A 288,358-nucleotide genomic window follows, 5' to 3' on the forward strand; every position below is an offset into this window, starting at 1 on the left:
TGAAGGGCTAGAGGAGTATTTTTTTATTGTTTTGTTTACATTTTGGATAATACAGTACTGTCCCGATATCAACATTAATAATTCTGAAATAGCAAGATTTCAACTAAATGACAAGATTTCCATCTGAAAGACTTTTCATGTCTCAATCATGAAATAACTACTCTCCTGTTGTTTCTCATATCTCTTACACTGTTTGCTTATGTATTTGAATGATGTTGAAACACACATTGTATTCTTTGGCTCAAAAAGAGCTTGATAAAAGTTGTTGTTGGAACTTCTTTATTGGCTTATCATGTCCATTTTGTGATGATGCTTCATTTACCTCTGCAGTAGATTTTGATTCATCTTTTTGTTCTGACCGATTTTAAATGCATTGGGCAGTAACGCTTCCACAGCTTCCCTTCAGAAACTGAGTAGGACCTTATGCTAAGGAAGCTTTTTATGGAATACAGCCTGAATATTTTTTTTTCTTTCTAGTTTTATTTTCATTATTTGCACCAGCACTCACTCCTCCAGTGTAAGTGGAAATGTGCTCCCTTTTTTTAATGTTTAATCTGCAGCTATGTGGAAAGTCTAATGTGTATTCATTTACAGAATCATAGGATCATTAAGGTTGGAAGGAACCTCTAGAGATCGAGTCCAAACCCTGTGCACAGGCAGGGTCACCTAGAGTACATGGCACAGGACTGCGTCCAAGCGGGTTTTGAAGATCTCCAGAGAGGGAGATTCCACAACCTCTCTGGGCAGCCTGTTCCAGTGCTCTGTCACCCCCATTGTTAAATTTTTCCTGAAATTCCCTACTGATCTAATGTTAATAGAATATCCTTGGCAAATAAGATGATAATAAATACCATGTTATATTTAAGTAAACATTTTAATTAACTACTAAAGCTGCAGTTTGGAAAACATTTGTTTCCTTTCAGTGAATCTCCCTGCTCTACCTTGGAGTTTATTTTGCCTAGCTCCTCTTTCTGGAATGATTTTGAGAAGTACATTTTGGGTGATATTTAACTTTGTGAAGCAAAAAGCATTTTCCATGACTATACCCTTTTTACACTTTCAAAATTAACTAATTCCCTCCTTAAATGGTATTATGATTGGGAAACTTGGCCCTCTGCTAAAACTGCATCCATTTTAGTGCCGCTGAGTAATGCCGCCCCGTGCCAAGCTGTGTTGCCTTGGGGTTTTCTCCCTCAGTGCATCTACCACTTGGGTTATTCTGTAGGTTTAAGTTTTCCCTCTGAACTCTTTTTATCTTTAGCATAAGTGGAAGGATATGAAACCTCTATTTTTGTTCATATTTTCACATGTTCCCCAGGGTGGTTCTGGTTCTGCGGTGTCTTGGGCCCCTCTCTGGGCATAGGGGCACAGGGCACCGTTGCGAGGTTTCTCCCTGCGCCCTCCTCCTCGCAGCAGGGCCAGGCCGAGCCCCGCGTCCCCCTTGGCCGCCATGTGGGAGCGCGGCCCGCCGAGGCCGCGGCCTGAGGCGCTCGCCATGTCGCACCCGGGAGGGGAAGGAGGGCGGGAGGCGCCGCCTGCCGTGCCCGGCGCGGCCGCCGGGGGCCGCCCGCCCCGCCGAGCCGCGGGGCGGAGCCGGGCCGGGCCGCGCGGAGCCGAGCCGAGCCGGGTCGGGTTGGGTCGGGAGGGGAAGAAGATGGCGAACGTGCAGCTGGAGTTCCAGGCGAGCGCGGGCGAGGCGGACCCGCAGAGCCGCCCGCTGCTGGTGCTGGGCCAGCTGCACAACCTGCACCGCCTGCCCTGGGCCCAGCTGCGGGGCAAGCTGCAGCCGCGGGTCACCGAGGAGGTGAGGACGGGACGGGCCGCGCTGAGACCCCCTCCTTCTCCCCATCCCGGAGCGCGGCCCCCGCCCCGGCACCGCCTCCCCCAGGGGCCCGCGGCTCCCCCCGGGGCCGCCTCTCCCCGGCCCGGCCCCGAGCGGCCTCGTGGTGCGGCGAGGCGGGAGCTCTTGGGCCGCTCCTCGGGGGTCGCAGCGGCCGTGGGGCCGCGAGGAGGGAGGGAAGGGGCCACGCAGGCCTGCTCGGAGGGCCCGCTGGTGACCCCTCCTCCAAGCGCACGGATAAGCCTTTTATTTTTATTTATTTTTTTTTTACCCGCTTCGAACAGGTCTATAAAATGGCCCCGCGGCGGGGCAGCCGGTGCCCCCACAGGCCGCGGCCCGTGCGGGCAGCGCAGCGGGGAATCAGCCCCGCGGCCTCCCCGCCGCTGCGCAGGGCCGGGCCGAGCCGAGCCGAGCCGAGCCGGGCCGAGCGGGAACCTGCGCCCCCCGCCCCGACCCCTGTCCTGCTCCCGAGCTCACGGCTCGTCATGCAGTGATTCGTGGTTCGCATGGCGGTTCATAGGTTGCTGAGTGTCCCACTGTTTTGTGTTGGGCTTCTCAGTGTCTTAAGACAATTCCAGATTTTTTTTTTTTTTGGCTCTGGTTGACCTTCCCTGTGAGACAGTAATTTCAGACTAGTTAGCTGGATCATCTATTTATTACAGGTAAAACCCTTTCAAGATAGAAGGGCTCTGAAGCAGCCTGGCATCCAATGTTGTGCTTAAAAACATGATTCGTGTGTTCTAAAAGCCATACTTGTGACAGGAACCAAGTTGTGATTTCTGATTCCTGAAGAGCCTCATGATACTATCGTTCATTTTGATTCTAAAGTGTGTGTGCTTAAAAATGGCTGCATCATTTTTTTTTCTTTGCTTCCAACCCTAAAACACTCCACTTACGAGTGAATTTATATAGTTGGAATGAGCAGGAAAGAAGATTCTACTGAGTTCTTTGTTTCTGAACTCTTCTTTTCTCCGCAGATTTGGCAGTCGGCTCTGAGCACGTTGAATCCCAACCCCACAGACAGCTGCCCCCTCTACCTGAATTACGCCACGGTGGCCGCTCTGCCGTCCCGGGTCAGCCGCCACAATAGTCCATCTGCAGCTCAGTTCATCACCCGCCTGGTTAGAAACTGTCTTCCAGGAGGCGTCAACAGATGTATTGTTGTAAGTGGCTGCTTAAAAGGGCTTTTGGTGGACTGTCTGGTGAAGGATTTTCTGTTTTTTTCTTTTTTCTTTTTTCTTTTCTGGATTTTAGCTGTATCCAAGGAGACTGGAGGTGGGGAAGCTATGCCAGTATAATTATGTTGTATTTGTAAGTGGTTTTGCACTGAAGCGTTAGCAAAGCCTAAGGCTAATAGCTTATGCCTGCTCAAGCAGTTGGAGAGAATTAAGGATGGATATATGGAAAATGTTTTCCTCCAGGAATGTCCACGCAAAGGAGAATAATAGTGGCTTTTTTTCAGACTAGGTTTTATGGTATTAGCACATGCTACATACCATGCTTTAGATGATTAACTGAAATATGCAGTCTGTGTTGTATACCCCATTTAGGGTGCATTGAAAGCGCTAGGCCTCATCTATGTTACTCAATGGATTTTTAAAGTCTTAATGCAAACTAATGTTCACTGTGCACCTTTTGCTGGATAAGATCTTGCACAGCTTCACTCATTTGCTGTGTGAGCCTGGTAAATCTGTGATTGAATCATGAAAATTCAATTTGATGATTTTTTTTTTCTGTGGCTCCTCCAGGTATTTCGTATTTCCAGGTATTAGAGAAAACTCATACAGTCTGTGTTAGTAACAAATCTAATTATAGTCTTCACGGAAAAGTCATTTGCAAGAGCAATAAATCCACATAGATTTTTCCCTTAGAGTTAACTTTGGAAATATTTAACTAAAACTGCTTTTCATTGGTAATTCCAGCAATGAACTTCAGAAAAATATTCAACATGTTAAATGTGTTAATATTAACCACATTCTCATCTTTGCTCTCTCCGTGTCATTTGTTTGGAACATACATTGATGTTTCCCATGCCTCTTGGTCTCGATATATATGCAAAATTGCGTTAATTGCAATTTTGTTAATTGCAAAGTAGTTCCGCGCCCTTAAAGGCCATATTAAGTCCCAGGTACAAGTCAGGTACAGCATTATAATTCCTTTCTATATGGAGGGTGAACTGAACCTGTTCAGTTCTCCATCTGTGTAAGTCCTGATGTATCAGTATGTCTTGATCCAGACATCAGCTCTTCTCCCGCATTTTTTTTCTCTTCACCAATATTATCACAGGTTATAGGTAATATTAAGTGTAGTTGTCCACACTTCTGCAGTTTTCTGACTCATTTGTCTTCTGGCTGGTGTTACAGATGGTCTGTGAGCGCTCTGAAGTTTTCGCCTCTGCTTGTGCGTTAGCCAGGGCTTTCCCGTTGTTCACACATAGGTCCAGTGCATCAAGACGCACAGAGAAGAAAACTGTAACAGTGGAATTTTTCCTAGTTGGACAGAACAATGGACCAATAGAAGTGGCAACACTTAAAGTAAGTTTTGATTTGTTTTGTGGTGAGTTGTTTCTACTGTTGCATGCATGAATGCATGTCTTTCAGGCTACATTTAGAGCAGATGGTGTATCAAGAGTAAGAAATGATCACAGATCAGAGTTCCTTGATTTTGATGAGCTTGCGGTGTACCTGAGTAAAAACATTGAACGTGATATTATTGCAGTGAAGACTGAAGTTCAGAATTTAGATTTCAGGAAGTGAAAGATACCAAGCAAACAAGTAGCATAAAGAAAATCATGGATAGAAATTTTAGTCTTTAATATTATACTACCTTTGGTATGTGGGCTTCTATATTTCTTATACCTTCCCTTTTTCTTATATCCTTACAATTTTCAGGTATGGATGGGAGTCAGGAGATGGTGTTTCTGCATCTGAAAGTTGCAGAATTGCAGCATTGGTTTATGAGGGTTTTGTTTTGTTTTTCTGCAGTATCTTTTCCTCCCTACTTTTGCCTTAGTCTAGTATTGCGGTGAATTGGTTACAGTGAATAGTTCCAGCCCAGTTCGTAGAAAAGTAGCAAGAAGAGCTGTGCTGTGAATACAGTGTCTGATCATTAAATTTCTCAATGCCTTAAAACAGAGAGCAAGTAATTGGTTTTAAGACAAACTAGACTGGAAGACAAGTGGGTATCTATACCTGAAAAATAAGTTTTCGCCTCTTAATTCAACAAGCTCTGGGCAGCTAATGCAGAGCCTGGAAGAGATATGTGGTAGCAGTATTTTGGCTAAACTTCTCCCTAGGCACGCTGCCACATTCTGCCCCTGCTGCACTGTCCGAGATATTTTATGGTGAGGACTAGCAGGGTTTGTCACAGTTTTACAAGGCTCTCATTCAAAACTACCATTATACAGATTCTCTGAGTACCCTGGAGTCCAAACTCAGGCATAGCTTGTTTTTGTGTGTAGGTTGTATTGTTTCCCCCAAACTTGCCCTTTGTGTTAGAACACCTCCTTTTACCTCCATGGTCCTAACAGTGAATCACTGCAAACCTAGTTGGCTCTTGAGGAGGTCTTTATCCCTTCAGGGGAAGTAAAGCAACCAGAAGTAATTGTACGGAATCAGGCACCATTCCAAAACAAGCCAGATTTATGAGTCTGCTGGGATACAGAATATAGAGTCCTCAGGGCAGCCTGGCCAAGTCAAACTTGAGATATATCAGCACTAATAACTAGCCAACACATCAGATTCCTTTGAAACCCATCTTGACTCACCCTCCTGCTGTGTGTGGTCTTCTTCCTCGTAGTCTGATTGCAAGAAAACTTGAACAAAGTTCCTCCCACCTGGTCTTCTTTATTCAGGTTGTTGATTCCCAGGTGTTAAAATTTGAAGCCTGTTCTCTGGTGCCTCCGTTGTCATCTTTGTTGTGAGACTCCTTTAAAATGAAATGGTCTCCACTTGCTCAGTGCACACCATGTTGACTTAATCCTCTCCTGCTTCAGTCTTTATTCAGTCCAAGTGTAGATCAGTTCATCCTGCCATAGGAAGGAAGGAACAGTTGCATGTGTGTTTCACCAAATATGAAAGATTCCATATTCTTCATGAACGGAGCTATAAGATACAGAATATCTTATGGCAGTAAAGGGTTGTGCTGAGTCTTTCTAAACTATTGCTTCTGTGTTGTAGGTTATGTAGTTTCTGCAGGCTTCCAGCCCAAGCAGCCTACAAGTTTGTCCTAATATCCTGAACTTGCTTTGTCTCCCACTGCGTTCATGGTCCCGCTTTGATAGTGAAAAAATTTTGAAATATCAATTTTGCTAATTTTGAAATATCAATTCACTGTGGGAAGGAATTAAGATACTTTCTCCTCTGCTCTAAATCCCAAGGAACTTAAGTTTAAGAATGTGAAAAATAATGATTAGTTGTGTTGTTATTATTTAGTATTGTAGAACTGCCTGGGACCTGTTGCATTTAAGCATTAATATATTCCAGAGGAGCCACACATTGTGGTCCAAAGTTATGCAGAAAAACTATCCAAACCAAAGCCAGATCTCAAATGTCCTCGCTTCTTTTCCTAGTGTTTGGCAAGTGCAACAGAAGGAGTCAGGCTGGCTGCTCGAATTGTGGACACCCCGTGCAATGAAATGAACACTGATAACTTCTTGGAGGTTGGTAATGCACCTGACAAATAAGAATTGGTTTTTGGTAGCCTTAACTACAGTGATCAAGAACCAGTGTTGGTATCTCATAGTAGAACCTTATTGGTTATTGGCAGTAGGAGGCATATCTGAAAAGCTGCCCAAGGGTGCTTGAGTTACTTGCTTAGCCCTAAACAGCTCAGAGAGCTTTCATAAGTTGAAGGGATGCAGCATATAAAGCTGGGGTAATGAAGAGGAGTCAGAAGTGAATTCTTGGTTTGGTCGTGACACTGGTTCCTCTGCAACTTCACATAAGCACGAAAATCCTGGCTGTTTTGAGGATGTGCAATTGTCATGGATCTGTGAAATGGGAAGCCACCTGGTGTTGAGTGTTTTTGAAGTTCATGGAGAGAAGCTGACATGTTTGTAAATTCATTATTAAAAAGATCTGGAAAGCTTCAGAGAGTGAAAATGTTCTGTTTCATCATGGCCCAGTAGAAAGTACAGCTGGCTTTTGCCTCGGAAGAGTTCTGAATTAGCAGAGCTTGAAGATCATATTTGCATTTTATGCAGTGTAAATCAAGGAGGTTTCAGGGGAATGAAAGCATTGGAAAACCAGTATCAGGTCCAAATTAATGAATGTTTATGTGTGCCTCAGTACAAAATCGCACAAAACCCATATGTGGATACATCTCTCTTGACTGTGGGAAGACACAAATGTGTCTTTCTGATCATTGACTGGCTGTCTTTTTTCTCTTAATGATGAAGGAAATCAAAAAAGTTGGCAAGGATCTTGGGATTACTCCAACCATTATTCGAGATGAGGAGCTGAAAGAGAGAGGATTTGGAGGTATATCTTGTTCAAAATTCAACCTTTTTTCCCAGCAGTTCTTTGGAATATTATGCCATGTGAATTGTCATGGTTTATTTATGCTTTTTTGAGGCAGTTTTGTTGCCCACAGAATCTCAAGATGATTCACAGAGATTTAAACCTTTCCCACAGGTGGTTTAATTCTGTTTTTCAGGCATCTATGGAGTTGGCAAGGCAGCTCTGCATCCTCCTGCCCTGGCAGTTCTCAGTCACACTCCAGATGGTGCTACACAGACCATTGCATGGGTGGGCAAAGGAATCGTGTATGACACTGGAGGACTCAGCATTAAGGGAAAGGTACAGGAAGAGTTGTTATTCTATTCTCTTTGCCTACAGTCATGTTTCCTGATGGGAATAATTCATTTAATACCTGTAGAAACAACAGTATTTTTATTCGAGGTAGATTTGGCCTCACTTGTAATGTCCTAAGCTACCAGGGTGAAAAGACTAAATAGAATCCAAAGAATACTTTACAGAACAGTTAGTAACTGCCTGGTATTTTACTCTTTATATGCTGCATACTATGTGTGTGTGTGTATGTGTATATATATATATATATATATATATATATATATATATATATGCACTCTCTATATATTGCATAAAACAGAAGTCTTTGATTTCTGATTTTGGAGATAGATGCAAAGGCCATTTGAGTTGATCTTGTTGCAAATATAATCATCAACCTTTTTCCTTTTTCTTTTCATATAAATTAGCAGCAGAGATTTAATATTTTCGAGCTCTAAGACGAGATCCCCAGGAAAGCAGATGCACATTTATTCTATGTATGTGCTGAGCATCGTCAAGACTAGAGTTACAGATGCATCAGAAATACTAATTTTAGGAGGCAGAACTGTGAATCTTTCCTTTAAAGCAAAAATAAAAATAACAAAATCTGTGTATGATTCTGTGTTATAACAGACTACTATGCCTGGCATGAAACGAGACTGTGGTGGAGCAGCTGCTATTCTGGGTGCCTTCAAAGCCACTGTAAAGCAAGTAAGCAAAATATGTTAATTGATACCATGTAGACCAGTATTGCCAAAGAGCAATCTGACTTCTGGATGTATTCCCAGATTTTGGGGCCAGTCTAATCCTGAAATTCTGACCTGCCACTGCCTTTACTGATCTTGGGTCTTTCTGCTATTTTAGGAAAATATTTGAAATCTATGGGATCTTGGGAAATGTGAGAAATTTCTTGAGTTCTGTTTTTGTTTTTTAAAGAGTTTCTTGAATTTTGGGGTTGATTCAAGTCCCTTGAATCAGATTTATACCTGAGTTATCCAGTACTCATTCTTATTTTATTTATCCCATGTTATTTTTAATTTAAGGTATGGTAATTGGGGTAACCGTTAACCCCTTATCAAAAAATGGAGTGAGTTATGCTGGGGTACTAAGTCTACCCATATCCTGAATTCTGTGCCAGTTCTAATATTGTTTAATGGGGAAGTTACATTTCTACTTTAATCAGGAACTGTTCGTAGATTTGCTCCTGTGCTCAGAAATTAGTAGAGGACTTAAGAAGCAACCAAGCATTGAAATATGAAGATTTAACCAGAATTGCATATTTAATGATAGGAACTGCAGAAAATGCATGGCTACTGCCAATAAAACTCTGCCCTCTCCACAAATCCAGTCACTAAGTCTTGCTGACAGAGCTATTGCCTCCAAGGAGTATCCAAAGTTCAAAGAACATTTACTGCTGCAGATTAATGCATAGGTCTGACGGAAGCTTTGTCCACTGCCAAATACCCATTTCTCAACAGTTTAGCTCTGTGCCTTGGCCCTAGCAGCACTTTTAATGTGGGAGGATTGCAAACTTCAGTTATCTGCAGAGATTTACAATTGAAAACAGATTTATGAGGAGCATCTTGGACAAACTCTCCGTAACTCACTCCTTCAGAAAGTTCAATCACACGTTCAACAGGGACTAAAGGTAAAACTTCTCCAGTTCTTTGGGGAAGTTTGGGAAAGACACATACGTGGTGTACTCTTCTATTTGCTTCAGAAATGTTCCTGTATATAGTTATCTCCCCTTGTTGAAGTTATATTCACAGTTCCAGTAGGCATGAATGGTAGGTGATATGTTATTTCCTATACAGCTACTGGAACCATGACAAAACTGTCAGTAATAGTTTGGACAAACCGAGCCTACAAAAGTTCTCATACCTAAATGAAATCTGCACCCTCATATGTAGAAACAAAAGAATGATCTCACTGCTTAATTTTAAAACCTCATGTAAAAAGAACTCCCTGTAGAAAATTTATTCAGTTGGATAGTGGAAAGAATTTATCCTTGTTATTGTTTCAAGACTTTTTAAAATACTTTTTAAAGTAATATAAAGCTGGAAGGAGTCTAGCTTAGCTATGCTTTGTCACAAGACTGAAGTTGAAACTTGTGTTGAATAGGAAGCTCAGTGGGAAGGGGAAGAGAGGCAATTATTCATCTTCAGAAAATAATCTTCTGCCTCCATGCTATTCTGCAATTTTTCAACATGATTTAATGAGACTTTGGAGTCAAAAGTAAAGCTAAGCAGTGATTTTTTTTCCTAGAAAGATGCATTGCATCCATTGTGAGTTTTCCAACAAAAGTGAGAAGAGAAAAACATTCACTTTTTTGAATCCTTGTCTCTTGCATATCAGCATAGGGAATGCTGTTTTTCAACAGCTACAGAAGGAATGAGGTTCTGTGAAAACAAAAAGGCAGGTGATGGTGGCAGCAGATACCTTTTTTTTTTTTTTTTGAGACAGTAGATTAACTACATGTCCCATTTAGAAGAGGAAAATTCGTTGAAATTTGGTGAGATGGCAAATGGAGGGGGATTTTGCTGCACACACCGTTTTGGCAAAGCTGTGGGTCCTGGATGGAATGTTATCTCATCTGCAGTGCTGTTTGCCCCTGACTAGACAAGGAACTGCGAAATTACTTTATAGCTTCCAGATGCTGCCCATTATTCTGAAAGTCTGCGACTGATGCATTCACTCTTTGGCCTTCAGGACATGAGTTTATTCAGCGTGTTCATTTTTCTTCAAGAGATTCCTAGTAAAACTGATCTTGGTTTTCCTAGGAATTCAATGTTTTTAAGGCTAGCTGTCCCAGTTGAAGAGAAATTCTGCCTTTGTTAAATGCTGCTGTCTGTTCATAGGATCCTTTCATACACTATAGTCACTGTACAAACTCATATTTTAAAATATCACCTGTAACCATATAAGCACTTAATTTTAAACCAGAGTAAACCAGAATGGAATCTGGCAGAAGAAGGAGAGGAGGTTAAGAGGGAAAAAAAGGATTTTGAAAATGCTGCATGCCTCCCTGCAGGAGTGATATATATTTAAAAAAGAAAAAAAACTCAATCTTAACTGTGGTTGTTTTGTTTTCATATGGAAAGAGGTAGATAGTGCTAGCCCATATCTGACCTGTGGTCTGAGGGTTGGGTTCTGTGGCACAGGAGGCTGTGTCAGATGACTGGCAGCAGGGAGAAGCACCAAGACATGCAGGAGTACCATGTTCCAGCATTGCCATGATCAGAGCTGCTATCCAGCTGAATTCTCGGGGGTGGAATTAGTTCATCTGGGGTTGTTTTTACAGAGAAAACACACGGTTTGTAAATGGCTGCCTATTAGCATTTTCCCTTCCATTCTTTTCCGTTATTACTGTAGGCTTTCTCCCAATAATGCTGAAATGATAGGGAGGAACTCAGTTTCTCAAATAGCCCCAAATTGTATCTTTGTTGTTATTGGAGGCTAAATAAAAGCAATGGAAAATATAGGGATTGGAAAGTAATTCCAGACATCCTGACTGGCAGCGTAATATGCTGTCACAAGTCTTCGTAATTGTCATGCTGAAAGCATATGTTACTTGGATCTTTCCTTATGGCTACAGAAGATGAAGGGGTTACAAGGTTTGGCCCTGGGGTTTGTAACCTCTGTTGTGAGCTTCTGTTAGGGTTATGCCACTTCATTTATCTTAGTACATCTTTGGAGATGTATTTCGTTGCTTTTCTCACAGGGATACTGCACTTCAACAGTGCAGGCCTTGTTTTCAGTGAGCCCCGCAATGTCCAGGTAAGTTAGGGGCCTTTGGAATGATGCTTGTGGGCATTAACAAAAGCTGGCTGGAAAGCACAAAATTGTTCTTCCCTGGGATCTCGGTGACCAGACAGAGCTGCCCTCCTGTTGCATCTGCACGCTGCGTGTAGGAGACATTTTAATGCAGATACTTTGCCACCGGGGGAAGATTGTGTGTTCACTTGCTCAGTTGTCAAAGGGTTTCTAGATCCCTGCGCTGCTCATAGGCTCCCATTTCCTCCAGTGAGGACTCTGAAACAAGTATTAGATAAATTCTTCTCATCCCCATTCTCTAGCTCTTGGACGTGACTTCAGATGATGAGCCATTTCTCACAGATTTCCCATGTAATCAGTGTTGTTGTGTCAGCTTGTATTCCCTTACTGGTTTCGGTCTCAATAAATTGATGTTTTGAATTGAAACCCGTTTCTCCCCTATTGTTGCTACAGGGTTTTAAAGACAATCTTCATGCTGTTTTTTGTTTGGCTGAGAATGCAGTTGGACCACGTGCGACAAGACCTGATGATATTCATGTCCTTTACTCTGGAAAGTAAGATTGTATCTATCCCTTTTAACAGCTGCTTTGAGAAGAAACGTGATTTTTGACTCTGTCTATTGAGTTCTGTTCAAAGTGTGAGTCTGTCCCTCAGCAACCCCTCTAGTATTGATAACAGTCTTTCAGACAGCCACAGGAGTGACGTTCCTGTGTGCTCTGAGTCTCCTGTTGGATATATAAGTGCACGTGAAAATCCATATAGTATGGACATAATATCCTGAGGCAGGGTTTCCTTAAAGTGCTGTCAAGCATGTGCTGTGTTCACCTACAGTCAATGCCTTGTGTCCAGCTGTAGTCTGTGTTGTCTCAGTCCCAGGAACAGGCTAGCGTTTTTTTTAAGTATTTCATATAGTTTTAAACGGAATATGATGATAATTGCATGATGGTAGTTTATAAGATCCCAGCCTGACCTTCTGGGCACTGGACAGCCCCAGCAGGTAGACCTTACCATGAGGACACTGTTGTCTATAAAAACATTTACTGGGGCTTGCTGTGCCTGGCTGCTTGCAAGCAGGGATTACGCAGCAATACAGACTTCAGAGTTGAGTTAAAAAGCACGTTAGATTTGCACCTGCTTTCTTATCCAGTATTCTAGATTTTCAATGCACTGTCTTCTTTCTAGAACTGTGGAAATCAATAACACTGACGCAGAAGGCAGGCTGGTACTGGCTGATGGAGTAGCTTATGCATGTAAAGATCTTGGAGCCGATATCATTCTTGACATGGCCACCCTCACTGGAGCTCAGGTACTGGTGCAAAGCTGCTCACGGGCAGGGAGACGTCGCACTCACGTCTGTGCATCGTTGGCAGCTTTGCCTCATCCACCGGGTTGCTGAGTTGAGGGGGAAGTTGCGTATCACAAACTGGTACCTGGTGATGGCTTCAGAAACTTATGTAAGAAAAAAAGGTACCAGCAGTAACCCTAGAAAGCTGTAACGTTTTGTATGTACTAAGCGTTCAGAGATGACATGTGCCATCAACATTTTCTAGAAATTAGTAGGTTTTCTGTTTTGTGTAACTTATGGAAAAATTATTTTTTGATGATGCTAGCAGGTGACATAAGTGATCCAGTGTTTGCAATTTAGTAGGCTTATAATTAGCAGAACTTTCACTCATATTTAATTGCTATTTTCAATTTGCTGTGAGTCTGTTTCTGGATTCCCCAAAGTGGAATTAATGAACAGGGAAATGGTAGCCATTCTTAATGGTGAAAATAAGTGTGTGATTTAAATGTGGGTGTTGGAAAGTTCAGTTTGACTTTTTTCCTTGGCACAAGAGATTGACATGGTTGAGTAAAGTACTCCTAAGCTTTCATTACCGTAAGGTCAGATAAGAGAGGGCCAGGGTTGTACTACTGCATTCTGAGGATACTGCAGTTAGTTAAATGTTCCTTAGCAGGAATCCTGGCCTGCATTGGTGTAAACATTAATCCTGTAAGATTTTCCCCTCATTATCCTACTGGAAAACTGAGACACTGAGGGCTTCTGGATTTGGTAGATCTGGAAGGAAGTAACTGTTCTGACCATGCAAGATGGTACATTGGCAATGTTTGTTAGCAAACACTGATGGAATATAAGGTGTGTGTTAGCTATTTTATTTGTATTTCATTGCTGATTTGATTTTTTTCTAAGAATATTCAAGTCATATAGTTTGCTTAGTGACTGAAAAAAAAACGTATATATGAAATGCGAAATATCTTCAAGACTTTTTCTAAGTAGTCTTGCTAGATGGCAAGCAGCTGTTAATGGAGAGGAAGGAGTAGAGAATTTGGCAAAATAAAGGTGAATGTGTCCTGATTGTGTCTTGTCTTTCTCTAGGGAATTGCTACAGGAAAGTATCATGCTGCTGTCCTGACCAACAACGAAGAGTGGGAAAAGGCTTGTGTTAAAGCTGGTAGGAACTGTGGAGACTTGGTCCATCCTCTTGTGTATTGCCCTGAGCTCCACTTCAGTGAATTTACCTCTGCTGTAGCTGATATGAAGAACTCTGTGGCAGTAAGTTTTCCTGTACATTCTTTATGTAATAAAGAAAGATGTGTTCTGATTCATGTTCCTTTGCATATCCTAGGTAATGCACTGGCCTGTTCATGGTGGAAGAAAGCTTTTCCAGTGAGCAATAAATTTTAAAAATTGGCCATATAAGGACTTTGAAAACCATTATTTACTTAGATATTTTACAGACCAAGTGTCTCTGTATTGATACTTAGGGTCAGTATATTTGGTTAGCTGGCCTTAGGTTTTAGGGCCCAGCCATTAAACTTTGAATGAGCTCTGCACACTGCCTTCCTCACAGTCAAAAAATAAAACACATCTGGTTTTCTTGCAAGAAAAGTGTATTTTGTTTCTACAGGACCGAGACAATACTCCAAGCTCCTGTGCTGGACTCTTCATTGCTTCTCACATTGGCTTTGACTGGCCCGGAGTTTGGGTCCATATAGACATTGCGGCCCCTGTTCATGCGGTGAGTGTGTCCATGTGTCTGACAATCCACCTGGCCTGCTGCCCTAGGAAATAAAACTGCAGAGATCCCAAATTCTGTCCTTTTAAATGCAAGGAGAGAATTAGAGGAAGTGTGTTTTGCAGTGCTTTGACTCTTCATCTCTATTTGGGAAATCAAATTCCTTTGCTCTGGTAGCTTTGTCTGGCCATGTATTTCATTTTGATTTTAAAATGTTCTAAAATCACTTTAAGTGGAAGCTTCTTTAACTCTTAACTTCAATAACCCGTGTTTTTTAGCTCAGTTGTTCACTGTTCATGGAAAGTCAGCCAGTTTTTCCCTTCATGGTCTTCAAGGTGATTGACCAGACTTTTCTCTTTTCTGCCTGCTGTCTGGCAGCAGGGAAAATTATTTGTTTGCTCTAGTGTTCCCCCTTTGCCTGGAACTTTTTTGTATCTGTATATATGTACAAGCACGTGTGCACGCAAGCACACACACAGTACATACATATATATATATATTTTTTGACCTGATTTCTTCAGCTCATATTCCAAGTCTATGCTTATGTTGGATGGAGTGTTCTTAGCCCCAAATATTGTCAGCACAAATCCAACCTCAAGTAATTGTGAGCTCTATTCTTGTGTGAATTGACTGATGTGCTGGTTTAATTTCACCAGGACAGATTCCTGGTTAGATTCCAGGAATATGGGTACAGAACCACAAGCTGAGGATGCCTGCCAGGGACCCCCGAGTAAACTAGCCCAGGTTATAGTAAAACCACTTTTTTTTTTTTTTCTGTAATTATTTTTCCCCACAGGGTGAACGAGCTACTGGTTACGGCGTGGCTTTGTTGCTTTCCCTGTTTGGAGGGGCGTCTGAAGACCCTCTGCTGAACATGGTGTCCCCACTAGGATGCGATGGAGACTCTCCCGCCGAAGACATGGAGCGGGATTCCAAAAGGCGCCGCCTGGTTTAACGTGCGCCCGTCCCAGGCGACGGGGTGCACGTGTTACCTCACTTTGCACTGATTCATCCTCAAACAATGACAAATCACACATCAGAAATTGCCATTTTTTTTTAATATCATGATAAGATTTACTACTTGTTTCTGATAAAACAGCCTGATTTGTTGTTTTGTTTTTAAATTATTGGTGCACACAGTGGCTGAACGATACCAGTGGTGCAGACTCCAGGCTCTACTAACTGTATCAGGGATGGCAGATCCTCCTTGGAGCACCTCACAAAAACTAAGTGCATTTAATGCATGAGACGCTCTCTCTAGTCTGAAGAAGCAACTGCAGCTCTCGCTTACACAGCCTTCTGAATTACTTGTTTTATGTGAGGTTTTATCAGACATTTCTGCAGGCCCCACTACATCTTGGAACACGGGATGAGGAAGAAGACCACTGTAGATTTGGCTTATTCGGTGACAATTTAGCTTAGCAGCAAAAGAGCAAATGAGAAACGCATTTAGTTTTAATAAGGTGCTGTTTCTGCATGTTTAATGTTTTGCTGACCAGTAAAATCAACAAGAGAGTGGGCCAGAATGTATCTCTATGTAAATCTTCCACATGCAAATTACAGAATAATTCATGCTAAATAAGGAAAAAAAAACTAGGGGGACTGTGATTGAGTAAAATCGGTTTACAGAGTGGCTTCTTGCCACTTAATAAATTTATTATTATTAAAGCAGCTTACGTATCCCATGTGACGTCTCATAGTGTTATTTACATTTCTGAGTACACTGAGTGCTCCAGAGTTTCATGTGTGACTTCATTGCTCTGTTCAAATTCATCTTCCCAGCACTCCTGCATTTGAAAACAGACCAATAGCTTGCACTGAGCGGCTCGATGCAGTGCTGAAGAGCTTGTGCTGATTCACTTAATTTGATTGATTCAACAGGAATCAGGAATGGGATGCATCATGTTTTGTATATAAGACAGTCACAAGGCCCTTACAAGTAATAGTTTGGCTTGGACACCCATGGGAAGTGACTGGTCCCAGTTCGTGTGTTGCCAGCAGCAGAGCTGGGAATGGAGCGACTGGGTTTTCATCAGTGCTGGTCCCTGCCCTGTGGATTGAAGCATCAGCCTTTGGAAACGTTTCTTGGCTCAACACGAATGTTGACGCTGGAAAATCCCACCCAGCACGCGCTTTTGGCTGCTTTGCCGATAAAGTCAAACTGAATTGTAATAAATTATGCTTTTCCTTGTGTGCAAGGTGATCTCTGGAGAGAACTGATGCTAGGAAGTTCCAGCAATGAGGTACATGTCTGGTTTAAACATCAGTCTTTTTGATTAAAGACCTTGTGGAAAGCTCAGCACAGAAGGGAGAAGGAGGAACATTTTTCATTCGGGTTTTGTGGCTATATCTGATTCTTAGAATGTAACTTTTTTTTAACAGAATTTCATTATTTCTAATATTTGCTCCTTTGGTGTGGTTTTGATTCCCTGGTTCCCTTGATCATAGTTCCTGGAGACCTGTATAAAAACGAGTTCAGAAAAGAGTTCCCTCAGCAAGAAGATAGTTGTGCAAAGTTTCAGAACACAATCCATGTGGAATGCAAAATATCATTGAATAAATCTCTAATAAACATACTGATGACAGTATAGAGTCCAGCAACACTGAGGAAACACGGACAGTATTTTATTTTTAATTTTCCCTTTTCCTCCAAAAGAATCAATCATCTCTGAGACAGAAATCCCATCTCCCTGGTGTTCTGGGCACGCCGTATAGCACTGTTTGGTACCAAGACCTGTGGTGGGTGAAGAGTTGGGCAGTTACTTTCATTACTGATTCTGTGTGACCACTGAAATTAGTACTAAAATACTCTAATTTCACTGCTGTGAAATCAAAAATCTCTAATTTTGAAGTTTGCAGTGTTTTGCTACAATGAGGCAGATTGGTAAAGGCCAAACAGCCAATCACTCTATCCTTCTATTTTGCTGTTTGTGGAAGTGCCATGCTGGAATTGGAAGGTGCCTACGGCACCTGACCGATGTAGGAAAGAAATCTAATAGCAAGTACCTGAAAGGCAATAGAAGGACTAAACAGGATAAATACTGAGGAAATCAAAGCCTGAGTAACTGCTTAAGTTTGCTTAAGCAAGGTAAGGTAAACCAAAAATAAAACCACAAAGGTGTGACATGGGTAGTAGTTGTTTGTCTTTTTACCTGTATCCTGCCAAAAATCACAGACCAGGAGGATGGACTTTGTCACTGGGGATCAGAGCTGCGTGTTTTTGCAAGCCCTGCTAGAGCAGCCAGGACAGGGCAGCTTCCCCAGGCCCCCACTCTAGTTTGGCTTGAGGATGAGTTGGGGGCAGCTGCTGGCGTTTTAGGGTTATGGTCTGGAAGAAGGTGGTTTCGTTCCTGGACCTTTTGAGAAAGAGCTGTTTCACGAGCAACAACAAAAAGATAGGTTTATAAATTCATTTAACAGCATCTCTTGCTGTGTCCCATCCACATTATTCTTTCCTCACTTTAGATGGGTGGTCTACTCTTGGGCAAAATTTTCTTAACCATGCAAGAAAGTGTTTCAGAGCCGAGTTCACCAAATAAGCGCTGCTCATGCATCACAGAGGTGCTGCCATCATTCCTGCTGAGCTCACAACGTTTCTTTAGTAACAAATGGCAAGATCCTAGTTCCACTGTGACCTACTTCCCCTACAGCTTTGATTTGCTCACCCACTCGCCTTGCTCGCCCGCTGCATGGGCCATTTTAGCTTCTGCTGCAGTGCTTGCCCTCAGGCGCCCCGGTACAAGACACCCGTAATCTAGACAAGGGGAGAGCGTTCAGCCAACGTGCAGCATCAGAAATGGATGTGGGGGACTTCGCAAAGACAAATAAGCCTGTGCTGCGCTGCCCCATGGAGATTTCGTCTCTGCAGCTACCACCACATCTGCCAAGAGCTCTGTGCAGCTTGAGGGGACACAGGGCAAACCTTCCTCAAGCTCCTCAACCTGCCTGAGAGCTTCACAGTGAGTAACACACTTAACTTCAGTTCCCTCCATCAAATTATTGCATTTTTAAATGATTTAATAATTAAATTAACAGCTTAAATTGTCGCAGCTGTAGAGTCATTGCTGGCCCAGCACTTTTCAGAAGAGGCTGATGACAATAAGGGCCTGCTGATGCCAAGACAGGGCTCAGTTGTCTGTTTGCAGTGGGAATGGAAAGGGAGATGCTGTGGTGTCCTCTGGGCAGTGCTGCCCTTGTCTGGGGATGCTCCAGGGGAAGGTGATGTGGGCGGCAGTGGAGTTTGGGAGCTCCTTGATCCTCTCAGGAAGGTGACGGTTCCCCGCAGGCCGGTGCTGCTCTCCATCTCCGGACGGTAATTCGCTATAACCCGTGTGGTAGATGTGGCGGGGGGAGTGCGAGGGTGAGATGTGGGGTAGGAAGGAATTGGTGGGACATGAAAAAGCAAGTTGCTGCCTGGTGTTGTTTGTGGGTCTGCGGGAGGAGCCTCGCGCTCTCCTGGGAGCGCAGCTGCCCCTCGCGCAGGCCCTCGCACCAGAGCAGCTTCACCAGGGGACGCTCCGAACCACCAGCGCTGCAGCACGGATCTCTGCCAGCAAAAGGTCCCTCTTGCACGGATGCTGGGTTGGTGGCTGTTTGCAAACACCTTCCTCAGCATCCAGGACAGCATTTACTAAAGCTAACAACATCTGTAATGCTGAGAGGCAGAGAGAAACTAAATGGATCTCGCTGCTTCCATGTTTCTTACTATCCCTTACCTTTTTTTCTGTCATTTGCCTCCATGCTGCATTGTAAATGGCACTGACCAGCCTTCCGATAGCAGTTAGGTGAAAGGACTTCTATGATGTCCACAGACACCGAGTTGTGTCCTCGCGCTGTAGTGAGGGGGATGCCTTAATGTGCAGCCATAATTGTAAGCTGGACTGAGACATTCAAGGGTTGATTGGACATTAAGATGGGTGTCTGCATTCCAGGACTCTTGTAGGTGTGTTGGGACATCTTGTTATTATCAGAAAACTGTTGATTTCTGCAGTAGGGTCTAAGGAGACCAGCTAGAAAGGTCTCCTTGTGAGAATATTTAGGGTCCATTTATATTTATGCTCTCCTGAATCAGGCACTGTACAGAACAACACTAGGCAGTTGAGTTGATTTCTTCCATTTGCACATGTAAGGGAAAGAGTCTCCTTCTTTGGTCCTCGTTGTTTTGTGTCCTGTAAATGCTGATTTCTTAATGTGTAACAACCTCTACTCTCTGAATAGGCAAGTAACTGGGTTCAAAATCAGCAGTGCAATGAATTGTGCATGTGCTGCTTGAAATCTAGGCACAGAGCTTACAGCAGGGCTGCTCTTTTCTTTTTTCTTTCAAACGCTCCCCTTGCACAAAACCCACAGAGAGAGTTCCAGGCAGTGTCCACCCATATGAAAACAGACATTCTTTCCATAATCTTTTTATAGATTGGATAATATTTAACTCAGCATGTATTAAAAATGCATTGAGTACATAAAATTCATTTTAAATGTCACCAAATGGGCCAATGGCTTTTTAATATCACTGCCACAAGACTACATTTCAACTTATTTCCTATTTGGATCTGTTCCAGTGGCAATTCCAGGAGGAGAATATATTTAGTCTGTATTTACTTAGTCTGTTTAACTTTCTGTTAGTGTCTTTGGCTCATCCCATGGCCATGCTATTTTGGGATGATTTATACAATATTTACATTAAATTCTGCTAATATTTCCTTGCCTCTTGAAGCTGGATTACACTATTTACATCTCAAAGGCCCAAGCTGGAGGAATAAGCAGCTGTTCCAGACACCAGAGAGAATTTAGTGCAGGGGCAGCTGCCAGAAATGAGACCATGTGTCTGAAATACTCCTGGAGTAATTATCTAGAACTGGAACAGTCCCCCATCAGGGAAGGGGTAAGGCTGACCATGGCACTAAGAAACGCGGTCTGTATTCAGTGGCCAAACAACAGCTTTCAGATACTGCTCTCATTTCCTGCAAAGATTCTTTTCAGTGCAATTTCCATATATTGCAAGTATCCTAAAATAAACCATGGCAGGAATCTGCCATTGGCCCTTATGCGAGTAGGGCCAGGCTTGCAGTTTGCATACTCGGCTGCAGAAGCTGAATGTCGTTGCTGCCCTTACCCTGAAATAGGGAGAGGTTGATGCAACTGTAGTTCTCTGCAAGAAAGGTACCGAGGACACGACTTGGATCGTCGTGTTTGATCCAATAGGTTAGGACACCAAAATAAATGTATTTGACTAAGTACCAAAGACGAGCCACATGTTTTCCGTTAAACTTCCTGGAAATGAGCAGATCAGAGGATTTGAGTATTTTTCCCATGAAAGTGCAAGGGATGTTTTTTTTGTTTTGTTTTGTTTTTTTTCTTTCTCCTTAAAGAACATAAATGTGACAATTTCTAAAGAACTGATTTGACTCTGTGTTAAAATCTGGATCAAATCTGAACCAAGCAAAACCCAAGATTCAGTGTAGAAGCCACGTGCCAGAACTGGAAGCCCTGCTCTCTGCTGTTCTTTTCTCTGTAGCTTGAACAACAAAAAGCCCAAGACTGGTGTCTACCTATAGAGAAGAACCTTTGACAGGACATAGCTACGGCTGGGTGAATACTTCAGCTGTTTTTTTCCCTTTACCATATTTCATACATATGCAGGTGGCTCTTTTTCCTGGTAGGCCTTAGGCCACCTTATCAGGTCAATTTTTATTTATTTATTTATTTTTACTGCATCTGAGGAGACATGAACCACAGACAGAATTGTCTGCAGAGGCAAACTAAGCTACTATTAATCAAATGTTTTTGCACAGTCAATGCCCAGAACACGCTGTGCTTCCCAGTCATGGATTGTTGGAAATACTGAATTTCACAGTATCCATCTATCTACCCCTTTCCAAAAAGTTTCATCACAGCTTGCCAGCCAAAGAACGTATTTTCATTTCTCCATTGAAAACTGTGGATAGACCTTCGGGCATGAAACTGGGCAGGCTAATACCATTCAGTAATGCCTCCTAAGATGAAAAACATCCAAAAGTGAATGCCAAAGATGAGGGTCACCTGGCATACGTGCTTTCCAAACATGGTCCTCTAAATATGGAGCCCAGTCCACAACTGTCGTGCCAAGGTGAAACTGGAGCATCACTCGAAAGGCCGCTGGGGCCTGGGCCTGCGATTCAGCCATGCCAGCAGCTGCTGAACATTTCCATAACGGATCAGGGAGGCTGTGGTTTGTAATAAAGAGGAGGAGAATCTGTTTGCCAACAGACATGACTGAGTTCATGCGGTGTTTGGACATCTCCAGCAGAATAACTGAAAATTTGGGTCCATGTTCATGTTCATTGTTGCTATTTATTTAAGTAGTGCCACAGAAAGCCACAGATCAACAACAACAACAAAAACGATGAATAAGGAAGGGTTCAAATATATTTTTTGAACAGTGGTCTTTGTTGATATGTCTTGCTTATAGACAGGCACCAATCCTACATTTAAGCCTGACATATGTTTTTGAAGGTCACAAAGTTTTTCTCTGCTAAAAGCCATCAACTCTTATCTATCCACTTCTCTCTAATTCAAGCAGACACTTTAGCAACCAACAGCTGTGGAAAGAGAGATGCAGAGCTAAGAGCCTCCAAATGCATTTATGGTGTCGGTTCCCTTTTGCATCTCACTGCAAAGCTTGGCCTACAAGCGAGCCCTGCAGCGTGCAAGCAGCCAAGCAGCAACATTTCAGGATTGAGATGAGATTTTTTTTTCTAGAAATTTATTGTTCCCAGTTGGCACTAAAAGCAATTTGGAAGTCAAACTGGCCTCTCACTCTGGCTCTGGGAATCTGAACCTGAAAAAAGCATTTCATTTTCCTGTTATAGTGGTGCCCTACGTAAGTCCTGATCTTGATGGAATTTAGGCCTGTCATTTCCTCAGGGAGTCATCCAAGGTTCTTTGATTTGTTTCTGATAAATTTTCATGTCTTATCTCTGCACTGAGATCCCATCCTGCACAGGGGCTCTCCAGTATTGCCCAGGAAAGGAAAACGCTCTGGGAAAACCTCAAAGCACATGGTCTGCTTTTCTTGGGAAGCGGTGACCTTGCCACATCTGCATTCCATTTTCATGTTCTTCTCTTGTGCCTCCCCTTTTCCCGCTATTGTGGTTAGGCACTCTGATATTCCTCTGAACTGCTGTGTTTCACTGGAATTTAAGCTTCAATCAGAAATCAAATAAATAGAAGAAGAGTGGCTGCAGGTCCTTAATGCATGCAGCCTATAAAGACTGGAATTAATATAACTACAGGGCTGAAGTGCATCTTTTTTAGGGGATGTAACATTCAAGTTATGTTTTAAGCACCATTTTGAGTATAAATTGCTTCATCTTATGCTGAGAAGTTTCTTCTTACTGCTGAGATTCCTTCTCAAGGCTCAATAGGTGCATGGATGTGGTATATGCACATCTTCTTCTTGACTTTAGCATACGTGCATATATGCCTTGTGCAACATTTACTTGAGCCATGAAGCCAAAAAATTAGGGCCAGTGCTATTTAGGTTAGTGATTTAACCTTTTACAAAGATGAGATTTAAGTCTCAAACTTACCTTCAAGTCAAGATTTGGAAGCTGGGGGCCATATTCCTTAAAACACAGAAGTTAACTTTGGATTTATAACAAAAATTAAGACAAAGTACGCTCACCAGCATTTGATTTATCTGCAAATATGCATCAGAGTTTAGAGAGAAAAAAATAAAGAATAATTTCCTCTTCTAATACAGGACCTTTTTTCTTTACGACTGACCTGTGAAAAAGCAAAGCAGGCAGCTGGATGAGATCAAAGTTCACACAGTCAGGCTCTCCTCAGTCCCAGCTATATTTGGCAGAACAAGTGGTTCTTCTGCCTTGATGGCATAATACAATTTAGTTGTCCATGGAAAGAATCCAAACTGCAAGAAATATTTGACAACTACTGTTATCTACAGAGGAGAGAAAAAAAAATGAATAGGAAGGCAAAGAGCTGTAGAAAATAGGTATTATCAAAAAAGATCTTGTCATGGCAATAGTAAGTTGCAAAGCTCACTTTGAGTCATCTTCGTATTTTATTGACTCCTTGTGTACAAGGGCTTATATGTGTGCTGCACGGATTGCCTTACCTGGTTCGTCTAAGCTCTCTTTCTCCCTTTTCCCAGCATTCAGTCCTCCCCTCTCCAGTGCCATATAGGAATACAAACACAGTCACATAAATTTTGTCTAGACGTCTTTCCACTGCGCATGAATTCTGGGCACCTTCCACTGCTCACTGAAATGAATGGGCTTTTGAAGCCCTGTGGAGGTCACATCACCGAAGGCTGCGCTGGAATTCACAAGCAATGGGGGCAGAGCCACGGATATGGGGGCAGGAGACAAGGGAAGGCTTCATCCAGCACGTGGAGCACGTTGAGGACAGGAAGCCTCACATTTTTTGGCCTGTTTTTGTACAGTATAGCCTTGCAGGATTTGTAGCTTATGCACTATAGGGAATACATATTTAACACTTCCTCAGACCCCTCTGGACCCTTAAGAGCTGCCTATGCTTGCTAGCATGTTGCTTGCCGTTTTTCTTATTCTTGGGTTGTTCTGTAACTCTGATAAGGTTAGAAATTTGCCATGGCAAAGTGACTGAGGTCCCCACCTAATGCCCTGTTCCCTGCTGCTGTTTTCCAAGATAAAGTCCTGCACCTGAAATACTGTTTGTTCTGTTTGTCTCCTTGGTGATTCTTCCCCAGGCCTCCCTGACTGCCCCGGCTCATCCTCCTCTTCACTGTCATTCTCAAAAAGGTGGCAATTACCAGTTTGAATTACCAAAACAATGAAAATGGTGGAGTTCAAACAAGAAGATATAGGAGATTTAGAGAGATGGAGAATAGGAGAATTAGGAACCGAGTTCTCCTCAAAATCCAAATGAATTGTGCATCTCAATCATCAGTGTCCCATTAGAAATCTTAGTCCGTATGTTTAATTTATGTTTAAATTAGATATGTATTTTAGCATGCTAACTATAATATAATGCATCATACTTTTAATGTTTTTGCTCTCTTTATTAGTATTTTAATGTATTTTTTAATACAGTTTAAGGCAGTTCTTGAGCTCTAAATAGGAACATCTAATAGGAACATCTGTGAAGAAAACCATTTTCCATCTGCACTGAAGTATGTCAGGCTACGCTAGTGTTTGGGAGGGACAGCCTGGAAAAACGTACACATCTTGCTCAAACACATACATTCTCCTTCTTAAATGAGGTAGGTCGTGGTGCAGCTATGGGAGGGCAGTTGGGTTTTGCTCCTGCAGGCCGGGGTTGTGTGCAGGGACACGTCTCCAGCAGGGAATGGCCTTTCCCCTTCTGCACCTCAGCCTTCCCATTAGCAATGGCTCATTGGCATCCCCCTTACTCGAGGCGTGGTTCACCCAAGGTTGCCACCACTCTTTTTTGCAGTCATTCTCCTCCTCACGCTGCTCTGCAAAGAAGATCATAAAAGTAACGTAAGAGAGAAAATGGCCAGCTTTTCCTTCTTGTCCTTGATGACGTTCCTCCTCGCAGAGGGCTGCTCAGGGCAGTGTGGGTTGTGTATGTGGCAGGAGAGCCACCCTTGTGAGCCAGGGAGGCAATTTGCCCTGTCTGCTCTCAGCTGCAAACGAAGCCACAGGAATCTTTGCTGAGAGTCCTGTGGACCCAGAGACAAGGGTGAAAAGTGCCTGGGACACACAGAAGTTGTGGTCCAGCCATTTAGAGGCAATGCGGAATATTTTCTGTAGAACCCAAAGCAAGAACAAGGACAGAGAAACCTTCCCCGCTGTGTAACTATAACGTGCTGCAATTTTACCTGCATCTTGGAGCTGGAGCTTGCACTTACTCTGGTGGCATCGAATGGCTAGTGCTTTGCTTTAAGCTCTCAATTTTCTTCTTTCTGATTGTGATTAGTTCCATCATACAGGTTGAAAAGAAAATTTGGACAATATTGCTAATAGTTGGGCATGCACTTAACCTGAATTCAGTGTCTTACAAACATTGATTTCGTGATTGCTCTGTGGCATATAGTTTGCAACCTCAGTCTTATAGAAATTGTCAGTAAAATAATATTTGGTTTAGAAATTACCTTAAAATGAGAAATGTTCATTCTTTGTCTAAAATTTTGATGTTTTCTTTTTTTTTCCTACTAGTACTATACTTTTACTATTTTTTATTTTATAACTTTTTTGATTTCCTCTTAAACCTGTCCTGATGAGTAAGTCCAGAGTGAAAATCTGGAAATATTTTCCCCAAAGATATAAGGCTAAGCCTAAAAGCAAGGAGATGGTGGCTCTAGGTCTGGTGCTAAAAAAAAACAGCCACTTCTTTGCTATGGGCATCACCTGGTTCACACATATGGCTTTTTTTCTCCCTTCATCTGCTGTCACACTCCCACAAGACCGGGTATCACACCAAGACGCTTCTTTCAGCAACCTATTTCACAAGCAATTTCATAATGTTAGCCACTTTTCAAATATGTCTGAAATGTTGCTGGTGATGCTGAAATCGCTTCCCTTTGTTTTCAATAGACTTAACAAGGGACAAGTTCAGAAGCCTAATTCAATGTTCAATGTATGGACATGAAAGCAGGCAGGGATGGATCTTAAAAATATACTTTGCTGGATATTGCTTTGACAAGTAAGAAGTAGACGATTGTGAGAATAACAAAGTCTTCCATGTTTTTAGCCAGATGAGGTTTAGCATATGTCTTTTAAAATTGACCCTCTCCTATGAATGCGTGTAAGTTTGCAAGCCAGGAAATAATAAAGAGATAATTATTCATCTGAGTGTTTATACCTCTGCTGATATTATTGTTTTTATTTTTACTGAGCACAGCTTACTTTGGACCTGGCTAGTATTTGGAAGATCTCTATCCCAATATATAATATCCAAAACAGGAAGCAGCTTTGAGAGGCACATGCAATGTTATAGGCAAACACAAAACAACAGCGTAAATGTTTGGCTCTGGACCAGCTTTGTATGTAGTGTTGAAACATGTGGCATTCTACTTAAGATTTCTGTAAGGAAACATCTGTGAGATTGTGCTGCAGATAACACAAAATGTTTGGTCAATCTTTCTTCACCTGGAAAGACATTGAGAAGGCTTCATTCAGTCCCAACAGCAAAGTGAAAACGAGCTTCGTTATTACAACATAGAAAGCACAAGTACTGATAGTCTCAAAGGGTGCTCGGCCAAAGAGTAGTGACGTAGTGCCCGGGCAGTTAAAATGGGAAGGACAATCCTGTTGTGTCCCTGCTGGACCACAGATCACAGTCATTATGCGGATCTGTATCTAACACACTTCCCTTCCATCTTCCAAGGACATTCTACAACTTTATGCCTTCTCTTTGTCACATCTTGGTGGACTCTTAATAAGTTGCAAGGCTTTCAAGCTGATATGTCTATGTAAAATACTGTCTTATTGTTGAGCTATTCGGTAGGGTTTATGGCAGAAAGTGTAGAGGTTAATCTGTGTTTTGTGGAAGGGCTTCTGTGTCTCTTCATGTTTCCTCCTCATCACATGGCCAGGAACGTGGGCTGTGTCCCATGTTACTCACAGTGTGATAGATATTTATTAATTTCTCTCCCTACCCAACAAATCAGTTGTCTTAGCAGCTATTCCTGAACTTCCTATTCATCTTTTATTGTAGTACTGAGTTCTCAGCAAAATTGCAATTAATTATTTGGATCACTTTTTGTGGAGGAAGGAAGGAGGAGGAGCAATATAACCCTGGGGAGTTTCTCTGCTGTCCCTAGAGATCTGCATGCTCTAACCAACACCTAGCCAATACTACAATGAGGGAGCTTCATCTTGCTAAGAACGGCTTTAAACTTTGTATGTCCTACATTCTTCAACCATACCTGGAAGCTAAGATCTTGGTGACTTTCATATTTGCTACCACATAGATATAATAGTAGCTTGCAAAGATCCTTTGCTGTACTAGCAGGGAAGTGAAGCATACTGCATCCCAGACTATTCTTGCTTCTTTTTCAGGCAGTTCACGTTTTCTGTCCTCAAGCATTGCAGGATGGAAGAAAATATTACAAAATATTCAAATGTTTTATTATGTATTTTATTATGCATTAAGACATTATGACAAGCACAGTCCAGTTTTCATGCAGAAACACAAACATGCGGCTAACACCTGGAGATTTGTGCAGGCCTTAGAAATAGTCAGGCTCTGTAAAACATCAAGAAACAAAACCCCAGTGGATTGGGAGATTTCATGGACAACTTCTTGCTTTGTTCTTAAGGATCCTATCCAGAAGCACTCATTGGCTTCCTCTTGTTCTGTGGTCTCCATCTCCTTTCTTTGCATGCTGTCAAGCAATACAGTGGACAAGTTACAGACATTAGGTGACCTCAGTCATTCCTTTGGAGAATCTAGTATCCAATTCCAGTCTATTTATCCAGCTGGAGAATCCACTATATGGTCTGCACTAAAGATCTTACACATTCCTGTGTACTTTGCCTGTACTGCTAATGGTACACATTGTTCCCTTTGCTCTCTACAAGAGAAATGGCCTGCTGTTAATTCCTCTGAAATAATATACTTGCCAACAATGTTGTCCATAAGCCCCCTCTCTCCTTCCTAGTGTTCACTTTTGCTTACCAAAGTCATACCCTGGTTTGTATTAGCCAGAAGTGATTTCTTAGAAGCTTGTCAAGAAAGGATGTGTTCTAACTGCTGGGAAGGGAGACAGTGTGGTTTGATCCCAGTGCACCCACTCACCCATGCTCTGGTGCACCTCTGCTTCCTGCCCCAGACCAGTGTGCTGGGCCAGCAGAGTAAGCATTTGTCTTTGCTGTATGTGATTTCTCTGGAAGAAAATGTTCTCTGAGAGCACAGCAGTGAGAAGCAGGCAGGGGTGTGCAAAAGAATGCAGTGCTCACCACTTGCCATGGCAGACCACCCAGGCACAGGAATGGAGACAAATTCCCCACTTCTTTTGGAAGACTTGATGGATTTTTCATGGTCGAGAGGTTTTTTCTTGAAAAACCTTTTGTTTTATAAATGAATTTAGCTCTCATGCCAAGGGCATTTGTTTTTACCTGCAAAAGAGATCCAGAGCAGCCCGTAACTCTTGACTGCTTCCCATCTCCTTGGAAAGACAAGTAATTCAGTGGAATAGTGGAATACACAGTTCCTGAATTCAGTGCCTATCAATGTGAAGACTGTCATATAAGCCTGGCATTTATCTGTGTTTTGTGTCATATCGTACAACTCCGAAATAACAAAACCAGTTCTCCTAGCTACAGTCTAGTAGATAGGAATGAAAGGATATGTTTAGGAACGAGTAAGTCTTGGTCTGCAAATCCCAAAATACATATTTAGCATAGACTTATGTCTCCCATTCCTTTGGCTTTGTGAAGGAGCCTGAATGTGATATATTCTGTTGTGTGCCATGCAAGCAGCAGCACAAAAACCTTCCTTCCTTTCCCACCACTCAGTGAAGTTTGACAATGGCTTTAAGTCAGAGCAGTTTAAAACTGCAAAGCTCTTATGAGTGCTTCAATGCTACAATAAAAAGAGGATGACAGAAGTAGAATCTGTTTTGGTTCAAAGAGTTTCAAGAAACTTCTGAGGAACACACTGGTACTATCTGCACAGTCAAAATTATGCATATATCTGATTACTTTAAAGGCAACTAGCAATTCTGGGATTTCAGTGGTATGCTGAAATACCCTTAATCAAATGATCACCAAAAGCAGCTTCTGTAGTAATGAGAAATGTCACTGGACTGTGACACCTGGACACTGTTCAAGCAGAAATGCAGTCAGATAAAAAAAAAATGGAATCTAAACTCCTTTGTAACTTGGGGATGATTGGAACAATATCATCAGTGATGACTCTTGGCACCCATAAATTAATTTCTGAGGCATTTTACTATCAAATAACCAATTGCCAAGGAAAATACCTTTGCTGTGATACAGCAGGCAGTGATAAGCAATCTGAAATGCCGCCTGGATCAAAAAGAAAGTGAAACTGCTGGAATGTATTGCTCCAAGTAAGTTGTGGGTGCCTCCTGAAACAGCAGATGTTGGCTTTATTGTGCCAGCACCAAGACGTGTGTTACATGAAGTAAAACATACGATGAAGCAAGTTCCTTGTGGCAAGGATTTAATAGACTATATCACCCAGATACTCCTCCAGAATAACAACAAATCCTCTTCCTTTCCTAAGTGCATTTCAGATAAAATCACCCGGGCAGTCAAGTACCAAGAGTAGAAAGCAAATTCTTTCAGTCCTCTGTGGCCAAACTAGAGGCAGCGAGTGAGAGATGCACAAGCTAGCAAAATCATAATGACAAATCCAGACCCAGGCTCATTAGACACTGTACAAAGAAGGTCTGTAAGAACATAGGCTATAATGTATTTATATGGGTTGAGTATGAAATGCTAAACTTAGCAAATGAATGATTTACATGCAGTAATGCAGTATTGCTCATCAACAGTTTGATGGAGATCTGTCTTTCATTGTGTCAGCTGTAGGTCTTGGAAACAGGCCAAGCTAAGGAAAAAGAGAGAGCAGCATGAGAGAGCACGGTGAGACGTGCGCATCCCTCGCAGCACCGCGGGCATTGTGAAACCCCGAGATAGTCCCCCAAGCTCTTTGCATCAGCTTCCCATTTACAAACAGGGCTGACAACATATTCCAATTTCCTGGGGTGTTATCAGTAAGAAACACTAAATACTCAACATGGTGAGTCTGAAGCTTTGGAAGGTTTGAGACATCATCAAAGCGATGCTCATTAGCATTGTGGTAGGAATCTGTTCCTGTTGCAGTAAGCAATGTCATGATGAGAATATATGCCTCTATGATGTTAAATTACACTTCCTCCACCAAATTTAGACTGTCTGATCTTCAGATCATGTTCAAACTGGAAGTAGTGTTTGCTGATATGTTTTGAAGGGTATCATCTGATAACCAACAGTTTCTCTGCTGTTGATTTCTTAGATTTTGTTTAACAATGCTATTACAAGAAACTTGTGGGTAAACTTTGACTTTGAGTTAATGACACAGGAGTTTGTTTTGTTTTGGTTTTCTTGCAGAGAAACACCTTTTATGTTTTTTTTCCTGCCTGAAACAAAAACCAATTTTTATTGAAATCAGAGGCTTTCTTGCCTTACCAATAAAAGCAAAACAGCGCTAATAATCTTTAATGAACAAAGCCTGTGTTTTAAATTCATCAGTAACATATGTGCAACCCTGAAATACTCCTTCTTCTGTCTTCAGATACAAATGCTTTGCAATTCCCCACATCATTTTCCAGACCACCAGTATGTGCTGTCTGTCATTTCCTTGCCAGGCTGAAAGATCAAGCCTGTTCCTCATTCCTCCTGTAGTTACTCATCTTTCTGTTTTTTTTGCCATCCTTCTCTGGACTGCTTCATTCTACTAAATATCTTCGGAGATGCAGGGCACCAGGACTATACACAGCATCAGCTAATCTTTGATAACAGTTTCTCTCTTAATGGTGAAGAACGAACAGCAATATAAGTGAATTGTTATCACTGTTTATTTTAAGGAGTCATTGTGGCAGGGCTAATACATGTTTTGCATTTGGCCATTATGGGATACCATTCACTTTGGTGACTGTATCTAGAAAACCCAAGCACAAGTGAATTCTCTACTTCAGCAGCGTTCTGGGCCTTTCCAGATTACCACTCAACCAAGGTAGTAGCAGATTAACTGCTCAATGCATTTTCTTGCATATGTTTTGGAATGTGCCAAAATCAACCCAAATGCTTTTGACTGATGGGTGCAAAGGTAAGTGCTCCCAACCGCAGTGCCCATCGTGTTGTGTTTGCTCCAGTGGAGCAAAAATACTTTGTATCAGCTGTAGTTCTAAGTGTGATCTCTGCATGCAGCCAGCCCATAAAAACAGTCCAGCTCTGAGCAAACTAGCACACAGACTGGAAATAGTACTGGTGTATCAGCATAGCTGGCTGAGTTGATAGTCTCACTGATATTCAAATTAGCATTAACTAGCCAAGGCAGAGCACAGTTGTGTGGATTCAGTAACACTGGCACTATCAACTCATTCAAAAGCTCTTATTTCTGCCATATTAATTATTTGTTGAAGCTGTTCATAAACTGTGAAAGATGAAATATTTCTGTGAGTTTTCTTTCTACTCTTTGCCTAATGATTTTGTAACAGATAATCCAACAGAGAGTATATGGTGGGACTCATTTTGTTGCCAAATATGTCCATAACTAAACTTTGCAGCTCTGAAAACATGGAGCCATTTAAACTAATTTGCCAAAAAAGCAATTACAAACTGCTTTGAGGCTGGTACTTTTGTGCAATCTCTTTTTACATTATTCTTAGCTTCAGAGGAAATTAATCATAGGGTGAACCAGAGCTCCCATCGCAGAGACTAGCCAAAATGCTGTAACATGTTTGCATGCGTATGTTCAGTTGAAATAATGCAGGTGGCCGGACTGCACCCTGAGTCACAGCAGTTCCCATCGCTTCCTTTAGCTCTGGGCAGCTGCGTCTTACTCCCACACTTTAGTGGGAATTAGTTCAGGGGCTGCTGCCTTAATTACCCGGCCTGTCCAAAGGGATTTGGTCAACGTCGCTGTGGAGCATCAGTCCCAAAGAGGAACTCGTCTTTCCGAAGTTCCTAGCATGAGTGAGTCAATTAACGAACATGCTTTGCACACTAAATGTACTCCTCTGTTTATGTATCTCATTTCCAAGACTGTTCTACTCTCAATTGGATTTAATTCAGTCCTATAAGCCTCTCTGTGATATGTGAACACTGCATGATAGCTAACATTGCATCCTATATCTAAAATGTTGGAAGGACCATAAATAACTACTCTGGCACTAGCTGAACACAGAATTATTTCATAATGGGAGCACCAGTAAATGCCATCAGCAAAATAATAAAGCTTATCTAATTCTCCTTTGCTGCCCAGTGAAAAATACCACTTCAGAAATGATTGGCATCATAGTGAAGGGAAGCACATTTTAAAATGGAACAGAAAAGAAAGTCATTTGTGTTATATGAACACATGATGATTAAAATGATGGGATGATTAAAATGATGGGAAGGTGTTACAACCCAAAATATAAATATTTACTCTTCCCTGTACAGCAGTTTCTGGAAACTGGTAGAAATTTATGTCCTTTTCTACCTTTCTTTGCTTTTTTCTGTTCCACATCACTGACTTGGGCTATGCTTTTGCTTCTAAGCTGGAAATTGAGGTGTCATTGAACTACTGAGCAAAATTTATCTACCCCTCAGTCCCTGAGGAGAAACTGCAGCACAGAGGCAATGGCCAGAGCTTCAGAATTACGTGGCTTTGGTTGGGGTCTCTAGTCAGTAGTTCATAAGGTGCACTTACACGTGTTGTAATTCGAGATTTCCTTTCAAAATCCAAAGCAAACTAAAGCAATGAGAGATGCTTACATTATGGAAATGATTTTTTTAATAACTCAATTTCCTGTCATATCTACCTTGGAATTACTAGGTGAAAGCAAGCAACCCATGCCTTGCTTCCAATCAGACATTATGCTGAGATCTCCAGTGCAATAGCACTTTTTTTTTTTTTTTGTGGAAATATAGCCTAAGATTCTTGAATAGTTTAATAACAACAAAAAGCTACTGCTATTTATGGGTTGACTTTATCACTATATAGAAGTGGAATTTAGGGGAAAATAAGGAAGGCACAAGATTGGTGAACTTGGAACTTGCAGAAATTCTCAGCAAGGTGTCTGTCATCTTTGTGCATCATGGTACATCTTAGCATCACTGAGATGTTTCAGTAACATTTGTAACTACTGGTTAATGGATAGATGAAAATAACCACACTCTCAAAAATATACTGGTTTTATTTCTGACAAATGTTAACTCTGTAAATTAAAATTCTTATTTTCACATTTTCTAGCTAGCTCTACAAAAGTTGACTCAGTTCCCAATATAGATAAAGATTTGGAGAAAAAAAAAAGTCTTCTTGGTGTGGAACAGAAAAATTCTGGCTTAACAGCTCTGAAAGCAAGAATCCCTTGGCTTCCTTTCAGTCCCATAAGATGATACATATTTTGTCTTGTTCCTCTTGTAGGCTTCTTCAGCTGTTGCTGATGCTGTACTGTGTTTGCTGGGCTCTTTGCCAGATGAGGCAGTTTCTTAATGTGAAAACACTTCATTGCCTTCCATCCTCTGGCTTCTTTATTTATTTTCAGTTTGGAGAGTCAGGGATGCTTTGCACTTCCAGGAGGGCTGCAGGCTTTTTCCTCACTGAAGTTGCATCTCATTCCCCCAAGGTCTTGAAATGAAAGATTTGGGGGTTGTTATTTTTGTTTGTGTTTTCACTTTAATGAGTCTTGTTATTATAGTGATGTAGGGATTTAAAAGCCATCTTTAAAGCTGGCCATCTCCAGTAGCTCATCCTTTGTGCTTAGAGGATGGACTTGGGGGATACTGCGGGACTCAACATCCACAAGTCTGTGGCAGTGGTGACATCTAGAGGATTAGCACACTCTGCCTTATTGGCAGCTTGCAGTATTGCTGCCGGCGAGCTCAAAGGATGGTCTCCCAAACTCGGCCACTGCACTCTGCAGGGAAACCAATTTCGTAGTGATATAACAGAGGCGAAAAAAGTCTCTGTGTGCATATATAGCTGTCCCCTGGGAAAACACTATGCTGTCATAGTTCTGTACCCTCACTGAAGTTTTGCAGTTCATTAACTATAGTATTGGCCATACTATCGTGAGCAAAGAATGAAAAAGCAAAATCAGTTACTTTACTGCTGTGATCAACTGCCTTATCATAGCGCTCGTATCTGGGGACATTCTCTGACTTTGTTCCCAGAGCCAGGGTCAAGGGACTGTGTAATGCAGAACAGATGCAGCTCTGGCGTTGCAGGGAGGCATTTTCCCTGCCCTCCTTCCCATCACTGCGTATCTTGCCCTGGAAGCAGTGCACAAATGGTCAGAATTACAGTTACAGCTGCAGCTGCAATGACTTGGTGCCTCTCTTTTCTGCTGTCTTCCTGAGAAGCAAGGCATGAGGTTTTAGGCAATAGGATTATATAAAGAGAAGGTGCATGGGGGAGCTTAAACTCTCCTGCAGGGCTGCTGCTTCCCATTTCTTTGATATGTGCTTTTTACCAGGAAAGTGGGTCCATTGTGTCCCTGCTGTTTTCCCATTTAAAGCTGCACGAGAAAACCAAGTCTAACAGGGAAAGTCAGCCTGGCCCAGTGCTCCTGAGTGAAATACTGAACTTCCAGTGCTTAGAGACAGATGAAACCTTTCCTGGTGGAATTTTGACAACCTAATTATGCTGCAGTCAACCAGGGGAGATTTGTAAAGCTGTAAAATAACCTAATTCTCTTCTAAATCTTTTCAAAAACTAAACAGCACAAACTATTTAAAACCAAAGGGCCAATTTGACTCCTACTAAAGAGAATGTAAGGCCCAAACTCAGTGCTGGTGATTAAAGCATTTAACAAGTATTTGTGGGGAATAGCAGGGAAATGGATTTCTGGGATCATTCCCATGCAAAAGGGAAAATGATAGCAGTCTGAATTTCTTTGGTGCAGTGTAGGGCAGTTGCAAACGCTGTACGTGGCGTCCTGTTCCCATGCACGCGACAGGAACAAACAGCCGCCGGCAATTTCCTTGTTCAGCAACCCAAGCCTCCTCATCCAGTCAATGCTGTCCTAGAAGTTCTCTTCCATGTAATTTCCTTCCAGGCACACAATACTTCCCTGCGTACTTGTTTGCTGTATTTTTCCTTCACAAATGCTGCAGCCAAATCGGCACCCAGATGAGTGGTGTGCTGTATTTGCAGTGAGCTTCCAAGAAAACCCCTTGGGCTGCACAGTCATACTTAAGACTTGCCAAAACTTAGGGATGTTTTGTTTATTTTTTTATGTTCTTAGTTAGTGGCTTTTTTTTTCTTTGCCTTTTTTTTTCTTTCTTGTCTTTTTTTTTTAGTTAGGAAGTAAGGTCACTAAAAAAGAGGCCTGCAATTGCTTGATCACCAAGACTGACAGAGAAGTGGGTAGCAATGTTCCCTACTTCAGTTAAGTTTCATATTGCTTGTGTGAATTCGAGTCTGACGTATGAGGACAGTACTTGCAGGATGCTGGATAAATTCCAGCACATCCCGTTGTTCTTTGTGATTACATCGAACATGAAGTCATGCCATGGAGGTTGTGCATTCGAGTAAGATCCTGGTCATTCAGCTGAAATTTGCTCAGTTCTTGTCATTTCCAAATGCAGTCTGATCTTTTCAAACACTGATTCAGCAAACAGCAGTGATGTCCCACTCCTGGTTTAATTAGTCAAATGGACTTAACAACATGGAACACGAAGCTTCTAGCAGCAGGCTTTAGCCTTCTCCTCCAGAAAGGAAACTGCTGCATTTTCTCAGAATATGATCTAATGGGAGCCACAGAACTGGAATGACAGTTGTTGGGAATGACATGTTTCATAAGGAGCATGATCCGTTGCTGACTGCACAGGAGGCCCTTAGTTTTTAAACTTATTTGACCCTCCTTGCTGGACAGTACGGCATGAATTACTTATCACTGCTGGACGCAAGCCAGTGTTATTGCAAGATTACTCGCTCAGTTATTTGTTTCTGCCCCTGAGCACTATCTCAGAGCATGAAACCGCCTGGTTTTGTTTTTCACAACCTCGGTTGATAAGAGCCAACAGATGTCAGTGTAGCCTGAATAACAAGAGGCCGTGTTGGTGCGGGAGACAGTGGCTCGGCTGGCACATCCCTCCGTGGGAGCTGCAGCCAAGCCGGAGCAATGCCCGGGAGAGGGCGAGACGGGAGAGAACAGGCCCCGTGTGTTAGGGGAGGCCGGAGAGCCTCTCACAGCTAAAAATACCCACCCGAGTAATTTTAAAAACACGCTCAAGGGTCCTTACAAACACACAGACTTGTGTTGACAGAACACGACTGCTCATTTGGGTTGTGTATTATCCTTGAAAACTCTCTCTGTTTATGCAGGGAGTCCCATGACAACCCTGGCTCACTAGAGGGGCCACGATGATCTCAACAACAACCATGTCGCACTTTATCTTTTAGAAAGGGACAGAGGAGAAACAGGAAGTATCTGCAGACTGTAGGGAAACCAGTTAAGAAATGGAAATAAACTGTTTTATCAAAATATTGCTATTCTGTTTTCACAAGTACAATCTCTGGGTTTTCTAGCCCAGCTCCAGACACCTATTATGTGGCAGGTTGCTGCTACATAGATGTATAAACACCAGTGCCACCAGGGGAATGGGGCAGGTCATCTAGTTAAGTGATTTCTGAATGGAAAGCTGTTTAAAAACATGCTTTTATTTTTTTCCCCCCATCTGAAGCTCTAAATATTTCTCGGGGTGATCGGTTAAGCCCCCAGAAAGACACTGTAGGGAACCTCGCAATCTTCAACTGGTGAAAAAGGGTAAATATCTTGTTGTTCTTGAAGTAAAGCTGAGACGTGATGCCAAGAATGAACTAAGAGTCCATAAAGATAGTCAAGGGGGAATGTAGCCAGCTTTATGCAACATGCAACAGAGCAAAAGTTTGGACTTTGGAGTTTGGATGATGATATTGGCCAGTTCTGTACCCAGTGATCCCTACTTGTCAGAGTAGTCAGCCTAGAGCACAGGCTGCCGTTACCACCAGAAGATGCTTTTGTTAGTGCCCTCAGGAGTTTGGCAAGAGAAATAGACCCAGGAACAAATAATCACGTTTACATTTATATCCATAATACCAGACTGAGCTCATAATGCAGTACTCACAGCTGCAAATATCCAAGTCCCATGCCATCCTTGCATGTCATTTTTCTTGCCGCAGCCAGTCAGTTACCCCTAACTCACATTGTTAGGACCAGAGAGAAAATAAATGCTAGGTGAGATGCTGAAGGATCTCATGGGATCCATTGCTTTGAGATAACTAAAGTTATCTCTGCATAAAGTCAATCAGGATATTAATGACTAAGATGGCTGTTACTTTAGCTATGCTCTACATGCAGTGAGGTGCACAACTTTGCTTCTGGAGTCCATGACTTGGTCCTGCAGTTTCAGGAAACCTAAGATGGACTGGAATGGTGTCAGAAAGAATATTTAGATCAGGATGCTGTCCCCTCCCCACAGCCATATCTATACAAAGGCTTTTCTTTCTTTATATATGGAGCTTTATATATTTATATATTGAATCTTTTGCTAGATTAAGCGTGGTTTTGCTCAGCCTACGTCCTGGTGAGTGCAGGCTGAAAATCTGCTGTGCAGTAACAGCAATATAGCATTTGTCGACAGCAACTTGGGAAGACATTCCCATGACTAGAAGCACTTTTGTTCATTTTGTATCTGAAATACAAATGTGGCAAACTGTAACAATGATCTCTTATCTGAATATGGCAATATTCATTTTATAAATGAACTGCCTATGAGTTGAAATGTGACAAGGCCCCTGACAGTGGCTTTTAGGTTATAGCTATTAGGAAGTCTTGGCTCTCGAATCTGAAAGATGAAAAAAATAAACAGTTTAGATGCATACATAAATGGGGATTTAGGAATCCAAGACTGAAATTAGGCACTTAGTTACCTTTTTTAAATGTAGACATTATTTAGGAAATAGAGGAATGACAGCAATCACATACTAATTTGAAGCAAGGGGCAAAAGCAGAGACCAAATGGAACCTGCTTCTGCTAAAATTAATGGAGAACACTCAGTTTGTAGTGGATGTTGAATCATGTAGACTCAGGGTAAACTTTACAAATGCAGAGGCCTTTCTTTGTGCCCTGGAAGCCTTGTTTTGCATTTGGGTGGCAGAATTTATTTTTCAGGGGTACTCTAAGCTCGCTAGGAACTGCAACTACAGGGCCTCTTTGAGAAGCTAAGTCCTTCACTGAAGGTCCCTTTAACTGAGTGCCAGGCTACAGCCACCTACATTGGAAAAGTTGAGTGCAAATCACGCACTGGAGAGAGGACTGCCCGAGGGAGGGGGGGCACCAGCAAGCTCATGAATGACTCTGACACATTAATGTTTTGCAAGAAGAAATGAACATTACATGTATAGATCACTTACAGTAATAGGGTTGGGAGTTTTCCTAGGATTTCTTGAATTCAATCAATTATTTTCTCTCCCAAGGTACAAATAAATGCAAATTTTGCTCATTTACATTTCTCTTGCTGACATATTTCCTGGTGGCAATCCAAGTTCTCTCACTTGTGTGTCCATGTGTCTTATTTTAATGCTGAGTCTCAGCTATTGCCTCTCTCCCTCTTTTCCTTGAAACTTCGCATTCCCAGATGGCCTGGTCTACTTTTTAACCTCTACACTTTTTTTTTTTTTTTTCCTGTTGTAGATGGTAGAAGCAACAGACTAAAGATCTAGAGATACCAGGAGCCCTGTGCTCAGAGAGAGCAGTTCTGTTTCCTTGCTGGGGGATTCAGGAAGAAGCAGGAGGGAAGAGATGTACATGAAAGCAGCAGACTCTACAGCCATGGTATTTCTGCAGACTCTGCCTTTTTTGGGGTTTGTCACCCACAGCCACCTGCGGCTTAAGGCAGCGCTCTGATACTCCTGATGTGGAGAACACCTCTTGAAGCTGAGCTTTACATGGGCCATGTCTCCTCAGGCATTTGACTTTTATTAAATTTTGCACTCTCTTGGATTTTCCTACAAAAATTACTAGGGAAATTTTCATATCAAGTATTTAACCATTGAGAACTTTTTATCTCAGCTCTCACTTTACTATACATGCATGCTTGCTTCTTGTAAATGCGGTATGCTTTTTTGCTTAGGTAGTTTGGAAGAAGTGGACCACATTACATGAGGCTCCTGCATGCAGTTTGTCATGCATAGATGTAGTGTAAATACAGTGTGTATGGTTGTGGGCATGGCCTGTGCCTGTTGAAAACACACTCTATGTTTTGTAAAACCTACTTAATCTGTGCTCTTTAAACCTGAATCTGTCCCATGGTAAAAATTCTCCACGTCTGTGGATGAATAATATACATAAATGGTAAAAGACGGTTTGATCTTAGAGGTAATTTTCTCTGCTATCTTTCAAATTGCATGACATTCCCAAAAGTTGTCAATCTGTGTCTGTCTGCGTGCCATGCACTCTTTATCCAGTTGAAATAGATGACTTTATCCTTGCTGTCACTGAAGTCCATCAGAATTTCAGCTCGGAAAAAGTCCCAGAAATTCGATTGGGAAGCTGATGAACAGTGTCTGACACAGTTAATGGGGATGTAGAGAAAATCTGGAGCTATAAAGCACCAGGGATGTAACCAGGAATATACCAGAATGTGCCATTTATGATTTCTTGAAACAGGTAATACTTAAGTCTTGTGTGTTGTGTGTTATGAAAACAAGAGAGGCTGATCCTAAACTTGTCTTATTGTGAACTGCACAAACAGGAAAAATGTTTATCTCGCTGCAGAGCCAGGAGAATAAATTCATGGGCTGAATGCTGCTTGCTGACTTCTCCCTTTACATTTAGGGTTTTTCAGCTTCTTGTTTTACTTCACAAGCACTCGAGTGTTCCCATTCCTTTTGCAGGCAGAACAGAGATCCCTGCAACATAGCACACATCTCAGAACTGTCCTGTCTCTAAGGACAACCTTACCCTTGTTCTCATGCTTCCCAAAAAACACAGGAAGAAAAAGAAAACTTATTCATAATCCTCTAACCTGACCTTTCCATTTGCTTGTTTTATTACATTCTCAGGGGTATGTTCATCAGACGAACAAACTCTCAGTCATGGAGGAAAAGGCATTACAGCAACGGAGACATAAAGTGAGTCATGTGGGCATCTAAAGCATGCTATGAGACTAATTTCTGCAGTACACAACTTTCTCAGAAGGTTAGAATTGTGAAATTTATGATTTGTGTAAAGAAAACTCATTTGCTGTGCAATAATTTAATTTGTATACCTACTAATTGTAACAGCCAAGCAGTAGGGTAATGATCAGGTGCCCTGAGTAGGCAACACAACAAATGTGAAGAAGCCGAGGTTCTCAGGTGATGTCCTTCTCCAGGAGCAACCTCACTTTCCACAGGATAACTTATGGGAGCAAGTGGGTTAGAATCCAGTCCTGTTACTGGGCCCCACTGAAATCGGGTCAAATAAAAATAAATTTATCATTGAAATAACTGATATCCTTCTTATGAGGGCTTATTATGAACATAAGCACACAGTGTCTTCTTATGGGATAGGTGCAAAACACTCTGGGTATGTTCCCACTGCGAAGCATTTGCTCTTGTCTGTGTTTGAGCCCAAACTCACAGATCATTTTAATACATTTCATGAACGTTTTTTCCTGGCATCCCCACTCCCCTTCGTCGATTGTGCCTGGAAACAATCTGGGAGGCAGATGCCAGAGAGCTGGTTCCCGGAGAAGCCCCAGTTCCCCCCTGGCGCCCAGGGCGACGGGGAGCTCTGCACTCCAGTGGCTGAGCACTCCTCCTTCAGTGCAAAGTCAAGTAGTCTAGCTTAGGCCATCCTAAAAGGTCTAAATCTTGAGTCCCAAGAGTAACAAAGATGGGGAAAAGGAAAAAAAAAAAAGAAGAAAAAAATATGTGGGCTGATTAACTCATCTGATTAACAGTAACTGCTGTGGACAGTTCCTACAAACCCCTCACAGAAGTCCTGCTGACTTGCGGCAGAAACATCCAGACTTGTGCTATAGGATGTGACCTGCTCAACCTTCTGGGTGGTGCTTACGAAGAGGGAAGAAAGGGTCACTGCAGTGCTTAACAGCTCCAGCCTTTGGCTAGCACTGACTCCCTGAAAGATTTTGAAAATGAAATTTATAGACAATATGCAGCTTGAGAGAGAGCACTGACAGGAGAAACTGAGATTTTAATAATAACCATACAGGGTATTTGCAGAAGACATGCTAGAGCCGGGATAGGCGTTTGGAAAGCTGCAAGCCCAGAGCGCAGGATGTGTGGCCAGGCCCTAGAGACCATTAGTCATGTTGTAAGTGAACGCTCAGAGCTGTCCGGAGATGAGTATAAAATGAAGGATGACAAAGTTGGCAGCACCTTGCACTGAGCGCGCTGCCAGAGCAGGGAATAGCGTTACCACGGGCAGCACTGTCACCCCCAGGCAGGTGAAATGATGGCAACTGAGGAAGTAAATTTGAAGCTTACGCTAAGGAACCAGATGTGGTGTTTGTCAAACAGAGTGAGCTTTGTGCCAGTGTGGACAGAGGACGCAAGGAATTGCTCGCATACAAGAGCGAGCGGAGTGCGGGCTGTGAGAAGGGGGCCTGTTTTGGGCCGCCATGGCCCATGGGTGTCGCAGAGCGTCGCGGCCCAGGGGGGTCCCTCGGCACAGCGGGGACGCCGCCTCTCTGCGGCCGCTCCAGGCCTGGCAGGACGGGCTCCTGGCGGGATGCGGGGCCGCGTCCACCCGCAGCGGCGGGACGCGGCTTCCCGCCCTTCGCGGGCCAGAGGCGAGGCCCGGCGCGGGGAAGCGCCTGCGCTTTCCAGAGAATACGGTAAACACGTCCGCGTCACGTGCGGCCCTCGCCGCCGGCCGGTGCGGAGCGGCGCGGAGCGGAGCGGCGGGGGGCGCGGCGGCGGGGCGGGGACAACGTGCTCCGCAGCCCGGCGAAGCGGGGCCGCCTTAAGAGGCCGCCGGGCGCTGCCGCCGCCTCCTCCTCCTCGCCCAGCCCTGCCCAGCCCCGCGCCGGGCATGTCCGCGGCGCCCTAGGCAGAGCGGGCGGCAGCGCGCGCGCCCCTCCGCGCCATGGGGCTGTGCTACAGCCTGCGCTCCCGCCTGGCCGCCGCGCGCCCCGCCGTGCCCTACGGCGGCCGCGGCGAGGCGGACGCGGAGCACGGCGACCCGCAGGTGCGGCACCGGCTGCGGCAGGACCTGCTGGCCAAGGAGCGCGCGGACAAGAAGCGCAGCAAGAGCATCGACAAGACGCTCAAGGCGGAGAAGCGGGAGTACAAGCAGACGCACCGGCTGCTGCTGCTCGGTGAGCGGGCGAGAGCGCGGCGACGCCTCGACGCCTCCCGCGCGGGGCGGGAGGGGCGGCCGCTGCGCGCGGGGGCCGGCGCCGCGACTCGGGGGGCCGCGCGGTGCCCGCGCCGCGGAGGAACCGCGGATCGGGGCGGGTTGGCGCGGAGCCCCCGGCTGCAAAGCCGGGCTTGGCCGGGTAGGAGCTTTCAGCCATGCGGCGGTGCCCGGCGTGTCCTCGCCCAGGTGCCTTCACCCATCCATCCTGCAGGAGGAGGATGCGCGGTTGAGGCAGCCTGAGCGCTCTGCGGGTGGAAAGCCCAATTTCATTATTTGTGGCACAGCTTTGTTGCTATCGCCTTCAAAAGACTCAAGAAGTTTTAGCTTTGGTCGAGCTCCTCATTGCCTCGCGCTGCTGCGTGTGAGCACCGCTTGCCGCGTCGCCGCTTGTCGCTTGCCCGCGCTGCGGAGGGTCCCGTCTGTGGTGTGGCCTTGCACTCGGTCACAGCTTCCTCCTGGGGTTGGCGGAGACAGGGAGCCCGTTGGAAAGGCAGTGTCTGCTCATTGGAACAGCAGCGTCTGCTCCTGTGCTTATGTGTTACGGGGTGCGGCACACCTGAGTGTTGTGTGACCCCAGCACACGTGGCTATGGAAAGCCATGAACTGGCTTTCAGGTAGGTCATGGGGTTTGGAAGTGCTGCCGCTCCGTCTTCCCGATGCATTTGTGCATCAGGTGGAGCACAGATCACCCCGCGCACGTGGGCTGCTCGCCCTAGGTCCTGTGGAGCAAAGGGGAGTGTTGTCAAGTGTTTGAGTGATGCAGGAGCCTCTTACCACCTAAAACCTCAATGGCACCACTAGTGATAAATGGCAGGAATTGGACCTAATCTCTTTGGTAACACTTTTGTAGTCTGTAATTGAGGAGCTGAATTTTTAAGGAGCATTAGGTGAAGGGGAAAAAAAAAGTCAGACATAGATATCTAAGCCTTTAAGGACTAAGGTAAAAAGTCTTTATTCTAGAAGCATGTTCTCTTTGATGTGGAGATAGTTGTGCTGGAGTAGAGTGGGCATAAAGGTGTGCTTTGTTCTTTTTCAGAAAGGGGGTGACGTTTGTATTGCTGTAATTATATTGATAACAAATCACACGAGCATGGCTTTCCTTTCAAGCGCAGACTAAATTTTAAGTAGTTTACATTTTAACTTCTTAATGTGTTTTGTACATCTCTCCTGTAGTAAATAAGTGCCTGAATAATGAACTGTGAGAACTTTTTTTCCTTTGTAGTTTAAACAACTTATAAAATGATGATAAGGCTAATTTTGATGTTAATCCTTATGTCATAAGGCCTTAATCTGGTAGCTTTCCGTATTTGCAATGTGAAACATTTCAGTTGTCTGTTTTTTTAATATCGTTTTTAACAAATGCCATTTATACAAAAAAACAGTTCTGTGATACAACACTTCACAGTGAGTGGGTTAAACAATATGGCTTAGCAGTTAAAAATGATCTCTGGTGAAGCCAACAGAGAGCATTCTTTGTCAAAGTACTGATTTATAAATCTGATGGATATGAGTCAGTGTTATGCTGGCAGTGGTTTATTATATTTCAGCCTGGACTTGAATAGCAGGAAGTCACTTTTTGGCCCTCCTGTAAATCTCGGGATGCCTAAGAGACCCATTTCCCTATTCCTTACACAGACGGACAGTTCCCCAGTTAGCTTCCTTCCCTTGCTGCTTCTTTCCTGTATCCCACTTTTACTGTTACTTTGTGAAACTTCTATCTCTAAACTGGAATAAGAAACTCCAGGTGTATTTAACTGTGCTTTATACATTTGCAGGTATGACTGCTGTAGCTGAGCATCTCCGTACAGAGATGTACTCTAGATACGCACTTACAGATGACAAGCAAATTGTTCAGGAAAGTAAAATTGTCCCACAAGCAAATGAAGGGCCCAGAGGCGTCTGTCTTGGATTTAAAGTAGCAACTGAGTCTTTTCTCAAAGAATGAATTGGGATTGGGGAAAAAAGAGGGGCAGAAATAGGGGTCTTGCTTCGACGTGAAGCTACGGGCTCAGTGGTGAGCGCCCACAATGCTCTGCTTGTGGCTGCTTCACTGTGTTCTCAGCGTGCGTCTGGGCTCACGTGCTCCTGCAGACAGGACAGTGACTTGGGGCAGCAAAGGATGCCGAGTGCCCCTTCTCTGGGGGTTTGGGGCTCTTAAAGAAATCTACGCTGACACTTTGGGTCTGGTCTATCCCCACACTGCAATGCATTGCAAGATCTTCTGTAGGTGCCTTTACTGATCTCTATACGCTAAGGTTATTCAATTCCATTCTCTCAAGTACCATGTAAAAAGTACTTGTGCCTGTATATTCCTACAGAAAATGGAATTTTCTGTGTATATCTTGTATAGAGCTATACTTGTTTAAAGATACTTACTGGTCATCTTGGGTGTTTACAGAAAACTTATATTACTTTATATACATAATTTATACAGTCATCCTGAATGTTAGCCAGCATTACTTTAAAAAAAAATCTAATGGGAATATTTATACTTGTAAAAACATCCTCTAAAAAAAACCTTAGACAATATCAGCATGAAGACTGTGTAACCACAATCACCCTTTCTGTGTGTGTGCCTGATGGTAAGCCCCTAAATACCATATAATTAAAGATCATCTTGTGTGGTTTACATTGTATTTTTTTCCACAAGGCTTCTACTTCATTCAGTGCACAAGATGGATGTTGTCCAGTGAATGAGTGGCTATTCAATATTCTTATCCTCCTCATACAATGTGTCACCCCATGCCCTATTTACGACACACCATCCATACCCTGTGCTGAATGAAGAACTGTTGAACTCCTCATGGGCTTTTCTGTAGCTCTGATCACTGTAGTGGCTGAATGTTTCCAAATGTCACTGAATGGATCTGAACAGCCCTGCTGCAAAATGAGGTGCTGTCACTCTCCCTCTTATAGATGCTGCAGAGGAAACGCTACCGCAGGAAGACTAAAGCTAGAATTGTCCAAAGTGATCACTGCTCTTAAATGTCTGATTCTTGCCTAATGCTAATCTTTTTCTGTAGTACTCAGCCTTTTTTAGCACTTCATGTGCTCAGGGCATGGTCTGCAGCCGTGTTTCTGAACACTCAGCACTTCTGCAAGTTGAGCAAATGTTGAGCACTTAGATGCCCTAAGTGCAGTCCGGGAAGCAAGAAGCGTAGACTGGTGCTAATTATGGAAATTCAGTTTTGTCTACTCTGCCAAAGTCGCTCTGTGACAGAAAGAAGGTAATCTAGTCCTCTAGGGCAGCTTTTAGGCATAGATCAGAAGATTCTGCTTCCTATTGCTGAGATCCCCAACCTTGTTTGCTTTGTGCTTACAGCAAAGCCGTTATCCTGAGACTACCCAGCTTGTCTTGTGAGCTGGAGGGAGGTAAGGAAGCTGAGGAAGACACCCTGTTGAAAATAAGCGTATGCTTAAGAAAATGAAGAAATTGCATTTCATGGGACCTCTGTCCCTGTGGACAATAGTTTCATTCATTTAACAGATCTGATCTGTTTCTTGCTCCCACTATATTGTGAGCTAAAGAAGGCACGAGCCCTAGAAAGAAGCATATGATCTGTATTGGAAAATTGTGTGAAAGACAGATGTGCAAAAGAATGGATTAAAACTCTAGAGGGCACCTTTATTCTGGCCTCTTGTAGTGCTTGAGAGCAGGTTTTTCAAAACTTAATCTTCTGCCAAGTTTGTGTTTATTTTCTCCTTAAGGAAAGCAGAAATGGGGGAGCAGGGAGGCAAATCCTGTACCCTGCCATAGGGTGTGCTTGTGAGGCCAGTATCACGTAACCAGCTTGTATCTTGTAGCAGGCTGCTGTGCTGAACAACCTGGGCTCCTGCACATGGAGCTAGTGGCTCTGAGCAGCACGATTGTTACCCAGATGGACTGTCATTAGTGGTGAAGGGGCTGCAATTTTTTCCAGTATGTTTCCCAGTAATTGCTGGATGCCACAAGAAAACTGTGGTCTCCATCTGCCCAGGACTTTCCACTGCAGACATGATGACCCCACTATGGACACCAGGAGGTGGTATCCTAATTATAGGCCTTTCTTTACCATAAGAGCCTCTGCAAGACAAGTCATACATGGTTCCCACCACCGTATACAGAGCGAGCTCTATGGCATGAAGTGGTGCCTGTTCAGCTGGTAAGCAGGTATCATCTGGAGCATGTTCACCTTGAACAAAAATACTTGGAAAGCTTTACAAACTGCCAAGCTTTAACAAGGCTTTATCCAGTATACGGGGGTAATGCTAGCCCCAGGACTTCTGATGCAACTGCATGTTGGTGAATATTTGCTAAACCCGAGACTGTTATAGTGTCTTGTGCCCTGGCACCTCGGTTCTTTAGACTTGGTTAAATAGTTCCTATGAGTTTTTGAAGTGTGGATAGGAACAATAGAAGGCATACAAGCAAGGTACTAACACTCTTGTCTTGTTCAGGAGGGCTCCTGACATTGACTTGTTTCTCATACCAATTCGATGTACCCAGAAAATCATTAGTGTAAGGGAAACATGAGGCATGGAAAGCTTCAGCCAGCATATTTAAAGTTTGGCAAAGCTAGAGTTGCTTTAAACAAGGTCTGGCAGTGGAAAGTGTCAGGAAACCTACTGTAGTAGTGCTGTGGAAGTGCAGTGATGAAGGGCTGCTAAGGTATTGTTATTAGGAGGACGCTTTCTGTATAGAGGTGCCCACTGCAGAGTGACTGCTTTTGCAGTTAGAGTTAGTGCTTTAGGGCAGCGCTGGGTATGTGTAAGCACAGATCTTTGTTTTTAGTGGGGAAGGAGCTATGGAGTCTAGGGGATTCGTTGATCTCTAGCACCAATAACAGCCGTGCTGATGGGAGCGTCCTTCCCCTTCCTCAGCATCTATGTAAGAAGCAGTCTCACATATTTACTCCTAAAATGCCTGATAGGATAAAGCTCATCACCCTATAGGGGCTACATAAATGAGTTGGGACCCCGTTTAAGGGGTTAATCGGAGATTTGTGGGTGTGCTTTGTAACTCTCATGTTCAGCTTGGTCTCTCCTCTAACCATGCTCTCATTTTGGCTATTTTTGTTAGCTGAGTCTGTCCCATCCCTTTTATTCCAAAGGCAGATGGCTGATGCTCACCCACGCTTCTCTTGCCCCTACCAGCACCGTGAAGAGTTTCCCGTGACAGACTAGTTGGCTGTATCTGAGTGAAACCACCGCTTCCTTCCTGCTCCCCCCACCAAAACGAAGTTGAGAGTCACCCAGTAGACAAGTCGACTGGAATCACAAGTGTGTTACAGGGTAGTGGAGTCCTGTAGAGTTTTTCTTTTGGGATGGGAAAAGAAAAAGAGGAAGAGAATTCCCATATTCTGACCTGACCTGAGAGGAAGGCTGACTTAATAAAGAAAGGGAATCCAAAATTGAGGAAATCTGTGTTTATAATCGCCAATTACCATAAAATTATCTGCAGACTGCACAATTGGTTAGATGGTGCCCCTCGGTCCTGGGCTGTGCAATTTTAACTATTGACTGGTTTGATGTGCTCTGAATTTAGTTGGCTTAGGTGCAACAGGACTGGCATGAGCTTTTAATCCATATGCTTCATTGGTACCATCTATTTTCAGGGCAGACAGATTTTCTTAATTGCTCCTGTGCAAGAGGTACTTCTTCTCTGCAGTAGAACATCCTAAATGTTCCATTCTTTGTGCCAGGGTTTATGTAGACCTGGCAGTGTCATGGCTAGGAGTACAGTGTATCTGGTGAAAAGCACCAGCAGGGAGAAAATCAGAAGGGAGGCCAGAGCCTGAACTGTTGCCTCCTAAAAGAGAAAAATCTAGTATTCTGAAAATAAAACAAAGAGGATCAGGAAAAGAATAGAGAGGAGATCAAGTGCCTTAGTATTATTTATAGTGCAAACTTTACGCTGTAATAAAATACAAGCAGGCTCCTTTTGTCTGATTCGTGAGGCACTTGTGAAGTCTTTGGAATTGCCTACAAAAGTGTCATTCTAACTCTCCCCAGTTTCTCAGAATTTAACATACAGATTAGAGCTGTGTTTGTGTGCTGCCCAAAAGAGAGGTCTTGGGCAGTTCAGGTTGGACTGGCAGGTGTCTGAAGGTGTAAAATATCTGGACTAGAGGAACAATTTGTTTTCTTCCCTGGTGATGGACAAAACTCTACAGTCGGAGTTCGGGGAGTAGCCTTATGCAGTGAAAGCTCTAGTTTTTATGCCTCAGCTCTACCCAGTTTCTGCTATTAGAAGAAACTATTAATTTCTGTTATAAACAACAAGCAGTTAGATACTCTTCTATTAGAAGAAACTAATAATTCACTATTAGAGCCTTGCTGTTAATGCAGTTTCCTTGTGAAGGTGGCATTAGAAAGATCCAAAATGGAAATGTAAAGTGACATTCCACCTTGAGTCTAGATACTACAACCACATAGTCATGCATGTTGTTACTGCAAATTTTTTCACCCTTGTTCTCAGCCTTCTCCAGAGGGGGGATCTTGCCAACATCACAGGTTTCTCAGGTGACCTTGTCATTCCTTTGAACTTTGAACTGCTCTTTAGTGGGTCATATGAGATAAGGTAAAAGGGGCCAAATCATCTTTATTGGGCAGAGATTTCTGCTCCTTTGGTGTGACTGAGACCTGCTTGCTCCTAGCAGCTGTGAAGAAGGTGAAAAGAAGACCTGATTTGCGAGCCACAAACCTTTCCCTTTGGCTATTCTGGAACTGCGGAGTGTCCGTGCAGGTTGGATCTCAATGGGAGCAGGGCATTCTGCAGCATCCGGGTGGCCGGATAAAGAACTAGGAGGCTTGTGTGTGTGTCAGTCTGTTACTCTGCCAGTAGCACTGCAGAGGGTGTCAATGGTTGGTGCTGTGGCTAGAGATGTTCTCTGAAAAATGCCTTTCACCATCCTAATGCCTTTTCTGAACATGCTTCATCTGGGAGTCTGGCTGCCAAGACCTACAGAGAGCAACTAGTGCAGTGTATGCTTATTGTGAGTCTTCTTGAGCACTGGAGCTGCAGACTAAAGCCCCTCAGATGAGAAGTTGGCAATATTTTACTATGGTATTTGGACACGGACTTTTTCATGGCATGTAGATTTTGGTTTAACCAGGATTTGGCTGTGAATTAAGAAATTGCCTGTAATTCTGGCCAAGGCATTTTGATTTGACTTTTTTTTTTTTCTAGGCTATATCATAGTAGTTTGGGGCATGTTTCCGCAGCGATACCGTGTTCTCTGGCTCCATGCAATACCACTGGGCAGGACGCATGCTTAGGAGCACAATTAACTCCTCTCTTTCTCCTTCCCCCACATAAAATTGCTGAAGGTCTGATTTTAACTTGTGCTCTTCTTCAGTAGCTGCTGATAAAACTGATGGGAGTCTGCCTATGCAGATTTAAAATTTGCATTCAAGTACTTTTTTCTTTTTTTTTTTTTTACTTGAAACATATTTTGATCTGTATCTGTCTTCCATATACATCACACATCTCCACCCACACCAATCTCTGCAAGTTCCTACTTCCTAATAGTCCCTTCTGCTTTTAAACATTAAGCATCTGTCTCTGTACAATGCCATCTAAAAGTATATGTGACTGCTGTGTTTTCATTTTTAACATTTGTGCTTGAAGTGTTATTACTAAAATCATGATATGAACTGGCAGTTCTAGTGTTCTCCTTTTATGGTGCTTCCTTAGGAGGCTACTTAAGAAATCATGAGCTGTTTCCTCCTTTGGAGGAGAAGGGTCCCTCTGAGTGGCCCTCGTAAGTAATTAATTCATTTATTTAACATATTGCTCTGCAAGGTAAGACCTTGTGTCAGGCGAGTTGGGTACTGGCACATCCATCCTGGCTGCAACACTTGAAACTAAAGGGTGGAGTGGACTTGATGGTATTTGGACTAGCAAGCTTTTATGTACATAAGAGCTTCACGTGGGGAAACATGGGGCACCTCTGCACAGGCGCTGGCTTTGCAGTGCTGGCTCCTTTTGAACAGTTTCATGTGGACAATACTTCAGCTTCCAGCTTTCCATGCAGGCGTCTAGCCAGTGATGTGTCTTGATAAGAACCTGTAGTTGCCTCCACAGAAATAAGTAGTTTTTTAGTGTCCCTTTTAGGAATGCTGCTGATATCCACACACCTTCCTAAGGTGCACTGGCATTCATTGACAAAAAACCATGAAGTGCAAAGTTGCTTCTGTTTACATACAGTTCTTCCCTGTCACCTTTGATTTGGGATTGTATTTGCTCACAAATATGCATGATTTAATTGACTTTTCTTCTAATTGCTCTTTTTTAAAAACAAAAAAAAAGAGAGAAAAGCTAGAATAAGAAGCTTGGCAATCTCTTGAAATGAGGATAATTCCAGATTCTTGCTTGTGAAAATCCAGTTATAGCAGGAATATAAATTCGTATTTTTTAGATATTTAGGCCTGAAAGATGTGTCTTAAGAAGAAAATTTGAACTCAATGACTTGTTCTCATTGTTTCCCTGGTGTGTGAAATGAGCCAGTGTATATTTTATAAATAGAACAAATTCAGTTTTTTACTTCCTCTAATATGTTCCTCCTACAAAGAAAACCTGCATGTCTGTCTAAGCAGCGTTTTTAAGATTTGCACGTCACCAAAGAAAATGCCAACGAATATTCCCTGCATTGAGGAACAGTGAGGTGGGTTGGAGGGTGTTAAACAGATGTCACAAATTGCTGCCATTTATTTTGCCAAGTGGAGGAAGTGGATGCTGAAGAGGGACGGGTTCCTAATAAGAAACAATCCACAGCCTTATTCTGTTTAGCCACTTCTCCCCTCTCTGCTGCAGCATGTTGGAAGATGGGAAAATGCTGAACTTGCTGAAAGAATCCAATTAACTTTTCTAATTCCAAACCGAATGAAGAGTTTGGCAGGTGTTCTTCCCACTGACTGACTATTTCTTCTCCTATCCTCCTACCCCAGCATGATGAAACATACTCACAAGGAAGGATTGGCATGTAAGAATCACAGAAAACACAATAAATACCAGCCAAACTAATTCATTTGCCCACTCTGTCAGTGGCCCTAGGCTGTCAGTGTGTTCAGCACAATTTTCAGGAACCAAAGCTGCAAACTTCCACCCAAGCGCGGCTTCATGCAAGTTTGTTTGTACAGCAATGCTCGTTCAACTTAATGACTTTGACCGCAAGGAAGTATATCGGGTTCAATGGAAAAACAAATGAATAGAGAGCCCAGCCCCTTGCCCGTCCCATGCGTGAATGAGCTGCGCAGGGATGGTATTTATCACAATTCTAGTGGGAAAGAACTGTGGGAACTATAAAATACCCACTGCAACTTCCCCAGTGAACTGAAGGTGATTTATTTGCAAAGTGGAACTTTGCCAGTGTGACTGGAAAAATATTTTTATGTGAATTTTCGTGGAAGATGCTTTCATTTTAAAGCATGATTTCAAATGTGACTAAAGCCCTGACTGTAGAGCTTTATGGGCTTCTGTTACATTCATTCCCTCCTGCCACGAGCTGTCCTGCATGGAAATCTGTTCCTTACCTTTCTATCTGTACACCTACTGCTTCAGGAGCTGTTCTCAGATCTGTGCCTACCAGTTTTCCTTAGCATGAAGTTATGGAAACACTAGCCTGAAAAATACTGCGTTTGCAACCAAAGTCTCCCAGTTTGGGAGCATTCATTTGGTCCTGAAGATCATGGTTATCTCGACCAAGTGCTGCTATTGAGCACTGAAACACAGGCTGCGTTAGCAACGGAGCTCGAAAGGCCCCAGTGCTCTTGTGCTGCTCGCGTTGGCTGTTCAGCACTGTGTATGGGGTAGCCAGGGCAGCAGGAAGATGACCCTGAAGTATAAACTGTCCCTGTCACCTTGCAGAAGGTGGTTTCCATGCCAGCCTCCATTCAGCTGCAATGAGGAGGAAGCAGGAGAGTGTTGCCTAAGGCCTAGCGTGTGTCCAGCTGTTGGAGTGGACGGGGCTGTTGCATTAATGCTCGAAGCGAGGAAAACCCAAGAGCAGGTAATGGCTGTGACAGCTGCAGCTTGTCAGGCCTGTGGTGGGCTCACGACGTGTGGCTGTGAGGATCACCATGTGTGCCCGTGGGGTCCCTCTTGTGTCACTGCCCTTGGCCTGTGCGTCCTGGCCGCGTGCGGAGCAGTCAGCAGCAGCCAAAGACCCACAGACACAGACAGGAGGTCCCTGAGCTCTGTCCACCTCTACCCCCGAGATGGCACGGATCCATACAGGTGCCTGTGCTGTCATCTGGGCCCAGAGGAACTTATTTCGTGAAATTTTCTGCATTGAATTGGCTAGAAAGGAAAATGATTTTTTTCAGTTGTTTTAAATTTCCTTAATAAGAAATTCACATTATTAATTAACAATTCTGACCATGATCTTGCTACTGATAAAAAGTTTTGATATGCCAAGTTGCAGGAACAAAAGGTTGTGGAAAGATTCTGTGTACACCAGAAGGCAGGAAAACTGAAATTTAAAAGCACTGGATTACAAATTTCAGAGACATTACCACGCAGGAGCACGTGCGGTCACTTCTGAAATCCCACTACGTTTGTGGAGACACAAGGCAGAGTTCTGCAGGTAACTGCATGTGAAACTCTTATGTTATCAGCATCATGCCATTGCTGCTGTTCTTAATGCAACATTTCCTGGCTCTTCCCTTGTAGAGAATTGGAAGGTGAAAACTTGAATCCCTGTCCTATATTGTGTATGCCTCTTATCTGGTGCTGTTTACTCACGAGGGAAATGAAGCAACCATTTTTAAGGAGAGTCTGTACATATCACTTTGTTTCCTCTTAACACTTTCTATTTTTGCGATTTTGAGACCTTTTATTACACATGTTGTATAAATGTGTATATATGTGTATCCACATGTATTATATATAAGTTATAATATTCAAGTTCCAAATGATCCTTTCTATTTTTCTCACTGGCTACTACTGACCATTTAGCAGAAGTTTTGTCTAAACTGTGCAGAGTTTAAAGATCTCTCTTCCGGATTATTTTAAAAATGATTGCTTTACTGATGCATGTGCATTTGAAGAATCATGTGGCTGTATACCATCTTCTGCTCAATGTAGCACAATAATTCTGGTGTTCCAGGGACACTTTGCTAGTGCTCGGATGCAGAGGAAGTGCCCTGCTGACTTGCTGCAGTTCCTTTTGGGTCATGCCTACGCTGTAAGTCGAGGCTCCCGCTCTGCTGTTTCTAAGAAATTTGTAAAGCTTTTCATCACCGAGTAGCACCATGTGTTTGTGGTGAGCTCTGCTCTGCTTTCTCATCAGTGCAAATTAAAAATACTTCAGAATGCCTTCTTTGCTGTTACTGGAAGTAGTTGCTATTTTGGGCTTGACAGAGAGGAGTATCGCAGGGATCAGGCTGTCTTCCAGGATCCTCCCTGCTGACATCCTCTGTTTAGCATGAACTGAAGGGTGATGCCCGTCCTCCGCTGATGCCTTGCGTGATGAGAGGGGTTGCAGTGCAGCAGCACGACTCACCTGTTAGCTGAGGAAGGAAGAAGTGCCATGAGCTTTAATTTCAATGGAAAGCTTAAAGCTGCCTCGGTCTAAATCTGCCTGCATTCAGAAAGTCTCGCTTCCTTCTGTGAGGAGAATATGGTGAGCAGAAGATAACCAGGAAAGATAACAAGTCTCAGACATCAAAGCAAGACAGCCCTTTCTGACTCTGTGATTTTGCTTAGGTTGATTTGACAGGGACACGAACAACTACTTTTGCACTCTTTAGTTTCATTCAGATTGTGAACGCTGCTGTCTCCTTGTTGGAGCCTACAAACCATTCTGAGCCCACGGGGCACAGAGGCGGTCGTGGGAGCCAGCAGCTCTCACGTGTCCGTCCCCAAGGTATTATGGAACGAGACGGCCCTGGGGCAGCACCCCTGGGAGCCGCTGCGTCCCCCCGGGTGAGCGGAGCAGCGGGTCCTGCTGTGCCTGTCACCCAGCTCGGGTGCTCAGAGCCCGCTGCGGAAATGACGAGCGCTCCGGAGGGCCTGGCCTCTCGCTCCGTGCAAATCTCGTCATGTACCAGCACACGGCAGCATCTTCCTCTTCCCCTCCCCACCCCCGCAAGGCAAAAGTTTTAGTTTGCGGGCTGGTTTTGTTTGTTGGTTTGGGGGATTTTTTTGCGTTTTTCTTGGTTGCGTATGTTACAGATATCAGTTCTCAGGATCTCGGGTTAGCTGGGAGATTCCTTGGAGTGGTGGGAGATTTGTGGGACTTGGACTTTTCAAGAGAGGGAAACAAAGCCACCAACGAGGAAGCACAAACAGATCTGCAAATCTGCATTCAGATGTTGTTTGTTTATTTTTATAAATACCAGTTTTAACTCTGTGTATGGGAGAAAAACACTGCATAAAGTACTCTGGCAATGCTTTTCTTTGCCTTCTCTTCACACAGGAAACTTGTGATTTAAGGCCTGAGTTTTCCCTGGCGACTGAAAAACATAAGGCAAATATCTTTTAGACTTCAAGCACTGAAAGGTCTTTTCTCTTTCAAATCTAATTCCTTAACATAGCTCATACTCTTTATTTCTCTCATGCTCATATTCTTTATTTTTCTAATTTCTTTCAGCTTCCAAAGTTTTGGTCACTTATCTTTTTTACTTCATGTTTTTAGGTAGTGCGCAATGTGGGATTTGATTTGTAGGTATTTTGGAAGGATATTTATTTGTTTTTAAAACCAAATGTTTACAAGGAAACACTTTCTAGTCTGTTTCCCCAAAACAAAATCTGCAGTGATGTGTGATGCTACCGAAAAGTCGGAAGCAATTTGCCAAGGCCCATTTCATTAACAAATAGAATCAGTGAAATTTCTTTCTTGGGCTTTGACTCAAAGTAAGAGTTTCAGTCTCACAAACTGAAAAGCAGCGATTTCAAAGGGATTATTCATGTGAGTAAGGGCAGAGTCAGCCGTCCCCTTTCTGAGCTGGCTGGGAGTGTTTGAGTAAGGGCACTCGTTGGCATTGCTGCCCTCAGTTGGGCCAAGGCACAGTGATACATAGGAAATCCTCTGAATCCTCTCCAGCACAGAATCAGCCAGCATCGCTGATCTGCCCCACACTGTAGTTTTACTGTATAGGGGAGTTTAATAAAAAGTTATTTAAAACCTTCTCTGCCATCTAATAATTCTTGTTTGGATGGTTTGAGAATCTGTTGCTTCCAGTCGAGGTTTAAGCAAAAAATTAATATTGCAAAGGGATATTTCTGAATTAGGCTTATTTTGGGAGGGGGATGAGGAAAGGCCTGTTAAGTTATACTCTTGACCGCATGTAGTTAAAAATATTATTTGGAATATAAACTTCCTTGTCTGAAGACCAGCTTTATGCACCAAGTCCAACGGCACAAAAAGCAGTTCTCTTCCTGGCCTCCATAAGTATACCTTAATGCTGCTGAATCCTGGAAATTATGCAGGGCATGCTTCTTAAATGTTGATTTTGACTTCTTGCCTGGGACCAAGTGTAAAGTCTTTCCAAGGAAATACTTAGAAGACTTGCATTGGAACCCTGCTGCCAAACCTTACTTTTAGAAAGGGAGTAGGGGGTAATCTGGACTGTTAAAAACTTCCAGTTGTTTGTAATTAAATCCACTTCTTCTGAGCACAATAAGCACATGCTTAGAAAAAGATCATTTTACATGATACTTACGTGGTTTACTGCTGCTCTTCAGCAACTAAAAATCAAGCAAAAGAGCTGCTATTTTAGTCTGGAAAAGTTACTGGAGACTGGGAAGCCAGGGATGATGCAGCTGTGCCACCAAAGTGACATATATCCACTTTATCCAGCAGTGATAGGCAAATCAAGCCAGCGAATCCTCTTTTCATCTCGAACCATCTTTTCCACCTGACCAGCTGAAATTTGTTTTGCAGTGACGGGGTGGGAAGGAAGAGGAGGTAAAACCCCCGCAGCAGTTGGACCGCTCGGCATAGCTGGTGGCCGCTGCGGGAGCGCGGAAGCAGCTGGGGTGCTTCTCTGGGCACTCATGGGAGATGGGGCCCCTAAAACCCCATAGCAACCTGCAGCCTCGGTTTGCTCAAGCCCACTGTTGTCTTTCACCTGGAAGTCTGGAAACATGGAGTGAAAAGACCAGCAGCTCTTGCTGGCAACTGTTCCCCGTTCCCACTGTGTTCATGAGTTGCTGCTCAGGTTGGAATAACTAGCAAAACTGTTAGAAAACTTGGCATGGTAACACCTTGCTAGGCACTGTGCTAGGCTTGAAAAGGATGAAGCTGGAGTGAGATGCTGGACATCCTTGTGCAAAATATTTAGTATTTTTGTTGTAACTGTTACTATTCTGCCAGTACTGCTCTGATTCCCCTTCCAGTGGCAAAGGGCAAGAATCCTGCTTTGCTGCCAAATGCACTCCAGACTAAATGTGAGCTTATCTAAGGGGTAAATTGCACACTGACTCTTGGCAAGAGAGGTGTTTTTTTTGTTTGTTTGTTTTTCTCTCGGGTGGTTTGAAGAAATTGTCAGTCATTACCCCCTAGGTTGCAGGAGCAATGACTTTTGATGCTATTAAACAATAGCCATAAGGCATGGAAAGAGCTGAGAGGAATTACCTAATGAGTGACATAAGCTCTATGGAGCAGATTTGTTAGCATTTGAGATGAAAATCCCTGTGGCTTGCTCAGATTATCCCCAACATATGGTAGGGAATGTAACAGAGATGTGGGATTAGCTGCTAATGATTCAGACACCTCTTGAAAAGGGCTGTCTGTAGCAGCTGTGCTAACTCTGGTCCATTTAATTCTGCTGCAGTCTAGATTAGTGCCCACTCAGTGTGGTGTTGTGGTATCTTCATTTTCCACTCATCTCTCACAGTACAGACAACCTCTTTCTTAGGGAAACTGTTGGAGTAATTTCACGTGAAAAGGGAATTGAGAATTCGGGCAATTGGAATAAGGCAGGTGACTGCAGACATCCCGAGCGAGGAGCCAGGGAGGCAGCCTGGGGAGCGGCCCTGTTTATGGAGCGCATCCGTTTGGACCACAACACTATTCCGCCCCATTGCTTGGTAGTATGTGATGGTCGTGATAGATTCCTTGAAGGGCTCCTGCCTGGGAGAAGAGCAATGCACAGTGAAGCAGTTGTCCTTTGTGTCAGGCCTTTGAAGCTCGGGGGTGTGTTTTGGCCTGCTCTCTGGCATTGTGCGAAAAAAAGGTCTTTTTTCTCAGGCTGATTCCCATTGTGCTCTCTTCTCTCGTCCTTGCAGGTCCCCTTTGTTTGAGGATTGTGCTCAGTGCTGCTTCCGCTTGTGGTAAAATGCTTTCTAGCTTGGGTTCTTAAGGCAGGACATGTCTTCTTTGGGAATGGATGTAAACATAGTAAATAACTCAACATGCAAACAGTTCCTTGTGGGGGATAAATGAAATGTTCTGAGGCTGACCAGTAAAATGCCAGTATATAGATACCATCCCTCTCATTGTGTGCGTTTCCTGCCTGATTCCGTGTGGAGCAATAAACCCAGCCTGGATGTATCCCTAAGGTTTGCCTCAACTGATCAGTTAATTCAAGAATTAACAATCTTAAAGTCTGAATGTTCTTCCCTTAAACTTCCTGTTCCTCAGGCAGAGCAACTGGGCCTTATTCTCTGCACAGATCAGTATTTCTCCATCCCTTGTATCAGCCCATGGAGAGCACACTTCAGCATATGGATTATATTATTTGCAATCAAATGCTATTAGCCACAGTTTAGTACAAAGTTGGCCCTGGAATTTGTCTAAAATTTGCCTCTGGCCATTGTTTTACAGCACACTAGTTAACATATCACTCTTCGAGCTGATTTTTGTGCTATAAAAAAATCTGTCAGGCAATTAAATCCCACCTGAACATGATTTTTATATCCTTTTTTTCTTCCCCATTGAAGTTGCTTGCGCTTCCTATTTCTAACTTGGCAGTTTATTGCCCCTTTAGTAGGCTAGACTTTGGGGCATTCAGGGCTTGAAGGGCAAAAATTCCTCTGCACTTGTAGGTGCCACATTCCTCAGCAGGAGGATGTCCCATGGCAGTTGTTTTTGTGTGACATAACCAGCCAGGCAGCTTCTGTAGCTATCTCTGTATCTTCCGAAATACAGCAGTGAAGCCATGGAATGGTTGCTAATTTAGGAGCAGAAAAAAATATTTACAGTAAAAATGCTCCCAGCAAAGAAGATTATCTTGCGTTGCAATAGGTGGAGTTTTAACGTAAGTGGCTTGGAAGAATCTGGGGTCAGAGGAAAGGCTGGGGAGCGTTGGAGGCGCCCCGGAGCGGCAAGGGCCGCTCTTGTGAGCTTTGCACCGCACAGCCCTGAGGAAGGAGCTTCTTCCCTGCAGCTGATAATTCTGCAGCTGAGGAGAAATCTGCTTGTGAGTTTAAGTGTGAAAGGCCTGGCTTTTGGAGGCAGACATGCAGTAAATCTTTAGGGATGATTGTTTCCTTCTTAGCTGATGCCTGGTGTATACAAATACATATGCAACAAGCTATTATCACATGTGGCTTTGGCTATGAAGGGGTATAGGAGATAGGAGCAAAGTGAATGTTTGGAAATGGAGTATTTCATCCATATGCCTCCAATAATACAAAACTCTCGTTAAGATTTCTACACACTCGAGGTTAGAGGGCTCCACGCAGGGGCTCCAAGGGGAGCAGTTCCTCGAGCAGGTGGTGGCTTTTGTCGTGCTCTGTTATGGCTCCACAGCCCCTCTGAGCAGGGAAACACGAGCGCTGGTGCCCAGCAGAGGGCAGGAGAAATTCCCATTCCCGAGCGTGCGGCAGGAATCGCAGGTGGTGCCGGCAAACAGCCTCTGGAAGAGAAATCGCTGGGACATCTGGAGGTTGCTCGTGCATTTCTGGTTTATTTTAATCCTCCCTGCCAGTTTCCTGTGCCTTCGTTAAAGGATATTTACTTCATCTTTATTAATAACCTTTAAAGCGTTGTCCGCCTGAGCGTCCTCCTGTAAGTTCTGGGTGCCGAATTCCATTTCTCCGAGCACAAGCCGCGGGCTGGGTGGATGAAGCCAGCAGAGTGTTGTACTGCAGAAACACGAGGAGGAAGCGCGTCCCCATCCACGGGCTCGACACCTCTCGCCGTCCCCGGCACCGGCTGCCGGGGCGGTCGCCCGCCTGCCCTTGCGCGCGGACGGTTCTCAGCAGGTCGTGTGAAACCGGCGTGTTGAGCTTAGTGATCTGCAGTGGGAGCAGAAATCCCGTCCCTCTAAACCCTCAGTGTGTGTTTGTTCACTTACTGAAGTTACTAATTCAGGGATGTTGTTTCTGCTACATTCTTAGGGATCTACTCATGTACTTAATTACTCAACGAGCTCTAATAAGGTTCTCTGTTTATATTTGATTTTATTCCAGGCTTCTGATTATTACTGGTTTTTTATTTACAATAGTTTTGCATATATGATTCTTTTGTAGAATTGCTGTGTGGTGATCCACGATGGTGAAAATTTACTTTGAATGTTAGAAAGCCCTTGCTTAGAAATAGATGGTCTAAGGACTAACTAGTTAAAATTAACTTATTACAGAAGAATTCAGAGTTTTTTGAGTGTTTGCTCATACAATATGATTGTTGTGTTCAGCAGCTAGCTGTAAAACTTGAACCTGTGTTGTTTCCAAGTCTCTTATGGTTGTGGGGTGTCTACTGCTTCTAATATTCAGAGTTCATTGCTCAGTCCTGTGCTCCTCTCATTGTCTCTGCCCCCCCGGCACATTTGCTTTAAGCTGTTAGCCCAATCGGGCATTCCTTCTAATAGGCAGGACTTGTTATGCCAGAAACAGAAGGACTGTTCCAGTTCTTAGTTTCAAGTGAAAGGCCCTGAACTAACGTCAAGCCTTGCCCTGCAGCATCACAGTGCCAGTGTTTTCTAGGCTGGGCAGCTAGATGATTCACTTGGTACATTTGAATGAATAGCCTGGTCCAGGGTAACGTGCACCAGCTGGGGAGGGATTACAGCAAGAGTCCTGGACAAGGCAAGAACCGGCTCTGAGCAGGAATGGCTGTTTGTGTGCTTGGCGTTGAACACATTCTGGGTACAGAAATGAGTAATGTCTCAGCCTTTTGTGCTGCAGGCCTGCAGGATGCTGCAGGAGCCAGTGTGTTTCACAAGGGGAAGTGGGATTCTTCTACTAAACTGTGACTTTGAGGTGGGAGAGATCTGCCAGTCCCCAATGGGAGCAAACCTGGGGTAATGTGAAAAAACTTACGGCTGTGGGAGCAGTTTGTTTCAGTTGAGCTTTCCTGTGAAGATGCTGCAAGAACAGCACATATATTGATCAGTAGGGTTTTCTTTTTTTTTTTTTTTTTTTTTTTTAATCTATTGCATTAGGTGAGTTTTTTCCACTGCTCTTCCAAAATACTCTCCAGAAAGATATTACTTCCCATCTGACCCAAACATTTCAGGAGATGCACAAAGCGTCTCAGCACAGTGACTCCTGGGAGAGGCTCTCATGCACAGGAGAATGTCACAGCAGTGGGGATAGTGCTTTGGGAAAAGGGCTTTTCCTGGGGATGCTTATGTCAAGTTACCCCAGCTCAAGTATCAGCCAAAGTCCTTAGGCTTTAGTGAGATCTCTGGTAAACAGAGATCTCTTCATATAGAGCATGGGAGCGATTTGTATCGAGCAGAGGTAGAACAACCCAGAACTTGAGTGTGACTTGAGTGTTCCTCTTGTTTCCAGATTTGAACAGTGAGTTCAATGTCATGTCATGCCAGAAGTGTTAAAATTGAACTTTAGATCTTTGTTATTACCTATTCTTAAAATTAAACTCTCACTCGTAACTAATTACAAGAAATACAGAAGCAAAGATTATCTTTAGAGATAAAATACTCCTCTCAGTTTGGATTTGATGTTCTTTTTCTCAACAAAAGAGGATTTGAAGGCAGCTTTCTTTGATTGCCTTCCCTTTATTAACTTTGTTTCTGCTTTACTGTAATTCCAGGTGATTTCTGACATAAATACATTCATGTTAGCACTAGGGTTTTTATGTAGCACTGTTTGTATACTTTAGTGTATGTCAAATATACCTGTTTTACAGTGTTTCTGCTTTTTTTTAAGTAAAGCCAGACATTCAAGTCTTCTAAAATACTAGCAATGACTTTTTAAAAATATTTCAGTCTCAATGACCTACATAACTGTTGAAGAAATGAGGGGAAAATACAGGGATAGTAGAATTTTAAAAATGTAGAAAAAGTTCTAAAGAAAGGAGTCTTCAATAAGTTTCCCTTTGCTCTTTGTTCTTTCTCTGTTAAATACTATGTATTAGTTAGAAATTAAAGTGTAAATTTGTGGATTTTCTTTCTACTTTTCCTCTCAGAATACATTGTTTAGAGGAAACCATCTAATACTTAAAGTTGCTGTAGCCATATTAGCCAAAACTGAGAAAATAAGCAAAAGATGAGTCTGGTGGTAAGAGGAATTTATCAAACTCAACACTGTACTGGCAGAGCTTCTGAGCAGAACATTTTGTCAGGCAGACGAGTTGTAACTTCCTTCAATCAGAAGAGTTTTCCCTTGAGCCTGCAAAGCTTTGTTTCAGATTGGAACAGAAAAATAAACTGGGGGAGTTGTTTGACTTCAGCAAAAGCCAACCCGTTACTGTAACCCATGGAGATATCTTACATGGCCAGGACCCAGCCTTGGAGGTAGAAGCACACTTAGATGATCAGTCTGAAGAAAACATTCACTAATAACGGATGGGTTTTGGATCTGTCTTTATCACCCAGCAAGAAAGGAGGTGGGGAGGGATGTGCTGGCGAGTGGAACAGGGAGGAGAGGGAGGGTGGAGGTTTCTTTGAGGGCCACGAAACCTTTGCAGAGAGGATGCCATGTGCAGGACCATGGAAACTAGCGCATCTCCCTCAGGAGAAAGTGGTGGTTACATCTTCACCCCACACCACTTCGCAGTTCCTTGAACAGATATGAGCTCTTACACTTCGTGCATTTCTCCCAGAACAAATAAATTACACAGAAAAAAAAAAATCAGAGTTAAATTGTTTTCTCATCCTCCCTCCCATTTTATCATGCTGTGTGAGTCTTTTAAAGGATAACAAGGTACTAACCTTGAATGTTTAGTGTTAGGACAAACTTCTATTCATTGTTTACCAAAATAGGGCCACTGTGTAACAGTGAGAGCATAAGGAAATGCCGACATGGCTCCCTGATATTTTAACAGGAGACTCTAAGTCATAGTAAAACTAACTGGAGGCCTTTAAGGGTAGCAAAATTTATTACAGCAGCGCCCTCAAGTGCTACTACAATTTAAAGGTCTCGTGGTGTCTCTCCTACAAGGCAGTGGGAGTTTATTTGCTGGTACTTGATTCTGCTACACGTTTAGCCCAATAGGAGCATAAAAGTTATATATTTTGGTATAATGCTTGAGTGTTCACGGAAATTTTTGAAATTATTTAAGTTAATAAAAGAGCAAAGGGAAGTGTGCTGGCGTTGGTGTTTCTTTTTAAATTGCTCTGTAGTAAGGCAGCTGTTATCCATTTTGTTGGAAGTAATGCTAACAAGAGTCACAGATTTGAGATCTGTCTTCAAGCAGGTCCTGCAGGATGCTGCTTGGGTTGTGCTCAGTGCCAGCACGACCAAGGGCACAGTTTTACAAACTGCTCTTCAGTGTCCATGGCCTTGTCTTTATCGAGCCTGTGGGCGTAACTGAACAGAACCCTCTTGGGTGACTAGTTACCATAAAGAAGAATCTGTCTGGATTTAAACCTGGATTTAAGGCTCTCCCTTTGTGCTGGCTTAGCCACGTGTGGCAGATGCAGCCTTTACCTGGCACAGCCCTCCCTGACAGTATAGATTGCATGGACATAAATGTGGCAGTGTAAAGCACCACTGCATGCACCTGCATTCTGTTTGGCTGTTGCTCTCTCCTAACCATACCAACAGTGTTAGTTGTGCAGGGAGCCTGGAGCTTTTCTCCTGGCTGTGGTTTTGCTGGTAGAATTCCTTTTCCGCTTGTCATCCGAAGTTACACGGTTGCAGTGGGGAGCCCTGGTTACGAGCTCACTCTTGAACTTCTGAGCAACAAAGCCACAATCATTTCCAAAATTGCAGCATCTATTTTAGCTGTGACAATGCTGGCTGTGTGACTTTCTTCAGTCTCTAGAATCCCTTTTTGTTAAACTCTCCACCTCCTGTCTCCAAGCACCTATGATCAAAGCAGGTCAAGTCATTTTTGTTCAGAAGCAAAGGCAGAATTGCTGAGTGATACCAGCATGTCTCTAGAAGTGAATTTAGCCCAAGAATGGGATACTACAGAGGTAATGTGGTCATGCCACCTAATAATTACCTGGATCCCCACAATGAATGTTGGAGGTATTGCTGAGAGCAGAAGACATCACATTTGTAACACTCCGTTGTAGAAATGCCCTTTCCTCTTAATTTCTAAGTAGTAATTTAGTAAAGATTCTTCAAAGTCTGTGTTTTATATTTGTTGCTTATACTATTCAAACGTAAATTTTGTTGTGTGGATTTCTCCAGATCTAAAGGGATTAGCAATGGCAGTCTGTGAAATAAGGAATTGCAACATTCGGGCCATGCCCACTCTTTTATTTGAGTTTTGAATGAGTATTTCTAGAATAAAACAGGAATAAAATAAGAGGTCAGAGAAATGAATTTAGAAAATCATTCAGCTATATGACTTGAGAAAAAATAAAATAAACCACATTTTAAAAATAAATCTAAAAGGTCAGTGGCAGTGCAGAGATCCAATAGCCTAGGACCACTCAAAGCTTTTTGCATGTGGATGGTGCATTTTAACAAGGAAATTTTAGAGCCCTTGGGCCAGGTTGTGCCCTCTGCTACTCATGCAGTTTCCCATAACTGCATCAGTAGGTGACCTCCAGCTGGTTTTGAAATCGCTTTTCTTTCCCTGGAAATGTTACCACCCTGGAGCACTGCTGTGAAGGGCTGGCTGACTGCATATGGTTCCTATTTTGGCTGCTTAGGTGCTCCCTAGCACAGGCTAAAGGAAAAGGCTCCTAAGATTGATTATTTATTTATTAAAAAAAACTTCCCCTCTCCCTCCATCCCTGTCCTGGGACAGCTTGTGTGTGGTTTTGTGTTTTTGGCTTCTACTTTTGAGTGGAAGGACTCCTACTTTTATTTATTTATTGCCTTCTGCATGACATCATTTAATAATTGGAATGTGCATCTCAAAGAAAGAATATGTAGGTTCCCTGGGTATGCTGTGAAACACACAGCAATTCTTTCTTTAGGTCTCCCCAAGTACAGCTAATGGCACGCAGCAGTGAGGAGCTCTGGCAGAAACAGTCTCCAAGAACAGCTTCCAGTGTGGATGCTTCTTAATAGGGGCTGCAGTGTATTCACAGGAGAGACACGCACTCCCTTTTCTCCTCCTCTTCCCTTTTCTGCCAGGCTGTGGTTGGATATTTGCAAGACAGAGGTGATCTCTACAACCCAACTCTTCAATGTAGCAAACCAAGCCAGGTACCTCTGATAACAGAGCTGGCCGTGACACCAGTGTCAAGCAGCCAGCGCAGGTCCGGGGCAGAGCACGCACCCCAGCAAGCCCCGTGCCTTGGTTTGCAGGGTCCTGCTTTGTTTCTTCATTCTCCTCACACCTGCTCTGCCACAGGCCTCCAAAGAAAAGCGGTGCTTTCCTTTAGTGAATACCTGGCAGACATCCAAGGAAAACAGGACCAAGAAGTTTTCTACTAGCAGAATTAGAAGGGCTAACACAGCTAAGGACTGGGCCAGGGGAGAGGGTGTTCAGGTTGAGAATGTAAGGGAGGGCGAATGAGGAGGAGCAAAATTAGAGAACAAATGGAGAAAAAGGCTGTGATTGGATTTACAGTATACATGACTGGCAGACAGTCCATCCAAGTGTTAGGAAACAGGAAAATGAAGGACAGGGCTCAGTGTGAGGATGGAGCTGGAAAGCGAAAGGGCTGTGTCCACTGGCTCCATCTGTGTTGTACATCTGCAAAGGGTGATTATGTGCAACTCAGCTGGGAGGAGGGCAAGGAGAGGGCGTTCCTTGAGGCATAACTCCCCTACTAGGAATATAATTTTTTATAATATTAACAGGCAAGCATTTATTCATTTCTTTGCTCAGTTGCTTAGTGGCAGCTTTGAGATACTCATGTTTTTCTCTGTCTTGTGAATATATGTTTGACAGTCTTTCTACAGCTACTCAATGTAGAGCTAATAGTTCCCTCTCTTTTTTTTTTTTTTTTTTTTTTACCCAAATATACAACCACAGCTTCATAAGGCGGAGAGGATGATCTGGATTTCCTGCAATCGCAGGAACAAGATAGCAATGTGGCAATAAAGTTTTGACTTTCTTGCTTGAAGCAACTTCTCTAAGAAATGTATTTCTAGCGCTATTGTAGCATTTTCTTCATATTAGTAATTTTCAAGATCATAGTTTTTGGCATTTTCACTTCCAGCCTTTCTCACAGCCTCTAGGAAACAGCATTTGATTGCTAACATCTAATCAGTGATGCATTCCTATGAGAGGATTCACAGGAGGTGGTTTCTGTGAAGACCACAGCTCTGCCTGTGTGAGACACCTGAAAAGTATGGGAAATGGGTGGGAATCTGTATATTATAAGTAATAAGCCATTATGCATGCAACAGATGTGCTGAACACAGCTCCAAGCAGAGTCTGACCAAGCTGATGCACATCAGTTTTGGCAATATGAGAAGCTCTGGAAAAGTACCGGTTCACATAGGAAGTGTTTTGTTCCCATATAAACAGAGCAATGTGAGGGTAGCGGTGGTGTAATTAAGGAGAGAGAAAAATGCCCTGGAAACTCTTGTGCAGACAAGACATAAGATGTTGTGATTTGCAAACTGAGAAACCCAAATCAAGAAGAATAGCAGAAAAGCAACTGAAACAGGGCCATGAAGAGGTATAAATTTAGCTAGTAATGTTGCCAGCTGTTACAATCAATTTTTCCTCAGGTCCCACCATGATTGTTACTTTTTCTCAAAGCTACAATTCATGCAATACTAGCACTGAGAACTGCTGTTATTCCAAACAAACCAGATTTTCTGGCTCTTAGGACTACTGAGAAACATGTTTAAAGTGTACCCGAAAGACTCATAAGCAGAAGGTAAATTTCCTTAAAGTCTCATAAGTTGGGGAGAGTTTGACCCCGTGCTTTTAAGCAGCTAGGACTAGCATATTTGAGATAAACTACTCTTAAAATACTGTTGTGTTTTTAGTGTTGTAGTACACTGTGATGCGTAACTCATGTCATGTTGCCTTTGAACTGCAGTTCTTTGAGTCTGTAAAATGAGAATAAAATGAGGAAACCTCTGTTTCAAAGATGGGAAAGTCTGTGCGCTACAGAGCATTGATAGTAGATTGGAAGCTTATTTAGTTTAACACCCGTTTGCTCTAGCTGGGAAGGTGCGGCTTCCACCTGAAAGGTCTATGTGACCTCCTGTTTTAGTCCCACAGCTGCTTAAGCTGCATGTGCAGTTAGTGATTCCTTCACAGTTACTAACGGAAACTTTTAACAGGAGATACGCAACACATTAGGATTTATCCCTTCACTACTGCTACACCTTTAAAATTCCCTGGGTAAATAATGATTGGGAACGTATAACACCAGATCTATTTCTTGATCAGTCCTTCTCCTGCTTCTAGAATGGTTTCTAGAGTCAACTCTAGAATTACTTCCAGTGCCGGCTCTGTCCCTGAACTTAGGAATCACTCCAGAATAGTGTCTGGAGTCAAAGCAGGAATCATTTCTGGAATAACTGTTAGCACTATCTCTAAAATCCAATCTAAAATTGCTTCTAAAAGCTATTCTAATGTTGTTTCTAGAACTTCCGTGGTTGCTCCCAGGGCCAATTCTCAAGTCTGTCGCAGACCTGCCTGTCGCGAGACCTCTGCAATACATATTTTTGATGGCTTGTGGAGCCAGTGCTGGCACTGCCTGCAGACTCCTGTGTGTTGCTGGGTGCCACTGCCATGTTCCTGCTCAGCGCTAAAGCTGCAGCCCGGTCCCAGGCCACCTCTTGTCACCTACTGCTTTCAGCGGGGCCTCGGCTTTGCAGTCGTCTTGTCCTGCCTGCCCTGGAAGCAGCAGTCGTTTGAATGTGTGTTTTGTGGAAATGGAGATGTCTGAGCCCTTTAAGTGTGCGATGAGCTCAGGTAGAAGGAACGCAAAGAGCTCCTTTCATCAGCCAGGGCCCCGCCAGCGGCTTCGGGGCATGTCCGGCCAGTTATAAATGGATCATGTGTTGCTATTTTTAGCCAAGAGAGGATTGTAAATATAAAGGGTATAAAGTGCAAAACTTAGCAACAGTGGCGTTTGTTTGCTTTTTCTTTTTTTTTCCTTTTGCTTTTTTTTCCCTCCCCGCTGGCAGGAATGTGTTTGGAGAGGAATGAAGTTAAAGTAGGAGATTTGCTGTGTGACCGTGCTTGGACTTTGCACCGCGTACAACTATTTTTTTTTTTTTTGATACATACACCCAAAGGAGGGCAAGGCAGGAGGGGAATACAGGCTTTTCTGATACTGGCCAAGGAAATCCAAAACCAGCGTATAAAAACACGGAGCGCGGGAGCGGGGAGCGAGCGGGCGAGGAAGCCGCTGTGGCGGGAGAGCCGGGGGCTCCCTGAGGGGCGCCGTGAGGCGGCGGCGCCTCCGCGTGTGGGAAGGGCGACGCGCGGGCGGCCACGGTGGGTGATGGGTGAGGAGGAGCGGAGCGCAGCCCGCACGAGGACAGAGTTCAACAAATGGAAAACACTGACTTTCATAAAAATAGAAACAGCCCGTTTAAAAATAGCCTCTGGTGAAATAAATGTGCAGTAACTTCTGAAACCCTCCTGGGAACGTTTCCCTTCTGATCCAGTCCTGCCCTGCTCCCTGCTCCTTGTCCTGCAAGAAATCCCAAAGTGAATCCCTCTGCAGATTGAAAATATTAAAGGAGCACCCTGTGTACTGCAGAGGATGAGCTTTGGTTACTTTTTGACATTTTTTATGGATTTTTTTTGTTTGTTTGTGCTGAAACTTCGTGCCAGAGACGGGGACAAGCTCCTCTTTTGCTGAACCTCACGCATAGTCTCGGAAAGACAAGTTAGAAGACTTTGGGGAGCTGTTTTACCTTTTTTCTTTTGCTTTGCAGTTTTTTTGATTTTTTTTTTCTTCATTCCGTTTGTTGATGGCGTTCTCAGTTTGTTTTTCTAAGACCCTCTGTCGCTTCTAGGAGTCCAGACTTCAGTGCTGTCGTCCCGTCCGGCCTCTCCGCCCTGGCAGCGGCGGCAAACGAGCAGGCAGATGGATTATAAATCTTTGCGGAGCTGCGGCTCAAGGGCAGCCCGGGGCCCCCCAGCCCCGACGCAGCGCGGGGGCCGTGCGGCTTCGCGCACGTGCAGAGGTGCAGGCGTTTCTCCAGGGGACTCTGCGGTGGCCAAGGGAGAAACCAGTGAACTGTGTGACAGAGAAGGACAGAGAGACCTTGAGTGGCTTTTTCTTTGGAGCAAAGGGTTGATTGGTCCCTTTTCTCAAGGGGGCTGAAGATACGAAGGGAGCAGGGCATGAAAGTGGTCCCAGAAGTGGCTCAGGGAGGAGCAGAAGCACTTTGGGCAACGGCGGGCAGGGGTGCTGGGGAGACGCTTGGCTCTGCGCAGGGGAGGAGGATTTGCTGAGATCCGGGTAGAAATCTCTTGCAGCTCTGGATATAAACTTGGCTTGTTTTGACTGGACTAGATAACTGAGGCAGAAACAATTATTGTGACAGACAGGCAGACCTGTTTCCTGAAGCTGCTCCAGCCGACAGGATAAAGGGGGGAAAAAAAAGAGTTGTTTAGCTTAGAGGCAATTGTAATTTTATTCAGATTTTTTTTAAACCAAGCAGCTGAAACTTTCCACCTGGCTCTGTCGTGCGGGCAGGAGGCACTGGGTGTCCCAGGGGTGCGTTTTGTGCGCTCTCGTCCCCCAGGCATCTTTTCTGGCATGCGGGGGCCATGTCCTCGCAGGGCTGGCGGGCAGCACCCGGCTCCGAGCGCCCCTCCACGCAACCCGTTTGCGTGCGTGGTGTGAGGCTAACAAACACGGGAAACGAGCACGAGGGATGCAATCGCTTGTGTTGCTGTACCGAAATATTACCAATGCATCTGGAAATCACAGGGCTTGAAACGCAGGTTAATGCCTGCCCTCAAAGGTGTTTGCTAAATGCGTCCCCCAGGGCGGGAGGTGACCATGGGGAGGGTATTTTATCTGGCAAAGTGAGAAAAGGGGTGCATGTCCTTAATTGTCTTTAGTAAGCCAAGCCCTGAGCGTTTAATTACTTTTTTTTGTAGGGATTGGACATTCCACAGCTTGTTTCTTTAGCTCATACTAAATTAGTTTTGATGTTTAAATATACTTCATATGAAGCCTGTCTAAATCCTTTAACCAATATATTTTTGAAAGCACAAACATGTTTTAATTTGAGAGGGCAGTTAGAAAAAAATACTTTCTGTATTTGAGCAAAACTGTTATGTTTTCAAATTAGGTTGTTCAAATTCTTTTAATTTGGTCATTTCATATTTGATTCAGCACATACAAACTACCCAGAAACTCCTATTATGAATCCAAACTGAACATTCATTTTCTTATCAAAATATTATTATAGAAAAATATTAGTCATTCTTCTTGGCAGAGTAAGCAAAGAAACATGTGGATGTGTTAATTTATTCCAGACCCAGCAAAGAGGAATAGTTTATATAAGTAAAATAAATAATTCTTGCCTATTTAATAATTGGATCACTTTAACAATAGTTGACTAATAGTCAGATGTCCAACACACATCTTGCCCATTTCTGTTCTTTAGGGAATTTAGCGTGTAAAGAGTATTTTTTCCAGGAATTGTCATGTTTTAAATTGTTACCTTTTTACATATTTAATTTTTGTGCCCTCCCTTATTTAGCAAGCCAGAACCAGGAGAAACAGGTCAAATGTATCTGAAATTATTCCCTTGGGAGCCTGTAAAGAAATTAAACTGAGATTATGAATCATATGAAGGAGTTTCTGATGGGCATATATCAGACACAGTTATTTAAAAAGTATGTTGTTTTAACTGTGTAGATAAAAAGATTTTTGATTCTCAGAAATGATGTAGTCATTGACTAGTCATTTATTAGTCTTGGTAGCATTAATTGGGTGTTAATTTATACATATGTAGCTCCATTGATGGTACAGGATTGAATTTTAAGCATGTTCAATTAGAATAAAAATTGATACATTTTTTTTTTCTCACTATTGTAGTATAAAGTGTATCTACACCTGTGCTATATAAAACTTCTCTATTTTCACATGTAGCTTTGCTAACCTGTTTGGTGCTAAATCGTTAGCATTGTCTTCCGAGTCATTCTGCTTCTGCTCACAACTACTTAAACATAATTGTTTTTCGGCTTTGAGGACACAGGTGACGTGTCTCTTCATGTTGGTAATTGATAATATCTAGCTAAGATTAACTCCTAGGATAATGCTGTTTTAGATAACAAAATTCCACAATTGTATTTTTTTCTCTTGCTCGTGCTTGAAAGAAATTAACCCTCTGTTTGTGTTTTTTTCTGAGTAATAAAATTTAAAACTCCTCCTAGCAATGGCAGAATAGTGATAATATAGTACTAGACAGCACATACATTCCTTAAACATTCAAAGGTATTTTTGCTATCCTCCAAAATAAAAATATATAGATATAAAATATAAATATACTAAAATATGTAAATATGATCTAGAGAAGCAGCATTAATTTACTCTATTTGAAAGGCATAGTTTTTATTATTAAAATGTCTCATGAGCTGTCAGTGTTTCATATAGAGAATATTTCGAGAGAATTTTGAGTATGCGAAAAATATTTCTTGTAAATTAGTTCTTGTTTGTTGTTGACATAACGATAGAATGTCTCTGGCCTATCACAGATCAAGTCTGGAATTTATTGTTTCTTCAGAATGATTTTTACAGAATAGAATATTTGGATGCGTGGTATTCACTCAATTCTGTTCTCTAGAAACTTATCAGAAAAAATGGATGTTGCTAGGAAAAAATAATTTAAGAAAGTTAATGCAAAGCCAAAGATCTCTAAAATGGAGATAAATAATGTTTTTCCTGGTAATGTTTTCCTATTGCATGCTATTGAAGTAAGGATATAAAATCAGGGGGCCGGGAAAGGAGGCTGAATCAGTCTTTTTGGAACTTTCTTTTATTTAGAATTATACTTCCCCCCCCCCACCTTTTTTTCCCCCTGTATTGTTTAATTAATGTGTTTGGGATGGGACATATAAAATATGTTTGTACAGATTATTGAATAGTGTATTTTCTTTTTATATGGTATAGTTACATAATTATAGTCTTATAAATAAGACTGTAATAGCTAAATAAGTTTTAAATCTTAAGAACAAGTTGGATATAATTAATGTTTCTCATCATTTTTATGTAGGAATTTTTCCTATTTTAACTTCTTTATATTGGTCAGAATATTCTTACATAATTATCAGATTAGTACTTTATTTTGTCAGTGTTGTCTTGGGACTAAAAGGCATAGATGGATGCTGGTTGATATGCATTTGAAGATCATTCTGTACATCTATACTAGCTCAGTACCACTATCCATAGCACTAAGTACGTAATTGCAATATCTATATATAAAGGAAAAGTAGGGAATTTGATAGCAGCAAACACAAATAGAAATTTATGAGACTTTAATGATGGAGAAAAAAATATATCTAATCTATCTTTAAAATTTAAACTAGGCTTCCTACCCAAACCCTGGATGGAAATAATTTTAAATATATTTTTTAGCATTTTTCTAAATACTAAGAAACAGGCACATGGCAACTAAAATTCTGAGAAGTTGTAACTCAGCATTTTTATATAAAAGAAAGAATGTAATTGGTGAGAAGCTGACTACGATATTTGTCATTGATTAGCAGTGATTTTTTTCCCTAGCGAAAATATAATTAAAACAAGGGAAATCATGGGGGTCTTTGGTGAAAGAGCCCAAATGCAGCTCATTCTTGGCACGACTCAAATAATAAATAAGCAAACACTATCTCAAATCAGAAGACTCGTAGCTGGTTGGAACTTCGTCAGATGCTCTCTGGAGAGCAGATCCTTTCTCAGCCTCTGCTCGGTGCTTGGCTGTGTGCAGCAGCAGAAGCCGACCTTTAAATTCCCACCTTGTCCCTCGGCAAAGAAATTGGACTAGCTTTAGCAATAATCCTAGCAGTACGAAACCTGCTGAACTCCAGTCCCTTTTTATTTGGGTGCATTTTTAACCTTATCTTCTTGAGTGAAAGATGTAGGGAAAAGGAAGCTTGGCAAAATCTCAGAGTTGCTGTTTGCATATCTGGTAAGCAACTCCTCTGAAATATTCTTAAGGCTTGAGAAAATTCGAAAGGAAAAAGAAACTTATAACAGTAAAACCACTGATGAAATTAACATTTCCTAGAGTCGAGACCTAAGAGTTAAGTTTGTTTCTATCTTAATAATAAAACTGAGAGAGGTTACTAACCTACTGTTTTAATTTCTTCCATTAGGTTGTGTTGATTCTGTTCTTATTTGATTGCCCCAGTTGATATGCTAGTTTTAATTGCTGTATTCTTTACTTTTCATCTATATCAGTACAAGAAGCCTTAGTTTATTAGAGTTTTGAGGGAACTTTTTCTCATGTTTACTAGATGCTGTAGCTCTAAGCCCTGACACAAAGAGCATTTAGTGGAGAGATGCCTGTGGGTTTCCACAGGGCAGGCCCCAGACCCCCCGCTCTCATGTTGTCCAGCGCTCACTTCAGAGCGTGGAAACCTGCAGAACACAAAACGTGTGTCTGGAAGCTCGGAAGTCATGTGCAATTGCTTCACTGCATTTTAACAGCTGTGAAAAATAAAATATGTGTTCATGACTATGTAGTGATTAATAGCGCTTATGAAAAACCTGAAAAACCTTTTTCCTCTGCAAATCCCTTGCAGTCAGAAATAGAGCCAGGTATCTAGCACATACCACTGGTATCTTAAACACACCTTTCCAAGCGCGCTTCCTTAGGCAGCGCGGAGCTGCCAGAATAGCCTCCTGGAGGGTGTCAAAGGGCATCCCCGCGAGAGGGGAAGCTTCTCCCAGCGTTACTCAGAGCGGCTCTTGGGCATAAGCAGAACTGCAGCTGCGCAGACCCAGTCCTACTCCTCCTGCCCCCTTTTTTTCTTTTTAAGTAGCTTATAAATATGCGCTTCTGATACACGTAGTTTTAGTTTTGTAAGCAGACAGGCTTTTTGGATCAGTCAAAATCACTGAATGCAGCATGTTTTACCAAATCTATGAACGAAACTGTTCCCTGATACAAAGCTTTGTGAAATCACAGTGCGGATCCCCCAGCTGCCTTTGAAATACCTGGCTTCCTCATTCTCATCAAATGCTATTGATTTCCCCAAGCTTTCTACGCATTTAAAATAACAGAACATTCTCCAAAAACACTGACACAGCTAGTGCCCGTGGTTGGGACAGAGCACCCGAGCACGGCGGCGGGCAGAGCACGAGCCCTGCGGGATCCTGCCCGCGGGACAGCAGGACTCGGCGCTGCCGCTCCAGCCCTTGGGCCCCCGCGCTGGGAGGGCAGGCACAGGTCCTTAGCCTGCCTTGAGGGGCCCTCCAGCCAGCAGATCCGCGCTTGGGTTATGGCTCCAGCGCTGTCCCGCAGCTCCAGGGAGCAGCCGGTTAGCGCCCATCTTATAAACAACGACTTTTAGGGTTTAGAATATCATACCTGAATATTTCCACGAGTTAAAACATGGCCCAGGCTCTCAAGCCATCTTGGCTGGAACTTGCAAGCCTGACTAGAGATAGCCCAGCATCCAATCTGTGCTTTTATATCGGCAGGCTCTGCTTTCACAAACATAAAACACAGGTCCAGAGAAAGGTACAGATGCTCAGACTCAGGTGTGAGGCATTCTTTATTAAGCTACAAATTATGAAAGTAGAAATGCGACTTTAGACAGACAGATTTGAAAAATTTGCTGGCTCTGTTGTAATGGCTTCAGCCGTGCTGTCAAGGGAATCGAACACCACTGAAGCAGCTAGAGGCTCCTCGCAAAGCTGCGTAACTGCAAATAATTGAGGAGCACCTGTATTTTCTAGACAGACCCAGGATGACCCAGGCAGAATTTGTAAGGCTCTGATTGCTGTTCTGCAGTAGTGCTTTGCCTGAGGAGCTGTACGACGATGGTACAGCAGCAGCAGGTCAGCTTTCCCATATATGGGAAAACCCTGCTCTAATTTTTAAAGCTATGTGTTACTGAATATGGGAATTTTATAAGCAAAGCTGGAGGGTTTTTTTGTATTTGTTTGCATGCCAGTATGTGGAATGCTACAGATCTGGTGACTCTACAAGGTGCCCTTGCAGAGGCTTGCAGATTTCCTGGGGATTTTGCTGGGAACTTTGCCTGAGCAAAGAGTGTGTTGTGGTCCTGTGTCCCACCAGAGCCAGCCGCTGAGATTCAGGGTACATTAATGTCTCTTAAATAATAATAACCCCCCTCACGTTTATCTGTGCAGCGCTGTTCTGCCAGTGGTCTTGGGGTTTTCCCGCCTATTTACCATTTTCTAACAAAAAGTGTGAAGTGGAGTAATAGCGTGATGTGAAGGTGTGATGCTGAGATATTCTACAAATACAAATGACTAGAGTGTCCCATACATAATGCATATTATGTAGGGAAAACAAGTCCTTTTAAATCCTCGGCACCTGGTTAAGGATTAGTATGAATGGACCTTGGCAAATATTTATTTCCAGTGTAAAGCTGTAGACCCGTCCCCAGCTCCTTGGTAGTTTCGTTAAACAGCCAGCAGAGGATAAGCATTGCGATGGTAAATGTGCTGGTTCAGAGGCATTATTTATTATTACATATTACTTTGATATTATTTGGATTTACACTGAGCTCATCCTCGTACTAATCTGAACACTTTACCCTTATCCAAGCTTTGCCAGGCTGGCCATGCAGTGAGTAGACGAGCAGCCCATCATTTCTGTAATTCTTGTAATCTAATTACTGCCTGCCAGAGCAGCGAGTAACTTCTGCTAAAAAGCCATGATGTACTGCCTAGCTGCAGATGGCTCATCCGGAGCAACAGTCAGCTCAAAATGGATTGAGATCTCAGGGTATCGTGAGGCTGAAATGCCTCTGGGGCTGTGGCCATGCTTGAAATCTCTCTCTTGGTTAGTGCTCACCTGTGTGCACTTTGGAGTGGGTTAGACTGAGCTACAGCAGCTAAAAGGTTGTGGAAGAAGGGAAGGAAGCAGCCCGGCTTCCCCAGGGACAAGGGAGCCGTGTCGTCCTGTGGACAGACAGTTATAGGGAACAGCCTCCCTGCCTGGCAGCCTGGGGCAGACATCCTCCCCCTCCAAGTGCTGCTTAGTTTTGGATGCTCGAAATTCACTCATGCTTTTTTGTTAGTTTTAAAGGAAAAAATAGAACATTAATTATTATTTGTAAAGCTCACTACAGCACAGCCCAAGTAAAATTAAGTCATGCAGTAGTTACTTTGCTTAAAATATTCAATCCATTTACTTTGTTGTCATTGCCCTGTTGACCACTATTTCTGAGCCAGCAAGTGTTCAAAATTACCTAGTGGTGCTGTTAGTGGCTACCCTAATGTTTATCCATTGATTAGGGGTGGCAATGAAACCTTTCCTTTGATGCAAGCAAGACTCATCCAGCAACAGAAGTGCCAGCATGAGCACAGTGTAAATCTAGAATTTTTTTTATGAGTATGTTTAAAACCAGGCATTTTGTAGCCCTTCCAAAAAAGAAAACAGAAATGAAACCAGGTCAGACAATTCCTTGCTCCTCGGTGTGCATGGTCCAGGTCACTGCGCATTATTTCCATCATGTGCACAGTTTTAGACTCAGCACCTGTGAGAATGTGCTATTTTCTCAGGAACTGGAGAGGAAAACATTACAGGTACTTGCTGGCTGGAAAAGAAAGATGCAGCAAGCAGCAGCTAGTTGCAAAATAGCCGCTTTAAAGCAGGAGCTGCTTGGCCCTGCCAAACTTAAAGGGCCAGCCCCAGAATGGAATGCTTATAAAAATAAGATGGTAACCATGCAGCGGGAGAGACCAGGAAGTTTCAATGTTACATACAACACGATACTCTGCTTGGAAAAATATTGCCACAATTACAGAGATATGGGCAGGGATCCATAGTTAAAAGCATAACCAAGTACCTATCATTAGGCTGATTTTAATCTCTCATTTCCAATTTTGTCTGTGGAACAAGCTCCTCTTGGCTTGAAAATTCTCCTGTGAAGTGTTGAGCCAAAGGAGATGGTGTCTCGTCTGGGGAGAAGTTTGAAGTAATTGGTTAAGGCTGTTTCTGAATTAGAGGGGGAGAAATGTGTCTTACACTATTTCAAAACATAAGAGTATATGGATTTATTTAAAAATTTACATGATGATGGATTTATTTTAGTTTAACCATGTTGATATTTATTTGATGGTTTGGATTTTCGGCTAAATGAAAGTGCTTCTTTGATGTAACCTGAGGGTGAAATAAGAGCAAGACAGTGACCTATGGATGGGCAAATGCTGCAGGTCCTCAGCCCTCCTGAGGCACAGAGGGTATCTGGGTCCTGTGTGCTTAAGAAATCTTTAGTCCACTGCTAAGATTTTTCTCCTTTTTTAGTTTTTGTTTACTTTTAGTACCAGAATCTTATTTCCGTGTTCATGGCTTAAGATCGGGTATTCCTTGAGTCCTACCTATATCCAGAGCGACAAATCTTTGTGGGGATGGAGGCAGTTACATGGGGAAGAACTAGTGTAAACTGACTTTGTTCTGCCTCAGCAGTCCCAGAGATGCTTCTGGGCGACATGGGGCTCTGCAGAAGGGACAAATCTGCTCTGAGCAGGATTGCTAGGTTGTCACTTTTCCTGTTCTTCTTGCAGTTGTTGTCTGGAGAGATACTAAGAGCTCCTCCTGGTTTAAAAATTCCTTAAGAATATGCTGTGAAACACCTAGTAGGGACAACTGAGGGGTGCAGATGCCTCGCCATCATTACAAAGCTATTTGCAAAACAGGAGCTATCTGGGAAATTAAGGTTTTATTTGGCATTACTGTCACCTGTCTGCTTGACTTTCCGCTTTTCTTCCAGGAATTCTGATTTCTCCTGTCATGCACAAAGCTTCTTTCCAGAGACAGTTGGCAGGTAAAATAAAAGGCAAATATCCATATTCCTTCCAAAAGGAAAATGGCCTGTGGAATGCAGTTCTGAGCAGCCACAGGAGGAGAGCTAGCAAGGATGGGTTAGGGAGCTGAACAAGCTCTTAGTTTGGAGGCTCCAGTTTCCATGGGAGGGAGGAACATGAGGTACGAGGTGTCTGCCTGTGTCAAATAAGGACGTTTGAGCTGACATGAAAAGATTTTGTAGGGTCTTGGTGCAGGGCAGTGGTGCCAACGGGTGTAAGAAGTGCAGAGTAGAGCTGCGCCTTAGATACTTGTGCTCGTCTCCTGGCTCGCTAAGCCTCGGGGAGCAAGTCCCATAGGCTACTTTTTGAAGAGGGTCCAGTGTCCCTCCAGTGCCACTGAGTGTGGCCTTGGGGCCGCACACTGAAGGTCAAGGTGCTGTCGCTGCAGCCGGCTCTGTAGACGTGCTCGCTATTGTCCCTGCACTGGCCTGTCCAGCCCTTTCCTGTTGGGAAGGTTCTGGAGACTCCGAGGAAATGCCACACGGTAGAGATGTCCTCCTCGGCCACTCAACCTTCAAAGCGCTGCACACTCATCTTAGTTCAGCATTCACATATTGAGAAAAAGTAAATATTCTGCAAATTTCCTAAGAGTTTGTGCTGTATAAAAGATTTTTAATAGATAATGCTTTGAAAGCATTTTATTCAATTAGAAAGACCTTGGCTGGCATGATTCACGTCACTGAGCAGTGAGCATATATATATTTGTCACCTTGATGAAGACTAGCAAGGAACTCACTGGTGGGGCTTCTGTGAAGGATTTTGGTGTTTACTTTACAAGCAAAGCAAAACTTTTCAAAACTAGCAAAAATTAGGTCTAACAAAAATAGTTTTGGAAAACAAAGATGTCCTTCTTTTGAGAGAAGGTAACGAGCTCATGTAAGGACATGATCCCTATGGAATCTGCCACGCAGTCTATAAATAAAAAAAATCCACAGTGAAAAATAAAAATCAAGAGCTTTGTGCCTTTTCCTTTTCAGTTGCTCATAGAGGCTCCCTTTTTCTTTTTTTATTCCTGCTCTTTAAACTTGAGCAAGGACATGAGAAGAAGGGTGCCTGGTTCGGCATTGCGCGTGGTGCTGAGCGACGCCGGCTCTGCTTTTTTTTTTTTTTTTTTTTTTTTTTTTGCTGCACCTGTCATTTTTCCATCTCTGGACCTTAGCTTTTTTAAGCTTAGTTTAAGCAGTTGCCCCAGTCTCTGTGAATGGGTGGGTTTTGTTAGAAGGATATGGTTGGCTGTTCAACACCAGCTTCTGTCCCACGGTGTTTCCCCACTCTCCTTCTCTTTACCCCAAGCCTTGAAAGCCAGCATCAGATTTCTCTTCTACATGCTTTGCCAGGGAATTTCATTTTTTAACCAAAATTAGATTTTCTGTCTAAGCACGTTCATTTGCAGCAGCCAACCTCACAGCAGACTCCAGAGAGCTGCTGCTTTGTCTGGGGAAGCATCAAGAACCTGCTGCCTGCGTTGCTGTACTAGAGTCACGGCTGCGTTCTAAGTTGTTGGTGTTAAAAACAAAAACACCCCCTGGAGTATTTTATGGAGCCTATCAAGGTAAATCAGCTGGGCTGTAAATCGTGGGAGGACTGGGAGCGTGTATAAAGCTGCGTTATAGAGGCCAGAATGGCAACGTTACCGAGCGCCTCCTCCCTGTGCCCCCCAGCACCTTAACCCCGGGAAATCCATGCCTGGGTTCAACCAACTGGATATCTCAGCCTTTTTTATAGGTGCAGTTGAAGGCAGGTGACCTTTGTTATTTGGCAGCTTTATTGTCCTCTGCTGCACCTCAGGTGATCACCTGCTTTTCCAGGAAATATTTGAAAACAGTTTGTAACATGCAGGACAGAGTTCATCTTCAAGAGGCATCCTACAGTGTTTTATTTCTTGAGAAGGCATTTCTTCCTTGTTAGGAAACTTGTAGGTCTATGGATTTTTTTTTTTTTTTCATTTTTTCCATAAAAGTAGTAGGAAGGTGCATTTACATCAGTTGCGTAGCTGCGTAGCCTGTTTGGTATTGCTTGAAGACAAGTTGTTTGCTGTTACTTTGAGAGTTTGAATGAACTTACAGCAAAGGAAGGGAGCGTGAAATGCTGGGTAGAGGGTGATGTTCAGCCCCTTTAAATCTGGGGTAATCCAAAAGTACACATTACTTCTTGAGAAGTATTTCAGATGGAGCTTAAACAGTGTAGAAGACTGGTATTTTAATAGATTGTGATCATTTGTTTAGGCTCAATTTAATTCATTTCTGCGTCTGCTCTATTTCTGACTTATGCATTTAAAAACACCAGACTTGATTTAAAGACTTAAAGATGCAATATAAATGCTTTGAAATGCAGATAGCAATATTGTTATTTAAAAAAAAAAGTAGAAAAAAATATAATATCTGTGATGTTATCAGCGTGCTAGATACCATACCACCTGAAACTCCCTGGGAGGTTTCCTTACAATCCTGTTTGACCAGACCATGTAGGTCTTTCAAGAAAGCAGGGCTACAGAAAATGATTTAGAGTTTGTGAATTAGTAAAATTGCAAAGGGGAGACACTGGAATTGGAGGAAAGGGACTCTGATATTTAGTTTCTTTTTCTTGGCATTACTTAGAATCCCAAATGACAATGTTTCTAGTTTTCCAGCAGAAAGGAGGCCTCATGCTGTTGAGGATATGCTATAAAGTTCCAGTATATTTTTGGTCTTTTTCTATAACAAACAGTTTATCTAGATGAGCATTATTTTTAATGCACGTCTACAGTTCCTAGATGTTATTAGAACAGACAATGTTTTCAGAAACCCTCCATATATCTAACAAAAAAGGCAGGATGGAATATCAGCTTCGATTTAGATTTTCCTGAATTTTCTCGCATTAAATCAGTAACATTATTTTTTGAAAATAACCTTTCTTTTAAGGAGAACAGACAGCAGATGTTATAATGTTATTTAAAGCAAATACTGAGGCATAAAAAATAACATTAATTTCAAACAAGTTAAATAATCTGAGTGGGCTTTGTTACAATATTATATCACTATAAAATTTATTTTTACTCACAGGAATGTAACTGATTTATGGCATATACTGTGGATGCTGGAAATATATGTGAGCAGGCCATTGTATCTTGCAGTTTGTGCACATCAGTCTCGTGTCCCTGGGAGACTTGGGGGAGAGAGAGAGAGAATTAAATCAAAAACATTTTGACAAATTGACTCCCAGAAAATAACGTTCTACCTTCTTCTTTGACTAGACCCAGCTACCTGAGAAGAGCTTCACGTACATGATCAGTCGCAGTAGCACTTTCATTTCTGTCACAGAGGTCTAAATAAATGAATTGGCCATCTGCAATTAATTCACATTGTACAAATAGTTTGAAGACTGAGCAGTCTGTCTTCTGAACAGAACGAGCTATTTTTAGCTTTTCAAGCAAGCCTGTTTTGTGTTCTTTGTAGAGTCAGCGACATTCTTTCAATTTTTCAGCTTAATTAACACAAAAGAAATTGTAATCCGAGAAGGCAGCAGAAACAAGAACCCCCTGAAAAAGCATGAATTTGCAAGAAAGCAGAAGATAGCAGCTTTGCAAGGAAAAATAAATCTGCAGAGTTTGTGAGATTTTGGCTGGATATTGTAAGGACTTGTTTTATACATAGTGTTTGCTGATTTACAGTGAACACTTACAGGTTTTGTAGCTAATTGTGGATCCTTTTTTCTGAACATGATGAGGTCCACAGAAAGAACATTTTCACAGCTTTCTGAAGGAGATGATAACTATGACAGATAAAGCAGATTTCTTTAGAATTAGGTACTCGTGTTTAGCCTGAGTGTGCACATTGGATGGATGAGGGTGCACTGAATCCCTTCTGGGTGGACTCTGCGTGCTTGCAGTTGGGGGTGAATCTTTATTTCAAGCTCGTATGATTATATGTATATCATTTTCACTAGAATCATGCCTTGACAAATGCAAAAATATATGTGCATCTCAAAAAATATTCTACGCTACTTTAGTTAAATGGTTTCAAATGAGGATCAATTGAAGGAAGCAAAGCTTGCTGTTCTTCAGAGGGATTCTAGTTAAAATGTTAGTTTTAGATGCAGAAAAACAAGTCAAAAGTTGAATAAACAACTGAATACCAACTACAATCAGTGAATGTTAAGTAAAATATTTTGAAATAACAAAAATTTCTATGCCTGCTGACAGGTACTTTTCTGTTTAAATATGTTAAATATGCACCATTAGCATTTGCTATGCATTAATGGCATTAATGTTATATATGTATAGCAATAAGCTTCCCAATTAAACACAATTTTTAGACAACTAAACTTCCCAATTCCCTCATTCAACTATTTCCACTGCAGCAGAGAATGAGGAAACAAATATTCTTGCGACAACTTGTGTGCCTGTAGCCTAATGTTCCTGACTCGCACTGTTTTTAAAAATAAAATACAGGTTCCAGGTCCCATAACAAGAGGTATTCTGGGATGTTTAGTGGTCTAAAAAACACAGCTAAGTTGCTTAGCTGTGTTCCTTGAAAAAGAATCCTTATTCTTTTGCAGTTGCTACAGTAGTTGTGGTACCACACACCACACATCCATCTGGAAGCTGTGTAGATATCTACCTGCATCTTTAGATACAAAGGTACCTTTTAAACTCTGGTCTTTAGGTGTTTTTGAAAGCTGTTCCCTAACTGATTTCACCAACCCAGCAGTAAACTTAAGAGTCAGCTTCTCTGGTCCCTTTCCAGTATTTGTGTACAAAAAAGCCCTATTACATAGTACAGAAAAAAATGTGCACCAAAGATGTTTAATGAGCTGAATTAGTTCTCAAAACTCCAAGTATCTTCAAATATATCAGGTTAAAGTGGAATCTATGACTGATTTCTGAAGAAAAACGATTGTTCGGTTTGTTTTAGAAGTGTTCTCGTTCGGAATGTCATGGACATGCCAAGCTAACCAGTTTTGTGATACAAAAGCCCCACATCTTAAAATAAGTACTGAAGGAGAAAATTTTTTTTCTTTGTAGCAGAAAGAGGCTGTATTCTCCATATGTAAAAGAAAACTTCAACTTCATTAAACAGTTAACAGAGAAGAAAAAGAATATCAGTGTTCTAATTAAGTAGCAATAAGAAAGTTATAAAGTTATTGTAAAATCTACATAAAGGAAAAAAAATATGTAATTAAGAAGGTGTTGCAGGCATATGAGATGAACTGGCAAAGGATGTTGTAAATAGAAGGGTATGGTTTGGAGCTGTGGTGCAAAATTAATTTGCTCATCTAGACACTTTGGTAGTCAGATAACGCATGAGTTTCTTTTTAAAAAGTCTCATTTTAATTTCAAAGTCCTCACAGAGCTGAATTAGATAGGCACTTGTCATTCTAACTGTATTCTATTCTAACTATAGTCAATGTGAAAGCTGCTGATCAACACTGAGAATTGGTCTTTGATATTAAATTTGAAAAAAAAAAAAAAAGTTTGCATACTTTTGCAGGAGTTTACACAAATTGGACCCCCCACACACTAAAGAAGATGGAGGATGATATTAATATCATCATTTTTGTATCTAAAAGCAGTAAGCACAACTTTTCAATGAACAGAGATTTAATTATCTACTTGAGTTTTACTTGCAGAAGTTTTCCATTTTGGGCAGTATGGAGGCACGTCCACAGGCTAAATATACTCATAATACTACTGTAAGTGCTCACTCTTTTGATTTTTATAAAGGTTTCTGAGTATTCTTTACATATCTAAAGTACATTCAGAAATAGCAAAATAGATTTCCGTGATCTTCACCATACTCTTAAAGTCCAATTTTTTGAGCTTTGTTCATGAAAAAGTAAATGTAATTTACTTTTTAATGATCATTAAATACAGTAGCAAAACAGGAAATATGCCCTAAAGTATGTGTGTTTTCAGCCCCATAAGAAAGTCTATTTATGGAATCTTCTGTAATACATTCAGAAAAACCTATTTAGTGTAACAGTTGTGAAGTAGGTAAGGTAGTCAATCATACCATTTGCCTCTATACTCAGCCGGGTTACTTGCCAACATAAACAATGACTTAAAGGCTTATTTTTTATTGGAATTTATTTTAATGTGCATTTCAGACAGATCCCAGTGTGAACTTTTCAGTTTATCTTTAGTACCTTTATTAATTATTTACAGGAATAATGTTATTTCTGTAAGTAATTGAACTAAATTGTTGCTTCTAAAGATAGCATGAGGGTATCTTCCACTTCATCCATTTTGTTCTCGCATGCGTCTCTCTCTCAAAAACCATAAGGTATTTCTTTCTTTTTTTTTACCCCCCCTGAAACAGAGGCATTTCTCAAAATCCCCTTGCTTCCCAATATATTTTCCACTGAGTCATAATTGTGCACTAGTCAAGTCTGTAGACCACTCTATTATTAAATAACAGTAAATAATCTTTGCTGCTGAATCATCTAAGGGAGGAAAAGGTTTAGCACCCAGACTGTGGGCACGCAATACGCCAGCAGGTAGGACGAAGTACATTGTTTCCTTAAGGGTTCAAAAGAGTTGTTAGGTAATTAGCTGTCTACAACTCTTCTTCATAGTCTTATCCCTGGAAATATCCTTTCCAACAAAAGGAAAGAACCACAACCCTTAACCTCTGTCATAAGCTGGAAGCCCAGCTGGCAAGTAGCCTTCTTAACAAGGAGTTCTGCAACAGGCTTCTTCGCAGAGATAGCAAGTTCACCAGAAGTGTCCAGGAGCCACAAGAGGCAAGTCACAACTTACCCGGCACGGAGAGACGGCCTCTGGGCCGTTCGTCAGCTGCTCTGTGTCCTTAGGCTCAGTGCTGTTTCCAGTTGCTAAGATAAACTTTTACAACGTGACTGATGACCTACACAAACCGTCATCTTTTCTGTTTTTCACACCGCCAAGGATCTTTGCAGATGCCTGTGGCATCACACGGCAATATGACGGCAGTCTTTGTGGCGCATGCGCAGCGAGTCGGATGCGTTCAGCACGACGTGTGCATTTTGCATAGGTAGCTGCCTCAGCTGGAAGGCCGGACAAACAGACCGGTGCTGTTTATTCACATAGGTGTTCTGCGTGTCCATAGGGACCTCGTAGTCAGATGAGATCTGAAGAAAACAAAAGTCATGACAATTATTGTAGTTGAAACTCCACCGTACGGAGAGGATACTGCTTGCTAGGCACCCGCAGTGTGCGCCCGTGCCAACGTGTATAGGAGGTTCTAGTTGCAATTAGAAGTTGTCTTCCCCACCTAGATCTACGTTTGCAACAAAACAGTGGGAAACTTCCATGTGGTCCTGGCTCATAGTGCAAATCTGCCAGTCAGAACAAGGAACTTGATCTGCAGTTCTCTTTGTGGTGATTTGCCTGGTCTAATAATTAAAATTTAAAGGACACAGTCTTTTTGAGGGGAGGGAATGGACACAGATTTTGGTGGGAGTGGTAACTGTTTGACGATGCCAAAATATTTTATCCTAGCTGCCACAGTTACTTCATTTGGTTGCCTGGTTTCACATTGGGCAGCCCCAGAAGATGAAGAAACATGACTCTAGTACATGGAGTTGTAGATAAGTGTTATGTTAATTGAAGGTCTATATATTTAGGATCTTAATTTTGTCTACTTTTCTAAGCATGTGTTTTAGAAATGTAACAGAGTAACTTTTCACATTATAGTAAATAATAGACGTTTCAGCCAAGAAGAAATTGCAGTTTCTGTGATAGGGCTGTGTTGCTGCAAAGCCCATCAGACAGTAGAGGGAGCGCAAGTTAACTAACGGGCTCTATTCCCAGCAGCGTGGAAGAGCAACATTAATGGTCTGTAAAATAGCTAGCAGAAATGGAAGAAAAATAAAAAAGACGAAGCCATGCTGGTGAGTAGTCCACTGGAAATGGATGAGAGGGCTGAAAGAAACAGGTTAAATGCCTGAGTATTAGGGAGTGAAGGGCTAAATATGGCATCTTAATATGGCACATGGCAAGGGGCCACATCTGTTTGTTCATAAATACTAACCTGCTTCCAGTATTTCAGTCTGAGTAGGATTAAAAACCAGAATGGGATTTTTTTCTCGTTCTGGTTTGGACAGAGATGGAATCTCTGAAGGGCAATTTGGGAGCTATAGAATCCAAACCTAAATTCTAGTCTTGTGTGACCTGGGATCCAAGCCACAGCCCGACATAATTTCTTTAATTGATCTTACTGAATATTTGGCGGCAGTACTCTATAAAATATCTTTAATACAACTACAGAATGCAGCTAGGTGATCGTGGTGCTCTGAAAAAAAAAATACATAACGCACAACCGATACTTGTACAAAGAACAATGTGTGAATTTAGCCTGCTGCTTATCTCTGGTTTAAAATATGTGGCATCTCCAATGTATAATTTTCTTATGCTGTGTGTTATACATATTTCCGTTATGCAGTACCAGGATTTGGACTAGTTGCTGAAATATAAGGTTTCCTAAGAATCAGCTGCATTAATAACTTTGTTATAACTGAAGTTATAACTCTGTTATAACTGAAGGTATAACCGAGAATGACATATATATAACAAACTTTCCAGTATAAAAGCCAGACTCTGTTGGCTATAAACATTCAGAAAGCTTTACCATGAAAAATTACAACGATCAATGGTTAGATGTTACATTTAGAGAAAAAGTAGGGCAAGACACATGAAACTGCTGCTTTTTTTTGTATTTTTTTCAAGCTGAATGACTTGAGCTAAAGTTAACTTTTCATTGCTTAAGAAGATTATATGGTTCATAGAAAAAATAATTCAAACTGCTTAATTTTTAAAGCTTGTTTAATAAGAAACTTCAAAGAAGTTCACTTTAGAGGAGCATTCGAATAATGTAGGTAAGGTAGTTAAATATTCCCTCACTGAAACGTAGTTTGAAAAATAGACTTTCATGGCATCTATACAAGTATTTCTACAGATCCTTATCTATAAGAACAGCAACGTATTTCTTTTTTTTTTTAATTAAAGATCATTATAATTGCTAATGTGTGATTGTTTGGGGGCATACATGAGTCCAATTGTGGTTTTGAGAAGACAATTTTCGAGAACACCTTAACCTTTCCTGAATCCTTCGTCCTCTGCTGTAACCTCTGTGCTGAATTACATGTGTGCCTGTGTTCAACATGCCCTACATGCCCTACATCCTTGCCAAGGAGTGGAGAACCTCCAAGAGGGCAGGTGAGAAAGGTGGGAATCATTAACCATAGCTGAGCAAGAGAATCTAAGCCAGTGACCACTTTGTAGGGAAACTGGCTAGTAGTTTGGGACAGGAGCAAAACAAAAATTATTTGAGTTATTAGGGAAGGGATGCTCCCTCACAAAGACACAGGACTTTCTGGAGAGAGCAGATACAGACTAATGTAATCGTAACATCAGGGCAGGAGATGAATTTAAACCTATTTGCTGTTTTCCATCTATTTGCTACTTATGTAAAAATATTTTATTTGTTTTTTATTTGATATTGCTGTTGTTTTTTATTTTAAGACAAAGGTCTTTATGATTAATTGGTTCTTTTGCTCAGCATATATTGCTTTTTTTCATAGTTCTCTAGGGATGCTAGTGGAAAACCAGAGTTTCTCACAGACAGTATACCCTAGGGTGTAAGGTACATAAGGAACTGTCTCCAGAAAATTGTACCTTAACTGCTGATGTGTCCAGGTACATGGCTTGCACCATGGAGTGCTCTTCAGTGCAGGTCTTCAAAACAAGTCACTAATAATTCATTCACAGTGTATCTCTATCCAGACATGAGATCTTGCTGCAATAAAAATTTCCTGCTGAGGTATTAATAGACCATAACAATTACATATTGTTACTAGGGCAGGAGGTCTCAGGTCATGGTAGGTTATTGCTCTCACATTTTACCTGTCTTCCTCTGTGCATGCACACAGTTTGTGCACGTGCAAAACAGTTTGCTGTATCTGGATCCAGCCAGCGCCTGCGTGTCCTTCCGCTGCCTCTTACCTGCAGGACGAGCCACTTCTGGTCGTGGGGTTTTCGTGTGTGTTTCTATAACAAGACCTCCTGTATTGCATACACCCTTGGGGGCAGTGAGATCCTGTAGTCCATTTTCTTTGAAAGCTTCGCTTCAGCACTTCGTGTTCTTCATTTCATAGTAAAATAATGCCTCAGTTTCAGCTTTCTATGGGAATGGGAATTCCTTTATTAATCCCAGGCAAGCAGGCTTAGACTAGGAATTTCTTAGCCTTTGTCACTACCCTTAACTAGTACTAAGCATATAGAGAGCTCTGAAAAATAATATTCTTATGTGTCTCTCTCTGCACAGGCTGATCTTTCGTTTCTGTGTCCTGCATTAGTAGGTAGCCCTGTGTTCATCAGTTCTTCCTGCTTTCTGTCTTCATTTGTCCTTTGTGTGCTGGCACCAGGCTCTTTCATGGTCTGGAGACTTTTCTTTCTGTGCTTTTTGTTTTGTTTTGTTTTTCTCTCTCTAAGGCAGCTTTTAGGGTGGAGAAGAATTAGTTCTTATTTTTGTGCCGGAGGTTGGGATATGGTAAGAGTGAGGAAGTTACGGCTCTTCAGTTTCTGCTTTGTGGCCATGGTCCTTCGATTGGGTGCTAAGTCCCTCCAGCAAAACAGATGCTTTAATCCTGCATGGAGGATATAACATAAAGCTTATAGCCAGGGAGATTTCCACAAAATAAAACGATCATATAATTTTGATGGAGATATATTCTCAGTAGGTCACAATTGCCCCTTTTGCCTGTCAGAACCATGAGTTTATAAACTCACTCACCAGTTTCCTCACTCAAGGAAAGGAAAAACAGGAAGCTTTAACTCCATTTTTCTTTCAAATGAATATTAATGGCAAACGTTATGAGGTGCTTGCTCAGCTCTGTAATAATACACATGTCCGTTCATGAGATGGTCCAGACAGACCAGAGGATTAGAAATACAGAATTTAACTCTGCATTCTAAAAGGCAGTACAGGAACTTTGGGCCCCAAAATATCCTCTGAAAGTTTGGCTTTATTTCACCCTGTCGGCCAGGATTCTCCTTCCCAGCACCATGGTATTCACAATAAAGAAATTAAATCCACACCTTCCTCTATGCCTCATAACACACAGCACTGTGCATGTTCTGCACATGTGTCGTTTTGACATAAAGGGACATTATCGAGACTGAAATCATTTTAAACAAAACAAATAATGTGGCTGCCTGGCACTTCCTCTGGAAGTAGTTCCTTGGACAAAATCTTCCTTAGCTCCTGTGTACGGAGTCAGTAAAGTCCTTAGTAACACTAATTCATAGAAAGCAATGTTCAGAATGGATATGGGTGTATATTTTATGTCTAGGGGGAGACTCAGCCTCGCAGGAGGGCCCTGCCTTCACTCTGCCCTGAGCGAGGGGGACTCGGCCTTGTTGTGGCGGTGCAGAGGGCCGGCGAGGAGCGCGGCCTGCGCGCCAGCCCCCCGGTCCACCCCGGCGCCGGGACAAGGGCCGGCAGCGGCTCCGCACTCCACACTCTTGTTCCTGGGTTGGCCGGGGAGCCGCAGGGTGGCTTTGCCTGGACACGGCAGCTCGGAGGCGGTCGCGGTGGTGACAGCAGGGTAAATGCCGTGGGATTCCTTGCCCTCGCTGTGTTCCTGCCGCCATCCTGACTGCCCGGGCTTTGTGAGAGCAGGGTGGGTTTCCCCCAAAGCCTCTCCTAGCCCAACCGCGCTCCTAGGCAGCACGCGCAGGGGTGATGTCCACTGCAGGGCTCGTTCACACGGCTCAGGAAACCCTCCAGCACCCTCCCGGCTCCCTCAAATCCACGGGGCTGGAATGTGCTCCTCGACGCTGAGGACCGGGGCTCCGCTGCAAAAACTTGCTCTGTTTACATAGACTAAGCTGTAAAAGGCCGATTGCCTCACAAGTGAGTAGGTCACTCCTAGTGAGACAAGCGAGCATGCACGGAGCAATGGAAAAACAAATTCGTTATTGTAATACCAAAGAGCATAAAGCAAACCTGGAGGTGACCTACAAAAGAACACACCATTGGGTTTCTGCCCTATTTAGTACTTCATAATGTAAAGAGAAAGGTTGAAACACATGCAGGAGGGTTTTATTACTTTATACTTTGAAATATTAATAATAATAATATCTTTGTCTGGTACTTTGAATATAGCAAGCATGCTGATTTGGGTTTTCCCTGATCTTGCTGGAGGGCCTGGGGGAGAAAGACTCGAAAGAATACTAGCAGCTTTCTCAGCATTCTCGCTTAAGAAAAACAGTGTTCAATTTTTAACAGAACTCATTTTTTCATTTAATGTTCTTGAGAATGTCTGAGTTAAATAGGTGTTAATAAAAAGAAGACAGTCTTTTAAAATCATTTCCCTTTAAAATAATTATTTTATTATGAAATGTGTAACAGAAAGGCTTAAAAGGCCACAGATGAGATCAGTTCTCATGAGTTCTCAATACAGTGCAGACGTGTAGGAAGTAAACAAGTTACAACCTATATGAGAAAGGCAGATAAAACAGTTGGAAAGAAAGAGGCACAAAAAAAGGGGAAATGACTTGTCCAAGGTCATGCACAGCTCAGTGGCTGTGCTGGATCGAATGATCCGTGTTAGATCAGGTCCCCTGAATCCTAGTCCACTATTTAATGCCAGCGCTCACCTCTTTTCCGTTGGCATTTCTGTTGACTTCTGTGAGGGTATGAACAGATTGAAGGTGGACACCACATTTCAACAGAGGGGAAGGGGTGCTGAAGGCATCCCCCCCATGCTTGGTCCGTAAGGGGGCATAATCCTTCACTTGGGCTGTTTTTAACGTGACAGAGGCAAAATCCTTGTGTTGGGCCCCAGGTTCTGAGGCTGCCGGGCAGGAGCTGGGAACAGGCCCTGGCACGGGCTGCGTCTGAGACAGAGCAACAAGGGGAATCTTTCATTCCGCACCTAAAGGCTTTGAGACAATGAACTGATTTATGCACATCTCTAAAATTTAAGACAAAAAAGACACCCAAAAGGCTTATTTGGAACACTAGAAAAGTGTCTAAATTCTGCAACTGCCCTAGGGTACATGGGGCACTCTAACATCAAGGCGCTTAAGACGTAATGATGCTGTTAGTTTGCCAGACAACCAGAGTCATCCAGGAAAAATAGGGTACAAAAGACCCCTATTCTATAATTGTGTCTGTATGTAATTTTAGGTTTTGGGCTTTGCATTTTTCTGTGTAAAGAGGAAGATAGGAGAAAATATCCTTTCTGAAAGAGAACACACTCAGGCTTTCAGCAATGCAAAGAAAGAAGAGCAAAATCACATTTCTGCTTCCCTTGCAGATCATCTTTAATAATGGCTCCTGCTACTGGGAGTATTGTGGTTGCTGACACTAAAATGCCGTTATTTTGAGTGCGAAAGCCTGAATATAGTTCTGTTTGGAGAAATGTAAAAGGAGGAGAGGAATGTTTCCAGCACATCCAAACCTATGCGATAACACAAACTGTTTTAAAAGTCCTCTTATTCCCCTTGCTGTTACGCTCCCGGAGGCGAGAGGCAGCGAGGCGCAGGAGCCGCGCGGAGCAGGACCCCGCGCGGGCCTGGCTAACGCCGGGAATCGCCGCCCGGACCGCCAGGAATCGCCGCCCGGGCCGCGCTGCGCTTGGCACCCGCCGCTCGCGGCCGGGAGGGCGGGAGTCTCCCCCTTCCCCGACCACCTCCCTGGCGGGAGAAGCCGGACTTGGGAATTCGGCTTCTCTTCGCAGGAGCTAAGCACGGCCCGAGCTTGAGAAAGCTCCCCCCGACTTGTGCCTCTGTGGGTTTGTGCCACGAGCAGAACAATTAAAACAGACTAATTCTACTAAAAAAGCTTGCAGTGGGGGGTAGGTGTGGAGCGAGTATTGACAAATATTGGAGCGATGTCTGAGAAAAGAGTTGCTCTGATTTTGGGGGCTAATCTAAACTGGGGGCTACGATGTGCTGGAGCTTCTGTTACCTAAGGGTTTTTTTCTTTTAATAAAGTACACTGTAGAATGTGTGAAGAGTAAGAAAAATATAATGAAAAAAATGTAAGAACATAAGAAAAGCTAGTAGGTGAATAGCTACTGTTCAGTATTTTATCTCTGTAATCCTGTGAATTCCTCAAAATCTCTTTTAATGATTTTGAGGAAAAGCTTAAAAGAAAGAGGAGAGAGGCCAGACTTTTTTCCTTTGGTTTCAAGGAAGATCTTGGTTAATTCTATTAGTAGACTTTGGGCTTGTTTTTGTTTAAAAACAAAACAAAAATCCCTCTCAAGTTTAGAATTTCTGTATGGAAAAATTCTTCTGCTTTGCCAGAGAGGGAAGTATCTCCTTTTCATTCTGTTTGTCTTGGAGTATCTGTACTTAAGTGTTTTCTGTTTGTTCTTTATTGAATGTATTAGCGGTGCATTAATTTCTCCCTGACAATGCTCAGCCTCCTCTGCTCAGATAGGCTAGCTCTTTTCTTGTCTCTGAGACAGACAAACTTGCCATTCTGCTCCATGAGCCTGGATTGCCCTCCCTGCATTTGATTGATAATGGTTTAATTTTGAACCTTCTTTGCCTTTTAATACTTTTTAAAGCGAGTTTTGTTCTGGCAACTGCAAAGGAGACAACTGAAGAAAAAAAGCCACACTGGATTCTTGCTCTATTTCCAATCCGTTTGCTTTGTTTTTCCTCTTAAGATTATTGTTTGGCTTTAATTTGTTTGTTTCTCCTTTAAACGGGTTTGAGATTACTTAAGGGTTTCTTGTTCAGCAGGTCAAAGGGTAATTTGGAGACTTTGAAACTGTCTCCCTTTTTTATCACCAAGTTTAAGAGTCCAAAGGATTTTGCACGACAACGATAGCTTGCGGAGGATGCCTCCATCTAAGGAAAGCGTAAGCAGCAGACCTGATTCATTGCAAGAGGCCCCAGGAGTTGTTTTAATGTTTAAATGCTTAAAGCAAATGCAAATGCAAAAAAAAAAAAAAAAAAAAAAAAAAAGGATCTATGTCTAAATCAGACCCTTAACTAATCTTCATGTGTAGAGGATTTGTTTTATATTTCAGACTAACTGAAAGACTAAGTTTACTGGGGATTAAATACATTGATATTAATAGGTCTGATACTCGGCTACTAGTCACTGCTATGGCACAGAATGAAGTCTCCCAGCTCTTGATTTCTAATGCTAAAAATTTTAAGGGACTTCAAAGTAGAGAAATATTGATGCATAAAAATATACAGTGTACAATATTAAAAAATGCCCTTTAACTGAAAGAGTCAATCCATCTCAGGAATAGTCCTTGATTTTAAAAGAAGTCTATTAGAACTGCTTAACTGTAGCATTATGAATTGTAAGGGCAACAAAACAATACATTAAGTAATGTAGACCTTTTTAGAAAAAGTACAATTATTCTTATTTCCGAATAAAATTAGAATCTTCAAAGGTGCTACGCACAGGTGGAACTTCTTCTGCACCTTTCTAATATAACCTTGTTCATCATTTTTTCCTGGTACTTTAAGTCTCTTGAAAACCGTAGCAGGTCACTTCATTAAAAAGGACTTGTTGAAAATAAGCTATTTCCATCTTACAAAGACAAACAAAGGAAATTGCCTGCTTAGGATCACCCCTATTGCTCTAGTTCGTGAGCTGCGTGTTGTCTTTGCTGCCCGTCCCCAGCTGCAGCAGGGCCGTTGCGGGCAGCGCGGGCTCAGAGCCCCCTCGGAAGCGGCCGTGCCGTTTGGGTCGGGTTGCTAAGGGATGCTCAAGCCTGATGTAGGCTGTGTCTGCCCTTCCAAATGAGCACATTGGTTTTGTCTCACCTCCACTGCCAAGAGTCGGTGGGGTCGTGTAACTGTGGACAGTCCTGCTGGCAATACAAGTGTCCCATGGGAAACTCATACGAACTGTTCCTTTTTTCTGTAGGCTGGGACTGGGAGAGTACTTGGTACCATCGACTTCCCAACAAATGTGACAGTAGTAAATGGGGGCGTTTGTAAACCTGGAGGGTTTGGATGGTTTCTGTGTGGAAAGAAGGACCTGGATCTCACAATCACCCATAAAAACAGAGAGTAACTAATGAACACAGAGCCTAACTCTGATCAGTTCAGAGTTTAACTGGTGCACCCTGGGATTGTAAGCACAGGGTTTTACCCATTTAGACAGGGAGAAAAGAAGAAAAAAATGAAAAGTGTATCCAAAAGGATGAGCCTGAAAAGTATTTTTTCAACAGTATCAAAACCTAGTCAGTTAAGAACGTAACAAATGTTACACCTACATTTTCCAGTCTATGTCTGTGAACTTTTCAACAAGTTCTGTCTCCCTTTTACTGGCATTGATACCCTAGTTCTATTTTATATCTGAATTTTTCTAGCCATTCACAAATTAAGCTAATACAGTTGTCCTAGCTAGGAAGAGTAAAATCCAAATAAACTATGCACTTTAGTGGGGCTACTCAGCTGAACGGAGTAAGGAGGCAGGATCGGGTTATTGTTACAAACTTCCCTCCATCTCAGACTACCAGATAATTGTTTCTGAGGCCAACCTGTGGAGGGAGGATGGAGGAATCAATTGCAATGGAATTCCTTCTTCCAGAGAAGAAAGCTAAAAGATTTGACCTTTTTCATTAAAATATTGGACCAATTGAACTTAAAAAAAAACGCCAAGTAAAGTTATCAAATAGAATGAAAGGGTATGGATATGTGCAACTTTACAATACACGTATTCCTTATAAATATTCAGTTAAAATGTTATTAATCTCAAATTATACTGCTGTCTCTTCATGTGAGATATTTTCCGATTTGTGAAGTAAAACAACAGTGTTGTTTCTTATTACCAGAGTAAACTTCCTGTAATAAAATCCATAAACTAGATGTGTGATGGTGTGTCAGCATCTTTGCACATATTTTAGATTCGCAAAAAAAAAATGGCAATAGAATTTGAGATTGTTTGCTGTTATATTTAGACATAGAAGGGAGCATAAGTGAATGTGGGTTCCATCTGCAAGTGTCAAATGCTCACAGTCTAATCCCATTAATTTAAATGGTGCAAGACTGAGCTAATAAGACATCTTATGTCTCGTTGAGACAATAAGCCCTTTTTATGTCTCCTTCAGCCATTTCTACATTCATATTATCTTGCAATATTGGAAGATATCTCTGGTTAATATGCAACAGGATTCTTTAACATATTCAAAAGAAGATCTTGAGCCTGCAAATAGTTACCTTTTGTAACATTATAGGCACTATGGCCACACATATAGTTATTTCATCTTCGCATTTATTGCTCTTGAGAATGTAGGTTCCTCAAAAGTGAGCTTTACTACAAAAAGGGGACAGCGTCTCCCTTTCAAATTGTTCAAATCAAAATGCTAACAAACAATTTAGGTGTCAGATTTTGCATGTGCCTATCCTTCCGATGGGACTTGTCTAGCGAAGCCGAGATGTTTACAAGATGGAAGCTCACACACTTTCTCTTGGAAGGATGCTCTCGTAATCAGTACTGCTTCAGAAAACAAAACAAAAACCAGCAACAGCAAAATGCCAGTTTGGTAGGTTTGTGCAGTATGGTTGGAACACCCTTTTTCTTGGGTCATATCATATTTCAGAAAGACCCCAAAAAAAAAAAAAAAAAAAAAAAAGTGTGTGCTGAAAGGTTCAAGAAGGGGTTTCTTTGTGCTCTGCAGCTTTTAACACTTCAGCAGTTTAATAATGCTTTTCACACAATGAGCTGAGTCTTGGTTCCACAAGGAAAGCAGCTGCGCGTTTTTCTCAGCTCCCGTCTTGCAGGCTCTGTTCAAGGATCCGGGTGCCTGGTTTAGCAGACCTGCAGCTATGCTGGGCCTTGGGCAGCGGCTGTGGCGGGGGCGCAGAGACACTCCTGCTTGGTACAGCCATCAGCAGGCTGATGGACAATGGCATTTACATGACAATAATGCAGTTTTCAGCATATACTTGGGCATATGTTTGACAGCCCCTTTTTGCTAAGTCAATTCTGCTCACAGTTCAGGGGGACTTTAGCCTTTTGTATATCACCAGCAACAATTTTTGTCTTGTTTGTGAATCCAGCGGTGATCAGTTTGAAACCCAAATATTCCCCTTCCCCCCGCACCTGGGAGCCGGGTGACACCGAAGCGGAGCCTGGAGGCTGGGGACAGCTCTCCCCTGCCGAAGCAGGTGGCAGGTACTGGCATTTCTGCATTCTCTTCATACCGCTTACCATAAAAAAAAAGCAACGAGGCTTTATAATTTTCTGTCTGAATTCTGCTGTATTGATTTATACCTTGTAAATACCCCCGTTAAAATATATTTCAGTAATACATATTACAGGTAAACAATGCAAACAAATAGAAGATGCAAGGGAATGGACATAATCTTTGCTTCGGGTGAATCTGCACATTGGGAAGCCAAGACCCTCTAAGACCCTTAAAGACTTTCTTGGCCTAAGGCAACTCCAGGGGACCTCAATAGGAACTTCACACTCTGCGTACCCCAAAGTTGTGGCATCTAAAATGTACTGAATGTCCCAGTAAATCCTCGAAGACCAAGGTTTGGTGGTGGTGTTCCTGACTCCTCGAAGGTCACTGCCCTTTAAGGAAGGGCAAAGAAATAGATATATCCAGTGACACTACCTGACTTTCTAGTTGCTTGCTGTATCCACATCATTATTTTGCTGGAGGTGGTTGTAAATAAAGGAGCTGGCAACTGAAGAAGTTGTGCTCACTGGAATAACGGGGATGGCAATTTTGCAAATGAGGATAAATAATTTATGTAAAGTAGGGGACTCATTTTCAGTAATCTCAGGAAATAGTAATGGCAAATATAGAAAGTTTGTGAGCATTCATACAAAAATGGTATATAAGCAATCCTCAATAATTAAGTACTTTGTGGATGGAAAAACATTCTTCATTACCAGCCTCGTTCTTTTCTGTAGGATGACCATTCACATTTGCTGATTTTCTGGTTTCTGTTTGGAACTGCTGTTAGAATGGACATTGTTATTATTTGGTAACACCTCTATTTTTCATTCCAGTATCTTCAAGTTCCTTTTTGTTTAGCAGTTTGTTAGTATAGTTTTGTGTGTCATTTTTGCTGATGTGAGGAAAGAATGATATAACGGACTATTAAAATGGAGCCTGATCCTTCAAATCCCCTAAGTTTTTACTTGCTGCCCTACACCCGTGGGGCTGGAGGGGCTGCGTGGGCCTGCCCAGCACCTGCGTGGGTCGAGCAGGGCAGGAGGGAGCTGCCCACTGCGTCGGGAAACGGATTTGCCTGGAATCACCCAGAGTGGGATAATTAATTCACGCGTATTGGGATCTGCAGGAGTATCTTTAGGTAACTGTGTGGAGATTAGAAGTTCAGCAACGGAGCAAACACCTGCAAACACCCGTATTTAGTGCAGTAACGTCTGTATTTTCTGCAGTGCTTTTATCACGGAAAGCCCTTCCCAAAGGCCGCTCTACCCAAGCGCTTGCCGGGCCCGGTCCTAACCCGAGAGCCCGAGAGGAGCCCCCCGCGGCGGCGGCGGGGCCCTCCGGCCCGGCCCGGCCCGGCTCGGCCCGGCTCGGCCCGCTCCGTGCGGGCTGCGGCGCGGGCCGGCCCCCGGGCCCGGTTCGAAGAGGGCGCCGGCGGCGGCGCGGGCTGACGCGCCCGTCATGTGAGCGGTTCCGCTCCCAGCGTGCAGCGAGGGCCGCGCTTGCCCCACCCGCCGCGCTGCCTCCTCCGGAGCTCCGGAGGGGGAAGGAAAAAAAAAAAAAAAACAGCAGAAATGCAGGGGAGAGCAGGGAAAATAAGGCAGGGAAAAACCCTCCAGTGAGGGACAGTTTTTGCTCCCGGGGGGAGAAATCGACCGGGCTTTTTTTCTATTTTTATTTTTTTTTTCTCTCCCCCCCCACCCCCACTGTTTGCCGGAGGAGCCAAGAGGATTGAGCAGCCTGGAAACCTAATGTGAAAAAAGCAGCAGCGAGGAGGAAAAAAAAAATAGAGGGGGGGCTCGGCTTGGGGAAAAAAAATAAAAAACACCATTAGGGAGGAAGAAGCGGCGGCTGAAGAGCGAGCGGAGGGAGGAGAGCCCCGCGGCCGAGAGAAGGGACTCGCTGCCGCCGGGCTTGGCTCGCCCCGCGGCTGCTCCGGGCCTCCGGCGCGGGGGGAGAGGCGAGGAAGAGACATTTCCCGATCCTCGGAGCCGGGGAGGTTTCCGTGCCTGCAGCCCGCGCCTTGGATCCAAAGCGGATTATTATAATTATTATTATTTTTCCTTTCGGGGGTGGCACCGAAGCTGGATTTTTTCGCGTGCGCGCCGCGCGGGGGGGGGGATCTCTCTTCCGCCTAGAGGAGCCGGCGGCGCGGCCGGGGGCGCGGAGAGCCCCGCGCGCGGCTCCGGCGGCGCCGAGCCGAGCCGAGCCGAGCCCCCCCGGGAAAGGTGCACGGAGGGGATCGGCGCGGGGGGGCGGGGAGCAGCTGCAGCTGCCGGGGAGGAGGCCCGGCCGGCGGAGCGGCGGCGGCGGCAGCAAAGTCATCGCCATCGGCCCCCCCTTGGCTGGCTCCGGGCTCGTCTCTCTCCATGTCTCTGGCTCTGGGCAGCGGCAGCCACAGCAGCGAGTAAGGGGGGAGGAGGAGGAGGAGGAGGAGGAAGAAGAAGGGAGCCCGGGAGAGAGCCTCCCTGCCCCCCTGCCTCCCTCCCCCCGGCAGCCGCCCGCCGTCCCCGCGCCCCGCGTCCCCTGCCTCCCCCTGCCCAAGATGGGCTGTTTAGGCAACAGCAAGACGGAGGATCAGCGCAACGAGGAGAAGGCGCAGCGAGAGGCCAACAAGAAAATCGAGAAGCAGCTGCAGAAGGACAAGCAGGTCTATAGGGCCACGCACCGGCTCCTCTTGCTGGGTAAGGGGGGCCGCGCGGCGCCGGGGCTGGGGGCCGCGGCTGCTCTCGCCGCGGAGGGGACCGGGGCGGAGGCGGCGGGGCCGCCGCGCGGGCGCGGGGAGGCCCGCGGCAGAGGTGGGGCCCGGGGAAGCGGATCCGCAGGGCCCGGCCGGCGGCGGCGCCGCTGCTGGGCGCGGGGGGCGGCCAGGGCCGCGCCGCGGCGGAGCGGGCACGGGAAGCGGCCGCGCGGCAGCCCCTTCCGCCGCCTCCTCCGGGCCCGGCGGCAGCGGGGCCAGGCGGGGGATGCTCGGCGCTGCCGGGGGGCGCGGGAGGGCCGGGCATGGCCGGGAAGCGGCGGCCGAACAGGCCGGGGCAGCGGGTCTCGCCGCGGGGACGGCCCCGTCACGTTCGCGTGCGCGGCGCCAGGAACGGGCGGGAACGCCCGGAGCGCGGCCCAGGTGCTGCTTTAAGGGGTAATTCAGGAGCCCCGCACGTGTCGTCTCTCCCGTCCGCCAGATGCGTTTAGAAACGCGCCTTACGCGCTAGAGGAAGGTACAAAAACCATTAGTGAAGTGCGAGCAAGAAAACGTTTCTCAGACTGACTATTTATTTTTTATTTTTTAATAGATTTTAAAACAAGGTGTGTTTGTGAGCGCTTTGCTGTCCTGGTTGCCCTGAGGGTCTCCTTGTGAGCATTATGGGGGGGTTTCAATGTGGGGGAGAGGTTAGGCCTCACGAACGGAGACGGTTCTGGTGAGAAACACCACTGTTTAAAAAAAAAACATTTTAAAGGGTGTGGGTTTCAAAATATGCTCTTCCCGGTCAAATCTTGTAAGTGCTAATTTAAGAAAGAAGCTTAACATAAATAGAGAAATAACTAGGGTTATAACAATACTTGGAACAGTGAAAATTCTGCCACTGTTCCAGCAGAGATCTTCTGATAGAAAAACTTGCATTTTAGGTCCTGGGGAAATTAGGCTACCAGAATTCAGGCTAAAGCCTATTACATATAGCAAAATACTGTCAGATTGCTTATTTTAATAAGAGGTGAAATCTCAGAAACAGAATAATGAGGGTTCTCACTGGGCTTTCCCCCCCACCCCATTTTTTTTTGTAGTTTTGGTAACTGCAGCGTAGTTCAGATGCTTATAAATAAAAATTGTGGTTTTTAGTGAGGGCTCTAAGGCTATCTCTGTGTGCATCTTTTCATATGATAGTTCTAGTGTTATGGTTTCTAACAGTAGCTGTCATGCACTGTAGAAAATCCAGAACATAAATTTAATAGTAAAAAAATGGATATATGAGCTTTTTAATGTTTGCTTACTTTATAAAGCACACAAAATAATAAAAAGTGCTTTGTAAATGCTAAGTATTAATATCTCTGCAGCACATTCAAATAACAAGAACAGCTAAATAATTTTCTGATGGATTTGCAGTACTGTTTTTAGGCCCTCCTCTCTCAGTCGTCTACCTGCTTCCCTGTTCTGCTCTGAGGAGCCTCACTGAAATTAATGGAACTATCCTTGGTGGTGAAGTTAAACATGTGCAGAATTGTCTGTGAGAGCAGGGCCTTAACGAGTGGCCAAATATAGAAATAGGCTTGTTCTGAAAATTGTTTATAATACTTAATTTTGGTTCACTGATGTTGTATCGGATCCCGAGAACCCGGGTATGTCAATGCCAAACTGCATATGTTTATAGTAAAAGCAACAACAATCTCCCCTTGGTTTTAAACTAAGTAAAGATTTCGGCTTCTAGTGCTTTTATTTATAAGATATAATTTAGCATTGCAATTGAAATGCCGTTGTTCTGAATGGAGGTCTCATGATGTAGCACATACTACTCTTGCTGAATAATTCTGGGTCGTGAGAGGACCCCGTTTCTGGCTCAGCCGGAGCTCCTCGCGCTCTCCATTGGTTTTGCTGCCTGTCTCTCTCGCGTGGTGCAGTGTGCCTGAAGGGGAGGGGAAGGCACGCGGCATGAACATTAGAATGTGGCAGGTTAGGAGGGAAATGGTGCTCGCATGCAGAGTTGTAGATAAAAACTGCTCTTTCGGTGCTTGCAAACATCTGCCAACAAAAAGGAGAGGAAAAAAAGGCCTGGTGCTAAGGCAGCAAAACGTGCAAACAGGTTTTATGGAGAGCAGAACAGGACTGCGAGGAATTTGTGAGGGAGAAGGAGGGGAAGGGGGAAAGCAGAGGAGAGCGCGGCTGTCGGGAAAGCGAACTTTGAAATATTGTTGCTAAAATCGAGTTTTGCACATGAGGCTCAAAATGGAGGCCGGTGCTGTCAGCGTGTGTGAGGAGAGGCCTGGCATCCTATAAACACAAACCGTACCTTGCTGCCCCTTCTGCCACACACGCGCGTTTTCTCTTGCTGAAATGCAGGCTATCAAGAAGAATAAGGGAGTAGCTGGGAGATGCTGAAGAGAATCTTCCTATGTTTTCCCAGGCAGAAACCAAAAAGTTAACCAAAAACTGCTCCTGATCTGGCAGTGTGGAGCAGTTCAGTTAACTGCTGCGGTTCAGGTCGTTTTAGCATGCGTGGCAAGATGGGCACTACAGGCAGGGTGGGCTGCACGCTGGGTCCCTGCCGCACTGCATGCAGGAATGGAGCGCGTCCGCTCACGGGAGCCGGAGGAAAGCGGAGGGTTCGTTATTTGTTCCCTTGTTTTGTGCCCCTGGGATAGGAGGGGATGGGAGCAGAGCGTCGGGGGGCTGTTTGGAGGTGCTCTCCGCATCTCACCGGGCCAGCGGCTGGCCTGGACCTTGTGGAGAGGATGGGAGGTTGTGCACAAGCACGAATTAGAGAAACAGGAGCTTTGTGGGTGGAGGCTTGAAGGGGTTGCCGGCCTCTTTCAGATGCGGGTATCCGTATGTTTTACTCTGTGCGATTTCAGTTGCAGTCTTTTGACTGGGTGGTGATAACTGCAAAAACTTAAAATGTTTTAAGGATCTAACAAAAATGTTTCCACTTAATATGGTCTCCCTCTAGTCTTTCTGCGCATCAGAAAGTGGTGAAAACATGAGCAGATTTTGTTATTCACTATCTCGTCCTCTATAAAATGTTTAAATTGTCCTTTTTTTTTCTTCCAAGCCTTGCAATCTGCTTTTAACGTTGACACTGGAAAAATGGACAGTGAAGTGATCCAAGAGTCAGATCTGACACATGACTTGAGCTGGGCATTTATTTTTAGCTCCAACTGAAGTTTCCAGTGACAATTATTTCTTTTTCTTTCACTTTTCACTCTTGTGCTGAGGAAATCAGCTTTCTGGATTTTACCCCGAAGAAAAAAACTCTAGCATGTCCCTTCATCAGTCATGCTTCCTTCTGAAATTGATTTACTTTCATTTTCTAGGTGCTGGTGAATCCGGTAAAAGCACAATAGTCAAACAGATGAGGATCTTGCATGTGAATGGATTTAATGCTGAGTAAGTGCATTTGTTGTTTTTTCGTTGTTGTTGTTTTTCCACTTTACAACCTACCTTACATGTGTGAGCCACACAGTAGCCATTGGTTTTGTTTTATATCTTGGCATGTTTTCTTCTTGCTACTGTTTCACGATCTCTAGAATTTGGATGTGTATTTTTAGGTGAGATTAATAGACATTAACTTGAAGAAGTCATGCACCAATAATAAATAAGAGCTAATGGTATAAAATGGTTTATATCAAGTTCTGTATATCCAACTTGATCAAGGCTTAAGTTTTTTTTTTTTTTTTTTTTTTAACTGCAGTTTCTTTCACAACATGGCTGACACTGATTTACCTCTGCTATAGCACATTGATTCATAGGGCTGTAAACATGCCTCCTGTCAGTGTACAAAATGAGTGCAATTTTCTTTATTTAAAGGAAATAAGGCTTTTGTTTTTGTATCTTCACAAAGTAAGACTGTAAAAGGAAGCTTTGGGGTAATAGGTCAGATTTTCTTTTTTCTTCTGTTGTGTTTGCTTGTCCTGATGGTTGTGTTAAATTATGTCCCTAAGAGCTTTTCTTGTTTACACTTAAAATCTGTTCAATTATTTGATAGTCATGAGGAGAGAATGGTATTAAGCTAGAGAATGAAAATCTATTTTTTGTCTGAGGAAGATTTGTGATGCTAACTTTTCAGCTAATCCTGCTAGGGAGTGGGAAGAGATTCTTCTGGATGTTAGTTTATGCTTGCAAGCCGTCTTTGTGTATGAGTATATTAGAACCTGCTAAATTAATTCTGATTGATTTCTATGTGCTGGAATTTTAAGACTTATTCTGCATTTGTGTTTAATATTTTTAGATACTACTGTTTTATCTTTTGTTTTCAAACATTATAATTTTATATTACCATATTTTAGCTTCTAGTCAGTATCATTTATTTTGTAAATCCTGTGTTTTGGGGAAGATTAGCTAAGCTTTCACTAGTCTTTCAGTAGTTAATTCTTTAGTAAGAATGTCTGAGCTAAATGTTTAGCCAAGGAGCCTGGACAATACTTCCTCCTAATCCCCAAACGCTAGTTCAGGATAAGGTACGCAGTCTTTTGGAAGAAAGTTCAGACTGATTCATAATAAATTACATTCTGCGCTACATGTTTTTAGCTCCTCTCTGTAGGGAATACTTTCTTTATCATAGACAACTCCTTTTTCCCTAAGTGCCCAATCCTGCATCCCTTTACTCAAACAGGTTGTCTTCCCTTATTTTGACAACTCATCTTAATAAAAACTTCTTAAAAAGACTTTAATGGCTTAAAAGTTTTGCGGGATTTGACTTTGTCATATCAGCTCTCAACACTATGTGCTGATTGAAAGATTCGTTGACAGAAGCAGAAGTGGGGACTCCCTGGCACCTTTCAAAACCAATCCATACCGACACAGTTTCTAAACTCGCAGACGCTGCTAGAGAGATGATGTTGTTCAGTAGGAGTGGTGTATCACATGGTGAACGTACAGCCAAGGTGCACACAGAAAGCAGTGCAAAAGGGGCCCCCCTTGGGCAAAGCCATCGAGCCGCCCTCGCGCGCGGGGACGAGGCCGGTGCCGCAGTGGCGCCTTGGAGGGGCCGAGCGGCGCGTGCAGCCGGATAACGGGGCAGCTCCGACCTCGGCAGCCCCTGCCGGGCTCTCCCGGGGTTCTGGCCTTGCCGCCGGGCCGCGTGGCCCTGCTGCCGTCGGTGCCGAGCTCCGGGAGCCGCGTTCGCCCGCCCCGCGGCGTCTCGCCCTGCGGCCCTGTTCCCTGCCCTGCTTTCGCTGCAGCGTTTATTGGCGTGTCAAAATCGGGACAGATCAAAAAGCAGCATGTACAGGACATGCAGGAAACGTGTTGTAAGCCATCTAGTTTTATTTTTTTCACTGCCAGAAATAATCAGTAGATGATAATATAGGTTTTACATAGGGGGAGAAGGGGAAGGCTGTTTTTTAAGTGTTTTGAAGATCTTGAAGTTGTTTGCTAGTCCTTAAATGACTTGCATTTTTCTTCCAAAGTAACTAATTTTTCCATACATTATCCTGTTTTCCCTGATGTGTGGGGTTTTTCTTTTTTTTTTTTTTTGGTCCCAATTCATTCCCTCTCGCCATCCTAACTTCACAAAAGGATGATGGGGGATTCAACTAACAAGAGTGTGAGTGGTTTTGGATTCTTTGTTGTTGTTGTTTGTTTTTTGTGTGTTTTTTTGAGGGGGAGGAGAGTAAGATCAGGGTGGCATTACTTCTCTTAAATGCTCCTCTGTTCTAGAACCAGTCAAACACAACCATGTCTGCCCATAGCACCCAACTCGGTGTGGTGAACAGCAGGGCTGTCGGGAGCACTGCAGTGTGCTGGGCAGGAAGAGGCATGCTTTAACATTAGCGTCTATGTACATAAATGTAGTTTTAAGTTATTTCTGTTAATGCAGCTTGGCCGTGTGGCTTGACAGAAATGCAGGTCTAAGTCCCTTCTAAAATGTGGTTGCCTTTAATTTGGTTGCCCTGTGATAATGGACCTTTGGAGCAGAAAGAGAAATACCTGAACATGAAAGATGTTCAGTGTGCTAAAAATGAGAGAATCAAAAGTTTTTCCTTAGTGTTACTCAAATACTCTTTTTAATTTCTGGTGACTAAACAGGATATCCAGTGCTAAATGCACTAACTTCCTTCAGTGAGTGTGGGGATTTTTTATTTGTTTCTTTTAAGAGTCTGCCTCGAAATAGATGAAGGGACAGTTGTCGTGTGCGTTTAGCTAAATTGGCCTTGGGTCGGGAATGTAGCAATTAACATGGTGAAATCTCTGGTGTTGTAGAAAACCGGAGGGATTTCCTCCGGGATCACAATCCTTGATTGTTTTAGCTAATTAGTTATTTGAGGAACTGTATGGAATCAAGTGTTCCAGGTAATTAATGTACTTAATAGTTAACAACGTTAAGGTGAGTTTGAAGGTGATTACAGTTTTAGCCAAGTTAACTACAGTAAAGACTGTTATTTAAAAAAAAAAAAAAAAAAAAGACATTGCTTTTATAATCTGTAGTCAAGCTGGAGACAGAAATATTTTTTTGTTCCTGTAGTGAAGGTGGCGAGTGGGAAGCAGCAGCACTGGGGCACTGGTGAGCAGAAAGGAGGACTGGAGAAGCAAAGCGATTTTCACACACTGCTTTTGCTGGATGGGGGTCTTGGAAGTGCTTAGCCAGCCCCCAGCGTGTGCAGCGAGGCTCACGACTGGCATATTCCCTCAGTAATTCCCAAATACCGGGAGCGTCGCTTCCCCACGGCAGTCTTCCCGAGTGCTTCGTCTTTAGCCTGGAAGAGCTGTCCGTTAAGCGTAACGAAGACTCCGTATCAACCGAATATTCCTACTCTCTGCGCTGCTGCCAATAACTGGGCCCCTTGTGATGTAGAAAGGGTTTAAATTTGGCTCGTAATAGCAGGAAGCCTGTGACTTCCCTTCCTTTCCTTCCCTCCCTCCTCAGCACTCAACTGTCTTTCGCGAGGCCGTTCAGAGGCCGCTGCCTCCATCGCACTTTCCTTCGCAGCCACGAGCAAAGGGCAGCTGAAATGCGCTTCTCTTATTGCCTGTGCAGAAGTGCAAATGCCTGGTGTGATTTTAAAGAAGGGAAGTTAATGTTATGATTGAGGGAAAAATACAATATTTATAACTAGGTCTTTTAAAAAATGAGTTCCCTCCTAATTACTAGTATGAGCTTGTATGTGTAAACAGCTGTGCTGTTATTACAGTCCATCTAGGTCTGTGTAGCAGTACCATGTTTTTAGAATGGTCACATCAGTTCCTTGCCAAGAAACAGACTGCCTCGATCAAACCATACCCTATTGACAATAAAGGTAATTTTATTTTTGGTATTAGAGTAACTGTGTGAATTGCTTGGTGCCTATTTTCTCTTTCCTGTTTTTATTTTTTTGGTGGGGGGAGGTTGAGCCCCTCTGTATGTCAGGAAGCTTCTGCAGGCTTAAATCAGGGAGTACTTTTCTTAGCTACTGTTTCGGGGCATGGAAGAAATTTTATTGGACTGGAAAAATTGTGCATCCCCCTGTGTCTAGGACTGTCGAGAGCTCTGCTCCAGCTAGCACGAGCTCCCGGGCTTCCACAGAAGCTCTGACTGGGGTACGTAAGGGGTGGGTGCTGGAGATGAACTTCAGCTTTTGAGCCTTGTCTGAAGAACCGACATAGTTGTGTAGTTGGGTTTTGTCAAAAGACAATGATAAACCAACAGTGGATAAATACTATGATTAAGAACTTAATACTGCATGTATTTTGCAACAGTTGCATCGGATGTCTATGGAAAGTTAAATACGGTTGTCTTCCATCAGTTTGAAAGAGAGGGAAGAAAATATCTGATGACATTAAAACAAAGAAAACCCCTAAACCTAGAGAAACAAACAATTCCCTATTTTTAGCAGTTTTAATGATGTGTTTAAGTGCTTGAAATTAGCTTTTTTTTTAAAAAAAAAGGCCTTTGTTTTCAACCAAAGAGAAAAACTTCTATTTTCTGAAAAAATAAACATGAAAAATAAAACAATGCAAATAATTATTCTGATAGTTTATAATACCTACACTGTGCCTTATTTGGTGAACAGAATTCTCTGACTCCAATGGCCGATGGAAAAGCTCCAGGACCTTGTTCAGAGGCATTCTGAAATCCAACCAGTTAAATATTTCCATGCACCAGCATTTTTTTTTTTTTTGATTTGAAAAACTGTTGTTTTAAGTTTCTGGAAGTATTGGTGAAAAGTAATCATTCAGGAATCAAAAAGTTTAAAAAACTGAATGATTCTCTCTGGTTTTAGATGCTGCTTGTAGGCTGAGGCTAATCATAGATGGAGACATAAAAACGGCATTGAACAGAAAGAACGTATAGACTTTTTAAAATTAACCTAACACTTTGTTTTCAGCTGAGAATTTCGTGAGTTTCTGCTTTCTTAAGACACTGTCTTATTTAGATACAAGAAGGACAGTGAAAGCTGAACGTTAATATTTCTTGATTTTTATGATGGAATAGGAAACCAAGTGACAGTCATGGCAGAGTAGGAGTGTTATTTGTATTTACTGAGTAGTGGGAAATTATCCTAGTACAGCAGTATTTAAACTGCTGCTTCTATGTTGCTGCAAGTAAAGCCAGGTCTCTATCTCCTGAATTACTGTTCGTGGCCTTGCAACTTGACACTTTTGCCTGTAGTCAGATATTTCAGTTTTCCGATAAGAGTAATGGTAAACTCTTCCTTTAAACTAGATTTGCATATGTTACAGACATGATTTGGCATGTAAAGGGGCTGGTCAAAAATATGGCAGTAGATTTATTTGTTCTGAGGTTTGAATTTCATAAAAGCTTTTTGAGTATGCATGGGCAGCTATCAACCTAGTAGAAGCCTCTAAGGGAGAGCTCTAGAGAGCTTGAAGGGCAGTGATGATGATTAGCAGAATAAGGCTGAGCGATACAGTCTGCGAAGCAAAATGAGACATGGAGCAGTGCTCAAGATGTAATTATGTGGAAAAAAAGATTGGGGTATGGATCTGGGATGACTTTGAATTTGGATGATGGTCATGGGGTTTTACACACTAGTTTAGGCAGAAACAGACAAGTGAAAATAATCTCTCCTCTAGCATCTGTTCTCCAAAATTTGCAAATTTTTGTTCTGCTAAGGAAAAATTGTTCTGTGGGTAACTGAGCTACCAATGTGCGAGGCCCCTAACTTGTGCGGGTGTCCCAGGACCCTGCAGCATCTGCAACTTCTCCTCTTAGTACCCGTGGCTTTCTGAATTTTGCCTATTTCTTTCTTGTATTAGTCCATGGCCCTGCAACCCTGGCCCTTAAATACTCCTAGATGCTCCTGACCTTTATCTGCCTTTTCTATTTTCCTGCTACCTGGGGAAGAGTCAGTGTGCGCTAGTTTAGAGCTACATGAAAGCTTTATGCTTTTCTTCAACAGCATCGCTAATTTTTCTTTTTTCTCTGCTCAGTCTCTGTTTTTCACTTTTGGAAGTCGGTCTCGGCAAGAGCTGCCCTCTGTCAAATTTGTCTGAAACTGGGCAACAGTGTCTGAGAGGGAGACTGGGAGAAAACAGCTAACAAAAATAAAATCTGGCTCTTCCTCTATTCACCCTGGCTGTTTTTTGAAGTATTTTTACTCTACACTTTCATGAGTTAAAGTGGAAGTGGTGTATTTTTCTTCTTTTTTTGATCTTATGCAAATGTCCTATATTAGAGGAGCAATGATTCACATTTGCTACTTATTTCATAGTAGGTTAATAGAATTAACTTAGAAAACATTATGTAACTTAAAAATGCATCTCTGTATAAATAAATACATGTCTATAATCAACACGTCAGAGCCCTTTCTGAAAAAAAAAAATATATATATATATATACACCAATATATATAAATATATATATCAGGCTTTCCCCAGCTCTTCTCAAGAATTTGACCTGTGCAGTGAAGATTTTTCTCCTGTAATATCTCATGCATTTATCCTGATGGAGATTTGATTTTTATTTTTTAATGTATAAACAGAGTAGTTTTCATTATCTTGAGCTTGTGGAAGGTTACCTGTTTGTTGTTAAAACCATACCCTTGGATTATTGTCATTTCTTAAGATTCTCCTTACTTCATTACAAAACTATATTTTCTCCTTCCTCCATCATTCTAGACAGGGTTTTTTTTTTTCTTTTTTTTTCAATTACACTATATTAAAATAGAATGTGTTTGCCCCATAAGATAGAATTTATTAATAAATGCAGTGTCTTGCTCAGCTCCTTCTAGCAAACTAGACACAGGTGTCATTTCTAGTTTCTGTTTCTTAGCTTGCTTGGTTTCCTGCACTGTGACAGTCTCCCCGGATGGGTTCAGTGAGAGCGAAGATGCATCGTGTCATTTCTTTTCTTTTGGGGTGGAGAAGAGCAGGTTTGTGGAGTTTTGAATATTTTTTTTCTACAATGAGAGGACATAAACACCCAATACTCCTGTTCTAGTTTTGCAACCATCCTTTCAGAGTGTCTCGTAGATCAAGGCAGGCATGGTTAATGCTTTGAAGTATAATCGCCAAGGCAAGTTTATCTCTATCTTTATTTTTAGATATGTCATGTGTTTATATATTAGGGTTGCCGAAGTCCCATCTCTGATGAAGAGCCGAGATACATAAATTGTTCAGCCTAATCTTGGTCAAAGCTCCCGAGTTGAAATGAAGGAATTTCCACTTATGAGGGGTTTTTTTGTATAACTTTATTTTCCGTATGTAGGGATTAATGTCCTTTGTTTTACTTTGAATCTGGAGTTCCTAGTACTGGGAGTATTTGGCATATGCTGCACCAGCTTTTACATGCTCACTTGACAGTTGTACTCAGCGTAAGCACACAGCTAATTAGAATTAGTTGTTTATAGCTGAGCTTATTTAAAAGCAAGAGTACACTCAGGTATGTTCTTAGCACTAAGGGACAAAATTACTTGCTTTTCCAGGGCAGCAGTAGTGGACCCTCTCGACTAGATGTTCTGATTTAAGATGTTGGCTGTGAGAAACCATGAGAAGGATCGCGACCTAATTGATTAGCTCCTTGTGGCTCCCTGTATTCTCCAAAGAGCTCTTTAAAACTCCTTGTGCTCACTTGCTCTTTCAGTTACGGCTCCAGAAAATAATCCTGCGTCCCAGGTGCCCGTCGGGCCTCCCCGGAGGCTGCGCTAATGGAGCAGCCCCAGCTCTGCGGCCCTCCTTGCCCCATGGATGGAGCGTTAGGCTCAGGTGGCACCTGAGCAGCTGACGAGGGATTCGTTACCGCTGTCTTAATCACTGCGGGTTAAATACTCTATTCCCATATGCAGGTTCACATATATAGGTGCCTCCCACTCAAATTGTGAGGACGTGTTTCGCTCTTTTGATAATTATTTATGTAATTCAAATGTTGATATTCATTAGAAAATGCTAAAAGAGAACTGATATCATTGAAGTACATTTCTTCCTTGGGTTTGTAATGAGAAAGGATGGTTGGATGGTTTGTTCCTATCTGTCTTTTTTTTCTTCTTTTTTTAAAAACAAATGGTGTAATGGGACGCTTCATACATTAAGTTCAGCAAAGTGTGTAATATCTGTTTTTAACCCTGATACCAATAATTTGAATAACTTAAAGACAAATATACTAGCTAAATTTGATTTACCATATCATTACCGTGGAAAAATTAAACTAATTAATTTCATGAATTTTAATGTAATTGCATAACAGTGATTGGCATGACCTCAGATATTTTGTGTTGTTTAAACAGTTTAGGACCATTTGAGATAAAGACAAAACCTTATAGATTTGAAAATCATCACAAGGACAACCATTTGCTGAAAACATTCTCTTAAATACTTTTAATTTTTGTTTCTCTGAATTGAGAATATACTAATAGTACTGCATTTTTCATAAAAAATGCTCTGAGTGCTATTTAAAGCTGAGGAAATATTTTTCTCATTAAAACAAATGTGAAAACTGGAAGAACAGCTCAGCTAAGTTCTCTGGGTCCTCAGGAGAGGAAAACTGTTCTGACCCAACCTACAGCTCGTCCGTGTGCAGGTCAGGTAGTGCAGCTCCTGCTCCGCTGTCCTGCCCCAGACTTTCTGTGCTTTCAGATAGGTTTTATAACTGGAGACGCATCATTTTATAAATTGAATATTTAAAAATCGCAAATGTAACTATTTTTCCCAATCATTTTTTTTTTTAACTGAAAATGGAAGGGAACTGTCTTGTGGGGCTCTAATATTCCCGAACTACTGGGAATCCGGAATGCCCCATATTGCTTCTGTGTTTTGCCTTGCTGAATTGGACAGTCTTCATTTTAGGTAATTGCACCTTATGCAATCGCATGTTTGCTTTTCTTGTGTTTATCACTGAATAGCTCCATCGTGTTCTGCTACCTCAGTACCTTTTCACTGCCACTGAAAGTAACAAAGTTAAAAATGCTGAGTTTACTACAGCATTTTTGATTATTTTGCACAGACTTAGGACCTTTAAAATAGCATAGGCTCATTTTGCCCTTCCCTTCTCTTTGAGTCCTCCAAAAAGGAGAGAGAAGGAAAAGGAAAAGTAGGTCCAAGTGATAGTCTTAGCTGAAGTTTGTACATAATATGTCTTTGTAGGTCTCTGTATTTGTAATATGCACATATCAAGCATCTCTTTTAGACAAGAATGGAGTGTTATCCCAGTTCTGTCCCAGAATCAATTTTCTTTGTTAATTTTTGAAGTTGACCTCTTTCTGGGGTCTGCTGGAGTCAGCTGAGAACTGTTTCCTTAATTGCATTTCACTGATTGCTTTGTCATCATTTGGGAAAACCTAAACTTGTAACACAGTATAAACTTTTATTTTACTTGGTGCTATTTGTAACAATTTTCAAGTGTAGATTTGTAACTGAACGCAGAAGGTAAAATGTAATTATGTAAAGAAAGCACAAGTATTTTATAGATATTAGATTTGTTCTCAAAAAATAAAAAAAAGGAGGCTGCATTTATTCTATATGATATGTAGAATGGAAAATGAATTTTACCACCTTATTAGGCAGTTACTAGGAGCCTCCATTAGAAAACAAGTATTTTCAAAACAGGAATAAATAACAGACAAGAATCCTAAAGGAACTATATGAGAAACTGTAGAAATCAGTAATGTTGTTTCTTTTTTTTTAATTCTTAGAAAAAGGTAAACAATTTCATTGCTTAAAGCAAGAAATATTTTCAGAGATCTGCTAATCAGATTGGTCAGTATCAAATGTGGGCAATATATTATTTATTTTTACAGTGAGGGTTTCTAGCACGAAACATATGTAGGAAGAACATCATTAACATGGTTTCATATATAATAAGATGTTGAATAACCCATAGCTTCTTTAAGATTGTAGATCTGCTCTGTAAAATCTGTTGTTTTGGTATATACTATTTTTGATGCAGATGACTTTCTGTGCTTTGCTTTTTAAAATTCCGTGGTGTGAAACTAGCCATGCATGTGTTAGAGTGAGGAAACCAGCTCAGTGTGTGGTGCCTGTCCCTGCTCAGTGGTTCCCCACGCCACTGAGTGGGACCATTTTGTGCCTTCCAGGGAACTAGTGGTTAGATACATAAAAATGAATTGGACCAGCAATCTAAGGAATGATCTAAAATCCTCCTTTGCAGAGTGGCTGTGTAGTTAATAGTGTGAAGGTCAAGTTACCCTTTATAGGGTGATCTGAATAACATGTTTAAAAGTTGTACTTCACAAAATTATGTTTTAATACTGTAGAATGGAGGACCAGTGCAAGTCACCTGGAAGTGAGAATATAGATTGTATCTCTAGCACTGCAAAAGGACTTGAAAGTCAATTAGTTAATTACCTTTGTGTGTTTTATTGTAGAGGAAAAAAAAACAAGCAAGCAAAAAAAGCAATCTTGAATGTATAAAAAAGGGAAAATGATATGTAAGTAATCAAGTGGACTTCTAAAACTGATGTGTTACTAAAATAGTATAACCCAGGCTGTTGTCTTTGCTTTAAGAAGGATGTGTAATTACTGATTCTGGATCAAGGATTTAAAGATAGGCCATAGGAATCATACAAAGATTAATTGGTTTATTAGTAGGACATTTGGACATGATTTGATTAACATGTAGAGGTAGTGCTAGGCAAGAAAGGTCATTCCACATTTCCATTTTTAGATACATTCCACTTCCTATCAGTAGAGATACTGTAATTTAAAGAATCTGTCAGATTCTTCATAGGGAAGCTTTATTTGAGCTTCTTCTACAGAAAGACATGTTTATTTTTTAAAAAGGTGTTTTAATCCAGCGTCTGGAGATACAACTTTCATAATACAAGTATGTATGGTCATAGGTGGCCATTCTGGCTTTTGGATCCACAAAATGTCCCTTGGATGCTGCAGTTTATCTCCTACTTTTGCAGCTATTGGGACATCAGGTCCATTTTTATTGCTCTAAACACGTTCTTGGTATCTTCTGCTGCGTAGGCTTCTTGAATGCATGGAGTATTCTTTGTCAAATTGTTCTGCAATGCTGCTGGAGTCTTGGGCTCTCACGTCCTCTCATTTCTTTTTTTTTTGGTCACCCAACATGCTGTGATCTTCAGGACAAAGTTGTCACATTTGAAATTTCAACTTCATGTTAAAGCACGTGGAGAAGCATGATGCCTGTGGCACACTGAGCGGCTGGCAAAAGGCCTCGGCTCTCCTCTCTGACCAGAAGTTCTTCAAAGTACTTTTCTGTTGCATGATTGTTTCTTTCTACCAAACTGCTAACGCGGGTAAAAAGCCCTGAATACAGGAGCCCTTCCATAGAGACAAAGCATAGGTGCCTGAGGAGCTGCTCAATGGATTTCATGGGATTCTGTGTGATTATGGATCTGTCTGTATTTTGAAAGAAATTGCGGAATTTTATCTTATTGTGCGTAACTCAAATGGGTATGGTTTGAGTGCGTTAGTATCTCTTAATGAAACCAAATATAGTTCTGTTCAATTCCATTCATTCTGGACCTTATCTCGCTTTCTGATACATCTCACCAGTTGCCAAGCAACCTCAACAGTAGTTCTGCACATCCAGCAGCACTAAAAAAAAAAAAATGAAGTGAGTAGTTGTTGCTGAAAATAAGATGCCTTCTGATGACATGAATGAAGAGAGTTACGAGAGAAGGAAATAGGGAGTGGAGAGTTTGGGGCTGATGTTCTGAAAAAGCTAATAATATTTAGCACTTAAGCAGTGCTTTTTATTTTCAAAGCACTAATCAAGCAATCATAAGATTATTTAATAAAGATTATTTTTCCTTTCGGTGGGGGAAGCACAGTTATGTTTATGCTTCGTAGAGCAGAGGGCAGGGTTTAATCCAAAGAGGGCAGGAGGTAGTTTGCTATATGTATTTTTTTTTTCTCTGACCCATATTAACTTCCTGTGTTTCTAATTGGACTTCAAATTAACGGAAAGGCTTTGGAAGATTTTTGTTTTGTTTGCTAGCACATAGACACCACGATCCGTTTATTACGTTGTGCTGCACCTGCAGTGTAGTGTCTGTCATTAAAATATTTATCTTCGAGAAGACTTTCTAGACTAGATCTGTGATAGATTGTGGTTAAGTTCTTTATTGCTTGAAAATTCTGTATTGTTTATGAAGCAATAAATAGAGCTCATTTTTATATTTTGACTGTTGCATGAGATGTGATCTGACCAGCAGAGAGTGCTTCAAACTGCCCAAGGGAAGGATATCATAATGAAAATTAAGTCTGTTTAGAAAACTGGTGATTTTCCATTTGTAGATATTTAAGGTTATATGATTGTTTCAGATCAAAAAGAAAGCTATATATTGTTAGGAACCTAAGTTAGAAAGTGCCAGGATTAAGATTGCTTTTTTGGGGGGAGGGGGGCTCATTACCATTGAATACCACTGCCAATAACTGTCCACATGTAAAAGTATCATTTTAAAATTCTTTAATGGACTCCTAGAAAGCTGTAATTTTAATGCATTTTTTAAGCAGGTTCTGCTTTCTGGGCAGGAATAAGGAGAGATATACTGCAAATGAATCAGGAATAGGGAGTTATCAAATCCTTGACTCTATTTATATAAAGTAGAAGGTACTCTGTGTTGTACATGCCACAGCCATGGAAGAAAAACTCTTGCATCCGACCAGCTTCCTGCATGGGGAGGCTTTTGTGTGCAGGATGCTAGGTCTGTGTTTGCACACTGCACGGCCACTTAGGTGCTTTTGTCAAGAGGCTCCCATTTTTCTGTTGTTCTGGATAAAATGGACAAGAAGAAACAGTACGACATGGGAGTCGTCTTCTCTGCGTGTTAGCAATAAACACAAAAGTTGGACACCCAGGGTACAAATTCACAGCATCATTGGAGAGCAACGTCCTGCTTCCATAGGAGCATAGGATGTTTTAATGGTACTAAGATGCTTTGAAATGTTACTTGGAGACCACAGGTATTTTGAATTAGGATCTATATGTTAATCATTTGTATGGCGGGTCCGAGTGACCGTGCATGCCTGTCAAGAGGTGTTTTTTGCCATACAGGAGGGTTCCACTATCCTGCTGTCTGTAGTTGCAATAAATTTGAGTCAGCTGGTAATAGGATAGTTTTTGCAGTTAATAGATGGATTGAAAACACTAGATAATTCTAAGTTTATGGACAAGTTAAATTAATGACAGCATACACAAGAATTACACTTGGAAATGTTTAGAACATAACAAAAAAGACATGATGGTTTATCTGTTGTTATTATCATGTTCAATATCTACCGTTTGTTTGTACTGGAATAAAATTTCTTTTGATATACCGCAGCTGTAAAGACATTTCGAGATAGAAAGGGAGTGTATGTGTGTATGTGTATACATAGAGTGTTTGCGGTGGTGCTATTTTAACATAATCCTCTAGAAGACGACACGTCCTAGTTCATGTTAAGATTTTATGCATAAATACTTGGATTTTGGCAGCTGCCATTTGAATCAAGGCCTGTAAGTAGGGATGTCTATGCAAGATGAGCATAATTACCATACCCGTGTGACATGCTGACTGCTGCACAGTACAGTCGTGTAAATTAAGTGGCCCTTTTTTATATACATGTATTCTCTGTATACCTAGTTTTAAAAGGGTAAATATTATAAACTGGTTGCTCAAGAGCAGCACGCTATAAAAACGTAATAAGCACATCAGTAAAAGTGTTGGAGGTGGTAATAAAACTGCACTATAATCCCTCTACCAACTTATTGAACTCTAACTATTGTTATCTGTGACAATTAGCTGCTACATTACATATTGTACATTAACCCTTTGTGTAGTAGTTGGAACTATATTAAATATGTCTTCAGTGTCTTAAATTTTAGAGTTTTAAGCATGTCTCATCTAATTTAATAGCATTTACATTTTGCTTGTCACTTCGCTTTGCATCTGGCTTTTATTTCGGCAAAAAAAGACTTCTGAATACTTTGCAAAAATAATTTTGTCACAAAATATGAGACTTACTACAGCTTTTTCATTGGTATCTAAAATAATGCTGAAAAAGCTGGTAAATATTTAAACATTTAATTCTGTACTTTTTATTTGTTTAAGTGTACTTTTAAGGAATCTAATTTTGAAAGTATTTTAAAATGTTTACAGCAGAATCTTACCTGACTGTCCCTGGACTCATGAATTGTCCGTCAGCTCTGTTGAAGAAATCTGATGAATGGAGATTTCTTAGCAGACAACCCCTAGGTTTTGTTGCAGCCAGGAGCGTGTGAGCGTCGCCGTTCGACACACCGTCCTGGGTGCCAGCCTGCATTGCTGTCCTCGCGGGCAGAACCGAGCGATTGCCCCTTCAGAAAATGCCAGTTTGGGCCTCTCCGGAGCCCGTGTGAGGACGGGGCAGCGACTCCCGCGTTGCCGCAGTCGTGCGTGGGCGAGGGCAGACGGGGAGGCCCTGCCAGGGCCGCGTCCTGTGCACGGCAGCACCGGGCCCGCAGGCCGCCCTTGCGCCTGCCCTAACTCATGGGGTGAGAGGCCTCCTCCGTGAGCACAGGCCTGTGTGGGCCCAGGTGTCACTCGGCTCTGACACGGGACTCTTGAGAGATGCCGAGTGTAGCTGGTTTTGATCTGCGCCTCGGTGATCTGATTGATTCCTAACGCGATGTGCAGGTGGGTTGGTTCCCGGGAAGCAGTAGGAACAGGGTTGTGTAAGCCCAGGAGTGAAGCTGCAGGTAGTTTGGAAAGCTGTTCAGTGGATGTGAGATATGTGAGATAAAATGATAAAGGATTGCTCATTAAATCCAAGGAGGCCCTCTTAGTGTGAGGCTTAATGTATTTCTGGAGTTAAAGAATTTTCTTTCTTTACCCTCTGGAAGATCCTTGTGTATATTCAAAAACATCCTACTGTGTCTTCGAGTTGTTGAGGAATTGGCAGCTGGTGAGACTGCAGCCTTTTTGGTTTCAGTTATCTGTTGCTTAGACACAGAGGTGGATTTTATATGTGTGAGTGTATATATACTTATACATATATATGCATACATATCTGTGTGCGTATATGCATGTATATATATGCATATTATATACATTATACGTATATATGGTGTTATAACCTGTGTCTCTCAATTCTGAGATCATCTTTAAAATGGCAAGCAATTACGTTTGACATTTGGATCTCATGATGTCAGTACAGGTATGTAGTAAAATACTCCAGGGTGTGGTGATACTTAATCATTAATGACTGAGACTTGGGGCATTTCCTGAATATTAATGCTGGATATGAATGTTAATTGCCTGAGGTGAGATTATTACCCAGCTGACTTATTCTCCCCACCCTCTTTTCTCCAGTGTCAATAGAATAGTAATAAATGCCCAGTTCGGTCAGATAAATACTTGGTGTGGTTGCTGAGCCGCAGTGTTAGCAGCTTTTGCTACTTGAATACCACACATAGTGCATAGTTAGCATCGTGCAGGATAAAAAGGGCTTTTTCTGTTTTCTCCTCGTGGTGACCTGGTGCGTAGTTCCCTGGCTCAAATTTTAAATCATCCTTTGGGATTTCTCCCTCAGAGCCACTTGGTACAATTCAGTATGGGCATTCACTGCAAGGTTAGTGATGAAGCAATAGGAGAATTGGTCCTAGTTATGTGAGTGTGATGCTGCTAGTGGGTAAACGGGGATGACACCACACTTTAGATGTACTTTAGTGTTCAATCCGTTCCTCAGGAAAGGTTGAGATTGACTGGCCAATTTGAGTACGGTGCTTGGAACTATCTATTCATGAAAATGCATAGGACTGTTTACAGGATTTGTGTTTTTAGAGAATTGCGACTTTTTTCTTTTAACACCAACTACACATTAGCATCTAGCATATGTAATTTAAACACTTCATCAATGTAATCAGTGTATAAGGGGATGGAGTTGGTTGCGTTGTGCTCTTTATGAGGTCTGAGCTCCTCAAAAAAGTTGTGCTCAGGCGCAGTATGGAAGTGTTGAAGGAGATGCCCCCTCCCATCTTGTGTTTTACCGCCTGGCTGAGAAGCAGATTCTGTTGCTTAAATAAAAAATATGGTCCTTTTTAAAGAGCTATCGGTAGTACATTACAGAATTTTGCAGGTAGTGATTGTTGTATCTCAGTGTAGGGATATTTCTCGGAAGCAAATTTCTAGGAGTGCCTTTGGTGCTGAGTTAGACCCATGGAGGCTGTAGCCCAGTGTCAGATCTTGGAAGTCGTTCCTTGTAGAGCATTGGGGAAAAAATTATAAGAAACCAGACAAGCTTGCAGTGATTCCTGGCCAGCTCTGTTGCTAGTTTCTGGTGTTTCGGGAACTGGAGGAAGCAGATTCGTAAAAACTTCTGAAGTCAAATCACATTCAGTCTGTTTTCCTGTTTGCCCTTTTAATGTGAAGTAAAAGGACTAACACTTGAGTAATCTAAAAAGTTCTGATTTTTCTTTGAAGTTGCTTCTTTTTCCTTTCCTATTTCTCTATTTGATTGCCCATGGATAGATTGCAAACGTTGCAGATCAGGTGCCCTTCCTGGTCTGGAATTAGCTGGGATGCTGCTGAGGTCAATCCCGTTCAGGTAGGGCTGGGTTATCTCCAGGCCCTCTGTGCTTTTGATCCAAAGCAGCAGCTCGTTTGACCAATAATTGTATCCAAGTAATACTGTTTAAATAATGGCATAACTTCATATGTGTTCTCTTGAGATTATTTTCTTCAGCTGTATATAAATTTATCACTTAAGCTGCCATATTAAAATTTACAGGGCCATATGTTTTGAAACTAATTGGACAATTAGTGGAGTGCTATATATACTAACTGATGTGCTAAGTATCAGCAAACTATGCCTCGCACTTCAGTGTTGTCTTAGCTCTCTAATTTACTATACACTGCCATTATCAACTGAAACTTTTTATTTTTCTCTTGCTGTTTAGAAATGTCAGATTGGGAACAAGATACGAGAATTGTGCCGTTGTCATAGTTTGGCTTATATTACAGCAGTATAGCTTCCTTTTAATCAGGGAGAAATGATAGTAAATATGCTTATTCAGGAATAATTAATTTCCAGTTATAAGCTTGGAAGAGGTCATTCCTCTTGCTAGTTGCATGCAGATTTATGTAGATGATGAATGCAATAAAGTGAAAGTTTCTTCGCTGCATCCATTGCAACTTCTGGGCTTTTCGGCAAGAACTGTTTGGAAATTTTCCAGTTAAAGTGTATTTCATGATAGAGGCCAATTGGATTAAGAATGTTTGTCCAAAACATGTTGGGTTAGATGAACCTTCCTGAAACTAATTCTAGGTTTCCCTAGAAATCCAGGATCCTGGTAGGTTGCTCAATGTAGGAGGCTTTCAGGCTTGGCAGCTCGCTGCCGGCTCGGCCAGATTCCCTGATTCCAAACCAGGAACTCCGGAGCTCCCTGGAGCTGCTGCTCGGCCACTCATAAGGGCTCACACGAGAAGACTTTGACCTGACCTAGGGCTGCTTTTATTTTACTAACAATCTTTTAGATGAAGAAACCTGGCATCTTGGTGGTCTTTGCTTTCAACAACCCGTTTAACTTGAGCAATCTTTTTAGTCTTCTCTAGTTTTATACCTGATACGTTCAGGCTTAAATTTGCACTAAGAAGGGAATTAAAGACATTGAATCAGGTTAATGATGTTCTATATCTATTTTGCACTCGGCTGAAATATAAATAACTCTCCAAGGAGTGAAGACTCAACTTAATGTTTGCTGGGAAGTAATCTACATAAGGGGAAATTTGTGTGGGAAAACCTATGGCTTGCCAACATTTAAAAAAATGAAATAGTTGCTTAAGAGGTACTATTTAGTAAGATCTAGACATAGATTTTTGACACGGACATAGATCTTGTAAGGGTTATAAAGCAGTAGTTTAATTTGAGAAAAGAGGTTTTTTGGTTAGTTGGGTTTTTTAGGTTCTAGCCATCTGCTTAGGGCTGACCGAGGAGTTCAGAAGTTGCTCCTAACTGCATGCCTAAAAAACATAGTTGCATAGTCTGTGTCTGCTGCAATCTTAAGCCCACTTAAGCTTTTGTAACTAAAAATAGATTGCTGTGACACAGTTAAGGAACTGTAAAATTGAATTGTGAAAGTAATGTTCTTTTACTACACACTTCAAATGAATGGGCAGAGCAGGAAATACAGTATTTAGGTAAGAGAAACGCGTATCATGTTTTCAGATTCATGTCTACAGCCCCCCTGTAACAAGGGAAGATTTTCTTGTTTTCTTAAATGTAGCGGATTTGTTTACTTGCAAACTTCACCACTTAACTCACGGGACAATTTGAAGTTGACCGACCGTCACAAATCTTTCTGCAAATGGAGCCTTAGATTGCTAGAAATAAAATGCATGTTTTAATATCGCTTAGTTGACTGGATCTTCTAAAGCCAGGCAGGAAGGAAAAACAGGCTGATGGAGCCTGTTGCCTGAAAGAAAGATCCCCGACCCTGGCTGAAGAATTTCACTCGTGGATTTAACACGCTGATGACTGTGCCTGTGCTTGGAAGGAAGTGAGGGTATTTTTGTTGTTGTTGCCTGGTAATATTAGATGTTTATTTCCAAATATTTGCCTTATATCATCTTCACTTTGCACTGGTAGTGCAAAACTGTAATAAATAGAAAATACATGAGACATTTTCTTATCACCTCTAAATATAACCATAGAAATCAGCCTGATAATGTAAGGCAGTTACAGCCTGATACATGTTGGACTCTGAGACATATCTTGGTATATCTGCTCATTAAAAATACTGTATTGTGGATGGGGAAAAAAACATTATGCTACTGTCAGGGCCTATTTACTTACTTGGTTTTCTCTGCAGTCTCCAGCAGTGCCTAGCAGCATAGCTAGCAAATGGGCTATAGCCATACAGAGACTGGGTGAGAGATGGATTTGATCACAGTTTTTTGTTTGGTGTTTGCAGGGAGGTTGTCTGGGATTCGGGTGGGTTTCAGGTTTGGAATTTTCTTATTTCCTAAGGAGCAGTGTTTGTGGCTTCTTCTGGGTTAGGGCATTTTATTCTCCTAAAGATCAGGATAGAAATGATTCAAAATGCAGAATTGGACTGAGCTGCATAAAAGCATCATGGCAGCTAGGGGGATTCCTCTGGATTCTGCTCAGTGCGGTGGAGCCAAGGTCAGTGCAAACTGACTGCTCCTTGAATTGCAGATGAGCTTTTTTACTGTTTATTTATTAAAGTAAAACCTAAAGGGCTGCTACAAGAGAGGTGCAGAAAGCTTTTCAAGAGGGTTACAATCTAAAAATGTTACCTGCTTCTACTTCCCTTGTGCATCTTTTCTGAAAAAAAAAAAAATCTGTTTGCAAAGTTATTTAGCTCGGGCCTGGAGATGCTCCGATGCCAACATGAGGGTCTTCGTTCTCTCCTGTGCCCTCGCGGTGGCACCTTGAGAGGAGGGAGCAGGAACAATTGAAAACAGGTTAAGTGTTTCTTTAACCTGGTTAAGTACACTGTTGATACTGTTTTTACTGATGATTGCAAAATAAGGTAGTTTTGGTATTAATACTGTCGCATGTTGTGTTGAATTTTTTTTTTTCCTGGGCCTTTTTTGCTTAACTGAAGTTGGCAAATTGTCACTTCCACTTGGATTTACTGTCCTTTAGTTTTGGCTACAATTGCATATACAAATAAACAGTACAAAAATACTTTTTTCTTAAAGCATGAACATGGGACATACTTTGTAAAGACACTTACATAACCTCTGCAGAAGTAATTTTTTAAAAAAGAAAAAAAAAAAAAGGAACAAAGCAGGTAAGTAGTACTAAGTGAACACAGTATGATCTTTTTATCAATACACTGTGGTCCTTGAGACAAACTCCGTTTTGGTAGGCAGTGCCTTTAGGGGATTTCTTTATGTACAGATTGGATTCTTTGCATTTTCAACTTAGTTTTAAATGAGTTTAAACCTGAATTGGGATGTACTTAGAATGCCTCTCAAGATTATAATTTCCTTTTTTTAACTGAGGTTTGTGAGGGAATAGCACAAACCAGGGAAACTTCTTCAGGAGAAGGTGAAACAGTCTGTTGAAAAATGCTCGCAGATGCACAACTAAGTTGAAATAGAAACTTTTCTTTCTGTAATTTTACAGGTTCTGTAGGCTTGCATGTTATTTGTAACAACAGGAGATTTTGGAATGCCAGAAATCAGATTTTAAAGCTTCCTGTCGTTTACATCAGGAGAAAACATGTTGGTTTGACTAATATAAGACTACTTAATTGCAATGTTTCCCGTGAATTGTGTCGGCGACGTGACTGCTTTGGTTGTTCCCTTAATGTTTCTAAACTGCCCCTTTTGCTCTTATGGAAGTTCCACCTCCATATGAGGAAAAACTTCTTTTCTGAGGGTGCCAGAGCCCTGGCACAGGCTGCCCAGAGAGGCTGTGGAGTCTCCTTCTCTGAGGATCTTCCAAACCCGCCTGGATGCCACCCTGTGCCCCTGCTCTGGGTGTCCCTGCTGGAGCAGGGGGTTGGACCAGATGATCTCTAGAGGTCCCTTCCAGCTTCAACCGTTCTGTGATTCTGTGATATTGGAGGCAGCTTTAACTCTATTATTCACCATTAGTTATAGCTGAGCCAGCTTGATCCTACCCCAGACTGTCAGGGCTGGAGCCTGCTAATGCAGAGGGTGAAGTTTTCCCTTTTACACAGCGAAAAGCCTCCTGCCGGTGAGGGTTCACAGAGGCGCTTGGGTGTTACCGTCTCTGCAGAGGACTAAATTTCACCTACATGTGAAATTAATACTAGATACAGTTAAACTCCTTTATTATGAAACATAATCATGTGACAGCTCTGCTGTGATAACTTAGAAAGCTTTTTAAGTTAGGAGCTGTTAGAGTAATTATTAAAAGCATTGCAGAGTAGCAATATAAATGTGCTGAAGATGCTTTTAATAAGCTGAGAATTCTGGCAAAATGAGAAATTCTGTCTGGCATTACTGAAATTCGTAGAATTCTGTCTTCTTTTAAATTGTAGTTAAGTCCCCTGATACTAGACTTTGTTTCTTCTAAATTCTCTCTAGTAAGTGGTAGTATTTCACTCCCCTGCTGAAGATATCTCAGAAAATAACACACAAAAGCTATTTATTTTTATGTTCTTCTTCCTGCATGTTCACTGGCAAATACAAAAAATAACCTAACCCAAACACATAGTTGCTTTCAATCGTACTTGTTGACAAGTCAAGGAAAGAAATAGGTATGTTAATTTTATATTTCATTAGAAATAGAACAAAAAAGTGTTTGCTGTACTGAATTTTGAGAGGTAGCAATCAGGAAGGGAAGAAATCATAATTTAGGGATAGGAGAAGGTGTTGAAATCAGCGCAACCCCACAACTAGTGGTCTTTGTTTTTCCTGCTCCTGAAAAGGAGTTTTGAGCCACCCTAACTTGCACTGCAAGAAAAATAGTACAGTTTGTGTAGCTGCTTTATTTTTATACTATAAGGTATATTTATATGATGCAATGGGGGAAGGAAAGGCAAATAATCAGCTTCAATTTTATTCCACTCTAAAAAGAGAATTAGTTTGGAAACCTCAAAATGTTTGGCAAAAGAGATTTGTTTCCCAGTTAGCCATATGTTTCCCTTCAGCATTTATTTGCTTAGGACTTGATGGTAAGCACACAGAAACTGGAACTTCACCTTTTTGAGAGAGAAGAAGAAAAAAAGAGTTGATCCCAGTGTGCAGGGATCGTGTAATTGACTTCCCCTGAATTGTTTATTCCAGAGCAGATATAATTTGATGCTATGCTAGCGGCTGTTAAAAATTCATTGGGCATTTGGGACAATAGGCTTTATTCCTGAAAATTTTGTGGAGCTTTTGTGACTTTAGTTACGAGCATAGGGAGAGAATTAGACTCATTTTGTTTTTTACTTCGTAGTGAGCAAGACTGATTTGACCTCCTGGAAAAAGGCTGTAGAGTATATTTCAGGTTTTTATATTCCCTTCCTTCTTTAGGAAACCATCCTCTATAACACGATAGCAGTTTTTGAAGGTACATTCAAACCACACAAGTTCCCAAATCCCAAGTTTTAGTGGGACTAGTTAGAGTTCAGCAAAGCCACCCATTACAGCTAGAATAATCTGCATTGCAGGTGGTTTTTTAGCATTCTTAAGCTTGACTGCATATCCATTAAGTTTACAGAAACCCATTTTTTACTTAAATGCATCTGAGTTTGCCACACGTTATGCACATACGAAAAAATTTTATGTGAGGCTTTGAATATCCACAATAACTGGTGTTACGGAGTTAGAGAACTATTAAACCACTGGCAGCTGAAGCGGTGTCGCACCTGTGGCTGTGCAGGCAAGCTTATGTTTGAAAGGATATAAAATTAATGTTTTCCCACTGTATCTGTTGTGTTTAAGAAGATAAGTGTGACCAGTAGCTGCTTTAACAGTCTAACTGGGATTCCCCGTTTTGCGGCCCAGCACGATGGGCGCAGGTGACATGTGGCCCTAATGCGGAGCTGTCAAAGGAGAGGAAGGGTGAACCACACATCAGGTCTTTTCTTCAAAGGCTGCAGAATAACTCACCACGTCTCTGTGTTTACCTGAGGAAAGTTGTGCTCAACTTATGGTAAATTTTGCTCCAAGAGCTTTTATAGCTTAATTGTGAGGTGGAAGAAAGCCATTTTTCCCCATAGAGCATAGGCCATGCAGCGTTCTTAAAGGTCCCAAGCATGCTGGCCCCCATCCATCATAGTACTTAAACCATGAGTAGCCCTATTAAAGTTGATAGAATTACTCATGTGCTTAAAATTAAACATATGCTTAAGTGCTTTGATGGATTAGAGCCAAAGTTGTCAGCACCTTGCTTTGTTACGGAGTGGGTTACACCTGCCTTTGGCTGAATGAGGCTGCGACTTTAAGGGGCAGTCTTTGAGATTTGCTCATTCTGATATTTATTTACTCTGTGTTCTAACAATGCAGTTTACCTGCACAGTCATGGTAAATTCTTACACTGTCTGGGGATATAAGGGAACAAATATAATTCTTAAAGTCTTAACAGTACTAGACAAATTTTACCAAACTTTTTTTTTAAAGGGCTTAAGTAGGATTTTTCTGTCAGTTAATTTGTTTACGTGTAAATACGAAAATTATCTAAAATGTATTGTACAAATCTAGCTTTTAGTTGAAACCCAGATTTTAAATAAACTGTATGACAAAAATTGCCATTTAAATGTGACTTAAGTAACTGAAAAAGGTAGAGCTATATAGCATTCTGGTGAAAATGGCCATGAACCAAAACAAAGCCGAAAGCTTTTAAGACCTGTTTTGGTTTCTTTGGTTTCGGAGATTTTAGGTACTTTGTAATTCTGAGAGCTCTTCATCCTAGGAGATAACTATAGAAATCTCTCTTGATTCAAAAATTTGTCCATGGCACAAATTCTGAATTCACTGCTGCAAAGAAAATAGCTGATCCAGTGAAAGCTGGCTAACGCTGCTGTAGGATATATGTGGTGAAAAAACATTTAACATCAGTATTGCTCCAAAATCTGCTTTAATTTCCAATGAGAGCAGAATTGTTTAAATACACAGTTAATGTGTTCCTTCCCATGGTTTTTGTGTGCTAGAGTATGTTACTTGCTAACGTGCATTGCTTTTGGATAAAAGTCTGCTTTTGGTTAATCTAAGACGGAGAGGCAAGTTCCTTCCAAACCTCTTCTCTAGTGTTGTGTGCCTGAAGTGTTTCAGCTGATAAAGGGGTTGGTTATCACTAGAGAAATCAAGAGACTTTTAAGATTGACCATCTTCTGCTGCAAACAGTGATGACACTAGTAGAATTAAAATTGGGGAATTTAATGTTAGTCTATCTGGAGATATTGCATTGCAAGCTTTTTTTTTTTTTAATCTTTATCTCTTTGCATGTAAATGCAGCTTTTTTTTTTCTTTGTTTCAATGAGACAAAATATGTGGCATTGGTTTGCAATAAATAATATTCCCTGTGTAACAGAAATAACTATGGTATGTGCTGAATTGCTCAGTCTGTTGCTAGGAATATATATATGTGTATATATATATATGTGTGTATGTGTATATATGCACACACACGCGCACACACTTTTCTCCTGTTACTGTAAGCCTGGTGATTGTCTTCTATACATTGCATCATGCTGGGGCTGCTCTGGCGGGCTGCTCACTTGGCATCCAGTGCCCTGGCCGTTTTTATTTTAGGGCTTCTTTCCATTTAATGCTGGCGCTTAGCCAGCCGGGTACTTTTTTAGTTTAAAGCAGCGATGAGGTCATGTACCCATTATAGGAGCTGTTCCTCTCATCCTTGCGCTCATCCTTCCAACTTCTGAAGAGCTTGATTGCCATCGTTGCAAGGCTTCGTCTCCCATCCGTGTTGGAGAAGGTGCCAGAACCAGCACCAAACTGTGCCAGAGCAAAAGAAATTGGTCTCTCAAAACTAAAACAGAGGTTCTTCGGAAGTGCCTGCGAACTCAGACCAGGGCAAGATCCTCCTCATGTTTTAAAGCAAAGCCTCAGCCGTAGTAAGGAGGAGGAGGTGCTCAGTGTAACAAAGTGCTGGCTGGCACGGGGGCCCATGGTGAGGGAGGCTCCGCAGGCCCGTGCCACGCGGGATGCGGCGCGGGATGGCCCGGGATGCGGCCCGGGATGGCCCGCGGCGCTTGGGGACGTGTTGCTGAGCGGTGCCACCGCGCGTGCAGCTCTTCCTTCCCGTGCGGCTCCCACCGCAGGCGCAGCGCTGGAGAGGAGGGGAGTGTCGCCCGGGCTTCCTGGCAGCCCTTTGAAGCGGCTCTAGCAAAATGCAGGGAGTTGCGGAGGGCGAGGGGATGATTCAGCAAGTCTGCCGGAGCCCTCCCGTTCCTGCCGCCCGCAATAGGCCTGTCAGGCCCAGCGAGGAGAGGGTCGTGGCGGTGCAGCCGCAGAGCATTAGCCCTGCTAATTATCTTATCTGGTATCTTAAGACACAAAACGAAGCTTTTGAGGACAGGCTTTATTTGAATATGCTTTATTATCTGTATGTGGAGCAAGAAAAGTAATCTGATTTGGTGTCCATTGAATGCAGCCCGGAAGACTAGAAAACGAGTTAGCAATTTCCAAAGGGGTTGTAGTGGCAGAGGATGGATGAAGGGGTCTTTGTCAACCTCATGCATTGAAGAGCTCTTTGTGAACACTTTTATTTCTGTTTCTTTCCTAAACTACTGCTCGTTTATTAGTTGAGGTAAATGGAGCTGTGTAAGCAGAATTGCACTGCTTCATATTGGGTCTGTGATGGCCTCTTCGTGCCACTTGCAGGTATAAGGGGACTGCGAAACCAGCTGAACTGGTTCTACCTAGGAGTTCGCAAAGCTTAAGGGGAGCCCCAGGGAGGCTTAAGGCCAGCAGAGCATCCGTGTGCGGCTGCTGCACGGCTGGGGACACATGTGGGGACCGGGACACCGGGCCCTGCCACCCACCCATGGCGGGAGCCACCACGGTGGTCGGCCACGCTTGTTTTCATAACCCTGCCTGCGCTGCAAACAGGTAGGATGAAGCAGAATTTGGGGTGAACAGGGATGTGTTTGGGGATGCCTTTGGTGGTTGTGCAAAACAGTACCCTTAGCCCCCAACACTCTGGTGTAAATAATGGTCTAAACCAGCATGACTTCTGCCTTTGCCTATCTGCTTTTCAACAACATATATATATATTTCTTTTTGGGGGGAGTAGAGGGGAGACAGTAAAGCTATTGTTTTATCAGTGCTTCAGTAATTTGCCTTTTTTGCATTTGAACTCAACCAGGATTCTGTTTGCACTTCCACATTCCTAGGGTATGTTCAGCTCTTCTTTATGGCTACGTGGTAAGGTGTAGACCTACCTCCTGTAGGTACGTACTGTTCTGTAGTAAAACAAGCAATAGTAAAACAGTTTATGGTGCTTTTTTCCAGCACTTGAAGGGGAATTCCTGGAAGCCCAGCATGTCTTGTGTGTTGTGTGCACTACATTGCGTATCTGCAAGAGAGAGAGGGCAGCAATGGAGCAGCAGCAGGGATGCTGCATGATCCGTGTGTTGTCAGTGTTACTAGCTCAGCATCCGAGGTCTGCAGCGCTTTAGGTTATGTTTTGTCAAGTAGCCATATCTTCGGGTAGCCGTTTCATCTCACAGGGTGACAGGGTTATCGGGAGCAAAATATTAATGTGGTTAGAATATCTCCTTTCAATTTTGCTGCGAATTAGGACCCAGCTAAATCTTATTTCCTGTCTAAAAATGTTACAAAGTTACTGTCACCCAGCTGATGCAGGAGGGCTTTTGTGTAAGTCTTTTGTTGTTGTTCTTGAACTCTGTAAAACAAAAAATCCTTTAAAGTTATAAGAATTATGGAGGTGTCTCTGCGGTGTTGCATAAATACTTTGATTTGCAAAAGATATTCTGGTGGTTTTGCTATTGCATTGTAAGAGTCTCGTCTCTAGGAGTAGTGCTTTTGTCACAGGTTTAGTGTGTGTTATGTCTGCACAGAATTTTTGTAACGGAGATTGAAAGCAAAAATCTAATGGAGCTTCCTTGCAGAGCTGTGTGTGGAGGTCTCGCCTGCTTTGCTCTGTGTTTGTGGGGCAGCCTGACAAGTAGCACTGTTTTCATTTTCAGCAACTTCCACAAGGTGTAGTGAGCAAATATCAGTGCCTGTTTTAAGGGATTGTTATTAAATCCATGAGCATGCGTGAGTGCCAAAGACACTGCCTCTAGATGAGTAGCAATATTCAAAGCACACTTGCCTGTGCAGTGCATGATTTCCTGTGTTAGCTCCTGAATCATGTTGCTTCAAAAGCAGATCAGCATGTTAACTTCTGAGCCCCCGGCTGCTGAAATCCCTCATCGCTGCCCCTTTGGAGTTGCCATGCGCTTTCAAAGGTGAGCAGAAAGGATACAGCCCATGGCAACTTCCTCAGCTTTTGCACTTTTGCAGTGTGTGAAAGCAAACTGTCATGCACCTGTGTTGAAATAGGACCGTGTTGGGGTTTTCCTGAAAAGAAACCAGAGCCAAATCGCTTTTGTAAGATTTTTTCGCTTGGCTCTTGCCATATACTCGCAAGTTGAGTCGCTTGGCATGGGCAGGGGGAGCTTTTCACTACGTGGAATAACTACATCAGCAAGTTCAGGGGTGAGTGAATTTTGACAGTGCTTCAGAAAAGAAGCTATTTATAAGTTATACCCATCACCGAGAGTGGCAGAAGCCAGGTTGTTAACAGCCGTGTAAAGAAGACAAGGGCTAACATGCTGTAAATACTGATTATATTACATTATTACATTTTAATGCACTATATTAAAATAGTCTATATGACTTCCTAGACCATACATTTGCAATAGAGGTTTAAAGAGGTTTGCATTATTTGCAACAATCAATAAATAGTGTGAATCCTTAAAACTCTCTGGTAAGGTGGCAGATTAATTAATGAAGAACGTTTTAACGTGATATTTGAGGATTGTTACATAATGAAGAGCCAGTTATTTTAAGTAGACGTCCATGTGTCGCATGATATACTGTGTCCAAGCTGGTACACACTCTTCAGGATACCAGACATGCTCGCTTGTGGGGAAATAATGTATACATGGTATTAAATTGCAAACCATTACTCGGCATTATCTATCATGCTAAGGGTGCACTTGTGAAATCCCGTATTAAAACACAAACTGAGAAAGAAAAAACAGATATTTTCCCAGGATGACTGTTAGCATTTATATCAGCAATGTGCTAACAATATGCAAATAGTTTACGTTATGTAAAATATTCACGTTATAAAATTCTTAAGTATTCCTGTTCCAGAGTTTGTTGCTGCTTCACTCTGGAATTAATTGGCAATTACAATTTAAGGCCTCTTAACAAGAGGCCTTTTCTATTATGTATTATCTGCTCAAAGTCTTTTTATTTCCACTCAAGTGGAGCATCCCCCTGCATTAAATTCCCCTCTTCCATGCTTTTTCACCATGTCACTGTGCTTGTTTCCTAAAATACACTCAAGTCGGAGCACTTCCTATATAAAGTGTAGGCAGGGTTTAGACCATCATCCCAACATCTGTTTCTTCTCCTTCTCTTACCCCTGAGACGTTTACGTTGGATGAGCTGTATAGCTGGTCTCCTGGAAGGTCCTTTCCTGAACTTTAAATAATTTTTCTAAGTTCCCAGTAATGATTTTTCAAATTATCAAGAAGATAAATCAAAAATGAACATTAAAATGAAGTACGTTTGCTTTCTGATAGTCTGCTTGACTGTGTGTGCATTGCATAAGCTTTGATAAAGTCTGTCTAAAAATGCTGCCTTTTTATAGTGAAGCACAGGCACAGGTGGAGAAGTTCTTTACTAAATACTGATTAGGTTTGTTTTCCAGGAATATTTGATTTTCCTGACCTTTTATGACATTCTAATTTCATGTTATTTAAAATTAAAATGTCATTTTTTATAGTACTTTAATATAGAGTTTATTAGTTTTCCTGAAAGCTATGTGCAGTTTTCCTTTGGCCCATTTAAATATTGAAAACAGCAGGATTTGGGATTTTTCTTATAATCCCCAACTAATAGAGTTTAATACTTTGTTTGGCCTACCCTACACAGCCTAAACAAAAGTTTTAAACAAGATTAAAAGTATGGCCTTATTAACCCATGGCATCCAAATATACGCAAGAAGTTTGCAGGAACATCAGTCATTCACCAGTCGTGGTAGCGCGTTGCCATTTCTCATCTGGGCAATTTTTGCCAGATAAAATGGTCTGTGGGCCTGTGGCAGAGCAGCGTTTTATTTCTGCTGCTGTTCTGGCTGTGCTCTAGCCCTTAGGAATAAGAAATAGAAAAGGACATTTCTAAGACGTCCTTACAGAAAAGGACTTTTCTAAGGTGAACGTGGCACAGCCAGTAAGCAACCGGCCTCCTGAGTGAAAATAAAGTTCAGTTACTTTTTTGAAATTTCAAGTGGAATGTGCTGTGGTCTCAAAAATAATTCTGGCATTGTGAATGGGTAGCAGAGGTCACGTTGTAAGAACGGTTAGCTTTTATTTTCTGCATTTCCTCAGAATAAAATCAGTTGCAAAGTTGTGTTTTTTTGTTCTTAAAGATGGTCAGACCGGTGCTCAGGCTTTTGGATGAACGGTTGATGGACACGTTGCGTTATAGAAGAGTAAAGGATCCCATTGTCATGGAAAATTTACACTTGGTAAACATTACAAAACACAAAATGACATGATACATTCATTGCCGTGTAACAGGATTCCTTGTTTACTGGGCATGCTGTAGGGCCATGGCAACACAAACAGAAATAGGAACTCTGAGTGTTCCTGTTGTAAGGATGAGGGTGGTTATCCAGCAGTTTGTTAATGGCTGGAGTTGTGCATCCCTTGGTGTCCGTTACCAGCTCACGGCATTGCTGGAGGAGGATCTGGGAAGAGGTGCGAATGTGACAGTTTGACTAAACCTTAAAATAAAAAACACAGTTGTGCCCATTTGGAAGTATTTTATGATGTATGAGCAGGTAAATGTGCATTTAGGTAACATTCCAAGAAAATTGTCCACAAGTGTCTTGGGGGAGAAAATGTAATTTTATTTGACATTAGTCATAGAATCAGAAGACTTTCTAGATTTCAGTCTTTTTTTAATGATGTTCTAAACTAAATCATTTAATATGATGGAATATTATTTCTTACTTAGTCTTTTTAAAATATCATTGCTTTGCCCACCTTTTCAGCATATCATTGCCTTCAGTAGGGCAGAATGTGGATGTGTGACAAGTCCAGTAAGTTTAAAACCTCGTGGAACATTGGAGTCAGAATCAACGCGGAGAAGTTGCTTCTGCTGTTAGCGATCAATGTTTCCAGCTTTAAAATATTTCCAATTTTACAGCATTATTTGCTTTTGTTGTTGTTCTGATGCTTTTTAAAAAGTTGAATGTGACGTGTTTGCAACCATATGTGCTCTAACTGAAAAATGCAGGGTTTTTACACCAACCTTAAGTCTTGTTATGTGGCATTGATTTTTTTCTTAAGTCCTAGGGCAGTGGAAAAGGTTGAAGACGGGGAAGGAAGAGGGTGAAAAGGCCTCAGTTTCTCCCCTTTTTTCCTGTTGTATTTATTTTCCTTAGTTCAGAGCTTCTGGCCTCTCCTGGCTCCTTGCCTTGTTCCCATCAGCAGTGCCAAATCCCTGAAGCAAAAAAATGGTAGTCTTGAGATACAGCGGCTGGGGAATAAAGTGCTCTGCAGGTAGCCCCCGAATCCTACCGAAACCAGGAATTTATGTCTGTCTGATTATTGACGCTGTCCCCGTTTCGGGGCATGGAGCTTCACCAGCCCTCCGTGCCCGCTGCAGCGGCTGGCGCAGGCGCGCGGTGGCGAGGGGCTGCTGCCGCAGACACTCGTGTTCCTCTGCTCTGCGTTCGCCTGCCGAATCGGGCGCGTTTGCTCCGGCCGCGAAGCCGTCCCGAGCGAGGTGACTCGATGCTGCCGTTCGCTTTCATCAGCGTCGTCGCGTTGCCGCCGTGTCGGAGCAGCCGTGGACCGTGCGGCAGGGTGGAAGCGGCGCGCAGCCAGCGTGACGCTGCCCTCGCTGAGCCGCTTTTGTAAAGTTGTATTAATCATTCGGCGACCAAAATCCCCACCCCTCGGGGACATCTGCATCTGCCCTGTTATTTAAGCGCTGTGTTTTCTTTCTGCTCTTCCTCGGCATTCTTGCCTGGTGAACATGCTTTCAGTTTCGTTTTGGTGATTGTGAATGATTACAGAAAGGCAAAAGTAATAGAAAGCATTTGCAATAAAAGCACTTAACTCAGTAAAGTGAGGTTTTCGGGCTGTGGTCTTACACCGGGAAGAGCACTGTTCCTGTAAGGGATAAAAAAGCAAACTTACTGTAATGAGCATTACTGCTCTGCTCAGGGTACTGCTCTGGAAAGTGCCAGGGGTTTTCAAAATGCAAAATATTTAAAATAATTTTCTGCATATTCAGAAAATGAAAGGGTTTGTACAGCATAATTTAATAAAGATTAAAAGGTCACTGAGACAATTTAGGACTTTTTTTTTTAATCCTCAGTAATTACATGGCTAACTTGGTTTACCTCAAAGTAATAATTTTATTGTGTATAGCAAAAAATGTAATAATGTAAAAAAGATCTGTCGTGGTGCTCTACAATTAAGTTACACCTTACAAGCTCTAAACTAGTAGTACCTTTAGGATGCTAATTCCTGGTTTTACCAAATGTTTGACTATGCATTTCATTTGATTGCAGTATTTAGCATTGAAAATAGCTCCTGTCAGAGTTGCAAACAGCATGTATAAAGAACCATACAAATATAACGGAGGCAAGAGTTTACACTCTAGTTTGCTTGAGCTTGTCTTTTAATTTGTCTGCCATTAGTCCCAAATGAACATGCTCATATGCAGAATTCAGAGTGCTTTGCTAGCTTATACTGCTTGTAGTTAAAAGCTAATTTTGCATGTCTGGATTAGCCCTTTATTATTTATTTTAAGTTTGGTGTCCAAACTGCAAGTTTGAACCCCTCTGTCAGGTTGAATTCTTTATCCTTCTCTGCTCTGACATTATTTTCATGCTTTAATTTCTGTGTACCTTGCGGTGCTTTGGTCTCTTTTCATTTGTTTCTGCTTTTGGTAAGTTGCACTTTTTTTTTTCTATTTATTTCCAATCTGTGCTTTTCTAAGTAACATCCAAGTATTTCTAGTATTTTACGTTCAAGTGAATCAAAATCTGCTTGATTTTGCAGAATATCTTAGTTCCGTTCTGTCTAAGTCTGCAATAAGTTTTTATTTAAGTGCAATTAGATGCTGCCTTTGAATAGAAATAGATGCTATTCGGTAGACAAGTTGTGAGATATTTAATTGGGTCTGTCTACAGAAGGATTCAGAGACTGAAAGTAGTTTAGTCAATCGTAACAATAGAAAGCAATAGAAAAGAATAGAACTTGTGTTCTGCTTCAGAAAGATTTTCTGCTTTTATGGCTTATAAATTCAATCGTGTGTTTTTTTTAATTGCAGGGAGAAGAAAATGAAAATTCAGGATATTAAAAACAATATTAAAGAAGCTATAGAGGTAAGCTTGCAAACCACTGTTTTTAACTATTCAAAGCTAAATGCTCAAACATTATCTCTAACAATATTTTTCTCTCCATAGACAATAGTGACAGCAATGGGCAATTTGGCACCTCCGGTTGAACTAGCCAATCCAGAGAACCAGTTTCGAATCGACTATATCTTAAATTTAGCTAACCAGATAGACTTTGATTTCCCACCGGTAAGTAAATAATTCTAATTGGCTGAAATCATGCTTTTTCTTCTTTTCCCCCCCGCTTTTTTTTCCCCCAAATGGTTATTTTTCACTCTGCTGTATTTTTACAAACCTGTGTGCCACGGCAGGTGTCTTGCGTAGGTGCTAATCGAACAAACTGAGTAACAGCACAGCTCAAATATTCACATTGATCCTTCTGAACACAAAGGCACTTGAAAAAATCAGCTAGATCCAATGGGCAACTCTGGCAGCAGTGTCTGGATATTGCTGGGAATTGCCCTGTCCAGAAAGGGGGAAGATCCGTGGTGCAGCTGTCAGGGGTAACTAGCTGGTGTTTAGAGATGCTGCATTTCTCTCTTTCGGAAGAACAGCAGAGCTTCCTTGCTGATTTAGGCGTGCTCTGCAACAGCCAGGATGTCTCTGCAGCTTCCACATGGCGTGTCCTTGCTCACGACCCTCCCAGTGCTAGTTAATGATTCCAAACCCTGGAAGCCCCAGACTAAATGCAGAAAGTAAAAGTATTTGCGTGATGATGCAACTTTGTGTCCCCTCAGTGTGAATAGCTTCTGCCATGTCTCAAGCTGGCAAGATACTTTTATTAATTACTGTGAAGTACAGATGCTTGTAGAACTGCAGGAGTGTGATTCCAAAGTTGTCTTCTCCCTCTCCAGTGCTCCTGAGGGCAGGAGTTGTTGTGATGGGTTAAAGTCATGGTCTGCTTGCACCACAGTTTGCTTTCCAGTGTAGTCAGCACCAGATATCTGAAAGGAAAGTGCAAGTGCAAATAATAATCTTATGTGGGATAGTTTGCGCTGTGGCAAAGTTGTGGTAACTCTGTTTTATAACCCCTACTGAACAAGCTAGCCTGACAGATAACTCTTACAAATCTTGATGCTTCTGAGAATTTCTCTGCTTTTCTCAGGTTCTCTTGGTTTTCTTTTTTGTTTGTTTTATTTCTTCTCAATTTTCAAAGTCCAACAAACGTAGGCTGACAGAGAAGGGAAGTGTTGATACTTTGTAGCCCACAAGTATGATATTAGTCATTTTAGCCTAAGGAATCTTAAATAAATTGGTCCTTTTTGAGATCGTGACACCTCTTCAATTTTGGCACCTCTGTTACAGCTATGCGCAAGAATATTCAGGGCCTTCATACACAGTCCCCCCCTTTTGGGGGAAGTGAGGGCAAAGAATTTGATGTTTTGAAGACAGATAGTTTTAGAAGAATATTTGAGGGAGAGCAGACAGCTCCTTATGGCTCTCGCGCTGCCCGTGGTTCTGTGATCGCTCAGGTTGGGATCTCCAGCAATGTCCTCACCAGTTCCTGTGACCTACATCTTACTGAGTGCTTGAGTTTTGTCTTGTATCTCGGAGAGATACCTTCAATGGGACTGCAGTGATATTATGGGTGTATATTTTGCCTCTGGAATCAAGGAGTAGTAGTGTAGTCGTAAGGACTAGTATGAATTATAGAGTAAACCCTACCTAAAGGTAAAATGTATCTGATTTCTCAGTTTATCTGCATGTAGGTTATACTTCTTTTGCACCTGAAAAACTGAACCTAAATATTAATTGTGCCTATTAAATCAAGTTAAGATCCAGAATGTTCCTGAATCCCAATTCTCAGTACATAGTACATGAAATACAAGATTCATATGGACTCTGTTATAGATTAATTAAAAGCATTTTAATCAAAAAATAATGTCGTTAAGGTGGAAAGAATAACCTTATGTTAGCTATGCTTCAGAGTAACTCTTCAGTGTATGTTTAATGTTATTTAACCAAACCGTGTCTCATTCATTTATTTGGCTGCATAGGTTCCCGGTCACTGTTCTGCATGTGTTGCAGTAATGAGATGCACTTGGTATATATTGTAAACTCATGTTCATATTTTTCTAAGCAGTACTTCAGTAAGCTGTCCAGAAAGCAGCATTTCCAAGCAGTGATTCAAAATCAAACAGAAATTTAGTACTGCTATTGTGTTTTTGTGTTTTATTTGGATTTTCTTTGGTGGTTTTAAATTATGTTCAGGCCACATAATTTCTTTTCCAACTGCAGAAGTTTTTCTTTATAAGTGGCCTCATTCTTCTCGCATACCTGAAAGAGTAGTTTAAATTTAAAAGTTTAAAATACTCTCTAAAGACTTCAAAATTATCTCTTGTGCAAGCAGGGCTAAAATTCAAGTCTTCTTATCATATCCAGCGGTGTGTGAAAGGCAGAAGAAAAACTAAAGGAAGCCTAAAGGTAGCAGCTTTGCCACGCTGTGGTGCTAGGGTAGATCTGGCTCTCTGGGGTTCAGATGGCAGTTGATGTCTTCTGATATGGGAGCTCTCTTCTTCTGCCACTCCACCTGCTTGCTTTGCAGTTTTGACTTGTAGGAAATGTGTGTCAGTTCCATATACGGTAATACATTTCTTAAAAGAAAAAAAATAAAGAAAACAAGAAACAAGTTAAGAACAATGTTGATATAGTGCAATGCTAGATTAAACATTCTCTTTAAAACTGAAAAAAATACGTTGAGGACTTCTAAATCAGTACGTTTGCTATTAAGCAGTTAAATTTTTTGAATGCAAGTAGTAGCATATGGAGGAAGGAATGTAGCAGTGCTTACTGAAAGGAGTTCTGTCCCCATAATCATGCTGATGGCTTAAAGTACTGCAGTACTTAGATTTATTTTTTTTAACTTTTTTTTCCACTCTGGCAAAATAAGTTATGCTGATTTAGCCTGAGAAATTGCAAAGTTCTGTGCAATGGACATGTTAGAAATTTGTTTAAAAGACAGGTGTGACAGGTTACACACATTGTGCACTTACACTGCATTTTCTGATGTATCTCTATTTGTTGAGATTGCATGAAGGTAAATAAATAGTCCTTATATGACATTCCTGCTGGAAAAATAACCAGTAAATAAAAGAAGAACATGTGAGCACAGCTTCAAACTGCAATAGGCTCTTTTGCTAGCATTGTTTATGTTGTCTGGAAATATTAGTGATGGTGGTAAAATATCTGTGGACCACTATAAGTCGTGTAAAAGCATTTTGCAGGCATGGATACCTGGTCAGGATTTTTGGTTTTGGTCACGTAAATCACCTAAAATGTTAGTATTTTTAAGAGTATGAACATGGGTATGTTAAAAACCTGTGGAGAATGCTAAGTAGTAAAATTCGGGCCAAACAACAGAATCCTAAGCTGTAGTTTGTATGTTAAGTATTTTCTGGCTTAATTTGTTGTCGGTTTCTAAAATAACTTGAGGACATAGTAATTAGTCCTTCAGGGCTAAGAGTCATCAGGGCTAATACAATACTGTTCTGATTTTATTTTGCCAAATACTTTGCCTCTTTTTGGTTACAATCTATGCTTATTATTATTAGATTTATTGCATGGTCTTTTTCTTAGAGCAGAATGGGGTGGAAATAAGAGAACTCCAATCAGCTATGCAGAGCCTAGTGTTCGTATGGATAGCAGTGATTAATACTGTGGTTGCTATTCTGTTCACAACACTGGGAATGTCTTCTAGCTAAAATGATGGGGCGTTCAGTGATCAAGTGTTGCCACAGAAGTCTACCCCAGTTTGGATGAGCACTGAGAGTAGCAGAGAGATCAGGTCCTCTCGGAGAAGCACTGAGACCGCAGCTCTCGTTTTTCTAATACATCACCATGCCAGTTCTTGATGGAAGATTGTTCTTTTTAAGGCATTATCATTGCCTCTTACTCGAGTTGACTTTTTACCGTGCTCTTAAATTACCACTAAGCAGTATGATGAGTTTAAGCAAGAAAAGAGGAAATCGAAGGAAAAAAAAAAAAAAAAGTTAATCAAACTGAAACAGCTGAGAGAGCTGAGGAATTTAATTCTAATAATCAAGGTGTTTGTAAATGTGGTGAAATGAGGTGGTGGTCTTTCCACCTCAGAAATGAGGTGGTGGTCTTTCTCTGTGGATTTATTGGTTCAGAAATGAAGGCACACTGGTGTTACTGCTGTTGGGGTTGTGTTTTACCATTTTATATTAAGCCAAATGAATTTGTAGATGGTTTATAAATTAAGAAATGAACTGTGCTCATCTTTGAGATTCTCTAATGAAACAAGCAGAAAAGTCGGTTTGCTTTGAACAACTTGAGATCCTACTTGAGTTTGTGCTATAAGTGCTTTCTTAGGCATCTCACACTAGCTAAATCCTCTAGGGTTAAGTTTTACTCTAAATTTTCTGTGTAACCAGATTTACATGTGCTTTACAGTGACAACATAGTATTTAAGAATAAAGATCTTGCAAATCAAAATTTAAGACTATTGTTACCACTTTCCCATGTGGTAAAATTAAAAATAAAAGCAAATGATGCTTGTAGGTGAGGATTTCAAACCTCTGTCACAGTTGTCCCTCAATGCATGAGGATAAACATAAAGCACATTTGTACTTGTATGTTTTGAATGTCAAAGTTAGCTTTGCCCAAAATTTCTGTGGATTTTTGCTAAGTCTCACTGACTTCTCTATCTGTTTCAAATATAGGGTGATGCTGGACTAGCTGGGTTAGGGTTGGTATTTTTATTCCTGCTCCGCATACCAGACAGTGGATAGGATATTTTCTCCATCCCTGATACCAACTATATTAGTGGCCTCTTTCTCATCCTTTTCTTTTAGCTCTTACTTTTGGGAAGAGGAAAGGAAATGCTCTCGTCGTGTGAGCATTTTTCTTTCCACGAGCAACAGTTTGAACCAAGCTGCCAAATAGAGTGTATTTATTTTGGGTTGTAGTCCTTTTATAATTCTCTGGTTTTAATAAAATATTCAGAGAAACAGAACAGTATTTACCACTGCCTATTTTTAATTCATCTGGACCCAGATGAGTCAGATGAAATCCTGAAAGTGCCATAGTAACTTTGGAAAGGTAGTAAAACACAAGCATTAGGTTTTGGAGTAAGAAATAATTGTGGAGTTAATCCAGCACACAGCTGTCTAGATCAAGGAAGATATATATTTAGAGGAGAAAGGGTCCATTTTGGGTGTGCTGCTGGTGAGATTGTCTGCAGGTCCTTTGGTCCCAGTTTATCTTTTATTACCCTGCCCTGCTGTAGTTATTTGGGCTCTCCCGCTGCCGGTGCTGTGGACAGTGTGACTCTGGTTTCTGGTGGTGCCTTTGAGGCTGGTTTTCCCCCCGCCAGCTGCAGCCTCAAAGGCCCCTCGACTTCCCAGCCGGCCGCAGCCATCGGTCCCTGTCCCCTTGTGTGTCCTGGGCCACTTGCCCCTGGGCCTTCGCTTGGGCCCCTGGAGTAAATCAGCCCATTGAACCAATCCGGGTTAAAAATAACGTGAGGAACCATTCCTCATCTCTCGTCTATTTTGGGGAAGTTATTTTTAACAGCCTGGTTTATGACGTGGCCCACGGAGGGTTTGGTGCGACCCAGGTGGTGCAAGATGTAGTGCTGGGTGGTAATGAGCAGCTGGTTAGAGGTGGGGTAGGAATTCCTCAAAATGGTTTTGGCACTGAAATCCTCGAGAAAATACAGCCTCAGGGAGCAAGGGTGCAAACTGGGCTTCCTTTGCTCCCATAGTGTCCCTTAACTCCGGAGGCAACAGGACAAGATCCCTGCAAAATATTTTAATGCAAGAGTTTGTCAGTAAAAAGAAATGAGAAATGCTGTGGTATGGGGAAGGGGTGCGATCCTGCAGCCTCCAGCAGAGCCTTCACTTCCCCTTGTTCAAGCCTCCATTACATTATCTTCACGGAGCAGGTCCTTCTAGATGGACTTCCACATCGTGCGGTTCAGCCTGTTCACCTGATCAGAGGTTAACAAGACGGAAACCAAGTTCCCCTTCCTCTGCTTCCATCGTAGAAGTCAGTTCTTGAATACGGGTTAATTAAAGGATTATTTGGAAGCTTGTTAGCATAGGGACTCTGAGACAGACAGGCACTTTTAATGCATTTCTGTTTCTCATAATTGAAACAAGTATGGTTACTAATTATTTGCAAATGACTCTCAGGAAATCTTTGCTTTTGTCCACGTGGATGGAGGGTACAAAACTTTATCACAGATGAACAGCGATATCCTGAGAATTCTCTGGCTAAAGCAGAAGGTCTCTGATTTTTCAATTTCAGCTTTTCTTCAATTTCAGGCTGCAATAGCTTTGCCTAGTTCACATCCTAACACAAAGGTTTTAGTTTGTGAATAGTTAAAATGAAACTATATCATGATTTTACATAAAGTAGCATCTGACCTTTTTGCTGAATAGAAGTTATTTTGATGAGTAAGTAAAGGCCAATCTTACTTAAATTATCATCTAGTGCCTAAGTTCCCAAAGAGATTTCCTTTCCGACGGCCTCCTGTTTGACAGCAGTTGTCCTAGTAAGTCCTTGCTTGGCTTGGGGTGGGTGCAAGGTCCCCCTTGAGGTGGTGGCGGAGGTGCTGGATATAAATAATAACTTTGTTAATTATGTAGGAGAATCTGTAATTGAGGGAAGGTTTTTTTTTTTTCCTTTATTGAAGGAGAATTAGATTTTTTTAAAAAGGTGTTTCTGCAGTAAAATATATTATCAGAAGCAGTGTGTGCATACACAGTAAATCTTTGATATAGGAGGATATTTCTTTTTACACCTAACTGTAAAGCTATTTAAATGAAGTGAAAAATATTCATGCTGTATATGTTTTCAATGCCAAAGTTATCCAGAAATTCAAAACATTGACTAGGAACCTGGGCTGTGTTGAAGTGAAAAACCATCTGTACATCCTGCTGCACCTGAGTGGTCTTAAATGGGGCAGCATCTGCTGGAGCAGCTCTTGGCCCACCTTGCTACAATCCAAATTTTATTGCCTGTAACAGCAATTTCTGACTGCAGTGGAAATGAAGATGCTGCTAGTTCATATGCTTCAGTTTGCTACATGCATTGTATAAAGCATATTTGGTGCAAGAAGTGCAGATATCATCTAGAAAACTGTAAGAATGTGCTCTTTGAATTCTGCAGTGTTTTTTACTGAGCTATTCATGTAGTTCAGCTGAAAGCCCATGAAGTATTTCCATAAATCCAGAACTTTTAGATGATGACACTATCTGCACATCTTTTCCGTAGTGTAGTCATTTTTGTAGTGCAAAAATAATAAGAAAAGCTATTATTCTGCTCTACTGCTTCTTTAGCTAGCATCCAGAGTAATTTGTATATCCATTAAATTCTCACCAGACAGTATTTATAGGCTCATAAGTTCACATTTGGAAATTCATGTGAAGAAATTTCACTTAATTTCTGTTGATACACCTTCTTACACCTTCTTTTGCTTTTCCTGTAGCATTTTTGAAGTACGAGAACAGAGTAATTCAATTTGTACTGAAATAAAAGTGCTGTCAACTTTTTTTGATCACAGTAAGAGAGTATCACAAAATATTGCTGTATGTGTAGATTGTGTAAAATTTCACCTCTAAGCCTGTGTGGCATTACAGCTGTTGGAAGAGAGAACACAGTGTGCACATTGCCTTGTGGACATATCTTTTGGGCAATTAAAAAAAAAATACCTTCTGGGCAAAAAGAGTTTGCAACTTGCAAAGACTAGGAAATGTGATGATAAACATACCTCTAAAAACTCTTGAATATGGAATTTTAATTGTCTCAGATGACTAAAAAGATGAGCTTAGATTAGCATGAAAGTAGCTACAAGGAAAGAATGAAAACTACTGCGGTCAGTTTTACATTTTGATTCTTTGAAATGTTCTTACACTGCCATGTTTTGGGTTCCAAACTCTGCATGGGATATTTATATCCCCACAAAACGCTTTTCCTTTTTAAACTGTTAAGTATTGCTAATGCTCTTAGATTAAAAGCCTGTTTGTTTTGAAGAGGAATTTAAATGCTGATTAAGCATTTTCATTTACACATCAGAAATACTTTCCCACACGTCCCTCTGTGCTAAATATAAAGTACTTTTTCATCATTCTGGTGCAAAACACAATGCGCTGCAGTGTTGCAGAGTTGTGCAGAGTAACCGTTTTGCACCCGCGCTTTCCCGCAAAGCCAACTCAGGGAAGGTGCCTGGGCATCCCCAGGGCTGGACCGCGTCGGTGCGAGCTGCTCGCCGCCCCTCGCGTGCTTTCTGCAGGTACCGTGTCCCCTGCATCCACACGTGCGTCCGTGTTCAGCCCATTTCTTGCAGTGCCGCTGCTTCTCTGTAGTGGCATAACATTGTAAAGTCATTTCATTGGACTGTTTGTTTAAAATTTATAATTATATGTGTTACACAAAAGCAACTAAGCAATGTCGTGTCAAAGATGTTTTCCAAATCCTAATTTAAGACTCAAAGGAAATTGCTCAAAAGTTGTATTAAACCTTCTTTCCTAGTCAGGGGTCTGCGAAAATAGCTGTCTGTCCCAGTGTCTCCATTACCTTTCTCCCCTACCCTAAGAGAGAGCCAAAACGGTAGAGGAGGCTTTCTGTGAGCCTTTTGTGCTAGCAGTACTTTTAATTCATTCATGAATTGCCACCTTTCCAAGTGTGAGTATATTGGAAGAAGCAGAGAAATATTGATTCCTTGGTTTAAAATTGCTGGGGAATTTTAACATAATGGGGAGCCGAGACCACGTGTCAACTTCCTTCCTAATGCCTTAAGCAAAAGCACCTTCTTTCTCTGTATTGAGAGTGATGCTTTTAAAATAAAACTTTTGTGGAAGAATTAGATCTGAGCAGTGCTCAGATATCAGCAAATTCCTCTTCAGTGGTATCTTATGAAAGCAGAAATAAAAGGGAAATACTGTGGTATTATGTCAGGGAGGCCTTTCAGCAAAAGGCACGCTGTCGGGGCCGGGTGTGGGCTTGTGCAGTGGCCCCTTTCTTTCTAAATACTGAGGGCTTCTGAAACTCTTGACAAATGCTGGAAGATTTAAATTCAAACTTAGCAGGAGTTTCTTAACCACAAACCCTTTCCCATCACCCATTCCTCTCCTCACAGCCACAACTAGTGTAAGCTGTTCTGCTAGAAACGTGACGGTAGGTGCTATAAGCAGAAGCTCAAAAGAATTCAGCATCTTTCTTGCTTCTAAACATGAAAAACTGTTGGTGAAGAGAGCGCAGCATCGCAGCAAGCGTTTCCGACGGCGCCGTGGGGAGCGCCGAGCGCTCGGTGCTCTCCCGAGGAGCTCGGGCTGGCCGCGGGCCAGGAGCCGGAGCTCGCTGCAGCTCGCCCTAGGTATGTGTTTCCTTTGTGATACCGGCCGCGTGTTTGCCCGAAAATAGCAAGCAATAATTAACACTTGTTCACGCCAGTAGGAATGCAGATGTTTCCCTAGCCAACTACGTGGCTTATGCCGCCTGTTTAGAGACATGGAGCGCGTTTTACCACCCCTGCCCAACTGGAGGGAGGCTGATGAGGGGTCGTTGGTTGCCTTGAGTGAAACGTGCCCGTGCTGCTGACTGTCACACAGGTAAACCCCGTGTCCCCCCGCTTCCTTTGAACACGTGAAGGAGTTTGAAACCAGTGGTCACGTTGCTGAACACCTTGGGAAGCAAACATCTCCAAGATCCAGTTTTTCAGTTAGAGCCCGAGTTCGATCTTTAAATTTATAAGGGGACGACCTATTTAAAACTCTTATTATGAAATGTACAGTTCCATGGGACACTGAACTTTGCCCAGGAATTGAATCCCAGCTTTAACCACAACATTGTGTAATGGTTGTACACACCTTTTAGTAGGTAGTTTTTTTTTTTCCAGTGGCATTGGCTTTTGCTGGAATTAGTAAATAAACTGTTCTAATGACAGATCCACCCTACATTATATGTTACAAAGGAAGGGTAATGTTGCATGACCATGCTAAGGCTCTTGTGAACATGGTGTCATAGTTGTAATTACTGTGCCAACATTTTTGCCTGCCAACATCCTAATGCCTATAAAACATTGCTTCATAAACATTTTTTTTAAAAAAGTCCCTTGAGTATTTGTATATTCGGAGGGAACAAAGCCTTGTAGACATTATGTTCAGATTTTTTCTTTCATTTTCTACTATTTTTTCCTCTTAGAATGCCTCTCAAAAGCCGGTCTTGGTTCCTTAGTTTTTCCCAGGCCACTTAGTCTCTTGAGGATTTTTTTTTTTTAAACAGCTAAAAACTTATTCAACCTCCTCACATCCTTCAACACTTTCTCTGGTTTGACTTTTAATAAAGCCACTGTTTACCTGGCTGTAGTTTACTCAAGTTTTCTCATAAAAGTAGATTTTAAACTTGATTAGACTCTGCACTACTTCTTCTCTAATCCAAAATTCTGCAAGTAAGTTCCTTCTGGAATGCAGTACAGTTTTCCGTTCATCTCTTGTACATGATGATTTCAGCCTTTTTTTTTTTTTTTCCCCCCCCCCTTCTCTCTAGAGGTTGGCTTAAACTCCTGTAAGTGAGTACAAGCGGTTTTGAGATGTTGCTGATTGATTCATTATATTGGGAAACTTTCAGCAGGAGGAGCAAAGCATCTTCTAATAAATAAAACAAGTACTTTTAAATACTGGTCTCTCCACATATGTGTCTTTCTAATTAATACAGTGTTACAGTGTGAGGAGAGACAGTTCTCCCTGGCCATCAGCAAGGTCATGGTCCCTAATACTTCTCTTGGATAAGACCTAAAGAGGGTTTTCCAGACTGTGGATTCTCTCATGGTTTCACAGAAGCAAAGGCTGCCAGTTAGGGTTTAGGCCCAGATTCAAGCTATGTCCCTGCCTGGTGTGAACTCGCTCCAAGTCAGGTTTGGATTTGTGTTACATTAATTGCAGTGATCTCTTTGCCTCTTTCGGGTGTTTTTAGCACCATGAAGTGTGTAAAATCTGGTCTGGTGGTAAATAACTGCTATAGTCTTAACATAATTTTTAGCAACGTGCTTCTCACCTAACTTGGTGATTTCTTCCTGTCATCAGTTTTGTTGATTTCTGTTGCTTTCCCCGGCTTCAGCTGCAGTTTAAACAGTATCTTGAGTGCATGTTGTAAAACTGCAACTGTTGTGAGTTTGGAGGAGTTTTTTGTTTTGTTTTCATTTTTGGAGATCTGTAAAGTTGAATATTTTTTCAGTTTTAAACCCACATAGGACAACAAAGGGCAACATGAACACAGTTGGCAAATAAAATGGATTGTTTGGAAACTCACGTTTAAATCTTGTTTATCATAGAATATTGTCTTGGACCAAGTTGTTACTTAGCAGTTTTTGTTTATTTAAGCTGTTTTATTAAGAATTCCATTATGCAGCACAAGGGAAACCTGTGATGCTGCTGCAGAGTATGTTACAGGAAAACACGCCAACAAATGAATCAGTGTTATGGAAACAAAAACCAGACATGTAAGGACTAGTTTTCTGGCTATTTCTTTCCAGGAAACTTCCTTGCTACTTCCAGTTAGTGTGTTGACCAACTCGTTGTTTTTAAAGATCTTTCACAAATTAGAACTACTTTATTTTAAAAAAGTCTCCAAATGTCTTCATTTTTCTGGTGTCCTCTGAAGCCAGTTTTTCACCTAGATATATAACGAAGCTTGTGTTTTATCCTGGCCTTCCTTAGTAGTGCTCTGGGCTCTACTTCATGCCTTAAGGAAGATGTTGAGAATTTCTTTTTTTTGTTGTTGCTACTGTTATTCCTAAATATTATTGCAGGGTCTTGATTTTTGCAAATTTAATTTTGTATATGTGTGTGAGATCAAAATCTGCTTTTAGCAACTAGCTAGTGTGTCTTAATTCCAAAATCGGTCACTTTAGCATAAGGAGTCTTCTGTAAAAGCTAGAGTGGAGCTCTGTAAGCCTGGTTTACATTTCAGCAGCTTTTTACTGGTGAACGCCTTTATAGCAGTCAAACGATTCCTTAGGAAAGGATGTTTGTGTTTGGCTGTGATAAGTCAGGTTGTTGAGGCTTAAAAAAAAAATACTGCTTTTTTATGTGGTAATCTATGACTTGCTGTAGATCCTGATCTTGAAATGCTAATAGAAAGTTCGAAGAATATGGACTTTAATTTTTTTCCAGCTCACATGGACAGTTAATAATCATACTAAAAATGTTGCCTAAATATTGCTGGTACCGTTAGATTAGCAGGACAGATGAAACGCAAGTCTGATTTGCAGTATGAAATATTTTATTGCTCATTTGGCCACACAGATCCATGCATTATGGTAAAGGAATAGATGTTACCTTGGATTTTCAGGTCTGGGCTGCAGTGTGGGGAGGGCTCTTCTGAAGGGTTTGCAGCTGGGCTGGGTATTGGCAGTGTGTTTGCTAGGACCAGGAGCTGCATTCACTTTTCTTCCTTTTAAAGAGCCTCCTTGGAAATGTTTTTTTCTGCTAGGTATGGTAGAGTTGATGAGTTGTTTGAAATAATTGTTTCATTCCAGTTCTATACCAGAACATCGTAGTTATAGTAGGAAGGAGTTGCGGGTGAAGCTTCTGATTTCGGTGCTGTTTGGAGATCCATCTTCCACGGATGGATGGGCCTTGAAGGAAAGGGTGCTTGATTGTCAAGACATTTCAGCCTCTTTGGTGTAAAGGTTGATATTTTCTGCATTGTCTCCATGCCTTTTAATTAATGTAAGCCTGGGTAGATACAGTAATACTAAAAAACTAATTTTATAAGGTGGGAAAGTCTAGATTTAATAAACAAGGCCAAGCTGGCCATGGCCATCCATAAAGGAAACATAAAACGGATGTTGGAGTAGAGATCGCGCTGAAGGCCGGCACAAGGGAGCAGCTTGTCTGCAAATGAGAGAGGGAAAAAAAAAAGGCCTCTAAGCTCCAAAATAAACTGTTTGGTGAGCAACCTCTAAATAAAGAGAACACTTGGTTACTCTTGCATCTTAAAATATCATATACCGAAAAAGCCAGGGAAATGATCAAATGCACGTTTAGTAAAATGCAAATAGCCCAGTAAATTAATGACAGTTCTGCCTTTTTTTTTTTTTTTTTTTTTTCTTTTCACATGGCCTCTTTAGGGTAACCAGCTGTGGGGATGAGGAGTTTAAGGAGAGGTGGGAAAAAACGAGGAGACGAGGAGAGAGACTGTATAGGAAAGGAATCCATAAGTATTGGTTGAAACTTCATACTCTGGGTAGAGCCCAGAATACGGAATTCTACTATACTGGGGCATTTTTCATTAAGCCACTATTTCTTTTTGCTTAAAACATGTTTGTAGCTGATGAATAATTTGTATGGATTACTGCATTGTTTATAAGCTTATCTTTTAGTTATTCCTCTACCTACAGGTATGAGTGGAGATGAGGGTAATTTGGGCATGTATTTTGGCATAATTGGCTTGGCAGATGCTGGCCCCACTTTGAGGTAGCTGTCAGTTTTAGACAAATTTTTCAAGTAACTCTCCAAGATCTGGTGCAACTTGTCTTCTTTGGATGGGAAATTTGGATGGTTTATGTCCATTCATTTTTTGTTGTTGTTTCAACAGAGGTTTCTCATATTATTGCCAATTTTGTTTCTTTTTTTCAACTAAAAAAAACCTTCCCAGCTTTGTAGTAATAACTCGAGTGAGTCATAAGATGTTCTATATTAGTAGACTCCTGCTACTTTTTTGAATAACTAAATGAAGCCAAAGATGGGGTTGGTTCAGATATGGGGAGATTCCAGAGAAATCTGTCCCTGTTCCTTACTTTCTTTGTTTCTACTTCTTTTTATTTAGGAAAGATGTTTTTCTCACTATCTTGTGCAGTAGTTGAAAACTGAAAGTAACTGACTGATCTTCCAGTTCAAGGGGAAATATAGGAGAATTTAGAAATAAAAGCATCAAATGAGTGTGACTGCAGCAGTGGCAGATAGAAAGTGCAGTAGATTTTGGTTTATCTTTTGTTTTTTAACAGTAAATGGTCATATAAGCTCTTGATACTTAACACAAAAAGAAAATAATGATACGATATAGCTAATACTATATCTAAACCTTCCTTAAGGGGCAAGGGATATTCCACTCAAGGGTACTTATAGACATGAATAGTTACGTATGTTTGTGCGTATGCACAGCTATTCAACAGCAGTAAAGGTGAGATCAAATTTGCACTTCTTCAGAAGATGTTTCTATCTTTTAATATTCCCAATTGTTCACTCAATTCCATGTGCATCTTGCCCCTGTAAGGAGAGGTAGAGATTTGAGATCCAATAAATCTATTTTAAGATACCATTAGGTATTTTAAAGATGGCATTTAAAGTATGCTGTATTATTTTATTTTATTTTTAAGAAATTCTCAAGTGAAACTTTGGAAGTCACATTTCCATGTGACCCTTTTCTTTTTACCACACTGATAGTAAAAGAATGTGAGACATTGATATCACAAGAGAGAAGCTGCTTCCTAAGCCACGTCACTGGAGGGACCTTGAAGCAGTAATACAGCTATTTAAAATAATGCATTTTTTCAGTAAAATAAACATCTTTTTAAAAAAACAAAGCAAAACAAAAAAAAATGTATTACAGCTAGTTCAAAGATCATATGGTGGCCTGCATACAAAAAGGTCAGTTTTGGAATATGGTACCTGAGCCTGTTAATAGTCAGAACAGGAGCATTTAGTCCAGAACTCTTGCAAAGCTTTGAGATACAGCCAGGAAAAGTCCATGGTCACTGATAAAAGCAGTGCACACAGTGGTCTGTGAATTGGTCTTTAGTTACTAAGCTCCCGTTCTTCTTGCTAAGTTTACTCAAAAGATTTTAGATTCATTGCCAAAAATATGTGTATGACATGCACCGGTGTTGGAGCCAAAGTGTCCTTTCATATGCTGAAAATAATGGCTGTCTTGTATTTTTATACAGATCTTATAAGTTCAATAAAACTGAAGTATTGTAGATTATCTGTTTTCCTATCTTGGCTTGTAGCATTTAAGGTTGGCGTAATCAAAACACCATCTAGCTTCATATCAATGCATTTCTTCTGAAGTTAGTGTGCTGTAAGAGAGAGAATTCTGTGAACTCTTGAGGTTATGTACGACACAGATGTCTGAATTTAGTATGATCCTGTTACCACATTATCCTTAGAGATCCCCACCTGGAAAATGCTAAACAAGTGAAATATACTCATCAGTTCCCTATACAGCTTGCCACAAATAAACTGTATTTTAAAATTAAGGACTGATTTTTTTTTTTTTTAGTCTGTAAGTGGATTTCTGACATTTTCAGGGCTACAAATTGGAGCAATATATCATATGCAGTTTGGAGAAAAGAAAACAGGCTGATTTTGCAGACTTCAGAATAGGCTAGATTTTGCTGAGACCCAGATCAAGTGCACCTTGGTATTATTTTAATTTTTGGAAAATAAGCTTTCAGCACATAAAGAAAAACAAAACATTGGAGAAATGGTGGGTGTCTTTTTGTGAAAATTAACTTACCAATCATGGATATATTATATTGTTCTCAGATAAGGGAAGTGCAAGGTTTTAATCAAGACAATAATCAAGTACAGGCAGTCACCTTTGCTTCTAATATCCTTGTCACACGTTTCTGAACATCTGTCATGTCTCTCTGTCATGCTGAGAAGAAGTCATGATGGAACAAAACATGAACATAGAGGTGTGTGTTGTTGCCGTTTTCTTGCACCTTCGTGGCATCTTCTGTTTGATTCCTGCCCACATCTTTTAAAGTGTTTTCCCAGAGAGGAATCCTTGAACTCCAATTTGTAGATACTTAACAGATAAAAAAATTAAAAATGACCTGTAATTGTTAATCAATTTAATGACTTTCTGTAGAGGTAATTTTTTTTTCCAAAGCGTGTTAGTGGCTAGAAACCACCATTCCATTCTTCTTTAAAAAGTATTTTGATTCTTGGGAGTTTATTGAGAAATTTTTACATATGTAGTTCTGGAAAACTTCTGAAAATCTTGACCTGAATCTTTTGTTTAGTTTTTCTTAGTTTTACAGGTTGTAGAGAGAGTTATCTTCTATGGTTACTTTGTGTGTTTTGACACTCTACAGTCCTAAATTTATTAGGTACTGAGCCTCAATATCTTACGGATAAAATAATAAATAGTTTATTGTATTTGCTTCTAAAAAAGAAGAGATTTTGACAGGTAAATGAACTTAATGTCCAGTGGAATTATGAATGAAAGAGGAAACATTGCCAGACAGGATTGTTTATGAAAATACCAAGAGAATTGTCAGTAATGAAAGGTTATCATCTATTCCAGTGGTAACAATATGTCACCTTGTGCCGGTTTTCTTCTTGCATAACCTTTTTTGCTGATTGTATTTTTACTCTTTCAGGAGTTTTATGAACATACAAAAACACTTTGGCAAGATGAAGGCGTGAAAGCCTGCTACGAGAGGTCTAACGAGTACCAATTGATTGACTGTGCGCAGTAGTAAGTATGGTTTCTGTTCTGCTTTGCTGCGTGCAGATCTTGTGCTGAATGATAATAACAACCGAGTGCTTTGGATGGCTTCTGTTGTACCTTTGAAGGGAAGGATTGTATGCTATAGTCTAAATTTCTGTTAATGACCCATTCAGAGAATTAGCAAAAACTGGCTTTCACCTAGACACCTAGTAATGTTTATATAGCAAACCTTGTGGATGCTTTCAAATGGTCTTAACACGGATGGTGAACTTAATAAAATGGACAACTTGAGGCTTTCAAAGTCCAGGTTTTCTTCCCCTTTGAACAATCCCTTTGCAAATGACAGTAAACCTCAGATACTGCAGCAAGTGTTAATAGGCGGGAAAGTATGTTAATGTGAAACTGGTCTGTGTTTGTAGCTTTTGCTTTTAGCACGGTTTATTTATCTGAAAACAAAGAGATGGCAGCAACCAGAAACCTGTGATCAGTCACCAGGACTTCTGCTTGTGTGCCTTTACTCACATAGCAGAGTGTGATTCATTCCCGTCTGCTATTTATGCTACTGTGGTAATTAGTATTGTCATGAGAGAGACTGTTGCATGTTTGCAGTTATTTATCATGCGAAATAATACAGTATAGTTCAGAATTTTATTATTGCAATGTGTTGATGATAATTGCGATGATTCCCTGTGTATTCACTATGCATACTCAAGAATTGCAAGATTTAAATGTGGAATATTAATGTAGCTAAACCAGCTCTTTATTAATTTATAGTCTGCTTCTTCTGGAGAAGCTGAAAGAAGTTTTAACAGTCAGGGAAATGCAGGCTTCTTTCATGTGTTGAGGGAGGAGTGGAATTTTGATCTGCTACTGAGTCTCTTGAAATGAAAGCACTTGAGACGAAATAAAATTCGTAAGGTTCTTTTTTTTGGTTTAGGTAGACTTGAAGGAAAATCAGCAATTAGCTCTGCTTGAAAAGAGGCCAGGAAGATAATTTTACTATGACTTGCACAGCTCCAGGTCTCTGGAAGGCTCTTTGAAGTTAAGCCATTGTTTTTAGTGTTCGAAGTTAAGCCATTGTTTTTAGTGTTCGTTTGTTTTATTTGTAGCAAAGCCTCTTCCATTAGGTGACTAATGTTTGACCGTTTGGTGTAGATATTTCAGTAAGTTCAGCTGCTGCAAAGTAAAAACTATCCAAAATTCTTGTCTATTTTGTGTTGACTTCCCAATAAATTCTATCTTTGTAGTTTCCTTCGTGTAGCGAGAAAATTAATAGAATGAGGAAAAAACAGTTTTGCTGTGAATGTACAGAAGAGAGCTAAAAATTACTATCATCCTGTCTGCTGGATGTGAGTGGCGGGATGGCCTTTAGGGTGGTTTTACCACCCTGCTCCATCTAGCGGAACACTCCCTTCTATATCATGGCCTGTGAGACTAAAAATAAAAAATATGTTGCCAACAAATTAAAGAAATTCTTCTAAGATATCGTTTTTGTGTCTTTGGTAAAAAAATTTTGCAATTTTAGCATTTATTCAAATGGGATGTAAGAGATACAGCATTGGTTTCTAATGGAAGAAGCTTTGGAATTGTTGGTTCTTGTCCTTTCTGATGGTTGGGGTAGTGCACTGGGGTTGTCTTTGAGATCAGACTGTGGAAATGGAGAGGATTTTTAATGATAAAATATTTGCTTGGAAGTTACTATCACTTTGGAATTTTGTGCTCATCGTTATCACTCCAGAATTTTCAAGTGTATATAACTATAGTTATATATAGGAACCTTTGCAAAGTATAACACAGGTTGCGACAGATGCTTCAAATCAATTGTACCTGTTTGTTTGTTTGTTTGTTTTACTAGGGCACAGTCAAGAATGTTTATTTTCCAGGGACTTTCAGAAATGTCATTAGCAAAACCAAAGCATTTCTGCTTGTGCACAACCCAAATTAGATTGTGCACAACCCAAATCAGATACATATGGGACTTCTGGAGGGGACTTGAAGAGTCCACTAGAGGTTCTTTCAAAATCAGTACTTTTAAAGCACGGTGTAGCTTCAGGATGTTGAAGCCTCTTTGAAAGAAAGTCACTGGTGAACGGAGGCTTTGCACCTTGTGAAGCCTGGGCTAGGACAGAAGGTATTCTTGTCCAGTCAAGGTCTCTCCTGGATGAGTTCTGACCAAAACAGGTCCCTTTGTCTTGCTGTTTGACCCTTCCCAGGGAAGTGGGATTGCATATAAATTCTCAGCCTGATGTGGTACACTGCCATAACTGGGATTGAGAAAATCCAGCAAGGGTAATTTTCACCCATTCCTGAACAGCACCTTTAAATACTGCAAGGCTTCGTGCTGACTAGTGCATTTCCGCCTCCCACCATCCCTCTGCAATTCCTGGAGGAGCTGGTTCAGAAAAGGCTTCACCAGAAGCCCCAGACCGGTCCCATCTCAACTTTCTGTTGGATTGGCGAGGCAAAGTAGGAGGCTTGGCCAGTAACTCCAGCTACTGGAAAGCCCTTCGAGTAGCCTGTCCTTCACCCCCAGGCTCCCACTGTGGGGAATTGTCCCTTCGGAGGAGCTCGGCCTGAGGAGCAGCTCTGGCTCTGCTTGTCTTTGCCCTGCGCTTCCTGCCCGGGGGGGTTTTACAGGCGGGAGAGGCAGCGAAAGGAGAGGAGGCCGCGTCGCTTCCCTTCGCTCCACCGGGCCTGCTGAGTGACTGGTTTCAATTCTGCTTTCGGAAGAGCAGGATCGGGGAGGCTGGCGTTGGCTGCGCTGTGATTGTAGCTGCGAGGAGGGAGCAAGATGTTGAGAGGAGACCAGGTTTCATTGCTCTTGTCGCTCCCATGCTCGATGGAGAGGGCGGATATTTTTATGGAAGCTGCTGTGTGAGATGGCTTTTGGCTACTATTAAATAGAAGCACCCAGAATTGGCTAGAATACAGAAACCCCCCAAGTGATGATGAATGATCTTTGCTTGAGGGTCTGTATGCTTCAGGCCTCACAAAGACCCAGCTGGGCAGTTGGACTAAGCAGAATCTCTCTTTTGCAAATGTGCCGAGTGTGGCACAAGATGGCGGGGCCTCCTCACAGTCCCAGGCAGCCTCGGCCACGGCCTGGGGTTGCCCGGCAGGTGATTGCTCTGATTTCCAGAGTCTTTGGGTCAGCCCTGTAGCAAGGCACGTGCAAGGCTGGGGTGCGTGAGCTGCCCAGTGCTTTTTCTGTGTGGCTAAATATAAGGCTGTGCCCACAAATATATGGATTTTTGCTGTAATTATCCGTGGTCAAATTGGGTTCCTTGGTCAGGAATTAGCTTTTCTTCTTCTTTTCCTTTCTCCTTTTTTTTCTTTTTTCCCTCCTTTTTTTTTTTTTTTTTTTTTCCCCTCTGTGCTTTCTCTGCATATCTCGTAGCTGACACTTCCTGGTATTGGCCGGCGGGGGGAAAAGGAAATAATGCGAGAGACGGCGTTTGCCGCCCGTTTCACACCCTGCGCTCAGGAAGGGCCGGAGGCAGCGTGCGGGAGCCGATTCTCACGCTATTTCCGGCCCGGGAGCCTCGCTTGCCTCTCCGGCCGCTGCCATTTCGGGGAAGGAGAGCGCGGAGCTGCCGCGGGTCGTGTCCCTCCAGCTCCAGCACGCGCCGAGCCGCGCTGGGAGCCTGAAAGAGGGCCAGGCTGCTCGGAGGAGTTTCAGGAGAAATCTGGTTTTGTTAAAGATTTTAAAACGCTAATTGAAGAAATGCAGAGAGTGCAGCTAGTCACTGGCTGCTGCACAGAACTGCAAGGGAGTCGGAAGATGTACTGCGTGTTCGTAATTTCTTATTTGCTATGGGGTGTAAATTGCTTGCATTTTAAGGTTTATGGTGTGATTTGTTTCTGGATTTGTTCACTTTAGAGCTCCAGTTTTAGTGCTTAAAGATTTTCTTCCACGTTGATTTCGCTTTGTGGCAGTTTCCTTCATGGAGCTTGCAGTCAGATGTGTTTGCTGCAAGTCTGCCCTTTCTAAAGAGTTGTACTATTTGTATAGTTTCTTATCCCTAGTTTTTATTAATTTTTACTTTTTATTTTCCCCTCAATACAGTTTTTGCTGAGTGATTTCCCTTAACTTTTTCCACCTATATGAACGATGTCTGCTTAGTCGCATTCAGCAACACAGGAATTTCTCTGATCCGTGTTCCTAGCATATGTGAGCTTCATAGGGCCATTAGCTGTTATGTTGTTAAACATTTCTGTGAGGAAAAATAACGTTCTTATCCCTTGCTCCTGATCTAAAACTGAAATAGGAGAGTTGTGGCTTGCCTGCTGCTACATGAATTCTTCAGTAAATCGAGGAGTAGACCTGAATCGACTCATTTCTAACCCACTGTCTCAAGCAAAAAGCCCGTCTGCCCTTGTTCCAGAGCACTTGGAGATAACTGAATTTAATTCTTGTCCCTACTCCTCTTTATTGCAAGGAAGTAGAGGGTCATGTCCAAAACAAGGCTATGATTGAACCAAAAAAAAAATCAAACCAAGTTATATTTTCTCCACAGCTCAACGGGGTATTGCAGACAGAGGTTTTGGGAATGACAGGACACACACTAGCACCTGTGTTTGCATGGTTTCAGTGAAGTCAGTACCCTCAAAACTGTGATCTCAGTCCAAGTGTATGTGGTTGAATTGCACTTCTAGTGTCTGCCCTTTTTTGCTGACCATTGATAGCAGGGATGTGCCTGCTGTGAAAACCAGATTACCTAAATTTAGCCAGTAAATGGATTATGAATCCAACACATGTTCCTACTGTTGTCACAGCTAATCATAAATTCAGAATTTCAACCTACCCTCAACCCCAGATATACTTGTCTGTCTCTAAAATAAATTATATCCCTATTTGAAATAAGATAAAGCAAAGGTGTCCTGAAATGGCTTGTGTGTTTGAGTCTTCAGAGTTAGCAGCATGGGTAAAGGAAAATGTTAGAGGTGATGAACATGGTGGCAGACCATTACAAGTCCAAAATGCAAACAATTTAAGAAGTTGTGGCAGTCTTTTGAACTGTGTGTGATGCATGCCACATTATTCTAAATTATTCAAAAATAGTTTAAACGTTTGTTGCAGAACATGATTTCTCTCTCCATCTTCTCTCATTCTGCCACATGCCACCCATCGCCATCCTTCGCTCACCGCCTCAGTTTCTCTGTTGTTCTGCTCACCCGTTAACGTGCTGGTCCTTTTTGCTCCTTAGCTGCTGCTGCAACTTCCTTTTCTAGCCTGGATTTTAGGATTGACCCTTCAGCCGAAGGTGGGAGTGTCTCCATTTGAGATGGGCATGAAAATGCTAAGTTGGAGTTTCTTCCTTTATCAGATCTGCATCCAAACGATCACTCATGCCTGTGCATTAAGTGTATCACTCCCTAGTCCCTTTTAGAGTAAGAATAGAGTAAGTAAGTGCAATGTTCGGGTGCCCAAACACACAAATACAACACCTGAAAGGTGTCTGGAAGGCTTTTGGAAGAGTTGTGAACACCTCTTGGTCTCTTGCTGTGTTGGTAGCTACCAGCCTGGTAATAGAATAAGAACCAGTGAATGTGCCAGCAAGGGGCTGGCTGGCACACACGGAACGGGATTTGTGTGCGTGTGGACGGACCAAGGCTGAACGTTCCTGGGGTTAGTTATGGAAAGCAGTTAAGTCCTTTCCACCTTGAAAATTGATTTTTCCCCCTTTTATTCAACATACCTTTTATATGGTCTTTAATTCATAGACATGTTTTGAGGAGGAGGCTCTGTCATGTGGGATGGGTAAGGTTGGTTGTAAGTTCAGAGATTAAGTAATTTGCAGTTTAAATGAACAAACTTTTCAAAAGGATAAACTATTAATAAACAAGATTTATGGATTCATTTAAGGTTCTGAACTAAATGTTCAATGCATCATGAACAGTCAGTGTTGTTATAGACTTGACGTAATAATTTATTAATGAAATTAGTATGTTGCACTGTTATGCAAGGTCATTACATATGCTTGTAATTGCTTCCATTACTAAAGTTGTGTTACTACAGTTTTGTTTTTCTTTTATAACTGGAAAGCGTAAAAGAGATTTAACAGCTTGAATTGATCCTTATAGCAACTCTCTTTAGGTCAATGGAGTTTCCCCCAGTGCGAGCTGAATTTTGTGTCATTCATTAACAACAGGTTTCCAAAACTCAAATCAACAGTGTTGATCTTGTGGAGTCACTGCGGTTCTGTCTTTAAAAAATGACATCAGCTTGTAGAGTGGGGTGCTGTCGGCACCGTAGTAAGCACCATGTTACATCACTGTTTTAAAGCTGATGATAAATACATGATTAACGTATTTACTGCAAACTAGACCTGGTGTTTAACAAGGTTTGGCATGTAGAGAACAGGCAGAGCCACGTGGGCTTAGAATTCTCTGGCATGCAGAGGTCTTGCAGGTAGTAACACTTATTTCCACGCCTCCTCCCCCTTCATTTTCATAATTATCGAATTCATTTTCACTAGGCACAGTGCATAGTTTGTTAGCATAGTTAGAGAAGCCTTGTAAGAAATGTTTTGTATGCTACAAATTCACCCTAAAAATAACCTTAGCTGCTGCAGGTAAAACTTCCGCTGTTATCTGTGTTTTCCAAAACGTGCATGCGCTTTAGGTAACTTTGAGCAAGTAAGATAGTGACTTGTTTTTAATTCTCTGGCATTTGTGTAGACAGGTAGTAGTCAGTCTGTGTGTTAAAATACATTGTTTAGAATGAGAAGATGTAGTAAAAGAATAGTGGTTGTATTTCTGCAAACTTTCAGGTTTTCACTTAGGGTCTACTTGCATCTTTTAAAGTTTTAATCTTTAACTTAAAAAATATGCTCCGTGTCACTATAAAATTCCAGTTGCTATTTTAAAAAACAGAGCAACATCCCAAATGATTCGCAGCAGTCTTCCTCGTACAGATGAGGACGTTGTCCCGGATTACTGGAGCAGTGCAAGCAGCACAGCTCCTGAGAAGCAACCAGACGAGTGTTGCAACCGCCCGCATGAGTTCCTGAGAATTCCTCTTCCCTCGCGCTCTCCTCGCTGCTTCTGCAGCCTCCCTTTGCACAGGCAGGAGCCGCTGGGCGCGAGCTCTGTGCCGGGCTGTGCCTCGAGCCTCCGTGCACCTCGATGCAGTGCAGGAGCGCCGGAAGGGAGGACTTCCCCACGGCTCGCGCAGCCGCCACGAGGAATCCTGCCCGGGGAAGATCTGCAGGCGCAAAATGCGGCGCCAGCCGTAAATACAAGCTCGAGGAAATGGGAACGAGCGTGGCGTCGATTGCATCATTTTTTTGCCTTCCCTCCGTGAGAGCGGCGCTGTCTCCGAGCGGATTCGGCACACGGCAGTGCCGCTCCCCGGGCTGCGCCCGCCGCGTTTCCTACCGGCCGCTTTCCCGGGAGAGCCGCGGGCAGCGGTGCTGCCGCAGGAAACCTGTCCCTCTGCGCCGGGGCGCTGCGTGGATGGAGCAGGTGTGACCCACCCCGTCTTCAGCATTCTGCTGTTTCCTCCGTGCTTTCTGGATAACCTGCTGGAAGTTGAGGCCCTCCCCGGGGCGGCCGGCAGCAAACGCTGCAGCCCGGGAGCACGGGGCTGTTACTGCTCCTGCTCTGAGAAGGAGCACTTCAAGATGAGCATCAATTGGAAGGCTTTTATCAAGCCAAGACCTGGAAAGATATTGTAAAACCTCATTAGAGTCTTGCTTAAAAAAAAAAAAAAAGGCATTGAAAGCATCAAATGATAGGAGATGTAGGCAGTTTATGAGATGATGGTGAAATAAGCCCAGTGCGTTTGCCAGGATGCTGTGAAAGTGTCAGGTTTGACTCCCAGTTCCTGCGGGGCTGGAACACTGCAAATACCCCCCTGTCCTTGCCGAGCCGTCGCGGAGAGTCGTCTTCTCCCCCTGCCTTCCCTCTGCCCTGAGCTCCCTGCTTAGGGTGCATCCAGCCTTCCCTTCACTGGGGCTGCACTTAGATTTGTTTCATACGGGCGGTTGCCCACGTTCCCAGGTGTGGCAGAATTTGTTCTCCGGACAGGACTCCAGTGAGGACATCTCCATTCCGTTCGGTGGAAATTCATGGCAGCCTCAGATAGCATGGACGTGCAACTCTTTTTTTTTTTTTTTTTTTTTTCTTCTTTTTTTTTTCTTTTTGGTAAGGAAGCAGGCTAAAAATAGTAAAAAAAAAAATGAGCTTATCAGACGAGCAAGTTTATCAACTTGAAATATCATAGAAGATTATTTACTGTAATGCTCTGTGCAATAGTCTCTGTCCTGAAAATAAAGCATCTTAATCAGTGAATTCAATTTTATAAATCATATGAAATATTATTTGCAATATGCAATAAATTATTCTGAAATTAACTAATAAGAAATCGGGAGCTGATTTTAAGTATGATTTGTGAAACTTGTTTTATCTTTTGGGAGGTCAGATATCAACAGGTTTTCTGAATCGACTATTCTGCCTTATACTTTTTTGTTTCTAAAGAATGTTAAAATCGGTTGTTACAGTTAAGTGTAGATCTGCGATAATTATATTTGCATTATGATACGCTAATTCATCAAGGAGAATATCTACAGATAAGGCTAAATTGTCCTGGGTTCATTATGCAAGCAAGGGATTTACCTATAGGGCCTCTAATTTGCACTTGAAATGTGTCGGCTGCCCCGTAAATTTTCTGTGGAGGCTGTTAAGTACCTTGGATACTCTGCAAGGTTCCCCTTCCCCCAAAGTGCTTATGTAAGCTCCAGCCCCGGGAAAAGCCAGCAAAGAGCTATTTTTAGCAAGGCTGTTGCAGCTGGGGGAGGGCAGGAGCCTTGGGGCTGTAGGAGGGTGTTTGGCCAAGGAGAGTGTCCCCGTGGGGAGCTCCCGCCGGCCCAGCCCGCTGGGTGGTACCGAGGGGCTGTGTGGAGGGATCCCCGTGTTTACTGTTAAAAAAAAAAAAAAAATGTTTTTGTAAACACGTGAAAATAGCGATGCACACTTGCAATCCTTGCAAACAACAATAATTTGTTCTTGTGTTGTCAATGTTCATAAGGCTGGTGAAGCTGCTGAAGGCTGTGTCTCGAAATGCACCGGCTACCATTTCCTCTCAAGACATCTCAGTTGGTTTGAGTTACACCTTTGAGTTATAAAATCAGGGGCAGTTTGGAGAAGTTGGGCGTCTTCAAGCATTGTGACTGGCAGGACACCTTTTTGCCTAAGGAATCTTACAAAAGAGTGTGAATGTGCTTTCTTGGATGTTCTTTCATCAAATTGCGTCTTAGCAGTGAACCAGTCTTGGTTGGATTGAGTTTGCAGGTATTTGGTTAAATGTTTTACATAGCTCTGTGGAGCAGCTTCTCTGCTGTGAAGAGCAGAGAGTTAAGGCATTAAATCTGGTCTTTTCCTGACTCTGGATCAGGCTTAGATGTGACTTAGTTTCCCTGTTTGTAGATACATGTGACACATTTCTCTTTCAGGAAGGACATAGAAACGCATAGCTGCAAAACTTCTTAGATGATTTTGGATGGTGTGAGGTATTAAATGAAGTTGGATGAGTGAAGGATCCTATTTTGCAATCTTTCATAAAAGCAATGCCAGAAAGTACTGGATGCAGAAAGTACTTTACTTTCATAAAACCAATGCCAGGATCATCCTGACACAGTGTATGTTTTTGCAGAAGAGGTTGAAATGTATTTAGAGATCATTATCTCTCCTATTTTACCGGCATGGATAATACATTCCAACTGGAGATATCAGACTCTAAGATCATGTATGTCTCAATATCAAAATTCTCCCTATTAGTACATTGTCTGCATATATTCCAGTGCTAACTCTAATTTCACCGCCACTCTTGTTAAAAATGGAAAACTTGTTCCAAAAGTTAGGCGCATGGTATGTATGAAATGTGGAGTATTCCTACATGAGTTTACAAGTATAATATATTCATTATTATCACTCTGTTTCATCAAAGGAGCCAGTAATTAAAAAGGCTGGCTTTAAAGACCTATTTAGAGATTATTTTGGAGAAGAATGTGTCAGTTTTTACAACTCACTTTGCTGTGAGTTCAGTAACTCGCAGTTCCTCCATGTCGTGCGTTGCTTTGTGCGTGTCGCGGAGCGTGTTTAGAGGAGAGATCGTGGATATTTCCCCATGGCCTCGAGTGCAGTTCCCCGTCCCGCTCTGCTCCGCGGGGCTGAGCCTCTCTCCAGCCTCACGTGTCGCTCTCGGACGGGCTGTGTCGCTCTCCCAGGCTCCGCAGCCGCCACGGGCTGCTCTCCAGCGCCGGAGCCGCCAAGGAGGGACGGGCAGGGAAAAGCAGGGCAAGGCAGGAGCGGACAGGTCAAAGCAGAGCAGCTTCCACTAAACGAAGAAGGGAAAAAAAAAAAAGAAAGAAAAGAAGAAAAAAAAAAACTGGCTTCCTACCAATGTTTAGGATCAGCAAGGTGTTGAGCCATTTCCCAGTTTCAATCTGATGGGAGCCAAGCCTTTCCAGGCTCTTGCAAAGCAGTAGCTCCACTGCTGCTTAATTGCTTCTTGTTTTGAAAGGTAATTAGGAACTTTATTTAAAAATAGTAACTTTAGTATTCAGTCCATTAAATTTGTCACCAAGGTGTTTTCATTAGACTTCCAGCTGCTTTCTTATTGGAAATGTGAGCTAAAAATAGGTAGGATTTGTGCTGTGCAGTGACTGGTACTGTACCTCCGTTTCAGCTCTGATTTTCCCTAATGATGTGAAATGTGTTTGTTTCCCTCGGAGCTTTTCTCTGGGCTGTATTTAAGAAGGTCCTGCTAATTATGCCAAAATTGTACGCTGTGGTTTTCTGATAAAGTCACGTGCCTGTGAAGAATGTGAAACCGATTTCCCTGAAGACAGATCTCACAAATGAAAGATTAGTGCCGCACCCAATGCACTTTTCATTAGTGCTCATCAGACTGTAACAAGTGTTTGCAATAATTCAACAAATACCTGCTTTAAAAAGGTATATAATAATAATAAGCATACGCTTGTTATTCTGCAGGGTGGGATTTAGCCTCGCAGCTCAGCTATAAATGTATAGGAGCAAGCATACTTAAAAATCAATATCACATTATGAAGGTTGGGCTTTTCGATCATTACAATAGTTGAGGGATTTATTTTTTTCTTCCTTGGAATACTTTTTGGCCATGACTCCAGCAAATATATGCTGCCTACACCAGTAAAAATGGATGTAGGTAACAGAGGGAGCTCTAACGCAGAGCAGTGTGGTTCGGTGTTTGGGTGGTGTTGTGTATGTTTAATAGGCCTGGTATTCGGAGTCACAATCAAGAAACTCAGTGACCCGAATGTAAATTGTATTAGCCCTGTTTTTTCTTTCTATTGTCTTTAAACGAGGAAACAGAAAATTGTAAGATGTGCTATTGAAAGGTCTCTCAAATGGAAGTTGTTTTGTTCAAAGAAGGAGATTTACCCCCCCTTTTTTTTTAATTAATTTTTTTATCTGTTTGTTTGCTTATCTGCAAAAATACTCCAATGATGCTCCTTTGAAACCTGTATTTAGGTGTAGGTAGCCTCTTATACCTTCTTAAATTTTTTCTTTTGCTTGTTGGCAGTCTTTGGCTTTCTGTGCATGTGCGTTTTACAAAGAAGTGGAGTTTTACAAGCGGTAGGATCCAAATGTGGATGGAATGGGACAAGGGAAAGGCCCTCATCCCATTGAGAGCCCTGCACCTCACACTAGTGCTGGGCGCCGCAGGCGATACAGGACAGCAAGTGTGGCCAAATGCAAAAATGTCTTGGGCAAAAGATTTTAGAAGAACAGAAAACTGCAGTTTCTATTTAGTAACTGCACGTTATTTATTAACTGCTGTGCAATTTATCAGTTTCTGCACTTAGGCATGCTTCTTTTTGTAGTGATAATTTGCTGCTGAGTAGAGGAAGAGAAGTCAAAACACTGCAGCATGATGGTGTTTCATGTGTGGTCTTAACGTTTAGAGCACGTGTAGCGTGAGCACCTGATAGAGTGGAGGTGGTGCTGGAGCTCGCTCGCGCCTCCCCAGAAGCGTTTAGCTCTCTCCTTATCTGACCCATCTGCTCCTGTCTCTCCTACCTTGGAGTCCTGGCTGTTCTTTTTAGTGTAAACCATAATCCGGAAGCTCTAATTATAGTAATGCAGAACAAATGGAAATCCTGGAATTGTCTTTTGCCATCCAAATTGCATAGATTTTAGTTTCAGGTATGTGAGGTCTCGGTCGCTCCCCTGGCACCGCGGCGTGCCGGGCTTTCCCAGCCGCCTGGAGCAGCACGACGATGGCTGGGGCTGCGGGATGCCCGCTGCGCCGTGGGCACCCGCGGGAACCAGCACGGAGGGATGAACTGGGGTGAACTGCTTCCTTGCAACAAGAGGTGATAAGAGGATTCCTGCTTGAATATCTTCATGTAAAATAATGGACTTGGTTACTAAGCACGGCTTTTTGAGGGTAGCCAAAGTCCCAACTGGGTTCACAGCAGTTAATGTAAGTTGATGAGGGAAAATGACAGTTGGGAGAGATTAAATACCTTCATAGTCCCCTTCCTGCCTCTCGCACTGCAGCAATACTACCCATGGTTTTGAGTGCCTGGTTTTGTTTAGTTCTTCCCCTGAGACTGTTTAGATGTGCCTTTTTATGTAGGAGATGAAATTTTAAATCTATTAATAAATAATTTAGGCTTAGAGTGTCATCCATTGGAAATGCAAACATGAGACACTGCCCTCTGCAGACAGAGAGCTGGTGGGAGGTGCGCTCTGCTGCTATCGATGGGCTTTTCATCGTGCTGTGGAATCTGTGTTTGGAAGTTTGCTGGAACTTGACTACACAGCCCGGGCCCTTCAGTCAGGCTTTGATTCCTCCCAGATTCCCTGCTGCCCATCTGCGATGGAGTAGAGAAAAATACGGGGTTGCATCAAGCCTGCTCGCTCGTGGTGCTGGAACGAGTTGTTACTCGTAGCTTTGCGATACTGCTCGTTTTCAGTGTAATAAAATAGTGGTGTCAACAGAAACCAGCATCACTGCAGCGCTGGAGTTAATGTCTGCCAAGGCAAAATGATTTTCCACTGCCCGTTGTTTGGTTCTTGCTGCCTGAATAGTCGACCTCGCAGCACCATGTTGCGTTGCTGCATAGCCATCGTGGCTGGAACCTTTTTCCTTTTCTCCTCCTTCCCCATTCCCTGAAGCAGGGGATTCCATTTGGGATGTTAGCTGAGGCTCCAAAGATGGCTCATGATGTGACCAAGCGGTCATCTTTAGGTCCCTCTGGGTGTTCTCCTCCGTGTGAAGTTACCTTTCAAGACAGAGCTGTCCGTTCTGGAGTGAATGTCTTTTTAAGTTGCAATGTGAAAACAGTTATGTTCTGTGAATAACATACTTAGTACTTGTTTAGATAATTACCACATTTATATAATTGTAATAAGTAGCTTCATCAAAGCTAATTTAAAAGAACAAATTCTATGTGAAACAACTGCATTATCACTTCCTCATTGCAACATGCTCTTAAGTTAGCTAGAGAATAAGCCACTCTAAAAGTCCTCTCAAATTTCCCCTCGCCTCCTTTTTCCTGTGAACTCGCCCTGCTACTCTCTCTTTTACACATGCACGGGCATCACCCCCACACGCGCTGCGCTCCTGCTCCAGCTCTATCTCTGCTCCATTTGTGCAGCGTCTGACTTCTCAGGTGTGAGTCAGTGCGTTGCAATAGGAAACCTCTTGGTGCCGAAACCAAGAGACGTGATTCTTGGCTAAGGAAACAGGCTATGGTTGTGCCCTGTCAGGGATTTTACGTTTCCTGTACATGCTTCAGTCTAAATTTTGTGTTAGCTCAATCCTAAAAACAAGTGGCCTTCAAAAAGTCCATGCCATGATGGTGAGCTCTTCAAATATGTTCTGTAAAACAGGAGAAAAAAAAAAAAAAGGAAAGTGTATTCTACTGTCTGGCTTATCGATCTTTTAGTGATTAAAGGTTTAAATACCACTTTTAAGATCTTTTATAGCCAGTCTGCTGTTTGGGAGATCAGATTTAAAGGAATTCATGTTTTTATAATGATTAAAATCCTGCTTTTGGATAAGTTGAGTAGGCCTGTGGAGAAAAGAGATGGAAGGGAAGGGCGAAAAAAGTTTCAAATGATTCTGAAATGGCATAGCATGCCACTTGCTACATTAGTGCTCCATATGAGCCTATTTAAAACCAAAGCATTCTGTGAGGTGTCCATTTTAATTGGAAAGTGCTTAAAACAATAAATATTTCAAATGCTGTTTGGGGAAATAGTCCATAGTAAGTGTCCATTTATTGCTGCTATCACAAACAAAGTTCAAGTAAATGAAGATGGAGGGTCCTGTACTAGATTTTCCTTTTAGGAGAAGAAAGCAAGGAATCCGAATATCTAAGCAAAGAGCAAAATCGTGAAATCAAATGACAGTTCTTTTTGTTTGATGTTGAAATGAGAAAGAGAAGGCTGTGCTGCTCTTTCAGCCATGTGGTTGCTCGCTGTGAACAGCTTTCCCACAGTAGTAGTATATTCACCTTTATTGTTTGCCTTTGCATTTGGCTTCAGTCTTGATTTCCTGCCCGTTTTATCTGCCTAAATGTAATTGTACCAGGGAGAGACAAACACTTCACTTAAATTTGACTTATTTAATGTATTGCATGTCAAAAGAATACTGAAATAGATATTTTCAGGCAGTGCCTTCACAATAGCCAGAAATTAATGTCTCAGCAGTCCTTAGAATTACTAGTGTTAAATTGCTATTGTGGTTCCATATCACTTGCTTATTTTAAAATGAAATTTTTAAAGTATGTCTGGTATTAAATTTCCCAGTCGAGCACATGTTTAAGGAGAAAGAGGAGTAATTTTATATTCTAATTCAGTTCAGAATGGAGAGGTACGCTCTTTACAGGTGCTGTAATACTAGATGCCAGTTTGTGTGCCACCTCTTGCAGAGACCTGGAGTTGTTTTTCCCAAGTTTGGAAAAGAAGAAGATTCAAAAAAAAAAAAAAAAGCTCTTGAGAAAAGCCAAACCGAAATGTGAGCGGCCGTGAATTGCTGAAGCTGTCAGCTCCGGAGCAGGTATTGACAGGCAGGTTCTGCGGAGACGCTGACTGTCATTCCAGGCAGAAGTGCCTGGAGCAGGGATCACGTGTGACACTGGCATTAGAGTTATGACTTTACTTCAGCTTCCTATGATCAGCATAACGGTCAAATCACTGCATTTTTGCAAAAACATTTAACATCCTGAAATTTAAAACAAAAACATCTCCATTGTAATGGTGCTTAAGTAGAGAAAATGTGAATTTTGGATTTGCAGTCTTTATTTTAAATACATCTACACTGTTTTTCTGAAGACTTCTGTACAAGTATATTTAAATAAGGCAGTCAAATCCTCCCTATCACCATGGTAAAAAGGTACCAAATTGTTAGAACATTTGATTTATTCATTTTGTGTATCTCAGTTTCTTCAGATAGGGAAACCAGTTTGAGGAATTCATTTATTAATTCTTCATTATGTGAAAGTGATGATGCAAATACCAATAATTAATACCCATAAATATTTTGCAGCCTTCACATAGTATGGGTTATTTGTACTTCTGATGCCTTGTTTCATTGTCATTGTTTCACTTTCCCTGCTCCTCTCCCTTTACCTTCTTTTTGCATTCACTTGTTCTAACTACTTTTAGCACTTCGTTAGAGGTCAGCTTTTTTACTCAGTGTTTGAGTGGTATTATTGCCTGTATCCCATTCTGTAAAGTAATGGCTGTTCCATTGTTTTGAATTTTCAAATATCTATGTGAAAATGCAAAAGGTTAAATCAGTATATTTTGTGTAGGATATGTGTTCTGAGAAAATCCTACACCTTTTTTTTCCCCCAGAAAAACCCCTTCATGTCACTAATTCTGTCAGGTAAATGCAACAGGTAGTCTTTATCAGTTCAGTGTAATTTACTGATTTGATGGCACTGGAGGGAGCTAAAGACCACGATGACAAGGTTCATATAAATATGTTGTTGAAACACAATGAAAGGATATCCCCCATCGGGTTCACCTGTTCTGGTTGCTTAGAGCAGCCTGCAGTAGGAGGTAGATTTTGGAAGAACACATAGATTGTTGCTATATTAAAAATGAAATATGAAAGTGAAGCTGAGCATTTGTTTGCTGAACTCAAAGGTTTTTTTTTTTTTTCCAAACAAATTTATATTCTGTAGAGGTACTCTTTAATTCTGCTGAAATTACTCATATTGATTTTTGCCTAAGTGATTTTGCCTAAACTCTCTCCTTAGAGTATAGTAGCAAAAACCATTTTAAACCCATGTAGGAAGATCCATTGGATGCTACACCAGCTTCAGTTAAATAGATTTTGAAAAATCATTAAAATTTAAAGTTACCATCTCTGTTCAGCCCCCACAGAGCCTGGAAATGATGCAGTCTGTGTCTGCTTTTGCATGAAAGAATATCGGCATTGGATGGGGTTTGGTGTTGTAGGAGGACAAGTTCACTGTGTATCATCTTAGAGAGCTGCGTGTGATCACGCAGCTGTACTTGATTTCTTGTTACCCCGGTTTGGCAACTATATAGGTAATAAAGACCATGGAAACAGAATTCGTTGTTTTCTTAAAATTAAGTATCAACCTTTAACTTTTCATTGCTTGTGTAAAGGTACAAATCATAGTTTTGGTGTGCGTAACTTGGTGAAATAGCTATACAAAATACAAACTTTGATGCCATATGCAGGATTTGGATTCTTGCAAGTCACAGAGACAGAGAAGGTTAAAACCACGCAGAACAGCAGGAAAGGCAGAAGCTGCTTTAGGTGGGTCACAGAAGCAGCTTTGCAACGTTGGGCGCGGACGGACACGCCAGCGTTCACGCAGATGGACACACTCGCATTCACTGTCCAGCATCCTCACTCCAACCCTTATCATCTGGGTTAGAGTCCCCAGGACTTCTATCTACGGAGCATCTATCTTATGAGGAAAGACTAAGCGAGCTGGGCCTGTTTAGCCTGGAGAAGAGAGAACTGAGAGGGGATCTGATCAATATGTACAAGTACCTGAGGGGAGAACGTAAAGAGGATGGGGCCAAACTCTTCTCAGTGGTGGCCAGTGACAGGACAAGGGGTAGTGGGTACAAGCTGAAACATAGGAAGCTCCATCTCCATGTGAGAAAGAACTTCTGTCCTGTGAGGGTGACAGAGCCCTGGAACAGGCTGCCCAGAGAGGTTGTGGAGTCTCCTTCTCTGGAGATCCCCAAAACCTGCCTGGATGCCACCCTCTGCCACATGCTCTGGGTGTCCCTGCTGGAGCAGAGGGTTGGACTAGATGATCCCTAGAGGTCCCTTCCAGCCTCAACCATTCTGTGATTCTGTGACTTCTGCGGTCTGGATGTGCTGTTCTGCGCTCACTGTGCTGCCAACAGCACATGAGTTGTTTAAAGATGGGCAATATTTTGACTTCTGATTAATTCAGCTCTTGTTATGTTTTAAACAACAGGCATAAGAAAGTATGAAGACAAGCAAATATTTAAATTGTGGAGGAGAAGAGATATGGTATGCCCATATCTAAGGGAATATGCTTGATAGCAGTGTGCAAAGAACAGGATCATGAGTTAGATGTGAGGCCCTCACTCATATGGCTGACCAAGATTCAGACAGAAAAATTGGAGAAAAGAGCAGAAAGGGAAGTGAAATGAAAAATTCCATAATATGAATGGTAATTGCATCTTGTTTTTTTCATGTTTTTCTTCTTCTTTTGCTGCCTATGCAAAAAGATTAAAAAAAGACAAAAAGTTAAATGGGGATTGCACCATGTTCCTGTGCGCTCTCTAACGCAGCGTTCCTGCCTCGGGCTTGCCCTGGAATCGGATCACGACATAGTGATCTCATTCGTACCGTTACCTCCCGTTTCGGAACCCAACCTTGGCCTTGGATCAGCCCAAGCTTCCTACCGACAGGGTGAGGTAATTTTCTGGGGTGGGGTGAGGGGCTGCTCCGGAGTTATTGGACATATACGGGCTTGTGTGGCGCAGCGAGCCTCGGAGGCGTACAGTAGTAAGTCGTTTTTAATCACTCTGTTTTGGTAGTTGTGAGAGTGCGAAAATACCATTTTACAAGCTTGGAAGGTATGAGCGAAGGCAGCTGGAAAAGCCTGGAGTGTGTGGGGCTGATTTAGTTTATGGGCAGGTGGGAGAGCTGCGTGGAAAGCCTAGGGATCAAGCCTAGCTGTAGACAAATGGCTACAGAACTTGGGATAAGATGTGCCCCAGGTTAGTGGAAACCAACAAGGAGCTTCAAACGCTCTGCTGTGGAGGCCTCCTTCCAGAGCCGCTTGCGGAGCAGGAAGGATCCCAGTGGCATGGCGGGTGAGGGGTCCCGCTCGCGTTTCCCCTGTGCAAAGCCAAAACACTTGCTCCTTATTTATAGAAAGAAAGAAATATTTCTTTTTTCCTTTTTTTTTTCTTTTTTTTTTAATTTCTTGGTATAACCTAATCAAAGTTTGCAGCTGGCTATGGGCTCTTAAACTAACTTGAAGTATTTTTACAAAAACAAATCCGAGTTACATTATTTTACATGTTACAAAGCACGCTTTCCAAAAGATCTCTGTGAAAATGGCTGTTTTCTAAAATACACATTGTTTCAAGGGCCAGTGAGCAAAACTGTACATGGTGAAAGGAAGGGGGAAGGGACGGGAAGTTTCCATACAGATTTAAGCCTGGATGGAGCTTACTCTACAATCTTCAGAAATGAAAATATCCATGTAGGGACCTAAAGGAATCCTGTGGGCTGATGGAGCAGTTTGTGTTGAACGCGTGTGCTGGTGTCTGTATGGCATACGGAAGATATTTTGCTGTGGCTTAAATACTTATTATAGTTGCAGTATTTTGATTACCATCTGTAGTCACTATTGGTTCTTGATAGAGCTACAAAGATTTTGTATTTTGAGAGCTGTGTCAGTTGTGTTATATCACATCGACTACTCCTTCCAGGATCTGTGAAACAAGGAGGTCTTAGAATTTCAGGCTTATGCCGAAACTAATGCTTTCATATGCTGCTGAAAATACTGACTCTCTGGATTATACCAGTGCCTACTGTTGGGTAATATTGACAAATATCATGAATAACATTTTTGACATAACATTCTGTTCCCACACAGATCATTTGCATGTAATTGAATGGGTCGATAAGAGCCCATGCTAAAAATAAGACATTTTCTCACCATCAAGTGCAAGAAAATGCCTGCCTAAAAGGCAGTTTTGCAGGGCAGCGCCTGTACGAAGTGGGCTGGGTTACGCAGCCGCCTAATTCTGCCTCTCCTCTCCGAAGGCACCGTCTGAGTTTGCTGTGAAGCCGGGGTGGCCCCAGGGGCCCCGCGGTGAGGCCGGGGTGGCCCGTGGGGGCTCGTGGTGAGGCCAGGGTGGCCCGAGGGGGCTCACAGCAAGGCCAGGGCGGCCAAGGGGGCTCGTGGTGAGGCCAGGGTAGCCTGAGGGGGCTCACAGTGAGGCTGGGGTGGCTCGAGGGGGCTCACAGCAAGGCCAGGGTGGCCGAGGGGGCTCGTGGTGAGGCCGGGGCGGCCCGAGGGGGCTCACAGCAAGGCCAGGGTGGCCCGAGGGGGCTCACAGTGAGGCTGGGGTGGCCCGAGGGGGCTCACAGCAAGGCCAGGGTGGCCGAGAGGGCTCTCGGTGAGGCCGGGGCGGCCCGAGGGGCCTCGCAGCAAGGCCAGGGCGGCCGAGGGGGCTCTCGGTGAGGCCGGAGCTGTCGCGAGGGGCAGGTCCCCGCCAGGCCCCAGGGAGCCTCTCAGGGATTTTAGCTGGAGCTGCAGCCCTGTCCGGAGCTGATCGGGGCGTCGCACAGGCTGGCTTAAACCCTTAAATAGGTCGAAGCCAAAAATCCACAGAAATAGTTAGAAGGGGAATTTTGAAGATCTTTTTTCTTTTCTTTTGCCTGATTTTAATGGTCCCGTGGGCAAGAAACTGTATTGTTACAGTTTCCAAAGCGGTACGGTTTTGCCGCAGAGCAGGGGGAAAGAATGAAAAATAGGCATTAGAGAAGGACTGAACATTTAGTGCGCCGTAAAGTAACTTTTCTCCTTTCCTGCGTCTACTATCAAATAAATCTTGTACTAACGAGCGAGCAGGCTTGTTCCTGCGCCCGCTGCTCGTTTCTGCGCCCGAGCGGAGATGCATTGTACCTTTCCAGCCTTTGAAACGGCCTGTGCCTATTTTTATTTGTCAAGCTGGGGCTGGGCTGGCCCCATTCCAGATGTGTCTCACAAGATTTGGTGCTGAGGAGCTATTTATAGAGCTGTGGTTCCATTGTCATGGCAACCGTGCTAGAGGCCAAGGCGGCTGGGAGCTATTTCTGGACTTGTGCTGTAATGTAAAACTGATTGGGAAAGTTAGTGCATCCTCTAAGCCAGACTAACTTTAGATAGGCAGAGAGAAAAAAGAGACAACTACGATTTCTTTAAATAGATTTTTCTTTTTTTTTCTTTCTTTTCTTTTTTTTTCTCCCTTTTCTCCCAGCTTTTCCCTGTTTGCTCTTTTCGGTCGTTGGCAGTTTTTGAAAGGCTGTGTTATGGTCTGTTGTCTTTGCTTGAAATTCATTCGGGTCTTGTGGCCTCCTGGAGGGTTGCACTTTTTAATTATGCAGTTTAGGCTGCAACATGCGGAGCCAGCCCTGTTTTTTCAGGCCAGGTTTGTATTTCACGGCAGCGCAAAAAGGAGGCGGCTTTTCTGGGAGTTTGGTTGGGTGCGTTCAGGGCTTTTTGCGGGAGCTGCAGTTCTTTATACCCCGTAGTTTTAATATTCTATTTTTTTTTATGTGTGCTTCATGTACTCCACGCCATATAAGGAACTGTAACCTTGATTACCACAAGATGATTCCAAATATATGGAGTCATACTTTTCAGCTTTCTCATTATTTGCTTCAAAATTAGAGCAATGGTGCCCCTCCGCCTCCAAGTGGCAGGAATGCTCCGAGGTTCTCCCGCAATTGACGCTGAGGCTGCTCTCAAAATCACTTCATGTATAGAGTATCAATGGATATATATCACATAATTAAATTGTGAGCTTTAGGTTTTTAAAAATATCCTTTCGTGTGACTTTCCTTCTGGAAGGAAATCATAGTAGCCAGTTGACTCAAAACTGGAAATTAAGAAATATTTCCAGCTTCTTTGGGACGTTTTCTAAATAGTGGTCTTTTCCTTAATTTTTGTTTGAGTCTTATACTACTTACGAAAGTTCATTTCCAACATAACTCCGTTTTTGAATGGCGTTCTTATGTGTCTGAGAACTGGCACGCAGGATTTCATTACAGGAACAACACAGGCAACACACATAACTGCTCATACTCACACCAAGAATATTTGTTACATACCGTCTGTATGTACCTTTATACGTATTTTCTATTATAATTTGCTTTGCAGAGTAATTAAAATAAGTGCAAAGCTTTCAATAATTATTTTCTCTTTATCTAGCTTTATTTAAAGATAAAAAGAGCTGTGTTTTTCTGAATATTTTTAAATTATCCGTTAACATTTGTAGTGTGTCATCTATCACCATCTTAACAACAACAACAACAAAAAACAGCTTTGCAAATGGTAGAAAATATAATCACATCTTTTAAAGCAAATCAAAAACTCTACCCACATCCTTTTATTTTTTACTGCATTTTGAGAAAACACATGACAAGCTTGGATTCATATACTGCCTCGTTTGCAGCATGCCATAAATACTAGTAGATCGAATGTTTGCTTATTTTTGTCTGCATCGTTCCTGTAACGTCTCCTGCTTTTCTGCTTCTCTTACAAAATAAACTCGTTGAAAAACAAGAGCAATCTTTATCGGCGGTGAGAGGAGAAGGATTCCCCCTCGTCTCAGCCTGCTGCTTGCTCCCAGTAGCAGAAACGGCAGCATTGAGGGACGGTCGACGTGTACGTGCACGCTCGCAACTGAAAATAAACCCTGTGCCCTGGATTTGTTGTCAGCGTATTGACCTGCATGGGAAGCCATGGCTTTGGGCGCTCTATAACCGACCTGGCTTTTCAGGGTTTGGAATACACTGCTGCTTTGGTTTTTATTATTATTATTTGAGGGTTTTTTTTTTTTTTTTTTTTTAGATTGCATTCTAGCTACAAGATATGCATCATGTATTTCTCAGCTTGAATACCCTTTTAAAGAGACTGTTATATTTCTGTTATATACGTCTGACTTTGTAGCTTCTGCTACAATATATATGAAGTAGCTGAAGAAACAATTTAGCAAATAGTTAACTGTTTTGCTTTTGAGAGCTGTCTCTGAATAACGTTAAAGATTATGGCACAGACAAAAAAAAGCGAGTAAAGTAGAAGTAAAGCATGTTCTGTTCTGAGAAATAAAAGAATAGCACTCTTGTTTATAAACAATCTTAATGCTGAGATAAATTTCAACTTAAAACTACTTTAGGGAGCCTTGAGCCCAGTTTTGTAGTCCGGATCATGTATAAATAAATAAATAAATCTGCCAGACATTTGCACAGTTTGTTCTCTAGGCAGATCAGTAAACGAATAATGCATTTATTTTCAGGCGTAGGAATCTGAATTGTGAGGACTGCTTTAAAGGTGATCAGCGTAAAAACAGCGTGCCGAATTCTTAGCACTATCTTGATACAGCCCGTGACTCAGAGGAAGTGAAAATTCCATTCTCACTGACTCAAGGGACGTGGGGCAACTAATTTACTCCTTGTGTGCCTTGATTTTCCTACTCTTAAAATAGGGTTAAAGTGAAGTGTGTGCTTCAGGATGTGATGGTAGAGGCAGGAAATGCAGCGTGAACGAAGGGAGGCAGGAGCTGGGAGCGTGATTTACAGTCTGTAAAATACCTGGAGGCTTTTGGAGGGCAGAAACTTCACCAATACAGAGTTCCAGCACTACTGGTGAGGGAAATCTTCATTGAATATTTTATTTATGATTGGGACTGAAAAACTTAATTGCTTGATGTGTCACTACACGCTATCTTATTGATACTAACGGTGAGGTCTTAATATGTCATGTGAGAGCCTTTTTGCATATATTTCAGGTTATGGCTTGACAGAAAAATAAATCTGATGGTATAGATGTGTTGTTTGTTTGAAGAAACCTTTCCAGCATTACCCCACATTCAAACCAAAAGTTGCTCTGAAGAGAGATCAGTTTTTTTCCTGCCTGTCAGCCATTTAATCAGATCACAATGAGTACAGTCAGACTGGCAAGTTACCCCTTCTCTTCAGCAGGGAAAATAGCAAAGGAAACAGGCATTTTCTGGTCTTGTGGTGGTGTCCTGTTCTGCTCGAAATGATGAAGTTTTGTTGTTTCTGGAGGTGGGGGGGTTCATGTGTTCTATTCCTTTTCAGTTGGAAAACATGAGTGGAGAGCGAAGTTCTTAGTCTTGGAGCATCATTGTCAATTCACTAACCCCCCCGCCCCCTATATGTGAATTTATCAGAATAAGAATTTAATTCTCTCTGAACTCTTAAACTCCAGAAAGAATTGGTAATTTGCATATATCTTGTTCTGAAAAAGCGGAACATGGTAGGAGGTTGTTAAAAAAAAAATTGGGAAAGATGGGGGTATGTATATGACTTAATTACTTTATCCTAGCAGAAGTAAAAGACAGCTTTTGTGCATGTGTTCAAAACATTTCACATTTGTTTTTCCTTCTGTATATTGAGGAAGGGGCCCTGAAAATAAAGTACAATTTTATTTCAGATCTTAATTTTTACTCATACCTTGCATTTTGATATCACAGGGGTGCATCTGCTGCCGTTCTAGGGATGCTGCTTCTCAAGTTTTGCTGACAACAAACATGCATCCTAGCAGTGCCCTTTTTTGTGTTTTTATAACACAGCAAAAGTGCCTTAGACTTGGTGACAGTATTTTGCAGAGCAATAACTGTTGCTTTTATTTAGTCATGTCCAGAATCTGGCCCTATGTGGGGATTGGCAGTGATGCTGGATGAATGTTTTGCTTTCTGGAAAATAGCTTTCTCATATAATCTCTGGGAAAATTTTACAGCAGAAGTTAACTGACTTTGTAACTTGGTGCAAGGCTTGTTCTCAATATAAAATTTGTTTTTGTGGTTTGATGGTTTTATTTGAGTTATTCCACCAAGGTGACTTTTCTTTCTCCTGTGAAATTCGTGGCTGGCATAGGTGGGTGTATCTCCAAGAGACCTAGCACAGGCTCTAACAGCAGTGAATTCAGCAGGCAAAGTAGTACTTACGTTTTGGGTAGAACATAACGGAAAATAAAAATTACTGATGGTGAATTTGTATTTATTTTCCAATTGCCTTTATTCTGATTTACTTTGATTATTAGTTTCATTAACTTGATAAATCCCTATACTTAAAAAGATTTCAGTGGTGATTGATGGTGATTTATGAATCTGTGAAAATACTGTATTGATCTTTTCTGAATTCTCCCTCCTCCCACTGTTGCACCTTATTTTAGATGCACCAAATCAGGTGTTTCTACTATTCTGTCCCTCCAAACAAAAGTAATTTTGAAGTTGATCAACTGAAAGAATGAACCCCTGTGTTGATGCAGAAACAGTTGTATGTTGTCTGTGGTGCTTTTTAAGGTGGCTAGAGCAGAGGGGTGGGCACAGGAGGGAATCCTCCTGCAAGCTTTTGCTTTGCTCCCTTGGCCTGACCTGCAGCTGCAGGTTCTAACGCTCCTGCAGTGAGAGGCTCTTCTTGAACTGGTATTGTTGGGAGTAGCAGATAGTCCTGAATGCTAGGACTTGTTTTGGGGGCAAGAAATGATGTTTATTCCATCCGAGCTTGTTTTACCTGGCATGAATGTTGCTATTGGAATTCATCTCAAGTACAGTACTGCTTCTCCTATGCGGCTGATGTTTTTCAAGGAAATCGTAGGCCTAAAAATAGTCTGCATAAACAACAGTAAGAGGTTTGTACTTTCAGTTCCAGGTTTTAGCAATATCTTGTTGTTATTTTCTAATTGTCAGTTTCCAAAATCCATTAAGCTGATTAGTGGAGTGTTTAAAAACACAACAACAAAAAAACAGAAACAAAAATCCACCTCTCATGGAACCTCACATAAAATGCTATACTTAGAAAAATACGGTACAGAAAGGCAGGGACATTATAGTAATCACCTTTGAATCTTTATGAACATGTTATGTTCTGAACATTTTTCAAGCATCCTCCAGCTTATGAAATGTATGTTATTGCCATGCGATTCTTAAATTGGGATTTTAAGAGAGAATACTGTAGAACAATTCGGAAAAAGCTGTCCTAGATGCAGTTCATGGTTGTCGTACACATTTAGGATCCCCTGTGCATTGAACAAAAAGCTCAGCTTTTTTCCTTCTGATTAAAAAAGAGTATTATTATCAGCTTGGAAGAGATGGTGAAAAAAAATCCAGTGTGCTAATTGCAGGACAAACTTTGTCATCGATTAGTCTTTGTATATCTGTCATTGTGTATCTGTCTCCATGTCACCTTTCTTGATGGAAATTGATCTTTAGGCTTTGTTGTATGTTTTTATTAGCATGTTTAATGAAGATGCATTTTAATGAGTTAGAAATTCTGTAAGTATGAAACAGGGGGGAAAAAAAAAGCCTTTTCACCTGTGAAACAAGATGATCATTGTTTCCTAATGAAAATTGCTCTGAAGCCGTTGCAAAAAAAAATTTTTTTCCTCTCCTGCTCTTCATTAGAGGTTTCAGAAAGTCATTTGGGAAGTAGGAGGTGAAACGGAGGGCCAAAACCCTCTTGATTTCAATGGGATTTGGGGGTTTGTATTGTGAATCTGAGTCTTCAATCCCCCATCTTCCAAATTGATGTGTGAATCCAAAAATAATGTATTTTAATAGCAAACCTATTCATGTATAGGGATGGGAAGGGAAAATTCATCTTTTCATTGATTCGTGCTTTATGAAGAAAAGAATTGAGGCAGATGAATTTAAAAGGAATCTTAAAGTACGTTGGTGTTAGGGCTGTGATTAATCATTAATGTTCCCAGTAGAGCAGGCTGCAGAAGCGCTGCCAGGTCCCCAGGAGCACCAAAGGGGAAGGGTCCGAGCTCCGTGCCCACCCGCCGCACGCTTGGAGCGGCTCCGCGCGGCCGGGGGCTCCTTGCACGGAACGCTGCATCCCGAAACCCCCGCTCTGCCACGGCTTGGGGTTTCATTGTAACGCAGGAACAGAACAGAGACAGCAAATACATCCCTTGCTTTTTGTTGTTGTTCTTTAAAATATAATAGTTAGTCAGAAGGATACGATTAACTGCTAAAAACTTTGTAAAGACCCCAAAGTACTCTCTTTCACTATGTTTTAATTTATTATTTATAGGCAAAGATATGTTTGAAAAAATATCTTATTTCAGGAAGATTGCATGCAGGCAATTTGATTCACTGTTTTACTGTTAGCAGTAGCAGATTATGTTCTGCAATTATATAAAAATATTATCCACGTTCGACTACACTACTCGTGTGTCTGTTAACGGGGAGGAGGTGGGTGTTTAATGAGATTAGCAGCGTTGGTAGATAAACCTGTGAATTTGCCCTCTGCTGGTTGCTGCTAGGAAATGCCAGGAATGCAGCTTTTCCTAGAGCACATATGTTAAATAACTTAAGTGTATTTAGCATTTTGTGAAGCTAAACATATTACAATTTCCCCACTGCTCTCTGAAAACCTGTCAGTTACTGAACTAAACTTGTCAGTTAATAAAGCTTTAGATGGCTTGTCTGATTTGAAAGTTAAAAAGCTGTTTTTTCTTTCCTCTTCCCAGTTTTCTAGACAAGATTGACATAGTCAAACAAAATGACTATACACCATCTGACCAGGTAAGTAAAGCTTCATTAAGAAATTACACAACATGTCTGTACCCTCTGTCTTAGCTTTCCAAGTGCCATTTGTGACTGCAGTGTATTATCATATACTGTATGTAGTTAGTATGACAGTAAAAAATAACTTATGTAAGCATGATCTCAACCCAAGTGACAATGTACTGTGAAATTAAACTCTGTTCAAATTTAAGACTTGTCAAATTTTTGCAACAGTACAAATCAAATATTTGAATGACTGATCTCTAAATTTTTGTCCATCGTGCTGAATAACTGTTCTTTCTTTCCTTTAATGCAAAGTTGATCGGCATTTTCTGAGCGGGGTGGCTCCCATTGTAAGCCAAGCCAGATTTCTAAAAAGCAGGAAGATACATTATTCACAAAAATAACTTTTCATGTATGCTTTCTGATGAATAAAAGGACTAGCAAAATAATTAGCAATTCAGCAGGTGCAGGTCTGGCAGTGCCTCTTTTTCTGCAGGCTAGATTCTTCTCAAGTACAGTGGACCTTGTAATTAAAGGCAATTGTCATTAAAGACATAACTGAAACTTCCTTTACAAATGACACTCATTTTCAGTCAGGACCAATGTATTCACTGTTAGTAGTAACTAAATCCTGTGTTCAAAGCGCACGGATCTGGCCTTGCCGGGGACTGCAGACTCCAGAGTTAGAGCTCAAGGAGTAGCAATGTCCGTCTTTCATCTGCAGCAAAAAGGGCAAGCGCATTTTGCAAGATTCTGTTTACCTTCAGGGGAGAACAGCTTCTCAAGTTACTAAATAGCATACATAAAAATAGGCTTTTCTGCATGCAAATGATAGTGATCTGAATATTATTTTTTTTCTCAGTGTTATCTAAGCCTCATTTGCAGAAAGCAAAGCCGTGTGCCTATTTTGACCTTTGTGGAAGTCTGCAAATTTCAACTGGTAGTTAAATGACTCCACAAGGTTTAACAGAAGAGGATGTTTTAAAGATGACTCTGTCAGAAATAGTTCAGAAGTGTGTCAGAAGAATTTTATTTTTTATAAGAGTAACAGTAGGAAACGTGGTTTCCATTTTGTTACAGATAATCTGAGAATCTTCTTAAATCCAAAATGCTAATCCAAAATCACACATACATTCCTAATTTTCTGCTCAATCAGTGCAATTAAGAAGTATGAAGCATGTAGCATGCTTCTGTGGAATAAATAACCAAACACATTTTAACCAGAATTTTCATAGGGAATAACACACAGAAAAGCTTCTATCTTTTTGTTAAGACCTTTGAGAATAAATAAAACATACATCATTTTAATATTTGGATTTCTTATAAATTATTTTTTTTTCTTATCACTGTAAACATTCTTTTTTTGCTTGAGGTGGGTGAGTACTTGCTTTATCCTCATACTTCTGTTGATTTCTAGAGATGCTGAACTCTAGAGAATCCAGTCTTCCAAATTTATTTCTGCTTATTGGAGCATTTGAAATTTAAAAGTATTTCAAACAAGTGGATCACATTAGGACAATGTTTTATGTGTATTTCAATATAAAAGGATTAAAATAGCTAGGTGACAATAATCTACTATCAGAAAACTGATGTTAAAATGTAGCCATTTCGTTTAATGATTTAACAATGTTGTATAACCTTTGGATTTTGTGTGGTTTTGACTTTGACTAACCAGTTTGATACCTATGTAATAAGAACAGAGCTTTTATTGTGCATATAATTTTTTTACAGCCCATTCCATTTACATGGTCTTGTGTCAGTGTTGCAAATACTACAGTTTAGCTACTGTTCAGATCCATTGTGAGCAACATTGAAATTTTTAAGTCCTAAATTACAAACTCTCCAGTTGAATTCAAAGAGGTATTTTGTAGCAGATTATACTTATAATGGGAAGCCTGTACAAATTAGGTTCTTCTCTATTAATTAACAGGTAGGCATTCTATATGGTTGTCACTGCTTTACAGCACACACTAAATAAAAACCAATACAGTTGGGTTGTGGTAGGATTTTATAACAAATTCGTGACCTTTTCAATTGTTTGCAGGTTGGGTATTGGCTGGTGGTTGTTTAAAGATCCAGTTGTGCTTCTCAGTCTCAGTGAAATCTGTGGCTGCAGATTTCTAACGTCCTGTGATCATCCTGAGCCTTCCGGAACTTTTGTATATGTGGCCCGTAGATGGTCCCTTCACTTTCAAGCTTGGCACTTAACAACTTGCTTATTAAAATAATTGTGCTCTTAAGTGGAGCACACACATTTCTGCAAACTTTGTGACTTTTCTTTTATGTTTAGGATCTTCTCAGATGCAGAGTTTTGACATCAGGAATTTTTGAAACCAAATTTCAGGTGGACAAAGTAAATTTTCAGTAAGTATGCTCTTTTTCTTAAACACACACAAAACCATATACGTATGTATCCTGTATATATATATATAGATAGATAGATAGATAGATAGAGATATATATTCTGCCCTGTATGTATAATGCAAAAAACTGCCTCCACAAAGTGGAGGAAATACTACCCTGTAATCCTTAGGGCTACTTTCGTATTTCTTAAATTGTTGTTTAGTAGAACACAAATATTTTCTGAGTTTTGAATTTAGTAAGTATGCTCTAAAAATGGATTTTTTATTGTTATTTTTAATATTTTTAATTTAATCTTTTTAGCTTTTAGGACACAGAAGTCCTAAAACTTCTGATATGTTGTGTTGTTTGCATTTGAAAAAAAATAAAAAACCAAAATGCACTCTGACTCAGATTTATGAATTTTGCTCTTAGTATGTTTGATGTTGGAGGGCAACGAGACGAACGCCGAAAATGGATCCAGTGTTTTAATGGTAAGATGTTTGATTTTGTTTGTTTCTGTGTAGTTCTCTGCAAACTTTTAATGACCATTTTTAATTCTCTTATCATGCAAAAGCTGTTTACTTTTTCATGTAGCTTGAGGGATTCTCTGACCAGTTATACTGGATGGGAGCTTTCTTGGCATGTGATTTTCTGTTACTGCACAGAACATCCTTAGGGAGAGTGTACGTGGAAGGGAAACTGAGTCTGATAAATTAACAGTTTTCCATCTGCTGAAACTTCCCTCCATTTAGGTTTCTGTGTGTGTGTGTGTGCATTATTGCCAACTATGTGAATGTTGATTTGCAGGTTACATTCTTTCTTGCAGGTGAGGATATACGTGCTTGATCTATAGTATATTATATTGTATATAGTAACTCCCAAATGCTCTTGGAGTAAGATTTTACACTGAAATTTATAAATCTGCACCTTTCTAGGGTCATACATACTTAGAAACAGCATTCAGGGGAGTGTCCTTCCTGAAAACATATAAACAGACAAAAACACTAAATACCTGCATGCAAGCTCGTTCCCTTAGATTGCTAATGTGGCACCAAACTAGATGTGGATGAGACAGAAAGGTCGGAATGCATTTTGAAAGAACTGGAATGTTAACAGTGATGTTGTAGGCAAAGTTTAGTTTAGATGAGTATGTTCTTAACTCTCCGTGTGATTTAAACCAGGTAGTTTTGTTTGTATTCTGCAGTGTTGCGTCTACCTTCCTTAGAGATGTACATTTTACTCTGTCAGTCTGCAAAGTGGTGTGTGAAATCTTTCACCATGCAAGTATTCATAAAGCTAGAGCTGACTAACATATTTTATCTTTTTTTTTTTTTTTTGGAGATGTGCAAAATAGTTATGGAACTATGCAAAATTCCATTTCTTTCAAATAATGTATGAGATCCTATAGAAAAAAATAGAAAGCAACTTGAATTCTCATTTTTTGCTATAGTTGCTGTTGCAGAGCATCATCTGAGCACTTCAGATATACGTGGAACTGCTCTGCAGCATTTTCTTCTACACTACTAACAGCAGCTTTGATTTTCACTGTGCTCCCTCCTCGTCCTGTTATATCCTCATGATCGGACTCACTTCTCTTGCTGTTGATGTCTGCAGCAGATGAGTTTGGAAGTCAGTATGAGGGGTCTGGAGCAGCAGAGCAGCACAGAATCACAGCATCCCAGAGCCTGGCACCCTGCGGACGTCTCCCTCAAAGACAGGGGCCTCTGCGGGTGCAGCGCACACTAGGAGGAATAGGGCAATTTGACATAAAACTCCATGATCCACTAATTTTATTATTACTGTCAATATGGATCAAAAGTGCTGTTGCCCTGGAGACACCAGTATGTCTTGTCTTGATTCCGCCAGAGTTGTATTTTAAACTTCTTTACACATCTAAAATCTTTTTACATTTTTTGTTCGTTTTCTTCAATTTCTCTCTCTCTCCCTTTTATTCCTTTCCCTTCTGTATCTACTTTCATTGGATCAGCTCTGTTCTCTGGCCTCTTTTATGTCTTTGATTATATCTCCACTCCCCTTATTTCTGGTGTTCAGAAAGCAGGAGGCAGTAGCATCCCAGACTGTTGTCTCCGTGAAGCTGAATGTTTGGCAACTTTTTGCTGAACTCTGGGATTCTTGGGTATTTCTTCTGGAGTGAAATTTAGTACTAACTGAGGGGTATTTCTTGATTTAGATGTGACTGCTATCATATTTGTGGTGGCCAGCAGTAGCTACAACATGGTCATAAGAGAGGATAATCAGACCAATCGGCTTCAAGAAGCACTAAACCTCTTCAAGAGTATCTGGAACAACAGGTCTGTGAATCGAAGTTTCATTGTTCATATCTAAAGCAGTAATTCTGTCTTACATTATAGTAAAGACTTCTTACAGAGTAATCTATTTTGTTTGCTTCTCACAACACAGTCAAAATAGTGTTTTTTCACAGCTGCCCACCTGTTACAATAACATATAATAAACTCATCCGATGGAAGAAAACTCTGGAGAGTTACAAATTAGTAATTGCTATATCAGGGATGAGGTAATTAAGGCAGTGATATAGTAGTAAATAAAAAAGTGGATAAGCTCACGTATTTGATGTATTCAGATGAACAAAAGAAAGTAGGTAAATAATTTAAAAAATCATTTCTCAAATTCAAAACATGCAAACAGAACTCAGGTGTGTAAGCCCTGAACTATGCCATTGGATTCAAGTAGGAAAGGAATTGTTCAAATTTGTTAGTGTGTGATATGAATATGCTGTTTTCAGTACTGGATTATGTTTCTTTTTACAATTTAATCCTAGATATGCCTTCTCACAGTGTTTGGCCTCAATTTTCTATAGGTGGCTACGGACCATTTCAGTAATTCTTTTCCTGAATAAACAAGATTTGCTAGCAGAGAAAGTTTTGGCAGGGAAATCTAAAATTGAAGACTACTTTCCAGAATTTGCTCGCTACACTACACCAGATGATGGTAAGGTGTTTGTTTGTAAGTTCTATAAGGAAATTTATCATTTTCTTGTTAATCACATCTGTAATTTTTTTTTATTTAAGATTTGAAAACTGAGTAGAAATAATTTTAAGTGCCTTTCAGCAAAACTGTCCTGTTAACTATTGTGTATTTGTCATGAGAAAAGTCTGTCTTTTGTACACTGAATATATTAATGATTTCATCGTGCCAAGATCCTATTAGCTGGCAGACCACACAGAGCCCATACGGTGCTACTGCAGAGACGCAGCAGTGATCTTTGAGACTTGAGATTAGAGGTTGGTTTTGTTGGTATATGTCACAGGTGGTTGCAACAAAATCAACAAAATAATATTTTAAATAGGAACTCTATAATGAAGTGTCCGCCTCACAGAACTGTACTACATAGACCCATTTATCGTGCTAGTTTATCTTGAATCTCACTAGGACTGTTCCCAAGTAATGGCAGTGTGGCACCTGTAGATAGCCATATTGGTAGGCATTTTTCTAATCTGCCGAAGGTCTGGTGTTACAGGCACTGTAATATTCTTTTGTTCTCCTGTAATCTTGCTGCTTTATGTAATCAGTTATGGTTTGCTGTATCTCATAGTCAGTGTTGCAAAGTATGCTTCTATCGCGTGTGAGCAGAAAACAGAACAAGTTACGATTTTTAGGAGCTATCACCATGAAACATCTGTTTTAATGAGATATTCATTTTATCATTAATCAGCAACACCAGAGCCTGGTGAGGATCCCAGAGTTACAAGGGCCAAGTATTTTATTAGAGACGAGTTTCTTGTAAGTATTTCCTCTCCTTCAGTATTTCATATGTGAATTTTCTCAAACATAACCTTAAGCATCTTCTAATATTATGAAAACTGCTGTTACTTCTTAGGTTGCTTCCATTTATGTCTGCACTGCATAAAACACTAAGCTAGGTTGAAAAACTTTGCAGCTGTTTGTTAGCTAGTCTGTATTTGTTGACAAGGTAGGAGTCATGTTACAAAAGAATTGGTAAGAGTTAATAAACCTTAAACAGGGAATAGTGAGTGAAGTCCTGCTGTTATTAATGGGGGTCAGATTTTATTCCATATATCAGTTATAAAGATAATTAAAGATTAATCAAAAGATAAGTCATCTGGGAAGTATTAATGTTCTGCTCATAATGTCTTTGCCATTACTGGTCAGTTGAAGCTATAACAGACATAGGTTGTAGTAGTGTGACAATCCAATTGGGGACTGGTTTAAATCAGAACAAAATAAAATCTTGAGGGAGGGATTGTATTAAGTATAAAAAAGACCAAAAAAGCTTGTACAGTGAAGCAGGGTCACCCATTCTGTATGGATAAATTGGCTACTAGGTAGATGTGTGGCTAAATTCTCCAAAGCTGCATATAAATAATAGCACTTCCATGAGAACTTGGTGACCTTCTCTCTGCATAATTCTGTTCCTTTTAATTTTATTGATTTAGGTGAGAGACTCTGAGAGGTCATGGGCATTTTTGACATGTGGTTTCCCCCTCTGAAAAACACAGCTCACACATACGTATCTTAATCGTCATTCACCCGAGGTGTCAGAATGTTGCGTGGTGGTTGTTGTTTTCCCCAGTCAGTTTTATTTTAACACAGTGTCTCTCTTTCTTTTAACAGAGAATCAGCACAGCAAGTGGAGATGGAAGGCACTATTGCTATCCTCACTTCACATGTGCAGTGGATACAGAGAACATCCGGAGGGTTTTCAATGACTGTCGGGACATTATTCAGCGCATGCACCTTCGCCAATACGAGTTGTTGTGATGGAGAGCACTTTTTTCTGTGTTTTGGACTCCTTATCCTTATTAAAACAAAAAAAAAAGAAAGAAAGAAAGAAAACACCCTTGCCCACATAGGGTGGAAGAGAACTGTTTGAATCTCCCATTGATTTGCACCCCTCAACTTTTTCTCCTTGCTGGACAATAGCAGCACTTCTAAGCTTGCTTCTTTACCCCTCGGACAGTTTGAGATGGCCCCTAACACCTAAAGGCCGTTTCCATGAGGATTCCCTAACACTGTTATTAACAAAAAAAAAAAGGAAAAAAATGAAAAAGAAATTAAAAAGCTAATTAATTAAAAGCCCTGAATGTGGAGCACCTGAAAGAATTGGGGATGAAAATTTAAAGCATAAACAAAAATTGGGGAGAGAAAACTATAGGTAATCTAGCACTGTTGTGGGCATAATCATATAACCCGTGATCTCTACTTTGTACCATTCACTGCATCAGACAAAAGAAGGTGCCAAGTCACAGACCAAGTTTGAAGACAGACAATTGAGTTTGGTTCTCTGACTGTAATGTGGCTTTGAACGGAAATACTGACAATTCTACAACAGACCTAGACAGTGCAAAAACCAACTGCTACCTTTCAGAAGGGTATTTTCAAATCCAGTCTTGGTGGTCTTAAGACAACCACGGACATTTATGAATTGAACTGCGTATAGCCTGTGATTGCAGAGAGAGTTAACCACACACTGTTTTCAGTTTGTCCACTGATGATCCCGTCTGCTATAAAAATCATTATCTGGACTGTAGTCCTCACAGTCTTTCCCTTCTTTTTCTTCTTCCCTCCCCTCATTTTTTATTTTACTGCTGGATTATTATTCTTGTACAGACTGTAAAATGTATTATTTTGTACAACTTTATTGAAAAAAATAACTTGTAGAAGATCTTTGTGCCTTGATTATGGCTGTACCTGTACAATGAGCTAAGATGTAAGTATGTTTGATTGCGCTGTACAGCTTTGTCAACCCTATCTGCAGCACTAGCTCAAGGTAGGGAAAATTTATCTGTAGTTTAGTTTTTCTGGTTTATAAAAGAAGGAAAAATACTGTTTAGTAAAAAAAAAAGAAAAAAAGAAAAAAGAAAAAAAAAGAAAAAAAAGTACAAATTGTGCAAACTTAACCACTTTAAAAGTGAGGTCTTCAACAAGTGACCAGATGTTGCAGCATCATGCTTTTTAATTTTTAGCTTTAATTCATTTAAATCTCTATCCAAATGCAAAACATGGCTTGTTTCTACATAAACCAAATTTTGCTACAAATTATAAATGTTAGTCTTTGGTCGTTCATAGTCCTTTTTGCTAAAGACAAACAGAACAATAACGGACACGTAGGGCATCATGCAGGTCTGGTGACCATCTCTAGACTGGGCCGAATACCCCACCAACCTCCGCTTACACCGCGTGGGCATAAAACTACCCGAGTGACAAGGTGTGCACTGCCCTTGGATTTGGCCACTGAATTCCAGTTTCAAGTGACATTTTTATTTCTCTTTTAATAAAGAGATACTTTAGAACCTTTTTGTTTTATATTAACTATATAAGTAGCTTAAAGTGAAGATGTGTGGATTTTTCTTAAACTTGAATAATTTATGCAAATTATATGCTTAGAACAACATGTGGTACAGTAAAAAGAAAAAGAGCAAAAATCACTGTAGCAATAAGAGAGCATGTAATTTTAGTAACTACTACACTGCTTTATATTTTATACCTAGGTGTTTTATGTCTCTGTGAGTGTGTTACTTTTTCATGTGTCTAAACCTACATGTACAATTTGTACAGAGTCAGAAATTACAGCTGTAATAACACATCTAGAACAGTGTTAGCCTATATTACTCAAACACCCCTATTCCCCCTTCATTTACACCCCTAAACTGATCTGGATCTTAATGCAGTGACTTTACAAGGAAAACAAACAACAACAGCAAAATACTTGCCTCTGCCTTTCACACTAGCTTCCCTCCACTCAAGATCCTGTGTTAAGTTTCTCTTTTGGGAAGAGGTCCAGTTTAAATTAAAGTTAGGGTGTGGTCAGTGATGTCTGTGCGGCTAGATTTGCTCCAGGTATCAGATGCCTTTTTAATATTAAGAACTGCAACCATTCAGAATTGTGAGGTTTCATTGCTTTTGTGGCTAAACTTCTAAATTAAAATAATGACCTAGTCTGTTTTCACATATATAAAGAGTAAGGATCTGAAGAAGTTAATGTCCCAGTCTCTCCTGATTCAGAATTACTAGTGATTTTTTTTTTTCAGAAGATATTAAATCATCTAAAAATTGTAGCTGCGGTAGCTTTAAAAAAAAAAATCCTGTTGGCAGGTTTGGAAAGTTGCCCTCTGAAGCTCATGGAACAGTAGGAGAACGTGACCCAAAAGAGCCCTCTATGATTCAAGAATGTATCCAGTGCCTGTAGGTTAAGGGTTGGTGTTTTCAATAGGTAAGAAAAAATGGGACACAAATAATGGAAATAATATGCATTGTGAGCCTTAATTTTAGTTACAGGAGCCAAAATCTTTAATTTAGTGCCAACCCTTATTTTTTTAAGCCTGGGGGGAGGATTGGTGTAAACACCGAATTTATAAATGGGGAAAACTGTAGTGGGGTAAGGAATGTAATCTCTCATGGGAGAGAAACAAAGCACTTCCTTAAAAAAAATAGAGTAAGTTCAGTTTCCCCCGATATTGAGAAGAATACATAACAATGAGCTATATAAGACAGTAACATTTTAAGAAACTTTTCTGTAAAGCTTTATATGATCAGAAATGTTTGGGGGATGCTTTTTTTTCAAGTGAGGAAAAAGGCAATGTATTGAATATGGTTGAGTTGCACAAGTATGGAGTGTGTGTGTCTTAATGTCTCAGTATTGCCTTTGTTAGTTTCTTTATTAGTCCATGCAGTTTGGTGGCCTGGTAAATGCAAGTCTTATTTTTAACAGCTTGCTTTTTCTTTTTTTTAATACAAAAAAAAAACATAAAGCTTTAATGCTTGCTATTTAATAAGTAACTGTGTTTTCTTCTGTCTCTAATTTAGTGGCCATAATTTGCAGTTAATTGAACCATTCCAACCTAATGCTTACCCATATTTTCCTAGTTTTGTTTTATTTATTTATTTGAACTTCTTGTTTTCATGATTGAGGACTTCTGTCTCATTCATCTGTTTGGAAACTTCTGACCTTACAGCCAAAACTTTACCCATTCTATTCAGTATTCATCATGATGCTGAAGTGTAAGATACTTACAAATGTAAACACTACCACTTTTATTAATAAAAACAAATACAGTGTTTTAGGGCACATTTGCATCACTATAGTTGAGGTTGTGTCAGTATTTCCATTATAAACCCATGGAAGGCCTATATCTTGGCACTAAATTAACCTAAACTAAGTCTTTGCCATACAAGGCTTCTGCTCAAGCATGATTTGGTGGGTTGGTTTTTAAATACTTTCCAACATAAACTCTTGTTCCTGGTTTAAGTTATAAAACTGTTCTGTTGGATGGGGGGTGGTTTAAAAAAAAATAACGGTTCAAGATTGTTTTTGGCACTTCTGTAACTCAGAAATGGTTTTGATTTAAAAACATAACCTTTGGCAAGCCAGTAACTTACAATATGGTCTGATCACTTTGGGTATTTTGTAAAAATAATAATAAATTGTAGAGATGTTGTGGTTTCAAAATCAGCTACTGTGCATTTGCAGTAACTTATTTCAACCCAAGGACTTTTAGCAATTTGTACATCAGTGCACATATGCATTACACTGGCTGCTGAGTCAGATTAGTGATATATCTCCTGAAGTTTCGTTCTTTTTTTTTAATAGTGTGGGGAGATAAATTAACTACGAATTTAAAAAGGTTCAGCTGCTTCTCTACTTCTGAAAGCCTAAAAACTGCTCTCTTTAAAGACACTGACACTCTATAAGGTCTATATAAGTTGTTAGGAATAGACTTTGATGTAAAGCATGTGAAAGCATGCTGGATGAGTTGTCATAAGCAGGAGCCCACAGGCTAATCTTCATTTATCTAAAACTTCTTCTGAATCACTGGTACTGAGGTTAGGATTTAACCCAGAGTATGTGATGGGGAATTAATTTGAGGAACTGGAGCTAATTCTGCTCTAGTATATTGCACATAATTGATGCCTGCAGCATATTAACAGTAACTCTATGCACAGAAATACTAGTGTTCATCACTTTAGGGTCTGAGCACCTTGAAATTAATAGTGGTGCAATATTCTTGTAAGTGATGTAGGATGTTTTATATCCTATTTTCAAATGCAGAAAATGGTGTGCCAAGAAAAACAAAGGATGTAAATATGCTTACATAGAAAGTTAGCCACAGATCCAGAGGTAGAACCCATGCCATCAGAGTACCAATCCAGTGCCTTAGTGATCATACTGTTGGTGATTGGTGCTATACAAATGCCTAAGATTGAAAAAGTAATTGTAAGATATAAAATGATGTAGCTTGATGTAAATGATGTAAATGATGTAACTCTGAAGGAGTGTTGGTTCTCTTCTATCCCCACTCATATCTAATGTCTGTTTCCAAAAATCCTGGAACTGCTAACACCTCTGCCAGTTACGTTGATGATAAAATTCCTGAAAACCACTGAAGAAGTAGAGTTAGGTGCATAAAATGTTAGCAGTGGAAATCTAGTGCAGAAGCAAATCCTCATCCATAAAACACATATTGAGTTTTTATCACAGGAGAATTAATTAAGAGCAAATTTCTTTTTCTACTCCTAGAACAAAACTGCTCCCCTCTTCCACAGCTTGTTATTTCTGAAAATTCATCCACCAGGGAAAAGTCTTTCTCTATTATAAGAAACTTCGAGTTGTCTTTGTAAATGAAATAAGCTACAAAGGAGATTTCTAAACCTCTGCTGTCGAAAGCCATTACATTGAAAAAATCACTGGTGACTGACAAGATAGCCATTACAGTTTACCAAAACTATTTTAACCCTGCCGATGACCAGTTGGCTCAAATATTGTGTGGGTTTCAGCTACTAGGCAGGCAAACTGCTATAGAGCGCCTGTCCGTATTGCACAGATTACTAAAATTTCAGCCGCTGAGAACTGGCTTGATATTTAATTGTTTTCAGTTGAGATTTTCATGTTACTAAAAATCAAAACTCTTTTTTACCCCGTCTGCCTTTAATGTATTGAGCTGAGGAAAATAGGTGCAATTTAAAGCACAATTCTACTCAGAAAAACAACTGGGAAGGGATGGGGAGGCACTAATAATCTCTCACTGCATTAAACGTATAAAAATAATAAGATATTTTTCTAACTGCTGTGCTCTGTAAATTCAGTCTGGCTCTGAGGAATAAAATAGGGACTCTTTAGGTTAACAACAAGAAGTGCTCACTGATACCTGTGCAACAAGGGATAACTGAACAAATAAGAAATAAATAATTTTAACTTCAAAAAAATACAATACAGTTTTTCAGATTTAGTCTGCCTCAAAAATCTGTGTTTTAATAACACGAAAAAATAAAGCTTTTCAGCATCACCCCCGATGCAGAGGAAATGATAAATCTTTATGGGGGAAGATACCAATCTTAGGTTTCTTTCATGTAATATAACATGCTTTGTAAGGCTGAGGATACCAGTAGAGATATGTAAGCAAATTCAAAATTAAAATGTGAATGTATCTCCTCACTTCAATTTACCCAATTGTTTTATTAAATGAGATGATTAACACTTTTGTTTAGAATGTGTAACTGCCACTCAGATTTGGAGAAAGAACAGGCTTAGGGCAGAGGTGATAATGCTCAGAATTCTCTGGTTTTGTTGTTCTGTTATGCAAACTCAGGCTGTGAATTTTATATGAATTATTAATAGTGAATATAGTGTTTCTGTTTATAGTTTTCCTGTATTTGATACAACTTCATAATTGTATCATTCATGCAAGTAAAATGCTAGAATGCAGGTGGAGTTCAGGTAAAGAAAGGAGCTGCTATATAAAGATAATGAATCACCACATCAGGCTTGTGAGTGCGAGGATGTTTGGAAAGAGTTTCCATTACAGTTTATTTTCATTTAATTGCCAGTTTTGTTTTGGCAATATTAGGAAAGCTTCCATAAAAAGGCCATAAGGAGGAGTAAGGTGATAAAAACAGATAAATGCCCATTTAGGACTTAAAAGTATTGTTGAAAGGCATTTTAATCTTTTGCTAACCTACAACTGTAGCTCGCAATGTGTCTTTGCTGAAGTGTGTGTATGATGATTCATCTGCATCTCAGTATTTTTAATCTCTGTTGTCTGTTTGCTTGAAGGCACAATATCCGAAATGAAGTATCAAATTTTATGACAGTTTTGGTGCTAATCTTGAGTTCTGTTTCCCACAGGGCAAGGCTGTGCTGGCCTACAAAGTTTCATCTATATGAGAGAGTCTGGAAGCCCAGTGCTGGCAAAAGCAATGGTTGTTGTTACCCTATTCGTGATTTAAAACTGGGGAGCCTACAACTGATTGTCTAAAATCATGGCCCCAAAACTGCTCTTGGAATTTCTACAGTTGATAGGAGAAAATAGAGCAGCTATGAAAGAAGTTATGAGACAACCAAGCTGAAAGTTTAAAGGAACCAGGGAAAGCCAGATAAACAGACTGTTAAATTCTTCACTTCGTAAGTTATATATATTTATATATATATATATAGGGGAAGTTCTTCATTCCCCAGGTAAGTGACCCAGGGTGAGATTCTTACACAAATTTTCAAAGTTAGAGAATGTATTTATCCAAAAGGCCAGGACACTCCCAACTTAGGAACAGTGAAGTGTACACCGACCACCTACGCTGTAAAAGAACCTTGGGGATATATAAGTGAAGTGTAAACTTAATGGGTCCAGATGTCCCTGTACAAGTCAACTGGAACTTGCTTTGAAACAATAATGTTTCCCCTGTAGACTCATCTTATGCACATTGTAAGGCTATTCTCTTAAACAATCCACACTATACAAATATAGTTCTAGCATCTAAGCTGGTGTTGAAGGAGACTTTAGAATGGCATTTTGTCTGCAATGTGGTTGCTAGCTACTTTTTCCTCGTTCCTAAAAACATTCTTGTTTTGTCTCTGAGTACTTTTCAGTTACCTAGCAAAGTGTTACCATGTTCAGTATCTAGAATTTACACTGTTACCAGTAACTGTGAACCAGAAGGTACAAAAACAATCAAACAAAGTTTTTATCCTTGAGGTTTTGCTTAAAAAGCAAGAACTCATTGGCCTAACCTGATGCTGCTGTGTTCTCCTACTTATCTCTAGTTGAATGTACTGGCTAATTTGCAAAGGGCTAACAACTATGAAATAAAAATTCCCGCTAAAAGAATCTGTAGGGGTGAGCAGCAAAGAGGCAATTAGCATACAGAGAATTCCAAGGTAGATACGTTTTAAAAACATTAATAAAAGGCAAATATTTTTGTAGGAAGTCAGTTGCTTCTATTTGGGAGTGCTCTTTTGTTCTAGGACAAAACCAAATGAAGTTTTGTGATTTCATCAGCTATCTCCTATAGTCAACACTTCTTTTAAGTATGATATATTGAAGCAGAGATTTTAAGTAATTTGCTCAAAAACCAAACAGCTAACTTTGAGAGCTGAATGGAATTAAAACTTGAGCATTTGATACTTGGTTTATTCTTTATTCCTCTGGAGTAAAGCTGTTGCTGTTGCTAACCTTTATGTAGATAAGCTTCACTTCAGTAAAAAAGCCTGGCAGTGTTCCACATGGCGCTAGGTTTGTTTCCTGCTCATCCACATCTACTTTCCAGGTTTCCTCTACTGCCTCTTCAAAGCATCTGAGGAGACATCTAGGCTGGCCTTCATAAAGTGTTTCAGACCTCTATCTGTAATATGCTCACTGCCTCATCAAGATCTTAATATTTGGGAATTGTGACTCAAGAATATTTTACACATAAAATGTAATCAAATAATTATGCATTTAGGAAGAAATATATTGCGTTAATTTGCTGGATAATAAAATCTTTCAGGGACATTCAAGTAAATTATAAGTGCTTTTATTATATGCAGTGGTGAACATCTTGCTGAAACTTTGAAAAACACTGATGCGTGTAGGGGAACATAGTTAAGCCCAAGAGGACTACCAATATTGTTTCCATGCAGAGTTGTAAAAGTTTAGTTTGCAAAATCAATTTCTGGTACAGTTAGTGCTTCATCACAGTTTAAATGATACCTTGAAACTGTTGTTTTTTCTATTTGACTTTGTCTCTTGTTTATTGACTTGGGATGTGGAAAGCTTGGATATTGCACTTTTCCTGCAAGGGGCCATCCAGCTAACGTCTGGCTCTGGTGCAGTCCCTAGTTTTCTTCTCTAGGAAAGCTGAAAGTAAATGCTTTGAGTATTGTTCATTATATATTTAAAAAACAGTGAAAACTAATTTTCTGTTACTGCAATCCAAATAAAGAGATGCAAATATATAAAGACAAAAAGAACTTCTTCTAGTTTTGAGATTAAGATGCTGCAATTACTCGTAGCAGTTATTTTCCAGCAGTATTAAGTTCCGCAGTGGCAGTTGCTATGAGGGACTGTTTGATTTTTCTGCTCAACTAGGCAGTAGGTTTTTTCTAGCATGATTATCATTGGCAGTTCCACATATGATGACAGTCCCAACTTCTGTCACTGTATGAAATTTCTACCTGCTCTGAAAATGCTAATTTAACATCCTATTTTGAGCCATAAGCTCTAGACGCAGTGAAATTGTCTAGACTGACTGATCCAAATATCCTACCTAGGAGACGCACAAAACCTTTCAATCTTGGGAAGGAAGCATCTCCTACCTATATAAAGAGGTCTCTTGTAGAAGGCATATTTACTTAAGCCTTCGGTAAAGAATGATCTCCTCCTTGGCCTATAAATCACATGTAGATAATCAATGTACATTATTCATGCTAACTCAAAAGAAGCCATCAATATCCTTTATGAAGTGTAATGACATTGATTGATGCTCTGATCCTCTTCCTAAACCAAGTCCCTGTTGTTTTCTTACTCACAGCACCAATTAGGCTGTAAATTTGGGGGGGCTAGAGCCAAATTGCACAGACTTTAGTGCAATTGCAGAGCCAAAGATATATTTTTTACCCACATATATTACATATATTGCTAGCATTAACCTGATTTTAGTGGAAATTCATAGTAATGCCATTAGAACCCCAAATCCCACTCTATCACACAAACTATTCTGAAAATGAGATGAATCAAACCATCAGGTAGATGTTAAACGTATCTTGTAACGTGACACTGAAATAATTGTGAGACTCAAATATTGGATGACACCGGGATCAGTCTGTAAGACAGACCAATGTAGCACTGTGCATGTTATTAACATACTCATTAATGCTGCTCTGGCAGCATGGGCAGCATTGTAGTTTTTGTAACTGGTTAATATTCCTGTTCACTTCTACTTTAAATACACCATCCAAAATTTCATTTTCTTTGATTTCCTTGACTATTTACACAGAGGAAACCTTCCACAATTCTGTTCCTAGTTAATCATTATTGCTCCAGATCTTTTTATTTCATTTAGGAAGGAATTTGAGTACTTCTTGTCCCCCTTCTCTGCCAATCTCCTATTTTTGCATATGTGTTTTTAGATTACATTGAATTTTTAACACTGCTATTTCCAAGATTTGTACAACAATTTATAATGATGTATGCGGTGCAATGTAGTACTCTGGTAGTGCTACTCCATGGTAAGGCTAGAAAATCTATACTGTACCTAGGTATGTCTATTTCTGCTTGTTCAGTTTATATTCACAACTTAAAATATTCCTTAGATACTTAGTGGTAAGTGGTCCAATTAGTGGTCCAATAATTATTTTCTATCATTTTTTCTAATATGTAAGTATGTATATAATATGTTAACTTTGCATCTGTCAATAACTACAGAAAAACATAAAATGTTTAGGAATTAGGGAACAGAGTTCCAGGCAGTCACCAGCACTATTCTCTGCAAGAACAACTCTGTTCTGTGTTTTTCCCATACAGTCTAATTGGACTCATCCAAGGAAATGTAAAATTTTTTGAACTTTGTTAGACAGGTAATGTGACAGTTACCCTGAAATCACCTTCAGAAAACTTGTCCCACATTTTGTAACACTGCACACTATTCTGAATCATAAGCAAAAAGGAACTGACGAAGCACAGGAAGTATATAAATGTTTCTTACTCAACTCCCAGAAAATACTTTTTCTTTCTTGGCCTGGGTTTAAATTCAGGGAAAATATCCTTATATCTCTGTGAATGTTCACCTGAACCAAAGATGTAAAAAAACAAAGATAAAATTGGCTCAAATATTCAAATTCAACATGTATAATAATAAGCAGTGAAATATTACCATACTATCTTCCTGACTGCAGTATTCCAGCACAGGTAGACAATATGTCCCTTGAGTCTCTTTAGCTCAATACATGCCTTTTTTTTTTCCTCCTGAAAGTCTCTTCCTCATTCTGTTTACAAGACAAAAGGAACATTATCTTGAGCACAGGAAAAATATTTTAAAAGAAACTTAAAAACTTTTCAGAAAGCGTTACTTCACTAACATAGCATAGTATGTGACATAATTGTGACATACACTGACCATACGTAAAACATAGACTGCATTTCTTGAAGATCCGACAAGATTTTTTTTTTCTACGTCCAAGATTTTATGGACTGTTTTGCCATCCAAATCCCAGAACACACCCTCATCCTCCTCTCTCTCACCTTTAAGCTCTTATACAACTTGAGAACCGGATCAATGGAACAGAAACAAAGGGACTCTGTGTTTTTCTCTTAGTCGGATTGCAGGATCACTTTTCATTTTGGATTTTAACCCCTTCCCATTCTCCTGCTGCTTTGGGATGAACCCCCAGGAGCGGGTGGCTAGTTCCCACCGTCAGGACAAGCTGCACTAACCAGTGAGATCTCAGAATCCAACTCCATGGACAGCAGGGACAAATCGTGTTTCTGCCTTGCGTGTGACAGTGCAGATGGTCACAGAAGGCCCAAAGAGCCTCCAAAGAGAGGGAAGTTGGCTCTCGTATCACAGGTCTTCTCTGCCCTGCCTGGAAATGAAACCATTAACAGCTGTGAAGCCAGTGATGCTACTGAGAGGCACTATGGTGGTTTTGCTGAGCTGTTTTGTTTTATTTATTTTTTTATTTATTTTAGATCAAACATTTCAGAGCTTTGTCTTAAAAGCTCTGAAAAAGTACTGTTTCAAAGTCTCAAAAAAAGTACTGTTTACTACCAGAAAGACCAGATTTTTTTTGTTGCTATTGTTAGTTTGTTTAAATATTTGTTTCAGTATTACTCCCTGGTAAGTTTTGGGGGACATAGGATTTGCCCTGGTGTCAGGCCATAAACATGGGCGAACTGTTATTCCACCGAAGTTATCTTCACCATTCTTTATAAGGTCCAACTATTTTTCTTCCTGCTAATTATTTTTCTTGTCATAACTACTCTAACAGTTAGCAATTACTAATAATTTGTTAGTTTTTTTTTTTCTCCTACATGCTCTTCATGCTTTGATAGGTGCCAGGAAACTGCTTGTTGCTAAATTCGATTTAGAAAAACCACACAGGTATCTTCTCCTCTTGCAACCTCCCTCACACTGTGGAGGGGTTTTGTGGGGTGGGGAATTTAATTTTTTTTTTCCTTCTGGGATGAGGGCAGGAGGTCCCCCGCCACTCTGAAGCGACAGAAAAACGACGGTTTTCACCTAGAAAACCCTTTTCTCCCCGCTTCCCGCCTCATGGCGGCGCCGCCGCGCGCGGCTCCGCCCTCTGGGCGCCCGCCATTCCGCGCCGCTCCGCCCAAGGGGGAGGGCGCCGCGGCCTCCTTTCCGCCGCTGCCGCCGCGGCTTCCTCGGGCGCGGGGAGTCATGGAGGATGCCGATTACTTCGGGGGCAGCGCGGCGGAGTGGGGGGACGACGCGGACGGCGGGGCGGTGAGCCCTGGCGGGGCGGCGGTGGCAGCCGGGCCTGCGTGGCCCGTGTGTGGCGGAGCGGGAGGGCGGGCGGCCCGCGGCTCGGCCGGGGCTTGGCGCGCGGAGACCCCCGTGCAGCCTCCCTGAGAGGAAGCCCGGGTGTGTTGGTGCGGGAAGGAGGCGCTAACGTGGCTGCTCTCGCCAGCAGCAGGACGACGAGGACGGCGAGGGAGAGGACGATGCTGGCGTCCAGCAAGAGTGTTTGCAGAAGTTCTCCACGCGGGACTACATCATGGAGCCCTCTATATTTAACACACTAAAAAGGTGGGTGTAGCCTGCTTGGTGAGTGGTACCCCCTGCTCCTTGCAGAAGTGTGTGAAAAGGGATAAATCATGCTACTTTTTTTTCCGTTGAGACCTCATTTGTTCTTTTGTTTGCTTGTTTTAATATAATAATATACTTTAAATAATTCCTTTCTAATCCTTTCATCAGGTATTTCCAAGCAGGAGGTTCCCCAGAGAATGTGATCCAGCTCCTGTCTGAAAACTACACTGCCGTGGCACAAACTGTGAACCTGCTGGCCGAATGGCTCATTCAGACAGGTAAGACAGGCAACACGGTGCTGTTTTGTGACTTTTGTCAGAAATGCCTGAATTGGTGGCACATTGTATCACATTTGACAAGAGGACTGTATGAAGGCTATTGCCTGTATGTGACTAAATTCTTCTTGTTATGAAAAGCTCTTAAGCATACTTGTTGCAATTCCTATCTGTACTTGTGTATTACATCATTTCTGTGTAAGGTTGTATGTGCTTTTCGGTATCATGCCAGTAAATGATATCTTACGACATATCATAAATTGTCCATTTTGTGAGATGATTGGCATTGCTGTTTACATGACTGGTTAAGAGAGCTGGAGAAAAGGACTAGTGTAACCTGCCTCTGATCCCAAACATTTATGAAAAAATGAGGCATCTGCTGACTTTTTTTTTTTGTTCTTCCTGTACAGGTGTCGAGCCAGTGCAAGTTCAGGAGACTGTAGAAAATCATTTGAAGAGTTTACTTATCAAGCATTTTGATCCTCGGAAAGCAGATTCCATCTTTACAGAAGAAGGAGAGGTGTGTATGGAATCCATATTGCTGTTTCTATGTGAGTGAATCTTCTATAGATGCCTTCATCTGATGGAATAGGAGGTAGAAGATACAGTTTCCTTTCTCCTGCTAAGTTACTTATTTGTGAAAATAATTTTGTTCCTTATTGTTTTTTAAAATTAGGTATATTTCATAGACATTCTCGGTGGCTGTTTAAATTCTGAATACAGTTTACCTTGTATTAGTGTTCTGTATAGCAACTTAGAGGGCTCTCGGAAGATAGAAATTTTACTTCAAAGTATCTTGACAAATAGATATTCTTACCTTCTTCTTACCTCCTTCCCTTCCCCTTCCCCCCCAGACTCCAGCTTGGCTTGAGCAAATGATAGCACATACTACCTGGAGAGATCTCTTCTACAAGCTGGCAGAAGCACATCCAGACTGCTTGATGCTTAATTTTACTGTGAAGGTAATACATTCAAGTCTAATAAATGGAGAATACCGCTTCCCAATTCCTCTGACATCAAATTATATATATGTGTTGTCCTCCCTGTATCTCTTATGTATTCCTGTTGGCACTGCTTATTCAGATATCAGAACAATACAAGAACTTAACTATGGAAGAAATTATGTTTACAAGTTCCCAGCAGTAAATGTAGTTTTCCAGTTTTCCATATTGTTTTAGCAATTTTTTTCCTTGATCTGTATTTGCAAACTCTTGAAATTCTTTAAAAATTGTCTTACAAATGCTACTTTACCAGTTATATTTCTTACACATTTTTTTTTCCAAATAATGTTATTCTACTAGGCTTTCTGTATGCATGTGCACAAAAGCATGTTGCTATATTACATGAGCATATGCAAAAATACATACGCATGTATATCTACGTATGTATGAAAAAAAACAGTACTTCTTAAACTTGCATTTCTTAAACTTGGGATATTTGCAATATAAACTTAAATAGTATATTCTATGCTTTTTGTTGTTGTAGCTTATATCCGATGCTGGATATCAAGGGGAAATAACCAGCGTTTCAACAGCCTGTCAGCAGCTGGAAGTTTTTTCCAGAGTCTTGCGTACATCTCTGGCAACAATTCTAGATGGAGGAGAAGAAAACCTTGAGAAAAACCTCCCTGAGTTTGCTGTAATACTTTGTCCTTTTTCATGTGGAAAAAAAAAAAAAGTTTTTCTCTCAGTATGGAATATACAAATTTTTGCATGGTTGTAGAAGATCTTGAACTACAAAATCTTGCAAAATATTTTGAAGCAAAGGTGTACCCATGTTAAAAAAAAATAGTGGGGGTGGCAGGGAGAAGAAAATTTTGCTACCTGGTTATTCAGTCACCATATGGTTTTTTGGGGGCTACTTAACTGACACTTATGTTTATTAATTGTATGAAGATGAAATAAATATGTCTTATTTCACAGTTAATGCTGTATTTAAAGAATGGTCTAGTCAGTCCTCTGGCAAAATAGTGTAATTCTGTTCTAATCTGTGTCAGCGATTTAAAAATTGCCATCTGAATCAATATAGTATGTGGGTTTTTTTGTGTAATAGTGTAGTGAGAATTGGGTGGCTTCTTACATATTGTAGAGAAAGTGCTGTGCAATGAGTAGGCCAGAACTTCCTCTCAACTCCAGCATTTAAAATCCAGAAGCTATAGATTTAATATTTTATTTTCGCCTGGTATCAATGCATAGTGATGCTATGTTTTTTTTTTCCTCTACTTTCTTACTAGCTGTTGTTTTGTTTTTTTTTTTTTCTTTGCAGTAGTACATTTCAATGTAATCCTTCCTATTAAGGGAAGTTTTTCATAGAAGAATACTGGCATATTTCTTGCTGACTGATAAGATTTTGATGTGTGCGTTCACAGAAGATGGTGTGCCATGGAGAACACACGTATCTCTTTGCTCAATCCATGATGTCCATACTAGCCCAAGAGGAGCAAGGAGGGTCAGCGGTCAGGCGGATTGCTCAGGAGGTTCAGCGATACGCTCATGAGAAGTAAGTGCTTGCTATATTTGTTGGTGAAATACAAGTCACTGTAAGTTGAATTGTTATCTTTTGCCCATTCTTGTACCAGTACAGGGGGAATTCTTACCTTTTTGTAGGTTCTGTGGTAGAATTAAATCATTTATAACAGAGTAGTTTTCACTTTGGCCACAATCCTGAAGGCAACTGAAAGGTTCAGCATCCTGTATTAAGAGACTTGAAATAGACACTTTCCTCAGTTCTCTCTTCTTGCTATCTAGTAAATAAATAAATATCATATTTTGGAAACTAGGGAAATACCCTGGACAATTACAGAAATATGACTGTAATGGGTTCTGTCCTAAGGCTAAAAATAACATGTCTGATTTAAGAAAATAAGTTCCAATTTAAGAAAATAAGTTCTTATGAGTGTTTATATTCCTTATGAAGAGGCCACGATGCTAGTCAGATCACTTTGGCTTTGGGGACTGCTGCCTCCTATCCTCGAGCGTGTCAAGCACTTGGTGCAATGTTGTCCAAAGGAGCTCTGAATCCAGCAGATATCACTGTCCTGTTCAAAATGTTTACAAGCATGGACCCCCCTCCAGTAGAACTGGTTAGTACTATCTCTTTATTTCTGTTATAGCATAGTATGACCTCAGATTGTTGAGTCCAACTCTGTGTTGCATCAACACATAGATGAATTCGAGCGCTAACTTCAATATTATATAGCTTTAAGTGATGTATAAATGTGAAGCCACTATTTGTGCTCTTTTTGCATTAGCTGTTTCATTGCTTTTCTTTTTTCTTTTTTTTTCCCACTATTCCAAGTTGGGGTTTTTTTTCACATAATTACTTGCATTAAAGAAGTTTATATTAGGGAATAAAAGTGGAAAATTACTAATTAACTAACTTATTTTAAAAGAAGGTAATGTTGATTTTTTTTTTTTTTTTTTGCATTTTATTTTAAGTAGGGACAGGTAATTTGTTTCAAACCTTCACTCCCTTTCTCTAACATGAGTTCTGATAACAAATAGTAGAATTGAAATACGTAGTCTGACTGCACCTCTTAACTTTTTTAGTGCTGTAAGTTTCCCAAAGGCAGACATCTAGTGTGTTCCTAAGAGGAAAATTTCTTGTTAATGTCTTATTCTATGCGGGATTTGTCAGATGCAAAAATTGCATTTTTAGACATTTGTTATAATTCTCGGGCTCTCAAACCATTCCTTTCCTTCACAGATTCGAGTACCTGCCTTTTTGGACCTCTTCATGCAGTCATTGTTTAAGCCAGGTGCTAAGATCAATCAAGACCACAAACATAAATATATTCACATACTGGCATATGCAGCTAGTGTAGTAGAGATGTGGAAAAAGGTAATGTTCAGTTCTGTGAATAATATGTTATTTTTCACTACAGTGAGCTAACTATAGTGATCTAACTGTGCTGGAGAATCACTATGGTTATGAAATTTCTTAGTTTAAAATTATATACTCAGTTTGATTTATTTCAACTGAAATAGCTGGAACTGTCAATCCTGAATACCTCAAATCATCAAAAGATCAAATCGTACTGTGAAAGTTCTACTGCATTGGATATTTTTGTTGTCTTTCTGTACTCCAGCTTATCCAAAAGGTTATCAGTAGCAGTTATGTCCTGTACTATTAGAACTATATGTGCTTTTTGGAGGAAGATGAATTTAATTCTATAAACTAAAATAGTTAAAGTAATTCTTAGGGAATTAGATAAGGGAAATGTCCTTGCGCTTCAACTCGTGTTTGTTTCTAAAACTTGCATATGAGCCTGCATTTTAGGAAATGTAATGCGAATTTAGTCTTATAGCAAGTAACAACCCCTCTGCTCAAGTAGCTAAGGATGTCCTGTTTTTTCATGTCTCGCACTCACCACTTTTTTTTTTTTTCTTCTAGAATAAGAGAGTCAGCATAAACAAAGATGAACTCAAATCAACATCAAAAGCCATTGAAACTGTTCACAACTTATGTTGTAACGAGAACAAAGGTGCATCGGAGTTGGTTGCAGAACTGAGCACCCTGTATCAGTGTATCAGGTGAGAATCAATACTGGTCCCAAGCTGCTTGTTAGCAGGAAATGTTGTTAAAGGGAAATATTTTTGCAAGGAACTCCTTGAGAAAATTATTGTTGCTGAATGGGTAAAAATGTGGTCTGAAAGTTACTTTCAAAATGGTGTATTATTTGACTCCTCAGAATCTCTCCCCTAAGTAAATCAGCTCTTCCACTGACAGCTTGCCGCCTTGTGCCACAGAACGTGCTTCTTTTTGCCACTAGAAAAATATGACAGAGCACTCTGCCTCAGTAAGCTTTTTTAGCAATAAGCTTGTCCTTTCTTTTCCTCTTGGAAATATGAAATAGCAGATACTGAATAAACTGGCTAGAAATACATTGGTGTAAACGTTCATGAATTTAATTGCCTGCCTTTTGCCTTTTCTGTTGAGGGTGTATAGTTGTAGAAAGAATATTCTTCCACCTTATCTTCTGTGGGTTTTGTGTTTGTGAGGTTTGTCGTCGTTGTTGTTTCTGATGAAGACTACTCTTGAGGTGCCTGCAAACTTTTCTAGCATCACATGGATTATAAAACCCTCAGTATCCGTCAGGATAGCAGGATGCTTAAAATCTGAAAGATGATGTTTAAAATTTACTTTTTTCTCCCTGAATACGTTCTACTAAATGAACTCTTGTTTCACAGATTTCCAGTGGTGGCAATGGGTGTGTTAAAGTGGGTGGACTGGACAGTGTCAGAACCACGATATTTTCAGCTGCAGACTGATCACACGCCAGTGCATCTGGCCCTACTGGATGAGGTAAGAACATATGGAAAATCTTGCTGGAGAAGAAAAACTTTTTTTAATGATTGTACCAGAATTATATCCAGTTCACTGAATGCTTGTCACTTGCTGTAATTCAGAAAACACATGGAGATGAATCTGTTTCAGTCCAGAACTAGTTATTAGTTAGTTTTATCGTCTCAGCTATATTTACACTAGGGAAATTAGGCATTGAAGGAGGCAATGGTAGAACATTTTAAAAATAATAAAAAAAAATCCATGTCTGGCACTGAACATCAGTGTAAGCTTGTCTGATAAAGAGGGAATACATTTATTTTATTTTTTTAATTTAATTAAAATTCTAATGTTCTTACTTTGCTGTCTTGTTTGCAGATCAGTACATGCCATCAGCTGCTTCATCCCCAAGTTCTGCAGCTTCTTGTCAAGCTCTTTGAAACAGAACATTCTCAGCTTGATGTAATGGAGCAGGTGATTCTCAAAGGATTCAGTGTTTGTGTTGCTTTCACTGAGGATAACTGCCTCTGCTGTCACAGCAGTTTTATGGAGTTTAGAAATGCTGTCGTTTTTTAAAAGTAACATGACAGATACTGAATCAATAAGGATGAGCAATACTGAAAGGGAATTCTAACTCATGTTTGTTTTTTTCTCTCCATTCTCCACTCTTTTTTTTTTTTCTTTTTCTTTCCCCTTTTCAGCTGGAATTGAAGAAAACTCTCTTGGATAGAATGGTGCACTTACTCAGTCGAGGATATGTCCTGCCTGTTGTCAGTTATATCCGCAAATGCCTGGAGAAGCTAGATACAGATATTTCTCTCATCAGATACTTTGTTACAGAGGTTAGCAACCAAATTTTTGTTGACTACTATCCAAAGAGGTATGACCGATTACTCAAGTTTGTCATCTTATCTCAGATTAAAATATATTTCAAGATAAGAGACCAGATTTTCAGCAATGTATATAATATTGGTAGTCACAAGGATGTGATATAATCCTACTGGAGCCTGATTTCTGATAATGGGTAGAGTACTACAAAAATACACAGTTGATCACTTGGAGAACAGGGGTTCTTAAAAGAATTGCAACTATTTATATACCTTCAATAAGAATATTGTGAAGATATTGCCTGTACCACCAATCCGACTGGAAGAATAAGCCAGCTTTGCTTACTATTTCAGGTTTTGGATGTGATTGCTCCACCATACACCTCAGACTTTGTACAACTTTTTCTTCCAATCTTGGAGAATGAAAGTATTGCAGGTACTATTAAAACAGAAGGTGAACACGATCCTGTCACTGAGTTTATAGGTAAGTCAAAATTATCTGTTTCATACCCACTTCCTTCTGTATTTGTTAGAACTACTAGTTCTTCACACCAAAATTATCTACATTTAAAAAAAAAATAAAGGGAGGGAGTATGCCTGAAAACTCTCTTCATAGATTATTTACCTGCCGTTTTAGGGAACTATCTTTAGCAAATTCAATTTTATCAAGAATGTCTGGGTAGAAGTGAAAAGTCCTGCTTCTGGAGAATTTGCACTACTTCTTTTTCTTTAAGGGTTATTGTTTTGTAATAGACTTCTACCTGAGAATAAGATGACATGCCTAATGCCTAAACCCTTATTAGTTATATAATGTAGAAATCTAAATGCAAACAGGCATACTGGAGTGAAATGCTGAACACTTTTTTCTTTTTCTTTTCTTTTCTTTTTTTTTTTTTTAAGCTCACTGCAAATCTAACTTTATTATGATGAACTAAGCAGAAGAAAAATCAAGACTGAAGAACATGTGCTTTCTATTTTGCCACACTCTCCACCAGTAAGTTTCTGTAACTGGGAGGAGAAAAAAAAAAAAGACAAGGAAGAAAGGGGCAGAAGGGCATTTAATTTGTTTGCACGGTGACCTTGAGCTTCATATCAGAGGACTCATAAGGTACTTTGGAAAAATGGATTAATTACAGAAAAATGGATAGTTCTGGATCTTTGTTAAGCAAATCTTTTAAACAAATATTCTGAAGGTGGGAGCTGAAACAAATCTAACTTTCTTCTGAGAATGATATTTTTTGTTACATGAATTTATCCATTTAGGTTCTTAGGAAAACCAGATAGTTTACTGAAGACTAAATCTTGCCTACTCTAAGCTTACATAAAGGAGTTTGTATGATTAGATCTATGATGTGGAAAATCCAAAATGCCTATTTGTCACTGTTGCATTACACATTAGAAATCTAAAAATCCCGTATATATGCTTTTATGAAGAAACACTTTTTGTATACACAAAACTGGAATTTCAGATCTTTTTTTCTGCTTCAGATTTTTGTATTGTTTTTGTTAAATAGATGCACCAAACATTACTGGTAAGTTTCATTACCATGTCATGAATGTGTGCAAAAAATCAATACCATTTCATTTGGCTTGTTTTCATATTTCTCTATTGTGGTTGATGCTAAACAGAGGAGAAGACACCCTAACCATAACCCTAAGACCATAAATTACTTTTAAATAAAGGCTTTTTCTTTTTTAGAGCTTTGTTTTGAAGTTTCAAAAAAGCACTACTTTTGTTGTATATTTAGGTGAGAATTCCCTTTGTACATGTAAATATTGTTTGTATAAAAGGAAGGAGCAGTTTTTTTTCTAAACAAACACATCTGTTTTTCTAAATAACCTTTCTCAAAGATATACTTAGAATATGACTTTAAAAGTTCAACTCACTGTAAGCTTATAAACTGTTTTGCTCTTTTCTGTTGTCATGTTGATTCATGGATATGAACTCTTTAAGCTAATGGGCTAATGACTGAGACAGCAGTCAAATATAAAGGCTTTTACTGCCTTTTTTTTAAAAAAGAGAATGTATGTTCCTTTCTATTAGCTAATCCCCTCCAAGATGGAGCTTTCTGTAGCAGCTCTGAAACAAACACTTCTCCTTCCCTCTGGGTTCAAGCTTGGTATGGTTTACTTAAAACACTTGAGTTCCTCAGCGCTCTCCCTTGGATCATTAGAGCTAGTTAAGGTACTGGTAATAAGATCTGTTCATAGTCATGCTGAGTAGGACTTAAGGAGGGGAAGCACTGCAGCTTGGAATAATTAATCATTGGTACTTTGGAGTTATTTGACTACATCAATATGAATTCACAGACAGAAAGACAGAATTAAATAGCACAGTTCTCAGGCTTCTCTGTTGAGGATTTTGTCTTTTACCTAAACATCTATTTTAGCTCAGTCTTTCATGCTGGAGAAGTGAGTAGTGTATGAGACAGAGACCACACTAACTGGACACAATGCTTCAACTTACCCCAAGAATCATGCACTAAGGCAACTACAAAGGATAGGATTCAAATCTTCCAGGCTATCAAGTGTAAGACATGTTCTCCTTGTAAGAATTGTTGAAGCTTAGAACCAGAAACTAATCACAGAGTACAGCCACCTAACCCCCCTCCTAGACACTGGACATCTTACTCTTTTAAGAATCTTCACTATTTACCTTTCTGAGGATAAGCCAGCTTCTCTTTCACAGATAAAAGCATGATAAATTGCAGAAATTGGAATGTAGTAAGACAGTCAGTTTTCAGGCTGTTTTTTTTTCCTTCTCTGCACCCCTAAAAAGTTTTAACCTATGAATTTCAATGAGGCATAATTCACAGGTTGATCTGTTGTATTTTACCATCTTCAAACATTTCTTCTTTCCTTGGTGGAATTCTACTCAATATTCTCATATTTGCATTTCAGGCTTAAGTGGAGGTGAAAAGTCAGATAATTTTCCATCCTCCTTGTTCAGAGACACAATAGTGGCTAGGTAGACAAGTGTGTCCACTAGCCCTTCCACAAGATAGAATCATACTCCTTTAACATGAATTTCTGTGGCTGCTCTGCCATGTGAAACTGAAGGTCAGGTATTGGCAACAGTAAAAGACAGTTGAAAGTGCCTGTTTACAAGCTCTTATAATCCACATACAATCAGGTATTAAAATGTCAGTTTATTAAATGTAATTAACAGTGGCAGTTAACGACATTGTTATGGCACTGATTGTCTCTTAGTAAGTGGCCAGGCTTAAGCAAAAGAAGTGAATACCTTTCCTTGTATTAATGTGAAGGGAACTCTGATGACGGACATACTTTGCCCTGCTAGGAGAAAAAGAGCATAGCCAATCAAAATTTAAAGCAAATACTGACAAATTTCATTATTTCTGGTTGGATAAAAGTGACTGCATTATACAAGACTAGCAACAATATTGGCTCACTAGGAGACCAGAGAAACAACGTGGAATTTAGTTTTTGAATATATCCTGTCCCAACATAGCATTTTCATCTACACTATTATGTGATAGTTCCTTGGTCTTGTCATACTTTGCTACAGTTTAGTATAAGCTCTAGACAAGTGTATTCAGTTCATTTTTTATCTAGTACATATACAGAATTTGTATTTAAAAAAATACATAGATTTATCTGTACAGTTTCTGTAAGCAAACAGACAGCATTTAAATACTATGCTTCAAGGCAGACAAACTTTTTTCCATGGATAATTGCTTGAACTCTTTTGTATTTTTAGTTACCTAAAGCTAACTAACTGGCAGCTAGCAGGTAGTCAGTCTTGGCTCTCTATTTGTTTTACTTCCAAGTCATTGTATGTTGCTGTCTGGGCTACTGTTGCAGAATTGCCTGCTTATGGTGAACTGAGAATTTTAGACTATTTTGTAAACAAAAAGATAGCGTTGGGAAGCTTTCAAACAAAGTAATTCCTAAAGATGCTCAGTGTAGACTCAAGGAAGTACAGGATCTCCATATGCACAGTCCTCTTCAATAGCAAGATTGTACTCTGCTCCTTTTCCACCTTTGTATGCACTTGTCACAATTCTCAGCCACCCTCTTTCACCCTGTAAAGGATTAATTTGTGTTAGTATAAGCATAACATTGTGAATTAGAAAACATAAGTTAGCTATAGAAAATGTGCATTATTGTATCTGTTCTGGCTGCTGAACATGGATGATGAGTTAATTCCCAGATTGATGTAAAATGTGCAATAATGAATTCACAGGGCAGCCTGGTTTGAAGTGGCAGTTTGCTTTGGTGAATGTACATCCCTTCCCTCTATTCCACATATACAACTTCATTTTTACCTATAATTAACAGTAATTTACAGCTGCCTGTAACAGGAGCTGCATGTCCATGGAAGGACAGCATTTGGGATTGAGGTAACAGTAGCCAAGTTACCTTTGGCTGACTAGCTCTGTGTTAAACTTAGGTTAATTTTCTAAGGGCTAGTCTTTTTCAAGGAGTCTTACTTTTCCTATCCACGGGCTACCTCTCCTGTTTGCAAGGAAAGGAGGAAGAGGAGAAAAGAAAAGGAAGAAAAAAAAAAGGGGGGGGGGGCAGCAACCTGTTTTCTTTAAAGTCATTTTTGCAAGCATGTTTCTTCCATTCTTTTCTTACCCAAGGTTCACCCCATGAGTTGCGAACAATCCAATATTCTGTTCCATTTTCCACACCCCAGCCAGCCACAGATACAATGTGATTCACCGCAGGTGAGGGGTTGTACTCAGTATAAAGTCCTCCAGTGTAAGCATCTAACTTTTCAGTAGCCATTATACCACAGCTGTAAAAACAGAGTAAGCATCTTTATATAGCAAAGTCAAGTAGGGTATTTAAAGTATTTTAAAAGTAACTTTTTTTTTTTTTTTCATTTTAACTTTGGTTAGTGTAACTACAAATTACCCCAAGTCTCCCTATTAGCCACCGCACCTCACATCTGCCAGAGTAGAGAAGTAAAAGCTTCAAGTATTTCTATTCACATACTGGCAATAGCTATGTTTGTTTTCCTACCATTCAAGATTTGTTCTTTTTCCTTTTACCTAATTGGTCCATTAGTGTAGATTTCTGCCATCATTTTCTCCCTTCCACTGACAGAGCCATAGTCAGCAACTTTCCAGAGAGTATAGTTCTGTATCACGTGACATTCTCCAAAAGTAACACAAGTTCCACACTGGTTAAACTTCTTACATTCTACAAAGCAAAAGTGAGATTATCACCACAAGAGAATGCCCTTTTTTTTTTTTTTTTTTTTTTTCCTCTCTCTCCAGGCGGGGAGGGGGTGGTTAAGACATTTGAGGCAGAATTACTAATATATATTTTTGCCAGTGAACTAAATCCACTTTTGAAAGCACTTTGAAGGTCTATACAATCAAAAGTTATTACTCCTTACTTCAGCAGCACAAGGTCCTTGATGACAAAATAACTCAAACTTGTTTCTCTATTCCAGTTAGACATGAACATACAAAGGTTATGTTTCTGCTTTGTTTACCTTGAGGTGATGCTTTTGAATATTTCAGTACATGGGAGATTGTATAGCAGAGACATACAAGATTAAATTTAAGCAATTTAGCTGGTACAGACCTGTTTGGACATGACTTACTGTTATGCTGTCTGACCAGAGTAAAATAAACTAAAAAACCACAAAACACACACAGCCCTGTAAAGAAACCCGTTTTGTCAGTCAAGCAACAGGTACTACACCAAAAGGCAGGAAGCAATACATTGAAAACCTAAGGCATTATTACCTCTCTGCACTATGATCTAGCAAACCTGAGCTGAAACCGAACAGCAGACTAAGTAGGTATCATACTTTGATCCTTTGCTTGGTAGTTGTTACAGGTCTCATCTGGAATGCCATGGTCATGGGCATACATCCAAACACCTGTGTGGTCTCCACCTTCGCAGGACCCCGCATTAGCGCAGTCGATAACATTTTGGACAGAGAGGTAGGCAGAAGGCCATGCGCCTTTCCTCTTTATGTTGATTCGATCTGTAAGAATAAGCAATGGGGCTTGTTAGTTGAAGTATTTGAGCCATTATTCATGGCAACTAGCATTAAAACTGTGCTCTTGATTACTCTTCTGTTTGCAGGCAACTGTATTTGTTACTGCAAAAGCCTCTAGTATAGATGGTGAGGCTTACACTACAACTTAACTCAAGTGTGCAAGCTGGTACCATTGTGGGTTTCCATTAGAAGAAGTTTTCACTAAAAGCTTTGCAGAAATATACAACTGTGTAAGATCTGTTTAATCCTTTTTGAGAACTTCCCAATCTGTTTACTAGCCTTGACAGAAAAGAGGTCTCAAATACACATCAGGAAATCCGTTCTCACTATCCTGTTTTAACAGGAGTAGATAGTTCTGTATAGATCAACAGAAAGCGCATACAGCCCAGGTCTCCACCTCTGAGAGATAATCTTTGCAATCTTTAATCAAGAAAAAGCATTCAGAGGTATTTTCCATATTGTTATGTAAACATACTGCAGTCATCATGCCATCTTAAAAGATTTTCATCATATTACTGTTTTTCATCTGAAATGCTACTAGTTTGTCAAAGAAAACTCATAATTAGTATCTATATGCTGCTGCTGCTTCTAGTGCAATAACAGTCTTAACTAAGCACACTAGAGTGCTTAGAGTGCTTTTAGTCCTGTTAGTACTAATGAGTGTGATTGTACTTGATAGACACTGGTAGAATGCTTCACAAGAATTAATGGGGCATTATCCTAGTCCAGTCTTTGAGGAATAAAATAATAAAATTTTAATAAATAAATAATGGATGCTATAACTTATGCAAATAAGAGAAAAAAAAACTTTTTTTTTTTTTAAAATCAAACTTCTATGCTTTAAGAAAAGGATATACATATACTCCACCTTTTAAATTTTAACTAAAATTAGATAGAAATTTCTTAAGTGTATATCTGCCTAGTAGTTATTACCTCACAGCAGGTTTCATATGTCTGTACTGCTGTATTGCTTAAGAATGGATCCTTCACAAGTCCTGCCATCTCCTCACACACACCTGTGAGGTCTTGTCCTCTTCACCATTTCCTCCATTCTCCCTTTACACTTAAACCTTCTAACGACCTCCTTAGTCAAACAGGAACTCTGCAGAATGTTACTGAACCAAAGCAGTTGTCTGCAAATCATTGTGTGTTTTCTCTAGATTTTTTTCCAATTAAAACAAACTTCTATTTTCCTTTCCCCGTCCTCAGAAAGCAGAAGAGGAAACCAGCTCTTGAAATTTGCCTCTGTACTGTATTCATCAGTTCTTTTAACTAACAGGGCTCTGCAAGCTAATGTCCCACAGGCCTTCTCACTTGAGAAGCAGCTCCTTTCGTTTCCCCTTATTCTAAGTATCACTCAAATTGCAAAGCATGTGCCCTCATAGTACAGCAGAACAAGGTATCAGCAAAGGGAAAGAATTATGCCAAATGTCTTTCTCTACCCCTGCCAAAACCCCAGTCCTTTATCCTGGCCCTTAATAGCAGCTTGGTAGGACTAATAAGTGTATTCCTTCTGCAAACAGCTTTTTAACTGCTTCAGGATTCTCCCCACGCTTGCATAATTTTGAGAGGGAGGAGATAGCCTTACCCTGCTTGCTTTTCTTCTCTAAACCAAAGCCTTGAGTTGTCAGAGTGGGAATTGCCATCATCCTCTCAGCCTGTCTTTGCTGTGTTAGTCGTCGCACTTTGCACTTTACGCGCTCTTTATATCTTTGCAAGCTGAAAACACCCTTTGTTTCCCAAAAGCTACAAATCCCTGGATACAAGAGCCAGCCCAGCCCAGGGCCAAGGGAGAGCCCCCCGCACCGTGTACCTGCCATGGCGCTGGTGCTGCCGTGGGCCCAGCAGGAGCCGCAGTACTGCGGGATGTGCTGGTTCCGCGTGGTGCTGGCGTAGTTGACCCCATCCACGTTCCTCCAGTCCCAGCTGGCAGGCAGCTTGGAGATGTCCAAGTACTCATGTGGACGAGGGTAAGTCCTGTGGCAAGGCAAAAACAAAATCAAAAAGACGCACTAGTTCCTTTTTTGGTTTTTGCCTGCATTTTGGGGTAAACGAGTTTAAAAAGTGTGTGCGTATATATATACATACACACACATATATGGGGGGTTATATGCATATTTATTTTTTACGTTATATATACATATATATGTGTGTGTGTGTGTGTGTGTGTATAATTATAAAAAAGAAAGAAAATCCCCCTAGAGTTTCCTAACGAGGCGTGCGAGTGTCCGGCCGCAGCAGCGCGGATCACATGACACGGGACAACGTGACCGACCGAGCTCTCGGGACGGGGCCTGGGGATCCGCCGAGCCCGTCCCTCCGCGGACACCTCGGGGCGGGGGGCTGCGCGTCCTGCCCCGTCGCAGGGGCCGCGAGGGGGCCGGGGAAGGGGCAGGCAGGCTCACCTCAGGCCGGCAGGCTGCCGCCGCGCCGGCTTGTAGCAGTGCTGCCCTTCCCTGAAGTGGAGGCCGGCCCGGGCGGGCGGGCACGGGCAGAGGCAGCCGCAGAGCAGCAGCAGGAGGGGCGGGAGGCGCCAGGGCAGCGCCACCATTCTGGGGCGAGGGGACAGAAGCAAAGGCGGCGCGGCCGCGGCGCCCGCATTTAAGGGCGGGCGGGGAGAGGGCGGGTTGGCGCCCGCCTCCTTCACGGCGGGAGGGCTGCGGCCTCCCGCGCCGCCGCACGCGGGCGCCCCGCGGCTCCCTCTTCCCGGGCTGAGGCAGAGCATCCTTCTCCCGTTCCTCTTCATCATCGCGGGCTCAGGCGTGCCAGGTCCCACATGCGGGTCGCTGAGGCCTCATCGCGTCGGAGCGGGCTAAGTGGGAGCAGAAGGCAGCAAAACTGAGCCCCCCGGCTGCCATGTTGTGGCCTTCCCACTGTGTCGCCCCAGCTGTAGCGGCTGCCGGCCCTGACTCTACACACGCTTCCCCTCAGTGCCTGGCAGCAACGCCGACTTCTCTGTTTTACTACTCTCAAGTTTTTCATTTCTGAAGTCCTACTATGCTGCAGTTTTACAGAGAATTGCAGACTTATCCCATTTTTAGGCTGTTCTTTGGGATTAATCTGAAAGTGCCATAGTCTCCAAACTTGCTTCAAGATGTGTTCAGGAGTAAAAATAGTTTAATTTTTCCCAAAGAAGCTTTGAAGTACCTGTGTGGGTACTCCCAATCTCTCCCAACCTCTCTTTTCCCTGTATTACATACATCTTTCACACTTAGCAGACCATGGCTAACTCTCACCTCACAGCTAAAGTATTTTTATAACAAAGAGCATGAAGTTTATCAGCTCTGCTTTTACACAAAAGTACCAAAACCAACAGCAGTGCCCGGAAATGAGGCTGACTAATGTTCAGGTGACCATATTTTGGCAATTCACAAAATGAGTCAAGCTCAAGAGTAAATTTGCTTGTACAGCCCCAAAAACTGCACTGCTCAGCAAGTAGGTCCACAGTGCTGTAAGATGGGTTTTGACTGGTTATAGTTCTGCAGTGCACAAAAAGTAACTGAGTAGTTGAGTATAACACAAGCTGATACCTTAAAATGCAGCTAATGTTAGTTTAAAAACACAGGGTCATACTAATAATATTCTATATACTGTTAATAATCTACAGTAGGCTGTACATTACTAAGAGGGCAAAAAGAGACCGCTTTCCCTACTGTGGACCATCTGCCACAGGGAGCCTGTCTTTAACCAGTTTTTGTTATTAACTAACTGAAACGAAATTGTGAAGCAGGTCATCTTTAGTGCCTGCTGAATGAAACAGGTAGTTTTCCTGAGGATGGCATGACCTGGCTTAGGCGTCATGAGCCACCATGGTCTGGTAGTTGGTGACCTAGCCAGTTCAATTCAAACTGAATAGTCTTTTTCTTCTCAGAAGGTTCAGAAAACAAGAGCAAGTTCTGAAGGAGCCTTAGAAAAGGGGTCTTGGTTTTTCTCTGTCCTATGGAGTGGTGCCAAGGATGAGACCATGAGTAACAGTGCTGAAAGTGTGTTGTGTGTGGCTTGTGGTTAAAAAGCAAAATGTATTTTCTGCTGTTGTGCAAAACTAGTTCCTTCCAAGTAAACCATGCTTTTAAAAAAAAAAAAAAAAGAAGAACCTTCCCAGAGTGCTAGCTCACATATGTACATCTGTTGTAGTGGTTAAAAAATAATAATAATAAACAAAACAAAACAAAATAAAATAACAAAATGCAAGGATGCTTTTCTCTGGTTTTGGCTTTCACCCATCCCCAGAGCTTGGGTATCTCGAGCACACTCTGCAGGCAGTGGAAGCAGGCTGAGAATAGAAACTGTGGGATGAGCTGGTAATAGCTCTGGCCAGTGCCAGACTGTGCCGAAAGGCAGCCCTGCCACCACGCTCACCTCGTTCCTGGGTGACATGCACACTGCTAATCTGCAGCAGCACATGTTCAAAGACTGCCTGGGAAGCGCATTAATGCTGTTAACAGGCTTGAGGTTTCCAGGAGCTGAAGAATGACACGGCTGCTAACAAGCAAAATCTACAAAGAAACAAGCTTTTCATATACAAATTGGTGGTTCAGAGAAATGTTCTTGCAGGGGCAAGGGAAAAGTTTTAGAAAACACTCTGGTGCTTTATGCCCCATGCAGTCATTTTTTGAAGACTGTATTAAAAAGTGTTTTATAGGAGACATGATTCAAGAGGGCTATTTTTAGCAGGAAAAAACACTCATGTTGAGTGATTGCGGGTTTTTTTTTCCTCACTTCCTTTTTTTTCTTCCTCTTTTTTTTTTCCTTTTATTTTTTTTGCTTCTGAGCAGCTCTCAGTGAATGTATTCATTGCTGGGAATTATTTTACAAACTTATTTGGCCCGTGGATCACTAGATCAAGGTCCCCAGCTTCTTTATAAGTTTTGGCTATTGTAGATTAATACATTTCACATTTTAAACAGCAGTGTTTATTTACTCTCCGTAGCTGTTGGCTACATTGTACAGCTTGCAGTGAGAATGCAGGAATTGAGTATCCAATACAAAATAGCAGTTACTCCTTCCAGCAGAGCTGCAGAAAACAAATAAAAATTGTACATAAATAAAATGAAATTTGCTTTCAAAGTCGAAGGAAAGTCTCCAAATAACCTTTCCAGAAATTTGTCTTAGAGAATAGCTACAATGCAGCAATTAAACACAATAAAGTCTATTGACTTTCTAATGAAACTGAGCTGTTTAGAGAATAAAATTATAAATAAAATTAGAATATCTGATTTTTAAAGTTTGCTTTTAAATTTCTTCTTTGTTAAGGATGGTTAATAATGTTTAATTAATCCTAATGTCTGAGGATGACCATATGTTAGCTATTTTTTAAGATCCTGTTGTGGTAAGATTTGTCATAGGAGCAGTTATCTTTTATTAGACGATGCAGAAGATGGAAGTCATTTGCATTGCGGAAGTCTGGAATAAGCTGATTTTTTTGTTTTGGAACAGTATGGAAGCTTATAGATTTCTTATCAGTAGGAATGCACAGTTGCCAAACCAATAGTTACACAGTTGGTAAAAGCAATTACTTTCAAGGAGTTAGGGCACTGTATCAATTGAGTCTTTGTATTCAAACTAGTTTAGTGGGAGTCTTTGTATTCAAACTAGTTTAGTGCTAGTTTCTTGTTCCTTCATCTGACTTTAAAAGTAACATTTTAAAACCACTGACATATATAACTGCTATGAGACACCATTCTGGGTTTCTGTTGCTCCGCGATACTAGTCCTTTTTATCAACAGGCAACATGACTGTGTCATGTTTTGCTCAGGCTTACGTTGTTTCCTTTAACACTCTGAAGCATTTCACACTGCAGACATTAAAGTTAACTTCATTGGGACTGGGATTTCACGTCTAAAATTTTCCTGAAAAACACTGAAATGCTGTTTTTCAGATATAAGAAAATAAGAAATATGAAATAAGAAATACTTGGCCTTTGAGTGCCTCTTGCTAGTCTGTTCTTGGAACATGGTAGTTTAGCTGTGTTGTATAATAGATATGACAGTACACTTGACCGTATGTTAAATACACCACAACAGTATAATGTAATTTATAATGATTTAAATATTAATAGTCAATAAAAGGCCACAATTACTGCCTCCAAGGGGGAAGATGACAGGAGAGGGAGAGAGAGTGACTGTGTTTGTGTACATGCAGGTTGACTCAGCTCTTAGATTTTGTGCAGCACTTTTGGAAAATGCCTAGACAGACTAGGAAGGCCTTACAGGATCCTCCTTATAGACTCTTACCTAGTAAATATACGCATATATATATATATATATATATATTTATATATAATGAAAGATCAACCCATTTTAACCCTCTCTCTCCTGCAGCCCCTTTGGACAGTTGGACACTGTGGCGGATGCTTATGAATGAATTGCACATCTGTGTGGCAGTTCTGGGTGTTGTGATCATAAAAGGCTAATGTTCAGAAGTAGTTATTGGTTTGATCATGGATATTGTGGTTTGTTATTTTCTGATGTGTAAAATTTAAATTGTGTGGCAGAAACACATGTACTTAATAAATTAATGTTACTCATTTTAGTGGGAAATAGCTCTACATAATAGCTCTGTGTGTGTGTATACTTGTATATGTATAAAATGATGGAATAAATACAATGACCACAAGTATTCATGAATCAATGTTTGCTGCACAAAAAAAAAAAAAAAAAGAATTAAATGGAGGGGGGGGAGAACATTTTCCCACCCTCGCTCTGTGGTGTGCTCTGACACTCTGTATGTAGGCAGTGAGGAGGCACTTTGCTCCCTTGTGAACCATTTTGATGAACAGCTTGTGAGGACCTGGCTACTCCCCTTGTGCATGAGTGACGGCCCCCCTTTTTATACTGATAAAAAAGTCCCAGGGGCCGGACACTACTGGGTATAGCTGATACTGCAGCAGAAAGAGGTCTTGTTGTAGGAACTGCAGCTAGAAAACCTGTGTTAGGCTGTAGCTACGGACAGGTCCAAGCTACACAAAAATGCGTGAAATTGTGCATCTTCAGATTGGCCAGTGTGGAAACCAAATTGGAGCTAAGGTGAGACCTCTTTTCAGTATTGATCATTAGTATTGGTGAGACCTCTTTTCAGTATTGATCATTAGTATCAAGTGTTATCAACAGCAGCAAGTCAAATATTAACAGGCTGGAGCTTTGAAAGTGGAGGAATAAGTACTGTGAAGTCTAAATGGGAGGATACATGACATGGTGGCAAAGAATAGGGGGTGTTTTGGTGGACTTGCTCCTCACGCAGAAGTGGATGCTAAGACTGAATGAAACTTCTTTGCAGTGGCTGTGTGGCACCGTGATTATATGTACTGCAGAGGGTTCCTGCTGAGCCTCCTAGGGGGCATTAGTCTGGGCTATACCATACTGGTACAAATGAAGTGAACAAGTCCAGAGCTGCAGACAGCAGTGGATTAGTTCAGTGGATTAGTTCAGATACACATCACTAACTCCCCCTCCTCCATTGTAACCATCTACATGGTTTATTAGCCAACAGGACAACCACTAACACCGAACAATTAATGCTTTTTAAGGCCAGCACAAAGGGCAGCTGTCCTGCCTAACTGGCCTCCTGTGATAGCCAAGTCAGAGTGTGTTTGTTCAGTTCCAAAAACTGCGTGCTGTTGCTTAGAGAGAAGTCGGTCCTTGCTGGCAGCGTGCATTTGCTAGGGAGAAAAGAATATTACGTCTGCTATAGGATGGCCATAGGATTTGTTTTTGCTGTTCATTAGTGGGACATTGTCCCAAAAAAATGAGAGCATTGGGTTAATTCGAGGGAGTGTGTGTGTGTGTGTGTGTGCAGATGGGGAGCTGGGGGTAAGAGCTCTTTGTAGACCTGATAGCTAAAGGTGGAGGACACTGCTGATGATGTTGTATTTGTGTTTCTAAAACGAGCCTGGATGCTAAACCAGAAGCTCTTTAGAATTAAAATAGCCTGGACATTATAGGGGGGAGTGGGTGTGCCCACTTTAACCCTGCTGTGGTAGCTGCCTAGATAAGACTCCCAGTACAAGACAACCATATGAATGTCAAGATAGGGCATTTGCCTCTTCCCTTCCCCCAGCAAAGTACTCAAGCAGAAAGCAAGTTGAGTGTGTTGCCTCCGAGTTTCCCCTCTGCTAAGAAAGCCCTGTGTATGTGTATGAAATCTCCTTATTTTATTATTTTGTTGTAATATCTATATCTATTAGGTATTATACCATATTTTACATATATATATATATATATATATATGTATCAGGTTTATATATTATATATATTTTATATATTTTATATATATATATATAATCAGGTTTAGAGTCTCACAGCTGTTCAGAATTACACAATTGACTCTCAGTTGCTCAAAATTAGATGGGTTTCTGGGGAGGTTGATGGTGAGGAATGGATCTAAAATCCAAATATAAACACAAATGCAATTAAAATGATCAATATGTTTGTGGAAAACATTGTTCACATAAATTTGCCATAGCACCCTCCCATTTGTGCATGATAGTCCTCAGAACAAATATCCTCCCACCAAAGCACCAGAAAGACCACTTGACTAGCATGATTGCATTTTATTCAGCTATTTTTTTACCCAGATTGTTCTTCAGTCCTCTATAGTCTATTGTGTAAGTAGCAAGGCACCTCTCTGCCCCCAGCTTCGAATACAGGACCCTCATGGTGTCATTCACAGCCATGAGAGCAGCAGAAATCATGCTGATCACATTGTGCTGGAAAAAATATATATATTTATTTTTGAGTGTCTTAAATCTCTTTCCTGTTGCAGTTCTGGGAGGTGATAAGTGATGAACATGGAATTGACATCGAAGGAAACTACCGTGGGGCTGCACCACTGCAGCTTGAGCGAATTAACGTGTATTTCAACGAGGCTTACTGTAAGTGCTCAGCACTGCTAGGGTGTTGTTAGAGCAATTTACAACACAATCATGAAGGTTAAATTAGGAACAAAAGCTTAAATGAATAAATAAATAGCTCCCAAACCACTGTAGGTAGATAGGGGATTTCGGAGTAGGTTACAGCAGGTCTCTCTGACTTCCAGCAGTATTTTTTTCACACTGATTTTCAGGCTTCAGTAAAACACTTGTATAGCCCAACCCTGTTGTTAAACACAGCAAACCCTCTGAGATCTGTGCCTGTTTTCCTTCAGTAATTCTGCAAGAGCCAGTTGTCCTTGACCTGAGTTACCCAATGGTTTTGTTTGTTTTGCTTTGAAGTTTACTTGTGGCACAAGCTGAACCCCTGCCTGTTTTATAAGATCACCGAAGACCATTTGATTTAGCTCCAACCTAGGTTTTGTTAGTCATTCTGTATACCACCATATGAAATAAGAAGAAATACCTTGAAATACCTAGACTGAGGTGAGGCAATGGAGATATATTTTTGCCAATAGACCTGGTAACTTGTACACATTTTTATTCTGTTCTAGCTCATAAATACGTGCCCCGTTCCATCTTGGTGGACCTAGAACCTGGAACTATGGACAGTGTACGATCTAGCAAAATAGGCCCATTATTTCGACCTGACAATTTTATTCATGGTATGTATGCTGTTAGTAAACTATCTAGGGCCAGCAGGCTTAAAGTGGCCTTTTAACGACATCTTTATGGCCTTTACAAATTAGTCTTGGTACCATTATAGCTGATTTTCTGTTTAGGTAACTCTGGTGCTGGCAACAACTGGGCTAAGGGGCATTACACAGAGGGAGCTGAACTGATTGAAAACGTCATGGACGTGGTGAGAAATGAGTGTGAGAGCTGTGATTGCCTGCAGGGGTTTCAGCTTATCCACTCACTTGGTGGTGGTACGGGCTCGGGTATGGGCACACTCCTCATCAATAAAATCAGAGAAGAATATCCTGACAGGATTATGAACACCTTCAGTGTTGTGCCTTCACCCAAAGTATCTGACACAGTCGTAGAGCCATATAACGCCATCCTCTCCATCCATCAGCTAATAGAGACCACAGATGAAACCTTTTGCATTGATAACGAAGCTCTATATGACATATGCTTCAGAACTTTAAAGCTCACCAATCCCACCTATGGTGACCTCAACCACTTAGTGTCCCTAACAATGAGTGGGGTCACAACCTCACTCCGTTTTCCCGGTCAGCTGAACGCGGATCTGCGGAAGCTGGCTGTTAACATGGTGCCTTTTCCACGCCTGCATTTTTTTATGCCTGGCTTTGCTCCACTGACAGCTCGAGGTAGTCAGCAGTACAGAGCCCTGTCAGTACCAGAGCTCACTCAACAGATGTTTGATGCACGTAACATGATGGCAGCCTGTGACCCTCGTCGTGGACGTTACTTGACCGTGGCATGCATCTTCAGAGGCCGAATGTCTACCAGAGAAGTGGATGAGCAGCTACTGGCTATTCAGACCAAGAATAGTTCTTACTTTGTGGAATGGATCCCCAATAATGTCAAAGTGGCAGTGTGTGACATACCGCCACGAGGACTGAAGATGGCAGCCACCTTCATTGGCAATAACACAGCCATTCAAGAGCTCTTCATCAGGGTTTCTGAACAATTCTCAGCTATGTTTAGAAGGAAAGCATTTCTTCACTGGTATACTGGCGAAGGCATGGATGAAATGGAGTTTTCTGAAGCAGAAGGTAACACCAACGACCTTGTGTCCGAGTACCAGCAGTACCAGGATGCCACAGCAGACGTCGAGGAATATGAAGAGGTAGAAGTGGAAGTTAGCCAAGAACAGGAAACGCTCTAGAAACAATAGTAATCTAAAATGGACACTTCAAGAGCAATAGCCTTCCTTTGCCCACCCAAAGGAACATCTTTCTTAAGTGTTTTTTATCCGTTTCAGGCACAACTATTACAGTATTACAATATAATGCTTTTAAAATCAATAGCAGCTATGCTTAGCTTTCCTAGATAGCTAAATCTTTCTCCCCTTCCACCCGAAAAGAAAGAACCACTGTGAAAATTTGTTTCATAACAAGCTCCCTTATTCATGTACTCACTTTCGGAACATATAGCCAGACACGTGTAATATACAGCCTATGTGTGCATAGCAGGATCATAAGCAGCAGTAAAATAGGCTATAGGCTCTGTCACATTTATTTATTCTCAAGTAAACAAAGTTTATATTTTTGCTTGTGAACCTGTTAGTGCTTTAGGTACACCTTTCTTATCCACATATCCTGCATAAAAAGGTGCAATCTGTTTTATTGTGAATTCCATAGACCTATGTACATCTGCAGATAAGCTCAGTTTCTTTAGTAGGGCTTTTTTTCAGTAGCAATTGATTAGGCACCTTAATTTTTCCTTTTTAAGACAGTACTTCAATAGTACTATTACACCGCTGTTTTATAATTGCAAAGTTTCTATTCATTGCATGTTGTGGTTTGTTTTTGTTTCAAACTATAGCCTGAGTTACACTAACATTCAAAATCATGTACACAGTATAGAAGATTTGTGTGGGTTTTTTTTTTCTTCCATATATTAACTATTGTAACCCCTTCACCTTTCTTGCAGTACAGCAAAATGGATGAGTTGCATCTTCTTAGAGATGCAAATTCAATGACAACTACTGACTCAGAAATATATCTTGATGTCAGGAAAAAGTTTTTTTGATCAGCTACAGAAAAGTTCACAGCCATATACTTAGCATTATTTAAAACATTCTGTATCATTTTGAAAATATTTCATATATAAAAATATTCCATGAAGTTGCCACTTATTCTTATACATTATTTTTATGCTGAGTTATTTTAAAAATATCAATGTGTTTGAGTGCTTGTTTTGAATATATTACCTGAATTAAGATGCAAAATATTTACATTTATTAAAGTCAACAAAAGGGTCACTTGTGATTTTTGATTCCTCTTTTCTTTCACCCTCCTAGCATTCCATTTTGACTGAATAGGAGTAATCTGACTGACAGCAATGATATCTTTTCAGCTGTATACAATTTAAAAGTAGCTGCAAAAAAATACATCATCCTTTTACTGTGTATGTGCAGCTGTGACAAAGTACACCGAAAGTACATAAGAAGACATGCAATTATTGCAATGTTAAAAGCTAGAGCTGGAACATCCCCAATTATTAATGAATTTCTCCATTTGGGCAGCTGCGGACAGCTATGGAGCCCTAAACACATGAGATGAGCTCTAAAACCACAGGGAAACTTAAAAACATCAGTGTACCCCTTCCAGTAATAGGACAGAGCTGATAGAAGAATTTTTTATTATGTATTTGAAATTATGGGCCTATACTCTCTGTTTATCATAGACCTTAATGAAGAAAATTTTGCCCAAAGCATGCACTGGTCAGTGAACTAAAGCAGGCTAAATTTTAAACCATGGTTAAATCTCTCCCTCTGTGATAAACCTGAAATAGCAATGTGAACATCAGTTTTTTTTATTATTTTAATACATTAGAAACATCTCTGCAAAACGGAATGCTTCATCCACTTAAAGAAGAACATCACTTGCCACACATGGATTTGTTCGTTGAGTGACATTTATTAGCGTGTTGATTTACATACACCGGCAGGTTGTACAGTTACTGTATTGCGGAGTCCTGAGCTTGCCTACAGCTTTGCAGTTTGCTGTTACAGTATTCACCATGGGCCAGTTCCTATGAGAGAATCGAAGTACAAGTTACTCAACTCAAGAACAAGGAAAACATGCACAAGGTTGGCTTCAGCCAGGAGATAATCTCACATCAAGAATAGAAGCTGCTTCATGTTTCTGGTACTGCCACCTACTTTTTCAGCATATCAGATACAACGATTCCTGACCAGGCCTATACCAATTATTTAAAAACAGAAAACAGAGGCCTAACGTGTATTTTACCAGACACGTTCACTGCAGGCTTTGATTCAGACTCGTTTCACTGTTTTACAGACAGCACCATCATTGACAAGCTGATCGGGCAGCACCTTGCAGAGACCTGCACGGTTTCACCAATACCACCGTGTCTGTAAACACAGGGACGATACCATTAAGGTCACACATCATTCACTAGGGCAGGTTGATGCCCACCCTGCTCACGTGTCCGTCATTCCCAGTGCGTTACTTCATGCTGGAGGCAGAGCCCAGGGCAGGCAGTAATGGTTGCAATTTACGGGGGAAACAGGAGGAAACCGCGGAGGTAAAAGGCTCCAACGCCACACCCGCGCACTCACCTCCACCTCACTCCTTCTTGGGCTTCACCGTCTTCACGGTGGCCGCGGCCGCCCGCTCGGCCTCGGCTTTGTACTGCGGCTTCATGGCTGCCCTGACGACCTGCGCGCAGATCTGCGAGTAGCGGATGTAGCTAAAGGCGGGAGGGGAGAAAAACGGCGGTGAGAACCAAACGCGCGCCCGAGGCGCCCCCGAGGCCCTCCCGGCGCCGCGGCCGGTACCTGAGGCCCGCCTGCCGCCAATACGCCACCATGGTGGGACCCGCTCCGCTCCCCCGCGCCGCCGCAAGGTCAGGAAGGGGACGGGCAGCGCCGCCCGCCGCCGGCCAATCCACAGGCGCGAGCGCTCGCACCGCCAACCGGAGGGCGAGTTACCTCAGGGAAGCTGGCCAATGGCAACTACCCAAGGGGCCCCTGCGGGCGCGGTTCAACCAATCAGAGGGCGAAATTGGGCACGCGAGGCCCGCCCTGTCGCTGAGGCGGAGCGCGCGCCGTTTCGTGTGGAGGCGGCGAGCGAACGCGCCGGGGCCGCGGGGCGGCGCAGCCTCTGCCCTCGGGGGAACCGGGGAGGCCCGGGGGGGAACAGCCACCGCCCGGCCGGCTGTGCGGCACGAGCACCCCGCGCCAGCGAGGGGGTTGTCTCCGCTTCCCCCGATGCTAAATACTGTTCAGAGAGGCCTCGGTTCTAGCTTGCAGGTAAGGCCAGCTGGACCTGCCCCGGTCCAGCCCTGGGCATTGGTGATTCGAGGCCACTAATGTATCAGAAAAACATTGCATTTGAATGAACTACAGACTGGACATTTAAGCCCAACTCTTTTCTATGAGGCTGATGGCTAGTTATGTGCTAATTAAATTAGTTACATATTAAGTAGTTGGTAAATATTTCAGTAATGCTGTTGTAATTAAGAATATAAGTAAGTATCTAAAAAAGATAAAATGAGAACCAGGTGCTTGAAGTCTTAAGCCATGTGTGGCCAAGCTGTGCCACTTTACAAATCTATCCTCTATAATAAAATGCCTTGGCATGAGATTCTTTGTGATGCAAGAAACACCATTTTTGCACACATCTAAAATTATATTAATCATTTGCTCTAAACAGATGAATTAAAAGCAAAACTAATATCTAACAATTTGCTTACACTTGCTGGAAAGTTGTATACAACTTTCCATGTGTAATTTCAAAAAAAAGCAAAGAGCTATAAGTTGTCTTGAATCACATTTGATAGGCATTGACACAGTCCTAATCTAATGCTCAGTTAAATAATTAAGTATCCTTTGGATTAGGTTGTCATTACATACTTGCATGTAGATGTACATACCTATTCTTCCACCTATCTTTTCCATTCCAGAGCAGACCACACCACAAAATATGTAAGAATCCTCCAAGATTTATATCAGTCTTGAAGGAACCCTGATAACTTGGGTCATTCCATAGAGGCCTTGTGTTCCCCTGACTACTCTGCTATCACCACAGAAACTAAACAGCCATTGCTACAATTACAGTAAATCTCTAAACCAGGAATAAGCAGTTTTATTATAGATCTCACGTAGTCCTGGACCACTGCAATTAACAACTGATACACCATAGGAATGACAGCACAGATCCCCCAGAACCAAAAGAGCAATTCTTCACCAAATAAGTCATAGTCTGTCTCCCAGACAATCATATAACAGTAAGAAAAGATTGCCTATTAGTGTAATTAATGGGAACACCAACCAGGAGGGAAGAGTGGGAAGAAGGAATTTCCCGTCCTTACTTTACCTACTTGATCTCTGTACTGAGATTACTGAAGAAGATTCTAGTTGGTGCTAGTTAGAATGACATTTTGAAAGCGGACACTTTAAGACACTAAACTATACTAGTTCCTTCCATCTGGAGCAATAATTTATTATTGTTTCTAATGTCTACTATACAACTTTGCTCCAAGTGAATTTGGGCTTCATTTCTAAAATCAAAATATTAGAGTCTTTCCACTTCATTTTGAAGAAGTAAATGAGGCAGCAAGTAATTCCAATTTCATGCATTTATTTCCTTATTTAGATTTTGTACAAGTAATTTTGGTCTGCTTACTTCTGAGGCATATGGCCTGTTGGAGCAAAGCTTTCCAGCTTGTAAAAAGTAAAATCATTTAAAGGTATTTCTAACGATAAGCAGCACTTTCAAGACAGAAATGGTATTGTTGAGGTGATACTGAAACAAAATATATTTATCCTGTGAAAACCCTACTATAACAATGATAAAATGATTCAAGAAAGCGCCAAAGATAAAAGAAAGTGCAACTCTGTTACACGTGCAACATATTTGATGTAGCACAACTAACTGTACTATTATATATATACACTGGTAAAGGACATTATTTTTTATACAAATGGCTGCTTTTAATGGTAACATCTGATGACTTGGTAGGTAAAATAATTACAAATAAGATTATTGTAAGCCTTATGGGCAGCTGAGGCCACAAATACAGCTTACCAGAAAAGAATGATGCTAGCAGTGATGAATACTTGTTTCAGCTACACGTCCCTCTATTCTGCCCCACTCCCTGCCTCTGATCCCTCATCCTACTTGCTCCTTTATCCCCAGTTGTCTTTCCCACTACATCTTCCCTCTCTGCACCTCCCTGTCAAGTATCCACTGCCTGCAATTCTGTGCAACCCACTTAGAGGCAATTGGAGATGTGCAACCTGGATGCTATTATTTGCACATTTAGCTCTATTTATTGATCTTGAAAGATAAACATTCAGAATTAATTAAAAAGTTAAATCTGCAGAAGAGGTAGCAGGCTGAGACAGAAAGAAAATTAGGTCAGTAGCAGAAAATGTGTTCTATAACATTTCCAAAATGTATATTGACATCTATACCGCTGTAAACAAGGCACTAGTATAGACTTGTACAATCTGTTTCCATGCCTTTTAGATGATAGAACATGTTTGTGAAGCCCTAAACTTCCTGCAAGTAAGAGCTTTTGGAGACATTTGACACAGAAATTAGAGTACTCAAAGGAGGAAGGTTTAGAAAGGTATAGAGAGGTTGCAGAGGGGAAAATGAGGGTTAGATGCAGAGATCAAGAGAAGCAGAAGAGGTATGGTTAGAAACATCCAAAAAAGTGAGAGTGGAGAGGTCAGGGGGAACTAAAGATGTGAGATTAGAAATGTCCAGTGAAACTGAGTCAGTAAGGGAAGAAGATTCCTGAAAGGAGAGATCAGAGACATCCAGAAAGGGTGTAGAGATGAGATTGCAGACATTCTCAGAGGTTGTTAAGGATGGCTCAGAGGAGTTCTGAAATATGAAATCATTAAAATCAGTGAGATCTAGTGATTCTGAAGAGGTAGAAGAGGTGCATTCTGAAACATCCAGTGGAGGTGGAGGGATCGTACAGGAAAAGTCCAAAGAAGCTGAGAAGGTGTCACCGGAGCCAACCAGGGAGGGTGAAGAAGTGAGGCTGGAGAAGTCGAGAGAGGCTGAAGAAGTGGGACTGGAGAAATCTAGGGAGGGTCCTGAGGTGAGACTTGAGAGATCTAAAGAGACTGAAGAACTGTCACCAGAGAGGTCCTGAGAGCCTGATGAGGTGAGACTTGATAAATCCAGTGAAATGGAAGAGGTGAAGCTGGAGCGCTCCAAGGAGTCTGAAGAGGTGACGCTGGAGAGCTCTAAGGAGATTGAAGAGGAGGTACTGGAGAAGTCTGAAGAAGTGAGACTTGAAAGGTCCAGAGAAGATGAAGAAGGGAGACTGGAGAAGTCCACAGAGGATGAAGAGCTCAGACTGGATAGATCCAAAGAATCTGAAAAGGGGATTTTGAAGAGTTCCAAGGAGGCTGAAGTCTTGTCACTGGAGGGGTCCAGGGAGGCCAGAAAAGTGAGACCAGGTAGGTCCGGGTGGATTGAAGGATGAAACTGAAAAGCCAAATAAATCCGCAGCATGACTACTGTCTTATTAAATCTTAAGTATTTTTAACTACAGATCTATAACAACATGCCAAAAAAAAAAAAAAGCTTAAATAAAGACATAATGAAGCCGAAGAATATTACAACTGAAAATAACTAAACACGCAAGAGGGCTAGTGTTTTAATCCTTACATCTCTTAAACTTTGTGGTTAGTTTGAATCACTTAATAAAATGTACTAAAAGTACATTCTGATAAAAAACAGGTATGTAATTAAAAAGGAAACAGAGCAACTTATATTTCACTTCATAAAGGTGCTTCTAATTATAGTATGAATAGATCAAGAGAGATCCTTCTTCAGACACCTCTCAAGATTGTACTGCAAAGCAGGGAGTAGTTGAATCCTGCTGTTGTTTTTCCTGGCATAGGATTACACATGTGATTTTTTTCAGAGAATCATTCCCAAAGTATTGTACTACCCAAGAAAGTAAAAGATGGACATTTAACTAGAGGCTGCCGTTTCTCAGGTGAATGCATTCAAGCTTTTCCTGTGTTATTACACAACTGATGTCCAGGTGCGTGTATAATAGATTTAACATAATCACCATGGGCAGAACGCCCACTGAGGTCACTTCAACTCAAGCAGGTGTCTGCTGAATATTAGCTGAAGTTAGGAAAAATTTCTTAACAGTGAGGGTGACAGAGCACTGGAACAGGCTGCCCACAGAGGTTGTGGAGTCTCCTTCTCTGGAGATCTTGAAAACCCACTTGGACACAGTCCTGTGCCACGTGCTCTAGGTGACCCTGCGTGTGCAGGGGGTTGGACTAGATGACCTCGAGAGGTCCCTTCCAACCTTCAGCATTCTATGATTCTATTCTACATAATTCTACTAAGAATTATGCCTTCCTATAGCAATAGGAAAACTGGGCCAATTGAGCAGAACACAAAAATTACTAGACTAAGACAAGTTGCTCATTTAAGATTCTCACTTATTTAAAAGTCTCAGTGAAATGAAATTTCTAGTCTCACTAGAAATGAAATAGCTATTGAATACACTTTATTCATAATATATTTACAATTTTAGAGCTCATGCAACGTGGTTGTAATTTTATCAAGAGTATAAAGTTTATAGATCAAAAAGGGAAAACATGAATCTTTCAACATGTATAATATTTGTGATAAGATTACAAGCTTGCCTGCTGTCCTATATTCATAGCAGAATTTAAAATCATTAACCTCAAAAATCCTTTGCTAGCATTTTGTGACTAATTTAGAAAGGTCTCAAATGGATTGTACAGAAGAAGCCAAGCCAATACATAAACCAAATTATAAAAAAAGCCAATATCAACATGATTTTCAATAGATTATAAATTCCATTATCCCTTCCCTCTATTCCTTTTGTCCTAATTTCAAATGGCAGAGATACTGCACATTTTCCTTGAATAAGATAGCCAAGAAGCATGAAGTTATAGTTATTATCATATAAAATATACCAGTAATAATTCTTCCTACCTCTGATAGCTGTGGTCTTATCTCCTGTCTCTGCCTGTGTAAGCCATACTGGGCTGTGCCACTAAAGCTCTGCCGTCTTTCTGCTCATGACCCTAATCTGTTGTACAGCTACTGGAAATCATGCCGTGCTGATGACAGTACAGGTCATCTCCTGTTAAATACTTCCTGTCTAAGTACAACACTCACCACACAGCAACAGCTGAAAGCGCGCTCTAAAATCAGCCTAATTTTAAGAAAAAGGTACAGTTCTGAACTGATTCCTTTTACAGGACATTTTGAAGACTAGCTGAGTTAGCAAATGAAGACATTAATTTTTAACTTTTGGGCACCTGGATTTAAAGTAGAAATAATTCTGAGAATATCATTCAAGTTCTCAGCTGCCCATTCTACAAAACCTGGCACAAATTTTCTCAGGAGGGACCCAGGATCCACAGATCAGAATTCAGGTACTTTCAAGTTTTACGTTGTGCATCAGGAATTATTTTAATATATTGAATAATCTCTATGCTAACTTGGTTACTTTTAAAGTGTGATAATGTAAAACTTTCTGTTCACATATGATAATAATAGTGGATAAAAGTTTCAAAAACACCCAGGTGACAGGAAGAAGGCTAAGGACCTCAGCATTTTTAAAGAGAGAAAGAACATGGCAAAAAGCCATCTTGTGTTATACTACTTATGATATATATGTGTGAAGAGAGAGAATAGATCTTCAGCATTTAAATTGATACTACCATTTCACACAAATGTAGTTTTACTGTTATAATAATGCACATTATAATATAGGAAATAAAATTAACTTTTTGCCAAGCATTGACACCAGTTGGGGACTAACTGTAATTCTACAGACCATGATCCGGTGTCACCTTTAGAAGCATTCAATTTTATGGCAATATGTAAGCGAAAACGATAAAATTGAGAAAGAAAAGGTCCTCCACCAGTGAAAGAATAGCCTTCAGCTTTAGAAATGGAAAGATTCCAAAATGACTTAGTGTTTTTATGCGAGCTTTAGGTGCTTTTCAGTTCTATAAACTTTAACTTCAGCAAGATGCTGATCTTTCCTTCGAAGAGAGCTGTCAGCATCAATGGTGAGGGAGGTTGAAAGGCTGCAATTACTAGGCTTGGGTGCTTAGGGTTTCTGATTTAAGACTTGGTGGCAATAGGCTAGACCGTACAATTTAACTGCAGTTACAGACTGCAACAGACAGGACCACAGGTCAACAACGTTGTAGGAATTCTCTGTTAAAGCTTCTTCTATGTGCAATTTTCCAAAATAATGATTAACAGTTGTTTTACATTTGCAGTTAGTGCCTATAAAACTCAACTGATGCTGACACCCATTGTCAGCAAAAAGAAATGCTTCTCAGGCAAATGAAACCTTCATTTACAAGTACTCTGTTTTAATCAGTGATTAAACAAATACCTATTATCTTAGTGTTCATACACAAATCATTTTCATGTCACAGTAAGTTTAGGAATTTGCTTTCTTCCAGAGTAGCATTTTTTAACCATTTAAGACTGTGAACAGTAATGCTTTTCAGAATACTAGAATATGAAGCTATTAGCAAATTTGTACTGCATAAATTTTACTCTCAACAAGCTAAAATTTGGGTAGGTAAAAGCTAGACAGCTACACACCAGCAAGGCAAGGTTAAGTCATGATGGATCTGTTTTTGGAATAGCTTGCAATTAATGCAAAACGAATTCACCTACTGCTGTTTCAGCCACACCAAGCCTCTTTAAATCACAACATAAAGGGCAAGGTAAGCGTAATTAACAACTAAAAATCTTTACTAAAACCCCAGTACTGATATCTGATTATTACATAAAACTTCAAAAAATTTCCATCTCCTTCTTTCCACTTCTGATGTAACTCAGGTAAGCAGTTTAATTCAGGAGATTTTCTTCCACAGGCTTTAATCTATGTCCATGGGCCTACTTGCGAAGAATACCTATTTCCATTACACTCAACAGAGAATACAGATGTTCAGTTTCAACAGAAGAAGGCATTAAGCTAGCCAGGTCACCAAACTTTCAGCTATTGCAATTCATTTTTTTTTTTAATAGTTTTTCTGGATGCAGCTTGTTTTAAGGAGGACTGTGAGTCAGAGCAGGTCCCTCCTCCAGGGAGAGCCTCCCTTTTCTTTCCTATTTCTTTTTCCCCCCTCTTGCTTTAGGTCAGTTTCCTTCTTTCCTATTTCCTCTACTTCTAGCAACCACGTGAAGCCACAGCTTCCCTGCGCCAGCTCAGGTCACGCTCGCTGCAGTTATCGTTATTACCCGAGCAGCTTCCCCCGGCCCCTGCCAGCCCTGCACTGCAGGGCCGGGGATGCAGGGCAGGCTCCTTTGGCTAAGGAACACAGAGCACCAGGAGGGGCAGCCTTTCCTCTCTGGTACAGGACAGCAAACGCCACCTACCTGCTGCCCAGCACATGCCCTCACCTCAATCAAAACTCCTGCAGGCAGATGAGGAGTCTGTGTAAGCAGATAAGCTCACACATTTCTGTCCAGACCCAAACATTTTGCTCTCGTTTGCTATTCACAGTGTGTGCATGTAGATTCTATGGAGCAGGACACAGTCCTTGGCAGGTAAGTTTTAGCATATGAATCTCAGCCCAAGTAGAATGAAAATCTTGCCACAGGATCTATCAGGCTGGGAAATCTAGTATGCGTTACAGTATGCCATATTTACAGAAAAAGCAGAGTTATTAAGCGAAAGAGACCACATCAGCTGCAAATGGGTTTATTACCACTGAAAATACGCATTTTAGGATAGACATTTGAGTTTAAAAAATAATTTAAAAAGCCACAGCATTTCATCACCTTCACCCTTCCCATTCTACATTATTCACTCAGCAGTCAAGTCCCTTCCCACCCAAATTTAGCATTAAATTTTAGGAACTAGCCAGAACTCACATACAGTTTTATTTAAAAAGCGCCACATACAGAAAACCATACTCCCTGACAGAATGACAATGCAGCCATAAAAAACAAAATAGGACAAAGAAAATCATGATCTTCCAAGAAGCTACTGGATGCTTGCAAATATTAAATAGCCTAATTTTTTTCAGTGCAACTTCAAACAGTGAGTTCATACTGTGCAGTCCTTAGTGCAGATAAATTAGAAAAAGAATAGGCTGACTATAATATGCCCAGAACTATGTGATGCTTAAGGCTAAACAAATATTAAATAAATGTCTTCAAGCATTGCATCTCTTTTTAACAGAAGTGATGGTACAATTTCTTGTTTCACATACTTTTTTTAAGCTGAAATGCTATTGCAGTTGTAATAATGTTATGTAAAAGCATGTTAAATCTGGGTGGTTTCAATTTACAAAGGTAAAGTCTCAAACATTTTTTAGAAAAATATTTAAAATAGTTAATTTTTTAAAAAGTATACATACACATACCTGTTTTTTTCCCCTCTACACAAAAGGTTTTATGGATGATTGTGTTCCCTCATTCATCACTTAAAACAAGCTCTGGTGCTCTGTTTAGCAGACACTGTTCAATAGACAACTCTGCTATAACAGAAATGGCATGCAAAATAAAATGTGGTACAACAGGTGACGTTACAATTTTTAAAGAAATAAATTTGATGTTACTTGGACACTTAGACTCAAAATTCTAGGAAGAGCCTCTGGCACCAAAACACAAGATGATCAGTTCATTCAGGGCTGCCTTTTTCCATTTTTCTCCCCACAATGAAGGAGTCATAATAGGACAGATAACTTCTACTGAAGTCAAGGGGGCTACCAGTGGAGTGATAGAGTATGAGATAAGAATGGTAAAGTCTAACCTCTAAGTTCCCACAGCTGAGTACTACAGACAGTACCAATAACCTATAGCTAGTACCAAAAAACATACTCAAACTATACAAAACTTTTTATTCTCAAGGCTTTCATTTCAAAATACTGGTTTGTAAGCAAATTAATTTAAAAGATAAACTTCCAAAAATTTGGATTAGAACAGGATATGCTAGTCAAGATACTATGTTTAAATTAAAGGACAACACAATATTCAGTTGATGTAACAGGTTGTTTTTAGAGCATGATTGTGTTAATCGTTCTATGAACAGCTAATAGGGCTTCCTCTTACATTTAAGTATCTTTTTAGTGACTGAGAGGTTTTTATCCTTTAAGTGTTTCTTCTATACTTTAAAGTGAATGCCTACTTTTCTTAGAGCTTGCTAGATATGAGTATTTAGGCTTAGTATATCCCTTTATTTAATGGGATTTCAAAAATGGAAGTTATATATACTACACGTTCAAATTCTACCTTCAATTACTGCATGCACAACTCATCAATGTCATATTTAGGAGCAGAATTTAGGGCTTAGTGGGCTAGAGATGTTTTGCATGTTTTACCCATACTGGCTGTAAAAACAGATTGAGTACCATGTTAGATCAACCAACCAAACAAAAGCTAAAAAGTTTATCAAAAAATATTTTGTACATTCTTTTGTACTTCAAGTTTCAAGTAATAAACTTTCTGCTAAACCAAGTTGTATCACACAACTGTCAAAAATCAACAAACAGAACAATGCTAGAACAAACCATTCTGTTAATTTGGGGCTTGGTCCCAAAAGAGGTAGTCCTTGAATGACACAAAAAAAAAAAAAATCCACTGAAGTCAACCTAACATGCCAGTCTCCTCCAACATATGCAGCCTCAGCTCTGTAAGAGACCTCCATATTTGAAAACACTTAAGTTAGTGTTCGTGTAAATACAGGAACTACACTTGAAAATTATTTCTTCATCGGTAACCAAGTCCAGTCCAGCAGAACCAATATATTATTTAAGCTTTGCACATCAGCCTCATTAGTAAAATTTTAGCTTTTCTCCAAAAGTAATTTGAAACATACCTAATTCACAGGTACGTCTTTAGAGAAAAAAAAAAGTATATTTAGGTTTGGAGAGAAGCATTATATTTAAACCTGTTTAGTAATAAAGGTATATTTACTATCATTTCTCTACAAATGCTGCTGCTGCCATTGAATTCCTCATGGTTCCTCTTGCTGAAGCAGCGAACTCCTCAATTTCAGCATTCAGTTTATTAATTACCCATTCCAATGCTTCACGGCCCTAAGGTTAAAGAAAAAATTATCAGTATATAAATCCTGACAAATAAGTAAATAGATTAATCTTGAAAAATTACTTAGGAAACAACAGTTGAAAAGAGAAGCAAAGGCACAGAAATGCATGCCTGAGTAATACTTCTTAAATTTCAAGAACCAGACCTCTGTGGAAGTCTGTACTGCTTTATACTGCTCATGAAGAAATTCCTTCTGAAGCCGCCTTCCGTATGGCTCCTTACTGTGCGTTTTATCATTTTTGAGCTTGAACTCAAGATGTAAAATACAGGTTTTTATTACTGTAACATTTAGCCAGGAGTCACAGATTTTACAGAATGGTCATACTTACTTTATTAGCATTGGAAGAGATGGTGTTTGCCATTAACCCTTCTAGGTAACTACTAAGACTGACACCTTTCACAGATATTATTGCTTCTTGTGTCAAAACGGTTCTGAAATAGAAGAGCAAAATGAGTTTTCCCCGAGTACACTGAAACAGAAAAGAAAACTGCCCTCCCAGCAAGTACATCCCCTTGACAGAACTTAACTGCTTTGTTCACCTATTCGCATGTTCCTAAAATAAAACCCAGATATCCCCACGAAGTGCAAGGAGGCCCTTGTGGCGCTCAACTATTCCCATCTTCAGCAACAGGAAGTAATGAATGCAGCAGGTTTGGACTGAAAACATACCAAGAAAACCACTGATTTCCAGGATGGTATTTAGACTTCTCCTTTAATAACAGTAATTTAATATCACCCATTGTCATGGGGGAAAAAAACCTCTTAAGGAACAATCCTTACAAAGATAATTGAAATATACTGCTCACTATGACATTACACACTTGGCAGGCTTTAAAGCTGCCTTTTCGTCCTCCAAAAATACAGTCTGGAGGTAGTCAAAGGTGCAGATTCAGTGCCCAACTTGATGAAAGGATCACAAATAAGCAGCTCATAACTATTCTAATCTTAGTTACAGAAAAGACATAAGAAAACTCCCTGAAAATCAGGTCTGAATTGAACTCCACCATGGTATGACAGTCCTTCTCTCACGGTGCTCTGCAGAAGCAGGGTCACTACGAAAAATGATGGTCTATATAATCCTTGGAAAAGATACCACAACACAGGTGCTGCTACCCCCACAGCATCATCTTCTGTTCAAGAGAGACCAGGGGAATTTGCAAGGTCAAAATCTACTTAGGGCAGTCTTGGGAAGGACCAGGCTGTACTTACTTATGTGGTTCATGCGGGTGTGGTTTGTAGACAAGCCTCTCATCCACTGACACGAGGTTTGTAAATGAAATCTGTGGAACATAAAAAAGATAACCCCTTAGTAAAGCTCTCAATAAAAATATTGAAGGAATGTAATAAATAAGATGACAGAGACAAAGCTTATGGTCATAACTGTGTGACTGATTTAAACATTTTCCTTGCTAGGACTCAGATTAGCATTTAGGATATACAAAATCAGGATATTTTGTATATCCTAAAAAATATACATTTCAAATATACATTTATACATACATACAAAATATACTTTTTCAAATTCAGCATTTGCTTAGCTACTTATTTTTCCTTGCATTTCATATATCAATCCTTTACCATCATAAACTATCAAGTTTTTAAATCAAGATTTAACAGTGATATTAAACAGAGTGGTTCATAAAGCAAAACATTACACAAAAGGAGAACAGCCATATGGCCATACTGTACAGCAAAGGGCTTTTAATTGTTCTAAAAAATGAGAATACTGGTATTCTCCTCATCAGCACCCTCATACATTAGACAGTGTTGACACCAAATTCCCAAAATACTAGTAGTTTCTTTCTGAAAACCAGAAGTAATGAATAGTACATTTAACTATAAACATGTGACTTGTCTTTAACCTGTATTTTCCTACTGCAATTTTCAAGTCATTTTCCAGATGACTTTTCTTTATCATACATATAATATTCCTGATCTGTAAACTATCTGAATAGTATGATCTAGGCTATAGTACTTACATTACTGGATTTAAGCTCCATTGTTTTTTTCACTGGGTCGACAACAGAGTGCTCCTGAACGTAGGTCCTGGTTCTGCATGTGCCGATGAGCTGCAAGACAGGTCCTGGGGATTACACACTCGCACGCTGTAATTAATTTTTCTGTGGAACTGCCATTTTTTTATTGCCTTTAAATGCATAAGTACTGATTATTATACTGAATAAACTTGGAAACAACGGGACTAGGGTTTAGTTCAAAACCAAACAAAAGGTAGACTTTAAAAAAAAGAAAATCTAAAATATAGCTCATCTGCAACTACCTGAGAGCCATTATGTGTCCTGCCGTTGAGCTTAACTGAAAAATAAATGTATTTTAGACACGTTCTATTACAACAACACACTTCTCAAGCTTCCTCTCTCCCAGGGGTCTTTCTCAAGCCCTGCAATGAACCACGCACCGATTTCACAATCGAGGGAATCCCCCACTCCGTACTGAGCAGCCGGTGGCTGTGCAGCTTCCCGCTCGGGTCTACATGTCTGTCCAGAACGTCCACGCCGACCACGCTGGGGTTCATCGGGTTTGGGTACTTCTGCATGGCAGCTGTTGTTACCGTTTCCCAGGGGTGGCTGCCAAAACACAATCCGGATGGACACACAGTCACATATTTAACAGGACCGCTACTAAAACAATGCCATGCTGCTAGCAGCTTATAGCTTTGAAGTGTTTTATTTCCAGCTATTAGCACTCTTAATATCCTTGCCTAGAGTAAACTACCTATGTGGAGCAGCGGACAGTGGCCAATGGACGTTAAACTACGAGATCCCTGATCATTCAGGACCCCGGCAGTTACTCTCAGTCCTGCAGGCTGGTCAGGACGTGCCCGTTTCACACACGCAGGCTCGTTTCACCTCTGCCAGGTGGCAGTCCTTCTAGGACACGCAGTAATTCACCAGACTGGTACTTTTCCCTAACAAATGCCCCTGGGAAGAGGGTTATTTCTGAGCGGGGGGTCCCGGGGCGCTTCATCCCCGAGGGCACTCGATGGCCCCGGCCGCCCTGCTCTGCCCCGCGCCCCCGGCACGAGCGCTGCCCAGGGCGCTGCCTGCCCCGCCCGTTCGGTGCCCGCTGCCCTTGGCAGCCGAGACCACGGGGCCGGCAGAGCAGGCCCGGGCGGCGCCAAGGACGCGCAGCCCGAAGGTCAGCGGAGGCCGCGGGGTCTCGGCGGCCGCCACCGCGGGAATGCGGGACTCGGGCTGGGCCAGAGCGGGCCCGGCCTCCCGGAGACGAGGCGAGGCCGCGCTGCCGCGGCCAGCTCCGCGCTCCCTCCCCGGCCCGCGCCGCCCTTACTCGAAAACGTGCTCCGAGGTCCAGATCTTCATGGCGGCGGGGCCGGCGGGGCCGCCGCGCTGCCCGCTCCTCGCGCGCCCCACCGGCACCCCCGGGCGAGGCGCGGCCGCTGCGCCTGCGCGGCGAAGAGCGGCCCGCGGCCGCCACCCGGGCGGCGGCACGAGCGCAGCCAATGGCCGCGCGGCGGCGCCGTGACGTGCGGAACGTGCCCGTTGAAAGACGCGCAGAGGGCGGCGGGAGGCGCCGCGCGGGGCGCGCATGCGCGGGGCCGCCCCTCAACATCCCAACCCCTTCTGGAACCGCTGCGCCCTTGTAAAACTCAGCGAGTTCCAGCTGGCCTCCACACCCGTCCCGGCTTGGTTAGTCAGCAGGAAGCGTTAATGAGCGCGGCCTCATCCTGCACCGTCCACACTGCTTCCTGCAATCACGCAAGGGTTTAACCTCTGTGCAAGGACGACCTTAGTACCTGCAATAAAATGGGTGGCGATGCTACAGTCAGGACACGCGCTCTGTAGCGAGGCGGTGATCAGGAAACAAGTAGAGAAGTGACCTTTGTTGGAACTGGCCTGTCTGCTTCTGGCCTTCCTTAATATTTTATTACACTTGTTCATCTCTCAGCTAGCTCTTGTACTTAACACTTTGAGAAAAAAAAGACAGCTTTGTTCCCTTTGTAACCAGTTTCAAGCTTCACCAGAAATGAACACCGAAACATGACCTGAAACTGCACTTAAAGCATCTACAATTACACTGAGGTCATTTGTATTTTATTTTTTCTTTCGTGCTTAAAGGAGGCCACCATGCAGCATTAACAGAAGAGTATTTACCCCGCTGAAATGGGTAGCTGGTTTTAGTCTCTGCACAACCTTTACTTCTTCCCAGTCACCAGGTTTAGCTTAGGGTAGGAGGGCAGCCTGCCAGTTAGAAGAAAACAGAAAATTTGGCACCAGACATTCCCCACTTTCATGACAGCAGTTTACTTTGGGAGCTGCTGAGGGCTTCTGCTTTGCAAGCCCAATCCCAGGACTTTGAGACAAAGTAACTTATTTAATGAATAGGGAAAGAGCAGTTTGGAAAGAAACAAAAGGGAAAACTAATGGAAATGGAAAATGGCAACTCCTTAGGCCGAGCTCCTGTGCTGCTCAGGCCAAGGGTGCCTCAGGGCCCCGCCAGCCTTGCCGGTGGCAGCTCCATGTAAAGGCTGGCTCGGTGCTTACCCGTCTCTACAGAGGATTTAACATCCAGCAGATGAACAGTCAGCCACAAAACAGGCCAGCGCTACAGTGAGCCGAGGATAACCGCTACTGAACTCTTACATCATGGCCTTGTTTTCAGAGCAAAACGTTACACAATTATCTGGAAATCACCAGAGGGCGCAAAGACCCTGAGAGCTGCACGGAGCAACCGGCAGATCTGCTGTACTGAAAGATAAATATTATTTAAGCGAGGGACGAGTAGTCCTACCGATACCGCCCCCAGGCCAACTCTCTGGTGTCCTCAGCCAATCTGTTTGTTAGGTTCGCTGTCTGGAAGCTATTTTATAACCAAGTTACAAAACAGCCCCTTTAGTTCCATATTAAGAAGTACCTCCTGTTATCGAGAGGCTGTTCAAGAGTTCTTAATCATCTGTTCTGACTAGTTTCTTATACAGCCTTGGTATAAAATGTGATGAGTTTAGTAATAAAAAAAAAGTTATATACATCGCAGACAAACACAAGTCACAGAAATTGTACCACTTCTATCAAGCATTTTCTACAACAGTTCAAGATAGTTTTAAAGGGCCTTGTGTAGAACTTTGTTTTTTTAAACTCAGAGTGTAGGACATTAATTTGTGGACACAACTCTCAAGCAGTGAGTGACTGACGCACACTCATAACTGCCTAGTACCGACCTCGCTGAAAAAGGTTGGGAGGGAGTTTCCCAAGAGCTGGACACTTTGGACAAGGCAGTTCCTAGAAGTTCTCTCTGGTGCCAGAAACACCGGTCAATCTGTGGAAGACTCCGATTCAGCAGGACAGATCCTCAGGGATTCCTGTCAGTCATCCCGGCACCAGGCGCACAAGTTACTACTTAGAGAAGCTACTATTTAATGATAAACAAACTGCTGTATTCAGCTGAGCTCAGTGAGAACTGTTAAGAGACCAAATTTTTGCTGAATAGCCCCCTCTTGAGCTCGACTCTTCCACCTCACTAGACTCTTCCTGAACACGAACGCATTGATCTATCACAGCCCATGAGGCTCTAGCTAAAGAATTGCAAGGCACTGTAGTCTCAATATGCAATGAGTGATATTTGTACCTGAAAATTTTTGCAAAGGATGTTAGATGTGCCAAGCACTTCGGGAGGTCTCAGAACACAGTACTTACCTGTGGGAGCTGGTGACCTTCAAGAGGCATAGGCAGTTCAGCAGATACGTATCCCCTATTCGTTAGATTTTCTGTGGCCTTTCAGCAGTTTTTCACTGTAAGAAACATTGACGACTGTAGGCAAGAAAAAACAAAGCACCTCCCAGCAGTAAGTATGCAGCATGCCAGCATTTGGGGCAGATTAGCATCGAGCTCTTGCAGTTCTTGCTTACAAAAAAATCTTCCATTTATTTTAACAGGAGTTTTGTTCAAGTAATTTTCACTTTTAGATTTGTGACTATACTCAAAAAGTAGTGGGAAAAGCTGTCATTACTGATATAAGCCAATCTAAAATCTTGTCAAGAGCCAACTGTGTTACTTTGTAATTAAGAACCACCTTCTGCCTTTAGGAAATAATTCATGTCTATATTTGAAAACATAATTTGAGCAGATCTTCCAAGTAATTTCTAGTAGCTTCTGTATTTGACTGCCATCAAAGGCTGGATTGCTTATAAATTTGAGTTTTGTAAGGAGTGTAAAATTATAAACAACAAAGATGGACATTTGGAAAATAAAGTGATTATATGCAAAATGGGGTGAGGGAGAGATTAAAAAAAAATCAAAAAAAGCAATTCCTAAGCATTAAAATTATTTGTGGTGTTGTGTCTTTTTTTTTAAAAATAAGGATTTGATATTACTGACATCTCTTTTGCCTGTATATATTGACATTACCTGTTGAATTAAAAACAGATAAAATACTCTGTCCTTTAAGACCAGTGCCCAGGCAAAGCCCCTACCAAGAACAGTGTTAAGGACAGTAACAGACATCTAGAGAAAAACATAAAACCTGTGGAAGCCCTGGGTGAAGCTGCTTCCTGCAAGTCCTTCGGGGACCCCCTGGCTACGGTTCTGCCCAGTGGCCGCAGGTGCATCCGGCAGCGCAGGCTCCTCCACAGGCTTCTCCAGGACCTGGAATGGCTCTTGGGATCGTGCACAACAGAGCTCAGAGGTTCCAATGAATGTATTTGCTGGAAAGTGGTTGATCACTTCAGATTTTGAGATGTGTTCGCCAGCGAGGAAGTTTGTGTTAGCCCCTTCTAGCAGCCCGGTAAGACACGCATCGTTTTGTCCTCGAAATGTAAACGTCAGCAAATATTTCATAAAGGAGCATTCATTTGATCTCCAGCTTTAGGTCCAAATCATTCCTACATTTCATGATAGTTACTAAAAAAGCCAGATTTTCAAACGCATGCAGACTTAGACAATTCCAATATTAGCTTTAAGAAAAATACAGATTTTCCTGCACACTTAAAGACAGCACATCCTGCTTCACAGCCCTAATCCCCATGATCAATTACACCACTCTGCAGTACAAAATAACATCAAATCCCAGTGAAAAGGGATTTGATGACAATGGCAGTAATTCAAGTTTCAACTGTGAATGAAATTAACACTGGAGAAGGGAGCGTTCATAATGGATTCCCATAACCAAACTTCGCTGTGCTAATATTGCTGATGAGTGGAAGCAAATCTATGCAGAAACCTGTGCAGTTTTTAATCGCTGCATTTCTTTGTCCCAGGTAGAGCTTGAGTTCTGGTTGCTTATCCTGCCACATGTATAACTTCTCACATTTTTCAAATAAAAACTGAAAAAAGTTTATTGCTTCATATACTCCGAGAAAAATATATTTGGTGTTCTTTTTCTTGTTATATTCTGAACAGCTAACACTACAATAAAACGGCATCCGTTCTCTGAACTGAAAGAAAAGGTTCTGATGTGTCTGAAATACTGGTATTTTCATACAGTGCTAATGAAAACCATTCAAAGGTCTTGCCCTTTTCTTGAGCTGGAAAAACAAGTTCCCATTCCCTGTCAGTCTGGCAATTGTAGTGGCAGATAACTTAAATTACGATTATTTTCTTTTCCAGACATACTTCTTCAATTATTTCCATTATACAACCGTTAATGAATACCCAACACTTTTTCACCATCAGCAGTCAATTCAGCACATGAGGTTGTTACCATTAGGCTGTGTTTTCTTACATGAATTTCTAAAATAAATAAATAATCAGCCCCCTTCCTTTCAGAAAGGAGGAACAGCAATTTCTTGGTGTAGCAGAACATCAGCTCCTCTAGTTGTTGCTCATGTCTTAGTAGAAAGTTTGTGCAAATAACAGATTTCTGATTCGTATCAAAGAGAGACACTAATGGGGAGATCACACCATTTATATTACATCATGAAACATGGTGTTAGCTGCAAATTAGTTAATTTTCATGATGTTTTTCCAGGTTAGGTCAGAGCTTGCACTATGCTACACATTGGCATTCGGACATTTCAGTGGCGAGTCTCTCCAGTAAGGGAGGGCTGAGGCTAGACGTGGTCCACACACACCGCCAGCATCCTTGACCTCTCCTCCTCCGCACAGCACCGGCCTCCTCACTGCTGCTGCCCCCTCGGGCAGTTTGCCTCCCACTGCTTCAGCAAGCGGCTCTTCCCCTCGGAAACCTTCTACCTTCCCTCTTCATTCCTGACACTAACTGCCAACCAGGGGAGTTTTTCTAAATCCTCTAGTGCTTAGAACTCTTCTTGCACCATTTCAGGAAAAACATATTAAAGGAAGAGCCAACAAATCCCTCTTGCTTAATCCTTTATGATTTGGTAAAAATGTACCAAGTGGCACAGGAAATACAAAGCAAAACTTTTTATAAATTATCATTTTGTATCCTGAGACAAATCCCTTTCATCTCCCTCAAAAAGATGAAAGAACAGCAAACATAAAAACTTTGGAAGAAAAGTTACAGGTGCATATGTTTATTCAGAAATATGGTGGAATTCATTCAATTTCAACTTCTGTGTGGAAAAGCCACAAGAGGGGGCTGCATTTCTGTGAGGTTCTCCACATCAACTGATGAAGAACCGACCCCACCACAGGCAAATCCAACATGAGATTCATCTGTACTCATTCTGTGCTAGCGAAAGGCTAAAAGGGACAGTTTAGTAGTTGTGAATCTGCTCTGGTAACCTACAGCAAATATCAAACACACGCATGCAAAATCCATTGCCTGTACAGTCCTACCAGTGACTTTCCAAAGGCATTAGAAGAAACAGAAGCTTCTAGACCACGTGCGTATAGATGATAGTTTTCTAGCATCTTTTATGTTCACCTTTACCATTTGCCTTGATCACAAGGACAAGCAGAGATACGAAATACAGGCAGCAGGAGCTCAGTGAGGCTTCTCAAGATTCAGAACATCTGATTCACCGACCAGAAGGTTTCCAAACCACCTTCCTATGCCAAGAATTTTGAATTGCATGTGTGCATATGGAATGGAAATAAAATCCTATTGCTTACTGGGCAATATCAAACTCAGCTCACACAGTGTGGTTATTCTATATATTGGTCATGTATATGTCTTACTGCAAAAATGAAATACAGTGAGTGAAAACCACAATATACAAGTTTTTATCACAACTTTTTTCTTCTGTTTTGAGGGGGAAAAAATTCAAAAGGCGGAGTGTATAATAACAATTATTCATGCTTGGCTGCCATATTCTAGTTCATGCAACATGAAACAGGGAGGGTATACTTTCTTCCTTCTTATCATAGAATCATAGAATCATAGAATGCTTAGGGTTGGAAGGGACCTCTAGAGATCATCTAGTCCAACCCCCCTGCATACGCAGGGACACCTAGAGCACGTGGCACAGGACTGCATCCAAGCGGGTTTTGAAGATCTCCAGAGAAGGAGACTCCACAACCTCTCTGGGCAGCCTGTTCCAGTGCTCTGTCACCCTCACTGTTAAGAAATTTTTCCTTAAGTTCCTATGGAATTTTTGATGTTTCAGTTTCCGGCCATTTCCTCTAGTCCTATCAGTGGCCACCACTGAAAAGAGACCATCCCCGTCCTCTGCACTCCCTCCCTTGAGGTATTTATATACACTGATTAGATCCCCTCTCAGCCTTCTCTTCTCCAGGCTGAACAGGCCCAGCTCCCTCAGCCTCTCCTCATAGGGCAGATGTTCCAGGCCCCTGATCATCCTTGTAGCCCTGCGCTGGACTCTCTCCAGCAGCTCCACATCCCTCTTGTACTGTGGAGCCCAGAACTGGACACAATACTCCAGATGCGGCCTCACCAGGGCTGAGTAGAGGGGCAGGATCACCTCCTCGACCTGCTGGAGATGCTCTTCTTAATGCAGCCCAGGATCCCATTGGCCTTCTTGGCCACGAGGGCACACTGCTGCCTCATGGTCAACTTGTCACCCACCATGACACCCAGGTCTTTCTCCGCAGAGCTGCTCTCCAGAAGGTCGGTCCCCAGCCTGTACTGGTGTCTGGGGTTATTCCTCCCCAGGTGCAGAACCTTGCACTTGGCCTTGTTGAATTGCATGAGGTTTTTCACCGCCCAGTTGTCCAGTCTGTCCAGGTCCCTCTGGATGGCAGCGCAGCCCTCTGGGGTATCGGCTACTCCTCCCAGTTTGGTATCATCAGCAAACTTGCTGAGGGAGCACTTTATGACTAAAACCAGTATCAAGCTAAGGTTTCCTAAGATTCAGAATTAAATTTCTCAAGAGAAACTGCTGTATAAGGACTCTTCCTGGCACTTCCTAATGCGTATTGTTCTCCTGCTGTGTAAAGCTTTCATACATTATCCATGGACAACTGGAGTACAAAGGCAGCAGTCAAGAACTGACATCGTTCTCTTAGCATGGTGGAAGGGGAAAAAGAAAAAAAAAAAAAGAGGAAAAGAGGGGTGTAGTTTCTTAGTAATATTATTGCACGTCTATTTCCTGTTTCAAAGTTATACTGATCTCCTTCTCACACACTTAGAAAATACCAAGTCTGCTTCCTATAATCATGTCTAAACTCTAAATTAGCATATAAAAGACATCCAAAATTTATTTTTAGGAGAAAGGGAATTTGTATTGGGATTACCTCCATCCTGCTGTTTCCATTTACTCAAAATAGCCAAATTACTAGGTTGCACAAATTACTTCAACACTAGACTAATAAGGCAATGTCATTTGGTCACATTCTGCATGGAGTCAATACACTCCTCTCTCAGGATAACAGCACATGAATAAAGCAACAGTACATCCTTCTCTCACAAGGTTGCAGTTCTCTGTCCAACAACTTCTTACTATCTGGAATGGTTGGCTGTATTTTGAATAGGTCCCTAACCTGCAGACAAATCTAAGTTTAGGAGTCATACTCACTTCCTTGGCCTTGTCTTCATATACTAATCCATTTACAGCACTAACCCACTACATAAATAGTTAGCTTATACAAACCAGAGGCTTTTTTGGCCTATGCTAACAAGAAATCTGGAAGAAGAAGAAAAAAAACGAACACACATGAATTCCCATTTCATGAATTCAAGTACGTAGTCATGCAGAGTTAGGTCTCAAAATCATGCTATGGCAAACATATAATAGGAATAATTCATAAAACAAACAACCAAGCAAAACCCAAAAAGCAAAACAAAACAAAAAAAATAGTAGTTTGTAGCAAAAAATTTAAAAAGTGAATATGGTAAGTAGGCCACCATTGGGAAAAGAAGAGGGAACTTTTTGAGTGACTGGTTACGTAGCAGCATTTGAGGCCTTCAGTAACTTTTCTAATCAGGCAGAAAGCAGGAATTCCCCGAATTAGGGAAATTAGCAATGGCCTTCCATTATCCACACTGAACAGTACTCGGAGCATCTTCTTATTGGTTAGGTTTGTAATCACAGCTGAAAAATGCCGCTATTTCCTCTCTAATGCATTTTTATTATTATTCTTTTGCACTCACAAAACTAAGATCAGCCAGCTGTGTTTAGCAGGAGGATTACCTCATCCAGTGCTAAAAGCAGGCAAAACTATTTTGTCTTCTTCTGAACAGAAAGTTGTATTTCACTTTCTCTATCCAGTCAGAAAAAGCTGGTTCTACCAAACTTTTGCTAGTATTTCTGAAGCACTGGAACTTGAACTCATTGTTTAATAGTTGGTATTAAAGAAACATCACCTTTTTTCCTCTTCATAAGACTCTCATTTCTGTATGGCTGAAATACTGTGTTTTTCTAAGCTAAACGAAAAAATACTGAGTTCTATAATTGGCAGAATATGTTGACTTGTATATTTTACCTATATAGCCCACTGCCTATACATATACATGGTGCCTCATATACACAAGAATAGCCTTTTAGATTCAGTTTCGATAAGTCTATAAACATATGCCATGAAGTAACTTTCCTTCCCATTTAAAATACTTGTCACTACATATGCAATTCTACTACATACTTCTCAAAACGACCAGATTTTTAAAAAGCACATACAATATGTCAGTTAAAGGCAGACTGCGAATTAAGACAGAAAATTAAGTATAGGCTGCCTAAGATCTCATATTGTTCACAGAATCTAATTTAGCAAACTCTTAACAGAAGGTGATGCATATTTTCAGAAGAAATTAAAATAGTCCTTGGATGAGAACAGAATGGCCTTTCACTCTCTTCATCGTGGAAATGAACGTTCTTAGAGAAGCTCTGGAAGGTAATGTGTAGTCAAAAACTACCTATGAAAGATATGTATAGAAGACACAAGATTTTCCATCAGATTCTAGCCTGAATCTCCCATTCTAGCCAGGGAAGTTCAAAGGACAAATTCATTTTCTTCACTATTAAATTCGCACTTGAAGTTATTAACATGTTAAAAAATATAAAGTGATAACTCTTCAGAAAGCTGCGACCATTTGGCAGTGAAACAGCAGCAGAGTACATGAAGAGCTAAGTAATGATACTGTTGCTAAAGCACACCCCAGTTTTTAGCTAATGGGCTAAAACTAAGAAGTATGCAGCATGCCTTTTGAATTTATTTATTTTACAACTGTGCAACCTCCTTAACTTGTTCAGGGAGTGTGGTAACGGCTACACAACCAGTCCCACTTTGTCAGTATCATTAATGGGAGCAACAGCTGCAATGGGAACAACAGGTATTTGACCTAGGTGCAGATCAACACCCAGTACAAATCACAAATGCAACATCTCTTGTGTTGTCTAGGTAACAGTGTCTTTTATAACTTCAGTGTACTTAAAACTCTGTATAATATGACAATTACCAGCCAGATAATGTTTTTTCTTGCAAGTGCCACAAATGTCCACGTGATCATGTAGGCAGATAATAATCACATGTTATCACCCACAACTCGTGAGTAAGCACAGTAACTACAATTAAAGAAACAACTACACAAAGAACTTTGAAATTGCTGATTATTTTCTGTTGTTTGGAAATAATCATACTTCTCTAAATCTGATCCCTTTCTGAATCTAAAGAACCATAACAATAATATAATATAGAATCATAGAATGCTGAAGGTTGGAAGGGACTTCTAGAGGTCATCTAGTCCAATCCCCTGCACACGCAGGGTCACCTAGAGCACGTGGCACAGGACTGCGTCCAAGCGGGTTTGGAAGATCTCCAGAGAAGGAGACTCCACAACCTCTCTGGGCAGCCTGTTCCAGGGCTCTGTCACCCTCACTGTTAAGAAATTTTTCCTTAAGTTCCTGTGGAACTTTTGGTGCTTCAGTTTCCAGCAGTTTCCTCCAGTTCTTTCGGTGGCCACCAGTGAAAAGAGGCCAGCACCATCCTCCTCACTGCCTCCCTTGAGGTACTTCTAGACACTGCTCAGGTCCCCTCTCAGCCTTCTCTTCTCCAGGCTGAACAGGCCCAGCTCCCTCAGCCTCTCCTCATAGGGCAGATGTTCCAGGCCCCTGATCATCCTTGTAGCCCTGCGCTGGACTCTCTCCAGCAGCTCCACATCCCTCTTGTACTGTGGGGCCCAGAACTGGACACAATACTCCAGATGCGGCCTCACCAGGGCTGAGTAGAGGGGCAGGATCACCTCCCTTGACCTGCTGGAGACGCTCTTAATGCACCCCAGGATATAATGATATAACTGACACCACAAACCATTATCCTGCATCTGGCTATGCTATTTTGAAGAGATTAAGTGTGCAAGAAGCTTTAGATGCAAGTGGCTGAATCACAGAAATGCTTTTACATTCTAGGTAGCGCTAGCATGGTGACTATTAACTAAATTGACAGTTGAGGTACTCAAGAAGAGTCCTCAGTTGTTTTCACTAGAAGGCAGGACAATGGGCTGACACACACAAATTTAAAAGCAACAACTTAAAGACTGCTCTCTGCACAAGACAATAGTGCATAGCTAACATCTTTTTTTTTTTTTTTTCTCTCCAAAGTACGTTAAGAAAAAAGGACACTGGAAGAGAAAGAACACAGACCTATTAACTAGCTGGAGTAGAGAGCTACTGTATAGGAGATCCCAGCTGAGTATAAACTGTGCAAATGGGAACAAACTCACAAAATAAATTTAGGTCAAGTATGCCCGAAGAAGAACTTAAGCTGGAATTTGTAACATTCTTCTTGGGAAGAAGTGATACAATGCTATTTTAACTCCCTCAATGGAAGGAAAAAGGGAAGAGAAAAACAATGTTTTCCCATATGAAGAATGCTTTTGAAGTATTTTCAATATGACTTTTATTACACAGGTGGAAAATAATATTAGTTTTACTACTAAAAAAGAAAAAACAGTTATAGTAGTACAACAACCTAATAATAAAGTGCTAAAGAGGAGATACAGTCAGATCCTTAGAGGTAAATGGTGAAAGGATGAAAGGTAATGGACGCAAATAGCAGCAAAGGAAATTCCAACCACATACTTGAAGCATTCCCTCCCCTTTCTCCAGCTCCCCAAGATGTGGCTAGTCAAATACTGGAACAGATGGACTGAGAATGTCCAATCTCGAAGACAGTCAAAACTCACCTGGGTACAACCCTGAACACTCTGATCCAACTTTGAAGTTGTCCTTTCTCCAAGGGCAACAGATGAACTCCACGGATACATTCCCCAAGTTAATCAGAATGCTTATAAAATTATCTTTTACTTGAAATAGGCAGTGCAAAAGACTAAATACGTGTTCTACACTTACTACAGTGATTCAGTTATGCCCAGTTCCTTCAATTTTTAAAAAGCAAAATATGTAGATATACATGATAAAGTATAATTAAATTAGTGCTTTTCTGTATTGATGTTCTTAGTCTTGCTGTTTTAACTACAATCAGATCTGCAACTTTTAGAAATGACAAGTCCTATACAAAATAATATGCAGACCCAGCTTTTAACTGAATGGTATATTACACAGCAAGATTTTGAAATCAGAATATGCATCAGTGAATTCTAGGTTCAAGTTCATATTTTTGCAAGTACAGAAAACCCTCCTACAGCGAACAAGCACATATTCAGATCTGAAGATGTGACTATATATGTATTTCTGGATACATATACATATAGAAGGGTTACAAACTCCTTTCTCCTTGTAATAAAATGAAATTTGGCAGTAAAGAATCCTTATTGAGACTCCATTTTTCCCCACTCTCCTTATGGAATGCTTATAAATAATGTAATACTCTATAACTATCCAAGTATTTAAAAATGATTGCCTTAGTGTATTTAAACTAAGTGCATCACTTGATAAGAAAGTTTTCATCTTCATTAGAAATGCAACACATTCATAAGTGATTTTCTACTTTTTAATCACCTTCAATTTCTTTTTTTTTTCCTATGCCTGCTTCTTATGTTTTTGAGTATCACCTGGAAAAAGAAACAAATTAATTAGCACTCATATTTCAGTTCTGGTCTGTACTGGTTTGTACTCTTTTAATCACAACTTCATTATCCTACAGTGTTATTCTAAGATGTCTAATGGCAGCTCAGGACTATTAAGGCCTGTTCTGTCATTTGAGCCAAGTATGATTTTACCCTGGAGGTCACAGATGTTAATTCCACTATAATACCAGCATTTGCTTGTGAAGTTCAGTTCCACAAAATATTTGCACTGTTCCTCAGACATATTGAGGATGACTAAAAAAGAGATATAAGGACTAAAACAGCCGCCTTTCCCATTCATATGCTACAGACTTACCCCATAATAATGCTGTAAGCTTCTCGCCAAGGAAATAAAATGCTAACAACTCAAGGTAAGAAGTGACAAAAAGCAACATCCTTCCAGCTATGTCTAGAGCTTCTAAAATTGGGTACACCCAAATACCTGAGGCGTAATTTACCCACAGCATCCTATGAACAAAGAAAAACAAAGTCTTAAACATGAATTAATCATGTCTACCTTTTTCTTTAATACAGACTATCTTGTTTATTTCTCAAGCCACATAAATCCCTCAATTCTAAGTTCAGAGGAAAACTGGTTACAGAAATACATCACTAACTACACCTCAGAGCTATGTGATTTTAAGGATTTCCATTGAAAATATCCTGGTTTGATGCAGAAGTATCTCTTTCTACAGGAGCCAGTTGTATCTTTGATATGTGAAAATGGGAGACCATCACATCTTGCTTGAGAAAATGTAATCAATTAAAGATATTGACATGGACAATAGAATCTTTGAGGTTGATGGGGATGGTAAGCAGAACGTATCAATACATAGAAGATGGGTAGTTAGGCAAAAAAAACTGAAATGCTACTACACTAAGTGTATAGGGGAAAATAAGTAAATAAATAAAATGGAAGTTACAGTAACTGCATGTGTTTAACCATTATTCCATTTCACAGGAAAATCATATGAAACGCCCTGAGGTCCCTTCAGTTTTGGGATTCATACCCTTTAACACAAGACTAACATTTACGGAGAATATCATTGGAAGAACCTGGGCCACCTAACGGGTTTTTCTTAGAGAAAGCACTCAAAATCAAGAGAAAACAAGGTCTTTATTAATATCTTATAAAAATAAAATTGTAATTGTTCCTTTTTTTTTTTTTTTCTAAAAACTTCATTATTAAATTGTTTTCTAGACCCACTCAGACCCATATTCCCTGTCAGGATTATCTCCTAGGTATCAAACATTTAACAGAATGTCCCATTTTTTATATTCACAGCCTACAATCACCTAAGTCACCTTACAGAGGTACTGCTAAGATTGTGATGAACATAAATACAGAGAAAAACAAACAAACAAAAAAAGCAGAATAAGCATCTGCCACCTAAATTATTCAAATTTTAAAACCTTCAATTCTAAAATATTAAAAATCTAAATTATTTATTGTTGCAATTCTGTATAAGAATCAAAGTACAATGCTGTAAATTAAACACAAAGAGCATAATAAACACAACATAAACCCAAGAAGACTATAGCTTCATATTATTAACCCATTTCTGTTTAACATGATTCTTAGAAGGAAGAGAAATATTTTACAAAAATATATTTCTGAGGAACCAGGAAGGCCTACCATATAAGGTATGAAGAACCAAAGATGCTAACTCCTATTACTCCGTTCAGTTTACCAGGATATTTATGTGGACATGCTATTAGCTCGACAAAAAGTAATGGCAGTATGGTCGTATGCTAAAAATAAAAACAAATACAAAAGTTTAAGATGGAACATACAATTAGCAAAATGATCCAAAAGAAAACCCTTGATGTGCAGTTGTGGTGAAAGTATTTTCTTTCTCAGTATTCTCTCATAAACATTATAATTTAATAGATTTTCTAAAATTACCTTTTATATAAAAATAAGAGATTTACATTCAAGGAAAAAAAAAAAAAAAGACAAGATGATGCCATCAAAATTAAGTAGAATAGTCCAGCTGCAGAAAAAGTCTGAATCTGCGCTGTACTATATCCTCTATCTGACACTGCTGTAGGAAAAAATAACTTTAATATAGTTTAATTGTGCAATATTATATTATTTAAGCAAAATTAAAGAGTAAGTGGGGAAAATTTTCAAAGTCCTGAGAAAGAATTAAAAACTTCAGAACTGTTCTGACAAAAAGCCAAATGCACTTCACTGTCTTGGACAAGACTGTTACATACAAAATAAAATATTCAGGTAAAGTTTGTGGCACAAGTTAAAAATATGCATGAACTATTAAAAATACACCTCCTTCCCACCCTCCATTACTCTTATTATTGATGAAGCCTCATTACTGTGGTAAATTTTGGACAGTACATACTTAGGAGACCACAGCCATATCATCCTATTACCTACACTTACAGCTGTTCTGAAGCAAAGATGCATAGTAAGGTGCCTGCAACTTAGTTTCAGAAAAAAAAAATAATTAAAATATATAACTGAAACGCCAAGAAAGCATCTGACTTACCATAGTATGATTAAGCCAACTTGGATTAACCTCATCCAGCTCCTCCGGATATATAAGTTCTCTGTTATATGCATATAGAGTCCAAAACATAACAGCTACAAACTGAAGTTAAAAATATAAAGAAATGGAATAAATATTTGCACAGTAATGTTAACAAGGACTACTATACTCATAGAACAACCATTTAAAATGTAACTTTTCTTATCCAGTGGATGCAGAGTGTACACTAAAGTGCTTTATTACTGCTTACATCCATTTATTTTCTTCCTCTGAATTTGACTTTAGTGTCATTTAAGAACTACTTTAATATACTGCATAAATAAATAATATTTTTTTCATCAATTCTATTCCACTAAAGCAGTAGGAAATGCACTGTTATCTGCAAGTTCATGACTAATAATGCATCAAAACTGGAGTTCAAGGTTCTTCTTGATTAGTGTCCATGCATGATTTTCATGCGAAGAAATAAAACTGCTCTCATCAATTTTCTACTGATGGCAAATTCAGAGCTGTGTCATCTCTCAGAAATACAAAAAACAGTGTAAATCAATAATTATTACAAATCAAAGACTGTAGAAAGGTAAGATGAAGAACAAAGGAGCAAGAGCAGCTTTTCTTTTTAGTCCATATTTCAACTATCAAAAATATGTGTATTATGTATCTTATGACTAAGCAAGCTCCCAAACGTACAGTATCATAGGAACAGAAAAAACAAATATTCTTTGAACAGCCGAACACAGATTGATGATGCCAGATACATCAGTAGCATGCAAGGCAAGTTCTAAGTAAATCAATTAAAAAAAAGGGCTGCACAAAGCTTTATTAAACACAGAACTCTGAGACATCCCAGGGTGCAGATGCAACTGAACTTATTTAATTCAGTCCTCTAGAAAGAAGTGCTGTAACTATCTGCAAGAAGGCCCCTTCTTTAGGAAAGTGATGCTGTATATTCTTTTTAGTTCAATTATTATTCATGTGATTATTCTTTTCATGAATATCACGAACATGAAAAAAAACGCAGTAGAAATACGACTTATGCAAACTCAAATGATGAATCTTTTTGTGTTCACTTGGAAAACACTTTCTTTTCCATCAGATGAAAAGGTTACATCATCTATTTGTAGTTTTTTTTCAGAAAGGCTTTTATTTAGAGTAAGGTATATAGTGTGTTTTTTAATTATTAGTCATTTTATTATCTCCTGGAGAATTCAGTCAGTACAGACAAGTATTCAAAAAACTGCAGTATTAAAAAAGTAATTTCAGACAATCTATTTTCTGAAACACACCAGTACAGATGGAGAGAAAGGAAGCAACGGATAGCCTCACTAGAACACTTACAGTTTTTGAAAAGTGAATAAAACAGGATCATACCTGTCAGCTTTGTTAAGCTAAACTGAGCCTACCGATTTATCCTGTCTTTTCAGAAGATATTTGAGAAATTACTGAGGACTCTGACAGTACATGGAAGCTACTTACTAAGCCAACAGGGAATACTAGCACGGAGAAGATGAAGTCTTTCACCGGTAACAATCTGGATGACATGCTTCTCTTTTTGGCAGTCGTGAATATAAGTATAAAATCAATTATGACACATATTCCAAACAATAAAGCTTGCAGAATCTAAACAGTTAATGTTAAGAAAAAAGCTTTTTTTAGTACTCAATTTTTGCTGTAGTCCTCCAATTTCCCAAACAGTTAATTTGAACACTGGCATTCTTTTTACTTGCTTTAAACCTTCACCACCAATTTACAGGTTTGGGCATCGACATTTACCAGTATTACAGTGGTCATAAATATTTTGAAGGAAAAAAATAATCCATTTTTTGCTGACACCTTAATTGGTCCATTACATCACCCAAACATCTTACAGGAACAGGTTTTCCGCTGACTCAAAGGGAGTTTATTACAGAGCTTAGCTACAGCCTATGAGCTCAAGCAGCCCTGATAGCTCCTTATTTCTGCTAACTGCACTGTCAGGCTATGGATATTCAAACGCTCAAAGTGCCTGACCGGTACAAGCTGTTCAGGCCTGAACAGCTCAGCAGCAGCCCAGGAGCCGCAGAGCCAAGCCAGGGATTTAATCCCAGCTTTCTGGATGGAAATGTTCTCATTCCTCTATTCCAGTTGTCTGTCCCATCCTGATTTCCTGCAACAACACACCTCCTGCATGACCCTCCATCAGGACATGTCTTACACCCAGCAATAAAAACAAAGGGCCATTTGGACCATAACTTGAGGTGCACCCGACTGTTTCAAGTCACTGTATGTCAGAAAAGTGCAGGGAAGGGGCCCATGCTGCCTGACACCCTCTCAGATCCCTCCTCAGCCCTGTGCACCTCCTCAGATTCTCTTCTCCCTACTCAATCGAGGACACCCTCACTTCAGTTCATGCTTCCTCAGTGTGGCACTGGGCTGTGCCACATACAAGTCGCACCAACCATGTTCCCTCCCGACAGCCCGGCACCTGGTTGATGAAGGTGAGGTATTTCCAGCGCCCGCCGTAGGTGTCGTCGCTCTCCCTGCGGGCGGAATTAGGCAGCCCCACGTTCTGGCAGAGCGAAAAGACAGCCCACAGGAAGCAGCACACGTGGAGCACCACGAGGGGCCGCGGGCTCCGCAGCCCCTCCGCGCCGTCCCGCAAACCTCGACGCTGCATTGCGGCCCGCAGCGCCCCCAGCCAACGGTCGCGCGCACAACGGCCGCGCTCCCCGGCCAACGGCCGCCCCCTGCGCGCGCTCCGGCCAACGGCCGCCGCCTGCGCCCAACGGGCGGCGCCCGGCGGCACGGGCTGCGCATGCGCGCGCCCCCTCTGCCGCGGTCCGCGCGGAGGGGCGTGGGGCCGCCGCGCCGCCATTTTGTGTCATCGCTTGATGCGAGGCGCTGTGGCGGAGGCTGCGTCTCTGTGAGGCGCTGCGCAGCACGTGGGCTGTCCCGGCTGGCAGGGCGTTCATCGGGAATGAGGTTTTGCATCGGCCCTGGAAAATAACGTTTTGACCCAGTGACAAGTTGTTCTGGGCAGGACTGAAGCACATGGCGCTCGCCTCCAGGCAGCACAATGAGACCTGGTGTTTTGCCCCATTGTTGGAGCAGTGTGCAAAACAGAGCTCTTCGTTTCATAGCTGTCATAAGAGTTGTAGCATTGATTAAAAATTATAGGCAATCTAGTTAGAGTATGCAAAATGGAACCATTAGATTTTTATTCAAAACACCAATGTGGTGATGCTACATTGAACCTCCGAGGTCACTCCATGTTAAGTAGCGAGATTCACCTCTGCATTATTTGCAAAATACCATAGCCTCACTGGTGCAATAGAATTTGTTTTTGATTTTGTAATGTTACATGCTATAGGGAAATAAACTTTTATGCTGTTTTGTAAGGATATTGATGAAGAGATAAAATCCTTTGCAAATTGTAGCATTTTTTAATTAGAATTAATCCTGGCAGGTCAGTTTTATAATGGATCCTTGCAAATACTATAATTGAAGTATGTAACCTGTGGACAGCTGTTAAGATTAATGTTTCCATAACAACCCCCAGCTACCGCGGGTCCACAGTGACACAGGATACTGTTTCTATGGTAATGGAATGTCTTAGTCACAGGCTTGCAGGGAAATCCATTATGAAAAGTAGCAACTCGTATATTAGATTAGGGGGAGTTTCTTGCTTACATTTACCTGTATCTAGCCTCATCTTTCCACTTTTATCTTATGCCCAGACTGCAGAATTTTTAGGTTGGAGAGACACCCACTTTGGGTTGCTTTCCTGAAGAAACTGAAGCTATGCAATCACACTGTCCATCCATCTAACTTTTGAACCCGAGGGTTAATTTTAATCAAATCAGACCGTGGAACTTCAAAGAGGCTTCAAAGATATGCCTCAGGTTCCATGGAAATCAGAAGACAGGGAAGAATCAGAAACACAAGGTAGTGGCATTGTAGGGAGAAAGTCTATACTGTGAATCTAGTTACTGTATGTTTGGCTTGCTGCTTGGCCAGGCAGCCACAAGAATACCAGTCCTTTTATACCTTTAAGGTAATACAGAGAAAACCTCTTCTACCAGGAGTCAGCTTTTGTGTTAAGTTAGCTTTAAAAAGAGTAGTAGGGTGACACTGCTGTTTAACATAGAACATTAGGTCCATGCTTAATGCTAAGGTGGCCTGGATTTGGTTCATGCACAGATGTTACAGAGGAGAAGAATTCTTAGTGCTTTATTCCATGTTCCTGCATGCTGAGTATCCTACACATTTGCAAAGCCGCTGCAAGTTATTCATCTCCAGTCAGGTTTACCAGGTATCAGGAATATCTTAACTCATGGAATTAACACTTAGCAGATTCACAACAGAACTTCTGCACAGCCTCTCATCTGAAATTAAAACTAATACAATTAAGAACTCCACTGTCACATTTCATTGCTTATTTAAGGATTCTTTAATAACTTGTAACAGAAAAAAAGGACATGGGAAAATATGCCCACACTTTTGCATACACTGCATTATGGACAGAAAGTTGTAATTAAATATAACACTGCATTATCAGATTGGCCATTCCTGTAAGTACTCAGTGACATAAACTGAAGTGCCATGAGCACAGTCTGAGTCAGGGTAAAGTGAGTGGTTAGTCATTGAAGAATTTTTTCAGCATATACACAGTATTTGAGGGCAAGAGGATATCAAACATGAATAAGTGAAAAACTGCTGATACAGTTTTCATGTCTGCTTTTGAAAATCAGAACCATTAATGGCAACAGTACATTACAAAAAAGACATGATTGTCCAATTACTGCTATTTTAAAATACCGAGATCCTTCGTAGCTATGGAAACAAAAATGCAGACATTAATGAGCGTGGGGGGGGGAGGGGTGACTGGTGTTTCCGTGACAACAGATAAAAGCAAAGCTCCATGAAGCCCGAAGGAGAGAATCATGGAAACAGCTTCTACCTTCAGATAGAACTGAACAAGTCTAGTGGCTGGCCACATTTCTAATATTGAAACTAGCCAGTAGCATGAGGCATTTTGATACGTTCTATTGATTATCCTCAAGAGGGTAAGAATTAAAATCGCATGTTAAAGCCTGTGATGAGGAGTGCTCTTGTGGTACATGTGTAATAGATGACTGTTGTGTGTAGAAAACTAGAGTGCGCTGAAAACTTCTGTGACAACAGGCACAAGACATAAGGGATGGGTCCCCATCCAGACTGCTCCAGGTGCTTTGCAATGTGAATGCGTCTAACATACTCTAAAAGAAAGCTATGGACAGAATTGATGCTACTGTTTCATGATCAGATGTTGTCTGGAGAGCAGCAGTTATTCCCTGGAGTGCATCACAAAGTCTCAGCTTCTCAGAAAATCCAAAAATATTTTTTATCGAAGGTACCCAGAATTGTAGGCCAAAAAAAAAAAAAAAAAAGGGAGGTCTTATGATACAGGTAAACAAGAGCACTTCAGTAATATTACAGGGCTATTCTTCAGTGGCTACTATGCAGCATTATAGAACAATGATATTTTAAAATAAATTTATGAAATTAATAAATAGAAGAGTTAAATCGCAAATTCCATGTAGGTAATTTGGAAGAAATTAGTCTTCAAAAAGATGTCTTCCTTTGAATCTGTCCAGCTTATGGTATTGAGAGCATCACTTCATAGTCAAAGCATATCAGTTCAAAATCCTATTTTTTGTGTCTACAGCAATAAAAAGCTAGATACTAAGCTATAAAAATGTAGGGTTTCCTTGACAACATGTTGAGAAAAAACACAACAGCATAAGAGCTTGTTGAGAAAATAAAGATGTAGTTGCCTGATTGATGTGGAACATGACCATGAAGCTTTTGATGGGTTTACCTATGTGACTTGTAGAGGTGTGGGGTCACAGTGATGGGAATACTGTGTTTCAAAATTTCTAGTTACTGATGTTTCATTTTACTGTTTTTGACACTGATCCACAGCTTGATTAGAGTGATGAATGACCCTCTCGAAAGTTAGTCTCATTTCCTGTAAAGTGTGTTTATATGGTGGATTTTAGAAGATTTCTGAATATTATCAGAAGTTACATTTTTCCATGACAAATAAGAAACAGATGGAAAAAATAGTATGACTGCACTCTAATTTATCTATGTGTAAAAGACTAACTGGCTAGCTGACTTTTGAGTTAAAGCAAATGTTCCTTTAAAAGCTATATTTTTTCTTTATGTTATCATAAAGATAACATAATTTTACATTTTAAACATTTATTTAAATGCACTGTAATTGTAATTACTCATATTTATGATATGATATTGTATGATAGAGTGTGATATCCCTTGAAAATACCATAGCTTATCAGCAGTCTAAACGATCTGCAAATATCATTCCTACTCCTCCTGAGAAATGTTTATTTTGTAGAAGAAGCAACACAGGGACCTCCATTTTTACCCTTTCAGCTGTCAGCAAAAGAATGACTTGAGCGAGGAGGAATACTTGGAGCATTCTTCATTACCACCCTATCTCCCAGTACCTCACCAGCAAAGCTAGACTCAACCACCTGCTTTTTCTCACAGGTGTCTTTAAGTTTTTCTCTTGACTCATGGACTGTCTTTGTGAAGCAAGGCATAAAGCAGTCCCTCACCAGGCCTGCTCATGCTGAAATAATAATAATTAAAACAAACAAATCAATCCAGTATGATGATTCAGTCTATATATTTAGAGCCTTACCTAAACACATGCTAGCTAAATTTGAGGGAAATATCTGTGGACTTGGGAATTGCTGCAAGGCTATAGCTAGCCTATGTTTTTGTTCTTCTTTGTGTGAGTGTCTACATGCAGCTGCACTGTTGGGGTATAAAAAACACCCTGAGCTCTTTCAACTGGAGTTCTGTTAGTGAAATGCTTAGGCTGTATGCACAGCCAGCTGAACCTTTTCATTTTTGTGATTGCACTTTCTCAGCAGCACTTGACTCTTTTCCCTATGGGGTCCATTACTTTAGCCGTGTGTTTTATTTTTTAATTTGTACTGGCTTTTCTTTGGCTAGTAGACCCATATATGCATCTAATGAAGCAATGTCTCCCTTCTGCTGCTCCAGCACATTTTTGTCTTTCTTTTTTTATTATTTTTTTTCTGCTCTGACCTGACCAATATGTGAGGACTATGCTCCTCTTTAGGAGGGCTACTCTTGCTGTCCAAGCAAACTGTACAAAAGTGCCATATGAATCTTAGTAGCAGGAAGTACATACATACACAGTACTGATATAAGGGTAATATTTAGGTCTATAGTTTACTTGAATGCCTTCATTCCTCCCACTTTGATTATCTTTTATTATATTCAAACTCTTCCAAATTTTAAATACTTGCTTTAAGTCAGTCTGTAAGCTTTCTTAGCTGTGTTATGTGGCAAGACATATTACATTAAATACCACAGTGCAAATGCATCTTGGGTCAAATGAAAGCCCTGTAGGCAACCATAATTTCTGTATGTTTACACTTAACAGTCACTTTGTACCTTAACATTTTTCATGATTAGGAAAGTTTTATTTCTTGTGATTTGGAGAAGAAAAAAAAAATGTATAAAACTATGATCATGCTTTCTGATTCCTGCACAGCTTAGCAGTGCATTTGGCTGTTTGCATCTACAAAACAAACATTGCTACTTGTCTTAATTAACCAACAGCAATATTATCTTGTAATCCTTTATGTGGATTAGCACCCAGAGGAGGGTTAGATACATTTGAACATTAGTCTTCAAATATCACTTCAAAAAACGTGAAGTGGCCAATATCATGGCAGAAATTATGAATACTATAGCAGCTTGCAAAAACTACAAATTATACAATTACAGTGGCCATGAGATCCTCAGAATAAACCAGTAAAAAATATCTCTCAAAGCTATTTTCTCAGGCTATATATCTTGTTACTGTGCTTTACAAACTGTGTTCAAACTGTATTTTTTGTGTTTTTAAAAAAGTAGTTACATTGAAGATTCAAATCACACTACCCATTAATGATGCACAGTATTCTTCAGTTGAAAGTGCATGAAGATTTAGAGTTTAGAGAAATATTAATCAGAAGGATTAAATCTAGTTTTACTTATACACACACAAAATTACAATATAAGGAAAATGATCAGTTTTACTGAACTAAGCAATTTTCGTTTGCTACATCATGTTGTACACCTGCATTGTTAAGGTGTGTAGTAATGTAACTCTCTGCTGCGAGCTATACTTTTCTCTCTAAACTTCTACTTTTCTGTCCTAACTGGAGCCACAGACATTTCTCTGGAGCTGACTTCAACCATAAGAAGTTGAAAACCTGTGTTTCAAAACCTATGTTCTGTGTCTCCCTTTTTGGTCAGAGACACCTGTGAGAAGTGTTATCACTTGTCTTACAAAAAAAATCACCCCACCTCCCCAATTCATAAGTATTTATATTCACTTTCTGTAGTGCTAGCAATAATATTTTAGCTTAAATAGCATTTTCTCCTCCTCCCCCTCGGTATTATGGAGAACAGTCCCCCTGTCTCATTCTTGTTGACCTGCTTTATATCCAGTAGTTACAACATTCAGATCTGTTTTCTGTCTCATTTGGATTTGAATCAGTAAGCCTGATGTACTGTTAGACTATTGAATAAAAATGGGTTACCAGAACATCTTTTTTTTTTTTTTTTTCTTGGCTATGTTTTGTGGAATATTCAAGGCAATAGTCATGTCCTAAGATTTCCTACATGGCTGGTGACACAGTGGCTGCTATGGCTATGGTGTCACTCTGCTCTGCGCTACCAAGATTTGAGTAGCTATTTAGCATGTTTAAAGACAGGGCCCTTTACAGTTTTACTGAGGAAATCTGGATGCCTTTAGGAATATGGGCCCATGTGGGTTAATTTTTAAAAATGCTGAAAAAAAATGGTAATAAAATGTTAATTATATATAAAACCAAGGATCTTCCTAAATACTTCTTAATTTACATTGTTTATTTTAGAGGCCCAGGAGGAAATCTGAGTAGATTACATTTATTAAGGTTAAAAAAAAAACTTTTGAAAAAGAGAAAAGAAAAAAAAAGTAATCATTTTCATTGGTGCCTGATTTTTTTTTAACTGTTTGCAAATCTTCAGTGTAATGGTTTGAAACCCAGTCGTGTCATTTCTTTACGCCCACACAGAGCTGCAGTAGTGCAGACACTGTAGCAGGCAAACCATATTACCAGCAACGGCCATTAAAACTCTTCCCACCCCAAGCGTGGGCTGACTTCACCCCCTCTCCTCTTTGCACACACCCCACCACCCACCTTTCAATTTTCAATTGCTTAAAAAGAGAGAGACATTTTAAAAAAGAAAACAGGATGCTTCCTTTGTTTCGACGCTATTTCAGAGGGACCTGAACCTCTCCACTTGCCTCTGAATTGGCCACCTAAAGGTTAGCAAATTTTTTTTATCATTTTATATAGACAGAGATATAATTCTATTATTCATAGTAAGAGCTGGATTATTAAGTTATAATTGTTTTAATGTAGTGGTTATTTCAATTACGAATGAGACTGATTTCTTCCTCAGATGCATAGCATTTTGATAGCAGCCCCACTTCTATATTTGAAGGCTTTAATCAGTATTTTTTTCATCATTTAGTTCAACCTCCTAAACTTTAAAAGATGGATAGTGGTTATTATTTTTCTGTTAGTGCAACCTGTTGATTACAGACTGCTGGAGATTGTTAACTCTTTCCTAACAAGGGAAATGCACAGGAGCAAGTTTGGTGAAAGGACAAAAGAATGAGAGATTGAGATTTTTAAATTTTGATTTTTTTGAGATTTTTAAATGTTTTAAGCATTAACAATTCTATTTTCTAACTGTGAAACCACCAACAGTGTTACAAAAATAACAGATGCTGGGTACATATCTCTTTAGAATGAAGAGATGTAAATTTAAAATAAAGCATTTCTTAGGACTGGAGCTGAGAAGAATAGCAGTAGAAGAAGTAGAATAGGAAATTATACAAAAAGCATTAAGATTTCAAAAGGGCCAAAACAATGTTGTAATTGTACACTAGAATATATTTTAGCTAACAGTGTTCTTACTGATGTTAAGGCATTTGGATATTTTCACTTACCGATATAATAAAACACAGCTGGTGCTGTTTTGGAATGAATGAAAGGTTCTAGAAAGCATTAAGATCAGCTGCTAAATTGCATGGGATATTATATTAATTTGTCCTATCATGGCTCCTTAAGGATTTTAATACTATATTCTGGTAAACACAAAAAAAAATGAACAAAAAAATTAGCTGATATAACACAAAATGATGGAAGTATAATATCACAAATATTTGTCCAAATAGGATCCAGTGCCAGAACTTCAAAGCTTGGTAAGTTTGCTTCCTAGAGGCTTTGTGCTTGTGTAAAAGATGAAGCAGAGAAAAGCTTCACAAACAATGATTTCACAGCAAGCAGCAGAATTTTCCAAAGTCAGAATTTGAGCAAGAAATAGTATCATTTAAAGTGTATTAGGGTTTCAGAAAATTAGGGAATTACGCATTTTCATCCTGGTCCTGCAAGGGACTGAAGTTCCCAGCATTGGTTGAAAAGTTATGAGAAGTCTGCACACTGCTGGCAGAACTTGCAGTTTTCTAAGATCAGATCCCTTAAGGACAAGTGAAAATGTGAAGTCAGTACTTCTGTTATGAGGCACTACAAGATACAACGCCAAACTGAGAAAACAGTAAAGGCAGAAATAGTTTTAAAATAAAACAAGACTAACCATCATTTTAGGGCTAATCAGAAAATATCTCAGGTCTGTTTGCTAGTTTGAACTGAGGTGTAGAAATCTCCAGAATTTCCTTTCCCTGTAGTCAACAATTACTTTATTATATTACATAGAAGAATCATTTTCTCAGTAAAAGGGTCTTCTTCATAACCAGATTAAAAGTAACATTTTCCCAAATGTTCCTGAGAAATTTCTACATGCCAGATATGCTGATTTTGTACAATTATGTAGAATGAATTTTGCATATTCTGATCTAGCATTTACTCAGTCTAAATGCAGTGTAGGGGTCAGAAATTTCAATCAATACGTTAAAAGTGTTATGCATAAAGAACAACCGTCCTGCAACAGGAACATCTGGGCTGTGCTGTATTTCTTGTTTGAGGAAGCTTTAACAAGTCAACTCACATGGTTTCAGCTCTTACAGTGATCTTTTCACTTCTCTTGTCAGTGTGTTAGCCTGTTTTCCACAGTTTTTCACAAATCCAGGGGACATATGTTAAGAATGACCTAAACACTTTTCTCTAGGATTGTTAAAGCATTTGGCCTCCTGGTCATTGCTTTCTACCCCTTTGCAAGGCACCTCATGGGGAAAAGTTTAGCATTTCATAACTAGCGAGGATCTTCTCACCTCCATTGTCTTCTTTTCCAACATGTTTTAAGAGATATATTTACTCTGTATTTTATAAAGTTACAAGCAAATTTCGTCAAGGTGTGTAAACAGAGTATTTCTGTATCACCTCAGTGTATTTCAGTGAATCATGCAATTAATAAGGCAGTGTACAAAATGCCTGCATTTCAGATAATTGACTCTGTTTATAGATTGCTGCACGAATAATGCTAAATGCAAAGAAGAAATTGAAATGCTGCTTCATTTTCTTCAGTTTTTATTTCTTCCTGTTTTCAGGAGGAAGAGGTTGTTACTATGACACAAGGTAAAAAAGAAGAACAACTTCCTACTTCTGAGCTTTTAAGTCCTTGCCCTTGTTTCTCTCTCTGCTTGCATCAGGTACTGACAGACATGAGACTTCTTTTACTGAAACGGCTGGCTCAATAAAAGGTATGTAAACTGAATTTATAGACAAAAAAGGATTCCTCTTCTGTATGCCCTAGAATATTTTATTTGAGGTGGGAATAACAAAAAGCTTTTAAAAAAGACAAAAAACTTTTAGTAAAATATAGTAAATTACTTATGCTCAGAGTATCAAAAAGCTGCTTCTGTTTGGTTACAAAAATAAACGAACTGTATTGCATCTAGACCTGTATTGCGAGGGGATTGAGCACTGCATTACACAGCACTGAAACTATTCTGAAGATTGTACTGAAATTTTGGGCCTCAGAAATGTTAATGGTGTATGTGAAATTACACAGATATGCTGAATCTTTGGAGCTACAGGATTCATATTAAAAACATCTGTCCATGTCCATGTAAGTCTTACTAACTTGCAGGCTGGCCTTGAAGTACCCATCAGCTACCAATACAAAGTGGATGTTGAAAGCGAGTACGTGCTTTGTGACAGTGCAGCAAGCTTATTGTGGTTAAAATAGAATTAATCATTTCCATGCTTTTCCAGAGGAAGGAGGGGAGCCAGGGGAGCCCTTTTTTATTTTTTTTCCCCTCTGATGTCTTTGGTCAGTTGTAGTTTAGTTGTTAGATGCTCTTAGTACATAGTATTCCCTTGCCCTCTTTGCATCGTATCTCCTGAACATGCCTTTTTTCCTCACTTTTTGTTATTTGGAAAACAAGAGCATGATTACTTTATGAGTACCCTTGTCTCATGTCTTATCACTTGTTCCTGTTATTATTGTAAACACAATTGCAAATTATCTGTGCTGTGCAGATAAATTATGCATGCTATTACATGTGTTTTTCTGCAAATATTATGCTCTATGTCCCTATACTGCCTGGTATTTCTAGTATTCCTTTTATCATAATATCTACCTATGACTCCAATTTACAGTAGCTAAATTGGCAGCTATAAAGGTGACTATGGAAATGGTTAAAGCTTAAATGGTCAAGCTTAAATGGGCTTGAATTATCCATAGTTTCATTTTGCAAATTAGAGAAATCCACTTTAATCCTGTAGTGCTAAGCACATTGCACAGTAAGGATAATGACTTAATTCCTTTTATAAGCCATATTCTTTTAACATTCTTTTATCAATGTAGTCAGTACCTATATTAGAAAGCCACTTAAGTCATTGTTCCATGTGGAAATCTCTATAAAGTGGACAAGAAAAAATAAACTGAGTTGAATTTATAAAATCCGTGAGAAAGAAGGGAAGAGGTAAAACATGACACATTGCTGTTCGTCGATCTGTTCATTTTGCAGGTTGTGTTTTCTGGGATTACAGATAATTAAGATCTTTGAGTGAAAAAAGTGAAGGCCATGAGGCAGTGATACTTATTTCATAAATGGTCCAACCCAGAGCTCGCTGCAGCTGGTGGCAAACTTCTCTGTTACTTCAGTGGATCATCAGCAGGCTTGTTGTTGCACTTCTGCACAGACAGACTCTGACTTCTCTTGGATTTTTGCATTACCAGCTGCTTCAGCTGTAACTGAGGAGTGTTTAAAAAAAAATAATTTTGTTGGGATTGCCATTTCTCCTTTATGTGGTTTATCTGCAAAAATCTGTTTTTATCAGAAGATTCTTTAATAACTATATATAGCAGAGATATTGTTTTAAATAATGGTAACAGGATCTACATAGGATATGTGTCACGTGACATATAGTCAAGTTTCAAACAACACTTTTGAGGAAAGTTTTACCGTTTCCAGTAACGGTTTACATGATTCAAGAAGGGAATAGAAACTCCATGCTTGGTTATGTAGTGAGACAGAAATTTTCTTATTTCAGCATTTAGCCACTGATCATATTACTTCAAATGTGCTTTCTGCAACTGTTTGTACAAGAACAAGCTATTATTCATAACTGCTAATAGAGTTGTGAGTATAGCCAAATAAAAATTTGAACAAATATTAACAGATTGCCTTCCAATTTTCACACAAACTATAATTACAAGAAATGCAGATGTCTCTATCATCTCTTTTAAAAATAATTTTGGCTATCTTATTTTGATAGTTTCTTAGGGAGAAAAACAAAACAAAACAAAAAAACTATATAACATTTTGCTAAAATAAAAAAGTCATCTAAATGAGCCCCAAACCTGACTATATATGGACAAATTTTTGTAAGAATGGCTTCACTTCTCCCAAAAACTGCACCTACAAATTGTTTCAAGCTGGGATTGAAAATATCTAAAAATAAACAGTACGGCATGTATGCCATTCCCTTATTTAGGCAAAATAAATTGAGGTTAACATACAAAATCAGCCTTGAATTATCCCACTATTTTATTAGGATACCATCTGTTCTGGTTAGTATGTATTGCCATGAATCTCACTAGTGAAACAGGACATGAGTTTAATTTTGTTTCCACATATTCATTCTACATCATTGCAGCAGTGTGTTCAGTCTGAGGTTACTTAAACTGGGACACAGATTATATGCAGCCGTGCATAATATTGTGAGTTTGCAAAAGGTTGTCTGAACTGTTTGTGCAGTCTTTATTTTCAACTTTCTTTCTAAACCAGGCACAGTAAAAACCTGAGCAAGCTCATGCGATTTTACTTCCAACCTAAATTGTTCTGTGTTTATATGTTAACAGCAATGAATCTAACTAATCCCTTAAATTTTAACTTTCCAAGGCTACAGGATTTTTAGACAGTGAAATATTTTTGTTTCCTACAGATACATGAATATATGCTAAATTATCTTGGAAATGGAGGCCCAGAAGCGTTCCTGCTTTACGGCTGCCAGTTCCCAGCCAGTTCCCAGCTCGTCTCTCCAGCCTGCCCAGGCTTCTGCAGCTCTCAGTCTGAGCCGTGCGGCCCCTGAGCAGGAACACGCGCTGGCCCAGCCTGTGTACGTGAAGGCCCTCACCATCCCGCTCTACCAGCCCGTGCAGCCGGGATGCTTTCGGCCCAGCAGTCAGGCTGTGCCTGGCAGAAGCTGTGTGAATCTAGACGGAAGTAACATACCTCTAATCCTGAATCCACTTGTTCCTTCAGAAAGGACAGATCAGCATCAATCAGTTTTTCAAAAACAACTTGGGCAAACTTTAACATTAAACATAGTCAGCACTTTGCCAGTTTTATTGTCACCAAATGCTTGTGCAAATGCATCTGTTGGAAACCCAGGAAAATCAAAAAATACTGGGAAATACATCTGTAAACACTGTGGTCGGGATTGTTTGAAGCCAAGTGTCCTTGAGAAACATATTCGCTCTCACACAGGAGAGAGGCCCTTTCCATGCACCACTTGTGGTATTGCATTTAAAACTCAAAGTAATTTGTATAAACACAGACGGACTCAAACACACGTTAACAATACCAGACTGCCCTCGGACTCTGACAATGGTGGCACATCGGAGCAAAATGAGAAAGCAACAGAGAGTGTCACATCACATCAGGGCTCTAGACTAGATAGCAGCACCTGTGAAGATGAGGGGGTGAAGATTAAACAAGTAAATTCAGAGACAAGTGTTGTAAAAGACACTAAGAAATTTAATGAATTTCCACTGCCAGAAACAAGCGATTCATCGTTTGCTTCAGGAAATCAAATGAGAAATAATCAATCCTTTAGTTCAAAGATTAATCAGGAGGTTCCTGAAAAAGAGTCTTTATCATCTCCAGTAGCTCTGCAGCACCAGAGGAAGATGATACAGGAACAAAGGACTCCAGCTGCCAGTAAGCATATCCAGCTGCAAAGGCAGCAAGCAACCTCTTCGGACAAGCAGTGGGATTACAAGCCATCTGACTGCAAGCTGAAGAAGTGTGAGAGCACTGACTCGGGGTATCTGTCACGCTCTGATAGCACAGAGCAACAGATGCCCTCGCCCAGTCCCTTGCACAGTCTCTATGAACACAGCACTGAACTGGAAAATGAAACTGCCTTCAGCAGCTCAAGGTGCACAGCCGGAAGCAGTGCAAAGCTCGATTCAGCCCAGAAAGCCTCCGCCTTGATGCTAGAGAAAAAAAGGCTGGAAGAACACATCTCAAAACTTATTTCTCATAACAAGAGTGTGGTGGATGATACCCACTTAGATAACGTTAGGCCCAGAAAAACTGTCCTTTCCAAGCAGGGAAGCATTGATCTGCCAATGCCTTATACATACAAAGACTCCTTCCATTTTGACATCAGAACTTTTGATGCAAATAGAAGAAAGAATCTTTCCCTGTGCTCAGCAAAATCTACTTTTACACCCCTAGAAAAATGCAGGCCATTGCTTTTCCACTCAGTTCCCACACAGTTCTCCACGACAGTAGACTCTGTGCCCGTAACCAGAAGCAACTCTCTGCCGGTTGTGGAGGGCACCAGATCGGCACATGACAAAGCAGGTTGCTCAAACCCACTCGCTCTTACTAAGCGGTCTGTAAACCCGAGCTCTTCTAGCTTGCTGCCTAGCAACAATCTTGCTGCAAAGTCCATGGATTTTCCTAACAGCCATCCCCGAGCGCTTGTCAGGCAAACGGCTGTGGAGGATCTGCCACTCAGTAACAGCGCTGAGAATCCCTGTCCCTCTGAGGAGGTGCAAGCAAGTAAAAAGCTTGGGGCTGCAGAGGTAGTAAGTGCCAGAAATAAGAAACAAAATCAGAGGAAGATAAAGATGTTCTCTGAAGAAAAATGGCAGATGTATGGAGATGAAACGTTTAAGAAAATCTACCAAAAAATGAAAAGCAATCAAAATGCCAAGAAAATGAAACAAAGGGGGAATAAGATTGCAGATATTACAAGCTTTGCGGCTGATTCAAATGAATCAGTCAGTGGTACTGAAATTACCCAGGAAAAAGAAGGCAGGAGCTCTTTAAGTGACAGTCTTTCCTCCCCTGTGGCAGCAGATTTAAATACTTTTAAGTCAGGAACCTGTCCTGATGGTAACCATGTTCTACAGAACATGCCCTCAGAGGAAGCTGCAGACAGTTTAACCCAGGTAATGGAAACGTCACATTCAGTAAACGCTGGGGCACATGTAGTACCAAGCAAAGCTTCCCAAAACCTCAGTGGCAGTGACACAGCTAAAAACACAGGTGACAACAGCACATTGCAGGCACTAAGCAGTCATGAGCTCAGGCTTCGAAATGCACCGTGTCAACCGAACACCAGCGTAACCAATGATGACTGCTTGCCCACACGGAGTAGCAATTGGGAAGATTCAAAAGAATTCGGGAAAGAAGCCAGTGCATTTGAATCAGAGTGTAGCACCACTTCAAACAATTACGGAAAGCATCAAAGGAATAAGGAAACTGGCCAGCACTCCCCGCCATCCCTCTGGGTCCATTGCAAGAGCAATAGAGAAGCCTCAGAGAAATCTCACATCTTACCATCAGAAAGAAAAAAGCTGAAAGTGGAAGTGGAAAGGAAGGAAAACATTATTTTAAAGGCCTGTTCCAGGTCCAGTAGTGAAAAGCCTGGAGCAGATGAAATAGAAGGAGTCTCCTGCAGTATTGCTCAGTCTCCTTCCACAGCACCAGTGAAACTCTCAGGTAAAACAGATGAGCAAAAACTAATGTCTTCTGGAGGTGCTGAGAGTGAAGAGTGTATGAAAACACCTGGATTGCTCACAAAAGCTGCTCACTATAGTGACAGTGACCTTTCAGAATCAGCAAAGATATCAACAGCTTCATTTGCTGGATTTCTGGGGCCCGAGTCAAGGGGAAGTGATTGCAATTCTTTTGCCTTGCATAGCGCAACAGATGCAGATGTCAAAACAGGTCTTGTGAAAACAAAAGTACCACTTTTCAGTGACAATGTTGATGACCTATCTGCCAAAATTCATCACTTACAATCTGGTCAGTTAACTCCAGTCTCTCAGAAAAATACCTTTTCTCCAAAATATATTCTTAAATTGCCACAAGACAAGAGATGCTCAGATCTGTCACTTGTGCTTAGATCAGAAGAGAAGGTTATATCATCTGCGTCTGTGACAGACACCCTAACCAGCCCACCCAGTTCTTCCAGCAGCAGAGCACTCGCTGCTGATCCTACTGATGTGTTTTGGTCTCCTTTAAAATTTGAAGTGAGACAAAAGGCCAGCAGAGGAGAGCTACGCTGGAATGTACATGCAAACTGGAAATCTCCAGAATTTTGTTCACCAATCAACTCAGAAACCACAAGTATCTTAACCACAGTAGGCAACACCTTCTATAACCAAAACTTCAGACAGAAAGAAATGATAAAAGATGCTTGGAAAAACGAGTACAAGAAAAATAAATCTAATTATCAAAGGCAAACTGAAGACAAGTGGATGAGTGTAACTACTTCATCTGCACAGGCCTCGAAGAAGAAAATATGCTTTACTTCTATGTATACAAGTGGTTTTTTCATATCAGCAGATATCAAAGAAGAAAAGCAGGTTTTACATCACCTTTGCTCAGGCAGCAACTCTTTGGTGATGACGTCAAGCCAAAGGACAGCTTCTAGCCAGACCCTAGGGCAAACAGCCCTGGGATGGGGCACAGATGGAAGTCCATGCCTTCCTGGGGACATTTCACCAGCACTGCAGGATGGGGAGTCTTCTCAGAGCCCAACAGACAACTCTACTTATTTTTGCCATTCTTTTGGCACTTTTTATTGCCACAGTCTCACTACTCACTGTAGAGAACTCCCAGCACTTCCTCACAATAATTTGCTTTGCTACTCTGGAAGTTTAACAGTATCGAGCACAAAGAGCACCTTCCCATCACTAAATGCTGAACCACGACTGACTTGGTGTTGTTTAACGAGGAGCCTTCCTCTGCCTGCTGAGCAGAAAGGCAATGCAGATTCTGCTTACTCCTCCTTGCACATCTGTGACAAGGAATCTAGCAATGAATGCATGCTATCAACATATGATATTTCTTTTTTCAAAATGAAAAATATTAGCAAGACTGTGGCCTATAGCTTAACAAACAGGAGTTTAAAGACACTGGTTTCATCATTTTCTAAAGGACAACAGATACAGGAGGTAACATGATTAATCCTATTCCCTTTCTGAATAAAGTATAATTAGTAATATAAAAAATATATTCTGGCCATATACAGGCATTTGTTGGGTAGAGAGTTTACAAGTGAGATTTTATAGAACTAATAATCCAGTCATTTGGTACATGAGCATACTTTTGTGGGAGTGTTTAAGTTTCTTTTGCTTGAGAATTTAAGTAAGAATACTATTTAGCTAGAAAAGTGTAATTTCCATTTCTTAAATTTTCCCCTTGGGGTATTTTTTGTACTGTTTTGACACAAGATATTTATTTCACTTGCTTTCATTTAAAATTAGTATTTGCATAGATAGAACTTTGGAGACAGTTAAGATCAAGTATCTGTTATACTTGGAGATATTTAATGTACATGCAAACTGGAATACAGACTATGTATCGGAGCTTGTGGTTTTCTTTGTGTTGGTTTAATTTAATTTTATAATAATAGAGTGATTAGAAAAAAATAACAAATTCTAGGAAAAAAAAAACAGGGTAGCTCAGGACCTATTCTTTTTAACAATGATACAGATTTCTAATATCTGAATGTAATTCTGGACTTTTCTGTGCTTTTTGCTTTATTTATTAATTTTTCTCCTAATATTCTCAACAGTTAAGTTCAGCAGCTCCTTCTGGTGCTTTTGAAAATATTTCAAAGCAAAAGAAGAAAACAGTAGTTTGCAAAAGGGAAAAACTCACAACAAACAAACTCAAGAAGAGCCACAAACAGAAAAAAATTAAAGTCACCCCCAAATGGTAAGGACTATAATTTTCAACTTCACTGGATACAGACAGCATTTTGCTACAACAGGTAAAATAAAATCTACATAAAATAGAAAGACATCCCCAAAATTCAACCTGTCAAACCTGAGAGAAAAATAAATCTCTCTGAGCTATTCCTATACTGCAGCAGTTCTATAAAGGTAAATTATCAAAAATATTAATATACTCTTTACTATCAGTAACTGACTTTTCTAAGCAAAACAGATGAGTACCAAAGGAAGATGACTGGTCAGCTGACTCTCACTGTGGCTTAAAATGATTATTTTCTGTCAAAATTATGAGTATTTGCTTGTGTTTGAAGGGATCCAAAATACTGCAACTCCACTACAGTGAAAGGCAACATGTAAGACCCTTTTGTCCTCAGTAGATACATATCTTGAACATGTATTCACAAGAGAATGCAAAGAATAAATATCAAGTTGTAACACTAATGAAAGCAGCTGCAGTTTAAAGGATCATTCAGTTTAAATGAAAAGCAGGAAGAACTGGAGTATAAAACTATCAAAGGCCCATTGCATCAATCAGCACAGTTCCTCTGACTTTAATGGGAGTTCATATCAGTGGAAGATTTAGCCTTTAATCTTTCAAGAGTGTGAGGTAGCAGAATGTCTGATGAATTGTTTTAATAAGAAACATATATTGTATGCATACATCCTTCTTATTCTAGTTCATGACCAAAACCAGACCGAATTATTCCCTTGTGAACACATAAGTAGCTGTAACTTAATCACAGAGTGTAGTCTAGCAACTGACACTGCAGTTTTGAAGGATCAGAACAACAACATCAGAAGACTTCCATGTGTGTTATCCAAACAGTCTAGTTTCATTTTCTAGGTTTATTCTTTCTTTCTTTTTTTTTTTCTTTTTCCTGTTGGTCTCAAGACTGATACATTTGGCTATATCACATAGGTACAGGAACCAGAAAGTCCAGATCATGTATTAGGTAGCTAATTGGCCAAACTGTTAATTATTAAATGTATTGTAAGATCTCCTTCCTAGTAGCAAGTTCCTGTTAGACTTAAATTCGCCTAATGCTGTGGTATTATTTTACTCTAATTGCTTTTACATAATGTGTGTCTGTTTCCCTTTTTACTGCGAAAAATGCTATTTGCAACACAGGTACCGAAGGAGGCACATACATGGATACGCTCAGTTGAAAATGAACCGACTAAGCAAGCAACACTGCTTTCCACAGAGAACACTGGATGTTTTGAAAAAGGGTTATCCATCACAACCCTGTAAATTCAGTCAGTGTAAAAAGTCTTGTTCTCCTCAATCAAAGTCACAAGGTAAGTATTTACTGTAAAAGCAGTTAGATATGAGAATTACATTCTAACATTTTCACCTCCTCTTTGCTTCAAGCGCTTACAAGGGACACTGTTACAACATACATCCACTGCAAAAAGCTCTGCACTTTCTCACTGATAGTTTATGCTCATGTTCCTCTACATTTGTGTATTAACAAACGCTAATCTGAAACAGCCAACAGTCCCTGAGCTTATGTTCTGCTGTTGTTTAAATAGAGAGAAAAAGGAATAGGACATTATATGAATTTATTCTGCACCAGCAACACACGTTGTCTCAGGATCACCCCATTCAACTGCAGTTGCCCTTCTGCCTGTATATCCTGAAATATGTGGAAAGCGCTTTTATCATAAATAATGACAATGAGGAAACAGATGTCACATTTTCAAACTTTGCATCTTAGCTGCTTCCTTTGTCTGAATCTGTAAATACAACTAAGTTAACTTTAAATCACTTAAAAACACCCTTTAGACAGGATCATGATGACATATTGTATTCTCTTCAATTTAACTAAAGCATATTTATGTAATTCATCTGAATGCTTCTGATTGCATCCTTATTCACATTTGTCACAGACTGGTCGAATATTAGGATCCGCACAGGTTATCTCAGTAATTATGTTTCAAACCCCTGAGAATTCAGTTCTCTAATCTGCTTTTAGGCAAGCTAGAAAACTAAAGACATGTCTTTGCTATAATATAATTAATACTCAGACACTACATTTTACTCTTAATGATGAATAGAAAACTGGCCTACTGACTGCCTAGCATAGGCTAACGCTACCAGTAAAATGAAGAAAACATTAATTTGCTGAGAAATTTTAGTCCTGTCTTCCTACTTCTGCTTATATCCCCTTTTCCTAATTGCTCTTGTTCTAACATTGAGTTTAGATATATAACATTATCTGTGAAGAGCTGCCATGGACTTTGTGTTGTTCAGAAAAGCAGATGCATATCAAGTGGCAGATTTTTAGCAGTTTTATTTATCAATGCCATATGCCAGTGCACCTGGGAATTTCACACATGTAATTCAGTAACTTTCTATCAATTCCTTGACTTGCATCAATATATCTTGCTAGTTTTCTCTTCCTACTGCAAGAAGAGTCAGAGGTTTGTTTGTTTGCTGTTGTCTGTATTCCACAATCTGGTAGTAATGCCACATACACATTAACCAAGATGAACTATCAGGTTGAAAAGAGAAAGGTACATGAAATAATAAATACATGGAAGTTAGTTAAGTGATACGATGAGAAGCTTAGTAAATTCTAGTATATCAGTGGAGTAAACATGACAATAAAAGTTTCTCCAAACCTCTTTTCTACAGGTAATCTCCTCCACCAGCAAAAAGGAGCATCTTGTTCCACCTCAGATGAGCCACTTTGCAGAAGAAAGAAAGAAGAAAAGAATAACTCAGGAATAGTTTCGCATATTGAAAATCTAATCCATGATAAGCAAAAAGACAAAATGGATAAAAAAGTATGTATTCTACCTTAATTGTGCATGATTGCTTATTATGAAAAAAAAAAAAAAGCTAATTACAACTTCAGTTATACTCAGCTGTTTTAAAGCTGAATTTTTATTTACTTCTTCTGCAACACAGATTTTGTTTAAAAATGTTTTAATGATATTTTTGAGGCTAAAATACAATGAAAGTTACTAATGTTTTATATATATATATATATATATATATATTTTAAGAACAGCTAAATGTGTACGATTTGAATGGCTATCTCCTATGCTTGCTTTCAGAGGACAGGTTGGCACTGCTGTTGGAGGTGCCAGGAGATGTAGCAGGGAGCACACGGAGCCAGGCAGTTAGGTGGCAGAAGGAAGGGGGTGCCTGGCCGGGCAGCAGTGCAAGTGCGCGCTTCAGCTGCGGACACGCTCCGTGTCCCCTCTGTGGAAGCCTGTGGTACTGTAGTGTCTGGGCCTTCCATGTGTCTGCATGTGCAGCAAACTGCTTTTGTATGCAGCGTCAGCACAGCTTCTGGGAGAATATCCCCTGCTCAGCTTGCTCTTACTTTTCTCTAGACTTCCACCAGCCAGGCTCAGAAAAAGAAGCTAATGAGGTAGATGGCTTTTAGGTTCCCAGGTAGCATAAGCAGTGGTTCACTGTGTAACATAAGCAGGATCATATTTAGGAACTTAGCTCTTATGATGTTCTTTGCAAAATTATCTCACCATGTTGGATATTGCCATATTGCTTGCAGACTTATCCAGACCTTTTTGGCTACATTGCATATGCATCTTTGCAACATATATTACATGAGTGTGTGTGCATGTATATATGTATATACACACACAAGTTGTCTAAATAAATGTCAATATTCCTAATTAGGTAGACAATATGAATTATAGCAGAAGTAAAAGTTTTATACTGATACAGTCAACTTAATTATTCTTTTTGCAAACCATGGAAATGCTCTGGATTGACATTAATTTTTTTTTTCCCTTCTAACTTCTGCAGGACACTTCTGAGCAAATCAGGGAACACAGAAGAACAAACTTCTCTTTTCAGAACATTACACCTCCTTTGGAGATATCTGTGACAGCTCATTCCTTTTCATCCACAGTAAGCACTGCCATGCAGCAAGTCAGCAATGACGTAGAAATTTGCTGTTTAGTGACACAACCACTTCTGCTTCAGCCATCCGTGCCAGGGGAGTCACAGCCAAATCCTCAGACTGACTCGGTAACATCTTCTTTTGGGTCTTATCCTTTTGATTTTCCAAATACAGGCACAGATGGGCAGACTGACAACAGATGCTCAGAGACTACTGATCCTCTTTCCTTATATCAAGAGGCAACCCAAGGAAACACGTTAAAAGTAGTGTCAGAGAGCCTAGTGATCCAGGCCTCAGGAAGGGAGAAATGTTCAACCGAAGAAATTAGATATTCCTCTCAAAAAGAAAACTCAACTGCCAGTTCCCAACCTGGATGTTCACATACATTACGATCAAAAGCAGATTCTCTTTTTGAGTCAAGCGCAAGGGCTAACTTACCCAACACAGAATACACAGAGCAGGCAAACTTTTCTCAGAAAGTCCTTCATGGAAATACAGACAATAATGGAGCCTACCTGCAGTCAGATAACTATGAAAGGCCACATGAAAAAAATACTGCTAACTTTAAAAAGCCCTCGATTACTCTCAGGTTCCCTGAGTTCCAGACTTACTCTGCAACACCTTCCAAGACATACAAAAAGAGAGGTTTAGAAATTATGAGGAAGCAAACCAGAGTTGAATATGATGACACTAGCAGTGATGATGAAGATAGGCTTATTATAGAAATATAGCAAATAGTTCGCTACGATGCTTCAAGGACAGTCCATTCCACCAGAAAAAAAAAAAAAAAAAAAAAAAAAAAGCCATGGGAATTTGATCTACATTTTTAAAGTACCTTTAGAGCAGAAAAGCCATTCCTCAGTGCATTAGGCAGCATTCTCTTCTGAGGACAGTCCTCTCTTGCAAGGACTCGGACATTTTTAAAAAGCTAATTTGAAACAAAGTGTGAGCTGGCTTCACCCATTTAAATGCACATGGTCAACCTGAATTTATGAGAGGTTTCCAGTACTGTTAACTCTTATTGGTCTTATATAAAGCCCACAAGTGCTAGATGGTAGTGATTTTATTATTAAAAAGCTGTTGTGTATTCATTTACTAACAACTATAGCAACAGCTTCTTCAATATATAAGATTTCCTAGAAGGGTATGGATGCATTTTCCTCTCCTCTTTTAGGTGGTCACTGCCTAAAAGTGTACAGGGAGGGAGACACTGGCATTAAGGAAAAGATGTGTTCCTTAGGTGTCTGTGATACTGGAAGAATCTGCAAAAATGCCAGTCTTTTTCTGTGCTGCACAAACGTTAATGCTTCTTTGTGACCAATTACACAAGCATGCCTTACTTTGTGTTTTGTGTCTTTTATGCCAAGATCGAGTCACGTATTTAATTCCTTAGTTCTATTGGAGATTATGGAATTTGGTTGTTAATATTTCCCTGTAGTAAAATTTCTTACAAAGATTTTCTCATTATATTCATCAGATTGTGCTCCAATAAATTAATCTTGAATTTTTCTTTTTTTTTTGTTTTTTATAATCTTAATGCAGTTACACTTTTTTTAATCAAAGGGAAGAAGCTATATAGCATAGGTTTTCTTTTCATACTTTTTTTTAAACAGAAAGTTTTGTGCTACAAAATCTAAAATCCACCAGTTTCTATGTGGATAAACAATTAGATAAAGCTTAATTTGACCAAATATATTCACTTGATTAAACTGATAAACATTAAAGCCACTCCCCTTCTACAATGTATTCAAATTTTGTACTTAAATTTTTACCAGTTTTTATATTGTGAATCATAGGCAGGATTTTATGGGTTGCTTTATGGGGTATTCAGAATTGAGATCTAGCAGAATACATAAGCATATTAGAAAAATACATGTGTATAAAAAAAGCTACTGAAACAGCTAACAGAGGTAAAACCAAGTACTAAGTGCCATGTAAGAGTTACTGTATTTTCAGATGTGTTACAAAGATGTGGTCACTCCTACAGATGTTCATACACACAGCTTCATGTTTAGCCTCAAATTATGTTTGTAAATTTACTGTTAGAGAAAACAAAAATTACAGTCAAAGTAATTTACCATTTCCTATTCTAATGTGGGAAAAAAAGTTAGGAAACATTTTTAAAAATGTAGGATAAGCCATGAAGGATATCTTTTACCTTTTTAAAAATATTACAGTATTTCTCCTGATCATGGAAATTTTCAGTAGCATTACAGCAAGTGATATCAAAAATACAGGGAAAAAATCCAGGAATATTAGTTTAAAGAATTATGAATTTTTATTCTCTGACTTCATTTCTCATTTACCAAATGATAAAACTTCATAGCTCAGATAACAGATTAACTCTGTACACTTTCCCGAATTCTGGGGGGTTGTGATTTAATATGTAGTCCAGAACTACAGTGAACTGGCCTAGTCTTTTACTATACGTTAAGAGAATTCTGTTAATTACCATTTTATTTCCATATACAACAGACAGAGGGGGTAGAGTGAAATAACAGCTAGGGTTAGGAAGCTTTGTATTCAGAGCTCGGCCAACACGGGTATTTGTTCTGGGCTAAGAGATTCAGAAGCACTGACAATGGCACTGACAGTACTGGATTGCAAGGCCCTGTAAATTGCATAATTTGTTGACTTATATACAGTACCTAAAATACCATTTAGTTCAGAATGGTACAGCTGAACAAAAATGATATAGCTACGAGTTGTTTTTACATTGATATTTCTCTTTATATTGTTAAATTATTTTGTCTTAATAAAAATGAAACTTGAAGATCAAAATAACAAAAATACTGTGTTATTTATTAAGTGTTACTTCTTGAATCAAACTGCAGTGATGCAAGCCCTCTTCACTGAGCAGTGTGCAGCCCATAGACCTTCTGCAAGGACACCTTCTCATACTATATTCACACTCCTCACAAACAGAGAAAACGAGGAACCAGTGCTCATGGAGATATTTGCAAGTCACATTATTCTCAAGAAATACTGTTGGGCAGACTTTATTAAAAGTCTCATACCACTCTAGTATTTGCACAAATACCTTCATTGGTTAATCACACTAACAAAAATGTACATGCCTGGTTTCAGTTGCTTTAGCTTCAGATCTATATCCATTTTCCTTTTCAAACTCCCCCATACCTTTGTTAAGGGTAATTTTTTTTCAATTTTTATTAGAATTATCCTAGGCCACTTGATTGAAAACATCTGACAACATTAAATTTCCAGTTTCAAAGTTCTGCAAAGTAGTTTAAGAAAAAAATGGATAATCTTTGAGAGCTGGTGTAAAATTTTAGTGCCTACTAAATCTATCTACTCCAGCCACAAAGAAAAGCTCTCACAAGCTCCTTTTAGAAAGCAGAAGACAAGATGACCAGCACATCAAACCAGTCCAGCAGAGGTTTTTTTTTTATTTTAAACATTTATGGATGTGTAATGAATTAGTTATATATATAGTGCTTGCGGTTAAATTGGTTAAGTACAATTTCTATATTAGTTATGTAGAAATATTCTAAAGTTAGACACAGAAGAAGTGTGCAGATAAATATTTATCCTGTGCACACTTCATAGTACTAAATATATCAATTTCTTTCAATAGCTGTAGCTGAAACAAAAATTGGATGATTTTAAGTTAGGGGAGAAAGAAAATTTTAAACCATTTTCCCTGATTTAAGTAATTCTTGATATTTTAGCTCAGTTACATGGTGTAGCAACTTCAGCACAATCTTTTCATCCATGCCAATCTTCAAAAAGAAAGGACTGAATCACTGTGTGATTCATCATTGTGTGAAAAATGTCACCAAAGTTGTTGGGGTAAGTTATGGAATTAGAAGAGTTTGCACATCCAAATCCAAAGGGCCATGTGACAAACAGTATATTCTGGCTCTCCTAAATATGCTATATTCACAGAAGAACATACAAGGTTATACTGGTAAATTATTTCCAAAGTTTTACACAGCAAAACATTAATCATGCAGCGATATATTTAATTATTTTGCAAATGTAGCTGAACATCAAAGCCACATGAGGGCACCAGGCACAGAGAAAAATCTGTGCCTCTATCCTTCAAAGTTAGCATTTCTGAGGGAACATTGCTTTGCTAGAAACAAATCTGAAATTCCTTGGCACGTCAATGCATTTCATCATGTTTTTTCTCCTTCTATTGAAAGAAGAAAATTAATAAGGAATGCTGATCACTGCTAAGATCTATATTCAACACTTAAAAATTGGACTGTAAATAAGTGGATGTTTCCTATTTTCTCTCCTTAGATATGGTCAGAACTATTCCTTATTGTTTCAAATGTTCGTATTAAATCTAAATATTATTTCTACTTTGCTGATCTGCCTGGCAAACCTTAACTCACATAAAAGGGAGGATAAGAGCAACTGGAGTAAGCCTAGGGATCACCAACAAATATAACCATGTGTCTTAAACACATTATGTATGAGACAAGACGGAATCAGCAAGAGCTTGTTAGCCAACAGAAGAGAAAAATCAAGGAAATACACGCAAACAAATTCAGTAAAAGATTATGAGAAAAGACTATTTTCCACATCCATTCTAGGAGGATAAGAAACTAGGACTTTCATCTACAGCAAAGCAGAAATAAACTAGAGAAGCTCCCTGTTTTAAGGGCGACTAAACATGTAACAAATAACCCAGGGAGATTATAGATGCTTCACTCTTTGCGGACTACAATATCAGTTTAGGCAATTATTTCTTATTATACAGACAACAGAAGTAGAGTATTATTTTAGGAGTAGAAAAAGTTTCCTTATGGCCCCATTTTTAATAATAAAAATCTTGTCAGTAGCGTCTCCAAAATATAATGCCTGAAATATTTAATAAAATGTGGATTTAGGATTTTGCAAATGCATTAGACACATACACACAACTATATTTAAAGACATTTGTTTTGCGTAACTTGCAGTGTGTATCGGTTTAGTACGTTGCCTGTGTTTTATTTACACAACTGGGTTTGTTCCCATTCGCAAGTGTTTATATTATAGACATTATCATGTCCTTAAGTAGCTTTGCTAAACCATTACTTTTACCTTAAGTTTTCATGTGGGTCTATGACTACAGATCAAGTCTCCTGGACTATGTCTATCATTTACCATCTGCATTCCACAAAAGCCATGTGCATGAAAAAATCTTTTTTTTCTCTTTTTCTTTCCAAGATTGTAATAGTATGCTTAAAGTGTCTTGATACAACTGGATAAATGCTATGTAAAAGCTTCATCTTCCAGGGAACCATAATGGTATTACAATTGGGTTATAAGCTATTCTGCTAAGTTTAAGCACTAATATGAAATATAAATATGTGGTTTTCTTTCTCACAGTCTGTCAATGCACCTGTTGACTTCTCACAACAACTGCCTAGGTATGTCCTGCACTGACTTAATTCTTGAACTGAGAAGAACTCCAGAAGTTAAACTCAGAATGAACTTGCTTGGACATTTGTGGATACCTCACTAGGCAGTCAAAAGGGATTCTTGTGACTACTCTGACTTAAAAATACACTATATATATATCTCATATCTTTAATAATTGCTAGGGTTAAAAAAAAATGCTCCACCCAAACAAAATACGGTCAATAAATTATTATAAAATCTAGTTTCATTAACATTACAGGTTTGTGTATATATATTTGTAGCATCTTTTTTCCCCACTTATTGAAAAAAACAAGCAATTTTTCATGTACAACACTGGAGTTATTAATGTAGCATTGTTATTAATACAGCAATGACTGGAAGTGTTTCAGAATCTAAACAAGTTCAGATACATTAAAGTCTGATTCTTTTCTAAGATTAGTCTGCCATTAACAAAATGAGCTATTGGATGAGAGCCATGGGAGTGTTGTTTTTCTTCATAACCTACTGCGGTCTTCTGTTCCAGCTGTCTTCTATGTATTACTTAGGCTCAGTATTAGGCTCAGTAGTACTGGAGATGAGGTTAATCATTCTGTACAAATGTTGAAAGCCAAACCTTTCTGCAATCAGGCTTCTGTGTATCTTTCTGATTTACACATAAGCTCTGGAAAGAAAAGCCTTTTACACAGGAGAGATGTATTCTCAGGAACAAAATTAAGGTCTTTCCTCAATGCCCTCCATCCCCAAGCCTCTTTTTACCATGATAGAGCTAGAGCAAGTGTCTATCCCTAAGAATCTTCCTAGGATACAGTGATTCTTCATGGTATATTCATGTTTTTCTTAGGAATTTCCCTCATTTCATTATGCTTTCATAAATAAAGCACTATCTCAAATACATATCTGGGACTATGACAGGGTCATTTGGATGAGCTAGTGTCTCTCTCCTTTAGAAAGGAGCCATTATAGGCTTCTCCCTATCCATTAAAACAGGTTATGCAAAAAGAAAAGAACAAAACCTATTTCCGTAGCATGCTTTGGCAGCAACCTAGGTTAGCAGCTAAATAGGGGAAAGGGAGCCAGGGTTGTTCCTACCTATGTCAGAAAGCCTCATTCTGAGAAGAGAAATGCTTTATTGAGAAACAAAGCAAAGCTATAACACTTAGCTTGGATCTGTACAGACAAATACAATTGTTAAATTAGTACAACTAGCAATTTAAGATAGCTATGTGCACATACATGTTTATGTGTGTTGGCTGGAAGGAGGAACAAGGAAAATTACACCTCTGAAAATGTAATTTGACCATTAATTCCACATTGTCTCTTAATGCTCCCACAGCTTAGGGAGGATAATTTGCATTGAGATCCTCAAATGCAAAGAAAACAGGCATATAAAACACATCATCACGGCCCTGCAGCCCACAAATGGTTTTTATTCCAACACTACACTCATCCCTCTTATGAAAAAGTTTTGCATAACTTTGTTGATTTTAGTTATGGGTTATACTGGCTCTAAGCGGAGCAAATATTCAAATTGGAAATGACACAAAAGGTCCCAGTCTTCAAATCAGTAGTTGTCCAGAAGCAAGCAAGCAACTATAGCTAAGTAAATCACAAAAAGCTGCAGTGTAATATTATAAAGCTCAGGAGATTATACAAAAGGATTTGCAAACTTTGATTTCAAAATATGAATAAAACCAAAATGGTCATTACTAAATGTTTGATATGAAAAACACAAAAACTTTTTTTATTTGTACCAGATGTGCATATGCAGATGTGATTTTTTTGGATAATAGTCAGAAACATGGAATTAGGGAAATAACTATAATTAATAGCATGCCTGCGGAAACACGTTTGCTGCTTCAAAAAGAGTTCAGGTGCTATTAGATCTGGGAGAGCCTCCTTACCCTGAAGATGTTGACAAATTTGAAGAAATTCCAAGGAGGAAAGAAAATTTGATTGGGGAAACAGATACTGGTGCAGAAATCTTCTGCTATCAATTTCACTGATGCAGTCACATTAAATTTACTGAAGACATATGCATATAATCAAGAGAAGAACTTGACTAAACGATATGATATGAGACACTAAAAATGCTTAGGGCTAGTTTAGCCTCTTTGGGAAGGAAAGGAACTGGTAAAATATTTCAGGAAAACAACAAACCATGTAATAAGATTTAAACTAAACAGAAGGAAAATAAAGCCAGAGAATGTTCCACTGCTATTACATCTACTACATACCTCCTCTGGGACACTTGAAACAAGGCTAGTAAGAACCACTCATTGTATAAAAATCTACATAGGAGGTCACTAGGGAATGTGATCAAACAGTTTTTCTCCTAGGAATCTCCTAATATTTCCTTGTCATTCATAGAATCAGATACGATATCTATACCCATTGCTTCACTCCACCTTGATTTACCTAGTAGCAACTAATATGTAATGAAAATGCATCCAAGCCGGAACAGTGTCCTACAATGAAACTGCATTGCTTCTATGTGCTAAGACTACCAGACATTCTGGTTTTCCGTTTGGTATACAGCAAGAACACACTCTGTAAAAAACAGCTTCTTGACAAAACCCTTGCAAAAACTAAGGTAGATGATATCCTCAGCTCTGCCGACACCCACAGATTCAGGCATTTTATCACAGAAAGCAAGGATTCCATGCTAATTATTCCTAATCACCTTTTTCTCCTTTATGTGTACATGAATTTCTCCAAGATATGGTGGGGAAAATATTAAAAGAAACAAATCTTAGCCTGCATACAAAGCATACAATCTGTGCTATCTGAGCCATTCAGATGACTGTGCTGCCTACCTTTATAGCTCTGTAAAATGTTTTTAGCATCAGAAATTAATAGAAATCTTAAGCCAAATCTTAAGTAACAAAAACAAAGCCAGTCTCTAGCATAGCAAAGATTCCACCTAAAATTAAATGGGATTTAAATGGCATCCTGAGCTCTAGGTATGACAAATTTCAGAACAATGAGATATGAAATGTTTGTAAGTTAGTACCCAAAATAGCATTTCTGATGGAAAGTTTCCAGATTGGACTATAGCAACTGTAACTATGTTGCAATAAGGCAAAATCTAAAAAAACCACTAACATACACAAAGACAGCCATTTCTTCACGCTTCCTCACATGCACATTTCCATCACCCCTGGTCCCATGCTGTGTGACAATAAGAGTGCTTGAGTCAATAGAAAGCTATTCAGTTAACTATCTGTAAGCTCTTTTCATGGCTTGTATCACTTGAAATATCCTTGCCTTTGAAAAGTCAATTCACTTTACATTCTTCTGGGAATATCCAGGGCTAATGTTCCAACAGCCAGTTGACTTGGCTGCTAAATTACTTTTTTTTAACTGTGTTAGATAACTCAACTGGAAAAAAAAAAGAATACATTTAAATTACCCAGTTATTTCCCATGAACTATATGAATAATAGCAGAGATACTGATTCAATAGCAAAGGAGCAAGTTATGTGCCCCGTTTCAAACACCTTCTAATACGGAAATAACAAAAACAGTTAAGTGCAAAAGTTAAATAACTAGTGCCTACAACTTTTGCTTTATTTCTTCTTATGCTATAAGAAACTAATCTCTAAGAAATTGCAGCAGTGGTAAAACAGATTTGTAGCTTCCTTTTGTCTCCCTATCTGTATTCTAATGCTCTAAAATCTGAGATTTGTTTTTCAATAAAGTAGCTTAATTGGAGACAGCCAAAACATGTATACTTGCTAAGAACAAATATAAAACTGAGCAAGTTTTTCCTCAGCTTTCATGTTCCCAGCAAGTACTGCATCTTCCCGGAGAGTTTTTCAGGAACATGTTTATTTCTCATTCTATCTGTCACGTCTTTCCATTTCACTCTGTTCTCTTCAGTCCTCTTTGCTCCAAAACCTCAATTTCCATGCTGGGGGATGTACCCACACACTTGTGAGTTCAGGAAGTCCTAAACTGCATCAGCAAATGCAGATGATCAGAATAGATATATAGAGCTGGCCGAAGTAAACCAATCCAGGGTCCAGACGTGCTTATATGGAGCTGCACCTAGGCCAATAAGCCCGCCTGAGTAGCTTGCACAAGTGACAACAAAAAGGAGTTTTGAAGCACTTAATAAACAGCTGGGGCATCTTACTACCTGCAGCAGGGCCGGTTTCAGTGCAGCTCTTCAGGCATGAGTATTCACAAAATACCTAATTCACCAAGCCCATTTTCACTATCAAGCTAATATGCTTGAGAGAATTAAGAAAAAGCAGCAAGGGCACCCAGTCAGGCACAGTTTTAATAAACTTGCTGCTTCCTTATTTTGAAATGCAAATACTTGGGGAGGGAAATGACTGGGGCATGGGTCACTGTGGAAAAAATACTGGAAGAAGGACTCTGATAGCTATCTGCCAGAGGACAAATCTGTTATACAAGCAACCAGAGAGAGGAAGCGACATTCTAGAGTAGTAAAACTCAAGCCATAAGGACGCCTAACAGCGAGGGGCTGGCGGAGGGAGGGTAGATGCAAAGTTCAGAAGGAAGAACTTCTTAATCAGGCCCAGATAGTTTAGGGAGCTAATCTTGAAAAGCTGCATTTTTAGAGCAGAGCGCATCACTGCTCTAAAAGACCTGCTAAGAAAGTAGGCAGACAGCAGAGCTGAAGAGCAGGTGCTGAAACCCACAGGTAACCGACTGAAAAATGGGCACTAGGGAAGGTGCAGGTTTGTGAAGTGTGGCAGAATAGAGGCTCCTCACTGCACACTGCTGTGCTGTTTTGTTTTGAGAATATTCTCAATTGCTACGGCAGTTAAATATACTTAAGATTTCTATACATATTACTTTTTTTAGATTGCCATTGCCAAACAAATCCTTTTATTCACTGAGCAGAAATACCTACCAGCAATAAAGAGCATCTGAATTACGTGTTATGTTTCAGAATAGTTTTTTAAATACTTCTTTATTATGTACTCTTATTTCACATAGAGCTATGTTTAGGGGAATCACGTACAGTAATTATTATAGCAAACAGCATGGTATGATTTATTCGATGAGAATTTCTAGCTTTACCTAAGACTAGATTTTCCTTCAGTGAATAGCTCACATGACTCATCGGTTCCATTTTTGTGTTAGATAGTCAGGCCTTAAGATTTTCTGCAGCAATGTATAACATAGGGGAGGATATGATCCCTAATGAAAAATAAATACAACATTTAATTCTTGATGCTAAGGCCACATTCAATGTGCTAAGTAAAAAAGTTCCTTAAACTGGTAGTAAAGTTTTTAGGCTTCTTTAAAGGAGAAAAAAAAACAAAAACAAAAACAAGCATGACATGACTACAATACTGTTCCACAATTCACACATAAACCACAAGTTTCCAGTTTTCTGTTGATAGAGAACAGCCATCCACAGTGCTAAAAACACAGTTTCCCTGTTAGCTGCCCTAACAAAGTTCCAAACTATTCATACACACAGGCATAAATCAAGAAAACAACAGCGGTGCAAGATGTTACATGTAAGTTATACTAAGACGTTAAAGAAAACCATCTGGGCATAAAATGTAAATATAGCTAGCATACAAAAATTAAGAGGAAAATAAAACAAATCACGCATTTCAAATGCCCCAAGTACAGAGCCTTTATTCTGCAAGACCATTGAATTTTAACTCCAAACATCCATCTCAAATAAAATGCAGCTAGCATTCCAAATATCACTGGCACAGGACACAACAGTTTACATAAAACACAGCTTTTTGCTCATCTTTTGGGCCTATATAAGATATCGTTCCTTAAAATTAGAGATTATCTTCAATGATGATTAAGAATCAAAGCTTAAACTTAGTAGAGTGTGTCACCATTGGTTTTTATAATTCAGTTGCACTTAGGAGAGCAAACACCGAGACAACATTCACATGAGAGAGCAAGAGAATTTGCCTCCAACAGCTTATATCCTAAAGAGGCAGGGCTAAGGAGCACCACCCAAACAACTTTTAAGATGCTACCAGAAAGAAAGGGTGGCCTCTCTAATCACAATGGAAAATCTCTATCAGAGTTAAGCTTAAAAGGTTTGTTTTAGCTTACTGTATTGCTGTATCTTCTGGTCCTAAATGACAGAGCAACCTGGACATGTTTTCCAGACCTAATAGTTTTTAAGTAGACACAAGAAGCAGAAGAAAGACCAAAATCAAAGAAGCACACACCTCAAACAAGGAGATTGCATCAATGAAGGAAACTTAGAAAATAAACCTCAAGAGGTGCTATGTTTTGTAAAGCAAATCAAATGTGTTTCAGCAATGTCTAAACAGAAAAAAACAAAAAGTCTTTTGGTAATAAAATCAAAAATCTAAATCTTAAGAGCATAAAATACCAGAACTCAGGATTTTTCCTGCTGACTGAGTTCAGATCACTTGCATGAGCAACATACTTGACTTTTGATTACATAGCTACATTTTTTGTTTATTTATTTACTTTTAAACAGGATGCCTGCTTGGGTTTAACTTAGTTTGCGGAAAGACAAGTAAGAAAGATTTAAAAAACAAACAATGTGCAAATAGCCAAGTCAAAACAAAATAAAAAAGTGCTATACAAAAGTCTCCTCTCTAAGGGCTGGTACCCTTGGTACCAGATGTGTACCAGATGTGATACCAGAATGGTACACATTCATCTTCTCTTAAAGGTAATGTAGTAACCAGGAGCCACCAAACTGTTATCCTTGAAAGAGCCCAGCTAGCAGATGATGGGACTCAGTTTTTCACTGATCTCAGAGAGATTTATTGAGACAGGGAACCCTGGCTTCAGTTCCTGACTTGAGAAGGGAGTACATGATCCCAATTATAAATCGTACTGTGACTGCAGCAGATGATGGCTTAACAGCATTTAGAGCTGAAGTTTAAAATCCTCATGCAGTTTGCAAAAAACAGATGTGAACTTTCAAACTAAACAGGGTTTTGCTAAAGGGAAATAAGTTGCATCAACAGTAGAAAGCAGTATGTCCTGCCCTGCTTCTGAGGAATCAAAAAGCAAGTGATGACTGTCTGACAGTTTATGTGAAAAGTTTCAGTTTTCCAACTGATCTGTTTTCATTCTCTTTTCTGGCAAACCTTCCTATCCTGGTTTTTATATTTGTAAGAAACTCCAGCTACATGTGACTTTGCTGATAAATCCAATCTACTTATTTAAAAATACTTTGTCCCCACAAATTTGCTTTTTTGATACGTTCTTCTATGTTGAAAATATCGCCACAGACATTGCTATAACTTGGGCCATAGCCTCAAATCCGCATCCTTGCTTTCTTTATTTATTTCTGTAGAGAAGTCCTAAGGTATCTACAATAGGATCTCAGATCACCAACATGTTCTTTTTCTCCTTCTCCTCGCAGACAATGTAGCGTGGCACAACCTGGGCCACATGCTGGCAAGACCAGCTTTTCCAGACAGATCAGTTGTTGAGTTTAATTGTATTTTGGCTTCACTGTGTTTTCCTTATTATTAGAGAGTGCTCATACAGAGCATGTTCTCTATAAAGAAGAGTTATACTGTACATTATTCATTTTATCCAATGTCAAGCAAAAGTGTTCCAGAGTATGTTTTCTTTTTTTCAGTCAATCTTTAGCAATCTTTAGACTATCTGATCTATAAGTGCCTTCAGCTTCATGTCTGTTCCACATTTTTTTTTTGACCAGGAAGAGCTCAGACAACTAGAATGGAGAAGGTAGGAACATTCAGGTAATGGTTTGGCCGTTTTAAAGTGATGTTATATGGCAAACAGAAAATTAAAACAAAATAATAAAAACAAAACAAAAAACACATTTGATGTCATTTTCAGGAAGGTCTGTATAGCCCAATGCTCTTACAGGCTGTTTAGCTGTGAACAATTTAGACTTATCATTAAGTTGCAAAATCATGGTGAGTGTCAGGAAGGAATAATAAAATAAAAGGGTTCACCAAAAGTTGGCTATTAGACCCGAAACTTAATAGAAAACCACTGATTTAATGCAGATTTTTTTTCTTGTATTTGAAATATATCATACCCCTTAATTAAAGTTTATTATGTTTCTGCCAAGGCAGTGATGTGAATATATGCACAAAGCACGATGGAGATTTATCATGCATGGTGTGGCATTGCCTTGAGTGCTACTGGATTGGGAAATGGGTTTTGTTTTTTTGTGAGAACAGTTTGAACTGTGACTCTAAGTTTTCAGGAGCAACAGTTTCAATGGGTTCTGAAACACACAGAAATTACAGGAGTCTGGAGAGGGAGTAGAAAAAACGAAAACCAAAAACCTTCCAGAATATAAAGAAAACAACTTCTAAATTTTGAAAAAACACTCATAAGCAGTAATAATGGCATAGTGCAGTGGAACCAGAACCAGCTGAGTGGATCTACTGATGATTCTGAAACAAACAAAAAAGGCTTCCTATGGTTTTAATGTAAAATCATGTGGGATTTACTGCATACGAAAAACATACTGAGTTTAAACAGTATTATGCCTTTTATCCCACTTGAGAACTCCAATATCTGGACATTTGGCATAGCTGCTGTGCCTGTGTATACTCACAGTTTGCTAACAAGAATCACAAACAATACCTCTGACAACTGTAAATCTGTTATATTATTTGTGCTGCTTCCTCATAACTTCTCCTCTCCGATCTGGCTTTCACAACTTATTTTACTGGCAGTAGGTAGAGATTTTATTAACATTTCACTTTCTCTGTCAGATCTTCTTGGGTGGCCAGTTTAAGGAAGAATAACCAACTAACTTTAATTGTACAAGTCTCGTGATACTTGATGTCCTTTTTAGCATTTTTATTACATTCTGCAGATTTAAAGGTCCTGATACATATTTAGAACCACAAATATAAGCCATTTGAAGAAGATACATTAACACAATGGTTAAATACAACTTTTAATAAATCATGTATCTTTTTGCCAAATAACTAAAAGCAAATAACTAAAAGCAAAAAGTTATCTGAATGAGTCTTTATCTGATCAGATAGTTAGATTAGTTATTCAGTATCTGACCCAGCTATTACTCAGTTAACATCTTACCCTATTTGACTGACATCCATGATAATCATCCTTTTACAACTATCTTATAGTAAGAATGTGACTTCCTACTCATCACTATTATGACAATGATAGAAATAGGAACATGGGGGCAAAGATTCTACGGTTTATAACAAAATCCAGAAGAGTTCTGTGTGCTCTTCAGCTAGATATTATTACCACATAGTCATAGCCAATCTAACTTTAATTGGTACAAACAGAAGCTTATTCTTTGCTTGCAAAACTGCAAAGTGAAAAGCAGAAAATCTGACTCCCAATCATCTACTCCAAAACTCAAAATG

At 40.7% G+C, this 288,358-nt stretch overlaps 9 protein-coding genes across 12 annotated transcripts; 5 read left to right on the forward strand and 4 right to left on the reverse strand.

The window, feature by feature from the left end:
* Positions 1-1,646: 1,646 nt before the first annotated feature.
* Positions 1,647-16,618, forward strand: NPEPL1 (aminopeptidase like 1). The gene is made up of 12 exons (XM_088528795.1): positions 1,647-1,804; positions 2,818-3,003; positions 4,204-4,374; positions 6,411-6,500; positions 7,239-7,320; positions 7,496-7,638; positions 8,263-8,340; positions 11,857-11,957; positions 12,586-12,709; positions 13,781-13,957; positions 14,313-14,423; positions 15,217-16,618. Exons 1-12 carry the CDS (start codon positions 1,655-1,657, stop codon positions 15,373-15,375), a joined length of 1,572 nt encoding a protein of 523 aa, XP_088384921.1. The 5' UTR covers positions 1,647-1,654; the 3' UTR covers positions 15,376-16,618.
* A 25,524-nt stretch (positions 16,619-42,142) lies between these two features.
* On the forward strand, positions 42,143-187,730 carry GNAS (GNAS complex locus). 2 transcript variants are annotated; one of them, XM_088528919.1, is made up of 12 exons: positions 42,143-42,392; positions 101,771-101,843; positions 133,814-133,868; positions 133,950-134,069; positions 150,235-150,332; positions 177,053-177,107; positions 179,383-179,456; positions 179,868-179,926; positions 181,627-181,747; positions 182,275-182,405; positions 183,130-183,197; positions 184,050-187,730. In XM_088528919.1, the coding sequence occupies exons 1-12, from the start codon at positions 42,161-42,163 to the stop codon at positions 184,194-184,196; spliced, it is 1,233 nt and encodes a 410-aa protein (XP_088385045.1). In that variant the 5' UTR covers positions 42,143-42,160; the 3' UTR covers positions 184,197-187,730. The 2 variants fall into 2 exon arrangements, with proteins under 2 accessions (XP_088385045.1, XP_088385048.1); XM_088528922.1 differs by lacking the exon at positions 42,143-42,392 and adding an exon at positions 98,015-98,433.
* Positions 187,731-196,014: 8,284 nt separating this feature from the next.
* On the forward strand, positions 196,015-203,845 carry NELFCD (negative elongation factor complex member C/D). Of its 3 annotated transcripts, none has more exons than XM_088528810.1 (15): positions 196,015-196,148; positions 196,336-196,451; positions 196,620-196,729; positions 197,137-197,246; positions 197,581-197,688; positions 198,212-198,364; positions 199,095-199,225; positions 199,643-199,808; positions 200,432-200,566; positions 201,119-201,258; positions 201,916-202,030; positions 202,388-202,483; positions 202,711-202,851; positions 203,191-203,320; positions 203,737-203,845. In XM_088528810.1, the coding sequence occupies exons 1-15, from the start codon at positions 196,083-196,085 to the stop codon at positions 203,769-203,771; spliced, it is 1,752 nt and encodes a 583-aa protein (XP_088384936.1). In that variant the 5' UTR covers positions 196,015-196,082; the 3' UTR covers positions 203,772-203,845. The 3 variants fall into 3 exon arrangements, with proteins under 3 accessions (XP_088384936.1, XP_088384931.1, XP_088384942.1); XM_088528805.1 differs by having other exon boundaries at positions 196,021-196,148; positions 196,333-196,451; XM_088528816.1 differs by having other exon boundaries at positions 196,024-196,148; positions 196,339-196,451.
* A 2,841-nt stretch (positions 203,846-206,686) lies between these two features.
* Positions 206,687-211,571, reverse strand: CTSZ (cathepsin Z). Its single transcript, XM_088527633.1, has 6 exons — positions 211,228-211,571; positions 210,636-210,799; positions 208,628-208,807; positions 207,858-208,008; positions 207,439-207,601; positions 206,687-206,882 (listed from the first exon to the last, which is right to left on the reverse strand). The coding sequence occupies exons 1-6, from the start codon at positions 211,569-211,571 to the stop codon at positions 206,769-206,771; spliced, it is 1,116 nt and encodes a 371-aa protein (XP_088383759.1). The 3' UTR covers positions 206,687-206,768.
* Positions 211,572-215,687: 4,116 nt separating this feature from the next.
* On the forward strand, positions 215,688-219,559 carry TUBB1 (tubulin beta 1 class VI). The gene is made up of 4 exons (XM_010226128.2): positions 215,688-215,847; positions 217,583-217,691; positions 218,243-218,353; positions 218,471-219,559. The coding sequence occupies exons 1-4, from the start codon at positions 215,791-215,793 to the stop codon at positions 219,541-219,543; spliced, it is 1,350 nt and encodes a 449-aa protein (XP_010224430.1). The 5' UTR covers positions 215,688-215,790; the 3' UTR covers positions 219,544-219,559.
* Positions 219,560-221,963: 2,404 nt separating this feature from the next.
* ATP5F1E (ATP synthase F1 subunit epsilon) lies at positions 221,964-222,249 on the reverse strand. Its single transcript, XM_088528843.1, has 2 exons — positions 222,184-222,249; positions 221,964-222,095 (listed from the first exon to the last, which is right to left on the reverse strand). Exons 1-2 carry the CDS (start codon positions 222,213-222,215, stop codon positions 221,972-221,974), a joined length of 156 nt encoding a protein of 51 aa, XP_088384969.1. The 5' UTR covers positions 222,216-222,249; the 3' UTR covers positions 221,964-221,971.
* On the reverse strand, positions 221,979-235,845 carry PRELID3B (PRELI domain containing 3B). Its single transcript, XM_088528835.1, has 7 exons — positions 235,761-235,845; positions 234,871-235,039; positions 234,434-234,523; positions 233,664-233,734; positions 232,783-232,885; positions 232,322-232,443; positions 221,979-222,095 (listed from the first exon to the last, which is right to left on the reverse strand). The coding sequence occupies exons 1-6, from the start codon at positions 235,790-235,792 to the stop codon at positions 232,324-232,326; spliced, it is 585 nt and encodes a 194-aa protein (XP_088384961.1). The 5' UTR covers positions 235,793-235,845; the 3' UTR covers positions 221,979-222,095; positions 232,322-232,323.
* Positions 235,846-248,038: 12,193 nt separating this feature from the next.
* On the reverse strand, positions 248,039-252,926 carry LOC104578579 (androgen-induced gene 1 protein-like). The gene is made up of 5 exons (XM_088527639.1): positions 252,735-252,926; positions 251,747-251,890; positions 250,271-250,372; positions 249,400-249,515; positions 248,039-248,231 (listed from the first exon to the last, which is right to left on the reverse strand). The coding sequence occupies exons 1-5, from the start codon at positions 252,924-252,926 to the stop codon at positions 248,039-248,041; spliced, it is 747 nt and encodes a 248-aa protein (XP_088383765.1).
* Positions 252,927-264,745: 11,819 nt separating this feature from the next.
* ZNF831 (zinc finger protein 831) lies at positions 264,746-274,397 on the forward strand. The gene is made up of 5 exons (XM_010226130.2): positions 264,746-268,996; positions 269,620-269,762; positions 270,909-271,078; positions 272,418-272,569; positions 273,561-274,397. The coding sequence occupies exons 1-5, from the start codon at positions 264,773-264,775 to the stop codon at positions 274,386-274,388; spliced, it is 5,517 nt and encodes a 1,838-aa protein (XP_010224432.2). The 5' UTR covers positions 264,746-264,772; the 3' UTR covers positions 274,389-274,397.
* Positions 274,398-288,358: the final 13,961 nt, after the last annotated feature.

This window comes from Tinamus guttatus, unplaced genomic scaffold (genome assembly GCF_059628265.1).
Source record: "Tinamus guttatus ecotype Peru unplaced genomic scaffold, ASM5962826v1 Tinamus_guttatus_pri_ptg000027l, whole genome shotgun sequence".
Lineage (NCBI taxonomy): Eukaryota > Metazoa > Chordata > Aves > Tinamiformes > Tinamidae > Tinamus > Tinamus guttatus.

Bases quoted from the DNA above. Each gene is read 5' to 3' on its own strand.
- NPEPL1 (XM_088528795.1), top strand. From the start codon at position 1,655: ATGGCGAACGTGCAGCTGGAGTTCCAGGCGAGCGCGGGCGAGGCGGAC. The intron at 7,321-7,495 runs GTATATCTTGTT...TCTGTTTTTCAG, and splicing joins GAAAGAGAGAGGATTTGGAG to GCATCTATGGAGTTGGCAAG. The intron at 7,639-8,262 runs GTACAGGAAGAG...GTGTTATAACAG, and splicing joins GACTCAGCATTAAGGGAAAG to ACTACTATGCCTGGCATGAA.
- GNAS (XM_088528919.1), top strand. From the start codon at position 42,161: ATGGGGCTGTGCTACAGCCTGCGCTCCCGCCTGGCCGCCGCGCGCCCC. The intron at 101,844-133,813 runs GTAAGTGCATTT...TTTTAATTGCAG, and splicing joins GTGAATGGATTTAATGCTGA to GGAGAAGAAAATGAAAATTC. The intron at 181,748-182,274 runs GTCTGTGAATCG...AATTTTCTATAG, and splicing joins AAGAGTATCTGGAACAACAG to GTGGCTACGGACCATTTCAG.
- NELFCD (XM_088528805.1), top strand. From the start codon at position 196,083: ATGGAGGATGCCGATTACTTCGGGGGCAGCGCGGCGGAGTGGGGGGAC. The intron at 199,226-199,642 runs GTAAGTGCTTGC...TTCCTTATGAAG, and splicing joins CAGCGATACGCTCATGAGAA to AGGCCACGATGCTAGTCAGA. The intron at 200,567-201,118 runs GTAATGTTCAGT...TTTTTCTTCTAG, and splicing joins TAGTAGAGATGTGGAAAAAG to AATAAGAGAGTCAGCATAAA.
- CTSZ (XM_088527633.1), bottom strand. From the start codon at position 211,571: ATGATGAAGAGGAACGGGAGAAGGATGCTCTGCCTCAGCCCGGGAAGA. The intron at 208,009-208,627 runs GTATGATACCTA...TTTGCTTTGTAG, and splicing joins CTACCAAGCAAAGGATCAAA to AATGTAAGAAGTTTAACCAG. The intron at 207,602-207,857 runs GTAAAAGGAAAA...CTGTTTTTACAG, and splicing joins TACACTAATGGACCAATTAG to CTGTGGTATAATGGCTACTG.
- TUBB1 (XM_010226128.2), top strand. From the start codon at position 215,791: ATGCGTGAAATTGTGCATCTTCAGATTGGCCAGTGTGGAAACCAAATT. The intron at 215,848-217,582 runs GTGAGACCTCTT...TTCCTGTTGCAG, and splicing joins GAAACCAAATTGGAGCTAAG to TTCTGGGAGGTGATAAGTGA. The intron at 218,354-218,470 runs GTATGTATGCTG...TTTTCTGTTTAG, and splicing joins ACCTGACAATTTTATTCATG to GTAACTCTGGTGCTGGCAAC.
- ATP5F1E (XM_088528843.1), bottom strand. From the start codon at position 222,215: ATGGTGGCGTATTGGCGGCAGGCGGGCCTCAG. The intron at 222,096-222,183 runs GTACCGGCCGCG...TCCCGCCTTTAG, and splicing joins TGGCGGCAGGCGGGCCTCAG to CTACATCCGCTACTCGCAGA.
- PRELID3B (XM_088528835.1), bottom strand. From the start codon at position 235,792: ATGAAGATCTGGACCTCGGAGCACGTTTTCGA. The intron at 235,040-235,760 runs GTAAGGGCGGCG...GTGTTTTGGCAG, and splicing joins ACCTCGGAGCACGTTTTCGA to CCACCCCTGGGAAACGGTAA. The intron at 233,735-234,433 runs GTAAGTACTATA...TATGTTCCACAG, and splicing joins TGGAGCTTAAATCCAGTAAT to ATTTCATTTACAAACCTCGT.
- LOC104578579 (XM_088527639.1), bottom strand. From the start codon at position 252,926: ATGCAGCGTCGAGGTTTGCGGGACGGCGCGGAGGGGCTGCGGAGCCCG. The intron at 250,373-251,746 runs GTAAGTAGCTTC...TTTTAACTTCAG, and splicing joins TAGTATTCCCTGTTGGCTTA to TTTGTAGCTGTTATGTTTTG. The intron at 248,232-249,399 runs GTAGGCCTTCCT...CTTTGTTCATAG, and splicing joins GGTTCTTCATACCTTATATG to GATGCTGTGGGTAAATTACG.
- ZNF831 (XM_010226130.2), top strand. From the start codon at position 264,773: ATGGAGGCCCAGAAGCGTTCCTGCTTTACGGCTGCCAGTTCCCAGCCA. The intron at 269,763-270,908 runs GTAAGGACTATA...TTTGCAACACAG, and splicing joins ATTAAAGTCACCCCCAAATG to GTACCGAAGGAGGCACATAC. The intron at 271,079-272,417 runs GTAAGTATTTAC...TCTTTTCTACAG, and splicing joins TCCTCAATCAAAGTCACAAG to GTAATCTCCTCCACCAGCAA.